The sequence below is a fragment of the Oncorhynchus mykiss genome, chromosome 5 (assembly GCF_013265735.2).
Source record: "Oncorhynchus mykiss isolate Arlee chromosome 5, USDA_OmykA_1.1, whole genome shotgun sequence".
NCBI lineage: Eukaryota > Metazoa > Chordata > Actinopteri > Salmoniformes > Salmonidae > Oncorhynchus > Oncorhynchus mykiss.
In genome coordinates, this window is record NC_048569.1 from 15,410,443 (window position 1) to 15,698,800 (window position 288,358).

At 43.9% G+C, this 288,358-nt stretch overlaps 2 protein-coding genes and 1 long non-coding RNA gene across 6 annotated transcripts in view; 1 reads left to right on the plus strand and 2 right to left on the minus strand.

Annotated features, from left to right (window-relative positions):
- The first annotated feature begins 54,112 nt into the window (after positions 1–54,112).
- LOC110523300 (netrin-G2) lies at positions 54,113–181,001 on the plus strand. 3 transcript variants are annotated; one of them, XM_036976911.1, is made up of 9 exons: positions 54,113–54,260; positions 54,621–54,830; positions 55,949–56,752; positions 97,014–97,657; positions 153,122–153,294; positions 154,342–154,377; positions 177,110–177,277; positions 178,183–178,317; positions 179,542–181,001. In XM_036976911.1, exons 3-9 carry the CDS (start codon positions 56,534–56,536, stop codon positions 179,760–179,762), a joined length of 1,596 nt encoding a protein of 531 aa, XP_036832806.1. In that variant the 5' UTR covers positions 54,113–54,260; positions 54,621–54,830; positions 55,949–56,533; the 3' UTR covers positions 179,763–181,001. The 3 variants fall into 3 exon arrangements, with proteins under 3 accessions (XP_036832806.1, XP_036832805.1, XP_036832804.1); XM_036976910.1 differs by lacking the exon at positions 54,113–54,260 and adding an exon at positions 54,267–54,516; XM_036976909.1 differs by lacking the exon at positions 54,113–54,260 and having other exon boundaries at positions 54,267–54,830.
- An 18,902-nt stretch (positions 181,002–199,903) lies between these two features.
- Positions 199,904–269,137, minus strand: setx (senataxin). The gene is made up of 25 exons (XM_021601888.2): positions 268,927–269,137; positions 267,215–267,412; positions 241,206–241,416; positions 240,959–241,065; positions 240,535–240,754; positions 235,533–235,640; positions 233,220–233,400; positions 233,036–233,123; positions 228,406–231,957; positions 228,064–228,172; positions 227,735–227,908; positions 222,402–222,625; positions 222,035–222,187; positions 221,659–221,806; positions 221,380–221,481; positions 221,172–221,284; positions 220,758–220,829; positions 218,928–219,077; positions 213,651–213,758; positions 211,950–212,134; positions 204,596–204,688; positions 203,759–203,914; positions 203,428–203,523; positions 203,170–203,257; positions 199,904–203,078 (listed from the first exon to the last, which is right to left on the minus strand). Exons 1-25 carry the CDS (start codon positions 268,927–268,929, stop codon positions 202,371–202,373), a joined length of 7,347 nt encoding a protein of 2,448 aa, XP_021457563.2. The 5' UTR covers positions 268,930–269,137; the 3' UTR covers positions 199,904–202,370.
- Positions 269,138–283,162: 14,025 nt separating this feature from the next.
- Positions 283,163–288,358, minus strand: part of LOC110523302 — a 14,003-nt gene continuing 8,807 nt past the window's right edge. The window contains exons 2-6 of one of the 2 annotated variants that reach the window (XR_002473427.2): positions 288,285–288,316; positions 287,042–287,168; positions 286,867–286,956; positions 286,696–286,769; positions 283,163–284,450 (exon numbers count right to left, since the gene is read on the minus strand). This is a non-coding gene — a long non-coding RNA (uncharacterized LOC110523302). The remainder of the gene's footprint in view (positions 284,451–286,695; positions 286,770–286,866; positions 286,957–287,041; positions 287,169–288,284; positions 288,317–288,358) is intronic. The other variant, XR_002473430.2, reaches the window with a different exon arrangement.

Below are 288,358 nucleotides of genomic sequence, written 5' to 3' on the forward strand. Positions count from 1 at the left end.
CAGAGTATAGAACAAGCTATATAGTCACAGAGTATACAACAAGCTATATAGACACATAGTATACAACAAGCTATATAGACAGAGTATACAACAAGCTATATAGACACAGAGTATAGAACAAGCTATAGACATCACAGAGTATACAACATGCTATATAGTCACAGAGTATACAACAAGCTATATAGATAGACACAGAGTATAGAACAAGCTATATAGTCACAGAGTATACAACAAGCTATATAGACACAGAGTATAGCACAAGCTATATACATCACGGCGTATACAACAAGCTATATACATCACAGAGTATACAACAAGCTATATAGACACAGAGTATAGAACAAGCTATATAGACACAGAGTATACAACAAGCTATATAGACAGAGTATACAACAAGCTAAATAGACACAGAGTATACAACAAGCTAAATAGACACAGAGTATAGAACAAGCTATATAGATAGACACAGAGTATAGAACAAGCTATATACATCACAGAGTATACAACAAGCTATATAGATAGACACAGAGTATAGAACAAGCTATATACATCACAGAGTATACAACAAGCTATATAGACACATAGTATACAACAAGCTATATAGACAGAGTATACAACAAGCTATATGGACACAGAGTATACAACAAGCTATATAGACACAGAGTATACAACAAGCTAAATAGACACAGAGTATACAACAAGCTAAATAGACACAGAGTATAGAACAAGCTATATAGATAGACACAGAGTATAGAACAAGCTATATACATCACAGAGTATACAACAAGCTATATAGATAGACACAGAGTATAGAACAAGCTATAGACATCACAGAGTATAGAACAAGCTATAGACATCAAGACAGAAGGAAAGACAAGGTAGGAGAAAGAGAAGGAGAATACGATGGAGTCTCTTCTGTACAGGGAGAGAGACAGAGCCAGAGGAAAAGAAAGAGGAAAAGAATTGAAGTGTTGGCTGGCCTGAGTTCTCCTCTCCATATAGTTCTGTGGGGTTGAGGAGAACAAATACATTGATCGTGTTTACATTAACAGAGAAGTCCTGAGCTCCAGGGGGTGAGGAGTGGCCCAGCTTGGCCTTGCCTAGCCCTAGTGCTGCAGTCCAGGGATCTCCACTGCACTGAGCTGGACTAATCCTGGTCCAGACCTCCACCCACTCCTTATCTCCATTCTTCTCTCCATTCCCACACTAAGTACCAGAGAGGACTAAGAGGAGATAGACGAGAGAAAGGGAGGGAGAGAGAGGGGGTATAGGGGGAGAGAGGGGTGAGAGCTACTCCTCTCACCGACAGAACGGGTGGCAACCTCTCCCTGGCCCCATCACCTTTACCCAGCATGCTGTGGGAAAATAGTATTCCGACACACACGTACACGGGCACACAAACACACACACACACACACACACACAAACATAAATCCGCTGGCACACACACACACACAACTAGCAGAGAGACAAATAAAGGTGTGATTCCTTATACTCTTCATCCATTGGTGGGGTCAGTGAAAATAATTGCGTGGGAATCCCAGTTATATTTCTCTTGCTAATAAGGAAGATCAGAATCAAAGAGGGGAAATATACATATTTTAAACCATGTGTAAGGCTTTGGTCCAAGTTGGGTTATCCGGTTAGTGAAAACTCATTAGCTGGGCATTGTTAGTGAACACTCGTTGGCAGGGCATCGTTAGTGAATGCTCATTAGCTGGGCATCGTTAGTGAACGCTCGTTAGCTGGGCATCGTTAGGGACCCATTATCTCTATGAGGAATCAGACCATGCTATTAGAGATGATCAGTCGAGATTTTTTTTTTTTTTTTTTTTAACCTTAATTTAATTAGAGATACAGGGTCAAGTGTAATGGTTTATGTACGGGGAACATATGGCAACAAGATCAGTGTCAATAGGAACAATTACGCCCTACAGATGTAGGATCTTAATTTCACAAGTTCTCACAGGAGGAAAATAATCCTGCTGCAAAATGAAATGTGATTTTTTGTGTGGATTATAATTAATGGACCTTTTGATCCATTTTGTTGTTTGGCCAAATCAAGTCTAACATTTTAAAGTGGAATTTTAAAACTTTAGAAGCCTTTTTAAACCTTTAATACATTACATGTTTGCATTTCCTGCAACGACGGGATGATCAAATTAAGAGCTCACATCTGTATTAGATGGTTGGGAAGTGAATGGGAAGGGAGGTGAGTACAAACAGATGTGATACACAGGCTAGGATCTGGTTATATAAAATACAATCACCTCGAACAATAATAACCTTGTTAAAATAATCATACACCTAGCTGAATAAGAAACACTACAGAAGGTCATACAAGATACTTGTTGTTGAAAACTATGTATAGATGGATGGACAGAACGGGAGGAGGGTGACGGAGGAGAGGAGGATCAGCGGATCGGAAAGAAACGGGCATGGGGCGGGCGAGGCCGAGGTTGAACAGACATAACAATCAATGGGAAGAAAAGCTTCTATTGATCCTGAAGAAGTTTTATCCTTCCAATGTCTGTTGTCAAGAGTGTCCATCTGTCTTTATGTGTGTGCGTATGTGTGTGTGTGCGTCTGTATTTCTGAAGGGGAGACAGTGGCCTGTGAATAACACTAACTAATTCCTTACTATTGAACCTCTCCCTTGATGAAGGACTCTGACGGAAAATATTAAGGCCATAAGAAAGTCACAGCTGGTATGAGGAACTGTTGGTGAATGAGACAGAGAATCTTAATTGGGCTCCACAACATTTTAGTCGATTAGTCTACTTATTAGTCAAACATATTAGACAAACAAATAAACATATTAGTCAAACATATTAGTCAAACATATTAGACAAGCATATTAGACAAACATATTAGTCAAACATATCAGTCAAACATATTAGACAAACATATTAGACAAACATATTAGACAAACAAATAAACATATTAGTCAAACATATTAGTCAAACATATTAGACAAGCATATTAGACAAACATATTAGTCAAACATATCAGTCAAACATATTAGTCAAACATATTAGACAAACATATTAGACAAACATATTAGTCAAACATACTAGTCAAACATATTAGACAAACATATTAGACAAACATATTAGACAAACATATTAGTCAAACATATTAGTCAAACATATTAGACAAACATATTAGACAAACATATTAGACAAACATATTAGACAAACATATTAGACAAACATATTAGTCAAACATATTAGACAAACATATTAGTCAAACATATCAGTCAAACATATTAGTCAAACATATTAGTCAAACATATTAGACAAACATATTAGACAAACATATTAGACAAACATATTAGACAAACATATTAGTCAAACATATCAGTCAAACATATTAGTCAAACATATTAGTCAAACATATTAGACAAACATATTAGTCAAACATATTAGACAAACATATTAGTCAAACATATTAGACAAACATATTAGTCAAACATATTAGACAAACATATTAGACAAACATATCAGTCAAACATATTAGACAAACATATTAGTCAAACATATCAGTCAAACATATTAGACAAACATATTAGACAAACATATTAGACAAACAAATAAACATATTAGTCAAACATATTAGTCAAACATATTAGACAAACATATTAGTCAAACATATTAGTCAAACATATTAGACAAACATATTAGACAAACATATTAGTCAAACATATTAGTCAAACATATTAGACAAACATATTAGACAAACATATTAGTCAAACATATCAGTCAAACATATTAGACAAACATATTAGTCAAACATATCAGTCAAACATATTAGACAAACGTATTAGACAAACATATTAGACAAACAAATAAACATATTAGACAAACGTATTAGACAAACATATTAGACAAACATATTAGTCAAACATATCAGTCAAACATATTAGTCAAACATGTTAGTCAAACATATTAGTCAAACATGTTAGTCAAACATATTAGTCAAACATATTAGACAAACATATTAGTCAAACATATCAGTCAAACATATTAGTCAAACATATTAGACAAACATATTAGACAAACATATTAGTCAAACATATCAGTCAAACATATTAGTCAAACATATTAGACAAACATATTAGACAAACATATTAGACAAACATATTAGTCAAACATATCAGTCAAACATATTAGTCAAACATATTAGACAAACATATTAGACAAACATATTAGTCAAACATATTCTATAGTTTTATCCTTCCAATGTCTGTTGTCAAGAGTGTCCATCTGTCTTTATGTGTGTGCGTATGTGTGTGTGTGCGTCTGTATTTCTGAAGGGGAGACAGTGGCCTGTGAATAACACTAACTAATTCCTTACTATTGAACCTCTCCCTTGATGAAGGACTCTGACGGAAAATATTAAGGCCATAAGAAAGTCACAGCTGGTATGAGGAACTGTTGGTGAATGAGACAGAGAATCTTAATTGGGCTCCACAACATTTTAGTCGATTAGTCTACTTATTAGTCAAACATATTAGACAAACATATTAACATATTAGTCTACATATTAGACAAACATATTAGACAAACATATTAGTTGAACATATTAACATATTAGTCAAACATATTAGTCAAACATATTAGACAAACATATTAGACAAACATATTAGACAAACAAATAAACATATTAGTCAAACATATTAGTCAAACATATTAGACAAGCATATTAGACAAACATATTAGTCAAACATATTAGTCAAACATATTAGACAAACATATTAGACAAACATATTAGTCAAACATATCAGTCAAACATATTAGTCAAACATATTAGTCAAACATATTAGACAAACATATTAGACAAACATATTAGACAAACATATTAGACAAACATATTAGTCAAACATATCAGTCAAACATATTAGTCAAACATATTAGACAAACATATTAGTCAAACATATTAGTCAAACATATTAGACAAACATATTAGTCAAACATATCAGTCAAACATATTAGTCAAACATATTAGTCAAACATATTAGAAAAACATATTAGACAAACATATTAGACAAACATATTAGACAAACATATTAGTCAAACATATCAGTCAAACATATTAGTCAAACATATTAGTCAAACATATTAGACAAACATATTAGTCAAACATATTAGACAAACATATTAGACAAACATATTAGTCAAACATATCAGTCAAACATATTAGACAAACATATTAGACAAACATATTAGACAAACAAATAAACATATTAGTCAAACATATTAGTCAAACATATTAGACAAACATATTAGTCAAACATATCAGTCAAACATATTAGTCAAACATATTAGACAAACATATTAGTCAAACATATTAGTCAAATATATCAGTCAAACATATTAGTCAAACATATTAGACAAACATATTAGTCAAACATATCAGTCAAACATATTAGACAAACATATTAGTCAAACATATCAGTCAAACATATTAGACAAACATATTAGACAAACATATTAGACAAACAAATAAACATATTAGTCAAACATATTAGTCAAACATATTAGACAAACATATTAGTCAAACATATTAGTCAAACATATTAGACAAACATATTAGACAAACATATTAGTCAAACATATTAGTCAAACATATTAGACAAACATATTAGACAAACATATTAGTCAAACATATCAGTCAAACATATTAGACAAACATATTAGTCAAACATATCAGTCAAACATATTAGACAAACGTATTAGACAAACATATTAGACAAACAAATAAACATATTAGTCAAACATATTAGTCAAACATATTAGACAAACATATTAGTCAAACATATCAGTCAAACATATTAGTCAAACATATTAGACAAACATATTAGACAAACATATTAGTCAAACATATCAGTCAAACATATTAGTCAAACATATTAGACAAACATATTAGACAAACATATTAGTCTACATATTAGTCAAACATATCAGTCAAACATATTAGTCAAACATATTAGACAAACATATTAGTCTACATATTAGTCAAACATATCAGTCAAACAAATTAGACAAACATATTAGTCTACATATTAGTCAAACATATTAGTCTACATATTAGTCTACATATTAGTCAAACATATTAGTCAAACATATTAGTCTACATATTAGTCAAACATATCAGTCAAACAAATTAGACAAACATATTAGTCTACATATTAGTCAAACATATTAGTCTACATATTAGTCTACATATCAGTCAAACATATCAGTCAAACATATTAGTCTACATATTAGTCAAACATATTAGTCAAACATATTAGTCTACATATTAGTCAAACATATTAGTCAAACATATTAGTCTACATATTAGTCAAACATATTAGTCGAACAAATAAACATATTAGTCAAACATATTAGTTTAGCATATTAACATGTTAGTCAAACATATTAGTTTAGCATATTAACATGTTAGTCAAACATATTAGTTTAGCATATTAACATGTTAGTCAAACATATTAGTTTAGCATATTAACATGTTAGTCAAACATATTAGTTTAGCATATTAACATGTTAGTCAAACATATTAGTTTAGCATATTAACATGTTAGTCAAACATATTAGTTTAGCATATTAACATGTTAGTCAAACATATTAGTCGAAAAAATTAACATATTAGTCAAACATATTAGTCTACATATTAGTCAAACATGTTAGTCAAACATATTAGTTTAACATATTAACATGTTAGTCAAACATATTAGTTTAGCATATTAACATGTTAGTCAAACATATTAGTCGAAAAAATTAACATATTAGTCAAACATATTAGTCTACATATTAGTCAAACATGTTAGTCAAACATATTAGTTTAGCATATTAACATGTTAGTCAAACATATTAGTTTAGCATATTAACATGTTAGTCAAACATATTAGTCGAAAAAATTAACATATTAGTCAAACATATTAGTCTACATATTAGTCAAACATGTTAGTCAAACATATTAGTTTAGCATATTAACATTTTAAACAAACATATCAGTAAAACATGTTAAACAAACATATCAGTCAAAGATATTAGTTTAGCATATTAGTCAAACATGTTGGTCAAACATATTAGTCTAACATAGTAGTCTACATATTAGTCAAACATGTTAGTCAAACGTATTAGTTTAGCATATTAACATGTTAGTCAAACATATTAGTCAAACATGTTAGTCAAACATATTAGTCAAACATGTTAGTCAAACATATTAGTCAAACATGTTAGTCAAACATATTAGTCTACATATTAGTCAAACATGTTAGTCAAACATATCAGTCAAACATATCAGTCAAACATGTTAGTCAAACATATTAGTCAAACATATTAGTCAAACATATTAGTCAAACATGTTAGTCAAACATATTAGTCAAACATATTAGTCTACATATTAGTCAAACATATTAGTCAAACATATTAGTCAAACATATCAGTCAAACATATTAGTCAAACATATTAGTCTACATATTAGTCAAACATATCAGTTAAACATATTAGTCAAACATATTAGTCTACATATTAGTCAAACATATCAGTCAAACATATTAGTCTACATATTAGTCAAACATATTAGTCAAACATATCAGTCAAACATATTAGTCAAACATATTAGTCAAACATATTAGTCTACATATTAGTCAAACATATTAGTCAAACATATTAGTCAAACATATTAGTCAAACATATCAGTCAAACATATCAGTCAAGCATATAAGTCAAACATATCAGTCAAACTTATCAGTCAAACATGTTAGTCAAACATGTTACTCAAACATATTAGTGAAACATGTTAGTCAAACATGTTAGTCAAACATATTAGTCAAACATGTTAGTCAAACATATTAGTCAAACATATTAGTCAAACATATTAGTCAAACATATCAGTCAAACATATTAGTCAAACATATTAGTCAAACATATTAGTCAAACATATTAGTCAAACATATTAGTCAAACATGTTAGTCAAACATATTAGTCAAAGATATTAGTCAAACATATTAGTCAAACATATTAGTCAAACATATTAGTCAAACATATTAGTCAAAGATATTAGTCAAACATATTAGTCAGACATATTAGTCAAACATATCAGTCAAACATGTTAGTCAAACATGTTAGTCAAACATATTAGTCAAACATATTAGTCAAACATATTAGTCAAACATGTTAGTCAAACATTTCAGTCAAACACATCAGTCAAACATATTAGTCAAACATATCAGTCAAACATATCAGTCAAAAATATTAGTCAAACATGTTAGTCAAACATGTTAGTCAAACATGTTAGTCAAACATATTAGTCAAACATGTTAGTCAAACATATTAGTCAAACATATCAGTCAAACATATTAGTCAAACATATTAGTCAAACATATTAGTCAAACATATTAGTCAAATATATTAGTTTAGCATATTAACATATTAGTCAAACATATTAGTCAAACATGTTAGTCAAACATTTCAGTCAAACACATCAGTCAAACATATTAGTCAAACATATCAGTCAAACATATCAGTCAAAAATATTACTCAAACATGTTAGTCAAACATGTTAGTCAAACATGTTAGTCAAACATATTAGTCAAACATGTTAGTCAAACATATCAGTCAAACATATCAGTCAAACATGTTAGTCAAACATGTTAGTCAAACATGTTAGTCAAACATATTAGTCAAACATGTTAGTCAAACATATCAGTCAAACATATCAGTCAAACATATTAGTCAAACATATCAGTCAAACATATCAGTCAAACATGTTAGTCAAACATATCAGTCAAACATGTTAGTCAAACATGTTACTCAAACATATCAGTCAAACATATAAGTCAAACATATAAGTCAAACATATTAGTCAAACATATTAGTCAAACATATTAGTCAAACATATCAGTCAAACATATCAGTCAAACATATCAGTCAAACATGTTAGTCAAACATATTAGTCAAACATATCAGTCAAACATATTAGACAAACATATTAGACAAACATATTAGACAAACAAATAAACATATTAGTCAAACATATTAGTCAAACATATTAGACAAACATATTAGTCAAACATATCAGTCAAACATATTAGTCAAACATATTAGACAAACATATTAGTCAAACATATTAGTCAAATATATCAGTCAAACATATTAGTCAAACATATTAGACAAACATATTAGTCAATCATATCAGTCAAACATATTAGACAAACATATTAGTCAAACATATCAGTCAAACATATTAGACAAACATATTAGACAAAAATATTAGACAAACAAATAAACATATTAGTCAAACATATTAGTCAAACATATTAGACAAACATATCAGTCAAACATATTAGTCAAACATATTAGACAAACATATTAGACAAACATATTAGTCAAACATATCAGTCAAACATATTAGTCAAACATATTAGACAAACATATTAGACAAACATATTAGTCTACATATTAGTCAAACATATCAGTCAAACATATTAGTCAAACATATTAGACAAACATATTAGTCTACATATTAGTCAAACATATCAGTCAAACAAATTAGACAAACATATTAGTCTACATATTAGTCAAACATATTAGTCTACATATTAGTCTACATATTAGTCAAATATATTAGTCAAACATATTAGTCTACATATTAGTCAAACATATCAGTCAAACAAATTAGACAAACATATTAGTCTACATATTAGTCAAACATATTAGTCTGCATATTAGTCTACATATCAGTCAAACATATCAGTCAAACATATTAGTCTACATATTAGTCAAACATATTAGTCAAACATATTAGTCTACATATTTGTCAAACATATTAGTCAAACATATTAGTCTACATATTAGTCAAACATATTAGTCGAACAAATAAACATATTAGTCAAACATATTAGTTTAGCATATTAACATGTTAGTCAAACATATTAGTTTAGCATATTAACATGTTAGTCAAACATATTAGTTTATCATAATAACATGTTAGTCAAACATGTTACTCAAACATATCAGTCAAACATATAAGTCAAACATATAAGTCAAACATATTAGTCAAACATATTAGTCAAACATATTAGTCAAACATATTAGTCAAACATATTAGTCAAACATATTAGTCAAACATATTAGTCAAACATATCAGTCAAACATATCAGTCAAACATATCAGTCAAACATATCAGTCAAACATGTTAGTCAAACATATTAGTCAAACATGTTAGTCAAACATATTAGTCAAACATATTACTCAAACATATTCGTCAAACATGTTAGTCAAACATATTAGTCAAACATGTTAGTCAAACATGTTAGTCAAACATATTAGTCAAAGTTATTAGTCAAACATATTAGTCAAACGTGTTAGTCAAACATATTAGTCAAACATGTTAGTCAAACATATTAGTCAAACATATTAGTCAAACATATCAGTCAAACATATCAGTCAAACATATTAGTCAAAAATATTAGTCAAACATATTAGTCAAACATATTAGTCAAACATGTTAGTCAAACATATTAGTCAAAGATATTAGTCAAACATATTAGTCAAACATATTAGTCAAACATATTAGTCAAACATGTTAGTCAAACATATTAGTCAAAGATATTAGTCAAACATATTAGTCAGACATATTAGTCAAACATATCAGTCAAACATGTTAGTCAAACATGTTAGTCAAACATATTAGTCAAACATATTAGTCAAACATAGTAGTCAGACATATTAGTCAAACATATCAGTCAAACATGTTAGTCAAACATGTTAGTCAAACATATTAGTCAAACATATTAGTCAAACATATTAGTCAAACATGTTAGTCAAACATATTAGACAAACATATCAGTCAAACATATCAGTCAAACATGTTAGTCAAACATATTAGTCAAACATGTTAGTCAAACATATTAGTCAAACATATCAGTCAAACATATCAGTCAAACATGTTAGTCAAACATATCAGTCAAACATGTTAGTCAAACATGTTACTCAAACATATCAGTCAAACATATTAGTCAAACATGTTAGTCAAACATATCAGTCAAACATGTTAGTCAAACATATCAGTCAAAAATGTTAGTCAAACACATTAGTCAAACATGTTAGTCAAACATATTAGTCAAACATGTTAGTCAAACATATTAGTCAAACATATTAGTCAAACATATTAGTCAAACATATTAGTCAAACATGTTACTCAAATATATCAGTCAAACATATCAGTCAAACATGTTAGTCAAACATATCAGTCAAACATGTTAGTCAAACATATCAGTCAAAAATGTTAGTCAAACATGTTAGTCAAACATATTAGTCAAACATGTTAGTCAAACATATTAGTCAAACATATTAGTCAAACATGTTAGTCAAACATATTAGTCAAACATGTTAGTCAAACATATTAGTCAAACATGTTAGTCAAACATATTAGTCAAACATGTTAGTCAAACATATCAGTCAAACATCTCAGTCAAACTTATTAGTCAAACATATTAGTCAAACATATTAGTCAAACATGTTAGTCAAACATATTAGTCAAACATATTAGTCAAACATACTAGTCAAACATGTTTGTCAAACATATTAGTCAAACATGTTAGTCAAACATATTAGTCAAACATATTAGTCAAACATATTAGTCAAACATATTAGTCAAACGTGTTAGTCAAACATATTAGTCAAACATGTTAGTCAAACATATTAGTCAAACATATTAGTCAAACATATTAGTCAAACATATTAGTCAAACATATTAGTCAAACATGTTACTCAAACATATCAGTCAAACATATTAGTCAAACATGTTAGTCAAACATATCAGTCAAACATGTTAGTCAAACATATCAGTCAAAAATGTTAGTCAAACATATTAGTCAAACATGTTAGTCAAACATATTAGTCAAACATGTTAGTCAAACATATTAGTCAAACATATTAGTCAAACATGTTAGTCAAACATATTAGTCAAACATGTTAGTCAAGCATATTAGTCAAACATGTTAGTCAAACATATTAGTCAAACATGTTAGTCAAACATATCAGTCAAACATCTCAGTCAAACTTATTAGTCAAACATATTAGTCAAACATATTAGTCAAACATGTTAGTCAAACATATTAGTCAAACATATTAGTCAAACATACTAGTCAAACATGTTTGTCAAACATATTAGTCAAACATGTTAGTCAAACATATTAGTCAAACATATTAGTCAAACATACTAGTCAAACATGTTAGTCAAACATATTAGTTGACCAGTACCTAAAAATCCTATTAAAAATACTGATTCCATAAGATTGTCATGAGGAGTGCATTGAGAAGAACCTGTAGCCCTTTTGTGTACATTTTGCTAGTGTATAACCTTCTATTGTTTAAGGGAGAGGGAGTTTTACATGTAACCCTAAACTGAAGACACAGGCTTCACTGATCCAAGTGAACTATCCTGATATTCTCTCTTTAGCGCGTGCATGTACGCGCATGTGTGTGTGTCTGAGTAACCTTCAGTGGAGACAGACGTGATGTAGTCTAGAGAGCAGGGGAGTGTGTGTGAAAGGTACCTCCAGAGGACATGCATCGATCACCAGATCACACAAGGCCGCTGAGGAGATTCACTCAAGCACAGGCTGCCGAGCACAAAAGAGGCCACTCCATACAGACACACAGACACAGACACATAAACACACACACGCACACGCACATGCATACACACAGTAAATAACTCTCCTAACTCAATCTGTGTGAAGCACCTACTGGGCTAATTACCAGTAATTGGCTACTATTGGATTTCATAATCATCAACTCAATCCCTGTACAAATTAAAACCCCTAGGCTACATAAGATTACTGCCACTTATTTCACGTATACACTACAGGTCTCCATCTTTCCACTAACAAGCAAAGGAGTGAAATCTCAAAGGGAGATGATACTACCCTTCACCCTTTATGACAAAGAAACATAGAGGCACGTGTGTGTGCCTGGGTTTGTGTGCCTGTGTGTGTGTGTGTGTGTGTTTATGTGTCTGTGTGTGTGCCTGAGTTTGTGTGCCTGTGTGTGTGTGCCTTTGTGTGTGTGTGTGTGTGTGCCTGTGTGTGCGTGTACGTGTGTGTGTGTGTGCCTGTGTGTGCGTGTACGTGTGTGTGTGTGTGTGTGTGTGTGTGTGTGTGTGTGTGTGTGTGTGTGTGTGTGTGTGTGCGTGTGCCTGTGCCTGTGTGTGCGTGTACGTGTGCGTGTGTGTGTGTTTGTTTGTGTGTGTATCCAGTTGTCGTGTGAGGGACACAACCAGGGTGTCATCAGGTTGTGTGAACATACAAGCTTGTTCATTAATGCCATTATGTTAAAAATGACAGGTGATCTATAATTCTTGGCCACAAACTGAAGAAACGTTTACTGTCCAAACCTTTTGACCTGAATCACTGTACAGTAGTGCACTAGATGGTGAAATAAGAGGAACAGGAGGAATAGGAGGAACATGGGGAATAGGAGGAACAGGAGGAATAGGAGGAACATGAGGAATAGGAGGATTTAAAAAAAATATATATATATATATTTTACCTTTATTTAACTAGGCAAGTCAGTTAAGAACAAATTCTTATTTTCAATGACGGCCTAGGAACAGTGGGTTCAGGGGTAGAACAGGGGCAGCCTGTTCAGGGGTAGAACGACAGATTTGTACCTTGTCAGCTCGGGGTTTTGAACTTGCAACCTTCCGGTTACTAGTCCAACACTCCAACCACTAGGCTACCCTGCCGCCCCATGAATAGGAATAGGAATAGGAACGGGAATAGGAGGAATAGGAGGAACAGGAGGAACAGGAACGAACAGGAGGAATAGGAGGAACATGAGGAACAGGAGGAATAGGAGGAACATGAGGAACAGGAGGAATAGGAGGAACAGGAGGAACAGAAGGAATAGGAAGAACATGATGAATAGGGGGAATAGGGGGAACAGGAGGAATAGGAGGAACATGAGGAATAGGAGGAACAGGAGGAATAGGAGGAACATGGGGAATAGGAAGAACAGGAGGAACAGGAGGAATAGGAGGAACATGAGGAATAGGAGGAACATGAGGAATAGGAGGAACATGAGGAATAGGAGGAACAGGAGGAACATGAGGAACATGAGGAATAGGAGGAACAGGAGGAATATGAGGAACATGAGGAATAGGAGGAATAGGAGGAACAGGAGGAACAGGAACGGACAGGAGGAATAGGAGGAACATGAGGAACAGGAGGAATAGGAGGAACAGGAGGAACAGGAGGAACAGGAGGAATCTGAGGAATCGGAGGAACAGGAGAAACATGAGGAATTGGAGGAATAGGAGGAACAGGAGAAACATGAGGAATAGGAGGAACATGAGGAATAGGAGGAACATGAGGAATAGGAGGAAAAGGAGGAATAGGAGGAACATGAGGATTAGGAGGAACATGAGGAAAAGGAGAAACATGAGAAATATGAGGAACAGGAGGAATAGGAGGAACATGAGGAATAGGAGGAACAGGAGGAATAGGAGGAACATGGGGAATAGGAAGAACAGGAGGAACAGGAGGAATAGGAGGAACATGAGGAATAGGAGGAACATGAGGAATAGGAGGAACATGAGGAATAGGAGGAACAGGAGGAACATGAGGAACATGAGGAATAGGAGGAACAGGAGGAATATGAGGAACATGAGGAATAGGAGGAATAGGAGGAACAGGAGGAACAGGAACGAACAGGAGGAATAGGAGGAACATGAGGAACAGGAGGAATAGGAGGAACAGGAGGAACAGGAGGAATAGGAGGAACAGGAGGAATCTGAGGAATAGGAGGAACAGGAGAAACATGAGGAATTGGAGGAATAGGAGGAACAGGAGAAACATGAGGAATAGGAGGAACATGAGGAATAGGAGGAACATGAGGAATAGGAGGAAAAGGAGGAATAGGAGGAACATGAGGATTAGGAGGAACATGAGGAAAAGGAGAAACATGAGGAATATGAGGAACAGGAGGAATAGGAGGAACATGAGGAATAGGAGGAACAGGAGGAACATGAGGAATAGGAGGATCATAAGAAATAGGAGGAACAGGAGGAATAGGAGGAACATGAGGAATAGGAGGATCAGGAGGAACAGGAGGAATAGGAGGAACATGAGGAATAGGAGGAACATGAGGAACAGGAGGAATAGGAGGAATATGAGGATTAGGAGGAACATGAGGAAAAGGAGAAACATGAGGAATGGGAGGAACAGGAGGAATAGGAGGAACAGGAGGAATATGAGGAATAGGAGAAACAGGAGGAATATGAGGAACAGGAGGAATAGGAGGAACATGAGGAATAGGAGGAACAAGAGGAACATGAGGAATAGGAGGCACAGGAGGAATAGGAGGAACATGAGGAATAGGAGGATCATAAGGAATAGGAGGAACAGGAGGAATGGGAGGAACATGAGGAATAGGAGGAACAGGAGGAACAGGAGGAATAGGAGGAACATGAGGAAAATGAGGAACATGAGGAATAGGAGGAACAGGAGGATTAGGAGGAACAGGAGGAATAGGAGGAACAGGAGGAACGTGAGGAATAGGAGGAACAGGAGGAATATGAGGAACAGGAGGAATAGGAGGAACGGGAGGAACATGAGGAATAGGAGGCACAGGAGGAATAGGAGGAACATGAGGAATAGGAGGATCATAAGGAATAGGAGGAACAGGAGGAATAGGAGCAACATGAGGAATAGGAGGAACAGGAGGAACAGGAGGAATAGGAGGAACATGAGGAATAGGAGGAACATGAGGAACATGAGGAATAGGAGGAACAGGAGGAATAGGAGGAACAGGATGAACAGGAGGAATAGGAGGAACATGAGGAATAGGAGGAACAGGAGGAACATGAGGAATAGGAGGATCATAAGAAATAGGAGGAACGGGAGGAATAGGAGGAACATGAGGAATAGGAGGATCAGGAGGAACAGAAGGAATAGGAGGAACATGAGGAATAGGAGGAACATGAGGAATAGGAGGAACAGGAGGAATAGGAGGAACATGAGGATTAGGAGGAACATGAGGAAAAGGAGAAACATGAGGAATAGGAGGAACAGGAGGAATAGGAGGAACAGGAGGAATAGGAGGAACATGAGGAATAGGAGGAACAGGAGGAACGTGAGGAATAGGAGGAACAGGAGGAATATGAGGAACAGGAGGAATAGGAGGAAAATGATGAATAGGAGGAACGGGAGGAACATGAGGAATAGGAGGCACAGGAGGAATAGGAGGAAAATGAGGAATAGGAGGATCATAAGGAATAGGAGGAACAGGAGGAATAGGAGGAACATGAGGAATAGGAGGAACAGGAGGAACAGGAGGAATAGGAGGAACATGAGGAATAGGAGGAACATGAGGAACATGAGGAATAGGAGGAACAGGATGAACAGGAGGAATAGGAGGAACATGAGGAATAGGAGGAACATGAGGAACAGGAGGAACAGGAGGAATAGGAGGAACAGGAGGAATCGGAGAAATAGGAGGAACAGGAGAAACATGAGGAATCGGAGGAATAGGAGGAACAGGAGAAACATGAGGAATAGGAGGAATAGGAGGAACATGAGGAATAGGAGGAACAGGAGGAATAGGAGGAACAGGAGGAATAGGAGGAACATGAGGAATAGGAGGAACATGAGGAACAGAAGGAATAGGAAGAACATGAGGAATAGGGGGAATAGGGGGAACAGGAGGAATAGGAGGGACATGAGGAATAGGAGGAACATGAGGAATAGGCGGAACATGAGGAATAGGAGGAACGTGAGGAACAGGAACGAACAGGAGGAATAGGAGGCACATGAGGAATAGGAGGAACATAAGGAATAGGAGGAACAGGAGGAATAGGAGGAACAGGAGGAATAGGAGGAACATGAGGAAAATGAGGAACATGAGGAACATGAGGAATAGGAGGAACAGGAGGATTAGGAGGAACAGGAGGAATAGGAGGAACAGGAGGAATGTGAGGAATAGGAGGAACAGGAGGAATATGAGGAACAGGAGGAATAGGAGGAACGGGAGGAACATGAGGAATAGGAGGCACAGGAGGAATAGGAGGAACATGAGGAATAGGAGGATCATAAGGAATAGGAGGAACAGGAGGAATAGGAGCAACATGAGGAATAGGAGGAACAGGAGGAACAGGAGGAATAGGAGGAACATGAGGAATAGGAGGAACATGAGGAACATGAGGAATAGGAGGAACAGGAGGAATAGGAGGAACAGGATGAACAGGAGGAATAGGAGGAACATGAGGAATAGGAGGAACAGGAGGAACATGAGGAATAGGAGGATCAGGAGGAACAGAAGGAATAGGAGGAACATGAGGAATAGGAGGAACATGAGGAATAGGAGGAACAGGAGGAATAGGAGGAACATGAGGATTAGGAGGAACATGAGGAAAAGGAGAAACATGAGGAATAGGAGGAACAGGAGGAATAGGAGGAACAGGAGGAATAGGAGGAACATGAGGAATAGGAGGAACAGGAGGAACGTGAGGAATAGGAGGATCATAAGGAATAGGAGGAACAGGAGGAATAGGAGGAACATGAGGAATAGGAGGAACAGGAGGAACAGGAGGAATAGGAGGAACATGAGGAATAGGAGGAACATGAGGAACATGAGGAATAGGAGGAACAGGATGAACAGGAGGAATAGGAGGAACATGAGGAATAGGAGGAACGGGAGGAACATGAGGAATAGGAGGCACAGGAGGAATAGGAGGAACATGAGGAATAGGAGGATCATAAGGAATAGGAGGAACAGGAGGAATAGGAGCAACATGAGGAATAGGAGGAACAGGAGGAACAGGAGGAATAGGAGGAACATGAGGAATAGGAGGAACATGAGGAACATGAGGAATAGGAGGAACAGGAGGAATAGGAGGAACAGGATGAACAGGAGGAATAGGAGGAACATGAGGAATAGGAGGAACAGGAGGAACATGAGGAATAGGAGTATCATAAGAAATAGGAGGAACGGGAGGAATAGGAGGAACATGAGGAATAGGAGGATCAGGAGGAACAGAAGGAATAGGAGGAACATGAGGAATAGGAGGAACATGAGGAATAGGAGGAACAGGAGGAATAGGAGGAACATGAGGATTAGGAGGAACATGAGGAAAAGGAGAAACATGAGGAATAGGAGGAACAGGAGGAATAGGAGGAACAGGAGGAATAGGAGGAACATGAGGAATAGGAGGAACAGGAGGAACGTGAGGAATAGGAGGAACAGGAGGAATATGAGGAACAGGAGGAATAGGAGGAAAATTATGAATAGGAGGAACGGGAGGAACATGAGGAATAGGAGGCACAGGAGGAATAGGAGGAAAATGAGGAATAGGAGGATCATAAGGAATAGGAGGAACAGGAGGAATAGGAGGAACATGAGGAATAGGAGGAACAGGAGGAACAGGAGGAATAGGAGGAACATGAGGAATAGGAGGAACATGAGGAACATGAGGAATAGGAGGAACAGGATGAACAGGAGGAATAGGAGGAACATGAGGAATAGGAGGAACAGGAGGAACAGGAGGAACAGGAGGAATAGGAGGAACAGGAGGAATCGGAGAAATAGGAGGAACAGGAGAAACATGAGGAATCGGAGGAATAGGAGGAACAGGAGAAACATGAGGAATAGGAGGAATAGGAGGAACATGAGGAATAGGAGGAACAGGAGGAATAGGAGGAACAGGAGGAATAGGAGGAACATGAGGAATAGGAGGAACATGAGGAACAGAAGGAATAGGAAGAACATGAGGAATAGGGGGAATAGGGGGAACAGGAGGAATAGGAGGGACATGAGGAATAGGAGGAACATGAGGAATAGGCGGAACATGAGGAATAGGAGGAATAGGAGGAACGGGAGGAACAGGAACGAACAGGAGGAATAGGAGGCACATGAGGAATAGGAGGAACATAAGGAATAGGAGGAACAGGAGGAATAGGAGGAACAGGAGGAATAGGAGGAACATGAGGAAAATGAGGAACATGAGGAACATGAGGAATAGGAGGAACAGGAGGATTAGGAGGAACAGGAGGAATAGGAGGAACAGGAGGAACGTGAGGAATAGGAGGAACAGGAGGAATATGAGGAACAGGAGGAATAGGAGGAACGGGAGGAACATGAGGAATAGGAGGCACAGGAGGAATAGGAGGAACATGAGGAATAGGAGGATCATAAGGAATAGGAGGAACAGGAGGAATAGGAGCAACATGAGGAATAGGAGGAACAGGAGGAACAGGAGGAATAGGAGGAACATGAGGAATAGGAGGAACATGAGGAACATGAGGAATAGGAGGAACAGGAGGAATAGGAGGAACAGGATGAACAGGAGGAATAGGAGGAACATGAGGAATAGGAGGAACAGGAGGAACATGAGGAATAGGAGGATCATAAGAAATAGGAGGAACGGGAGGAATAGGAGGAACATGAGGAATAGGAGGATCAGGAGGAACAGAAGGAATAGGAGGAACATGAGGAATAGGAGGAACATGAGGAATAGGAGGAACAGGAGGAATAGGAGGAACATGAGGATTAGGAGGAACATGAGGAAAAGGAGAAACATGAGGAATAGGAGGAACAGGAGGAATAGGAGGAACAGGAGGAATAGGAGGAACATGAGGAATAGGAGGAACAGGAGGAACGTGAGGAATAGGAGGAACAGGAGGAATATGAGGAACAGGAGGAATAGGAGGAAAATGATGAATAGGAGGAACGGGAGGAACATGAGGAATAGGAGGCACAGGAGGAATAGGAGGAAAATGAGGAATAGGATGATCATAAGGAATAGGAGGAATAGGAGGAACATGAGGAATAGGAGGAACAGGAGGAACAGGAGGAATAGGAGGAACATGAGGAATAGGAGGAACATGAGGAACATGAGGAATAGGAGGAACAGGATGAACAGGAGGAATAGGAGGAACATGAGGAATAGGAGGAACATGAGGAACAGGAGGAACAGGAGGAATAGGAGGAACAGGAGGAATCGGAGAAATAGGAGGAACAGGAGAAACATGAGGAATCGGAGGAATAGGAGGAACAGGAGAAACATGAGGAATAGGAGGAATAGGAGGAACATGAGGAATAGGAGGAACAGGAGGAATAGGAGGAACAGGAGGAATAGGAGGAACATGAGGAATAGGAGGAACATGAGGAACAGAAGGAATAGGAAGAACATGAGGAATAGGGGGAATAGGGGGAACAGGAGGAATAGGAGGGACATGAGGAATAGGAGGAACATGAGGAATAGGCGGAACATGAGGAATAGGAGGAATAGGAGGAACGGGAGGAACAGGAACGAACAGGAGGAATAGGAGGCACATGAGGAATAGGAGGAACATAAGGAATAGGAGGAACAGGAGGAATAGGAGGAACAGGAGGAATAGGAGGGACATGAGGAATAGGAGGAACATGAGGAATAGGCGGAACATGAGGAATAGGAGGAATAGGAGGAACGGGAGGAACAGGAACGAACAGGAGGAATAGGAGGAACATGAGGAACAGGAGGAATAGGAGGAACAGGAGGAACAGGAGGAATAGGAGGAACAGGAGGAATCGGATGAATCGGAGGAACAGGAGAAACATGAGGAATTGGAGGAATAGGAGGAACAGGAGGAACGTGAGGAATAGGAGGAACAGGAGGAACATGAGGAATAGGAGGAACAGGAGGAATAGGAGGAACAGGAGGAATAGGAGGAACATGAGGAATAGGAGGAACATGAGGAACATGAGGAATAGGAGGATCATAAGAAATAGGAGGAACGGGAGGAATAGGAGGAACATGAGGAATAGGAGGATCAGGAGGAACAGAAGGAATAGGAGGAACATGAGGAATAGGAGGAACATGAGGAATAGGAGGAACAGGAGGAATAGGAGGAACATGAGGATTAGGAGGAACATGAGGAAAAGGAGAAACATGAGGAATAGGAGGAACAGGAGGAATAGGAGGAACAGGAGGAATAGGAGGAACATGAGGAATAGGAGGAACAGGAGGAACGTGAGGAATAGGAGGAACAGGAGGAATATGAGGAACAGGAGGAATAGGAGGAAAATGATGAATAGGAGGAACGGGAGGAACATGAGGAATAGGAGGCACAGGAGGAATAGGAGGAAAATGAGGAATAGGATGATCATAAGGAATAGGAGGAATAGGAGGAACATGAGGAATAGGAGGAACAGGAGGAACAGGAGGAATAGGAGGAACATGAGGAATAGGAGGAACATGAGGAACATGAGGAATAGGAGGAACAGGATGAACAGGAGGAATAGGAGGAACATGAGGAATAGGAGGAACATGAGGAACAGGAGGAACAGGAGGAATAGGAGGAACAGGAGGAATCGGAGAAATAGGAGGAACAGGAGAAACATGAGGAATCGGAGGAATAGGAGGAACAGGAGAAACATGAGGAATAGGAGGAATAGGAGGAACATGAGGAATAGGAGGAACAGGAGGAATAGGAGGAACAGGAGGAATAGGAGGAACATGAGGAATAGGAGGAACATGAGGAACAGAAGGAATAGGAAGAACATGAGGAATAGGGGGAATAGGGGGAACAGGAGGAATAGGAGGGACATGAGGAATAGGAGGAACATGAGGAATAGGCGGAACATGAGGAATAGGAGGAATAGGAGGAACGGGAGGAACAGGAACGAACAGGAGGAATAGGAGGCACATGAGGAATAGGAGGAACATAAGGAATAGGAGGAACAGGAGGAATAGGAGGAACAGGAGGAATAGGAGGGACATGAGGAATAGGAGGAACATGAGGAATAGGCGGAACATGAGGAATAGGAGGAATAGGAGGAACGGGAGGAACAGGAACGAACAGGAGGAATAGGAGGAACATGAGGAACAGGAGGAATAGGAGGAACAGGAGGAACAGGAGGAATAGGAGGAACAGGAGGAATCGGATGAATCGGAGGAACAGGAGAAACATGAGGAATTGGAGGAATAGGAGGAACAGGAGAAACATGAGGAATATGAGGAACATGAGGAATAGGAGGAACATGAGGAATAGGAGGAATAGGAGGAATGGGAGCAACATGAGGATTAGGAGGAACAGGAGGAATAGGAGGAACAGGAGGAACGTGAGGAATAGGAGGAACAGGAGGAACATGAGGAATAGGAGGAACAGGAGGAATAGGAGGAACAGGAGGAATAGGAGGAACATGAGGAATAGGAGGAACATGAGGAACAGAAGGAATAGGAAGAACATGAGGAATAGGGGGAATAGGGGGAACAGGAGGAACAGGAGGAATAGGAGGAACATGAGGAATAGGAGGAACATGAGGAATAGGAGGAACATGAGGAACAGAAGTAATAGGAAGAACATGAGGAATAGGGGGAATATGGGGGAACAGGAGGAATAGGAGGGACATGAGGAATAGGAGGAACATGAGGAATAGGCGGAACATGAGGAATAGGAGGAATAGGAGGAACGGAACAGGAACGAACAGGAGGAATAGGAGGAACATGAGGAACAGGAGGAATAGGAGGAACAGGAGGAATAGGAGGAACAGGAGGAATCGGATGAATCGGAGGAACAGGAGAAACATGAGGAATTGGAGGAATAGGAGGAACAGGAGAAACATGAGGAATATGAGGAACATGAGGAATAGGAGGAACATGAGGAATAGGAGGAATAGGAGGAATAGGAGGAACAGGAGGAATAGGAGGAACATGAGGCATAGGAGGAACAGGAGGAACATGAGGAATAGGAGGCACAGGTGGAATAGGAGGAACATGAGGAATTGGAGGATCATAAGGAATAGGAGGAACAGGAGGAATAGGAGGAACATGAGGAATAGGAGGAACAGGAGGAACAGGAGGAATAGGAGGAACATGAGGAATAGGAGGAACATGAGGGATTGGAGGAATAGGAGGAACAGGAGGAATAGGAGGAACAGGGTGAACAGGAGGAATAGGAGGAACAGGAGGAACAGGAGGAATAGGAGGAACAGGAGGAATCGGAGGAATAGGAGGAACAGGAGAAACATGAGGAACAGGAGGAACAGGAGGAATAGGAGGAAAAGGAGGAATCGGAGGAATAGGAGGAACAGGAGAAACATGAGGAATCGGAGGAATAGGAGGAACAGGAGAAACATGAGGAATAGGAGGAACATGAGGAATAGGAGGAACATGAGGAATAGGAGGAACAGGATGAATAGGAGGAACAGGATTAATAGGAGGAACATGAGGATTAGTAGGAACATGAGGAAAAGGAGAAACATGAGGAATAGGAGGAACAGGAAGAATAGGAGGAACAGGAGGAACATGAGGAATAGGAGGAACAGGAGGAATATGAGGAACAGGAGGAATAGGAGGAACATGAGGAATAGGAGGAACAGGAGGAACATGAGGAATAGGAGGAAAAGGAGGAACATGAGGAATAGGAGGCACATGAGGAATAGGAGGAACATAAGGAATAGGAGGAACAGGAGGAATAGGAGGAACAGGAGGAATAGGAGAAACAGGAGGAATAGGAGGAACAGGAGGAATAGGAGGAACATGAGGAATAGGAGGATCAGGAGGAACAGGAGGAATAGGAGGAACATAAGGAATAGGAGGAACATGAGGAATAGGAGGAACAGGAGGAATAGGAGGAACAGGATGAACAGGAGGAATAGGAGGAACATGAGGAATAGGAGGAACATGAGGAACAGGAGGGACAGGAGGAATAGGAGGAACAGGAGGAATAGGAGGAACAGGAGGAATCGGAGGAATAGGAGGAACAGGAGAAACATGAGGAATAGGAGGAACATGAGGAATAGGAGGAACCTGAGGAATAGGAGGAACAGGATGAATAGGAGGAACAGGAGGAATAGGAGGAACATGAGGATTAGGAGGAACATGAGGAAAAGGAGAAACATGAGGAATAGGAGGAACAGGAGGAACAGGAGGAACATGAGGAATAGTAGGAACAGGAGTAATATGAGGAACAGGAGGAATAGGAGGAACATGAGGAATAGGAGGAACAGGAGGAATAGGAGTAACATGAGGAATAGGAGGAACAGGAGGAAGAGGAGGAATAGGATGAACATTAGGAATAGGAGGAACATTCGGAACATGAGGAATAGGTGGAACAGGAGGAATAGGAGGAACAGGATGAACAGGAGGAATAGGAGGAACATGAGGAATGGGAGGAACATGAGGAACAGGAGGAACAGGAGGAATAGGAGGACAGGAGGAATAGGAGGAACAGGAGGAATCGGAGGAATAGGAGGAACAGGAGAAATAGGAGGAATTGGAGGAATAGGAGGAACAGGAGAAACATGAGGAATAGGAGGAACATGAGGAATAGGAGGAACATGAGGAATAGGAGGAACAGGATGAATAGGAGGAACATAAGGAATAGGAGGAACAGGAGGAATAGGAGGAACATGAGGAATAGGAGGAACAGGAGGAACGGGAGGAATATCAGGAACAGGAGGAATAGGAGGAACATGAGGAATAGGAGGAACAGGAGGAACATGAGGAATAGGAGGAACAGGAGGAACATGAGGAATATGAGGCACATGAGGAATAGGAGGAACATAAGGAATAGGAGGAACAGGAGGAATAGGAGGAACATGAGGAATAGGAGGAACAGGAGGAATAGGAGGAACAGGGGGAATAGGAGGAACATGAGGAATATGAGGAACGTGAGGAATATGAGGAACATGAGGAACATGAGGAATAGGAGGAACAGTAGGAACAGGAGGAATAGGAGGAATAGGAGGAATAGGAGGAATCGGAGGAATAGGAGGAACAGGAGAAACATGAGGAATCGGAGGAATAGGAGGAAGAGGAGAAACATGAGGAATAGGAGGAACATGAGGAATAGGAGGAACATGAGGAACATGAGGAATAGGAGGAAAAGGAGGAACATGAGGAATAGGAGGCACATGAGGAATAGGAGGAACATAAGGAATAGGAGGAACAGGAGGAATAGGAGGAACAGGAGGAATAGGAGGAACAGGAGGAATAGGAGGAACAGGAGGAATAGGAGGAACATGAGGAATAGGAGGATCAGGAGGAACAGGAGGAATAGGAGGAACATAAGGAATAGGAGGAACATGAGGAATAGGAGGAACAGGAGGAATAGGAGGAACAGGAAGAATAGGAGGAACAGGAGGAACATGAGGAATAGGAGGAACAGGAGGAATATGAGGAACAGGAGGAATAGGAGGAACATGAGGAATAGGAGGAACAGGAGGAACATGAGGAATAGGAGGAAAAGGAGGAACATGAGGAATAGGAGGCACATGAGGAATAGGAGGAACATAAGGAATAGGAGGAACAGGAGGAATAGGAGGAACAGGAGGAATAGGAGGAACAGGAGGAATAGGAGGAACAGGAGGAATAGGAGGAACATGAGGAATAGGAGGATCAGGAGGAACAGGAGGAATAGGAGGAACATAAGGAATAGGAGGAACATGAGGAATAGGAGGAACAGGAGGAATAAGAGGAACAGGATGAACAGGAGGAATAGGAGGAACATGAGGAATAGGAGGAACATGAGGAACAGGAGGGACAGGAGGAATAGGAGGAACAGGAGGAATAGGAGGAACAGGAGGAATCGGAGGAATAGGAGGAACAGGAGAAACATGAGGAATAGGAGGAACATGAGGAATAGGAGGAACCTGAGGAATAGGAGGAACAGGATGAATAGGAGGAACAGGAGGAATAGGAGGAACATGAGGATTAGGAGGAACATGAGGAAAAGGAGAAACATGAGGAATAGGAGGAACAGGAGGAATAGGAGGAACAGGAGGAACATGAGGAATAGTAGGAGCAGGAGTAATATGAGGAACAGGAGGAATAGGAGGAACATGAGGAATAGGAGGAACAGGAGGAATAGGAGTAACATGAGGAATAGGAGGAACAGGAGGAAGAGGAGGAATAGGATGAACATTAGGAATAGGAGGAACATTCGGAACATGAGGAATAGGTGGAACAGGAGGAATAGGAGGAACAGGATGAACAGGAGGAATAGGAGGAACATGAGGAATGGGAGGAACATGAGGAACAGGAGGAACAGGAGGAATAGGAGGACAGGAGGAATAGGAGGAACAGGAGGAATCGGAGGAATAGGAGGAACAGGAGAAATAGGAGGAATTGGAGGAATAGGAGGAACAGGAGAAACATGAGGAATAGGAGGAACATGAGGAATAGGAGGAACATGAGGAATAGGAGGAACAGGATGAATAGGAGGAACATAAGGAATAGGAGGAACAGGAGGAATAGGAGGAACATGAGGAATAGGAGGAACAGGAGGAACGGGAGGAATATCAGGAACAGGAGGAATAGGAGGAACATGAGGAATAGGAGGAACAGGAGGAACATGAGGAATAGGAGGAACAGGAGGAACATGAGGAATATGAGGCACATGAGGAATAGGAGGAACATAAGGAATAGGAGGAACAGGAGGAATAGGAGGAACATGAGGAATAGGAGGAACAGGAGGAATAGGAGGAACAGGGGGAATAGGAGGAACATGAGGAATATGAGGAACGTGAGGAATATGAGGAACATGAGGAACATGAGGAATAGGAGGAACAGTAGGAACAGGAGGAATAGGAGGAATAGGAGGAATAGGAGGAATCGGAGGAATAGGAGGAACAGGAGAAACATGAGGAATCGGAGGAATAGGAGGAAGAGGAGAAACATGAGGAATAGGAGGAACATGAGGAATAGGAGGAACATGAGGAACATGAGGAATAGGAGGAAAAGGAGGAACATGAGGAATAGGAGGCACATGAGGAATAGGAGGAACATAAGGAATAGGAGGAACAGGAGGAATAGGAGGAACAGGAGAAATAGGAGGAACAGGAGGAACAGGAGGAATAGGAGGAACAGGAGGAATATGAGGAACAGGAGGAATAGGAGGAACAGTAGGAACAGGAGGAATAGGAGGAATAGGAGGAATAGGAGGAATCGGAGGAATAGGAGGAACAGGAGAAACATAAGGAATCTGAGGAATAGGAGGAACAGGAGAAACATGAGGAATAGGAGGAACATGAGGAATAGGAGGTACATGAGGAATAGGAGGAACAGGATGAATAGGAGGAACAGGAGGAATAGGATGAACATGAGGATTAGGAGGAACATGAGGAAAAGGAGAAACATGAGGAATAGGAGGAACAGGAGAAATAGGAGGAACAGGAGGAACAGGAGGAATAGGAGGAACAGGAGGAATATGAGGAACATGAGGAATAGGAGGAACAGGAGGAACATGAGGAATAGGAGGAACAGGAGGAACATGAGGAATAGGAGGCACATGAGGAATAGGAGGAACATAAGGAATAGGAGGAACAGGAGGAATAAGAGGAACATGAGGAATAGGAGGAACAGGAGGAACAGGAGGAATATGAGGAACAGGAGGAATAGGAGGAACAGGATGTACAGGAGGAATAGGAGGAACATGAGGAATAGGTGGAACATGAGAAATAGGAGGAATATGATAAACAGGAGGAATAGGAGAAATAGGAGGAATAGGAGGAACATGAGGAATAGGAGGAACATGAGGAACACGAGGAATAGGAGGAACAGGAGGAACAGGAGGAATAGGAGGAATAGGAGGAACAGGAGGAATCGGAGGAATAGGAGGAACAGGAGAAACATGAGGAATCGGAAGAATAGGAGGAACAGGAGAAACATGAGGAATAGGAGGAACATGAGGAATAGGAGGAACATGAGGAATAGGAGGAACATGAGGAATAGGAGGAACAGGAGGAATAGGAGGAACAGGAGGAATAGGAGGAACATGAGAATTAGGAGGAACATGAGGAAAAGGAGAACATGAGGAATAGGAGGAACAGTAGGAATAGGAGGAACAGGAGGAACATGAGGAATAGGAGGAACAGGAGGAATATGAGGAACAGGATGAATAGGAGGAACATGAGGAATAGGAGGAACAGGAGGAATCGGAGGAATAGGAGGAACAGGAGGAACATGAGGAATAGGAGGCACATGAGGAATAGGAGGAACATAAGGAATAGGAGGAACAGGAGGAATAGGAGGAACATGAGGAATAGGAGGAACAGGAGGAATAGGAGGAACAGGAGGAATAGGAGGAACATGAGGAATAGGAGGAACATGAGGAATAGGAGGAACAGGAGGAATAGGAGGAACAGGATGTACAGGAGGAATAGGAGGAACATGAGGAATAGGAGGAACATGAGGAATATGAGGAACAGGAGGAACAGGAGGAACATGAGGAACAGGAGGAATAGGACGAACAGGAGGAATAGGAGGAACATGAGAAATAGGAGGAATATGATAAACAGGAGGAATAGGAGAAATAGGAGGAACATGAGGAATAGGAGGAACATGAGGAACATGAGGAATAGGAGGAACAGGAGGAACAGGAGGAATAGGAGGAACATGAGGAATAGGTGGAACATGAGAAATAGGAGGAATATGATAAACAGGAGGAATAGGAGAAATAGGAGGAATAGGAGGAACATGAGGAATAGGAGGAACATGAGGAACACGAGGAATAGGAGGAACAGGAGGAACAGGAGGAATAGGAGGAATAGGAGGAACAGGAGGAATCGGAGGAATAGGAGGAACAGGAGAAACATGAGGAATCGGAAGAATAGGAGGAACAGGAGAAACATGAGGAATAGGAGGAACATGAGGAACATGAGGAATAGGAGGAACAGGAGGAACATGAGGAATAGGAGGCACATGAGGAATAGGAGGAACATAAGGAATAGGAGGAACAGGAGGAATAGGAGGAACATGAGGAATAGGAGGAACAGGAGGAATAGGAGGAACAGGAGGAATAGGAGGAACATGAGGAATAGGAGGAACATGAGGAATAGGAGGAACAGGAGGAATAGGAGGAACAGGATGTACAGGAGGAATAGGAGGAACATGAGGAATAGGAGGAACATGAGGAATATGAGGAACAGGAGGAACAGGAGGAACATGAGGAACAGGAGGAATAGGACGAACAGGAGGAATAGGAGGAACATGAGAAATAGGAGGAATATGATAAACAGGAGGAATAGGAGAAATAGGAGGAACATGAGGAATAGGAGGAACATGAGGAACATGAGGAATAGGAGGAACAGGAGGAACAGGAGGAATAGGAGGAACAGGAGGAATAGGAGAAACAGGATGAACAGGAGGAATAGCAGGAACATTAGGAATTGGAGGAACAGGAGGAATATGGGGAACAGGAGGAATAGGAGAAATAGGAGGTATAGGGGAAACAGGAGGAATAGGAGAAATAGGAGGAATAGAAGGAATAGGAGAAATAGGAGAAACATGAGAAATAGGAGGAATATGACAAACAGGAGGGGTAGGAGAAACAAGAAGGAATAGGAGAAACATGAGAAATAGGAGGAATATGACAAACAGGGGGGGTAGGAGAAACAGGAAGGAATAGGAGAAACAGGAAGTTATAGGAAGAACAGGAGGAATAGGAGAAACAGGAAGGAATATGAGAAACAGGAAGGAATAGGAAGAACAGGAGGAATAGGAGAAACATGAGGAAAAGGAGAAACATGAGGAATAGGAGGAACAGTAGGAATAGGAGGAACAGGAGGAACATGAAGAATAGGAGGAACAGGAGGAATATGAGGAACAGGAGGAATAGGAGGAACATGAGGAATAGGAGGAACAGGAGGAATAGGAGGAACAGGATGTACAGGAGGAATAGGAGGAACAGGAGAAATAGGAGGAATTGGAGGAATAGGAGGAACAGGAGAAACATGAAGAATAGGAGGAACATGAGGAATAGGAGGAACATGAGGAATAGGAGGAACAGGATGAATAGGAGGAACATAAGGAATAGGAGGAACAGGAGGAATAGGAGGAACATGAGGAATAGGAGGAACAGGAGGAACGGGAGGAATATCAGGAACAGGAGGAATAGGAGGAACATGAGGAATAGGAGGAACAGGAGGAACATGAGGAATAGGAGGAACAGGAGGAACATGAGAAATAGGAGAAACATGAGAAATAGGAGGAATATGACAAACAGGAGGGGTAGGAGAAACAAGAAGGAATAGGAGAAACATGAGAAATAGGAGGAATATGACAAACAGGGGGGGTAGGAGAAACAGGAAGGAATAGGAGAAACAGGAAGTTATAGGAAGAACAGGAGGAATAGGAGAAACAGGAAGGAATATGAGAAACAGGAAGGAATAGGAAGAACAGGAGGAATAGGAGAAACATGAGGAAAAGGAGAAACATGAGGAATAGGAGGAACAGTAGGAATAGGAGGAACAGGAGGAACATGAAGAATAGGAGGAACAGGAGGAATATGAGGAACAGGAGGAATAGGAGGAACATGAGGAATAGGAGGAACAGGAGGAATAGGAGGAACAGGATGTACAGGAGGAATAGGAGGAACAGGAGAAATAGGAGGAATTGGAGGAATAGGAGGAACAGGAGAAACATGAGGAATAGGAGGAACATGAGGAATAGGAGGAACATGAGGAATAGGAGGAACAGGATGAATAGGAGGAACATAAGGAATAGGAGGAACAGGAGGAATAGGAGGAACATGAGGAATAGGAGGAACAGGAGGAACGGGAGGAATATCAGGAACAGGAGGAATAGGAGGAACATGAGGAATAGGAGGAACAGGAGGAACATGAGGAATAGGAGGAACAGGAGGAACATGAGGAATATGAGGCACATGAGGAATAGGAGGAACATAAGGAATAGGAGGAACAGGAGGAATAGGAGGAACATGAGGAATAGGAGGAACAGGAGGAATATGAGGAACAGGAGGAATAGGAGGAACATGAGGAATAGGAGGAACAGGAGGAATAGGAGGAACAGGATGTACAGGAGGAATAGGAGGAACAGGAGAAATAGGAGGAATTGGAGGAATAGGAGGAACAGGAGAAACATGAGGAATAGGAGGAACATGAGGAATAGGAGGAACATGAGGAATAGGAGGAACAGGATGAATAGGAGGAACATAAGGAATAGGAGGAACAGGAGGAATAGGAGGAACATGAGGAATAGGAGGAACAGGAGGAACGGGAGGAATATCAGGAACAGGAGGAATAGGAGGAACATGAGGAATAGGAGGAACAGGAGGAACATGAGGAATAGGAGGAACAGGAGGAACATGAGAAATAGGAGAAACATGAGAAATAGGAGGAATATGACAAACAGGAGGGGTAGGAGAAACAAGAAGGAATAGGAGAAACATGAGAAATAGGAGGAATATGACAAACAGGGGGGGTAGGAGAAACAGGAAGGAATAGGAGAAACAGGAAGTTATAGGAAGAACAGGAGGAATAGGAGAAACAGGAAGGAATATGAGAAACAGGAAGGAATAGGAAGAACAGGAGGAATAGGAGAAACATGAGGAAAAGGAGAAACATGAGGAATAGGAGGAACAGTAGGAATAGGAGGAACAGGAGGAACATGAAGAATAGGAGGAACAGGAGGAATATGAGGAACAGGAGGAATAGGAGGAACATGAGGAATAGGAGGAACAGGAGGAATAGGAGGAACAGGATGTACAGGAGGAATAGGAGGAACAGGAGAAATAGGAGGAATTGGAGGAATAGGAGGAACAGGAGAAACATGAGGAATAGGAGGAACATGAGGAATAGGAGGAACATGAGGAATAGGAGGAACAGGATGAATAGGAGGAACATAAGGAATAGGAGGAACAGGAGGAATAGGAGGAACATGAGGAATAGGAGGAACAGGAGGAACGGGAGGAATATCAGGAACAGGAGGAATAGGAGGAACATGAGGAATAGGAGGAACAGGAGGAACATGAGGAATAGGAGGAACAGGAGGAACATGAGGAATATGAGGCACATGAGGAATAGGAGGAACATAAGGAATAGGAGGAACAGGAGGAATAGGAGGAACATGAGGAATAGGAGGAACAGGAGGAATAGGAGGAACAGGGGGAATAGGAGGAACATGAGGAATATGAGGAACGTGAGGAATATGAGGAACATGAGGAACATGAGGAATAGGAGGAACAGTAGGAACAGGAGGAATAGGAGGAATCGGAGGAATAGGAGGAACAGGAGAAACATGAGGAATCGGAGGAATAGGAGGAAGAGGAGAAACATGAGGAATAGGAGGAACATGAGGAATAGGAGGAACAGGATGAATAGGAGGAACAGGAGGAATAGGATGAACATGAGGATTAGGAGGAACATGAGGAAAAGGAGAAACATGAGGAATAGGAGGAACAGGAGAAATAGGAGGAACAGGAGGAACAGGAGGAATAGGAGGAACAGGAGGAATATGAGGAACAGGAGGAATAGGAGGAACAGTAGGAACAGGAGGAATAGGAGGAATAGGAGGAATAGGAGGAATCGGAGGAATAGGAGGAACAGGAGAAACATGAGGAATCTGAGGAATAGGAGGAACAGGAGAAACATGAGGAATAGGAGGAACATGAGGAATAGGAGGTACATGAGGAATAGGAGGAACAGGATGAATAGGAGGAACAGGAGGAATAGGATGAACATGAGGATTAGGAGGAACATGAGGAAAAGGAGAAACATGAGGAATAGGAGGAACAGGAGAAATAGGAGGAACAGGAGGAACAGGAGGAATAGGAGGAACAGGAGGAATATGAGGAACAGGAGGAATAGGAGGAACATGAGGAATAGGAGGAACAGGAGGAACATGAGGAATAGGAGGAACAGGAGGAACATGAGGAATAGGAGGCACATGAGGAATAGGAGGAACATAAGGAATAGGAGGAACAGGAGGAATAAGAGGAACATGAGGAATAGGAGGAACAGGAGGAATAGGAGGAACAGGAGGAATAGGAGGAACAGGAGGAATAGGAGGAACAGGATGTACAGGAGGAATAGGAGGAACATGAGGAATAGGTGGAACATGAGAAATAGGAGGAATATGATAAACAGGAGGAATAGGAGAAATAGGAGGAATAGGAGGAACATGAGGAATAGGAGGAACATGAGGAACACGAGGAATAGGAGGAACAGGAGGAACAGGAGGAATAGGAGGAATAGGAGGAACAGGAGGAATCGGAGGAATAGGAGGAACAGGAGAAACATGAGGAATCGGAAGAATAGGAGGAACAGGAGAAACATGAGGAATAGGAGGAACATGAGGAATAGGAGGAACATGAGGAATAGGAGGAACATGAGGAATAGGAGGAACAGGAGGAATAGGAGGAACATGAGGATTAGGAGGAACATGAGGAAAAGGAGAACATGAGGAATAGGAGGAACAGTAGGAATAGGAGGAACAGGAGGAACATGAGGAATAGGAGGAACAGGAGGAATATGAGGAACAGGAGGAATATGAGGAACATGAGGAATAGGAGGAACAGGAGGAATAGGAGGAATAGGAGGAACAGGAGGAACATGAGGAATAGGAGGCACATGAGGAATAGGAGGAACATAAGGAATAGGAGGAACAGGAGGAATAGGAGGAACATGAGGAATAGGAGGAACAGGAGGAATAGAAGGAACAGGAGGAATAGGAGGAACATGAGGAATAGGAGGAACATGAGGAATAGGAGGAACAGGAGGAATAGGAGGAACAGGATGTACAGGAGGAATAGGAGGAACATGAGGAATAGGAGGAACATGAGGAATATGAGGAACAGGAGGAACAGGAGGAACATGAGGAACAGGAGGAATAGGACGAACAGGAGGAATAGGAGGAACATGAGAAATAGGAGGAATATGATAAACAGGAGGAATAGGAGAAATAGGAGGAACATGAGGAATAGGAGGAACATGAGGAACATGAGGAATAGGAGGAACAGGAGGAACAGGAGGAATAGGAGGAACATGAGGAATAGGTGGAACATGAGAAATATGATAAACAGGAGGAATAGGAGAAATAGGAGGAATAGGAGGAACATGAGGAATAGGAGGAACATGAGGAATAGGAGGAACATGAGGAATAGGAGGAACATGAGGAATAGGAGGAACAGGAGGAATAGGAGGAACAGGAGGAATAGGAGGAAAATGAGGAACATGAGGAACACGAGGAATAGGAGGAACAGGAGGAACAGGAGGAATAGGAGGAATAGGAGGAACAGGAGGAATCGGAGGAATAGGAGGAACAGGAGAAACATGAGGAATCGGAAGAATAGGAGGAACAGGAGAAACATGAGGAATAGGAGGAACATGAGGAATAGGAGGAACATGAGGAATAGGAGGAACATGAGGAATAGGAGGAACATGAGGAATAGGAGGAACAGGAGGAATAGGAGGAACATGAGGATTAGGAGGAACATGAGGAAAAGGAGAACATGAGGAATAGGAGGAACAGTAGGAATAGGAGGAACAGGAGGAACATGAGGAATAGGAGGAACAGGAGGAATATGAGGAACAGGAGGAATAGGAGGAACATGAGGAATAGGAGGAACAGGAGGAATCGGAGGAATAGGAGGAACAGGAGGAACATGAGGAATAGGAGGCACATGAGGAATAGGAGGAACGTAAGGAATAGGAGGAACAGGAGGAATAGGAGGAACATGAGGAATAGGAGGAACAGGAGGAATAGGAGGAACAGGAGGAATAGGAGGAACATGAGGAATAGGAGGAACATGAGGAATAGGAGGAACAGGAGGAATAGGAGGAACAGGATGTACAGGAGGAATAGGAGGAACATGAGGAATAGGAGGAACATGAGGAATATGAGGAACAGGAGGAACAGGAGGAACATGAGGAACAGGAGGAATAGGACGAACAGGAGGAATAGGAGGAACATGAGAAATAGGAGGAATATGATAAACAGGAGGAATAGGAGAAATAGGAGGAACATGAGGAATAGGAGGAACATGAGGAACATGAGGAATAGGAGGAACAGGAGGAACAGGAGGAATAGGAGGAACATGAGGAATAGGTGGAACATGAGAAATAGGAGGAATATGATAAACAGGAGGAATAGGAGAAATAGGAGGAATAGGAGGAACATGAGGAATAGGAGGAACATGAGGAACACGAGGAATAGGAGGAACAGGAGGAACAGGAGGAATAGGAGGAATAGGAGGAACAGGAGGAATCGGAGGAATAGGAGGAACAGGAGAAACATGAGGAATCGGAAGAATAGGAGGAACAGGAGAAACATGAGGAATGGGAGGAACATGAGGAATAGGAGGAACATGAGGAATAGGAGGAACATGAGGAATAGGAGGAACAGGAGGAATAGGAGGAACAGGAGGAATAGGAGGAACATGAGGATTAGGAGGAACATTAGGAAAAGGAGAACATGAGGAATAGGAGGAACAGTAGGAATAGGAGGAACAGGAGGAACATGAGGAATAGGAGGAACAGGAGGAATATGAGGAACAGGAGGAATAGGAGGAACATGAGGAATAGGAGGAACAGGAGGAATAGGAGGAATAGGAGGAACAGGAGGAACATGAGGAATAGGAGGCACATGAGGAATAGGAGGAACATAAGGAATAGGAGGAACAGGAGGAATAGGAGGAACATGAGGAATAGGAGGAACAGGAGGAATAGGAGGAACAGGAGGAATAGGAGGAACATGAGGAATAGGAGGAACATGAGGAATAGGAGGAACAGGAGGAATAGGAGGAACAGGATGTACAGGAGGAATAGGAGGAACATGAGGAATAGGAGGAACATGAGGAATATGAGGAACAGGAGGAACAGGAGGAACATGAGGAACAGGAGGAATAGGACGAACAGGAGGAATAGGAGGAACATGAGAAATAGGAGGAATATGATAAACAGGAGGAATAGGAGAAATAGGAGGAACATGAGGAATAGGAGGAACATGAGGAACAGGAGGAATAGGAGGAACAGGAGGAACAGGAGGAATAGGAGGAACATGAGGAATAGGTGGAACATGAGAAATAGGAGGAATATGATAAACAGGAGGAATAGGAGAAATAGGAGGAATAGGAGGAACATGAGGAATAGGAGGAACATGAGGAACACGAGGAATAGGAGGAACAGGAGGAACAGGAGGAATAGGAGGAATAGGAGGAACAGGAGGAATCGGAGGAATAGGAGGAACAGGAGAAACATGAGGAATCGGAAGAATAGGAGGAACAGGAGAAACATGAGGAATAGGAGGAACATGAGGAATAGGAGGAACATGAGGAATAGGAGGAACATGAGGAATAGGAGGAACAGGAGGAATAGGAGGAACAGGAGGAATAGGAGGAACATGAGGATTAGGAGGAACATGAGGAAAAGGAGAACATGAGGAATAGGAGGAACAGTAGGAATAGGAGGAACAGGAGGAACATGAGGAATAGGAGGAACAGGAGGAATATGAGGAACAGGAGGAATAGGAGGAACATGAGGAATAGGAGGAACAGGAGGAATAGGAGGAATAGGAGGAACAGGAGGAACATGAGGAATAGGAGGCACATGAGGAATAGGAGGAACATAAGGAATAGGAGGAACAGGAGGAATAGGAGGAACATGAGGAATAGGAGGAACAGGAGGAATAGGAGGAACAGGAGGAATAGGAGGAACATGAGGAATAGGAGGAACATGAGGAATAGGAGGAACAGGAGGAATAGGAGGAACAGGATGTACAGGAGGAATAGGAGGAACATGAGGAATAGGAGGAACATGAGGAATATGAGGAACAGGAGGAACAGGAGGAACATGAGGAACAGGAGGAATAGGACGAACAGGAGGAATAGGAGGAACATGAGAAATAGGAGGAATATGATAAACAGGAGGAATAGGAGAAATAGGAGGAACATGAGGAATAGGAGGAACATGAGGAACATGAGGAATAGGAGGAACAGGAGGAACAGGAGGAATAGGAGGAACATGAGGAATAGGTGGAACATGAGAAATAGGAGGAATATGATAAACAGGAGGAATAGGAGAAATAGGAGGAATAGGAGGAACATGAGGAATAGGAGGAACATGAGGAATAGGAGGAACATGAGGAATAGGAGGAACATGAGGAATAGGAGGAACAGGAGGAATAGGAGGAACAGGAGGAATAGGAGGAAAATGAGGAACATGAGGAACACGAGGAATAGGAGGAACAGGAGGAACAGGAGGAATAGGAGGAATAGGAGGAACAGGAGGAATCGGAGGAATAGGAGGAACAGGAGAAACATGAGGAATCGGAAGAATAGGAGGAACAGGAGAAACATGAGGAATAGGAGGAACATGAGGAATAGGAGGAACATGAGGAATAGGAGGAACATGAGGAATAGGAGGAACAGGAGGAATAGGAGGAACAGGAGGAATAGGAGGAACATGAGGATTAGGAGGAACATGAGGAAAAGGAGAACATGAGGAATAGGAGGAACAGTAGGAATAGGAGGAACAGGAGGAACATGAGGAATAGGAGGAACAGGAGGAATATGAGGAACAGGAGGAACATGAGGAATAGGAGGAACAGGAGGAATCGGAGGAATAGGAGGAACAGGAGGAACATGAGGAATAGGAGGCACATGAGGAATAGGAGGAACATAAGGAATAGGAGGAACAGGAGGAATAGGAGGAACATGAGGAATAGGAGGAACAGGAGGAATAGGAGGAACAGGAGGAATAGGAGGAACATGAGGAATAGGAGGAACATGAGGAATAGGAGGAACAGGAGGAATAGGAGGAACAGGATGTACAGGAGGAATAGGAGGAACATGAGGAATAGGAGGAACATGAGGAATATGAGGAACAGGAGGAACAGGAGGAACATGAGGAACAGGAGGAATAGGACGAACAGGAGGAATAGGAGGAACATGAGAAATAGGAGGAATATGATAAACAGGAGGAATAGGAGAAATAGGAGGAACATGAGGAATAGGAGGAACATGAGGAACATGAGGAATAGGAGGAACAGGAGGAACAGGAGGAATAGGAGGAACATGAGGAATAGGTGGAACATGAGAAATAGGAGGAATATGATAAACAGGAGGAATAGGAGAAATAGGAGGAATAGGAGGAACATGAGGAATAGGAGGAACATGAGGAACACGAGGAATAGGAGGAACAGGAGGAACAGGAGGAATAGGAGGAATAGGAGGAACAGGAGGAATCGGAGGAATAGGAGGAACAGGAGAAACATGAGGAATCGGAAGAATAGGAGGAACAGGAGAAACATGAGGAATAGGAGGAACATGAGGAATAGGAGGAACATGAGGAATAGGAGGAACATGAGGAATAGGAGGAACAGGAGGAACAGGAGGAACAGGAGGAATAGGAGGAACATGAGGATTAGGAGGAACATGAGGAAAAGGAGAAACATGAGGAATAGGAGGAACAGTAGGAATAGGAGGAATAGGAGGAACATGAGGAATAGGACGAACAGGAGGAACATGAGGAATAGGAGGAACAGGAGGAACATGAGGAATAGGAGGCACATGAGGAATAGGAGGAACATAAGGAATAGGAGGAACATGAGGAATAGGAGGAACAGGAGGAATAGGAGGAACAGGAGGAATAGGAGGAACATGAGGAATAGGAGGAACAGGAGGAACATGAGGAATAGGAGGAACAGGAGGAACATGAGGAATAGGAGGCACATGAGGAATAGGAGGAACATAAGGAATAGGAGGAACAGGAGGAATAAGAGGAACATGAGGAATAGGAGGAACAGGAGGAATAGGAGGAACAGGAGGAATAGGAGGAACAGGAGGAATAGGAGGAACAGGATGTACAGGAGGAATAGGAGGAACATGAGGAATAGGTGGAACATGAGAAATAGGAGGAATATGATAAACAGGAGGAATAGGAGAAATAGGAGGAATAGGAGGAACATGAGGAATAGGAGGAACATGAGGAACACGAGGAATAGGAGGAACAGGAGGAACAGGAGAAATAGGAGGAATAGGAGGAACAGGAGGAATCGGAGGAATAGGAGGAACAGGAGAAACATGAGGAATCGGAAGAATAGGAGGAACAGGAGAAACATGAGGAATAGGAGGAACATGAGGAATAGGAGGAACATGAGGAATAGGAGGAACATGAGGAATAGGAGGAACAGGAGGAATAGGAGGAACAGGAGGAATAGGAGGAACATGAGGATTAGGAGGAACATGAGGAAAAGGAGAACATGAGGAATAGGAGGAACAGTAGGAATAGGAGGAACAGGAGGAACATGAGGAATAGGAGGAACAGGAGGAATATGAGGAACAGGAGGAATAGGAGGAACATGAGGAATAGGAGGAACAGGAGGAATAGGAGGAATAGGAGGAACAGGAGGAACATGAGGAATAGGAGGCACATGAGGAATAGGAGGAACATAAGGAATAGGAGGAACAGGAGGAATAGGAGGAACATGAGGAATAGGAGGAACAGGAGGAATAGGAGGAACAGGAGGAATAGGAGGAACATGAGGAATAGGAGGAACATGAGGAATAGGAGGAACAGGAGGAATAGGAGGAACAGGATGTACAGGAGGAATAGGAGGAACATGAGGAATAGGAGGAACATGAGGAATATGAGGAACAGGAGGAACAGGAGGAACATGAGGAACAGGAGGAATAGGACGAACAGGAGGAATAGGAGGAACATGAGAAATAGGAGGAATATGATAAACAGGAGGAATAGGAGAAATAGGAGGAACATGAGGAATAGGAGGAACATGAGGAACATGAGGAATAGGAGGAACAGGAGGAACAGGAGGAATAGGAGGAACATGAGGAATAGGTGGAACATGAGAAATAGGAGGAATATGATAAACAGGAGGAATAGGAGAAATAGGAGGAATAGGAGGAACATGAGGAATAGGAGGAACATGAGGAATAGGAGGAACATGAGGAATAGGAGGAACATGAGGAATAGGAGGAACAGGAGGAATAGGAGGAACAGGAGGAATAGGAGGAACATGAGGAACATGAGGAACACGAGGAATAGGAGGAACAGGAGGAACAGGAGGAATAGGAGGAATAGGAGGAACATGAGGAATCGGAGGAATAGGAGGAACAGGAGAAACATGAGGAATCGGAAGAATAGGAGGAACAGGAGAAACATGAGGAATAAGAGGAACATGAGGAATAGGAGGAACATGAGGAATAGGAGGAACATGAGGAATAGGAGGAACAGGAGGAATAGGAGGAACAGGAGGAATAGGAGGAACATGAGGATTAGGAGGAACATGAGGAAAAGGAGAACATGAGGAATAGGAGGAACAGTAGGAATAGGAGGAACAGGAGGAACATGAGGAATAGGAGGAACAGGAGGAATATGAGGAACAGGAGGAATAGGAGGAACATGAGGAATAGGAGGAACAGGAGGAATCGGAGGAATAGGAGGAACAGGAGGAACATGAGGAATAGGAGGCACATGAGGAATAGGAGGAACATAAGGAATAGGAGGAACAGGAGGAATAGGAGGAACATGAGGAATAGGAGGAACAGGAGGAATAGGAGGAACAGGAGGAATAGGAGGAACATGAGGAATAGGAGGAACATGAGGAATAGGAGGAACAGGAGGAATAGGAGGAACAGGATGTACAGGAGGAATAGGAGGAACATGAGGAATAGGAGGAACATGAGGAATATGAGGAACAGGAGGAACAGGAGGAACATGAGGAACAGGAGGAATAGGACGAACAGGAGGAATAGGAGGAACATGAGAAATAGGAGGAATATGATAAACAGGAGGAATAGGAGAAATAGGAGGAACATGAGGAATAGGAGGAACATGAGGAACATGAGGAATAGGAGGAACAGGAGGAACAGGAGGAATAGGAGGAACATGAGGAATAGGTGGAACATGAGAAATAGGAGGAATATGATAAACAGGAGGAATAGGAGAAATAGGAGGAATAGGAGGAACATGAGGAATAGGAGGAACATGAGGAACACGAGGAATAGGAGGAACAGGAGGAACAGGAGGAATAGGAGGAATAGGAGGAACAGGAGGAATCGGAGGAATAGGAGGAACAGGAGAAACATGAGGAATCGGAAGAATAGGAGGAACAGGAGAAACATGAGGAATAGGAGGAACATGAGGAATAGGAGGAACATGAGGAATAGGAGGAACATGAGGAATAGGAGGAACAGGAGGAATAGGAGGAACAGGAGGAATAGGAGGAACATGAGGATTAGGAGGAACATGAGGAAAAGGAGAACATGAGGAATAGGAGGAACAGTAGGAATAGGAGGAACAGGAGGAACATGAGGAATAGGAGGAACAGGAGGAATATGAGGAACAGGAGGAATAGGAGGAACATGAGGAATAGGAGGAACAGGAGGAATAGGAGGAATAGGAGGAACAGGAGGAACATGAGGAATAGGAGGCACATGAGGAATAGGAGGAACATAAGGAATAGGAGGAACAGGAGGAATAGGAGGAACATGAGGAATAGGAGGAACAGGAGGAATAGGAGGAACAGGAGGAATAGGAGGAACATGAGGAATAGGAGGAACATGAGGAATAGGAGGAACAGGAGGAATAGGAGGAACAGGATGTACAGGAGGAATAGGAGGAACATGAGGAATAGGAGGAACATGAGGAATATGAGGAACAGGAGGAACAGGAGGAACATGAGGAACAGGAGGAATAGGACGAACAGGAGGAATAGGAGGAACATGAGAAATAGGAGGAATATGATAAACAGGAGGAATAGGAGAAATAGGAGGAACATGAGGAATAGGAGGAACATGAGGAACATGAGGAATAGGAGGAACAGGAGGAACAGGAGGAATAGGAGGAACATGAGGAATAGGTGGAACATGAGAAATAGGAGGAATATGATAAACAGGAGGAATAGGAGAAATAGGAGGAATAGGAGGAACATGAGGAATAGGAGGAACATGAGGAATAGGAGGAACATGAGGAATAGGAGGAACATGAGGAATAGGAGGAACAGGAGGAATAGGAGGAACAGGAGGAATAGGAGGAAAATGAGGAACATGAGGAACACGAGGAATAGGAGGAACAGGAGGAACAGGAGGAATAGGAGGAATAGGAGGAACAGGAGGAATCGGAGGAATAGGAGGAACAGGAGAAACATGAGGAATCGGAAGAATAGGAGGAACAGGAGAAACATGAGGAATAGGAGGAACATGAGGAATAGGAGGAACATGAGGAATAGGAGGAACATGAGGAATAGGAGGAACAGGAGGAATAGGAGGAACAGGAGGAATAGGAGGAACATGAGGATTAGGAGGAACATGAGGAAAAGGAGAACATGAGGAATAGGAGGAACAGTAGGAATAGGAGGAACAGGAGGAACATGAGGAATAGGAGGAACAGGAGGAATATGAGGAACAGGAGGAATAGGAGGAACATGAGGAATAGGAGGAACAGGAGGAATCGGAGGAATAGGAGGAACAGGAGGAACATGAGGAATAGGAGGCACATGAGGAATAGGAGGAACATAAGGAATAGGAGGAACAGGAGGAATAGGAGGAACATGAGGAATAGGAGGAACAGGAGGAATAGGAGGAACAGGAGGAATAGGAGGAACATGAGGAATAGGAGGAACATGAGGAATAGGAGGAACAGGAGGAATAGGAGGAACAGGATGTACAGGAGGAATAGGAGGAACATGAGGAATAGGAGGAACATGAGGAATATGAGGAACAGGAGGAACAGGAGGAACATGAGGAACAGGAGGAATAGGACGAACAGGAGGAATAGGAGGAACATGAGAAATAGGAGGAATATGATAAACAGGAGGAATAGGAGAAATAGGAGGAACATGAGGAATAGGAGGAACATGAGGAACATGAGGAATAGGAGGAACAGGAGGAACAGGAGGAATAGGAGGAACATGAGGAATAGGTGGAACATGAGAAATAGGAGGAATATGATAAACAGGAGGAATAGGAGAAATAGGAGGAATAGGAGGAACATGAGGAATAGGAGGAACATGAGGAACACGAGGAATAGGAGGAACAGGAGGAACAGGAGGAATAGGAGGAATAGGAGGAACAGGAGGAATCGGAGGAATAGGAGGAACAGGAGAAACATGAGGAATCGGAAGAATAGGAGGAACAGGAGAAACATGAGGAATAGGAGGAACATGAGGAATAGGAGGAACATGAGGAATAGGAGGAACATGAGGAATAGGAGGAACAGGAGGAATAGGAGGAACAGGAGGAATAGGAGGAACATGAGGATTAGGAGGAACATGAGGAAAAGGAGAAACATGAGGAATAGGAGGAACAGTAGGAATAGGAGGAATAGGAGGAACATGAGGAATAGGACGAACAGGAGGAACATGAGGAATAGGAGGAACAGGAGGAACATGAGGAATAGGAGGCACATGAGGAATAGGAGGAACATAAGGAATAGGAGGAACATGAGGAATAGGAGGAACAGGAGGAATAGGAGGAACAGGAGGAATAGGAGGAACATGAGGAATAGGAGGAACAGGAGGAACATGAGGAATAGGAGGAACAGGAGGAACATGAGGAATAGGAGGCACATGAGGAATAGGAGGAACATAAGGAATAGGAGGAAAAGGAGGAATAAGAGGAACATGAGGAATAGGAGGAACAGGAGGAATAGGAGGAACAGGAGGAATAGGAGGAACAGGAGGAATAGGAGGAACAGGATGTACAGGAGGAATAGGAGGAACATGAGGAATAGGTGGAACATGAGAAATAGGAGGAATATGATAAACAGGAGGAATAGGAGAAATAGGAGGAATAGGAGGAACATGAGGAATAGGAGGAACATGAGGAACACGAGGAATAGGAGGAACAGGAGGAACAGGAGAAATAGGAGGAATAGGAGGAACAGGAGGAATCGGAGGAATAGGAGGAACAGGAGAAACATGAGGAATCGGAAGAATAGGAGGAACAGGAGAAACATGAGGAATAGGAGGAACATGAGGAATAGGAGGAACATGAGGAATAGGAGGAACATGAGGAATAGGAGGAACAGGAGGAATAGGAGGAACAGGAGGAATAGGAGGAACATGAGGATTAGGAGGAACATGAGGAAAAGGAGAACATGAGGAATAGGAGGAACAGTAGGAATAGGAGGAACAGGAGGAACATGAGGAATAGGAGGAACAGGAGGAATATGAGGAACAGGAGGAATAGGAGGAACATGAGGAATAGGAGGAACAGGAGGAATAGGAGGAATAGGAGGAACAGGAGGAACATGAGGAATAGGAGGCACATGAGGAATAGGAGGAACATAAGGAATAGGAGGAACAGGAGGAATAGGAGGAACATGAGGAATAGGAGGAACAGGAGGAATAGGAGGAATAGGAGGAATAGGAGGAACATGAGGAATAGGAGGAACATGAGGAATAGGAGGAACAGGAGGAATAGGAGGAACAGGATGTACAGGAGGAATAGGAGGAACATGAGGAATAGGAGGAACATGAGGAATATGAGGAACAGGAGGAACAGGAGGAACATGAGGAACAGGAGGAATAGGACGAACAGGAGGAATAGGAGGAACATGAGAAATAGGAGGAATATGATAAACAGGAGGAATAGGAGAAATAGGAGGAACATGAGGAATAGGAGGAACATGAGGAACATGAGGAATAGGAGGAACAGGAGGAACAGGAGGAATAGGAGGAACATGAGGAATAGGTGGAACATGAGAAATAGGAGGAATATGATAAACAGGAGGAATAGGAGAAATAGGAGGAATAGGAGGAACATGAGGAATAGGAGGAACATGAGGAATAGGAGGAACATGAGGAATAGGAGGAACATGAGGAATAGGAGGAAAAGGAGGAATAGGAGGAACAGGAGGAATAGGAGGAACATGAGGAACATGAGGAACACGAGGAATAGGAGGAACAGGAGGAACAGGAGGAATAGGAGGAATAGGAGGAACAGGAGGAATCGGAGGAATAGGAGGAACAGGAGAAACATGAGGAATCGGAAGAATAGGAGGAACAGGAGAAACATGAGGAATAAGAGGAACATGAGGAATAGGAGGAACATGAGGAATAGGAGGAACATGAGGAATAGGAGGAACAGGAGGAATAGGAGGAACAGGAGGAATAGGAGGAACATGAGGATTAGGAGGAACATGAGGAAAAGGAGAACATGAGGAATAGGAGGAACAGTAGGAATAGGAGGAACAGGAGGAACATGAGGAATAGGAGGAACAGGAGGAATATGAGGAACAGGAGGAATAGGAGGAACATGAGGAATAGGAGGAACAGGAGGAATCGGAGGAATAGGAGGAACAGGAGGAACATGAGGAATAGGAGGCACATGAGGAATAGGAGGAACATAAGGAATAGGAGGAACAGGAGGAATAGGAGGAACATGAGGAATAGGAGGAACAGGAGGAATAGGAGGAACAGGAGGAATAGGAGGAACATGAGGAATAGGAGGAACATGAGGAATAGGAGGAACAGGAGGAATAGGAGGAACAGGATGTACAGGAGGAATAGGAGGAACATGAGGAATAGGAGGAACATGAGGAATATGAGGAACAGGAGGAACAGGAGGAACATGAGGAACAGGAGGAATAGGACGAACAGGAGGAATAGGAGGAACATGAGAAATAGGAGGAATATGATAAACAGGAGGAATAGGAGAAATAGGAGGAACATGAGGAATAGGAGGAACATGAGGAACATGAGGAATAGGAGGAACAGGAGGAACAGGAGGAATAGGAGGAACATGAGGAATAGGTGGAACATGAGAAATAGGAGGAATATGATAAACAGGAGGAATAGGAGAAATAGGAGGAATAGGAGGAACATGAGGAATAGGAGGAACATGAGGAACACGAGGAATAGGAGGAACAGGAGGAACAGGAGGAATAGGAGGAATAGGAGGAACAGGAGGAATCGGAGGAATAGGAGGAACAGGAGAAACATGAGGAATCGGAAGAATAGGAGGAACAGGAGAAACATGAGGAATAGGAGGAACATGAGGAATAGGAGGAACATGAGGAATAGGAGGAACAGGAGGAATAGGAGGAACAGGAGGAATAGGAGGAACATGAGGATTAGGAGGAACATGAGGAAAAGGAGAAACATGAGGAATAGGAGGAACAGTAGGAATAGGAGGAATAGGAGGAACATGAGGAATAGGACGAACAGGAGGAACATGAGGAATAGGAGGAACAGGAGGAACATGAGGAATAGGAGGCACATGAGGAATAGGAGGAACATAAGGAATAGGAGGAACATGAGGAATAGGAGGAACAGGAGGAATAGGAGGAACAGGAGGAATAGGAGGAACATGAGGAATAGGAGGAACATGAGGAATAGGAGGAACAGGAGGAATAGGAGGAACAGGATGTACAGGAGGAATAGGAGGAACATGAGGAATAGGAGGAACATGAGGAATATGAGGAACAGGAGGAACAGGAGGAACATGAGGAACAGGAGGAATAGGACGAACAGGAGGAATAGGAGGAACATGAGAAATAGGAGGAATATGATAAACAGGAGGAATAGGAGAAATAGGAGGAACATGAGGAATAGGAGGAACATGAGGAACATGAGGAATAGGAGGAACAGGAGGAACAGGAGGAATAGGAGGAACAGGAGGAATAGGAGAAACAGGATGAACAGGAGGAATAGCAGGAACATTAGGAATTGGAGGAACAGGAGGAATATGGGGAACAGGAGGAATAGGAGAAATAGGAGGTATAGGGGAAACAGGAGGAATAGGAGAAATAGGAGAAACATGAGAAATAGGAGGAATATGACAAACAGGAGGGGTAGGAGAAACAAGAAGGAATAGGAGAAACATGAGAAATAGGAGGAATATGACAAACAGGGGGGGTAGGAGAAACAGGAAGGAATAGGAGAAACAGGAAGTTATAGGAAGAACAGGAGGAATAGGAGAAACAGGAAGGAATATGAGAAGCAGGAAGGAATAGGAAGAACAGGAGGAATAGGAGAAACATGAGGAAAAGGAGAAACATGAGGAATAGGAGGAACAGTAGGAATAGGAGGAACAGGAGGAACATGAGGAATAGGAGGAACAGGAGGAATATGAGGAACAGGAGGAATAGGAGGAACATGAGGAATAGGAGGAACAGGAGGAATAGGAGGAACAGGAGGAATAGGAGGAACATGAGGAATAGGAGGAACATGAGGAACATGAGGAATAGGAGGAACAGGAGGAATAGGAGGAACAGGATGTACAGGAGGAATAGGAGGAACATGAGGAATAGGAGGAACAGGAGGAATAGGAGGAACAGGATGTACAGGAGGAATAGGAGGAACATGAGGAATAGGAGAAACAGGAAGGAATAGGAGGAACGGGAGGAATAGAAGAAACAGGAAGGAATAGGAGAAACAGGAAGGAATAGGAGGAACAGGATGAATATGAGAAACAGGAGGAATAGGCAACCCTATCTAGCTTAAAAAGACATCAAACCACTGGAAAGGACCCAACAAGAAGATATGAACATTGACATACATTCTAAAAGGCGGATTAATTGCACTTTTGAAGATGAAGAACGGCCACATAAATAAGTGAACAGACTACACAAACTTCTGCTTTACAACTAAAGAAACACCAATATTCCAGTAGCTGATTATCTTGTGATACTGCAGTTTTGCACATTAATACATCTGAGCACAGTTTCGGGGCATCCGGCAAATTACAGCAAATTTATGTTAATAGTACATAGACCATTTCTCCACGGTATGGACCATTTCTCCACGGTATGGACCATTTCTCCACGGTGTGGACCATTTCTCCATGGTGTGGACCATTTCTCCACGTTATGGACCATTTCTCCACGGTGTGGACCATTTCTCCACGGTATGGACCATTTCTCCACGGTATGGACCATTTCTCCACGGTATGGACCATTTCTCCACGGTGTGGACCATTTCTCCACGGTGTGGACCATCTCTCCACGGTATGGACCATTTCTCCACGGTATGGACCATTTATCCACGGTGTGGACCATTTCTCCACGGTATGGACCATTTCTCCATGGTATGGACCATTTCTCCACGGTATGGACCATTTCTCCACGGTGTGGACCATTTCTCCACGGTGTGGACCATTTCTCCACGGTGTGGACCATTTCTCCACGGTGTGGACCATTTCTCCAAGGTGTGGACCATTTCTCCACGGTGTGGACCATTTCTCCACGGTATGGACCATTTATCCACGGTGTGGACCATTTCTCCACGGTGTGGACCATCTCTCCACGGTATGGACCATTTCTCCACGGTGTGGACCATTTATCCACGGTGTGGACCATTTCTCCACGGTATGGACCATTTCTCCACGGTATGGACCATTTATCCACGGTGTGGACCATTTCTCCACGGTATGGACCATTTCTCCACGGTATGGACCATTTCTCCACGGTATGGACCATTTCTCCAAGGTCTGGAACATTTCTCCACGGTGTGGACCATTTATCCACGGTATGGACCATTTATCCACGGTGTGGACCATTTCTCCACGGTGTGGACCATCTCTCCACGGTATGGACCATTTCTCCACGGTGTGGACCATTTCTCCACGGTATGGACCATTTCTCCACGGTGTGGACCATTTCTCCACGGTGTGGACCATTTCTCCATGGTATGGCGGGCCTCTGTCCTCTTTCTCCATCCAGGATCCTCAAATGAATTCTGGCCATGACAACACAGTCCATGGGGGACCCTCTGTTTTTTTTTTTTATGTTTCACTTTCTCTGTACAATGAAAGCAAACATAGTGTGTATGTGTGTGTGTATGTGTGTGTGTGTCTTCTGTCCGTCTGGTCAAGGCAGTGTCCATGGGCCGTGCTGGACAGCCGCATTACATTACAGATCATGCACCACTTCGTTGGGGCCATACCACATTTCCAGATTGCTTCATGCACAAGCACGACTCCCACACAAGTTGACGTCAGTAAACTGAGAGGGGGGGATGAGAGAGAGAGAAATAAAGAGTGACAGAAGTAGAGAGACAGAGAGAGATGGGATATAAAAGTGAAAGAGAGAAGGAGAGAAAGAGGGACAGAGAGAGAGAGAGAGAGAGAGAGAGAGAGAGAGAGAGGGTGGGTGGGTGAGCATCGTCCTGAACTCAGTCCAAACTGCATGCCGTCACGATGAAGGGTATATCTTTTTATCAAGGTCTGCCAACGAGGCTACTCAGCCACCCCGACCTTCTGCGCAGACACATGGACACACAGAGGCTGCATCCCAAATAGCAGTCTATCACCTATTTAGTGCACTAAGTTTGACCAGACCCATGGGCTCTGGACAAAAGTAGTAGACTAAAGAGGGAATATATTGTCTCCGGTCAAAAGTAGTGCACTATATATGGAATAGAGTGCCATTTCGGACACAGCTAGAGACAACACAGTTGGTTCTGTGTAAGTTCCCAGAACATTTGTTAGGTCGTGGTAAATGTATGTTCACATAACACAAAAATGGTCCAGTCGTGCTGATCATTTTAGAATGTTTGTTTAAAACATTCACCAGATGTTGCAAGAATGTTCCTAGAGCACATTTGATCTGTTCTTTAAAGGTTCCCAGAACATTTAATTAGATCGTGGGATCAGTCTGGTGGAAATATTGTGGCAACATCACATAATATATTTTCCCAAAACAGAAAAACTGTCCAGTTCTGCGGATGACTCTACAATGATTCTACACTGTACCTACCAACCTAATTAAATGTTCTGGGAACTTTTAAAGAACTCAGTAAGGCTGTTCTGTCTACATCCTTGCAACATCAAAGGAAATATTGTGCACCCTGATACAAACATTATCTTAATGTCAGCACAACTGGACAGTTTAATTGTTTTGGGAACCTATCTATTGTCATATTCGCACAATGTTCCCAGAACCTAAAGAAACATTCTAGGAATAAATTAGAATCATTGCAGAATCATTCACACAGCTGGACAGTGTTTCTGTTTTGGGAACACATCTTTTATGATGACCCCATAATGTTCCCACCAGACTGTTCCCACAACCTAATAAAACATTCTAGGAACTTGTAAAGAACAGACTAAATGTATTCTAGGAACATTTTTACAACATCAGGTGATTGTTTTTTTCACCTGAAAATAAACATTGTAGAATCATACGCACAACTGGACAGTGATTGTGTTTTGGGAACACATCTTTTATGATGTCCCCATAATGTTCCCCCCAGACTGTTCCCACAACCTAATGAAACATTCCTGGAGACTTTAAAGGACAGACTAAATGTGTTCTGAGAATGCTCTTCTAATATAAGATAAATGTTTTTTGCACCCTAAAAGAAACATTAAAACCTAACGAAACGTTCTGGGAACCTTGAACTCGCAAAATGTGTTCTGGGAACGTTATTGCAACATCAGGCGTTTTATACAAACATTGTATAATCATCAGCACAACTGTGAAAGTTGTTGTGTAATGAGAATATTTGCCGCAACCTAACTAATGTTCTGGGAACTTTCACAGGACCAATTTTGGTTTGCTGGTACAATGTGTTTTTACATTACGTGGAAACCTAATGACAACTTTTGTGGAATGCTCTGTTTTGGTTGTTACAGATGTTGTGCACAACATTTTAGTGAATGTTAGGAGAACGTTCCAAGGATATTTCATTAAAAACATGTTTTTAAAGAAGATTTTGTTATGTTTTTGGGATGTTTTCATGCTAATGTTAGATAAAATCCTAACGAGAATTTAACATTGTACTGCAGTGGGCTATATCAGGGTCACACAAAGTGTTTATTGGTAGTCTTAAACAAATCTACTTTGAAACATAAGTTTACACCTCACACATGGTTCTGGGCTTAAAAAAGAGGAACCCGTGTACCATGTCAGATATAGAGTTGAAATGTATAAAATGTTGAGTTTGCGTCCCAATAATATACATCACAGAAGACTCAAACAGTTTTGTTATATTTCACATAAAAAACACTGGATTTTCGTCTTTAAAAAGACATATATACAGTTGAAGTCGGAAGTTTACATACACCTTAGCCAAATACATTTCAACTCCATTTTTCACAATTCCTGACATTTAATCCTAGTAAAAATTATGCTCATTACGCTCATATCTGCTGTCCTGCGCCTCACTCCTCCACACCCACGAGGGTAGGCAGATGCACGGGGACGAGGGTAGGCAGATGCACGGGGACGAGGGTAGGCAGATGCACGGGGACGAGGGTAGGCAGATGCACGGGGATGAGGGTAGGCAGATGCACGGGGATGAGGGTAGGCAGATGCACGGAGATGAGGGTAGGCATAATTGAATTCCAAAATATCAAACCCCTCATTCATCCCCATCATCACAGCTGACTTTTCTGTCAGGTTATATTCATGTACATTGAAGTAGATCTAGAAGAATGTAAAACTATTGGAATATACAATATTACCTATTTTACCTGGTTTTGCCTGTTTGTGATCACCATTGTACAGTTAAACCTTGTTGTAAATTGGGAGGGTGGTATTATTAAATAATTCTCACCTGATGTTATAAAAGATGCAGTTTAGGGATGCAATTGTTTCTGTATAGCTTTAGCCAAAGGCCTAGCCATCACAAGCCAGACCAAAGACCAGAAAATACATTGACATGCATTAGAGCAGAACGGGTAGAGTAATACTTTATTGATCCCAACTTAGGAAATGTTTTTGTCACTTGAAGCATCATTAAGGATTACAAGGACAAGACAAGTATCAATGATACAGATAATACAAAAGCAAATATCAAGACACAATCGAGGGCACCTGCAGAAAGATTTAACATACTTTAGCATACTTTAATTAGCAATATAAAAGCCCAATAAGTTGACTACAATCCAGAACGTTGAATACAAAAACCTACAAGTAAACCATGTCTAAAGTGAGATCATTCATATACGTTTTGATGCTGAAATGTTTTGATGCCATGTCTCGTTTCAAGTGATAGAACTGGATTACATTTCACCATCCTAACTAATATAAGTGACGTGTTCTGGCGTCAGGCCAGTAAACGGTCTAGCACTGTCTGGCGTCAGGGAAATTACCACTCAACTGGCCAACGCTAAATCATTTGTGGGGCTTTGAGAAAGACATCCAGATTCATACATAACAAATGATCAGCTTTTCTAACTTTGATGAATGTCAGATCTTATAATGCATATTTCATATGTGACTCCAAGCTAACAAGGGTCAATTTAGTAATCAGTTTTGTTTCCCACTGTAACATGTTTCTTTGAAGACCTCGGTAGATATATAAGCTAGGTAGATAAATAAGGTAGGTAGATATATAAGGTAGGTAGATATATAAGGTAGGTAGATATATAAGGTAGGTAGATATCATTTTTGGGGGGTGAAGGGGGCTTAGGTAGGCGCTGCAATGGTTAAGAGGAATCTGAAAGACTTGAGAAAGATAGAGGAGACGCTGCAAGGACAAACTATCGATCGACTCCATGCTGTACTGTCAGTGTTCCCACCCAGATAGAAGTTCAGAGTTCCCTTCCGAATCACATGTCTCTCTCGCTGTCTCTCTCTCTCTTCCCAAAATCACCTAAAAAAAAAATCACAGAAACCCCCATAACATTGTTATGACAACATACTGAAGCTTCAGTTTCTTCTTTTGTGATGCATTTGACAGCTTTCAAATGTTTGGAGTGCAACGCAGCTGTCACTAGCGGGGCTGCAGCATGTATTGTACACCCTGCCTTGTGAAAGTACAAGAGAAGCAGTCAGTCTATTTCAGCACCACGGACAGCGACTTTAGAACAGATAGCAAGCGCCAATTTTTATTTATTTATTTATTTAATTTCATCTTTATTTAACCAGGTAGGCTAGTTGAGAACAAGTTCTCATTTACAACTGCGACCTGGCCAAGATAAAGCAAAGCAGTTCGACACATACAACAACACAGAGTTACACATGGAATAAACAAACATACAGTCAATAATACAGTGGGGAAAAAAGTATATATACAGTGTGTGTAAATGAGGTAAGAGAAGGGAGGTAAGGCAATAAAATAGGCCATAGTGGTGAGGAATTTACGATATAGCAATTAAACACTGGAGTGATAGATGTACAGAAGATGAATGTGCAAGTAGAGATACTGGGCTGCAAAGGAGCAAAATAAATAAATACAGTATGGGGATGAGGGGGATGGGCTATTTACAGATGGGCTATGTACAGTTGCAGTGATCTGTGAGCTGCTCTGACAGCTGGTGCTTGAAGTAAGTGAGGGAGATAAGAGTCTCCAGCTTCAGCGATTTTTGCAGTTCGTTCCAGTCTTTGGCAGCAGAGAACTGGAAGGAAAGGCAGCCAAAGAAGGAATTGGCTTTAGGGGTGACCAGTGAAATATACCTGCTGGAGAGCGTGATGCGGGTGGGTGCTGCTATGGTGACCAGTGAGCTGAGATAAGGCGGGGCTTTACCTAGCAAAGACTTGTAGATGACCTGGAGCCAGTGGGTTTGGCGACGAGTATAAAGCGAGAGCCAACGAGAGCGTATAGGTCGCAGTGGTGGGTAGTATATGGGGCTTGAGGTCTAGAGTGTCTCCCCCTTTGAAGAGGGGGATGACTGCGGCAGCTTTCCAATCTTTGAGGATCTCAGACGATAAGAGAGGTTGAACAGGCTGGTAATAGGGGTTGCAACAATTTCGGCAGATCATTTTAGAAAGAGAGGGTCCAGATTGTCTAGCTCGGCTGATTTGTAGTGGTCCAGATATTGCAGCTCTTTAAGAACATCAGCTATCTGGATTTGGGTGAAGGAGAAGCTGGGGAGGCTTGGGCGAGTTGCTGTAGGGGGTGCAGGGCAGTTGACCAGGGTAGTGGTAGCCAGGTGGAAAGCAGTATCAAATTCCCTTCTGAAGTTGCCCTCAAAGCTGCTTCATATTTATGATTAATGATTGAGTCAAATCGTTTTTATAACGTATCAATATATAATCAATTGAAATTAAGTTTATGAAGCTATTTCAATATAGTCTGAAATAGCTTACAATTTTGTTATGCAAACAATCTAACTAGGCCTAGACTTCATGGGCGCTTCAATGTGTTGTAATTATTTCCATTATTCTCATAGGTCTAAAAAAAACACTAAACAGTAGTATTTGTTAAATTAAAGTAATAGATTCAGGTATCATTTATTAAATTACAAAACGTGTAAAGGCAGTGCTGCATTTTGCAATTGATCCAACATGCTATGGCTGATTGTAATAGCGGTACGCGCCTTCTCTTTTGCACAAACAGACAGCTTTAATAGCCACCAAAAATGGCTCTGTAAACCCGAACCGTGGTTTATGTCCTGTATCTAAACCGCCCTCTATCCACCACTTCCTCCAACGTGAGCAAACAACTCTGGCTTATCTGCTGCTAAACATTTCTGATACAACTCTCTGAACGCTCGGACACAGTGGATGACACTGTAGGCTATAGCTCCACTTCTCCGCTGTTCCTTTAAGCAGCGCTTGCTGATCAGCTGGTGGGACGGTTCAGTTTGGTGCCGCTTGGCCCGTGCTAGAGAGCGTAGAGACCGGGTAAGAAGTTGCGCAACCCGCCCTGGCTCAGGCTAGCAGATAAAAGCCCGGGTAGTGATTGAAAGAGATGGTAAAAAGGAATTAGCACAGGCATAGAGAGCGAGAGAGAGAGAGAGCGAGAGATAGAGATGAGCGAGAGAGAGATAGAGCGAGCGAGAGAGAGAGAGAGAGCGAGCAAGGGGGAGATTTTCCACAAAGCTTTTTTTCTTTCTGCGCTTGAACATCCCGGATAAAGCTGAGCTTGTAAAGTGGGAAAGTACGAGCACCAGACCTTCCTCAACGTCAATATTTTCTTACTTTTGATACTCTTTCAAGCCGGAATTCACGCTTTCGCTTTTTTTCTCCAACTCCCATTTCCAGATCTAGGACACGGTCATCCGTGGTGTAATAAAAAAGTAACAGGCACGAGAAAAAAGTAACAAGGAGACCGCATCAGATAACCAGAGTGGAGTACAGTAGCCAACACCACCGCGGGAGCCGGGTAGTGAATGGAGCCGTGCGGGGCTTATGGCAGAGGGGCGTTCGTATAATAATGGGACACGGAGTGGCTCTCCCAGATGAACCTTCGAAGTAAGTAGGCTAAATAAGTGTTTTATCTAATAAATCTGACCCGCTTCAGAATGTTTGACTGTTAAAATAAATTCTGAGGAGATTACGAGACCTATTCGAAGTGAGACTAAAACGCAACGCTCACTTCGAGACTATTAGACTAAATTGTCACTCACTACTCTAAATGTTGTTAGGCCTACTCTATAATAAATTCAAAAGTTGTCACTTTATATAAATGTTTAGAAATAATGTTATTTATGACCAAATGAAATGCAGCCTGATCGGTTGCTACTTTCGATTCGGGCTGCTGAAAGCGAGCAGAAGCAGCAGTCTGTCAGACACACCCTATAAGGTATTTCGAGCCAGAGAACCGCTTTGGCACTTCAAAACTATAAACTGAAAAAAGCTTCACCTAATTTTCGTGGAATACATATTTGTGGGATTCTGGCCACATCGTAGCCGGACAGTGAAGAGGGTCAGTGTCATTCCCATTAAAACGTATTTTGTGACCTCTGGTCTTCTAGCATTTTGATGCCAATTCAAACTCTCACGCATAGGCGGCACTAGCACGTGTATTTCCGCAGGGGCGCAACCAGGACAGCAGAGGTGTGCGTAATAATTTACTAAGCGCCATGTCAGCTATAAGCATGTTAAATGAATGCATGGTGACGCAGTTGAAGCTAGGACAATTCATGTTTCATGGAACGAATTAAATAAGTGGCGGGGTGACATTCACTTGCTAGTTCACCCCCCCTCCCATGCATATAACGCATACGAACTTATTTTTCAAAGAAAGGGGACGAGCTTTCCACTCTATAATGAACAATCCAATACGTCTCACCCCAAAAGCACACTCACACACCCGCAACTTTTGAAACTTGGCATCAAACCTTGTATGACTTAAAAGCTCGTGTGTAACTCTCGAAATATTCTCTCTGAAATATGTTACATGCACGACGATGTACAGCATTACATACAAACATCTGATAGGAATACTGGTCTCTCTCTCTCTCTCTCCCTCTCTCTCTCTCTCTCTACCTCTCTCTTTCAATAATATCTGTAGTATATAATATTCTCTCTCTTTCACTCTATCATTTCTATAATATCTAATATTTTCATAATTCCCCTCATTTTCCCAGGACTATCACTGAGGCAAGGTGCCGGACCGGGGCATCACGACCTGATGGATGTATCTAAGTACGTCGTCACCTCATCCTCCCTCGTAGCGGACAGCTCTTGTCTCTCCCAGCGGAAAAGGACCTCTGAAGTATGGATTTGTTCTGCTGATATCCCAACGACCCCTACCGCCACCACCACAGCACTGGCACCACTATGGTTGAAGTAGATGTGAAGTTTCATAGTGACATTCGCCTCCCCCTGGTCAATTTTTTGTCCGTCTTTTCCAAACCAGGCGTCAAAACAATAAAGTGTCATTTCCTAAAGAAGCCGTGATTATTTGTGTGTCCACTTCTATTGAACGGCTCTACAGTTATTTATCTTAGTGCATTTGTATTTGTTTTCCCTCATCACTGAACCGTCCCCTATCGCTCAGTTGAGCACGTAGACTCATCATGGTGATGCCAAAGTTACTTTCTGTCTCTGTATGATCCCTAGTCGCGTTCCATGCTTTTCGCCCAAGCTCTGACTACCGTGGCCTCTCTTGCCCTTCACCGCCAAACCCCACTCATCGTCAGACCCCGCTCGTGGCTTTCCCAGGACCTGCCATGCTCTGTCAGGCCGTGTTGCTCCTCCTGCACTGCTTCGCCTCTTTGACACTGGGCCAGTACGACCTGTGCAAGTCCCTGGTGAGCACGGACGATGGCGCGGTGTGGGAGCAGTATGCATGCCAGCCCAAGGCCCAGTCCATGAAGGACTACATGCGGGTCAAGGTGGACCCACCAGGCATCACCTGTGGGAACCCACCTGAGAGATTCTGCACTCTGGTAAGTTGAATAAGTGGCGTGGTGGGTTTATTGGATTGCACTGAAATTGATGTCTGAAGTTGCTGCTGTGAGCAGGGGCAATGATTTGTTTAGTTGGGGGGCCTAGGGGTGACCAAGCACAAGTTATGGGTGGACATGGGAAATCAGCAACGTGTATCAGAAATAGCTTTGAAAATTGTCTTAAACTAACACTGGTCAATCAGCCCCAACAGTTGACTAGGCTGCAGCTGCTCACATTAGTGGGAAAAAAGAGACAGCAGCAGACGATGCTGTGTCCTGAGACAGACTGATGATTCGAGGGGGAAAATGGCAGAAGCGGATGTTCCGTTTGAATCAGATGGCGTGTCAAGAGGAGATGAGCGAGAAGGATTGCATTCCAGTGGAGAATACAAAAGGAAATAAGAGAAGTAAAGTGGTAGTGGAATCGAGTAAATCCAAGCCTAGTTCTGATTATTTTTTGGTCAGTTGTAAGGGCTTTTGGATCGATGTTACCTGGGAGATCCGATTGAAGTCTCTATAAAAATGGTGGATGCGTTGCATGAGGTGGCGTTTATGAGAGTATTGTTGTTGTGAATCTATGGAACAGAAGGAGCTTGCTCTGCGCCTCAACAAGAAATCGGATTGGAATGTGTCGTGTGTGGCTCTTCGAAGCAAGGTGTCTATCAAGGGCGTTATCGCTGTTGTGGCACTAGAAGTGAATGCAAAGCATATGTGAAGAATTGAATCAAGTGATTGGTGCACACTGACTGACCTGCATGATGGGTGGAGTGAGGAAGCCCACTCCATCCATTCTATTGCTTTTTCTCACATGCATTCTCACATGCATTTAGGTTTTATGAGGTGAGAGCTTTCATGCCCAAACCCATGCAGTGTGATAAATGCAAAATATTTGGTAATGTGTATCGTATACCAGCTGAGCCAAATGCTGCAATTGTGGTGGTGAACATGCACCCACATTTCTGAAGTGTCCTGTTAGGGTGAAGGAGACGGAGGTGGTAAGAATAAGGGCTGTCCAGCATGTCTCCTATCTGGAGGCAGTGAGAAGATTGGAAGAAAGCAGTGGGGTTGAGGAAGTAATGGTAGTAGGAGTAGAGGAACCAGAGAATATTCCTTGGCAGAGGGATCCTGACATGTTGCATGTTAAGAAGGTGGACTTTGTAGCATTTATTACATTGGTTATCAACTGCACAGCGCAAACAGAAAGGAGATCTGAGGAAATAGGCATCATTGTGAGTGCAGCTGAGCGTTTTTTGGGACTCAGGGATTTTACAGCAGAGGCATTACAAGGAATCCTGTCGATGAATGCTCTGTCCTCACAGGCACCTGCACCTGTTTAGGGATGGGATTTGAACTGTGACTGAAGGAGTGGGATGGTTTTTATTATTATTATTATTATTCTGTGTGTTGCCGGGTCCCACCCTCCATTCCCGCAAATTGATTTTTGTTTTGGTGTTTCAATACCCCGTATAGTAAGTAGGTGGCAGAAATATAGTCTGCCTTAAAGAAGAAGAAGAACGGATACAAAATACTTTGAGTTTAAGATAACCTTTGTTATTAAACTTATACTTTAAGTTCCTTATTTACAAGCATTTGTGTTGGTCAATTATGTAATAGAGCCTAAGTTTGAAGCATTTACTCTGCCTCACTGAGCCACTGTACCCTGAGACCCTCTTAGCTCTGGTCTGTGGCAGTGGCCTCTCCCCAGGATCTGCCACAATTGCATTGAATAACTTCTTCAACTCTTAATTTGTATCTGCCCTAATTTATTCAAATTAATCCATTTGAAAATGAAAATATTCAAGTTAGAAACATCATGTTCAGTGCTAACGCCCCCTCCAAGGAATTGTTTCTCCCCTCCAAGGAATTTATAGAAAGCTGATTTAGGCCTACTGCATTTCTAAACAAAGCTCTAAAATGCTATTTAGAGAGCAGCAAAAACAATGCTATTTAGAGAGCAGCAAAACAACGCTATTTAGAGAGCGACAAAAACAACGCTATTTAGAGAGCGACAAAAACAATGCTATTTAGAGAGCGGCAAAACAACGCTATTTAGAGAGCAGCAAAAACAATGCTATTTAGAGAGCAGCAAAACAACGCTATTTAGAGAGCAGCAAAACAACGCTATTTAGAGAGCGACAAAAACAACGCTATTTAGAGAGCGGCAAAACAACGCTATTTAGAGAGCGACAAAAACAACGCTATTTAGAGAGCGGCAAAAACAACGCTATTTAGAGAGCGGCAAAAACAACTCTATTTAGAGAGCGGCAAAAACAACTCTATTTAAGAGAGCGGCAAAAACAACGCTATTTAGAGAGCGGTAAAAACAACTCTATTTAGAGAGCGGCAAAAACAACGCTATTTAGAGAGCGGCAAAAACAACTCTATTTAGAGAGCGGCAAAAACAACTCTATTTAAGAGAGCGGCAAAAACAACTATTTAGAGAGCGGCAAAATCAACTCTATTTAGAGAGCGGTAAAAACAACTCTATTTAGAGAGCGGCAAAAACAACGCTATTTAGAGAGCGGCAAAAACAACTCTATTTAGAGAGCGGCAAAAACAACTCTATTTAAGAGAGCGGCAAAAACAATGCTATTTAGAGAGCGGTAAAAACAACTCTATTTAGAGAGCGGCAAAAACAACGCTATTTAGAGAGCGGCAAAAACAACTCTATTTAGAGAGCGGCAAAAACAACTCTATTTAAGAGAGCGGCAAAAACAACTCTATTTAGAGAGCGGCAAAAACAACGCTATTTAGAGAGCGGCAAAAACAACTCTATTTAGAGAGCGGCAAAAACAACTCTATTTAGAGAGCGGCAAAAACAACTCTATTTAGAGAGCGACAAAAACAAGCCAAAATGACTGCATCCATGATCATCTTGGTACTGTAGCTTCATTCACCTCAGTCGATAAGGGACATGCACACAATTCTAGGACAAACACATGCCATACAGCAACTAGCTGCTACACACTAGCTCAGCACTGGGGTTACAAACCCTAGTTCAGTTTCCTGTCAAATCAAACAGTAGTTACCTGGCCATCTTACCTCTGCGCTGCTTTCATCAACCAAGGGTGGCCAATCTACAATTCAGTGAACAACTGAGCAAGGCATAATTTATCGCATTGTGTGTCATTTGCAATCAACACTAGTCTATCTCAGCATGACATTGGGAAAGCCTAGTTTGTTGGAGGCGTTAAATAACACAGTAGAAGGTGATAGCAGCATTTTCACTCAATAAAGGAAAGAGCTGGAGAAAAAACATACAATTTTATTTGGCTTAGGCAGGTTGGAACCTCCTGATGCAGCGTGAATTCAAGCGGGCTCGGGTGGGCTTTGGCCAAGTTTGGCGGGCACCAAAAGTCATGACACCAGTGAAATTACTTGGCAATGGGCTGGAGCTCACTGAGAATGGTCCGGGGGTGTTGTTTGCATTGTGTTGGCAGACTGTCATCCGGCTTGATTGGGTTTTTTCGAAGGACTTCAAATTTTGCCTGGTAAAGGGCATAAAGTATTGAGAGGGGAGAGGGGAGAGGGGGGAGTACCTCTCGTTTCAAGAACACTAACTGGGTGAGGGTGGAGAACTGCAGGAGAATAGTGGGCATTCCTATGCAATTCTCAACGTGTATTTCCCAGCTAGGTTGTTGAGTGGAATGAAACTCTAAAAATAGGACGATTTGAACGTTTGAGACTTAGGCCATCTTTAGCTGAGCTACAGCATACCGCTTCCTTTTAATTGTCACAACTTGACACGATCTGAGATGTGTTTACTTAATGTGTTAGGTTCAGTACCACCTGGCTGGACAGTCTCTGTTAGCTGCCCAGTCGATGAGTCAGTGAGGTAATCAGATGAGCGATGACTTTCAACCAAAGGCAGAGATACATGAATTTAATAGGGGACAATTGATTCACTCATTATTCACTGATGTCTCAGAAACACACACACACACACACACACACACACACACACACACACACACACACACATTAGAGGCCCTCCCACTATTGAGACTAACAACAGGACTCCGGGATAATTTAACAATGTAAAGCAGAGCAGATAGGTAGAGAGAAAATTAGAGATGGAGGTAGAGGAGAAAGATGAAGAGAGGGAGAGAGAGGGAGAAAAGAGCGAGAGAGAGGGAAAGAGAAGCCTGAGAAAGAGGGAGAAATAGAGTGAGAGAGACACTTGGGCGTTCTGCTGCTGGAAACTTCTACAATTATGTTTCTGAGCAATGAAATATTGATGCTCTCCTTAATGGGCTTCTACCTTACAAGGACCCCAGGATGCTAGCCACCATGGTACGTTCCATTTCATTCCCCATCCGTAGGCTCCTTCCCTTCTCCCGGAATGTTTCATAGGGGAGGAGTTATGGGGGGGATCTGGGATTTGAACGATCTAGCCTTAGTGGCCATGTACTATTATAATCTCCACCGGCACAGCCAGAAGAGGACTGGCCACCCCTCAGAGCCTTTCTAGAGAGTTTTTCCTAGCCACCGTGCTTCTATATCTGCATTGCCTGCTCTTTGAGGTTTCTGTATAAAAGCCCATTTACGCTTGAGGGTGTGATGCAATTGCGTCGCCTCCAGAAGCACGCAGAGGCTGCTCTCACCGTGCACCTCCCGAAAGTTTTAACAATGTGGAGGGCTCCATATACCTCCGCATTGACGTGATTGTTTGACGGTAGGTGGGGGCTGGAGGTCCTGTGTTAACACAAACTCACTTCCTTGACAACTTCCTTCACAACAGCTCTGCTCAACAGCGCTGCACTACTCCGCGAAGCGCAAGAAGTATGAATGCCCTGACTTCTGCAGAGGCATTGTCACCTTAAACGCTGCATGACCAATGCAGACATCAGAATGACCATGCAGCGTCTTTGAGCACTTTGTGACATATGCTAATGTAAAAAGGGCATTATAAATCAATTTGATTGAGTGAAATTTGATTGAAATCAGATTCTTCTTAGTCAGCAATTTTTAGTATCGACTGGGATCTTTATTTATTTACTTTTTAATTTATTTAACCTTTATTTAACAATGCAAGTCAGTTAAGAACAAATTATTATGTAAAGGCTACAGAAGCCTTTCTTCTGGGTTTACCATTCTGCATACTTCCTTCCTTCCCCGAAGTGTGCACTCGTTCACTCTCTCAAAATCCTTTATTTAGATAAGTAAAAAAAAAGCCATCTTGGTGTTCATTGGAATAAGTAACAAACTGAGAAAATCTGTGTGTCTACAGCATATGTTTGTGCGTGTGTTAGGGCAGTTCGGCATGTCTACGTATGCATTGGTGGACAGCGCTGTGGGGGTGAAATGGTTTGAGTTCCATAGATGGGTTGGTTGTTTAGCAACAAAACCAACTTGTGTGCAACTATGGGGCAAAACAGACAGGGTTGGCTTAGATTGTGTCTCCAATGTTTATTGAAAACTTATATAAAGTTGCACAATGAGCACTTGTTTTCTTTCAAATACATCGTTACAGTTGTTGGTTAGCTAACTAGCGAATTTTAGCCATGTTAGCATAGACGTGACATCAGTCAAAATACCTAAAAACAAGACATGGTATCAAGGACATGATAAAACTAGCTTAAATGAGCCACTTATGGTTCACCACGTCAGCTTCTTGTCAATGTTGCTAGCTATTTGGTCCTACCAGCTCTCACAGTCTCGAGTCAGAATTAGACTAATTAGATGTTTCTAAAACATCAAATTTAGAAGTTGTTCTAATAGTCAAATTTCAAAGTGTTTAAGCATTAACTTAAGTTCAGGAATTAACTCAGGAATCTTAAGGTTAGGCATTCAGTCCAAATGGTTAATGTAAAGGTTAAGGTTGGGATAGGCTTAAAATTAAAATAAATTATATTGCTGGATTCAAACTGGCAACCTTTGGAATACTCAAATACTGACTTGTATCACGGGTTACCTGGCTGATCATGCCATCCATGTGAGTGTGTGTGTGTGTGGTATGTCCTCTGACAAATCAATTGTATGTTTCGGTGTTCCTCAAGGTTTCATTTTAGGACAACTGTTGTTTTCACTACATATTTTACCTCTTGGTGATGTCATTCGGAAACACAATGCTAACTTTCATTGCTATGTGGATGACACAAAGCTGTACATCTCGATGAAACACAGTGAAGCACCAAAATTGCCTACCCTGGAGGCCTGTGTTTCAGACAAACATTTACTTTAATTTTAAACTTGAACAAAACAGAGATGCTAGTTATAGGTCCCAAGAAACAAAGACATATTCTGTTGGATCTGACAATTCATCTTGATGCTTGTATAGACGTCTCAAAAAACACTCAGCGTTACTCTGGATCCTCTGGACTATTGGTCATATACCACAAACCCAGAGATGCCTTGATGCTATTATTAACTGGTTACCAACGTAATTAGAGCAGGAAAAATACATGTTCTGTTATACCCATGGTATATGGTCTGATATACCACGGCTGTCAGCCAATCAGCATTCAGGGCTCGAACTACCCAGTTTATAATAGTCCCATGTACTATTAGTAAGGCTTGATTGAATCTCAATGTTAAATTCAAATCTCCCTACTATTATATCTAAGCCAATATGACACCAACGTCGATTAAAATTAATCAACTTGATTGTAGGTACACAACACATTCTCCGCCTCTCGTCATGATCCATCTGTCCGTTTTTGAGAACCACTATAACATATTTTAAACAGGGTTCTTAGCATTAAGGTAGTCAGACAATTTTTTGCCCAAACCTTGATCAAATTCTAGACACTGCAGCGTCCATAAGGGGACAATTAGACTTGGATCCATTTGAACTGAATACGTTTGTACAATAGGTGCAACAGTTCTAATAAACTGTTTAATTTATCGCTCCCATGTGCACATTTCGGTCAATAAAAAAATCAACAATGTGCTGCCTTTTGTAGCATTTATGACAATGCATATGTCTTTTCAGCCGAATCTCAGAGTTCTAAAACCAGGACCAACAACTTGGTTGCTGTGCAACAGAAGCAGCTTGCAGGCTAGCAGCTGTAGCTAGCTAGCTAACACCAGTAGATGAGAAGAAAGCTACAAGCAAAATAAGCTAGTTATATAGGTATATTTAGCTATGGATGGTTTTTCATATGGTTGAAGTCATCTGTGTAAACTAAATCAGAGCACCAACAAATAAGCTAGCGAACGTCCTTGTCTGCTATTATAGCCAGATAGCTAGCCAACTAGCCAGTAGCTACAAGCCAACAAGACTGTTCCATAGCTGTATAGATTGTGCACCATCCACAACTCAATGTTGACAATATAAGCAAAGTAAAGTTCATATTCAACACCAAACTTTGGGAAACTGCCACGTTGCTAACTTATAATACATCTATCTATTCCAGCATGTTACAGTCAAATCGGCTAGATAGCTCCGTGTGCAGCCAGATGTCATTTTCAGCACAAACCCTGCTAGCTACCCTACATTTCCTCAACCAAGACCAGCCTCTCACAACATTAACTGTAGCTGATAAAACAAATTGTCTTGATAAAAAACCTGGCCAATGCACTTGCAAGTAGCGTACCGGCTGTGCATTACAGTGAGTATACACATTAGCTAGCTAGCTAATTAGCTAGATCAACAGACGAGACAGAAGACATGTTCGAACAACCAGAAAAAAATCCAGCTCTTACATTATGATGCATTAATTCAGTACACCCTCCACTGTCAATGCAATTTTCTTCATGCCATTTTAATCCAAATTTGCACTGACTGACCAAGTGTCAAGTTACTTTTCAGTGTATTCCCAAAGATCTGAACTTAGTAAGCAAAATTGTTTAAAATACACATTTTCCAGACATTGAAGTTAGGTTCATTTTAGGTTCTGAATGAAAGGTGAAAATAAGTATTTTCAGGAAGTTTAAAATATGTATTTTCCATATGTAGAAAATTTATTTTTGCTGTAGCTCTGAACTAACTATTCAAGAGCTTGAGGATTAGTTGACAAGTTGAATCATGTGTGCTAGCTCTGGAATAGATCAATTACATGGAACAGCCTGGGGTCCCCATGGAGAGGTTTGAGAACCACTACTCTACTGTACGGTGCTGTCCAAACTTGTGAAACATAGATGTCTATGCTTGGTTCAGATTTGGTCCAGTACAGACTGGACCAAATCTGAACCAAACATTGTTTGCCGGACCAGAACAGAAATCAACGTCCGTGGATGAGATTCCCTAAAAACATTCCCCTTCGATACAGCTACAACTTTTTCTAACAGGTTAGGAGAACATACCAGCAGGTTAGGAACATTAAAGCAGCAGGTTAGAAAAACTAACCTGCTAAGAAAAGCAGAGGTGAAAGTAAGGCTGTACGCCTTACCGTTAAAACATGAGCCTATCACAATAATTAAAATGAAATGTCAAAACTGTAGGCTATTACACCACTTTTTATCATTACTGCATGTCAGAGGCATGAAAAAATAGCAAATGGACTTGAAAACGGGTGGTATAGCCTACGCTAGAAAATGTGATAGGGTTTAACAAAAAGATAGAATTTTGCCAAGGCAGAGATGAGTGGCCAACACCGAGACGTGCGCCGACAGCAGTGGACACACAAATTCTGGCCTAATGCCATTCGCCAAATGTCATTACACTTTGTGGTGTTTTGAGTAACAGTCTCTTTCCATTCACCACTGTTTGGAGGCTGGTAATATGTTGTGAGTGGATGAACGTAGGCAGGTAGCCTAGTAATGGAGCCATTTGACGTGATTGTCTGACAATCAGATGAAACATCATGACTGGTTGTGTTTATGCCACAATAAAAGGTAATGCTTTTTTTTTTTTTTAAATGACTAGGCCCACAGAGATCCCATTGAATGAATGAATGAATGAAATTATATGATTACCACATAAAACATTTTGTTGCGTGCACATATAGGAGGTCCCGTACCGGGACGAAATTAATTGTACTTCCCCCCCCCTGATGAAGTCACTTGTTTTTAGGGAGTCCCGTCTTGGACGTTGAAGTCAAGGCCAGTCTGGACTGCACCAAACAAAGAAAAAGACTCCCAAAAGATGTCGACGTAGGTCCCCTTAGTGGGAAGAAGCCATCAACAAGTAAAAAACTGGAGGGGAGTCTGTGGGGACTCGCCCTGAATTTTTGTTTTCTTTCCTAATGCTCAATCATATTCAGTACTTTAATAGTCACTTACAGGAACTGGCATGATCTTAATGTAAAGCAGCTGTTGACATTCACCCCCCACCCCTCTTTAAAGGGAGAATCCACATGTTTTGCATAAATGCAAATAGCCAAATCTATGAAGTAATAGCCGTGGCCCGTTTTCCCGATAGTGATGGAACTTCAGCTTATGAGTGTTTTAACAATGTATCGTTTCCATAACGGCCAAAGAACTCATGCGTTTCTCAAAACACCACGTAGGGAGAACTTTCAATAAGTGCGTTGTTAGAGCATGTGTCGATGCTGATAGGATCGAAAGAAAGGGCTGCTCTCGGATCAGCGTCCTCCATTCATATCTTACGTTAACATTAGATACTGACCATGGGTCAGCTCCTAGAAAGAAAATATCACTTATGGCTGCAAATATTGAGGAGGCTTATTCTAATGCTTAGGCTATGCACTAAATCAAATATTTGGCACATCATTGACCACATGTTGTTAGGCTTACACATCATGAAATTGAGGCAAAAATTATAGACGGTAGCCTACAATTAGCTAAATAGAACTCAGTTGATTGAACATGACATTTATTTAAATATGATTGAAATACACAGTGTACAAAACATTAGGAACACCGTGCTAATATTGAGTTGCACCCCTTTTTTCACTCAGAATAGCCTCAATACTTCTGGGCATGGACTCTAAAAGGTGTTGAAAGTGTTACATGGGGATAATGGCCCATGTTGACTCCAATGCTTCCCACAGTTGTGTCAAGTTGGCTGGTAGTGGATCTCTACTCTGAATATTTTGTTCAATCTCATCCCACAGATGCTCAATTTGATTCAGATCTGGTGACTGGGCAGGCCACTGCAATAAGCTGAATTCACTGTCATGTTTGTGGAACCATTCCTGGACAATCCTAGCCTTGTGGCATGGGGCATTATCCTGCTGCAAAAATACATTTGCAGATGGATACACTGCTGCCATGAAGGGATGCACCTGATTGACAATGATGTTCAGATATCCTGTGGCATTCAAACGTTGCTCCACTTTTATCAAGGGGCCCAATGTGTGTCATGAAAACACACCACCAGCCTGCAATATTGACACACGGCATGATGGATGCATGTACTCGTGGTTTTCTCCATACCTAGTCCTTCCATCAGCGTAAAACAGCAGGAACCGGGATTCATCAAACCAGGCAATGTTTTTACAATTCTCCAGTGTCCAGTGTTTTCGTTCTGTAGCCCACTGCACTCGCAGTTTTATTTTTGAGCTGAAAGAAGTGGAACCCTGTAATGTCGACAGCTGCCATACACCATTCATGTCAAGGTACAACAAGTTGTGCATTATTTTATGGGTCTTTGGGTACCAATGTTGTACTGGACTGTCAGTGGACTAACTCCAGAATTCTGCACAATTCGTGCCTCCTTTGTCCTCTTTCATCAACGACCCGTTGTTTTACCACTGGTATGCTGTTAGCTGTATGTCCTTTGGATGTTTGGTCACTTGTGATACACCTGGGAAACTGTTGAGCGTGAAAAACCCAACAGCATTGCAATTCTTGACACACTCAAACTGGTGCTCCTAGCACCTACTATCATACTCTGTTCAAAGGCACTTAAATATTTTGTCTGACCCATTTACCCTCTGAATGGCACACATACACAATCCATGTCTAATTTGTCTCAAAGCTTAAATATCCAACTTTAACATGTCTACACTGATTGAAGTGGATTTAACAGGTGACATCAACAAGGGATCATATTTTTCACCTGAATTCACCTGTCAGCCTATATCATGGAAAGAGCAGGTTTTCCTAATGTTTTGTACACTCAGGCCTATGTAGCCTACCGTATTTATATTTAATGCCGTCACCTAGGTTCTCATTTGAAGCATATTTTTACCCTTTGCTTGTTTATAACAATTGCAAAGAAATTGGCGTCTTTGTATTGTAGTCAACTTTGTTCTGAAGTTAACAGCGGTCACAGAGTGTCAGCGATTTGGGTGCAGAGTGAAAGCGGAGTCAGGCACAGGACACAGGTATGGAGTAATCCAACTGAGTTTACTCAAAGAATAAAGCAAAATTCCAAAAATGGAACATACAACAAAACTCTAACACGAACACTAACGACATAAACAATCACGGACAGAACAGAAATGTATGTCAGATGGTTAAATAGGGAATGTAATGAGGGAATGTAAAACAGGTGTGTATGTAATCAGACAAAACAAAACAGAAAAATGGATCGGTAGTGACTAGAAAGCCGGTGACGTCGACCTCCGAACACCACCCGAACAAGGAGAAGGGCCGACTTCGGCGGAAGTCATGACAGTACCCCCCCCCCCCTTTACCGCGCGCTGACACCGGCGACGACCAGGAGGATGGGACGCAGGGCGATCGGGGTGGAGACGGTGAAACTCCTGTTGTAATGAGGGATCTAGGATGTCCTCCACTGGTACCCAGAATCTCTCTTCCGGGCCGTACTCCTCCCACTCCACCAGGTACTAAAGGCCCCTTGCCCGACGCCTTGAGTCCATACGGTATACGCCGGGACCCCCTCGATGTCCAGAGGGGGCGGAGGAACCTCCCGCACCTCAGACTGCTGGAGTGGACCAGCCACCACCGGCCTGAGGAGAGACCCATGGAACAAGGGGTGAATGTGATAATCAGGGGGGAGTTGTAACCTATAACAAACCTTGTTCAGTCTCCTTAGGACTTTAAATGGCCCCACAAACCGCGGACCCAGCTTCCGGCAGGGCAGGTGAAGGGGCAGGTTTCGGGTCGAGAGCCAGACCCGATCCCCCGGTGCATACACCGGGGCCTCACTGCGGTAGCGGTCAGCACTTGCCTTTTGCCTCCTGACGGCCCGTTGTAGCCGCACACGGGCACCGTTCCATGTCTCCTCTGAGTGCCGAAACCATTCATCCACCGCAGGAGCCTCGATCTGGCTCTGATGCCATGGTGCCAGGACCGGCTGATGACCCTGATAACCCGGTTGGTAGAGGAGTGGCGGAGGGAGTTTTGGGCCATCTCCGCCCAGGGGATGTAAACCGCCCACTCCCTCGGCCGGCCCTGGCAATAGGACCGCAGAAACCTACTCACGTCCTGGTTGACTCTTTCCACCTGCCCGTTACTCTCGGGGTGAAAACCTGAGGTAAAGCTGACCGAGACCCCCAGGCATTCCATAAACGCCCTCCATACTCTAGACTTGAATTTGGGACCCCGATCAGAAACTATATCCTCAGGCACCCCGTAGTGCCGGAATACGTGGGTGAACAGGGCCTCCGCAGTCTGTAGAGCCGTAGGGAGACCGGGCAAAGAAAGAAGGCTTAGAAAACCGATCCACAATGACCAGAATCGTGGTGTTACCCCACGACGGGGGAAGATCCGTCACGAAATCCACCGATAGGTGTGACCATGGCCGTTGTGGAACGGGAAGGGGTTGTAATTTCCCTCTGGGCAGGTGTCTAGGTGCCTTGCACTGTGCGCAAACCGAACAGGAGGAAACATACACCCTCACGTCCTTAGCTAAACTGGGCCACCAGTACTTCCCAGCAAGTCAGCGCACCGTCCGACCGATGCCAGGATGACCAGAGGAGGGTGATGTATGAGCCCAACAGATCAAACGATCGCAGACATCAGACGGAACATACAGACGCCCAGCTGGACACTCAGGGGGAGTAGGCTCTGCACGTGACGCCCGCTCGATGTCCGCGTCCACCTCCCATACCACCGGTGCCACCAGGCGAGAAGCTGGAATTATGGGAGTGGGATCCGTGGACCGCTCCTCTGTATCATACAGCCGGGACAGTGCGTCTGCCTTCACGTTCTGGGAACCTGGTTTGTAGGAAAGGGTGAAAACAAAATGGGTGAAAAACATGGCCCACCTTGCTTGACGAGGGTTCAGTCTCATCGCTGCTCGAATGTACTCCAGATTGCGGTGGTCAGTCTAAATGAGAAAAGGGTGTCTAGCCCCCTCAAGCCAATGTCTCCACGCTTTCAGAGCCATGACAACAGCTAACAACTCCCAGTCCCCCACATCATAGTTTCACTCTGCCCGGCTGAGCTTCTTCCAAAAGAATGCACAGGGGCGGAGCTTTAGTGGCGTACCCGAGCGCTGAGACAGCACAGCCCCTATCCCTGCCTCGGACGCGTCCACCTCAACTATGAACGCTAAGGAGGGATCAGGATGAGCCAACACGGGAGCCGAGGTAAACAGAGCCTTCAGGTGACCAAAAGCCCTGTCCGCCCCTGCAGTCGCACCTGTCCCCCCTTCAGCAGTGAGGTAATGGGAGCCGCTACCTGACCAAAACCCCGGATAAATCTCAGGTAGTAGTTAGCAAACCCTAAAAACCGCTGCACCTCCTTTACCGTGGTTGGAGTCGGCCAATTACGCACGGCTGAAATGCGGTCATTCTCCATCTCTACCCCTGACGCTGAAAAGCGGTACCCTAGGAAGGAGATGGACTGTTGGAAGAACAGACATTTCTCAGCCTTGACGTACAGGTCATGTTCCAACAGTCTACCAAGCACCCTGCGTACCAGGGACACATGCTCGGCTCGTGTAGCGGAGTATATTAGAATGTCATCTATATACACCACTACACCCTGCCCGTGCAGGTCCCTGCAAATCTCATCTACAAAGGATTGGAAGACTGATGGAGCATTCATTAACCCGTATGGCATGACGAGGTACTCATAATGCCCAGAAGTGGTGCTAAATGCTGTCTTCCACTCATCTCCCACCCGGATACGCACCAGGTTGTTAGCGCTCCTGAGGCCCAATTTTGTGAAGAAGCTCGCCCCGTGTAATGACTCGGTCATACTGGCTATGAGCGGTAGCGGGTAACTGTATTTTACCGTGATCTTATTCAAACCTCGATAATCAATACACGGGCCCAAACCATCCTTTTTCTTCACAAAAAAGAAACTCGAGGTGACAGGTGAGATGAAAGGTTGAATGTATCCCTGTCCCAGAGATTCTGTGACATATGTCTCCATAGCCACCGTCTCCTCCTGTGACAGAGGATACACATGACTCCTGGGAAGTGCAGCATCTACCAAGAGATCTATCGCACAATCCCCTTGTCGATGGGGTGGTAATTGAGTCGCCTTCTTTTTACAGAAGGCGAGTGCCAAATCGGCATATTTATTGGGAATGTGCATGGTGGAAACCTGGTTTGGACTTTCCACCGTAGTGGCACCTAAGGAAACACCAACACACCTCCCTGAACACTGACAGGACCATTCCTTGAGAGCCCTCTGTTGCCACGAAATAATAGGATCATGAGAGGCCAACCAAGGAAGACCCAGTACAACAGGAAACGGAGGAGAGTCGATCAGGAAGAGACTAATTCTCTCCTCGTGATCCCCCTGCTTTCTCATAGCAGTAGGCGCTGTGACCTCCCCAATTAGCCCCGACCCCAAAGGACGACTATCTAAGGCATGTAGAGGGAAGGGAACATCAACAGGAACAATAGGAATCCCTAATCTATGTGCTAAGGAGCGGTCAATAAAGTTCCCAGCTGCACCTGAATCTACTAGCGCCTTATGCTGGGAATGTGGGGAGAACTCAGGAAATTCTATAGGTAACCATATGTGTGCAACAGGGGGCTCTGGGTGAGTTGTGTGCCTACTCACCTGGGAAGACCCACCAGTGCTCCGCCTGCTACCTCGACCTCCTGGAGAACCAACCCAGCACCGACCAGCAGTGTGCCCTCTGCGGCCACAACTGGTACAGGGAATGGTCCCCCCTCCGGTCCCCCTCATAGCAGCCCCTCCTAACTCCATAGGTGTGGGATCCAATGTGCTGGGTAATGGAACGGGCGGACCCTGATCCAGACGTCCACAGGAGGCCAACAGGTAATCCAGCCGGATAGACAAGTCCACCAGCTGGTCCAGGTTGAGAGTAGTGTCCCTGCAGGCTAGCTCCCTACGAACGTCCTCTCGTAAACTACACCTGTAGTGGTCGATTAGGGCCTGCTCATTCCATCCTGCACCAGCTGCCAGAGTTCTGAAGTCCAGTGCGAACTCTTAAGCGCTCCTCATCTCCTGTCTCAGATGAAACAGTCTCTCTCCCGCCGCTCTCCCTTCAGGTGGATGATCAAAAACTGCCCGCTTCCGGGCAGGAGAAGTCCTCGTAGTCATCCAGAGTCGAACCTTCCCTTCCCCAGATGGAAGCGGCGGGAGAAGTCCTGTACTCATCCAGAGTCGAACCTTCCCTTCCCCAGATGGAAGCGGCGGGAGAAGTCCTGTAGTCATCCAGAGTCGAACCTTCCCTTCCCCAGATGGAAGCGGAAGGAGAAGTCCTCGTAGTCACCCAGAGTCGAACCTTCCCTTCCCCAGATGGAAGCGGCGGGAGAAGTCCTGTAGTCATCCAGAGTCGAACCTTCCCTTCCCCAGATGGAAGCGGAATGAGAAGTCCTCGTAGTCATCCAGACTCGGACCTTCCCTTCCCCAGATGGAAGCGGCGGGAGAAGTCCTCGTAGTCATCTAGAGACCGTCCTTCCCTTCCCCAGATGGAAGCGGCGGGAGAAGTCCTCGTAGTCACCCAGAGTCGGACCTTCCCTTCCCCAGATGGAAGCGGAATGAGAAGTCCTCGTAGTCATCCAGACTCGGACCTTCCCTTCCCCAGATGGAAGCGGCGGGAGAAGTCCTCGTAGTCATCTAGAGACCGTCCTTCCCTTCCCCAGATGGAAGCGGAGGGAGAAGTCCTCGTAGTCACCCAGAGTCGGACCTTCCCTTCCCCAGATGGAAGCGGCAGGAGAAGTCCTCGTAGTCACCCAGAGTCGGACCTTCCCTTCCCCAGATGGAAGCGGCGGGAGAAGTCCTCATAGTCATCCAGAGTCGAATCTTCCCTCCCCCAGATGGAAGCGGAAGGAGAAGTCCTCGTAGTCATCCAGAGTCGGGCCTTCCCTTCCCCAGATGGAAGCGGAGGGAGAAGTCCTCGTAGTCATCCAGAGTCCGTCCTTCCCTTCCCCAGATGGAAGCGGGGGGAGAAGTCCTCGTAGTCATCCAGAGTCGAACCTTCCCTTCCCCAGATGGAAGCGGCGGGAGAAGTCCTGTACTCATCCAGAGTCGGGCCTTCCCTTCCCCAGATGGAAGCGGCGGGAGAAGTCCTGTAGTCATCCAGAGTCGAACCTTCCCTTCCCCAGATGGAAGCGGAAGGAGAAGTCCTCGTAGTCACCCAGAGTCGAACCTTCCCTTCCCCAGATGGAAGCGGCGGGAGAAGTCCTGTAGTCATCCAGAGTCGAACCTTCCCTTCCCCAGATGGAAGCGGCGGGAGAAGTCCTGTAGTCATCCAGAGTCGAACCTTCCCTTCCCCAGATGGAAGCGGAATGAGAAGTCCTCGTAGTCATCCAGACTCGGACCTTCCCTTCCCCAGATGGAAGCGGCGGGAGAAGTCCTCGTAGTCATCTAGAGACCGTCCTTCCCTTCCCCAGATGGAAGCGGCGGGAGAAGTCCTCGTAGTCACCCAGAGTCGGACCTTCCCTTCCCCAGATGGAAGCGGAATGAGAAGTCCTCGTAGTCATCCAGACTCGGACCTTCCCTTCCCCAGATGGAAGCGGCGGGAGAAGTCCTCATAGTCATCCAGAGTCGAATCTTCCCTCCCCCAGATGGAAGCGGAAGGAGAAGTCCTCGTAGTCATCCAGAGTCGGGCCTTCCCTTCCCCAGATGGAAGCGGAGGGAGAAGTCCTCGTAGTCATCCAGAGTCCGTCCTTCCCTTCCCCAGATGGAAGCGGGGGGAGAAGTCCTCGTAGTCATCCAGACTCGAACCTTCCCTTCCCCAGATGGAAGCGGCGGGAGAAGTCCTCGTAGTCATCTAGAGACCGCCCTTCCCTTCCCCAGATGGAAGTGGAGGGAGAAGTCCTCGTAGTCACCCAGAGTCGGACCTTCCCTTCCCCAGATGGAAGCGGCAGGAGAAGTCCTCGTAGTCATCCAGAGTCAGACCTTCCCTTCCCCAGATGGCGTTGGCCCACTCCAGGGCTTTTCCAGTCAGGCAGGAGATGAGAGCGCCCACTCTCTCACGTCCGGAAGGAACCGGCTGAACAGCTGCCAGGTAGAGCTCCAGCTGGAGTAGGAACCCCTGGCACCCGGCAACTGATCCGTCATACGCTCCTGGGAGCGAGAGCCGAATTCCACTGGGACTTGACAGCGGAGGGGTGGACATCGGTGTAGGTTGAAGCGCGGGTGGTGGTGTAGTAGCGTTGACAGGAAAGCATCCTCTCTCCCATCTGTCCATAGTTTGCAACACGCGATCCATGGCTGTCCCTAGCCGGTTTAACATGGCCGCGTGCTGCTGAACGCGCTCCTCTACTGGGAGAGAAGGGCTGGCTGTACCTGCTGACTCCATTTGAATTGGTCCTTGATTCTGTCAGCGATTTGGGTGCAGAGTGAAAGCGGAGTCAGGCGCAGGACACAGGTATGGAGTAATTACAACCGAGTTTACTCAAAGAATAAAGCAAAATTCCAAAAATGGAACATACAACAAAACTCTAACACGAACACAACCACTAACGACACAAACATTCACGGACAGAACATACATGTATGTCAGATGGTTAAATAGGGAATGTAATGAGGGAATGTAAAACAGGTGTGTATGTAATCAGACAAAACAAAACAGAAAAATGGATCGGTAGTGACTAGAAAGCCGGTGACGTCGACCACCACCCGAACAAGGAGAAGGGCCGACTTCGGCGGAAGTCGTGACACAGAGGGACAGATAAACATCTTGATTAAAGGTTGAGCGGAGATCTTCTGTGTCTAAAGTGACTCGTAATTTTACATGTAATTTTGTTTTGCGTGTAAAAATGTTGTATAATTTTGTATAATCACATTCCGGTGTAAAAGTTATGTTTTAAATGAGAAGTAGACATTGGTATGAAGCCAAAAAAGTAAGGAAATTCACATGAGCACCACAATGTCTACTCCACCCATGCTCTACCAAGGTTTTCCAGTACACAGCCTTGACCTATAACAGTAGCTATGTTGGACTCTTTTACCTCAAACAATGTAGGTTGCTTAGGGTTCAAATCTTCTTAAGCATCCTAATTCATACTCTTCAGATTAATAATGGACTTTACAGTGTCCTGCTGTTAAAATAATATATATACACTATATATATATATATATATATATATATATATATATATAAAAGTATGTTGACACCCCTTTAAATTAGTGGATTCAGCTATTTCAACCACACCCGTTGCTGACAGGTGTATAAAATCGAGAACACAGCCATGCAATCTCCATAGACAAACATTGCCAGTAGAATGGCCTTACTGTAGAGCTCAGTGACTTTCGACGTGGAACCATCAACTCAAGTCATCAAATCTCTACCCTGCAAGAGCTGCCCCGGTCAACTGTAAGTGCTGTTATTGTGAAGTGGAAATGTCTAGAAGCAACAACTGCTCAACCGCAAAGTGGTAGGCCACACAAGCTCACAAAATGGGACCAAAATCATCTGTCCTATTTTGCAACACTCACTACCGAGTTCCAAACTGGAAGCAATGTCAGCACTAGAACTGTTCGTCGGAAGCGTCATGAAATCGGTTTCCATTGCCAAGCAGCTGCATACAAGCCTAAGATAACCATGTGCAATGCCAAGCATCGGCTGGAGTGGTGTAAAGCTCACTGTCATTGGACTCTGGAGCAGTGGAAATGCGTTCTCTAGAGTGATGAATCATGCTTCACCATCTGTCAGTCTGACGGACAAATCTTGATTTGGCGGATAGCAGGATAACTCTACCTGCCTGAATGCATAGTGCCAACTGTTAAGTTTAGTGGAGGAGGAATAATGGTCTGGGGCTGTTTTTCATGGTTTGGGCTAGGCCCCTTAGTTCCAGTGAAGGGAAATCTTAATGCTACAGCATACAATGACATTCTAGATGATTCTTTGCTTCCAAATTGTTAGGTTAGATTACTTGTTAGATATTACTGCATGGTCGGAACTAGAAGCACAAGCATTTCGCTACACTCATATTAACATTTGCTAACCACGTATATGTGACAAATAAAATTTGATTTGATTTGAACTTTGTGGCAAACGTTTGGAGAAGGCCCTTTCCTGTTTCAGCATGACAATGCCCCTGTGCACAAAGTGACGTCCATACAGAAATGAATTGTCGAAATCGGTGTGGAAGAACTTGACTGGCCTGCACAGAGCCCTGACCTAAACTCCATCGAACACCTTTGGGATGAATTAGAACGCCGACTGCAAGCCATGCCTAATGTATGTATAGGTATATATGTATATACAGTGGGGCAAAAAAGTATTTAGTCAGCCACCAATTGTGCAAGTTCTCCCACTTAAAAAGATGAGAGAGGCCTGTAATTTTCATCATAGGTACACTTCAACTATGACAGACAAAATGAGGAAAAGAAATCCAGAAAATCACATTGTAGGAGTTTTAATGAATTTATTTGCAAATTATGGTGGAAAACACCGTCATTAAGTTTGCCGATGACACAACAGTGGTAGGCCTGATCACCGACAACGATGAGACAACCTATAGGGAGGAGGTCAGAGACCTGACAGTGTGGTGCAAGGACAACAACCTCTCCCTCATCGTGATCTAGACAAAGGAGATGATTGTGGACTACAGGAAAAGAAGGACCGAGCAAACCCCCATTCTCATCGACGGGGCTGCAGTGGAGCAAGTTGAGAGCTTCAAGTTCCATGGTGTCCACATCACCAACACATCACCAACAGACCTCTATTCCAGGCGGTGTCAGAGGAAGGCCCTAAAAATGGTCAAATACTCCAGCCACTCTAGTCATAGAGTGTTCTCTCTGCTATCGCACGGCAAGCGATACCGGAGCGCCAAGTCTAGGTCCAAGAGGCTTCCAAACAGCTTCTATCCCCAAGCCATAAGTCTCCTGAACAGCTAATCAAATGGCTACCCAGACTATTTGCATTGCCGCTGCCCCCCCAACCCCCCCCCCCCCCCCCCCCTACGCTGCTGCTACTCTCTGTTATTCTCCATGCATAGTCACTTTAATAACTCTACCTACATGTACATATTACCTCAATGACCTCGACACCGGTGCCCCCGCATATTGACTCAGTACCGGCATTCTTTTTATGTAGCCCCGCTATATTTATTTACTGCTGCTCTTGAATTATTTGTTATTCTTATCTCTTTATTTTTTTATTGTTGGTATTTTCTTAAAACTGCTTGTAAGTAAGCATTTCACTGTAAGGTCGGCGCATGTGACAAATGCAATTTGATTTGATTTGAATTAGGCTGTTTGAGAAGGTTTGAATCCTAAACAACCTGCATACACATTGTTTGAAGTACACTAGACCAACATAGCTACTGTAGTAGGTCAAAGCTGTGTGCTGGAAAACCTTGGTAGAGCATGGGTTTTGTAGACATTGTGGCGCTCATGTGAATTTCCATTATTTTTCAGCTTTGGACCAATGGCTTCTTCTCACTTAAAACATTGTTTTTGTTGTTGTTGTTGTAGTAGTAGTAGTAGTAGTAGTAGTAGTAGTAGTAGTAGTAGTAGTAGTAGTAGTAGTAGTAGTAGTGTAATAGTAGTAGTACAGTAGTTCCTATAAACATGGCCACCATCTTTTTCTATTGAGGATGATGCTCCTGTACTGTATCAAGCTGGATTGGTCTCACACACACACACACACACACACACGAAAAGCCTGTGTTAGCGTACAGTACGTCTTGCATGTGGCTTGGTTTGAACCAAAACCAACAGAGTGCCTCCATGTATGTGTATGGGCCTGTGTAGTGACAGATGAGGGACGGTGTGTGTGTGCATGTATGTGTATGGGCCTGTGTAGTGACAGATGAGGGACGGTGTGTGTGTGCATGTATGTGTATGGGCCTGTGTAGTGACAGATGAGGGACGGTGTGTGTGTGCATGTATGTGTATGGGCCTGTGTAGTGACAGATGAGGGACGGTGTGTGTGTGCATGTGTGAAAGAAGAAGAAAAAAACCTTCCTGTCCCACAACAGAGTTTGTTTGTTTTAGAAGGTAGAAATCAGCCAGCTCTAAAAATAGACATGAGAAAGAGAGAGAGGTGGGGAAAGAGAAAGAGAGGTGGGGAGAGAGTGAGTGCGTGAAACGGAGGGAGGGAGAGAGGTGGGGAGAGAGTTAGAGCGAGAGTGAGAAAGAGAGAGAGAGAGAGCAGCTGGAAGGAGAGGAAGATGGCAGCTGGTGGTGTTGTGGAGTAGAGAACAGTCAGTAGATCACTTCTTTCCCAGACTGGGCCCAAGGCCATGCCACCTCCCCCTGCCCAGGATAACCCTTCCCAGACTAGGCCCAAGGCCATGCCACCTCCCCCTGCCCAAGATAACCCTTCCCAGACAGGGCCCAAGGCCATGCCACCTCCCCCTGCCCAAGATAACCCTTCCCTGGCTGCCTCTTTCCTGGCTGCCCTCTTTGCATCATCCCAGGCTAATCCATCTCTGGCTGCCTCAGCCCTGGCTACCCTCGTTGCCCCTTCCCTGGCTACTTCTGCCCATGCTGCCTTTATCTGCCCCTTCTCAAGCTTTCCTGCCCTGCGCCAGCAGACAGATCCAAACAGGGACACCCAAACCCTGCAGGCCTTGGGACTGACGCCAACCCCTAGAGCGAGTTAGGTCTTCAATCCTGATTATCTTGTTCCTGTAAAACCAGCCAGTAGTAACACACCTGATTACCACCTGCAGTGAGCAACTAATCATCAAGACCTTGATTAGATAAATCAGATAGGTTAGTACTGGGCTGGAATAAAGCCTGCACCAAAAATCTTCTATAAGGAGTAATAATGGCAGCTAAAGATGGATCTGACTCTGGGAACATAGAACCACTAGCTTGCATAAACCACACAAACTTGTTAGAAATATAAGATTGGGGGAATTGGTCAGGGCAATAATGGTGTATTGATAGGAACATCATAGGGTTTCAACATAAGCAACACAATAATGATTCCATCATAAACAATACATGAATAGTCCTGAGCCAAAAGTCCAAAGAGCAAAATTCACCATGTAATTGAAAACCTTATGCTGCATTCACAACCAAGTGGTAAGTTGTTAATTACCAGTTGTAAAGTTGTGAATATGAGTTGGATGCATTCAAGTGCTTTTAGTTGGATGCATTCACGTGCTTTGCTAATGGAAAACAATCTGTCAACCATAAACTAAAAGTACAGCTATCATGCTTTTAAACTAATCATAGCGTTCAAAAAACATGTTGTTTTGTTTTATAAATAATGTTTTATAAGTCCTACCAGAACCTCTGGTTGAGTCTTTGAGTCTTTGAATGGAAGCCCAAGTCCAAATAAATATTTGTAAACCAATGAAAAAAACATAGAAAAAAGAGAATCCCTACACAACCCAAATATCAATAGTCAATACTCCAACAGAAAATGTAAAGGTCCAATGGAAGGCTCTAAAATATTCCATGTATATTTCCACAAAAAAACATGTTGAATGTTGAGTAAAAAGGCCTGAAATTAGTAGCAAACAATGCTCTCCAAACAATGGGCCCGCAGTCTAATTCAAGATGGCACTTGTGGGTTGGACACGTCTCCAACTTTTAGATTTGCTAACTTCTTAGTAATGACTCGGGACGTCGGGTTTGATACGAAAGCTTATTTTAGTAAGAATACTTGTTTACGTTACATTTAACAACAATTGTTTTGGTACAGAGCAATGCAGGTAAGATGCTGTTGGAAAGTCAGCCACAATCATCCGCACCTGCACATAATTGGCGCGTTATCACTCATTCCTCTCGCAAGGCATTCTGGGACTTGCAGTCAAAAAGCGTAATTCAACACAACCCAATACAATTACATATGGAAATAAATCTAAAGAAATATCTTTAGATATAGCTCAAAGAATAAACTTAAACATTAACTCTGTAACACATTAAAGTTACAACACCAACCACACCCATACCTGCAACGTTAAAGACCTTCTGCTTCATAGACAATTATCATCAGTGTATTAACATAGTCTTGGCATTATAAAAAAAATGGTTTCATCATTTCATTTCTTCCTTTTAATCACTGTTTTGTTGCTGAGCATTTTCAGGAGGCTTAAAAAGGCTTGTAAAGTTTGTAATTTCCAATTTAAAAGGTCAAATTTGATTTGATAGCATCCTAACGAATAATGTATAATCCCCTACAAAAATGTCCAATAATTATAATCCACATAATAATTTCCATAATAATTTTCACATTTACTGTGGTTGCAGGATTATTTTCATGCTGTAGCAAACTGTTCCAAATTAAGATCCTACATCTGTAGTCAGGTCAATGTTTCATTTCATTTTTGCTTTATGCCTTCATGGCAATGCATGTTACAAGTTTACACAGGCAGTGTGTGTGTGTGTGTGTGTGTGTGTGTGTGTGTGTGTGTGTGTGTGTGTGTGTGTGTGTGTGTGTGTGTGTGTGTGTGTGTGATAATATTGAGGAACACATGGCTTGTTGGTGGCCTAATATCAGTAGAGTCTTGGGCAGTTCAAGGTGGGACTAAGGAGGATCTGTTGCAAGGCTCAGACAGCTTGAGGTGAAGAACTCAAACCACCTCTAAGCCTCCCGATGATACCACTTCACCTGTCTGATCCTTGGATTGAGTACAATATTTGGAACATAGTCTATATGGTTAGTTAGTTAGTTAAGATTTCCTCTCTCATGGGATTACAGTAAACAAGAATGGCAGGATGTCCCCAATGTTACGGTGCGTGAATGAGGACCCAAAAGCGAATTAACTTAAACAGAGCTTCTTTAATTACCAAACATAGGTAGGCTCAGACGGACCGGCAGATTCCGACAGGACAAGACAAGGTTACAGCAAACATGACGACAGTCTGGTTCAGGCATGAAACACAACAAACAAGAATCCGACAAGGACAGGAACAAAAACAGAGAGAGATATAGGGGACTAATCAGAGGGAAAAAGGGAACAGGTGGGAAAAGGGGTGACGAGGTGGTTAGGAGGAGACAAGGCACAGCTGGGGGAAAGAGGGGGAGAAAAGGTAACCTAACAACGACCAGCAGAGGGAGACAGGGTGAAGGGAAAGGACAGAGACAAGACACAACATGACAGTACATGACAGTACCCCCCCACTCACCGAGCGCCTCCTGGCGCACTCGAGGAGGAAACCTGGTGGCAACGGAGGAAATCCTCGATCAGCGCACGGTCCAGCACGTCCCGAGAGGGAACCCAACTCCTCTCCTCAGGACCGTACCCCTCCCAATCTACGAGATACTGGTGACCACGGCCCCGAGGACGCATGTCCAAAATTCTACGGACCCTGTAGATGGGTGCGCCCTCGACAAGGATGGGGGGGGGGGGGGGGGGAAGACGAGCGGGGGCGCGAAGGACGGGCTTGATGCAGGAGACATGGAAGACCGGGTGGACGCGACGAAGGTATCGCGGAAGAAGAAGTCGAACTGCGACAGGATTAATGACCCGAGAAATACGGAACGGACCAATGAACCGCGGGGTCAACTTGCGAGAAGCCGTCTTAAGGGGAAGGTTCTGAGTGGAGAGCCAAACTCTCTGACCGCGACAATATCTAGGACTCTTAGTTCTACGCTTATTAGCAGCCCTCACAGTCTGCGTCCTATAACGGCAAAGTGCAGACCTGACCCTCTTCCAGGTGCGCTCGCAACGTTGGACAAAAGCCTGAGCGGAGGGGACGCTGGACTCGGCGAACTGAGATGAGAACAGCGGAGGCTGGTACCCGAGGCTACTCTGAAAAGGAGATAGCCCGGTCGCAGACGAAGGAAGCGAGTTGTGGGCGTATTCTGCCCAGGGGAGCTGTTCTGACCAAGACGCAGGGTTGCGAAAAGAAAGACTGCGTAAGATGCGACCAATAGTCTGATTGGCCCGTTCTGCTTGACCGTTAGACTGGGGGTGAAAGCCGGAAGAGAGACTGACGGAAGCCCCAATCAAACGGCAAAACTCCCTCCAAAATTGAGACGTGAATTGCGGACCTCTGTCCGAAACGACGTCTGACGGAAGGCCATGAATTCTGAAAACATTCTCGATGATGATTTGTGCCGTCTCTTTAGCAGAAGGAAGCTTAGCAAGGGGAATGAAATGAGCCGCCTTAGAGAACCTATCGACAACCGTAAGAATAACAGTCTTCCCCGCTGACGAAGGCAGTCCGGTGACAAAATCTAAGGCAATGTGAGACCACGGTCGAGAGGGAATAGGAAGCGGCCTGAGACGGCCGGCAGGAGGAGAGTTACCGGACTTAGTCTGCGCGCAGACCGAACAAGCAGCCACGAAACGACGCGTGTCATGCTCCCGGGTGGGCCACCAAAAACGCTGGCGAATGGAAGCAAGCGTACCCCGAACGCCAGGGTGGCCGGCTAACTTGGCAGAGTGAGCCCACTGAAGAACGGCCAGACGAGTAGGAACGGGAACGAAAAGAAGGTTCCTAGGACAAGCGCGCGGCGACGGAGTGTGAGTGAGCGCTTGTTTTACCTGCCTCTCAATTCCCCAGACAGTCAACCCGACAACACGCCCCTCAGGGAGAATCCCCTCGGGGTCAGTGGAGGCTACTGAAGAACTGAAGAGACGAGACAAAGCATCAGGCTTGGTGTTCTTAGAGCCCGGACGATAAGAAATCACGAACTCGAAACGAGCGAAAAACAGCGCCCAACGCGCCTGACGCGCATTAAGTCGTTTGGCAGAACGGATGTACTCAAGGTTCCTATGGTCAGTCCAAACGACAAAAGGAACGGTCGCCCCCTCCAACCACTGTCGCCATTCGCCTAGGGCTAACCGGATGGCGAGCAGTTCGCGGTTACCCACATCATAGTTACGTTCCGACGGCGACAGGCGATGAGAAAAATACGCGCATGGGTGGACCTTGTCGTCAGAGAGGGAGCGCTGAGAAAGAATGGCTCCCACGCCCACCTCTGACGCGTCAACCTCGACAACGAACTGTCTAGAGACGTCAGGTGTAACAAGGATAGGAGCGGATGTAAAACGATTCTTGAGGAGATCAAAAGCTCCCTGGGCGGAAACGGACCACTTAAAGCACGTCTTGACAGAAGTAAGGGCTGTGAGAGGAGCTGCCACCTGACCGAAATTACGGATGAAACGACGATAGAAGTTCGCGAAGCCGAGAAAGCGCTGCAGCTTGACGCGTGACTTAGGGACGGGCCAATCAATGACAGCTTGGACCTTAGCGGGATCCATCTTAATGCCTTCAGCGGAAATAACAGAACCGAGAAATGTGACGGAGGAGGCATGAAAAGTGCACTTCTCAGCCTTCACAAAAAGACAATTCTCTAAAAGGCGCTGGAGGACACGTCGAACGTGCTGAACATGAATCTGGAGTGACGGTGAAAAAATCAGGATATCGTCAAGGTAAACGAAAACAAAGATGTTCAGCATGTCTCTCAGGACATCATTGACTAATGCCTGAAAGACAGCTGGAGCGTTAGCGAGGCCGAAAGGAAGAACCCGGTATTCAAAGTGCCCTAACGGAGTGTTAAACGCCGTCTTCCACTCGTCCCCCTCCCTGATGCGCACGAGATGGTAAGCGTTACGAAGGTCCAACTTAGTGAAAAACCTGGCTCCCTGCAGGATCTCGAAGGCTGAAGACATAAGAGGAAGCGGATAACGATTCTTCACTGTTATGTCATTCAGCCCTCGATAATCTATGCAGGGGCGCAGAGACCCGTCCTTCTTCTTGACAAAAAAAAACCCCGCTCCGGCGGGAGAGGAGGAGGGGACTATGGTACCGGCGTCAAGAGCTACAAACAAATAATCTTCGAGAGCCTTACGTTCGGGAGCCGACAGAGAGTATAGTCTACCCCGGGGGGGGGTGGTTCCCGGAAGGAGATCAATACTACAATCATACGACCGGTGTGGAGGAAGAGAGGTGGCCCTGGACCGACTGAACACCGTGCGCAGATCGTGATATTCCTCCGGCACCCCTGTCAAATCACCAGGCTCCTCCTGTGAAGAAGAGACAGAGGAAACAGGAGGGATAGCAGACATTAAACATTTCACATGACAAGAGACGTTCCAGGAGAGGATAGAATTACTAGACCAATTAATGGAAGGATTATGACAAACTAGCCAGGGATGGCCCAAAACAACAGGTGTAAAAGGTGAACGAAAAATTAAAAAAGAAATGGTTTCACTATGATTACCAGAAACAGTGAGGGTTAAAGGTAGCGTCTCACGCTGAATCCTGGGGAGAGGACTACCATCCAGGGCGAACAAGGCCGTGGGCTCCCTTAACTGTCTGAGAGGAATGTCATGTTCCCGAGCCCAGGTCTCGTCCATAAAACAGCCCTCCGCCCCAGAGTCTATTAAGGCACTGCAGGAAGCTGACGAACCGGTCCAGCGTAGATGGACCGACAAGGTAGTGCAGGATCTTGAAGGAGAGACAGGAGTAGTAGCGCTCACCAGTAGCCCTCCGCTTACTGACGAGCTCTGGCCTTTTACTGGACATGAAGTGACAAAATGACCAGCGGAACCGCAATAGAGACAGAGGCGGTTGGTGATTCTCCGTTCCCTCTCCTTAGTCGAGATGCGGATACCTCCCAGCTGCATGGGCTCAGCACCCGAGCCGGCAGAGGAAGATGGTAGTGATGCGGAGAGGGGGGCGACGGAGAGCGCAAGCTCCTTTCCACGAGCTCGGTGACGAAGATCAACCCGTCGCTCAATGCGAATAGCGAGTTCAATCAAGGAATCCACGCTGGAAGGAACCTCCCGGGAGAGAATCTCATCCTTTACCTCTGCGCGGAGACCCTCCAGAAGACGAGCGAGCAAGGCCGGCTCGTTCCAGCCACTGGAGACAGCAAGAGTGCGAAACTCAATAGAGTAGTCTGTTATGGATCGATTGCCTTGACATAGGGAAGACAGGGCCCTGGAAGCCTCCTCCCCAAAAACAGATCGATCAAAAACCCGTATCATCTCCTCCTTAAAGTCCTGATACTGGTTAGTACACTCAGCCCTTGCCTCCCAGATTGCCGTGCCCCACTCACGAGCCCGTCCAATAAGGAGAGATATGACGTAGGCGACACGAGCAGTGCTCCTGGAGTAAGTGTTGGGCTGGAGAGAAAACACAATATCACACTGGGTGAGGAACGAGCGGCATTCAGTGGGCTCCCCAGAGTAACACGGCGGGTTATTGATTCTGGGCTCCGGAGATTCGAAAGCCCTGGAAGTGGCCGGTGGATCGAGGCGGAGATGGTGAACCTGTTCTGTGAGGTTGGAGACTTGGGTGGCCAGGGTCTCAACGGCATGTCGAGCAGCAGACACTTCCTGCTCGTGTCTGCCTAGCATCGCTCCCTGGATCCCGACGGCTGAGTGGAGAGGATCCGAAGTCGCTGGGTCCATTCTTGGTCGGATTCTTCTGTTACGGTGCGTGAATGAGGACCCAAAAGCGAATTAACTTAAACAGAGCTTCTTTAATTACCAAACATAGGTAGGCTCAGACGGACCGGCAGATTCCGACAGGACAAGACAAGGTTACAGCAAACATGACGACAGTCTGGTTCAGGCATGAAACACAACAAACAAGAATCCGACAAGGACAGGAACAAAAACAGAGAGAGATATAGGGGACTAATCAGAGGGAAAAAGGGAACAGGTGGGAAAAGGGGTGACGAGGTGGTTAGGAGGAGACAAGGCACAGCTGGGGGAAAGAGGGGGAGAAAAGGTAACCTAACAACGACCAGCAGAGGGAGACAGGGTGAAGGGAAAGGACAGAGACAAGACACAACATGACAGTACATGACACCCAAAGAGTTTAAGAATCCAATCAATTGTTGTTGTTTATTCTTTGTCACATACTTCGTAAACAACAGGTGTAGACTAACAGTGGTTCCCCCTGAGTGTTCTTTTAGCAGTAAGTGGACTGAGTACTGTGTCGTGCCTTTGGCATCATTAAACTGAAGACTTATTTTCATCAGAAATTCTCTGTAATTATTATTACATGATTAAACTAACTTAATCATGTAACTGTAATTAGCTAGGAAGTCGGGGCACCAAGGATATTCAGATTACAAAGTTATAATTTTCCTAATATCACTTTAAGATATTTTAATATCTGATCAATTAGTCTTCTAATTAATGAATTATTCTTTACCTCACGTTAGTCTCATTCCAAACGTCGTAAATTGTTGGTTATCTGCACGAACCCAGTCTTCATTATGAGTCATCCATACATCAATTGTCTTAAATCATTTATTTATTGACTAACTAGATAATCACAGAAATGCACAAACAAACAAGTAGATATGGTTACAAGGAAATTATAGGGGAATGTGCCCTAGTGGGCTAAACCGGCATCGCGGCTTGGTGGACAAAAGGGAAGTGGGGGTCGACTGAGATAAAAGACAAAGTTGATAATGATAACAATTGAAATGCTAATCCTTTGCACATGAACGCTCACTCATTTGGGAATAATTGCAATCAATATATATATTTACGCTCATTGTGTCGTCGTGATCTCTGTTGGAGACTTTGTCCGCCCTCTCTCTCTCTCTCTGCCGAGGTTAGAATAGATAGTTCAGAGTAACATTCAGCAGTGTTGTTATAGAATAGATGTTTTGGTGGTTTTCGGTCTTCACGTTCAATGGTACCGAATTCCTAGCTGCAGACTAGTAATTAGTATCAAAGATTTGTTATTTTTCTGTCAGTTCGATAGTCTCAGAGTTTAACCACGTGGTATGGTTAAGAGTTCAGCAATCAGCTGAAACCTTAGCGCTCTCGTGGTTATCGAGGTAAGCTGGTCTCTACTCAAATCTTAGCACTCTCGTAATTGAGAGAAGCATGGTCTCTAGATGAATTCCCAAGGTGGGGGTTATATTCGGAAGAGCGGAAAGGGGCTGTCCCATGATGCCAGATCGATGTCTGTGCTCATGGGGCGGGCCAATGATTTAGTTAAACTCCAAAGGGAATTGGAGTTTCCTTCATTAAACAGTTTAAAATCACATTACATAATTTCCCAAATAGTTTTATCTTTACTCATTCATTTTACACAACAATTAGATGCAAGCCTCACAACTGAGACTCTTGTATAAACAGGGTTATGGTAATGTGGCTGTATTGTCTCTCATGAGTTTCACAAAATTGTACAAAATTGACCAGTTCGTAGCTGGCTACTTCACCGACCGTTTATACATTCTCCAGAACATGAATATTGTTCAGTTCTCAAGTTCTGTGAGGTGGAAGAAGTTCCTTTATTCTCTCTGTGAAACCTTTTCTCCTATACTGTCTGGCCATGAGGAAGAGTGTCTCCTCCAGGAATGTACGATCTGAGATAACAGCAGCCTGGGTGTAGGCGAAAGAGAGAGGGGGAAGACACGCTATACCCAAAGAGGGCCACGTCATGACTACTGTATATGGAACACAGTCTAGTGTTAAGTGTTCCTATAGCCATGGTATACATAGGTTGTGTCCTGAGGGAGTTCACAGTTTGGGGAGAATCAGGACGTAGACATAGTAGTACAGCTGAAGATCAGGCCAGGATTTCCTGGCTGCCCTCCTGTCCTGTTATAATGTAAGTTCCCATCCCCTGACAGTTGCTCTTAGGCATCAGCTTAGACCTGTTCAGTGCAGACCTGTTCAGAGCAGACCTGTTCAGTGCAGACCTGTTCAGAGCAGACCTGTTCAGAGCAGACCTGTTCAGTGCAGACCTGTTCAGTGCAGACCTGTTCAGTGCAGACCTGTTTAGAGCAGACCTGTTCAGAGCAGACCTGTTCAGTGCAGACCTGTTCAGAGCAGACCTGTTCAGAGCAGACATGTTCAGTGCAGCCCTGTTCAGTGCAGACCTGTTCAGTGCAGACCTGTTCAGTGCAGACCTGTTCAGTGCAGACCTGTTCAGAGCAGACCTGTTCAGAGCAGACCTGTTCAGAGCAGGCCTGTTCAGTGCAGACCTGTTCAGTGCAGACCTGTTCAGAGCAGACCTGTTCAGTGCAGACCTGTTCAGAGCAGACCTGTTCAGAGCAGACCTGTTCAGAGCAGACCTGTTCAGTGCAGACCTGTTCAGTGCAGACCTGTTCAGTGCAGACCTGTTCAGAGCAGACCTGTTCAGAGCAGACCTGGCTGTTGGTAATCGGAACACAGACTGTCCTGTGATGTAGCGGCAGCCAGATGCCCCTGCCCTCATCACCACCAACTTCAAATCAAATTGTATTGGTCACATACACACAGTTAGCAGATGTTATTGCGAGTGTAGCAAAATGATTGTGCTTCTAGATCCGACAGTGCAGCAATATCTAACAAGTAATCTAACAATTCCATAACAACTACCTAATACACATACTGTAAATCTAAGTAAATGAATGGAATAAGAATATATAAATTAAAATATATGGATGAGCAAGATGCAATAAATTGTATAAAATGCAGTATATACATATGAGATGAGTAAGGCAAGATATGTAAACATTATTAAAGTGGCATTATTCAAGTGACTAGTGATCCATTTATTAAAGTGGCCAATGATTTAAAGTCTGTATGTAGGCAGCAGTCTCTCTGTGTTAGCGATGGCTGTTTAACAGTCTGATGGCCTTGAGATAGAAGCTGTTTTTCAGTCTCTCGGTCTCAGCTTTAATGCACCTGTACTGACCTCGCCTTCTGGATGGTTGCGGGGTGAATAGACAGTGGCTCGGGTGGTTGTTGTCCTTGATGATCTTTTTGGCCTTCCTGTGACTTCGGGTGCCTGGAGGGCAGGTAGTTTGCCCCCAGTGATGCGTTATGCAAACCGCGCCACCCTCTGGAGAGCTCTGTGGTTGTGGGTAGTGCAGTTGCCGTACCAGGCGGTGATACAGCCCGATGCTCTCAGTAGTACACCTGTAAAAGTTTGCGAGGGTTTTAGTTGACAAGACAAATTTCTTCAGCCTCCTGAGGTTGAAGAGGCTCTGTTGCACCTTCTTCACCACGCTCTGGGGGTGGACCATTTCAGTTTGTCCGTGATGTATACACCAAGGAACTTAAAACGTTCCAATTTCTCCACTGCTGTCCCATCGATGTGGATAGGGGGGTGCTCCCTCTGCTGTTACCTGAAGTCCTCGATCATCTCCTTTGTTTTGTTGACATTGAGTGAGAGGTTCCTTTCCTGACACCACACACTGATAGCCCTCACCTCCTCTCTGTAGGCTGTCTCGTCGTTGTTGGTCATCTTTTTATTTTTATTTTTTCTCCCCAATTTCGTGGTATCCAATTGTTTTGGTAGCTACTATCTTGTCTCATCGCTACAACTCCCGTATGAGCTCGGGAGAGACGAAGGTTGAAAGTCATGCGTCCTCCGATACACAACTCAACCAAGCCGAACTGCTTAATAACACAGCGCGCATCCAACCCGGAAGCCAGCCACACCAATGTGTCGGAGGAAACACCGTGCACCTGGGAACCTTGGTTAGCGTGCACTGCGCCCGGCCCGCCACAGGAGTCGCTGCTGCGCAATGAGACAAGGATATCCCTACCGCCCAAGCCCTCCCTAACCCGGACGACGCTAGGCCAATTGTGCGTTGCCCCACGGACCTCCCGGTCACGGCCGGTTGCGACAAAGCCTGGGCGCGAACCCAGGGTCTCTGGTGGCACAGCTAGCGCTGCAATACAGCGCCCTTAACCACTGCACCACCCGGGAGGCCCCGTTGTTGGTAATCAAGCCCACTACGTTGTGTTGTCTGCAAACTTGATGATTGTGTTGGAAGCGTGCATGGCCACGCAGTCATGTGTGCACAGTGAGTACGTGAGGGGGGCTGAGCACGCACCTTTGTCGGGCCCCAATGTTGAGGATCAGCGAAGTGGATATGTTGTTTCCTACCTTCACCACTTGGGGGCAGGACCCAATTGCACAGGGTGGGGTTCAGGGCCTCAAGCTTAATGATGAGCTTGGAGGGTACTATGGTGTTGAATGCTGAGCTATAGTCAATGAACAGATGTATGGGCAGATGTATGGGCAGTATGCAGTATGATGGTGATTTTATCGTTTGTGGATCCATTGTGGCGGAAAGCAAATTGAAGTGGGTCTAGGGTGACAGGTAAGGAACATATCCCAGTCATCCCAGTGATCAAAACAATCTTGAGCGTGGATTCCAATTGGTCAGACCAGCGTTGAAAAGTCCTTAGTATGGGTACTTCCTGTTTGAGTTTCTGCCTATAGGAAGGGAGGAGCAAAATGGAGTCGTGGTCAGATTTGCCAATAGGAGGGCAGGAGAGGGCCATGGATGCATCGTGGAAGTTAGAGTAACAGTGATCCAGTGTTTTTCCAGCTACAGTCGAAATAATGATAGAATTTAGGGAGCCTTGTTCTCAAATTTGCTTTGTTAAAATCCCCAGCTACAATAAATGCAGCCTCAGGATATATGGTTTCAAGTTTGCATAGAGTCCAGTGATGTTCCTTGAGGGCCGTCGTGGTATCAGCTTGAGGGGGAATATACACAGCTGTGACAATAACTGAAGAGAATTCTCTTGGGAGATAATACGGTCGGCATTTGACTGTGAGGAATTGTAGGTCAGGTGAACAAAAGGACTTGAGTTCCTGTATGTTGTTACAATTACACCATGAGTCGTTGATCATGAAACATACACCACCGCCCTTCTTCTTCCCGGAGAGATGTTTATTTTGGTCGGCGCAACACACAAAGAATCCAGGTGGCTGTACCGTCTCCGACTGCATATCCCGAGAGAGCCATGTTTCTGTGAAACAGAGTATGTTACAATCCCTGCTGTCTCTCTGGAAATCAACCCTTGCCCTGTGAGCTCACCAAGTAATTTGGTGTCACTCTAAAGTGGAAAGGTGGAATAAACGAGTCGGGAGTAGGTTTTCTTGATTGAACAGAGTTCTCTGTTGAGGGATTTCTGTCAATACAAACACTCCAACACAATCAATGAGAATCTCCCAAGGAAAAACACATCTTCTTCTTCAGATGAAACAGGAACACAAGACGATTATCTTTAAACTATAACAAAAATCACGGGTTTGTCACCATCTTAATGGTTCTTCGAGGATAGCTCCCCTCTCTTGGTGGCCATTCTCCAGAGATGGTTTATCTTCTCCTTCTCTTTGCCTTCCAAAATATACGTCCTCTCCTTTAGTGGAGCAACCACTCTTATTCTTTCTTTTTCCTCTCCTCTCTGCTGGTTCCCTCCTCTCTCTTGTAGGGGAAAGAGAATATTTCATTAGTACCGTCAGCTGTGCTTAATTGCCTCTGGTCACCTTGACTCACATGCCTGGTTGGGCTACTATCCGTGAGCCCAGCCTGCCCTCTGGTGGTCCTTCCACACCTGATTTCGTCGACCTTGTTATCTAGAGACTGGACATTAGCGAGTATCATACTCGTAAGCGGTGGGTGGTGTGCGCGCTTCCGAAGTCTGACCAGAAGACCGCTCCGTCTTCCTCTTCTCCAGCGACGTTGTTTTGGGTCAGCCTCTGGAATCAGTTCAAATGCCCTGGGTGGTTCGGACAAAGGATCCGCTTCAGGAAAATCGTATTCCTGGTCGTAGTGCTGGTAAGTTGATGTCGCTCTGATATCCAATAGTTCTTCCCGGCTGTATGTAATGACACTTAAGATTGTCTGTGCTAAAAATGTAAGAAATAGTACATACATTTTTTTAAATACTGCAAAGTCTGTCTGCGCCATCTTGACTGACAAAGAGGTTTAGCATAATGTTGCAGATACACATAGACACACACTCCCTCTCACACACGCGCCATACTCACACTGATAGAGACACTGATACCCACACGCTCACACGTGCATGCGCACATGCTCAAACAATTCATCACTCATCCTATCACACTACTACTCCCACTATCACTCACACACTCACCAGCATAATAACTGACACACACGTGGTTCAGTTGGTAGAGCATGGCACTTGCAACGCCAGGGTTGTGGGTTTGATTCCCATTGGGCCCAGGACAAATGAAAATGTGCGCACTCTTTACCTAAAGTCACTCTTGATAAGAGTGTCCGCTAAATGACTAAAATGTAACAGACATACACTTCTTATGTACAGGACAATCACATTCCCCAACAGGGCAAGGGAGACAGTCCCCTGGTGACCTTAACTCACAGCAAACAACAAAACAAACACACTGAGCCAGGAAGCAATATCCCTGGCTGTATCTCACTGTGGGCTGTTTTAATGGGACGGTTACTTCATTGGATGATTGTTCCAAAGAAACTACATTGTGTTCTTTGGCTGTCCTGGACTTTATTGCCCTTGCTGGCAAGGAGAATGAGAGCAAGAGAGATTACAAAGCATGCCTTCTGTTTATTTTGATGTAGGTCATTTGAATTTGATTGGGTCCTATTCCTTCTTAGACAAACAGACAAATTGTATTGATAATGTGAGTTGTTTGAATTGAATATTATGTTTGGTGCATAGTTGTTTAGTGTTCCGATGTCTCTGTAACTTACTGGAGTGATTCCTCTCATAAAGATGGATATGCCCATTTATATTTGCATCTGGTCCATACGTTCTCCAAATCACACAACAAAAAATATATTTCTCAGATTTTGAGTGTCAGTATCCAAATCTAGATCCCTCAGGTGTAGGGAAATGAGGGCTCAAGCAAGCTTTTGCTCCAATTGGGACGTGTCATATCGGCTCATAAAATACTGTTTACAGATGTAAGATCTTAATTTGATCACTCTTTTGTTGCTGATAATTGTTCCGCAGAGCATTAAATGTAAACTTGTAGTGTATTTGAGTTAAAAATGCTTCTAAAGTTTGGAATTCCAGACTTGATTTTCCCTAACAAAAAATGTATCAACCCCTACAAAAATTTCCGTTAATTATAATCCACATAATATTTCACATGTGCTGTAGCAAACTGGCTAAAATTAACTACATGTGTTCTTACTGAGTCTCGTACTTAGGTTAGATTGTTTCTAGACCATGGTTATTGTGTATTCTGAGCCAGATCTAGGTCTCTAAGCTTAAGGGAATGAGCAAGCTTCTGCTCCGATTGAGACGCGTCCCTCCAAAAAAGGGAACCTGCTTATCACTGCCGCATGTTTACGGCGACAGAGTTCCATCGCCGTGGTGCTCATCGTCGCGGCAACAGGATCCCAGCGAGGATAAATGCTGGATGGGATTAGCGGTGCGGGCCACCTGCCGTAGCAGTTGGCTGGGATTTATGTGTGTGTGTGTGTGTGTGTGTGTGTGTGTGTGTGTGTGTACATACTGCTGGCAGGAGGTAGCTATGTGGGGCAGGGTAGAAGAAAGAGAAGAGGAGGGGAGAGGGGTTAAGGAAAGAGAAGAGGAGGGGAGAGTTAAACAAATACCAACACTCACCCACTCACTCACGCAACCCTCCCATACACAACAAAATACTTCCCCCCTCCCTGATTATCTAAGAAACAGAGAGGTCAGCCAATAAGGTCAAGTGCAGCTTTTAGTGCATAATTTAGTTCATCACTGCTCAGTCCCACACCAGATCCAGATGTGCATGTAAACCACAAGTACACACACTGTATTTGCGTCATTCTCTACACAGACCCTCCGCCACTCTGTCCTGTATATTGCATTAATGCAGTTCCGCTATGTAACCTATGTGTCCTTGTGTATCTGGGACAGTGTGACAGTGTCAGTTGAGTGTAATCATTTTCAATAGGATTTGGAGGTCAGGGGTCATTTCCTTAGGGCAGGCCACAAATCCTCTCCAATGTAGGTTGCTGCATCGGAGGCAGGAGTGAGGGGTGGACAAAAATGTGTACCTTTTCTTGGCCTAGGGCCAGATTCCGGTTGGAAATCCTGGTTGGAGGATTCTGGATTTCCTGCTGATTTCCTGCTGATTCCTGGAATCTTCCAATGAGTTTTGGGAAAGTTTCTAGGGTTTTGCAACCCTAGTTGTGTATTATGGAGTAGCAAGCTGTTGTGTTTAACAGGCATCTCTCACTATTTTACTGTGTTGTGTCTGTGCCTCGTTGTGTTACGTCTAATAAGGGGGTGATATCAGCAGTAGTTAATGAGGTTAACTGAGAGGAAATAAGCGTGCCACGTCTCCCTAGTGAGAGTGGGAGGATCTCATCTAATGTTGTTGTTGGGAGAAAAGACCCAGTCCTTTCAGTATTAAGTCATAGCCACCCACACTGTTAGATCTTCTATAGCAGGGCTGTTCAATTCGGTAGCCTCAAGATATCTTGTGCTGCTGGTTTTTCATTCTTCCTCTCTTAACAAGGATTGATGGCCTGGAACACTAGGGCCGTGTTCAGCAGAAACAAACATTTTGAAATGGTGTGATAAATCGTCAGACAACAACAAACATACATTTCTGTTTCAAAAACTTGTTCTACTGTGTGCCCTACTGAACCCAACGCAGCTGGGTGAGGATAACACAGTACCACCGATGCGGCCCGCTATCATAGACTGTAGCTCTACTTCTCCATGGCCGACGTCAGTAAAACATTTAAACGTGTTAACCCTCGCAAGGCTGCCGGCCCAGACGGCATCCCCAGCCGCGTCCTCAGAGCATGTGCAGACCAGCTGGCTGGTGGGTTTACGGGCATATTCAATCTTTCCCTATCCCAGTCTGCTGTCCCCACATGCTTCAAGATGGCCACCATTGATCCTGTTCCCAAGAAGGCAAAGGTAAATGAACTTAATGACTATCGCCCTGCAGCACTCACCTCTGTCATCTAGAAGTGCTTTGAGAGACTAGTCAAGAATCATATCACCTCTACCTTACCTGCCACCCTAGACCCACTTCAATTTGCTTACTGCCTCAATAGATCCACAGACGATGCAATCACCATCACTCTTCACACTGCTCTATCTTCTCTGGACAAGAAGAATACCTATGTAAGAATGCTGTTTATTGACTATAACTCAGCATTCAACACCATAGTACCCTCTAAACTCATCATTAAGCTCGAGGCCCTGGGTTTGAACCCTGCCCTGTGCAACTTGGTCCTGGACATCGTGACGGGCCGCCCCCAGGTGGTGAAGGTAGGAAACATCACCTCCACTATCCTGATCCTCAACACTGGGGCCCAACAAGGGTGCGTGCTCATCCCCCTCCTGTACTCCCTGTTCACCCATGACTGCGTGGCCCAGCACTCCTCCAACTCAATCATCAAGTTTGCAGACGACACAACAGTAGTAGGCTTGATTACCAACGATGACGAGACAGCCTACAGGGAGGAGGTGAGGGCTCAGGGAGTATGGTGCCTGGAAAACAACCTCTCACTCAAAGTCAACAAAACAAAGGAGATGATCATGGACTTCAGGAAACAGCAGAGGGTGCACCCCCCTATCCACATCGATGGGACCGCAGTGGAGAAGGTGGAAAGCTTCATGTTTCTTGGCATACACATCACGGACAAACTGAAATTGACCACCCACACAGACAGTGTGGTGAAGAAGGCACAACAGAGCCTCTTCAACCTCAGGAGGCCAAAAAATGTTGACTTGTCACCTAAAACCCTCACAAACTATTGAAAGCATCCTGTCAGGCTGTATCACCGCCCGGTAAGGCAACTGCACCTCCCGCAACCGCAAGGCTCACCAGCGGGTGGTGCGGTCTGCCCAACGCATTACCGGGGGCAAACTACCCGCCCTCCAGGACAACTACAGCACCTGATGTCACAGGAAGGCCAAAAACATCATCAAGGACATTAACCACCCGAGCCACTGCCTGATCACCCTGCTATCATCCAGAATGTGAGGTCGGTACAGGTGCTTCAAAGCTGGGACCGAGAGACTGAAAAACAGCTTATTTCTCAAGGCCATCAGACTGTTAAACAGTCATCATTGGTACATTAGAGGCTGCTGCCAGTAGGCATAGACTAGAAATGGCCACTTTAAGGAATGTAACACTTGTCACTTTAATAAGGTTTAAATATCTGGTATAACTCATCTTATGTGTATATACTGTATTCTATACTATTCTACGGTACCTTAGTCACACAGTTATACTGTTTTCTAAACTATTCTACGGTATTTCATTTACTTATTACTTATCCCTTATTACTCATTTACTTGTTTACATATCTTGCATTACTCATCTTCATATTTATAGAGTCTTAATTCATTCCTACTTAGATTTGTGTTTATGGGGTATACGTTGTGTAATTTGTTAGATATTACTTGTTAGAGCTAGAAGCACACGCATTTCGCTACACCTTCAATAACATCTGCAAATCACGCATATGTGACCAATTAAATTAGATTTGTTTTGGAATCTCTGGGCCAGTCAGTGACATTATTCAATCAATTAACTACTATTTTTCAAAAAAATTATATTTCACCCTTATTTAACAGGTTGAGAACAAGTTCTCATTTACAACTGCAACCTGGCCAAGATAAAGCAAAGCAGTGCGACACAAACAACACTGAGTTACACATAGGATAAACAAAAGTACAGTCAATAACACAATAATAAAATCTATATACAGTGTGTACAAATGGATTAAGGAGGTAAGGAAATAAATAGGCCATAGTAGCGAAGTAATTACAATTTAGCAAATTAACACTGAAGTGAGAGATGTGCAGATGATGATGTGCAAGTAGAAATATTGGTGTGCAAAAGAGCAAAAAGTAAATAAAAACAATATGGGGATGAGGTAGATAGTTGAGTGGGCTATTTACAGATGGGCTATGTACAGCTATGTACTATGCAGGAAAGAACCAGTATGACTACATATCTTCAGGCTAGGATTTGAGTAGTGGTTCTTCTGAGAATAGCTTTTCACAAACTACGTCCACTATGTTTTGCTTATGCTTGTTGTTTTTTTCTATTATCGCAGTGTCACCATAAATCAGATGATTTATCAACTCGGCCTCCACAGAACTGTAACTTGCTTTTGTTATTGGCTGGTTGTGTGCTTTTGACTGACTGGTTAGTTTTCTGTGCAGGTGTTGTTCACTGACTTAATTAGAAGGATAAATTAATGCGCATATAAAGTTTCAAGATACCCAATGTTTCAGTCTAAGCTGTGATGATTTTGCCTGACTATAGATCGAAACAGCTATTGTAATAAAATCTGGGTTTTTTCCAATATCTTGGAAGCAGTGTGTTTTTTCAACAGTCACAGTATATTCCAACTTACCTGCAAGAGACTCTTGATATGTGAGTGCAACCCTTTACTAGCAACTCATTATCTTGTCCCTCTCCCTCTCTCCTCTTTCCCCTTCTCCCTCCCTCCACTCCCTTCTCTCCTCCCCCTCTCCAGGAGAACCCGTACCTGTGCAGTGATGAGTGTGATGCCTCCAACTCGGACCTGGCCCACCCTCCCCAGCTGATGCAGGACCGCGAGCGCACAGGCCGCATCACCTACTGGCAGACAGTTACATGGTCCCGTTACCCAGAACCCCTCTTGGCCAACATATCCCTGGCCTGGAACAAGAGCCTGGAGTTGACCGATGACATCGCCATCACCTTCGAGTACGGCCGTCCCACCATCATGGTGCTGGACAAGTCCATGGACCATGGTCGCACTTGGCAATCCTACCAGTTCTACGCCGATGATTGTCTAGATGCCTTCAACATGCCGCCGAAGCTTGTCCGTGACCTGTTGCCTGCAAATATTACCCGTGTCATCTGCACTGAGCAGTTCTCACGCTGGGTGGGGTCGAAGAACGATAAGAATGTGAAGTTCGAGGTTCGTGAACGTTTTGCGGTGTTTGCCGGACCGAGGTTGCTCAACATGGACAGCTTGTACACGCGCATGGAGAGTATGAAGGGCTTGAGGGACTTCTTTACCTTCACTAACCTCCGGCTGAGGCTGCTCCGGCCAGCCCTGGGGGGAACGTACGTGCAGAGAGACAACCTGCTCAAGTACTTCTACGCTATCTCCAACATTGAGGTGCCCGCCAGGTAAGAGAGGGTACAATTTTGTATTTATTTATTTTTTGTACATTTTGGGGGAGGTGGGGGGTGGATCAGCTTTAAAATTGCAGATAGATTGATTCAAGTTCCATCAATGTAATTTTCTGCATCACTTCATTAATATAACCCATTAATATCAAAGTGAAAACATGTTTTTAGAAATGTTTGCAAATAATCTAAAAATAAAAAATGGAAGAATCACATTTACATTGGTTTTCAGACCCTTTACAAGCACCTTTGGCAATGATTACAGCCTCTAGTCTTCTTGGGTATAACACTACAAGCTTGGAACACCTATATTTGGGGAGTTTCTCCCATTCTTCTCTGCATATCTTCTCAAGCTCTGTCAGGTTGGAGTGTTGCTGCACAGCTATTTTCAGGTCTCTCCAGAGATGTTCGATCGGGTTCAAGTCCGGGCTCTAGCTGGGCCACTCAAGGACATTCAGAGACTTGTCCCGAAACCACTCATGCATTGTCTTGACTGTGTGCTTTGGGTCGTTGTCCTGTTGGAAGGTCAACAGTCTGAAGTTCTGAGCGATCTGGAGCAGATTTTCATCAAGGATCTCTCTGTACTTTCTCTCTCTTTTACTTTTACTTTCCGTTCATCTTTCCCTCGATCCTTACTAGTCTCCCAGTCCCTGCCGCTGAAAGACATTCCCACAGCATGATGCTGCCACCACAATGCTTCCCCGTAGGGATGGTGCCAGGTTTCCTCCAGACGCTACGCTTGGTATTCCAACTTAAAAAAGCAATTTCATCCATTTTAGAATAAGGCTGTAATTTAACAAAATGTGGAAAAAGTCAAATGGTCAGAATACTTTCTAAATGCACTGTATATCTATTTTTTAAATATACAGTACCAGTCATATGTTTGGACACACCTACACATTCAAGGATTTTTATTTATTTTTACTATTTTCTACAATGTAGAATAATAGTGAAGACATCAAACTATGAAATAACACCGATGGAATCATGTAGTAACCAACAAAGTGTTAAAGAAATCTAAATACATTTTAGATTCTTCAAAGTAGCCACCCTTTGCCTTGATGACAGTGTTGCACACACTTGGCATTCTCTCAACCAGCTTCACCTGGAATGCTTTTCCAACAGTCTTAAAGGAGATCCCACATAATATGCTGAGCACTTGTTGGCTGCTTTTTCTTCACTCTGCAGTCCAACTCATCCCAAACCATCTCAATTGGGTCGAGGTCAGGTGATTGTGGCGGCCAGGTCATCTGATGCAGCACTCCATCACTTTCCTTCTTGGTCAAATAGCCCTTACACAGCCTGGAGTTGTGTTGGGTCATTGTCCTGTTGAAAAACAAATTATAGTCCCACAAGGCCAAACCAGATGGGATGGCGTATCGCTGCAGAATGCTGTGGTAGCCATACTGATAAAGTGTGCCTTGAATTCTAAATAAATCACAGACAGTGTCAGCAGCAAAGCAACCTCACACCATTACACCACCTCCATGCTTCACAGTGGGAACCACACATGCAGAGATCATCCGTTCACCAACTGCGTCTCACAAAGACACGGCGGTTGCAACCAAAAATTTCAAATTTGGGCTCATCAGACCAAAGGACAGATTAACACCGGTCTAATGTCCATTGCTTGTGTTTCTTCTCTTCTTCTATTGGTGCTCTTTAGTAGTGGTTTCTTTTCAGCAATTCGACCATGAAGGCCTGATTTACACAGTCTCCTCTGAACAGTTGATGTTGAGATGTGTCTGTTACTTGAACTCTGTCAAGCATTTATTTGAGCTGCAATCTGAGGTTGGTAACTCCAATGAACTTATCTTCTTCAGCAGAGGTAACTCTGGATCTTCCTTTCCTGTGGCGGTCCTCATGAGAGACAGTTTCATCATAGCGCTTGATGGTTTATGCGACTGCACTTGAAGAAACTTTCAAAGTTCTTGAAATTTTCTGCATTAACTGACCTTCATGTCTTAAAGTGATGATGGACTGTCGTTTCTCTTTGCTTATTTGAGCTGTTCTTGCCATAATATTGTTATTTACCAAATAAGACTATCTTCTGTATACCACCCATACCTTGTCATAACACAACTGATTGGCTCAAATGCATTAAGAAGGAAAGAAATTCCACAAATTAACTTTTAACACGGTTCACCTGTTAATTGAAATGCATTCCAGGTGACTAACTCGTGAAGTGTTTGAGAAAATGCCAAGAGTTTGCAGTGCTGTCATCAAGGCAAAGGGTGGCTACTTTGAATAATCCAAAATCTAAAATATATTTTGATTTGTTATCTTAATTTCCGCAATTAACAATTTATATGCGTAGTAATGTAGGCAGTTCATGCAAAGGATTGTTACCTACCTATAACCAGGATTGTTACCTACCTATAACCAGGATTGTTACCTACCTATAACCAGGATTGCCATTAAAAAAATTACATTTTTGGCAAGCAATTATTGTTTTAGCAAACAATTATTGTGATTCATTCTATATGGTCCCTAACATCCTTACCCCCTAGCAACAGATGTGGGATACACACACACACACACACACACTCCCCACCCTTCCCCCACAAACAACCACAAGCTCAGATGTTCAAGTTGTTCCATACCTGAGCCCAACTCAAGAAAGGACTTGATGTGCGAATGCATATATGTAACCGATGTGAAATGGCTAGCTAGTTAGCGGGGTGCGCGCTAATAGCGTTTCAATCGGTGACGTCACTCGCTCTGAGACCTTGAAGTAGTTGTTCCCCTTGGAGCGATGGGTAACGATGCTTCAAGGGTGTCTGTTGTCGATGTGTGCAGAGGGTCCCTGGTTCGAGCCCAGGTACGGGCGAGGAGAGGGACGGAAGCTATACTGTTACATATACATTTGTAGCTGTTTGAAAAGGCATGCAAAAATGATTATGAATGGGGAGATTTGATTAACCAATGTTAAGTCCTAGCTGATGGAGCTCAGATACATCCTCTTCCCCTGAAACACACACACGCTGGTCCCTTCGTTGTGACCATTTTACCATGGTTTACCAACCATCTCTGTGCAGTCAGACCACAATAATTTTCCCCCTCTCTGATTGTCCGAGTGTGACCCCCCTCCTCATGGGTTACTGTGTTTCCAGCACTGCTACTACCTTGGTGGGGGCTCCACACCGGCTAGGCACAAGGTCGTCAAGGTTCTCATTAGCAGCTTTGGGAATTTCCTTGTATATTATGCTCTCCCATCAGGGGGCTTTGGCTTTGTAGGACCAACCCTGCCAGGCAGGCTCAGAATCTTGAGGGGGCGGTGCTGCTTTAGTCGGTCTCTGACCTCATTTATCTTTCTGTCTTTGCTGCGTATAGGCTACCTACAGTAGTCCATAAAACAGATAAGGACTTCTCCTTAGTGTACGGGTTGCTAAGGTGGGTGTCGAGGGTATAGGGTTGGGGATCGTTCCATCATGATAGGACAATAAATAAATAAACATTATTTATAATTTATTTTAAAATGTACAGTTGAAGTCGGAATTTTACATACACTTAGGTTGGAGTTATTAAAACTCGTTTTTCACCTACTCTACAAATTTCTTGTTAACAAACTATAGTTTTGGCACATCGGTTAGGACATCTACTTTTTGCATGACACAAGTCATTTTTCCAACAATTGTTTACAGACATATTATTTCACTTAGAATTCACTGTATCACAATTCCAGTGGGTCAGAAGTTTACATACACTAAGTTGACTGTGCCTTTAAACAGCTTGGAAGATTCCAGAAAATGATGTCATGGCTTTAGAAGCTTCTGATAGGCTAATTGACATAATTTGAGTCAATTGGAGGTGTAACGGTGGATGTATTTCAAGGCCTACCTTCAAAATCAGTGCCTCTTTACTTGACATCATGGGTATGAAAGTATCTTTATCCACAGTAAAACAAGTCCTATATCGACATAACCTGAAAGGCCGCTCAGCAAGGAAGAAGCCACTGCACCAAAACCGACATAAAAAAGCCAGACTACAGTTTGCAACTGCACATGGGGACAAAGATTGTACTTTTTGGAGAAATGTCCTCTTGTCTGATAGAACTGTTTGGCCATAATGACCATCATTGTGTTTGGAGGAAAAAGGGGGAGGCCCACATACTGTGCCTTCTATGTCCTCCGTTTGCTGTGTTTTATATCTACCATTTTGATTCAGTACTTTTGTGTTCCAGTTCCTTATATTTGAAGATGTATTATTTAAATAATTATCCTTTCTTCTAATTCTGTCTTATCTATTTATAAATACTGTAAATAGAATGTCGAATACTAATTATTTTACAACATTTCCCATCTGGAATGGTGTAGTTATTTCTTTATCAATTGTTGTATTTGATTGTTTTCCAGTTTTTATTATTACAATCCCTACCATGGATAGTATTGGGTGTTCCATTATTTTTCTCCTCCATGGAAACATAGTAATATTTAGAATAGCCATTGAGTAGTCTTCGTGTCTCTGAACAATTGGTTATCAATATACAGTTTATCGACTACTAGCGCTACACGTTTCCCTTTGAATCTTTTCACCTTGAAGAGTGGGTACAGAACTTTGCGCCGTTCTACAATTTCCTTCGGGTTGTTGAGTTACTAATACATGCTAAACAGAGGGTAGTGTTCAGTGAGAAAACGTTTTGATATGGAGTGAAACTGGGAGGTACTACCTGAACTATATCCAATAAGAACACTGATTTTCGGCCCTTCTGAACATGACCTAGGTGTTTCACAAGGAAGAGTGTTGGCTGCTGGGTAAATTAGTTCTATTCACGGTTCACACGCTGAAAATAGTTCAAACACGTCTCTGATGTCTGTTTAGAATGCTGTTTAAATCGCTCTTACATTCAAACACTCTCACACACCCTAACATACATAACCACACTAATGCTGGGTCCTTTACACTGACCCTCTCTTTACTCTTTGTGAATCCTACTACACCCGCTGTCATTGGTCTACTACGGCGTGATGATGAACAACACTAACACACAGCCTCGGTGGTCTTAACGTAAACTGCGTCCACATCTAAAGTGGTGCTGCGGTGCCGGGCGGGAACCGGGAACCTCTTACACTGCACCTTTGTGACAGTGAGGGATGGCTTTCACCGTCGTACTGCCTGCTTAGCATCAACAAGGCATCTCTCCCACGTCTCAGAATTATTATTCCAATCAATATGGCAGGGTGACATTTGAATGGTATTTAACATCCACGTTGGGATGGAGGGAGGGAGGGAGGAAGGGAGGAGAAGGGGAATGGAGGGAAGGAGGAGGAAGGAGGGAGGGAGGGAGGGAGGAGAAGGGGAATGGAGGGAGGGAGAAGGAAGGAGAAGGGGGATGGAGTGAGGAGGGGGGTGGAGGAAGGGAGGAGGATAGGAGAGGAGAAGGGGGATGGAGGAGGAGAGGAGAAGGGGGTTGGAGGGAGGGAGGAGGGGAGGAGAGGAGAAGGGGGTTGGAGGGAGGTAGGAGGGGAGGAGAAGGGGGTGGAGGAAGGAGGAGGAGAAGAAGGGGGATGGAGGAGGGGAGGAGAGGAGAAGGGGGATGGAGGGAGGGAAGAGGAGAGGAGAAGGGGGTGGAGGGAGGGAGGGGGATGGGGGAAGGGAGGAGGGGAGGACAGGAGAGGAGAAGGGGATGGAGGGGGGAGGAGAGGAGAAGGGGATGGAGGTGGGGAGGAGAGGAGAGGAGAGGAGAGGAGAGGAGAGGAGAGGAGAAGGGGGTGGAGGGAGGGAGGTGTTTAGCGTGATGAGGAAATAAGTGAGAAACGTGCGAGTAAAGGATTGTGTTGAGGAGGTGTTGGTTGCCAGAAGAGAGGAGGAAAGGAGGGGTGTTTGATGAGGTCTTGAGTGGATGCTGACACAGCCCCCCAGTCCCCTCTCAGCCCCCCAGACAGCTCTGCCCCACATGCCTGTGGTCAGAGACAGGAGGGGGCCTGGAGGTATTGCCAACACTTTTCAGTCTTAGAACGGAGAGGCAGAGAGAGAGAAAGGGAAAGTAAGGGGAAAATATATATATTTATATATACACAGTACCAGTCAAACGGTTTGGACACACCAACTCATTCCAGGATTTTTCTTTATTTTGACTATTTTCTACATTGTAGAATAATAGTGAAGACAATCAAAACAATGAAATAACACCTATGGATTCATGTATTAACCAAAATAGTGTTGAAGAAATCAAAATATATTTTACATTTTAGGTTCTTCAAAGTAGCCACCCTTTGCCTTGATGACATCTTTGCACACGCTTGGCATTCTCTCAACCAGCTTCACGAGGTAGTCACCTGGAATGCATTGCAATTAACAGGTGTGCCCTGTTAAAAGTTAATTTGTGGAATTTCTTTATTTCTTAATGCATTTGAGCCAATCAGTTGTGTTGTGACAAGGTAGGGGGGGTATACAGAAGATAGCCCTATTTGGTAAAAGACCAAGTACATATTATGGCATGAACAGCTCAAATAAGCAAAGAGAAACGACAGTCCATCATTACTCTAAGACATGAAGGTCAGTTAATGCGGAAAATTAAGAACTTTGAAAGTTTATTCAAGTGCAGTTGCAAAAACCATCAAGCGCTATGATGAAACTGCCTCTCATGAGGACCGCCACAGGAAAGGAAGACCCAGGGTTACCTCTGCTGCAGAAAATAAGTTTATTAGAGTGCACCTCAGATTGCTGCCCAAATAAATGCTTCACAGAGTTCAAGTCACAGACACATCTCAACATCAAATCAAATCATCAAATCAACATACAACTGTTCAGAGGCTCTCTCTATACGTATATAGAAAGAGACAGAGACAGAGAAAAGAGGGAATTAAATATACCAAGGCACCTGCTAAGGCCTGGAGTTTTTCCTGCCCAGGTATAGCCTAGATGTAGATCCTAGAGTATCCTGGTTAGTACCCTGCCCAGGCATATCCTAGATGTAGATCCTAGAGTATCCTGGTTAGTACCCCGGTTAGTACCCTGCCCAGGTATAGCCTAGATGTAGATCCTAGAGTATCCTGGTTAGTACCCTGCCCAGGTATAGCCTAGATGTAGATACTAGAGTATCCTGGTTAGTACCCTGCCCAGGTATAGCCTAGATGTAGATCCTAGAGTATCCTGGTTAGTACCCTGCCCAGGTATAGCCTAAATGTAGATCCTAGAGTATCCTGGTTAGTACCCTGGTTAGTATCCTGGTTAGTACCCTGCCCAGGTATAGCCTAGATGTAGATCCTAGAGTATCCTGGTTAGTACCCTGGTTAGTATCCTGGTTAGTACCCTGCCCATGTATAGCCTAGATGTAGATACTAGAGTAACCTTGTTAGTACCCTGCCCAGGTATAGCCTAGATGTAGATCCTAGAGTATCCTGGTTAGTACCTTGGTTAGTACCCCGGTTAGTACCCTGCCCAGGTATAGCCTAGATGTAGATCCTAGAGTATCCTGGTTAGTATCCTGCCCAGGTATAGCCTGGATGTAGATCCTAGAGTATCCTGGTTAGTACCCTGCCCATGTATAGCCTAGATGTAGACCCTAGAGTATCCTGGTTAGTACCCTGCCCAGGTATAGCCTAAATGTAGATCCTAGAGTATTCTGGTTAGTACCCTGCCCAGGTATAGCCTAAATGTAGATCCTAGAGTATCCTGGTTAGTATCCTGCCCAGGTATAGCCTAAATGTAGATTCTAGAGTATCCTGGTTAGTACCCTGGTTAGTATCCTGGTTAGTACCCTGCCCAGGTATAGCCTAGATGTAGATCCTAGAGTATCCTGGTTAGTACCCTGGTTAGTATCCTGGTTAGTACCCTGCCCATGTATAGCCTAGATGTAGATACTAGAGTAACCTTGTTAGTACCCTGCCCAGGTATAGCCTAGATGTAGATCCTAGAGTATCCTGGTTAGTACCCTGCCCAGGTATAGCCTAGATGTAGATCCTAGAGTATCCTGGTTAGTATCCTGCCCAGGTATAGCCTAGATGTAGATCCTAGAGTATCCTGGTTAGTATCCTGCCCAGGTATAGCCTAGATGTAGATCCTAGAGTATCCTGGTTAGTACCCTGCCCAGGTATAGCCTAGATGTAGATCCTAGAGTATCCTGGTTAGTATCCTGCCCAGGTATAGCCTAGATGTAGATCCTAGAGTATCCTGGTTAGTACCCTGCCCATGTATAGCCTAGATGTAGACCCTAGAGTATCCTGGTTAGTACCCTGCCCAGGTATAGCCTAAATGTAGATTCTAGAGTATCCTGGTTAGTACCCTGGTTAGTACCCCGGTTAGTACCCTGCCCAGGTATAGCCTAAATGTAGATCCTAGAGTATCCTGGTTAGTATCCTGCCCAGGTATAGCCTAGATGTAGATCCTAGAGTATCCTGGTTAGTACCCTGCCCAGGTATAGCCTAAATGTAGATCCTAGAGTATCCTGGTTAGTACCCTGCCCAGGTATAGCCTAAATGTAGATTCTAGAGTATCCTGGTTAGTATCCTGCCCAGGTATAGCCTACATGTAGATTCTAGAGTATCCTGGTTAGTACCCTGGTTAGTATCCTGGTTAGTACCCTGCCCAGGTATAGCCTAGATGTAGATTCTAGAGTATCCTGGTTAGTACCCTGGTTAGTATCCTGGTTAGTACCCTGCCCATGTATAGCCTAGATGTAAATACTAGAGTATCCTGGTTAGTACCCTGCCCAGGTATAGCCTAGATGTAGATCCTAGAGTATCCTGGTTAGTACCCTGCCCAGGTATAGCCTAGATGTAGATCCTAGAGTATCCTGGTTAGTAACCCGGTTAGTATCCTGCCCAGGTTTAGCCTAGATGTAGATCCTAGAGTACCCTGGCTAGTATCCTGGTTAGTACCCTGGTTAATATCCTGGGTAGAATATTGGTTAGTATCCTGCACATGTCACACCCTGACCATAGTTTGCTTTGTATGTTTATATGTTTTGTTTGGTCAGGGTGTGATCTGAGTGGGCATTCTATGTTGTATGTCTAGTTTGTCTGTTTCTGTAATATGGTTCTATATCAGGGGCAGGTATTAGTCATTGTCTCTGATTGGGAACCATATTTAGGTGGGTTGTGGGTTGTGGGTGATTGTCTATGTTATGTTGCTTGTTAGCACAGTGTTTCATTAGCGTCACGGTTGTGGGTGATTGTCTATGTTATGTTGCTTGTGAGCACAGTGTTTCAGTAGCATCACGGTTGTGGGTGATTGTCTATGTTATGTTGCTTGTGAGCACAGTGTTTCAGTAGCATCACGGTTGTGGGTGATTGTCTATGTTATGTTGCTTGTGAGCACAGTGTTTCAGTAGCGTCACGGTTGTGGGTGATTGTCTATGTTATGTTGCTTGTGAGCACAGTGTTTCAGTAGCATCACGGTTGTGGGTGATTGTCTATGTTATGTTGCTTGTGAGCACAGTGTTTCAGTAGCATCACGGTTGTGGGTGATTGTCTATGTTATGTTGCTTGTGAGCACAGTGTTTCAGTAGCATCACGGTTGTGGGTGATTGTCTATGTTATGTTGCTTGTGAGCACAGTGTTTCAGTAGCATCACGGTTGTGGGTGATTGTCTATGTTATGTTGCTTGTGAGCACAGTGTTTCAGTAGCATCACGGTTGTGGGTGATTGTCTATGTTATGTTGCTTGTGAGCACAGTGTTTCAGTAGCATCACGGTTGTGGGTGATTGTCTATGTTATGTTGCTTGTGAGCACAGTGTTTCAGTAGCATCACGGTTGTGGGTGATTGTCTATGTTATGTTGCTTGTGAGCACAGTGTTTCAGTAGCATCACGGTTGTGGGTGATTGTCTATGTTATGTTGCTTGTGAGCACAGTGTTTCAGTAGCATCACGGTTGTGGGTGATTGTCTATGTTATGTTGCTTGTGAGCACAGTGTTTCAGTAGCATCACGGTTGTGGGTGATTGTCTATGTTATGTTGCTTGTGAGCACAGTGTTTCAGTAGCATCACGGTTGTGGGTGATTGTCTATGTTATGTTGCTTGTGAGCACAGTGTTTCAGTAGCGTCACGGTTGTGGGTGATTGTCTATGTTATGTTGCTTGTGAGCACAGTGTTTCAGTAGCATCACGGTTGTGGGTGATTGTCTATGTTATGTTGCTTGTGAGCACAGTGTTTCAGTAGCGTCACGGTTGTGGGTGATTGTCTATGTTATGTTGCTTGTGAGCACAGTGTTTCAGTAGCGTCACGGTTGTGGGTGATTGTCTATGTTATGTTGCTTGTGAGCACAGTGTTTCAGTAGCATCACGGTTGTGGGAGATTGTCTATGTTATGTTGCTTGTGAGCACAGTGTTTCAGTAGCATCACGGTTGTGGGTGATTGTCTATGTTATGTTGCTTGTGAGCACAGTGTTTCAGTAGCGTCACGGTTGTGGGTGATTGTCTATGTTATGTTGCTTGTGAGCACAGTGTTTCAGTAGCATCACGGTTGTGGGTGATTGTCTATGTTATGTTGCTTGTGAGCACAGTGTTTCAGTAGCGTCACGGTTGTGGGTGATTGTCTATGTTATGTTGCTTGTGAGCACAGTGTTTCAGTAGCGTCACGGTTGTGGGTGATTGTCTATGTTATGTTGCTTGTGAGCACAGTGTTTCAGTAGCATCACGGTTGTGGGTGATTGTCTATGTTATGTTGCTTGTGAGCACAGTGTTTCAGTAGCATCACGGTTGTGGGTGATTGTCTATGTTATGTTGCTTGTGAGCACAGTGTTTCAGTAGCGTCCCGGTTGTGGGTGATTGTCTATGTTATGTTGCTTGTGAGCACAGTGTTTCAGTAGCGTCACGGTTGTGGGTGATTGTCTATGTTATGTTGCTTGTGAGCACAGTGTTTCAGTAGCATCACGGTTGTGGGTGATTGTCTATGTTATGTTGCTTGTGAGCACAGTGTTTCAGTAGCATCACGGTTGTGGGTGATTGTCTATGTTATGTTGCTTGTGAGCACAGTGTTTCAGTAGCATCACGGTTGTGGGTGATTGTCTATGTTATGTTGCTTGTGAGCACAGTGTTTCAGTAGCATCACGGTTGTGGGTGATTGTCTATGTTATGTTGCTTGTGAGCACAGTGTTTCAGTAGCATCACGGTTGTGGGTGATTGTCTATGTTATGTTGCTTGTGAGCACAGTGTTTCAGTAGCGTCACGGTTGTGGGTGATTGTCTATGTTATGTTGCTTGTGAGCACAGTGTTTCAGTAGCATCACGGTTGTGGGTGATTGTCTATGTTATGTTGCTTGTGAGCACAGTGTTTCAGTAGCATCACGGTTGTGGGTGATTGTCTATGTTATGTTGCTTGTGAGCACAGTGTTTCAGTAGCGTCACGGTTGTGGGTGATTGTCTATGTTATGTTTCTTGTGAGCACAGTGTTTCAGTAGCGTCACGGTTGTGGGTGATTGTCTATGTTATGTTGCTTGTGAGCACAGTGTTTCAGTAGCGTCACGGTTGTGGGTGATTGTCTATGTTATGTTGCTTGTGAGCACAGTGTTTCAGTAGCATCACGGTTGTGGGTGATTGTCTATGTTATGTTGCTTGTGAGCACAGTGTTTCAGTAGCGTCACGGTTGTGGGTGATTGTCTATGTTATGTTACTTGTGAGCACAGTGTTTCAGTAGCGTCACGGTTGTGGGTGATTGTCTATGTTATGTTGCTTGTGAGCACAGTGTTTCAGTAGCGTCACGGTTGTGGGTGATTGTCTATGTTATGTTGCTTGTGAGCACAGTGTTTCAGTAGCATCACGGTTGTGGGTGATTGTCTATGTTATGTTGCTTGTGAGCACAGTGTTTCAGTAGCATCACGGTTGTGGGTGATTGTCTATGTTATGTTGCTTGTGAGCACAGTGTTTTAGTAGCATCACGGTTGTGGATGATTGTCTATGTTATGTTGCTTGTGAGCACAGTGTTTCAGTAGCATCACGGTTGTGGGTGATTGTCTATGTTATGTTGCTTGTGAGCACAGTGTTTCAGTAGCGTCACGGTTGTGGGTGATTGTCTATGTTATGTTGCTTGTGAGCACAGTGTTTCAGTAGCATCACGGTTGTGGGTGATTGTCTATGTTATGTTGCTTGTGAGCACAGTGTTTCAGTAGCGTCACGGTTGTGGGTGATTGTCTATGTTATGTTGCTTGTGAGCACAGTGTTTCAGTAGCATCACGGTTGTGGGTGATTGTCTATGTTATGTTGCTTGTGAGCACAGTGTTTCAGTAGCATCACGGTTGTGGGTGATTGTCTATGTTATGTTGCTTGTGAGCACAGTGTTTCAGTAGCGTCACGGTTGTGGGTGATTGTCTATGTTATGTTGCTTGTGAGCACAGTGTTTCAGTAGCATCACGGTTGTGGGTGATTGTCTATGTTATGTTGCTTGTGAGCACAGTGTTTCAGTAGCGTCACGGTTGTGGGTGATTGTCTATGTTATGTTGCTTGTGAGCACAGTGTTTCAGTAGCATCACGGTTGTGGGTGATTGTCTATGTTATGTTGCTTGTGAGCACAGTGTTTCAGTAGCGTCACGGTTGTGGGTGATTGTCTATGTTATGTTGCTTGTGAGCACAGTGTTTCAGTAGCGTCACGGTTGTGGGTGATTGTCTATGTTATGTTGCTTGTGAGCACAGTGTTTCAGTAGCGTCACGGTTGTGGGTGATTGTCTATGTTATGTTGCTTGTGAGCACAGTGTTTCAGTAGCATCACGGTTGTCACTTTGTTGTTTTGTTTTTGAAAGTGTTCAGTTTTTTCCATTAAAACGATGAACACTTACCACGCCGCATCTTGGTCCGATCCTTACTCCTCTTCAGACGAAGAGGAGGAAATCTGCCGTGACAGCCCATGTATAGCCTAGATGTAAGTTCTGACCGTAGCCATCTCCCAAACCAAGCAACTCTGACCAATATTTCACTTACCAACATCCCCCTAATTTCCCCTAATCAAATACAATACCTTTATCAGTAATTGTGTGAGTTTCCACTAGGGCCACATAGTCAGTACTTACAGTGCCTTGCGAAAGTATTCGGCCCCCTTGAACTTTGCAACCTTTTGCCACATTTCAGGCTTCAAACATACAGATATAAAACTGTATTTTTTTGTGAAGAATCAACAACAAGTGGGACACAATCATGAAGTGGAACGACATTTATTGGATATTTCAAACTTTTTTAACAAATCAAAAACTGAAAAATTGGGCGTGCAAAATTATTCAGCCCCCTTAAGTTAATACTTTGTAGCGCCACCTTTTGCTGCGATTACAGCTGTAAGTCGCTTGGGGTATGTCTCTATCAGTTTTGCACATCGAGAGACTGACATTTTTTCCCCATTCCTCCTTGCAAAACAGCTCGAGCTCAGTGAGGTTGGATGGAGAGCATTTGTGAACAGCAGTTTTCAGTTCTTTCCACAGATTCTCGATTGGATTCAGGTCTGGACTTTTGACTTGGCCATTCTAACACCTGGATATGTTTATTTTTGAACCATTCCATTGTAGATTTTGCTTTATGTTTTGGATCATTGTCTTGTTGGAAGACAAATCTCCGTCCCAGTCTCAGGTCTTTTGCAGACTCCATCAGGTTTTCTTCCAGAATGGTCCTGTATTTGGCTCCATCCATCTTCCCATCAATTTTAACCATCTTCCCTGTCCCTGCTGAAGAAAAGCAGGCCCAAACCACGATGCTGCCACCACCATGTTTGACAGTGGGGATGGTGTGTTCAGCTGTGTTGCTTTTACGCCAAACATAACATTTTGCACTGTTGCCAAAAAGTTCAATTTTGGTTTCATCTGACCAGAGCACCTTCTTCCACATGTTTGGTGTGTCTCCCAGGTGGCTTGTGGCAAACTTTAAACGACACTTTTTATGGATATCTTTAAGAAATGGCTTTCTTCTTGCCACTCTTCCATAAAGGCCAGATTTGTGCAATATACGACTGATTGTTGTCCTATGGACAGAGTCTCCCACCTCAGCTGTAGATCTCTGCAGTTCATCCAGAGTGATCATGGGCCTCTTGGCTGCATCTCTGATCAGTCTTCTCCTTGTATGAGCTGAAAGTTTAGAGGGATGGCCAGGTCTTGGTAGATTTGCAGTGGTCTGATACTCCTTCCATTTCAATATTATCGCTTGCACAGTGCTCCTTGGGATGTTTAAAGCTTGGGAAATCTTTTTGTATCCAAATCCGGCTTTAAACTTCTTCACAACAGTATCTCGGACCTGCCTGGTGTGTTCCTTGTTCTTCATGATGCTCTCTGCGCTTTTAACGGACCTCTGAGACTATCACAGTGCAGGTGCATTTATACGGAGACTTGATTACACACAGGTGGATTGTATTTATCATCATTAGTCATTTAGGTCAACATTGGATCATTCAGAGATCCTCACTGAACTTCTGGAGAGAGTTTGCTGCACTGAAAGTAAAGGGGCTGAATAATTTTGCACGCCCAATTTTTCAGTTTTTGATTTGTTAAAAAAGTTTGAAATATCCAATAAATGTCGTTCCACTTCATGATTGTGTCCCACTTGTTGTTGATTCTTCACAAAAAAAATACAGTTTTATATCTTTATGTTTGAAGCCTGAAATGTGGCAAAAGGTTGCAAAGTTCAAGGGGGCCGAATACTTTCGCAAGGCACTGTATGTTCAGTAGCTACTGTATAAGTCGCTTTGCATAAAAGCGTCTGCTAACTAAATAACTGTATTATATTATCATTGCCTTACCTACAGAACGTACCTCATCTCTCAGTCTCTCCCCTAACATCTACATCCATAGAGAAGCTACTGTATAATAATATCCAGCTACAACAATACAATACTGTCTGTGTTGCTGGATCCGGTATCAAGGGGAGCCAAATATAGCCCCCATAGAAATGACATAGGCCTGGTATCTTCCTCCATCACCGCCCGTAACGTAATCACTAATCAATGCTGTTATTCTGGGATGCCTTGGTGATGGGGGGAGCTCGGTGGGCCGGCGGGGAGGGGTCTCCCGGACACTACTGTATAATCGGAGGTATCTGATGCTTACCGCTGGATATCGATTTCTGGAGGCCTGGCGATTAGTCAATGCTCCCTCTGGACAATAAGGCTGAGCCATCTCATCTGGCACAGAACATATTGGGTTTTCCAAACTGCTCAGGAGAAGATTTGAATAATGAATAATGAATATTCACCCATTGCGCAGGCACCGCTGGGACCGCTCGAGATGAAATGGGTTTTATATTATTAAAAAGAAGACCAAATGGGGCTCTTCTTAGTCCAGGTCGCAGCGGTAATGAGAGAGGGCAATGATGGCGGTGATATCGACGGCCAGGAGAGGTAGAGAGGTAGAGTCACTTCCTTAAGGGCTTGTGTGTCCCCTGCACTCCTCAATCCCTACTCCTCAAGCCTCACTCTCCACTCTCCACTCCTCACTCCCCACTCCTCATTCCTACTCTCCACTCCCCACTCCTCATTCCCACTCTCCACTCCCCACTCCTCACTCCCACTCTCCACTCCTCAATCCTCACTCTCCACTCCTCACTTCTCAAACCTCACTCCCACTCTCCACTCCTCACTCCCACTCTCCACTCCTCACTCCTCACTCCCACTCTCCACTCCTCACTCCCACTCTCCACTCCTCACTCCCACTCTCCACTCCTCAAACCTCATTCCCACTCTCCACTCCTCACTCCTCATTCCCACTCTCCACTCCTCACTCCTCATTCCCACTCTCCACTCCTCACTCCTCATTCCCACTCTCCACTCCTCACTCCTCAAACCTCAAACCTCATTCCCACTCTCCACTCCTCACTCCTCATTCCCACTCTCCACTCCTCACTCCTCATTCCCACTCTCCACTCCTCACTCCTCAAACCTCATTCCCACTCTCCACTCCTCACTCCTCATTCCCACTCTCCACTCCTCACTCCTCATTCCCACTCTCCACTCCTCACTCCTCAAACCTCATTCCCACTCTCCACTCCTCAAACCTCATTCCCACTCTCCAGTCCTCACTCCTCATTCCCATTCTCCACAAAAAAAAAGCACTGTCGTTGCACCAATGTGTACCTAACCATAAACATCAATGCCTTTCTTAAATCAATACACAAGTATATATTTTTAAACCTGCATATTTAGTTAATATTGCCTGCTAACATGAATTTCTTTTAACTAGGGAAATTGTGTCACTTCTCTTGCATTCTATGCAAGCAGAGTCTGGGTATATGCAGCAGTTTGGGCCGCCTGGCTCGTTGCGAACTGTGTGAAGACCATTTCTTTCTAACAAAGACCGTCATTAATTTGCCAGAATTGTACATAATACATAATTATGACATAACATTGATGGTTGTGCAATGTAACAGCAATATTTAGACTTATGGATGCCACCCGTTAGATAAAATACGGAACGGTTCCGTATTTCACTGAAATAATAAATGTTTTGTTTTCGAAATTATAGTTTCCGGATTTTACCATATTAATGACCTAAGGCTTGTATTTCTGTGTGTTATTATATTATTATTATATGATTTGATAGAGCAATCTGACTGAGCGGTGGTAGGCAGCAGCAGGCTCGTAAGCATTCATTCAAACAGCACTTTCGTGCGCTTGCCAGCAGCTCTTCGCTGTGCTTCAAGCATTGCACTGTTTAGGACTTCAAGCATATCAACTCCCGAGATTAGGCTGGCAATACTAAAGTGCCTATTAGAACATCCAATAGTCAAAGGTATATGAAATACAAATGGTATAGAGAGAAATAGTCCTATAATAACTACAACCTAAAACTTCTTACCTGGGAATATTGAAGACTCATGTTAAAAGGAACCACCAGCTTTCATATGTTCTCATGTTCCGAGCAAGGAACTGAAACGTTAGCTTTTTTACATGGCACATATTGCACTTTTACTTTCTTCTCCAACACTATGTTTTTGCATTATTTAAACCAAATTGAACATGTTTCATTATTTATTTGAGACTAAATAGATTTTTCTGTGGTATTATATTAAGTTAAAATAAGTGTTCATTCAGTATTGTTCTAATTGTCATTATTACAAATATATATATATATATATATATAAAAATTGGCCGATTAATCGGTATCATCTTTTTTTGGTCCTCAAATAATCGGTATTGGCGTTGAAAAATCATAATCGGTCGACCTCCACTCTCTACTCTCTACTCTCTACTCTCTACTCTCTACTCCACTCCTCACCCAAGAATGTGTCAAATACATGTGGGTTTCTTTTTGATCAGACAATGCTTCATTGTCAGAAGGATGAGCTCCTTACTGCACTAAGGCTGTGGGAGATCATACAGGTTAGAAGACAGGACAGAGATGGAGGGATGAAGAGGAGGTGGACAAGTGAGTGAGAAGTTTGGAGAAGTGGGAGAGAGGTGATGGAGGGGCGGAGGAGTGAGAAGGTTGGAGAAGTGGGAGAGAGGTAATGTAGGGGCGGAGGAGTGAGAAGTTTGGAGAAGTGGGAGAGAGGTGATGGAGGGATCGGGGGGAGGAGTGAGAAGGTTGGAGAAGTGGGAGAGAGGTGAGGGAGGGATGGAGGGGTGGAGTGAGAAGGTTGGAGAAGTGGGAGAGAGGTGATGGAGGGATGGAAGAAGTAGCTGTCTGTCTATCTACATGTTTTTGTATTCTTCACTATTCATTTGTGACTTACTCACACAAATGTTTGAAGTAGCATAGTTCTCATAGCTGACTCTTAATATAGGCCTATATTATCCAACCAGTGAGGTTAAATTATTTTCATAAGGATATTTAGTCCTATTCAGCTACTGTAGATATACCATGCTTGGGCCTACTGTACTTTCTAGTCATATAAAAACGGTGCTATCCCTTCGTTGTTGAGGACCACACTAACAGAAGCACTCCATTCTCATTTACATCATCAGTGAAATCATTCAAATCTGTGAAATCCTATTCAGAGGTACCCCACTCACTGTATGACTGGAGCTCTAAGACCCTGCCCTCCCCCACCCTCTCCCTCTCTTTCTCCCTCTCGTGGATTGGACCTTTCTAATGGAATAGGAGGCAGGTCGTAGAGTAGGTCTGTATAATGGAATCAACGTCCCGGCTTAGAGCAATACAGGAAGAGAAGAGAGAGCCACCTAAGTGGATTACAGACCCAAGACTGAGAGCCATGTCGGGGCCAGAGACAGACGGGGATAAGGGCGAGACCCACATTTGTCTCCCTGGTAATCCGACATAGGGCAGAAAGCATAGGGCAGGGCGACAGGCTATAGGTGGAATCAGGACGTTACCACCACCAACTCCTGGGTCTGATTGAATTGGTTGGCTGAGATTTAGGGGTATAGAGGAGATGAAGTACTCAGAGAGCCCTCTCTGATCCTCCTTTACTCTATAGGCCATTACTGTTAGAGGAGAATGGATAGTGCTGTATGTTTTTAGTGTTTGATAATGGAACAGGTAAGTGTTTTGGAGACCAGAAAGGTCATGATGGAGAGTTCAGAGGTATCTGTGAATATGGTTTGATGAGGAGTGCAAGATCACAAAGTGTTTATTTTGAACCAATAGGATTAATGCCTCTGTAAAAAGTCACCAATTTCCTGTCGCAAAGACAGTTGCGCTGTGAGCTAATGCAAAGTGTAAGTAACGCACCACACGCAATGCAATCCTGGGACACAGTAGAATTTTGCGGTGCGTTAGTTCACAGCACAGCTGAGGTAAATATCACCCTAATACTTTCTTAGCTGAGTTTGAACAGCCCTTATTCCCAAGTTGAGGGATCCACTTTTTCCCCTCTTTACAAAAATCACCTAAAACTACCTCAAACCATATGTCCCTAGGATTAATGTAAATGCTAATGTCTGAGTCCTGGGAGTGGGAGTAGTGTTTTTCAGATGAAGCTGTTGTATGGTGCCTGTTTGGTGTATTTCTTCCTGTAATACCTGCCCCCTGCAGAGTAAGATGAACTCCGGGGTCCCTCAGTCTCCTTCTACTGAGTTGTTGAAGTTGGTAGGGCTGGGTGGGATATGTGGGAGGTACTGTGAGACAGGCAGTTCAGTGGGAGGTATCTGTGAGACAGGGAGTTCTGTGGGAGGTATCTGTGAGGAGGGGAGTTCAGTGGGAGGTATCTGTGAGACATGGAGTTCTGTGGGAGGTATCTGTGAGGAGGGGAGTTCAGTGGGAGGTATCTGTGAGACAGGGAGTTCTGTGGGAGGTATCTGTGAGGAGGGGAGTTCAGTGGGAGGTATCTGTGAGACAGGGAGTTCTGTGGGAGGTATCTGTGAGACATGGAGTTCTTTTTTTTTTTTCTTTTTTTTTTACCCCTTTTTCTCCCTAATTTCATGGTATCCAATTGTTGTAGTAGCTACTATCTTGTCTCATTGCTACAACTCCCGTACGGGCTCGGGAGAGACGAAGGTTGAATGTCATGTGTCCTCCAATACACAACCCAACCAGCCGTACTGCTTCTTAACACAGCGCGCCTCCAACCCGGAAGCCAGCCGCACCAGTGTGTCGGAGGCTACACCGTGCACCTGGCAACCTTGGCTAGCGCGCACTGCGCCCTGCCCGCCACAGGAGTCGCTGGTGCGCGATGAGACAAGGAGATCCCACCAATCCCTCCCTAACCCGGACGACGCTAGGCCAATTGTGCGTCGCCCCCCGGACCTCCCGGTCGCGGCCGGTTACGACAGAGCCTGGGCGCGAACCCTGCAGTACAGCGCCCTTAACCACTGCGCCACCCGGGTGTCCCCCTGAAACAGGGAGTTCTGTGGGAGGTATCTGAGACAGGGAGTTCAGTGGGAGGTATCTGTGAGACAGGGAGTTCTGTGGGAGGTATCTGAGACAGGGAGTTCTGTGGGAGATATCTGAGACAGGGAGTTCTGTGGGAGATATCTGTGAGACAGGGAGTTCTGTGGGAGGTATCTGAGACAGGGAGTTCTGTGGGAGATATCTGAGACAGGGAGTTCAGTGGGAGGTATCTGTGAGACAGGGAGTTCTGTGGGAGGTATCTGAGACAGGGAGTTCTGTGGGAGATATCTGTGAGACAGGGAGTTCTGTGGGAGGTATCTGAGACAGGGAGTTCTGTGGGAGATATCTGTGAGACAGGGAGTTCTGTGGGAGATATCTGAGACAGGGAGTTCTGTGGGAGATATCTGTGAGACAGGGAGTTCTGTGGGAGGTATCTGAGACAGGGAGTTCTGTGGGAGATATCTGTGAGACAGGGAGTTCTGTGGGAGGTATCTGAGACAGGGAGTTCTGTGGGAGATATCTGTGAGACAGGGAGTTCTGTGGGAGATATCTGTGAGACAGGGAGTTCTGTGGGAGGTATCTGAAACAGGGAGTTCTGTGGGAGATATCTGTGAGACAGGGAGTTCAGTGGGAGGTATCTGTGAGACAGGGAGTTCTGTGGGAGGTATCTGAGACAGGGAGTTCTGTGGGAGATATCTGTGAGACAGGGAGTTCTGTGGGAGGTATCTGAGACAGGGAGTTCAGTGGGAGGTATCTGTGAGACAGGGAGTTCTGTGGGAGGTATCTGAGACAGGGAGTTCTGTGGGAGATATCTGAGACATGGAGTTCTGTGGGAGGTATCTGAGACAGGGAGTTCTGTGGGAGGTATCTGAGACAGGGAGTTCTGTGGGAGATATCTGTGAGACAGGGAGTTCTGTGGGAGGTATCTGAGACAGGGAGTTCTGTGGGAGATATCTGTGAGACAGGGAGTTCAGTGGGAGGTATCTGTGAGACAGGGAGTTCTGTGGGAGGTATCTGAGACAGGGAGTTCTGTGGGAGATATCTGTGAGACAGGGAGTTCTGTGGGAGGTATCTGAGACAGGGAGTTCAGTGGGAGGTATCTGTGAGACAGGGAGTTCTGTGGGAGGTATCTGAGACAGGGAGTTCTGTGGGAGATATCTGAGACAGGGAGTTCTGTGGGAGGTATCTGAGACAGGGAGTTCTGTGGGAGGTATCTGAGACAGGGAGTTCTGTGGGAGATATCTGTGAGACAGGGAGTTCTGTGGGAGGTATCTGAGACAGGGAGTTCTGTGGGAGATATCTGTGAGACAGGGAGTTCTGTGGGAGGTATCTGAGACAGGGAGTTCTGTGGGAGGTATCTGAGACAGGGAGTTCTGTGGGAGGTATCTGAGACAGGGAGTTCTGTGGGAGATATCTGTGAGACAGGGAGTTCTGTGGGAGGTATCTGAGACAGGGAGTTCTGTGGGAGATATCTGTGAGACAGGGAGTTCTGTGGGAGATATCTGTGAGACAGGGAGTTCTGTGGGAGGTATCTGAGACAGGGAGTTCTGTGGGAGATATCTGTGAGACAGGGAGTTCTGTGGGAGGTATCTGAGACAGGGAGTTCTGTGGGAGATATCTGTGAGACAGGGAGTTCTGTGGGAGATATCTGTGAGACAGGGAGTTCTGTGGGAGGTATCTGAGACAGGGAGTTCTGTGGGAGATATCTGTGAGACAGGGAGTTCTGTGGGAGATATCTGTGAGACAGGGAGAGGCTAAAAACTTGTGAAAAAACAACAACTACAACAACAAAAATCCATTGAATATTAAATACATTTATTTAAAGCAAAAAACAAACAAAAAAGTAACGTATGTTGTACAAGTAGGTCTTTATGGCAGGTGATTTCTCCATGACAGCAAGCTAAGGCCTCTGAGAATGACAGATTGTTAGACCCAAGTAGTGAGTGATTTCAGGTCTCAAGGCTCCATCTACTTTACCTCCCGGGGAAAATGAAGGATTGCAGCTAGCTAGTCCTTTGTTGTTCTCACTCTGTATTTTCACAGTAATATATTTTGGGTCTTGATTATTGACGTTAGTGGGACATTGACTTTGGAAACTGGGTTTTGAGTTATGCCAAAGTTTTCTTTGGTGTCATTTACCTTGTGAAGGTGATGGGAGAGTAGGTATAAACCCATACCAGGAGAGAGAGAGAGATAGGGAGAGATGATGAACTCCCAGTAGGATGGACTGGGCCTAAGTGATTTTGTGATGAATGTGTGTGTGTGTATGAAGCTCTGTAAATGTTATCCAACATACAGCTGCCTACATCGTGAGAGAGAAGCATTCCACCTGTAAAAATGATTTTGCTGTTGTACGTGAACAGTTCTACCAAAAATATGTTGAGATATCAGGTAATAAATTGAAGTTAATACAATGATTTCTGGATAGCCAGCCTGGTGGTAGGTAGCCTAGTGGTTAGAGTGTTGGGCCAGTAACTGAAAGGTTGCAACATCAAATCCCCGAGCTGTCAAGGTAAAACAAATCTGTCATTCTGCCCCTGAACAGGCAGTTAACCCACTGTTCCTAGGCTGTCATTGTAAATAAGAATTTGTTCTTAACTGACTTGCCTAGTTAAATAAAAATATCTGGTCACATGTCATTCCACTTTTTATGTCTATTAATGTATATATATTTCCATACAATTACGAATGCAAACAAACTGGATCCTATGTGTGAGCTGGGTCCTATGTGTGAGCTGGGTCCTATGTGTGAGCTGGGTCCTATGTGTGAGCTGGGTCCTATGTGTGAGCTGGGTCCTATGTGTGAGCTGGGTCCTATGTGTGAGCTGGGTCCTATGTGTGAGTTGGGTCCTATGTGTGAGCTGGGTCCTATGTGTGAGCTGGGTCCTATGTGTGAGCTGGGTCCTATGTGTGAGCTGGGTCCTATGTGTGAGCTGGGTCCTATGTGTGAGCTGGGTCCTATGTGTGAGCTGGGTCCTATGTGTGAGCTGGGTCCTATGCGTGAGCTGGGTCCTATGTGTGAGCTGGGTCCTATGTGTGAGCTGGGTCCTATGTGTGAGGAGTGTCTAGGGAAGATACATGATACACATGCATTGATTTCCTCACATTAAAGTGTTAGTATCTTGCATAGATCTATGAGTAACGACACCTTCTTCACACAAGACGCGCCCTTAGAAGTTACCTCGCACAAGCTCCGCCCCCCCGAGGTTAACTTCCTGCATGACAGAAAACAGCACTCTCTCTCAAAAAACAGATTGCTCCTTAAGTCCTTCATGAGAGGGCTTTGCGGAAAAAAAATGGCATGCAGAAAGAAGAAGAGGAGAGGATGGGGAGAGAAGCGACAATGAGGAAAGTGTCATTGTTCTTATCATACGCCTTGATTTATGACACAACGGTTGTAACTGATTTGATCATCACGGTTTATTTCCCCTCCTAGTCAGGCGAAAGTAAAAAGTCAGCAATTTTTTAGTTTTACTTTTTTCTCCTCTTTTCTGTGAATCTCGCTTTCTTCCCCCGCCAGATACACATGAGCATACTGCCCCCGCCAGATACACACGAGCATACTGCCCCCGCCAGATACACACGAGTATACTGCCCCCGCCAGATACACACGAGCATACTGCCCCCGCCAGATACACACGAGCATACTGCCCCCGCCAGATACACACGAGCATACTGCCCCCGCCAGATACACACGAGCATACTGCCCCCGCCACATACACACGAGCATACTGCCCCCGCCAGATACACACGAGCATACTGCCCCCGCCACATACACACGAGCATACTGCCCCCGCCAGATACACACGAGCATAATGCCCCCGCCACATACACACAAGCATACTGCCCCCGCGACATACACACGAGCATACTGCCCCCGCCAGATACACACGAGCATACTGCCCCCGCCACATACACACGAGCATACTGCCCCCGCCACATACACACGAGCCCCCGCCACATACACACGAGCATACTGCCCCCGCCACATACGCACGACCATACTGCCCCCGCCAGATACACACGAGCATACTGCCCCCGCCAGATACACACGAGCATACTGCCCCCGCCAGATACACACGAGCATACTGCCCCCGCCACATACGCACAAGCATACTGCCCCCGCCACATAAACACGACCATACTGTCCCCGCCAGATACACACGACCATACTGTCCCCGCCAGATACACACGAGCATACTGCCCCCGCCAGATACACACGAGCATACTGCCCCCGCCAGATACGCACGACCATACTGCCCCCGCCAGATACACACGAGCATACTGCCCCCGCCAGATACACACGAGCATACTGCCCCCGCCAGATACACACGAGCATACTGCCCCCGCCACATACGCACGACCATACTGCCCCCGCCAGATACACACGAGCATACTGCCCCCGCCAGATACACACGAGCATACTGCCCCCGCCAGATACACACGAGCATACTGCCCCCGCCACATACGCACGACCATACTGCCCCCGCCAGATACACACGAGCATACTGCCCCCGCCAGATACACACGAGCATACTGCCCCCGCCAGATACACACGAGCATACTGCCCCCGCCAGATACACACGAGCATACTGCCCCCGCCACATTCGCACAAGCATACTGCCCCCGCCACATAAACACGACCATACTGTCCCCGCCAGATACACACGACCATACTGTCCCCGCCAGATACACACGAGCATACTGCCCCCGCCAGATACACACGAGCATACTGCCCCCGCCAGATACGCACGACCATACTGCCCCCGCCAGATACACACGAGCATACTGCCCCCGCCAGATACACACGAGCATACTGCCCCCGCCAGATACACACGAGCATACTGCCCCCGCCACATACGCACGACCATACTGCCCCCGCCAGATACACACGAGCATACTGCCCCCGCCAGATACACACGAGCATACTGCCCCCGCCAGATACACACAAGCATACTGCCCCCGCCACATACGCACGACCATACTGCCCCCGCCAGATACACACGAGCATACTGCCCCCGCCAGATACACACGAGCATACTGCCCCCGCCAGATACACACGAGCATACTGCCCCCGCCACATACGCACGACCATACTGCCCCCGCCAGATACACACGAGCATACTGCCCCCGCCAGATACACACGAGCATACTGCCCCCGCCACATACGCACAAGCATACTGCCCCCGCCACATAAACACGACCATACTGTCCCCGCCAGATACACACGACCATACTGTCCCCGCCAGATACACACGAGCATACTGCCCCCGCCAGATACACACGAGCATACTGCCCCCGCCAGATACGCACGACCATACTGCCCCCGCCAGATACACACGAGCATACTGCCCCCGCCAGATACACACGAGCATACTGCCCCCGCCAGATACACACGAGCATACTGCCCCCGCCACATACGCACGACCATACTGCCCCCGCCAGATACACACGAGCATACTGCCCCCGCCAGATACACACGAGCATACTGCCCCCGCCAGATACACACGAGCATACTGCCCCCGCCACATACGCACGACCATACTGCCCCCGCCAGATACACACGAGCATACTGCCCCCGCCAGATACACACGAGCATACTGCCCCCGCCAGATACACACGAGCATACTGTCCCCGCCACATACACACGAGCATACTGCCCCCGCCAGATACACACGAGCATAATGCCCCCGCCACATACACACGAGCATACTGCCCCCGCCACATACACACGAGCATACTGCCCCCGCCAGATACACACAAGCATACTGCCCCCGCCAGATACACACGAGCATACTGCCCCCGCCACATACACAGGAGCATACTGCCCCCGCCACATACACACGAGCATACTGCCCCCGCCACATACACACGAGCATACTGCCCCCGCCACTTACGCACGACCATACTGCCCCCGCCAGATACACACAAGCATACTGCCCCCGCCACATACACACGAGCATACTGCCCCCGCCAGATACACACGAGCATACTGCCCCCGCCACATACACACGAGCATACTGCCCCCGCCAGATACACACGAGCATACTGCCCCCGCCACATACACACGTGCATACTGCCCCCGCCACATACGCACGACCATACTGCCCCCGCCAGATACACACGAGCATACTGCCCCCGCCAGATACACACGAGCATACTGCCCCCGCCAGATACACACGAGCATACTGCCCCCGCCACATACGCACAAGCATACTGCCCCCGCCACATAAACACGACCATACTGCCCCCGCCAGATACACACGAGCATACTGCCCCCGCCAGATACACACGAGCATACTGCCCCCGCCAGATACACACGAGCATACTGTCCCCGCCACATACACACGAGCATACTGCCCCCGCCAGATACACACGAGCATAATGCCCCCGCCACATACACACGAGCATACTGCCCCCGCCACATACACACGAGCATACTGCCCCCGCCAGATACACACAAGCATACTGCCCCCGCCAGATACACACGAGCATACTGCCCCCGCCACATACACATGAGCATACTGCCCCCGCCACATACACACGAGCATACTGCCCCCGCCAGATACACACGAGCATACTGCCCCCGCCAGATACACACGAGCATACTGTCCCCGCCACATACACACGAGCATACTGCCCCCGCCAGATACACACGAGCATAATGCCCCCGCCACATACACACGAGCATACTGCCCCCGCCACATACACACGAGCATACTGCCCCCGCCAGATACACACAAGCATACTGCCCCCGCCAGATACACACGAGCATACTGCCCCCGCCACATACACATGAGCATACTGCCCCCGCCACATACACACGAGCATACTGCCCCCGCCACATACACACGAGCATACTGCCCCCGCCACTTACGCACGACCATACTGCCCCCGCCAGATACACACAAGCATACTGCCCCCGCCACATACACACGAGCATACTGCCCCCGCCAGATACACACGAGCATACTGCCCCCGCCACATACACACGACCATACTGCCCCCGCCAGATACACACGAGCATACTGCCCCCGCCACATACACACGAGCATACTGCCCCCGCCAGATACACACGAGCATACTGCCCCCGCCACATACACACGTGCATACTGCCCCCGCCACATACGCACGACCATACTGCCCCCGCCAGATACACACGAGCATACTGCCCCCGCCAGATACACACGAGCATACTGCCCCCGCCAGATACACACGAGCATACTGCCCCCGCCACATACGCACAAGCATACTGCCCCCGCCACATAAACACGACCATACTGTCCCTGCCAGATACACACGACCATACTGTCCCCGCCAGATACACACGAGCATACTGCCCCCGCCAGATACACACGAGCATACTGCCCCCGCCACATACGCACGACCATACTGCCCCCGCCAGATACACACGAGCATACTGCCCACGCCAGATACATACGAGCATACTGCCCCCGCCAGATACACACGAGCATACTGCCCCCGCGAAATACGCACGACCATACTGCCCCCGCCAGATACACACGAGCATACTGCCCCCGCCTGATACACACGAGCATACTGCCCCCGCATACACACGAGCATACTGCCCCCGCCACATACACATGACCATACTGCCCCCGCCAGATACACACGAGCATACTGCCCCCGCCACATACGCACGAGCATACTGCCCCCGCCACATACACACGAGCATACTGCCCCCGCCAGATACACACGAGCATACTGCCCCCGCCACATACACACGAGCATACTGCCCCCGCCACATACACACGAGCATACTGCCCCCGCCACATACACACGAGCATACTGCCCCCGCCACATACACACAAGCATACTGCCCCCGCCAGATACACACGAGTATACTGCCCCCGCCACATACGCACAAGCTTACTGCCCCCGCCACATACATACGAGCATACTGCCTCCGCCAGATACACACGAGCATACTGCCCCCGCAACATACGCACGAGCATACTGCCCCCGCCACATACACACGAGCATACTGCCCCCGCCACATACACACGAGCATACTGCCCCCGCCACATACACACAAGCATACTGCCCCCGCCAGATACACACACGAGTATACTGCCCCCGCCACATACGCACAAGCTTACTGCCCCCGCCACATACATACGAGCATACTGCCTCCGCCAGATACACACGAGCATACTGCCCCCGCAACATACGCACGAGCATACTGCCCCCGCCACATACACACGAGCATACTGCCCCCGCCACATACGCACGAGCATACTGCCCCCGCCACATACACACGAGCATACTGCCCCCGCCAGATACACACGACCATACTGCCCCCGCCACATACGCACGAGCATACTGCCCCCGCCACATACGCACGAGCATACTGCCCCCGCCAGATACACACGAGCATACTGCCCCCGCCACATACACACGAGCATACTGCCCCCGCCACATACACACGAGCATACTGCCCCCGCCACATACGCACGAGCATACTGCCCCCGCCACATACGCACGAGCATACTGCCCCCGCCACATGCGCACAAGCATACTGCCCGCGCCAGATACACACGAGCATACTGCCCGCGCCAGATACACACGAGCATACTGCCCGCGCCAAATACACACGAGCATACTGCCCCCGCCACATACACACGAGCATACTGCCCGCGCCACATACACACGAGCATACTGCCCCCGCCAGATACACACGAGCATACTGCCCCCGCCACATACACACGAGCTTACTGCCCCCGCCACATACACACGAGCATACTGCCCCCGCCACATACACACGAGCATACTGCCCCCGCCACATACACACGAGCATACTGCCCCCGCCAGATACACACGAGTATACTGCCCCCGCCACATACGCACGAGCTTACTGCCCCCACCACATACATACGAGCATACTGCCCCCGCCAGATACACACGAGCATACTGACCCCGCCACATACACACGAGCATACTGCCCCGCCACATACACACGAGCATACTCCCCCCGCCACATGCACATGAGCATACTGCTCCGCCACATACACACGAGCATACTGCCCCCGCCACATACGCACGAGCATACTGCCCCCGCCACATACACACGAGCATACTGCCCCCGCCACATACGCACGAGCATACTGCCCCCGCCACATACACACGAGCATACTGCCCCCGCCACATACGCACGAGCATACTGCCCCCGCCACATACACACGAGCATACTGCCCCCGCCAGATACACACGACCATACTGCCCCCGCCACATACGCACGAGCATACTGCCCCCGCCACATACGCACGAGCATACTGCCCCCGCCAGATACACACGAGCATACTGCCCCCGCCACATACACACGAGCATACTGCCCCCGCCAGATACACGCGAGCATACATACACACGAGCATACTGCCCCCGCCACATACGCACAAGCATACTGCCCCGGCCACATGCGCACGAGCATACTGCCCGCGCCAGATACACACGAGCATATTGCCCGCGCCAGATACACACGAGCATACTGCCCGCGCCAGATACACACGAGCATAATGCCCGCGCCAGATACACACGAGCATACTGCCCCCGCCACATACACACGAGCATACTGCCCGCGCCACATACACACGACCATACTGCCCCTGCCACATACACACGAGCATTCTGCCCCCGCCACATACACACGAGCATACTGCCCCCGCCAGTTACACACGAGCATACTGCCCGCGCCACATACACACGAGCATACTGCCCCCGCAACATACAAACGAGCATACTGCCCCCGCCAGATACCCCCCCCCCCAGTCTGTGACACACTTTCTCACCCTCCCCCTCTTTCCATAAATATGCTTTTAAATTCACACAATAAATAATTCTCTCTGTCCCTGGTGTTAACGGCTCAGCCCGGCCTCCCGCTCGCCTGCACTGCGCCTTACCCAGCATCTGTTGAGAAGAGGGGATTGTCTTGATACCACGAGGCGTGCCTTTAAAGCTGAGATGCACACTGGGAATTGGAAGTAGGGGGAAGGGGTGGAGGGTGTCCTTGGAAAGACTGTTTATTTTCTCTCTGAAAGCCACGCTCATTAGCATAATAGTATTACAGAGTTTGGTGTTTTTTTTATATTTTGTGTTTCTCACCTCTTTACTCTCATCAGCTTGTCTGTGATTGTAGATAGAGGAGGAATAAATGACCAGATAAATGAGAGAGCGAGTAAGAAAGGAGGCTAGAGAGTAAGGAAGAAAGAAAGAGAGAGATAGGAAATGACACACTGGTGACAGCAAACACTTGAACATTCATGTCCTTGGAAACAGACAACTGACACACAACAGACACGCATCAGACATACATCAGACACGCATCAGACATACAACAGACACGCATCAGACATACAACAGACACACATCAGACATACAACAGACACGCATCAGACATACAACAGACACACATCAGACATACAACAGACACGCATCAGACATACAACAGACACACATCAGACATACAACAGACACACATCAGACATACATCAGACACGCATCAGACATACATCAGACATACAACAGACACACATCAGACATACAACAGACACGCATCAGACATACAACAGACACGCATCAGACATACAACAGACACACATCAGACATACAACAGACACGCATCAGACATACAACAGACACACATCAGACATACAACAGACACGCATCAGACATACATCAGACACGCATCAGACATACATCAGACAAACATCAGACACGCATCAGACATACAACAGACACACATCAGACATACAACAGACACGCATCAGACATACATCAGACACGTATCAGACATACATCAGACATACATCAGACACGCATCAGACATACATCAGACATACAACAGACATACAACAGACACACATCAGACATACAACAGACACACATCAGACATACAACAGACACACATCAGACATACAACAGACATGCATCAGACATACAACAGACACGCATCAGACATACATCAGACATACAACAGACATACAACAGACACACATCAGACATACAACAGACACACATCAGACATACAACAGACATACAACAGACATACATCAGACATACAACAGACACGCATCAGACATACAACAGACACGCATCAGACATACATCAGACACGCATCAGACATACATCAGACATACAACAGACATACAACAGACACACATCAGACATACAACAGACACACATCAGACATACAACAGACACGCATCAGACATACAACAGACACACATCAGACATACAACAGACATACAACAGACACGCATCAGACATACAACAGACACACATCAGACACACATCGGACACACATCGGACATACAACAGGTACACAACAGACACACAACAGACATACAACAGACACACATCAGACACAGAAAAGAACACACATCAGACACACAACAGACACAACAGACACACAACAGACATACAACAGACATACAACAGACACAGAAAAGAACACACATCAGACACACAACGGACATACAACAGACACACATCAGATACACAACAGACACACAGCAAACATACAACCGACACACAGCAGACAAACAACAGACACACATCGGACATACAACAGACACACATCGGACACACGACAGACACACAACAGACACACATCAGACACACATCAGACACACATCAGACACACTTCGGGCACACATCGGGCACACAAAAGAACACACATCGGACTCACATCGGACACACATCGGAAATACAACAGGCACACATCAGACACACAACAGACATATCAGACACGCAACACACAACAGACACATAACAGACACACATCTGATAGACAACAGACACACAACCATCACACAGCAGACACACAACGTACACACAACATATATACAACAGGCTTGCAACAGACACACACCAGACACACAATAGACACGCAAACAGCCATACAACATGCACACAACAGACACATAACACACATTGGACAGACAACAGACACACACCAGACATGCAACCAACACACAGCGGACACACAACGGACACACAACATATATACAACAGGCTCACAACAGACACACATCAGACACACAACAGACATAGTTGTGGGTGAAATTACAAGACAAGATAATACTGTTATTGCATCAAATGGTTGTGTTATGCAACAGAATAGGGGGTTGTTATAACTATAATATTATATCTGTGTGAACTGAGAGTGGGCCTCTGGGGCTTAATGCTGACAGTAGATTTATGAGGCCTCTGGTCACATTCCATTCATGTGAGGGAGATGGCTCCAGTTTGACTGGAAGGTACCAGGGAGAGATGGCTCCGGTTTGACTGGAAGGTACCAGGGAGAGATGGCTCCGGTTTGACTGGAAGGTACCAGGGAGAGATGGCTCCGGTTTGACTGGAAGGTACCAGGGAGAGATGGCTCAGGTTTGACTGGAAGGTACCAGGGAGAGATGGCTCCGGTTTGACTGGAAGGTACCAGGGAGAGACGGCTCCGGTTTGGGTTTCTACACAATGAGAACAGTCTTTACAGCAGATACTGTCTGCTGTGAATTATTAGTATCTTTCATACAAATCCTAACTTTGTGACCCATTCCATACATCTGTTGTTTGTCATGAACATTCAGGAGGATGTATTTTGCTATAAAATGCTTTGGCTCAAATCCGCTCGTTGGGCTCTTAAATCATCCAGGGGTGGTTTGTCGACCAGCTTCATTATTGCAATAATTAATCGGTTATTAATACGTTTTGAATAAAGTAATATCCTGATTGGTGATTGACCTTGTCTCTCCTCATTATTGATTAGAATTTCCACGACAACATACATCAGACATACATCAGACACACAACAGACACACAATAGACACACAACAGCCACACAACAAACATACAGACATACACCGACACACAGACAGATAAAGACAGACACGCAGGTATGCAGTCATGACCTATGATTATAAAACAAATGTATGCTTTTGATTAGACTACTGCTACTTTCTCTCAGTGTATAAGGGACTAACTCAAAAGTTCAGAATCCTCACTCTTCTTAGGTATGTTAGGGTTAAGTTCAGGCATTAACTCCAAATTCTTACAGTTAAGGTAATGGTTAAAGTGATAATCCACCCCAAGTGATAATCCACCCCAAACCACTAATTCTAATGATTTACAGTGTTAAATAGTGTTAAATAATACTGATATGTGAAAACAATAATTTTTGAAAAAATGTTAGATTTTGTCGTTATAACAAGGTTGGTAGAAACTTAAAAATAGTTTTGGGAAATCTGTTGCAGCTCAGTCTACCGCAAAACCCACAATGCAATTGTGGTGGAAATTCTAACCAAGTGATACGGGACTTTGTTATTTCTTCAAACAATCAATCTTTATTATCGATTAAGAATTGCAATAATGGAGCTGGTCAATGGCAACCCAATGGTAATCGTTGAGAGCCCGACAAGCAGATTTGGGTTACAGCAAAGTACATCCCCCTGAATGTGCATGACAAACAACAGATGTGTAGAACTATACAAAGGTACATTGTGCTATCAAGCAACAGACAGCAAGATGTAGATTGCGCCAGGTTTCTGTCTATAGGTAATTTACTACTTGTTTATACAGGGTTACCTTCTCAGTTTCGCGCTCCTTAAAACACAGATACTAATGCAACAGGTCCAGTGTTCATCTGCATGTGAGAAAGAAACTAGAGGGATGGTTTGCCTGACCCTGGCAGACAGGCCAACATTTCACAGACACTAAACATTCAATGGAATGCTGGCTGTGGGTTCTATCACCAAGTCATCATAAATCAATTGCCAGCGCCAAGCCCCAGTACTGAGAAACCTTATTCAATGCATAAACAGTATTATACATAATCTTGTAATTTTCTACCATTGAATTATCTCTCTCTCTAGCCTGGCTGGCTAGCTAGCTAGGTAGCTAGCTAGAAAACAAAGCTACACATAATAATGCCAAAGTCAATATCAGCATGTGAAGTAACTAGCTAGCTGGAAAATTGCCTAAACAAACTGCACTATCAATTTAGGAGTCTGCCTCACCGAGTTCAACTTGTCTCTTGTCAACTTGCCACTGAGCTATAAACAGCGTCTCTGCCCAGAGAGAGAGCAGAGTAATGTTGCTTTCCCATAGAGATACTCCATTAGAATCAGCATGTGAAGTAACTAGCCCTTGTGTACATCGCCCATAAGTCACGAGGTGCATTCTGGGTGATTCTGGGACAAGGAGAGTTCTCCTTCAAGGATTGAATGGGAGTCAATTGGGAGCTAGCTCAAAAAATGTAAATGATCATGAATTTCATGAACAAGAAGTACATATACAAAAAAATATACCATTCTTTTCCAAGATGTGAGATGTGAACTAATATGTTCTCTGTAATATTGTATAGCTTTGGAATTGTGACATTACGTACTTTCGAGGGAAATAGGCATGTTTCGACTCATACCCTGACTTAGAGAAAGGATTGCGTGACGATTAGCTTAGAAGCCACAATGCCCTAGCAAAAGCAAAACCTACTTGAAGGTAACAGTTCTCACTGTTGTCCCTAGTGGCCGGTTTCCACGTCATCTACCAACATCCTCAGACATGGATGGACTTCGAATACTGACTTGCAGTGGGGATTTTAGCATGTAAATCTTGGTGGGACCAGCAAAGCCACTACACAAAACAACACAACACTAAACAATACATTAATTGCACTATAACGGTGACAAACAGTGCCCACAAACTGTTAGGGCCTAAAGCTGTCCCAACAGCAGAGCTTTCGTTTCAGCACCATAGGGAGAATCCTTACGACCGCAACACCTGTCTATCAGGAGGGCCTTGTCTGGCAGCGAAACAGTTCATTCAGCCTTATTTACTGTCTTTTTTTAAAAACATAGCTGAAATGGCTGACTTGCTTAAACAAATGTGATTTCTACTGACAATTGAGATGTACAAACTATGGCATAAGGGGACATAATGAGCAGATCATTTAGATTAAGACATTAATGAGCAAGCAAGTACAGACATAGTTAATATAACTATTTGTTTAGCACTTTTAAAATGTACAGCGATAGAATTCAGAACATGGGCGGTTCTTACAGTATTCTCCCTGTACACCAATTCAGAACCGTAGGATAAATCAAGGAGGCATATAAACAGACGATGAAAGCTCTTACAATATTCTATGATTACATTTCTCTAAAACAGGCTCTAGGCTACATGTGCACCACCAAGTCAGAACAGTAATCTAAGTTATGCGGGGGAAAGGTGCCAAATGATTAGGGGGAGGCACATGGGCTACTAACAGCTTACTACACAACATACACTTAGTATTACTTTCTTAGCTACAGTATACTAATATCCCTGGCATATTACATAATTTATGCAGCAGTATACAATACATTTTTTGACTCACCTTGTTGTGCTGTGCTCACTTGAACAGGAAGGTGGTGAGGCAGTCCTTCTCGTGGGCAAATTTTGTCATCAACTGGGAACTCTTAAAAAACAATGTCAGTGGTCTTCAGGTCAGCGCTCTAGAAAGAGGCCGAGTTCCCGACCTGGAAATCCGAGTTGGCCGTGATTTGAGGTCATTTTATCTGTGGCCCATGACCTTGAGTCTTCTTGGACGGGCACTTCTAATTCAAATCTATGGCAGTACCCAAGGGGCTTGAATTTTAGAGCTCTCCCTGTAGATTTTGCGGTGACGTAGTGTCCCCACGAGTGACAGAACACTGAGCCAATCAAGGTGACAGAACACTGAGCCAATCAAGGCGCAACTAGAGAACATTACTAACCCCTATGCCTTGTACTTTCCGTTGGCTGCTCCACAACCACAGAAAGCACTGAGCTTGGCTGAAACTCTTGCATTTTGGAGCTGCCTTACTCAAGAAAGCAGCAGCTTTATTAACTCAATTATTTTATTTTACATTGTTTGCAAACTGATATGTGACACATATTAATGCCAAAGTAAAATGCTAAACAGACAACAAACAGGTGGGGTGGACTCAAAACAGGTGGGGCTCTGCCCTGACTGACGGGTCACAACTGCTGACTTGTATAACGGGGGACCTGGCTGAATATATATGCTGCTAATAGTGGAATGATAATATTTCACAGTATTACTAGTGTTGTGATTGGCGGAGCGACATCTGTTGTCAAACTGGGAAAGCTGTTCTGACTTTGTGGCTGTGTTATCTAGTGGAAATCGCTGTGTCATTTCCTGGTTGCTAAAATTCGACACTGTTTGCTCAATTTCTTTTTATGTGAGAGAATAAGCACTGAGTGGTGTATGGTATCATTGTATCATCGAAATCGCTGTGAAATTATATTTTTAATAAGAAAAACCCACGCGCACACACACCCTCTCCCTACCTCTCCCTCCCTTTATTGGCATGAGAAACATGTTTACATTGCCAAAGCAGGTGAGATAGATAACAAACAAAAGTGAAATAAACAATCAGAAATGAACAGTAAACATTACAAAGGAATAGAGACATTTCAAATGTCATATTATGGCTATGTACAGTGTTGTAACGATGTGCAAATAGTTAAAGTACAAAATGGAAAACAAATCAACATAAATATGAGTTGTATTTATAATGCTGTCTGCTCTTCACTGGTTGCCCTTTTTTTGTAGCAACAGGTAACAAATCTTGCTGCTGTGGTGGCACACTGTTGTATTTAACCTAATAGATACTGGATGGGGGTTTATCAAAATTGGATTTGTTTTCAAATTCTTTGTGGGTCTGTGTAATCTGAGGGAAATATGTGTCTCTAATATGGACATACAGTTGGCAGGAGGTTAGGAAGAGTAGCTCAGTTTCCACCTCATGTTGTGGGCAGTGAGCACATAGCCTGTCTCTCTCGCACTCTCTCCCTGCCCCCCCCCCCCCCCTCCTCTCCCTCCCTGCTCTTCATCCCTCCCTCTCTCTCCCAGGCCTGAGGCTGGGGTAGCTCTGTTCTCCATTTATTCTATGACTAATGATGTTCTCTCCCTCTCAAGGTTTTAGCAGGATAATTACATTAACCCTTGTCCTTTGGCTGATCTCAGCTCCTCTTCTCGCACCGGGCAAACCCTGAATTATGAATTAATACACACACACTTATAAATACAGTATACAAACACAGACGTTTGCGGGCATACCCAACAGTTACACAGACACACACTCACACAATCCTTGCACTTTGTGTAGAACCCCCGAGCAGAAATGTTTCCCATAGCATGCAAACCACAAGAGAGTTTGAGGGGTCAGGTTGGTACATGCTAGGCATTAGGATGGTGCACCATAGCCCTCCTTCTTGTTATTACATAGAGTAAGAGTGCTGATTTAGGATCTGTCCATGTAATCTTATTCGTTATGATATAGAAGGCTAAACTGACCCTCGATCAGCACTCAGAGGGTGGCAGGTAGACTAGTGGTTAGAGTGTTGGGCCAATAACTGAAAGGTTGCTGGATCAAATCCCAGAGCTGACAAGGTAAAAATCTGTCATTCTGCCCCTGTGCAAGTCAGTTAGCCCACTGTTCCCCGGGCGCCGTGGATGTCAATTAAGGCAGCCCCCCGCACCTCTCTGATTGAGAGGGGTTGGGTTAAATGTGGAAGACACATTTCAGTTGAAGGCATTCAGTAGTACAACTGACTAGGTAACCCCCTTTCCTACACTGTAAACCACAAGGCATTTTTAACTCAAATACTTCTAGTAAGTTAAACTTAAAGTCAATGAAATGTAATTATTACCTAACATTTTTATGTGGTACTGACTCAAAACGAAATGGTCACATCAACTACATTTTTTAAATTATGATAGCAAATTAACTTTTTAACCAGCATGCTCTACTGCAGGTAGATTTCTAAAATTGTTTTTAATATCTGTGTTTTTTTACATGTACATGTCGTGATTGATTGATTAATATTATGCTACACAAAGATTAATAACGTACATTTTTCTAAACTAATCCAATCGTTTAGTTTGATTTTTTGCACCTGTAATCACACGGTGCGGCACGTAGCCTAGTGGTTAGAGTGTTGGACTAGTAACTGGAAGGTTGATCAAATCCCTGAGCTGACAAGGTCAAAATCTGACCTTCTGCCCCTGAACAAGGCAGTTAGCCCGCTGTCATTGAAAATAAGAATTTGTTCTTAACTGACTTGCCTAGTTAAATAAAATAAGAATTTGTTCTTAACTGACTTGCCCAGTTAAATAAAGGTTTAAAAAAAGACTGTTCCTAACTCTGGCAGCCATTATGAAAGCTGGTGAATAAAAATTCCAACTATTGGATATCCTAACTCTGACTGGATTCCAATAGGAATTACACATCACTTTGCAAGCCAGCATAATGTGACTTGCAGGTAGGATTGAAAAATGAATGTACATTTCCCAAATGTTCCAGAAATCCCAGTTGGAAGATGCCTGGAAATTCTCCAAAACAGGATTTTGGGGGAATTTGGTGAAAGTTACTGCAATTTTGCAACCCTACTTGCAGGCCTGATGTGGCTTGTTAACCATGAGTTTCAGACCATCATATTAGGGTAAAAATAGGCCTCAAAATAAGGCCTTATGAGATATGTAATGTATTGTCATAAAGAGTTTAATTATAATGATTATATTCACCTAGGAACTAATTTGGTGAAGGCCACAGGACAGAACACGAAGGAATTCAACAAGCATGTCTCTGTCACTAACAAATACAGTCATGGGTGGTAACTCTACAATTCACTCGAAAGGCAAGGCACACTGGGAAATTCTATTGGAGGCGTGGCTTAGTGGTGGCTGACTCACAGTGACTATCGGTTTAAGTATAAACTACAAAATCACTTTAAGTAACTGTATGCATATGTGTGGATGCTGTACATCGACTACAGTTTGGCCTTCAATACCATAGTGCCGTCTAAGCTCATCATAAAGCTCACAACCCTGGGACTGAACTCCTCCCTATGCAACTGGGTCCTGGACTTTCTGGTGCGAAGCCCCCAGGCGGTGAAGGTAAGCAACATTATTTCCTCCAGCCTGATCCTCAACACGGGGATCTCACAAGGGTGTCCTCAGTTCCCGTCTGTACTCCCTGTATACCCACAACTGCTTGGCCTAACACAGTTACAACTCCATCATCAAGTTCACTGACAACACGACAGTAGTAGGCCTGATTACCAACAGCAATGAGACAGCCTTCAGAGAGGAGGTAGGCACTCTGACGATGTGGTGCCTCTGCGTTCCTCTGCACAAGTTCCTCTGCGTACACATCTCTGATGAGTTGAAATGGTCAACCACTCTGACGTGGTGCCTCTGCGTTCCTCTGCACACGTTCCTCTGCGTACACATCTCTGATGAGTTGAAATGGTCAACCACTCTGACGTGGTGCGTCTGCGTTCCTCTGCACAAGTTCCTCTGCGTACACATCTCTGATGAGTTGAAATGGTCAAACCACTCTGACGTGGTGCCTCTGCGTTCCTCTGCACAAGTTCCTCTGCGTACACATCTCTGAGTTGAAATGGTCAACCCACACGGACACCGTGGTGAAGAAAGCACGGCAGCAACTCTTCAGAAATATAGCCTGTCCCCGAGGGCCCTCACAGTGTTCTACAGGAGTACCATCAAGAGCATACTGTCGGGTTGCATCACGGCCTAGTACGGCAACTGCTCCCGCCTCACAACGAGAATTTACCCTGCCCCCAACCCCCCAATGGACAGCTGTTACAGCTGTAAATATGTATTTCACTGTTGGTGCTCGGGGCATTACAATTTCACTGTATCCTGTGATTACATCTGCGACCCTGTGATTACATCTGCGACCCTGTGATTACATCTGCGACCCTGTGATTACATCTGCGACCCTGTGTGTGTGACTGTATGTGTTGGCGTGTAAATAGCCTCTTAACACATCAGCGATTTCATTTGGGGGCAGGGAGTGGACATTACACCTTGAAGGAAAGGATAGAATATCTGCAGTTTACCTGCTTCTTTCCAATCCTTTTACACACACACACACACACAGACAAACATACACACAGACAAACAGACACACAGACACACAGAAACACACACACCCACAGACATGCACAGACACACACACACAAATACATACACAGATACATACTCAGACACGCACAGACACACAGACACAAACATACACACAAACACACAGACACACACACACACACAGAACACAGAATCAAAGAGACACACAAAACACAGACACACAGACACATACACAGATACATACACACACAGTCACACACACAGACACAAACACAGACACACAGACAAACACAGACATACACACAGACACACATACACAGATACATACACAGCCACGCACGCACACATACACAGATACATACACAGCCACGCACGCACACAGACAAACAGACAGACAGAAACAAAGAGACACACAGAGACAAACACACACACAGACACACACACACATACACAGATACATATACACACAGTCACACACAAAGACACATACAACGATAAATACACAGCCACGCACGCACACAGACAAACAGACACACAGAAACAAAGAGACACACAGAGACAAACACACACACAGACACACACACACAGACACATACACAGGTACATATACACACAGTCACACACAAAGACACATACACATACACTCACAGACACACACACACACACACAGACAGACAGACAAACACACAAAGATAAAAAGACACACACACACACAGTAGGCCTTGCAGGCACGCAGATCTTCAGTAACCCTGTACCAGCACCCTGGGGGCCCATACACAGAGGAGGCATCCCGCCAAAACTCTCATCCCCCCCATCGCTGCTGTCCTTCAGCATTTTTTCATCCCTCTCTTCCTCGGCCAGGCTCTCACTTCTTACTCTCTTTCTTTTCAATTCTTCTTATCACTCTCTTTTCTTTTTGAAACCGTTCCATATCTGTGTAGACCCCCCTCTTCTCTATCCCTCCCTCTCTCCATCCCCCCATCCCTCCCCAAGCGCTCATCCCATCTGCAGTATTCATTAAAACACATTCAGCAGTGGTGGACTCTGGAGACACACACACACACACACACACAAACTATTCCTATTATCCAAAGCAGCACAGCCCTATATGGATCTATCCACTAACACTCAAGGGCGGATGATTGGTCCAGAAAGCGATGGGTTGGGCCAGAGCCAGAACACACGTGGGTAAAGTGGTGTTTTGTAAATTCCTTATTTGCTTTGATACTCTGATTTGGTTAGAGATGATCCAAACGCGGATGACTTTGTTTTGTACAACAGCCCTCATTTTGACGTCACCACAAATGACTTCAATGATGTCAGTCTCAGACTGAAGTATATAGGGAACAAAAGTAGTGCACTACATAGGTAATAGGGTCCCATTTAGGATGGACATGTTCTTCCACCATCTATTTTTCTACACTACTGCACCTCTGTGCGTGAGAAGAGTCCTCTGAGAAGAGAAGAGTTTAAAACAGGCCGTGGCAAAGTCTCATTATTTATATATTTCCAATAGGGCGGCTGCTGTTCAGCATACAGTAAGTACATACTGTAGAGTGGTCCTGTATTACTTCAGTCTGCACTCTGCATCGGTCTCTCTCGCTCCCCCTCTCTCTCTCTCTCTTCTCTCCCCTTCTCTTCCCCTCCCTCCCTCCCTCTTCCCCTCCCTCCCTCCCTCCCCTCCCTCCCCTCCCTCCCTCTCTCTTTTTCCACACAGCCCAGTCCAGCGCTAGGCACGCAAAAGCAATTTAATGCATCCTGTGTGAATTATTTACACAGGTATACATACACAAACACAGCAGTACAGATATATATACACACACACACACACACACACACACACACACACACACGCACACACACACAAACCTCTGCATGCACACAGACAGATCTAGTTTCTAGTTTTAAAGTCACATGCACAAGTACCGTGAAATGCCTTTCTTGCAAACTCAAAACACAACAATGCAATAATGAATAACAATGTATTACTAGAAAAAAACACATGATAAATAAGAATAGGAAATATAGGAAGTATTCACACAATATAGTACAGTAAGTAAGTAAGCAAACTATATAGAGGAAATATTTGGTATCAGTTCCAATACCATATTTACAATGGGCAGGGATACTGGGAAGGGATACTGGGCAGGGATACTGGGAAGGGATACTGGGAAGGGATACTGGGCAGGGATACTGGACAGGGATACTGGGAAGGGATACTGGGCAGGGATACTGGACAGGGATACTAGGCAGGGATACTGGGCAGGGATACTGGATAGGGATACTGGGAAGGGATATTGGGCAGGGATACTGGGCAGGGATACTGGGCAGGGATACTGGGCAGGGATACTGGACAGGGATACTGGGCAGGGATACTGGGCAGGGATACTGGACAGGGATACTAGGCAGGGATACTGGGCAGGGATACTGGGCAGGGATACTGGACAGGGATACTGGGCAGGGATACTGGACAGGGATACTGGATAGGGATACTGGGCAGGGATACTGGGCAGGGATACTGGGAGGGATACTGGGCAGGGATACTGGACAGGGATACTAGGCAGGGATACTGGGCAGGGATACTGGGCAGGGATACTGGACAGGGATACTGGACAGGGATACTGGATAGGGATACTGGGCAGGGATACTGGGAAGGGATATTGGGCAGGGATACTGGGAAGGGATACTGGGAAGGGATACTGGGCAGGGATACTGGACAGGGATACTGGGAAGGGATACTGGGCAGGGATACTGGGCAGGGATACTGGACAGGGATACTAGGCAGGGATACTGGGCAGGGATACTGGGCAGGGATACTGGACAGGGATACTGGGCAGGGATACTGGACAGGGATACTGGATAGGGATACTGGGCAGGGATACTGGGAAGGGATATTGGGCAGGGATACTGGGCAGGGATACTGGGCAGGGATACTGGGAGGGATACTGGACAGGGATACTGGGCAGGGATACTGGGAAGGGATACTGGGAAGGGATACTGGGCAGGGATACCCATTGCTTCTGTAGACACAGGGGATGTCAGTGTAAGCCACACAAACGCTCACACTCTCACTTTCATTCACACTCTCACACACACACACACACACAGACACACACACACACACACACACACAGAGAGAGAGAGAGAGAGATTACTAAGGCAATCAAGGTCATTTCAAAGACTTCAATACTTAAAGTGTCTTAGTGCTGGACATTTCTGTCCCATTTTCCTCTGGGTCATGTTTAAGGTCAGTGAACCCTCAACCCAAAACCTTTAGCAGTGTGTCTGTGTATGTGTGTCTAATTGTATGTGTGTGTTTGCGTGTGTGCCTAAGTGCTAGTATGCATGGGTGCGTGTGTATGCATGTGTATGTGTGCATGTGTATGGGAGAGGTGGAGTGTGTGTGTGTGTGTGTGTGTGGGAGCAGGGGAGTGTGTGTGGAAGCGGGGGAGTGCGTGTGTGGGAGCAGGGATGTATGTGTGTGTGTATGGGAGCAGGGGTGTATGTGTGTGTGTATGGGAGCGGGGGAGTGTGTGTGGGAGCAGGGGTGTATGTGTGTGTGTGTATGGGAGCAGGGGAGTGTGTGTGGGAGCAGGGGTGTATGTGTGTGTGTATGGGAGCAGGGGAATGTGTATGGGAGCGGGGGAGTGTGTGTGTGTATGGAAGCGGGGGAGTGTGTGTGGGAGCAGGGGTGTATGTGTGTGTGTATGGGAGCAGGGGAGTGTGTGTGTGTGTGTGTATGGGAGCGGGGGAGTGTGTGTATGGGTGTATGTGTGTGTATGGGAGCAGGGGAGTGTGTGTGTGTATGGGAGCGGGGGAGTGTGTGTGTGTATGGGAGCAGGGGAGTGTGTATGTGTATGGGAGCGTGGGAGTGTGTGTGTGTATGGGAGCGGGGGAGTGTGTGTGTGTGTATGGGTGTATGTGTGTGTATGGGAGCGGGGGAGTGTGTGTGTGTATGGGAGCAGGGGAGTGTGTGTGTGTATGGGAGCAGGGGAGTGTGTGTGTATGGGAGCAGGGGAGTGTGTGTGTATGGGAGCAGGGGAGTGTGTGTGTGTGTATGGGAGCAGGGGAGTGTGTGTGTGTGTGTATGGGAGCAGGGGAGTGTGTGTGTGTATGGGAGCAGGGCAGTGTGTGTATGGGAGCAGGGGAGTGTGTGTGTATGGGAGCAGGGGAGTGTGTGTGTATGGGAGAAGGGCAGTGTGTGTGTATGGGAGCAGGGGAGTGTGTGTGTATGGGAGCAGGGGAGTGTGTGTGTGTGCGTGTATGGGAGCAGGGGAGTGTGTGTGTGTGTGTGTATGGGAGCAGGGGAGTGTGTGTGTGTGTATGGGAGCAGGGGAGTGTGTGTGTGTGTGTGTATGGGAGCAGGGGAGTGTGTGTGTGTGTATGGGAGCAGGGGAGTGTGTGTGTGTGTGTATGGGAGCAGGGGAGTGTGTGTGTGTATGGGAGCAGGGGAGTGTGTGTGTGTGTATGGGAGCAGGGGAGTGTGTGTGTGTATGGGAGCAGGGGAGTGTGTGTGTGTATGGGAGCAGGGGAGTGTGTGTGTATGGGAGCAGGGCAGTGTGTGTGTATGGGAGCAGGGGAGTGTGTGTGTATGGGAGCAGGGGAGTGTGTGTGTATGGGAGCAGGGGAGTGTGTGTGTGTGTGTGTATGGGAGCAGGGGAGTGTGTGTGTGTGTGTGTGTATGGGAGCAGGGGAGTGTGTGTGTGTATGGGAGCAGGGGAGTGTGTGTGTGTATGGGAGCAGGGGAGTGTGTGTGTGTATGGGAGCAGGGGAGTGTGTGTGTGTATGGGAGCAGGGGAGTGTGTGTGTGTATGGGAGCAGGGGAGTGTGTGTGTGTGTATGGGAGCAGGGGAGTGTGTGTGTGTATGGGAGCAGGGCAGTGTGTGTGTGTATGGGAGCAGGGGAGTGTGTGTGTATGGGAGAAGGGGAGTGTGTGTGTGTATGGGAGCAGGGGAGTGTGTGTGTGTATGGGAGCAGGGGAGTGTGTGTGTGTGTGTATGGGAGCAGGGGAGTGTGTGTGTATCGGAGCAGGGGAGTGTGTGTGTGTATGGGAGCAGGGGAGTGTGTGTGAATGGGAGCAGGGGAGTGTGTGTGAATGGGAGCAGGGGAGTGTGTGTGTATGGGAGCAGGGGAGTGTGTGTGTATGGGAGCAGGGGAGTGTGTGTGTATGGGAGCAGGGGAGTGTGTGTGTATGGGAGCATGGGAGTGTGTGTGTGTATGGGAGAAGGGGAGTGTGTGTGTGTGTATGGGAGAAGGGGAGTGTGTGTGTGTATGGGAGCAGGGGAGTGTGTGTGTGTATGGGAGCAGGGGAGTGTGTGTGTGTATGGGAGCAGGGGAGTGTGTGTGTGTGTATGGGAGCAGGGGAGTGTGTGTGTATCGGAGCAGGGGAGTGTGTGTGTGTATGGGAGCAGGGGAGTGTGTGTGAATGGGAGCAGGGGAGTGTGTGTGAATGGGAGCAGGGAGTGTGTGTGTGTATGGGAGCAGGGGAGTGTGTGTGTATGGGAGCAGGGGAGTGTGTGTGTATGGGAGCAGGGGAGTGTGTGTGTATGGGAGCAGGGGAGTGTGTGTGTGTATGGGAGAAGGGGAGTGTGTGTGTGTGTATGGGAGAAGGGGAGTGTGTGTGTGTGTATGGGGGCAGGGGAGTGTGTGTGTGTATGGGAGCAGGGGAGTGTGTGTGTGTATGGGAGCAGGGGAGTGTGCTTATTTACCCTAAAAGCACATTCCCTTTAGCATGTCCCAAGCTCCCACAGACGTTACAACAGAGAGAGATTCCATCCGATGTTGTCTGGAATACAAGTCCAAAACAACAGTGAAAACAGACAGACAGACTAGATTGCATCTACATTACAAACTTCATGAGCTTTTATGGTCACAGTCATTTTACAACGATGAAAAATGTAATGAAAATGAAATGATTGAAACTTTAAACTACCCCTTGGTCTGAATGAGGGAAGAGCTGTGAATAGACCGACAATTATCTCGGTCATCAGATCATTGAAGGGGAGTTCCGTTATAGATCACCTGAGCCCATAAAAGAGAAAGACAGAGAGAGAGAGCGGGATAAGGGAGAGAGAGATAAGGGAGAGAAAGATAAGGGAGAGAGAGAGAGAGTGAGAGGAAAGGAGGGAGGTCGGAGATCGCTCTCTCTCACACACACACACACACACACACACACACACACACAAACCCCTCTGCTCCGAGAGACTGCACTGCACTCCAGGAAAATCGATCCTCCTTCAGAGTAAAGAAATTTATGAAGCAGGAACATAAACGCAGTCATGTCCAATTAGCTCCACTGAATTTACGATTGGAGGAGGAGGGAGGGGAGGAGACGGGGAAGAGGAGATGGGTGGTGATAAAGACATTAGGCGAGGCCAATAAGACCTGCTGATCAATGACCCGTCTCCACACTATGGAGCGTGAGTGTGCGTACGTGCGTGGGTATGTGTGTGTGTCTAAAGCGTTGTGGTCCCAGACAGCACACCAGTACCTGGTTTGCCTAGAGCATATGAACCAGAAGGAGGAGAATAGCCAGCTAGTGAGAGTTTGGAGTTATACGGTAGATCAGTGGGTTAACTGCCTTGTTCAGGGGCAGAACGACAGATTTTGTTTTAACCTTGTCAGCTCAGGGATTCAATCCAGCAACCTTTCAGTTACTGGCCCAACGCTCTAACCACTAGGACACCTGCCGCCTGATCAAAAGGGCACTACAAAGGGAATAGGATGCCACTTGGGCCATAGTCATTGAGAAAAGCACCATGGCAATAGAACTAACCTTGTCATTTCCTTCCAAACAGCGAAGACACAGAGACATTACCTTTACATGTTAGTCATTTAACAGACAACAGACTCTTATCCAGAGCAACTTACAGTTAGCACATTCATCTTAAGATAGCTAGGTAAGTTGCGAACATGTACACTACAGTACTTTCTCCGTGATGGATGAATGAACAGCGAGAGAGAGAAAAAGGACAGGAGGGAGATCTCCCCTGCTGTGTGTGAAGCTGCATTGATGCAGTCTGTCTGTCATCCCAGGTTAGAGAAGCATCCATGCGGACCGTCCTCCTGGTGTTCCCCCTGCGGTCAGGGAGCAAGGCTGATTGGCAGCTTTGGTCCCCCCCCCCCCCCCCCACACACACACAGAGTGGTAAAGCCTCCTCCATCCTCCTCTCCTCTGTCATCCCTTCATCTCGGAGGAAGGGTTTCTCTCCTACTTCCCTCGCCCCCGCAACCCAACACCTCTACATTGTATAGTCCATTGGATGGGAGGGAGGAGACAAGGAGGGAAGAGAGAGAGAGAGCGAGATGGTTGAGTCCCCAGGGAGAGAGAGAGAGAGAGAAGAGGAGAGGAGAGGAACACGTGTAAAAGAAGACTGAGAGATGAAGGCCTATTAACGGCTGCTTCCAGCTGTCTCCCTCCTCCTCTCCTAGCCTCCATCTCTCCCTCCTCCTCTCCTAGCCTCCATCTCTCCCTCCTCCTCACCTAGCCTCCATCTCTCCCTCCTCCATCTCTCCCTCCTCCTCTCCTAGCCTCCATCTCTCCCTCCTCCTCACCTAGCCTCCATCTCTCCCTCCTCCATCTCTCCCTCCTCCTCACCTAGCCTCCATCTCTCCCTCCTCCATCTCTCCCTCCTCCTCTCCTAGCCTCCATCTCTCCCTCCTCCATCTCTCCCTCCTCCTCTCCTAGCCTCCATCTCTCCCTCCTCCATCTCTCCCTCCTCCTCTCCTAACCTCCATCTCTCCCTCCTCCTCTCCTAGCCTCCATCCCTCCCTCCTCCATCTCTCCCTCCTCTCCTAACCTCCATCTCTCCCTTCTCCGTCTCTCCCTTCTCCTCCCCTCCATCTCTCCCTTCTCCTCCCTTCCATCTCTCCCTCTCCCTTCTCCTCTCCTCCATCTCTCCCTCTTCCTCTGGTAGCCTTCATCTCTCCTTTCTCATTTCCTCTCCTCCATCTCTCCCTCCTCTCCTGCCTCCATCTCTCCCTCTTCCTCTCCTAGCCTCCATCTCTCCCTCTTCTAGCCTCCATCTGTCCCTTCTCTCCTCCATCTGTCACTTCTCTCCTCTCCTCCATCTTTCCTTTCTCCTCTCCTAGCCTCCATCTCTCCCTCCTCCTCTCCTAGCCTCCATCTCTCCCTCCTCCATCTCTCCCTCCTCCTCTCCTAGCCTCCATCTCTCCCTCCTCCTCTCCTAGCCTCCATCTCTCCCTCCTCCTCACCTAGCCTCCATCTCTCCCTCCTCCTCTCCTAGCCTCCATCTCTCCCTCCTCCATCTCTCCCTCCCCCTCTCCTAACCTCCATCTCTCCCTCCTCCTCTCCTAGCCTCCATCTCTCCCTCCTCCATCTCTCCCTCCTCTCCTAACCTCCATCTCTCCCTTCTCCGTCTCTCCCTTCTCCTCCCCTCCGTCTCTCCCTTCTCCTCCCTTCCATCTCTCCCTTCTCCTCTATCTCTCCCTTCTCCTCTCCTCCATCTCTCCCTCTGCTAGCCTTCATCTCTCCTTTCTCATCTCCTCTCCTCCATCTCTCCCTCCTCTCCTGCCTCCATCTCTCCCTCTTCCTCTCCTAGCCTCCATCTCTCCCTCTTCTAGCCTCCATCTGTCCCTTCTCTCCTTCATCTGTCACTTCTCTTCTCTCCTCCATCTTTCCTTTCTCCTCTCCTAGCCTCCATCTCTCCCTCCTTCTCTCCTCCATCTCTCCATTCTCTTCTCCTAGCCTCCATCACTCCCTCCTCCTCTCCTCTCCTCCACATGATGCTCCCTTGATGTTTGTTTATCTTTTATTCGTATTTATTTCTCTAATTGCCCCATCTCTCTGCTGTCTCCAACTGGCTCTCCTGCCCGCATCTCACAACGAACACACACACACACTGTAATGCCACGAGAGAGAGAGAGAGAGAGAGAGATAGCTAGACAGGTGCACAAGTTAATTCAGAAAGACAGGCAGGCAGGCAGAATGACAGATAGACAGGCAGACGGACGGACGGACAATCACATTCAAACACAGTTCAGCTTTGGCTGTGTCTGTCTCCGTCCATCTGTCCACCTGTCTGTCTGTACAAGTGGAGCTACTACCTAGCGGACAGAGTGATGCGTTTTCATATATCTCTCTCTGTCAGGTCTCTGTCTCTGTCTCGCTCTCTGTCTCAGTCTCCCTCTCTCTCTCTGTACAGTTTCTCTCTCTCTCTGATGGATCCTGATGTCCTGTCCCCAGCTAAGAGCTCCCTCCCTCCCTCACTGCTACACTCACTTCAGTTTGATGACTGCAGTGGGGGAGATGCAGCAGTCAGACATTAACATATTGTGATTGTGGCCCATGTATTATTAGTGTGCAGAGGGACTGTGAGTAGAGAGAAGGAGAACTCCCACTCTTCAAAAGCCTGAGTGTTACAATCACTCATCTGGAAAAAGACAGTAGTTCCGGGGTGGAGATGGGAGAGGGGGAAGGTGTGTGTATGTCAGGAGTTGGGCAAAGCAGGTTAAGGGTGGGCTGCAGCATCTTGCTACACATTTTGGTTTTGGCTTTAACCAGCCCTGGGTCATGTTCATTAGGCTGCAAATGAAATAAAAAGCACTGAAAAAGGGTGGGATTATGTAGATTTATTAACGTTCAATAAATTCCCTAGTTCTCCCGAAATCCAGCTCAGAGGATTCCCGGAATCAGGAGGGAATAAATCCTCCAACCAGGATTTCTGGAAAACTAGGGAATTCATTGAAAGTTCCTGGAATTTTTCAACCCTACTGTACCTATACTTGTCTAATTGTAATTTTTGGGTTTCTGTGTGTGTGTGTGTGTGTGTGTGTGTGTGTGTGTGTGTGTGTGTGCGTGCGTGCATGCGTGGGAGCACTACATGAAGTGTGTGTTTGCGAGAGCAATAGAACGAGCACGAGAGAAGGGTGGCAGACCGTTTCCCTTGCTAAATACATGTATCAAGACATGGTTGTATGTTCTTCAGTTGACATGACTCTAATTGACGTAAGGGAAGCCTATAATCCTCTATAAACTCTGACATGTACACCATTATTACAGGAACCACACAGTACCTGGCAAACCACTCATTGTTTTGATCAAAATTCTAGATCTACTCTACTCTATTTTCCTAGTAATATTTATTCCTGAAGATAAAATAATCCACAGGTGCTGATAAGGTACAGTAATGGGGTAGCCTGTCAGTCAGTCAGGCCATTGCTCAAGATCTACTTCGAAGTCCGATGTCCGCACGGTACCCAGGACGACAGGAGATGCCTTCAAAACTGGCCACTAGGCACTATTGGCAACAAGTAAGCATTGGTTTTGCTAGGGTCTTGTGGATTGGGGTGGCTGATGGGCGTAAACGGCGAGCTCCGGCTCCGAGGGTCACATATTCAATCCCAGTGACAGGCAGCATTTTTTTTTACCATATCTCAAACATTAACCCTTAATTTACCCATTCGGAATTAATGCCTAAACTTAAACAGCTGCGAGGCGCCGGAAACAGCAGCGGAGCAACCCAGGTTGTCCAAAACAGCGGGGCAACCCAGGTTGTCCAAAACAGCAGGGCAACCCAGGTTGTCCAAAACAGCGGGGCAACCCAGGTTGTCCAAAACAGCAGGGCAACCCAGGTTGTCCAAAACAGCAGGGCAACACAGGTTGTCCAAAACAGCAGGGCAACCCAGGTTGTCCAAAACAGCAGGGCAACACAGGTTGTCCAAAACAGCGGGGCAACCCAGGTTGTCCAAAACAGCAGGGCAACACAGGTTGTCCAAAACAGCGGGGCAACCCAGGTTGTCCAAAACAGCAGGGCAACCCAGGTTGTCCAAAACAGCAGGGCAACCCAGGTTGTCCAAAACAGCAGGGCAACCCAGGTTGTCCAAAACAGCGGGGCAACCCAGGTTGTCCAAAACAGCGGGGCAACCCAGGTTGTCCAAAACAGCAGGGCAACACAGGTTGTCCAAAACAGCGGGGCAACCCAGGTTGTCCAAAACAGCAGGGCAACCCAGGTTGTCCAAAACAGCAGGGCAACCCAGGTTGTCCAAAACAGCAGGGCAACACAGGTTGTCCAAAACAGCGGGGCAACCCAGGTTGTCCAAAACAGCAGGGCAACCCAGGTTGTCCAAAACAGCAGGGCAACCCAGGTTGTCCAAAACAGCGGGGCAACCCAGGTTGTCCAAAACAGCAGGGTAACCCAGGTTGTCCAAAACAGCAGGGCAACCCAGGTTGTCCAAAACAGCGGGGCAACCCAGGTTGTCCAAAACAGCAGGGCAACACAGGTTGTCCAAAACAGCGGGGCAACCCAGGTTGTCCAAAACAGCAGGGCAACCCAGGTTGTCCAAAACAGCGGGGCAACCCAGGTTGTCCAAAACAGCAGGGCAACACAGGTTGTCCAAAACAGCGGGGCAACCCAGGTTGTCCAAAACAGCAGGGCAACACAGGTTGTCCAAAACAGCAGGGCAACCCAGGTTGTCCAAAACAGCGGGGCAACCCAGGTTGTCCAAAACAGCAGGGCAACACAGGTTGTCCAAAACAGCAGGGCAACCCAGGTTGTCCAAAACAGCGGGGCAACCCAGGTTGTCCAAAACTTAGAAATGTCATGTTTGGAGAAACGTGGACAAACGTTGGAATCTGAAGTTAAATTGGTCAAAGTGTGAGTTCTTGTTTTAGTCATCCCTGGATCCCTGGATCTGTCACATCCTCTCTCTGAGTAATGCACCAGGATGGCTCATAGGGGAACCCAGTAAACCTGCCCCATAGAAAGAGAGATGTCCAGTAAACCTGTCCCATAGAAAGAGAGATGTCCAGTAAACCCGTCCCATAGAAAGAGAGATGTCCAGTAAACCTGTCCCATAGAAAGAGAGATGTCCAGTAAACCTGTCCCATAGAAAGAGAGATGTCCAGTAAACCTGTCCCATAGAAAGAGAGATGTCCAGTAAACCTGTCCCATAGAAAGAGAGATGTCCAGTAAACCTGCCCCATAGAAAGAGAGATGTCCAGTAAACCTGCCCCATAGAAAGAGAGATGTCCAGTGTGCACACATACACTGAGTATACAAAATATTAAGAACACCTGCTCTTTTCATGACATTGACTGAACAGGTGCATCCAGGTCAAAGCTATGATCCCTTATTGATGTCTCTTGTTAAATCCACTTCAGTCAGTGTAGATGAAGGGGAGGAGACAGGTTAAGGTTAATAAATCCTCTTAAGGATCTCTACAGATTGATATCCCACTCTCGGTATGGTTGAGCTAATGTATGCTAATGTGATTAGCATGACATTGTAAGTAACAGGAAAAATTCCCAGGACATAGACATATCTGATATTGGCAGAAAGCTTAAATTCTTGTTAATCTAACTACACTGTCAAATTTACTGTAGCTATTACAGTGAACTAATACCATGCTATTGTTTGAGGAGAGTGCACAGTTATGAACTTAAAAAATTACGAATAAAACAATTAGGCACATTTGAGCAGTCTTAACACAAAATGTTGAACAGAAATACAATGGTTCATTGGATCAGTCTAAAACTTAGCACATACAATGCTGCCATCCGGTGGACAACATCTAAATTGCGCCTTTCCCTTGCATTTCAAAGATGGTGGGACAAAAAAAACGCATGTTTTTTTCTTTGTATTATCTTTTACCAGATATAATGTGTTATATTCTCCTACATTCGTTTCACATTTCTGCAAACTTCAAAGTGTTCCCTTTCAAATGGTATCAAGAAAAATGCATATCCTTGCTTCAGGTCCTGAGCTACAGGCAGTTAGATTTGGGTATGTAATTTTAGGTGAATTTTTTTATTTTTTTTAAAGGGGCGGATCCTTAAGATTAAAGAAGGATTTTTAAGCCTTGAGATAATTGAGACATGGACTGTATGTGTGCCATTCCGAGGGTGAATGGGCAAGACAATAAATATAAGTGCCTTTGAATGGGGTATGGTTGTAGGTGCAAGGCGCACCGGTTTGTGTCAAGAACTGCAACGCTGCTGGGTTTTTCACACTCATCAGTTTTCCGTGTGTATCAAGAATAGTCCAGCACCCAAAGGATATCCAGCCAACTTGACACAACTATGGGAAGCATTGGAGTCAACATGGGCCCCCCATCCCTGTGCAACGCTTTTGTCACCTTGTAGAGTCCATGGCCCAATGAATTTAGGCTGATCTGAGGGTAAAAAAAAGTCAGGGGTGCAACTCAATATTAGGAAGATGTTCCTAATGTTTGGTATCCTCAATGTATACGCATTTGTTTGCATGTGTGTGTGCGTGCGTGTACGTGCATGTGTCTAGGTGAATATAGGGCTGTGCTTCTCTCTGAATGGATTCAGTGATTCACTGTGATCTATAAAGTTTTAGTCCAGGGTCCGTATCCACATAGTGTCTCAGAATAGGAGTGCTGATCTAGGGTCAGATTTTCCTTTTAGATCATAATGAATAATATTATATGGACAGATCCTAGGTCCTATCACTCATACTCTGAGATGTTTTGTGGATTGGGGTGTTAGTGTACACTCCTCCACTATGTTCTAGAGTTAGGTGCTATAATGGAACGAAAGGTAATAATGTAGGTAATGCAGTTAAAGGAGAGGACTGGTGACGCAGGGAGGGAGGTGTACATCTGAAACTAGAGAGACGAGATAGAGAGAGTACGGCCCAGTACCAAGCTTCCTTCCATCCAGGACCTCTATACCAGGCGGTGTCAGAGGAAGGCCCTAAAAATTGATTCCAGCCACGCTAGTCATGGACTATTCTCTCTGCTACCACACGGCAAGCGGTACAGGAGCACCAAGTCTAGGTCCAAGAGGCTTCTACCCCCAAACCATCAGACTCCTGAACATCTAATAAAATGGCTACCAAGATTATTAGCATTGCCCCCCCCCCCTCTCTTTTACGTCGCTGCTACTCTCTGTTATCATCTATGCATAGTCACTTTAATAACTTTACCTACATGTACATATTACCTCAATTACCTTGACTAACCGGTGCCCCCGCACATTGACTCTGTACCGGTACCCCCTATATATAGCCTCGCTATTGTTATTTTACCTCTGCTCTTTATCTACTTGGAACTTTTATTTCTTATTCTCATTTCTATTTTTTAAACTGCATTGTTGGTTAGGGGCTTGTAAGAAAGCATTTCACTGTACCTGTTGTAGTCGGCGCATGTGACAAATACAATTTGATTTGATTTGAGAGAGAGAGAGGGGAGATTGTGAGAGAGAAAGAAAGGGTCCAGACGGAGAGAGAGAGAGACAGAGAAGTGATGAAGGAAGCTTGAAGTAGTAATTTTGCCAGTGTACAGGGCCCATTCATTGAATATTTGATGTAGACGGATAGCTGTCCACTCCAGCAGAACAAACCAGATTGGAATCCAGCCGCTCATCTGGAAAAGACTGTAATTTAAAGTCAGAGCCACCGTGACATCCTCAAGATCCTCATTTCCTGTCTCATGATTCTTATGGCTGGACCAACCCACCTGGGCTCTGCCCCTTGTCACAGACAACACGCATGCACGCAAACACACACACATAAATATGTGCCCACACAACACGCGTGCACGCACGTACGCAAACATGCACACTCAAACACACAAACCTATCAGCCCGGCTTTCCTGGCAATTATCGACCAAACTGAGCAGATTTATTCTTGAACAAGCAGTAGTTTTGAGTGTGCATCAGTGAGAGTTCAGAGCTGTCTGTCAATGATGTTATGGTACTAGATCCACATTGTATTCTTCCTTATTGTCTCTTGAATGCAAGTGTGTATAAATCAAACATTACACTTTGCCAAGTGTTCACTATAATCAAGTTCACACACTTACTATTGCTGCTCCTCTCTCCCCTCCACCCAGGTGTCTAACAAGCTGGCCACACCTCTCGCGTTACATGCGTGAGCGTTGCTAAATAAATGTACACATACATGCTATTTAATCATTGCATCCGAACTGCTCGTGTGCATCTGTGTAGCCAGGCGCTAAAATAGAACCTGGTTCTATTTGTGACGTTTGATGCGCTGCAAGTCCCGCCTCTCCCATCTCCCCATTGGTTTTTAGGAGCATATACCCACGTGGGTGATTGAAAGATGAACTGAAGTCCACACTCCAGTTCAGTTGGTAGTGGTAACGCACCTTAAAGTTGGTTGCCAACCGACATATAGAGTCTGAAGAAGAAGAAGCCTGAAGGAGGAGAGATTACTAGAAACAAACTTTGTTTACCCTTTTATCTGTGGATTAATTGTTGGAGTAGAGGACCTTGTCCATTTCAGGTAAAACAACCCAATGTTTATATATCCCAGGACAAATTAGCAATCAACAGCAAGCAAGGTAGCTAATTACCATGAATGTTAAATACTTTTCAACCTGTCCCCAAATTAATATAGTTGGTTCATTTTGATATTTCAACCTGTGTGTCCTGATCGCGTCTGGTGTGGATGGGACAAAATCAGCACGCTCGCAACCGGTCTAGTCAGCATGTAAGAGACTTCCTACTGCTCCTCTCTTCCCTCCACTCAGGTGTCTAAATGTAACCTGCAAACGTTTCTGTGATATATAACACAAAACCTGTCATTCTTCTGGTTTAGGTCAACTGTGTTATTGTTTCATTTAAGATATTGTTAGGGAGTTAGTAGGTAGTCCTGACTGGGGCTTGAACCCATCACCTTTACTGTTACGTCAAGGGATGTGAATCTGTTGACGAGGTGCCTAGGTGTTGGATCAAGGTCGCTGCAACATACAATATAGTACACACTCACTCCTGTGCCTTTGCTACCCTTTCACACACCCAGACACAACCCCACACACCCACTCACAGACACTCACTTGTCATCCCCTCTTGGTGTAAACATCTCGCACATCCATAAACAGTCACACACACACCTCTCCTTTCACACACTCACATTCTTCCTCCTGTCTCCTGTACCCAGGTGTAAGTGTAACCTACATGCATCGCTGTGCCTGCTGCAGGAGGGAGACCTCCAGTGTCAGTGTGAACACAACACCACGGGACAGGACTGTCAGCGCTGCAAGAAGGGCTTCAAAGCCAAGTCCTGGAAGGCTGGCTCATACCTGCCCACACCCAACGGATCCCCCAACACCTGTATGTGCCCCAGTTCTATTCTATGTTCCCTTTGAACAGGTCCCTCTTATACAGCTCACTCATACAGAAAGTTCATTCTAGAATATTCTATTCTGTCTACTTACTGTAGGTAAGGTACTATAGGTACGCTGAATAGAAAGAAAACTGCTGGTAACAATAAATGTTAGCGACTTACTGCAGTTTTGTCAAGTACAGTCACCCAAAATGGTTTGTCTTATGCACTGTTGTTGATCTGTAACAGTGTAACAACTATGTATCTAATATGTAATTACTAAAACTGTGGGTTGGTAATCATTTGATTTTAAGGGATGAAGTATTCTGAAACACAAATTGTATATATAATATGTCACATATATGCCATTTAGCAGACACTTTTTACTGGAATTGTTACACTATGTTGGATCCTTTACGCATAAAAGGTTAGGTTCTTGTGTTATTTTTGATAATAAATATTTATTTGAAACATGTATGAAGGATGCATGTGGAATCCCCAGACGTCTCTGTCCAATGTCCTGAATGAAAGAGAGATGAGTTACGTAAAAAAAATAGAGAAGGACAGGGGGAAGAAAAGAGAGTGAGGGGAAGAGATAGAGAGAGAAATCGAGATGCAGAGTTCTTTCCCCTTTACCTAAGAGCAGAGAACAAAGCTGTGTAGTGTGTGGGGGGGGAGGGGGGGCTAGCGATCATAAAATAATCATCTAGGCCAGCTACTCCCGTCCTGCCACGAACTGCATATAGATCAGTGTTTCCGCTGTCCTGGTCCCACGGAATGTGCCCGTCCAGCACCAACACAATGGATTTAACTGATTAATGGACAAATTATCAACGGTAGTTAATTGGTTGAATCAGGTGTGTTTGGTACTGGGTTGTAGCAAAAGCCTGCACCCACTCAGGTCAGGCCAGATTTGAAGAACGCTGATTTACTTGCTCTTTCTACAGAGTATGATAAATGAGGGAGGGATGACTTTGTCAAATGAATGCATAAATAAACAGATACTTATCCTCTTTCTTTTGTCCCCCCCCCCTCTCTCTCCCCCTCCTTTTCAGGTGCAGTCGCTGGTGCCCCCATGGGCGGTGGTTCTAGTAAGTTAAAACAAGCCAAGCAGAGGATGCTGCATCCACTTTCTCTCTCACACCCACTCTCTCTTTTATGTATCCCTTTATCCCTCCATCTAACGCATCGTTCCATCTCTATGTTCTTCATCCAGCTCCCTCTGTTCTTCTTTGTTGGTTGCAGCGCTGGTCTTGTCTTCTATATTATTGATAGGCCTCCCTGTACTGTTGGCACCGTTATGTCCTTTTCATCCCAGCTACGCTAGCTTTCACTGGAGGAATCTTTCCACAGTTCTTTCTTACTTATGTTGGACTGAAGTCACACTGGTGGAGAAGCATGGAAGAGAAAGAGATAATGAAAGAGAAGAGGGGGGGTGGGGAACGAGTGTGTGGGTGGTAAAGCAGAGGCAGGGGAAAAGGATGAGAGAGAGGAGAGAGAGAGAGACAGACAGACAGACAGACAGACAGACAGACAGAGCAAGAGAGAGAGAGTGAGAGAGAGAGCAGGGGAGTGTGTGTGTGTGTGTGTGAGAGAGAGGGGGAGTGTGTGTGTGTGAGAGAGAGAGGGAGGGAGTGTGAATGTTTAAGTGTGCTGTAATGCGGTGTGATTCCGGGAGAGGAACTCCTAGAGGAATGAATAAAAGGGAATTTGATTAGGGATTCTCTCTGTGGAGACACTCTCTGCTCCGAGCGTTTAGATGGAAACCATGGGCAAAGTGGCAACATCAGAACTGACAGACAGCACTGGTCTCTCACTGGTCTCTCATTAGTTAGTCTACAGGCTGACTGGGCCGCCGTTACTTTTTGTGACAAGGAACTCATTTTTCACAAAATATTGCATGTTACAACCGGCACCCTATAGGACTGGATGGGGGACAGTAGTTAAAACAGACTTGTAAAACTCGCAGATCTATATTCGATTTGTTTTAAAACTATTTATTGATTTAAATATATGACATATGCTTTTAGACTAGTCTTAGTGCTTCCAATATTGTTTCGGTTTAAACAGGGAGGGGGATGTTTTGGGTGGAGAGGGGGATGTTTTGATTGGAGAGGGGGATGTTTTGGGCGGGAGGGGGATGTTTTGGTTGGAGAGGGGGATGTTTTGGGCGGGAGGGGGATGTTTTGGGTGGAGAGGGGGATGTTTTGGGTGGAGAGGGGGATGTTTTGGGCAGGAGGGGTTGTTTTGGTTGGAGAGGGGGATGTTTTGGTTGGAGAGGGGGATGTTTTGGTTGGAGAGGGGGATGTTTGTTAGTCAACTTGGAATCTTCTTTCTCACAGAACTTTCAGAACATTTGCCTTTGACCACCTTCAACCACCACTACTACCTCCATAACTGAAAGTCAAAGTGAACCTGAAACTACAGCCATAACCCCCACTACCACACCAGAACCACATCCGTTCACAACCGCTACTCAGGAAGCCTCTGCTAGTATTCAGGGAGGAGGGCACCTAGAGAAGGTAGAGGTAGTGATAGGTCCAAAATTATAGATAGTAGTTATAGGTTATAGGTGTGTGTGTTTATTTCAGACGTACATTATCTCTTGTGCATTATCATTGTCAAGCCATCATCTTGGTTGACATTAATGCAATATGTGGCTACTGGCTAGTCCCTCTAGTTCATTCATAGGAGAGAGTGGGCGTTGAGCTGCTACAGTATGGACTGTCTGACTGGATTCTTTTTGACTGACTGGGTTTGAGGAGCCCATATCCGACAGGACCAAACACACACTGTCAAGGCCATGAATATAAAGTGGTCCTCAGAACCGGGTCTTGTTCCGACCGACGACGGTCCCAGGCTAAATTTAAACCTGGCATCTAGGGAGCTGGTGCGCCGCTCGTGTTCCTCCAGAAAAGCACTTAGGACGTGGGAAGCAGGGAGGGAGAGGCCCAAGAAAGAGGGAATGCCAGGAACGTCGTCTGTGATGTCGTCAGAATTTTCTTTGAGGAAATCCAGTAAGTGGTGTTGTTGAACAGCGCAGCACTTTTTGGACTTTTTAGGCCGACGTCAGGAGCTCCGATAAAGTCACTGATAAGCTGTGAGGAGGAGCAGCTGACTGAAGCACAGTCTAAATTCCTTTAGGGACTTTTTAGGCCGACGTCAGGAGCTCCGATAAAGTCACTGATAAGCTGTGATTGAGGAGCAGCTGACTGAAGCACAGTCTAAATTCCTTTAGGGACTTTTTAGGCCGACGTCAGGAGCTCCGATAAAGTCACTGATAAGCTGTGATTGAGGAGCAGCTGACTGAAGCACAGTCTAAATTCCTTTAGGGACTTTTTAGGCCGACGTCAGGAGCTCCAATAAAGTCACTGATAAGCTGTGATTGAGGAGCAGCTGACTGAAGCACAGTCTAAATTCCTTTAGGGACTTTTCAAAGACCACAGTGTGAGGATCAAGGTTAGGTAGTGACACAAACTTGAATTGTCACATTTGACCAATTATTGCATACTATTTCCTACAAAGACAATTAAAGACATTTTGTCATCAGACATATTGCTCATTTTATATACCGCAGTAAGTGGGTCTATTGTATTTTATTTTCAGTGTGTTATTTTCAACTAGGCAACCACTGAGACAGCTATACTGTTGTTAGAGAAGACCACAGTCTAACAAACTACCAGGTTTGGGGTTCATTCCATTTCAATTCGAGTCTTTTCAGAAAGTAAACAAAATCCCAATTCCAATTCAACATTTTGAATTGAGCAGCTAACCGATCGCTGCAGCTGTACATGGTCCATCGGTAAATAGCCCACCCAATTTACCTACCTCATCCCCATACTGTTTTTATTTATTTACTTTTCTGCTCTTTTGCACATTTATCACTCCAGTGTTAATCTGCTAATTTGTAATTATTCGCCCACCTCCTCATGCCTTTTGTACACAATGTCTATAGACTCCTCTTTTCTTTTTTCCTACTGTGTTATTGACTTGTTTATTGTTTACTCCATGTGTAACTGTGTTGCTGTCTGTTCACACTGCTATGCTTTATCTTGGCCAGGTCACAGTTGTAAATGTGAACTTGTTCTCAACTAGCCTACCTGGTTAAATAAAGGTGAAATAAGTCTTTAAAAACATTTTTTTCCTAATTGAAAAGCACTGAAGAGAATTGGAGTTGGAATTGAAATGTCAGTACACTTCCTGAATTGACCAGAATTGAATGGAGCTGACCCCAAACCTTCCAAACTACACTCTTAGAAGACGAAAAGATTTCCAAAAGGGTTCTTTGGCTGTCCCCATAGGAGCACCTTTTTGGTTCCAGGTAGAAGGTTATACCTGAAACTTAAAGGATTATCCTATGGGGACAGCAGAATAACCCTTTTAGATACTAAGAGTGTACAGCATACCACACCATATCAGTAGCTTTCTCTAAGCTTGATACTCTGATACACTTGACAATGGGCTTCAGATCTGCTATACTTAGAGCTACCACTAAGATGTATCTTGCTTTATCTTTTATCTGGTGGTTAGAATAGTTTATCTGGCTTGGGCCTGACCCTGATGTTTGGAGCGTCTCATTACCTGTGTGTGTGTGTGTGTGTGTGTGTGTGTGTGTGTGTGTGTGTGTGTGTGTGTGTGCGTGTGTGTCTGTGTGGATGGCATATGGCTTGGCACAGTGAAACTCATAAATCATCCTCATCCTCCCCTCTTCCTCCCTAGGAACAGAGGTCTGAGGTCTTACTCTGATGGTGGAACACACACACACACACACACACACACCCCACCTTCCCACCTCCCATCACCTTCCTACAGGTACAATACAAGCTGTGTCTGACCAGGAGTCTACCCCTCTAGACCTAAGAATAGAACACCCTATAATTCCCAGTCCAGTCATAACAAATGACTGTACCAAGCCCTGCAAACCCTCCACTCTCCAGTCCCCATTGACGATGTCTCAAGACTCAGCACTATGACCTGTCTGTGTTTAGATTGGGGGGGGGGGGGGGGGGGGGGTACGTGCGTGCGAGCGTGTGTGCAAGTGAGTGAGCATGAGTATGGTTTTCTCATTGAGTTTGTGTTGGTTTGTGCATGTATGCGTGTGTCTGTACACGGGTAACCATCCTTCTTCCCTACATACAGAACGCACATTCCATCCACACAAGTCTGTCTGCAGAGTGTATGTTGGGGAAGCGTGTTATGCTGTATAATAGGGGAAAGAGAAGCTCCTCTCTGCTTCCCTTCACACAGCAGAGTCTATCCGATTAAACAGCCCAGTAACATGTGTATGGGGCCAGCCACTACACTACAGAAACATCTCCCTTAGTCTCCTGGGCCTCCCACCCAGAGGCAGTCAGCCAGTCAGTCAGTTCCTCCCCCAGCCAGTCAGCCAGTCAGTCAGTCCCTCCTCCAGCCAATCAGTCAGTCTCACTTCCAGACAGGCAGCCAGTCAGTTAGTCCCTCTCCCAGCCAGTCAACCAGTCCCTCCCCTTACCAGTCAGCTGGTAAGCCAGTCAGTCAGTCCCTCCCCCAGTCAGTCAGCCAGCCAGTCAGTCAGTCAGTCCCTCTCCCAGTCAGTCAGTCAGTCCCTCCCCTTGCCAGTCAGCTGGTAAGCCAGTCAGTCAGTCCCTCCCCCAGTCAGTCAGCCAGCCAGTCAGTCAGTCCCTCTCCCAGTCAGTCAGTCAGTCCCTCCCCTTGCCAGTCAGCTGGTAAGCCAGTCAGTCAGTCCCTCCCCCAGTCAGCCAGCCAGTCAGTCAGTCTCACTCCCAGCCAGCCAGGCAGCCAGTCAGTCAGTCCCTCCCCCAGCCGGTCAGCCAGTTAGCTGGTCAGTCCCTTCTATTGAGCAGGCTCAGATGGATAGGGGACAAGCCGTCTAGTGACTAGACGGGCTGATCTACTTTGGCCAGATGGGTGTGGGGGAGGGAAAATGAGGGCTGACCAGAGAGACCAAGTCCTAACCCTTGGCCCCTCCCCGTCCTAAAGCTGCCTTTGCAGGTCAGGTTGTGGCAGGTCAAGAGGATTCCCTCTATGCTAAGTAGAAAACACAGACTCTGACTCTTTAAACCTTACACTCACACCACAGGTGGCTGGTGTTACCTTAATTGGGGAGGATGGGCTCATAGTAATGCCTGGAAAGGAATTCATGGAATGGTGTCAAACACAAACACAAGGTTTCCATGGGTTTGATAATATTCCAGTCACCCCATTATGAGCTATCCTCTCCGCACCAGACTCCTGTGTCACACACGCACAAACACTTCTTGACCTTTTTTTTTTTACTCACACGTCTACATGCCATACACACTCACGCATACACATGTGTGAGTGCACACACACAGCCCCTATCATGTACAAACAGACTCCATCATGTACAAACAGACTCCATCATGTACAAACAGACTCCATCATGTACAACCAGACTCCCTCTTGTACAACCAGACTCCCTCTTGTACAACCAGACTCCCTCTTGTACAACCAGACTCCCTCTTGTACAAACAGACTCCCCCTTGTACAAACAGACTCCATCTTGTACAAACAGACTCCATCATGTACAAACAGACTCCATCTTGTACAAACAGACTCCATCATGTACAAACAGACTCCATCATGTACAAACAGACTCCATGTACAAACAGACTCCATGTACAAACAGACTCCATGTACAAACAGACTCCATGTACAAACAGACTCCATGTACAAACAGACTCCATGTACAAACAGACTCCATCTTGTACAAACAGACTCCATCATGTACAAACAGACTCCATCATGTACAAACAGACTCCATCTTGTACAAACAGACTCCATCTTGTACAAACAGACTCCATCATGTACAAACAGACTCCATGTACAACCAGACTCCATCTTGTACAAACAGACTCCATCATGTACAAACAGACTCCATCATGTACAAACAGACTCCATCATGTACAAACAGACTCCATCATGTACAAACAGACTCCATCATGTACAACCAGACTCCATCATGTACAAACAGACTCCATCTTGTACAAACAGACTCCATCATGTACAACCAGACTCCATCTTGTACAACCAGACTCCATCATGTACAAACAGACTCCATCATGTACAAACAGACTCCATCATGTACAAACAGACTCCATCATGTACAAACAGACTCCATCATGTACAAACAGACTCCATCATGTACAACCAGACTCCATCATGTACAAACAGACTCCATGTACAAACAGACTCCATCATGTACAAACAGACTCCATGTACAAACAGACTCCATCATGTACAAACAGACTCCATGTACAACCAGACTCCATGTACAACCAGACTCCCTCTTGTACAACCAGACTCCATCTTGTACAAACAGACTCCATCATGTACAAACAGACTCCATCATGTACAAACAGACTCCATCATGTACAAACAGACTCCATCATGTACAAACAGACTCCATCATGTACAAACAGACTCCATGTACAAACAGACTCCATCTTGTACAAACAGACTCCATCATGTACAACCAGACTCCATCATGTACAAACAGACTCCATCATGTACAAACAGACTCCATCATGTACAAACAGACTCCATCATGTACAAACAGACTCCATGTACAAACAGACTCCATCATGTACAAACAGACTCCATGTACAAACAGACTCCATCTTGTACAAACAGACTCCATCATGTACAAACAGACTCCATCATGTACAAACAGACTCCATGTACAAACAGACTCCATCATGTACAAACAGACTCCATGTACAAACAGACTCCATCTTGTACAAACAGACTCCATCATGTACAAACAGACTCCATCATGTACAAACAGACTCCATCATGTACAAACAGACTCCATCTTGTACAAACAGACTCCATCATGTACAAACAGACTCCATCATGTACAAACAGACTCCATCATGTACAAACAGACTCCATCTTGTACAAACAGACTCCATCATGTACAAACAGACTCCATCTTGTACAAACAGACTCCATCATGTACAAACAGACTCCATCATGTTCAAACAGACTCCATCTTGTACAAACAGACTCCATCTTGTACAAACAGACTCCATCTTGTACAAACAGACTCCATCTTGTACAAACAGACTCCATCATGTACAAACAGACTCCATCATGTACAAACAGACTCCATCATGTACAAACAGACTCCATCATGTACAAACAGACTCCATCATGTACAAACAGACTCCACGTACAAACAGACTCCATCTTGTACAAACAGACTCCATCATGTACAAACAGACTCCATCATGTACAAACAGACTCCATCTTGTACAAACAGACTCCATAATGTACAAACAGACTCCATCATGTACAAACAGACTCCATCATGTACAAACAGACTCCATCATGTACAAACAGACTCCATCATGTACAACCAGACTCCATCATGTACAAACAGACTCCATCATGTACAAACAGACTCCATGTACAAACAGACTCCATCTTGTACAAACAGACCCTTCAACAGATTTAGAGAATGGCCAGTAGAATTCAACATAAACATGAGCATGTATTAAAACCCAGCCAATCACATGGTTATAAAGTAGTCCGTAGGAGGTCAAAAGTTCAAGTAACCATCCTGTCACTCATCTGGGTGTCATTAGGTGTTCTGGGAACAGTCTCTCAATCCCTCCCTGAATCACAATATCATCATTAGCGTTGTGCAAATGGCTGTCTAGAGCCACGGTAACAAATGACAGGGACACCCAGACTGACAGGTGGCATTACGTGTTATTGTGATAATTTATCTTGCCTACATTAACCCAAACAAGTGACAAATTGTCTCATTATTCACAAATGTGTTTATGTGACAGGAAAGACACAAAATACAGAGGACGTGGTGGGTAAGAGTGTGTGTTTTTGTATGTGTGCATATATGTACGTGTGCTCGCGCATAAGTGTGTCATGTGACTACATAATAATAAATTCATCTGTGCTGTCACGAACCGGCTCGTAGCCCGTAACAAAAAGGGAGGCAACACAGAGATCAAGGAATAACAAAAATATATTTATTAACCAAAGTAAACTATATACAATTAACAATGATGTGTGTAGTAAGCAGTGTGAGTGGTTGTGTGCATAGATGGTGGTAATGAGGGGTGTTGAGGTGCCAAAATAAACATGCAACAAAATGTCACAAACAAAAATACAGGTTTGTCTGCATGGAGAGAGTCTCCTCAATGAATGAGGGAAAGATGTATTTATCCCTGGGACACACCCGAGCATCCCTCCCGGCTCCACCTACCGCCATACTATTAAGGAAAACAGGAGCCAATAGAAAGAATTTGGCAGACAGAGGGGGAGGGTCGTCACAGTGCAGACAGACAGGACAGTCAGTTCATCAGTGCAGACAGACAGGCACGTCAGTTCATTTGTGCAGACAGACAGGCACATCAGTTCATTTGTGCAGACAGACAGGCACATCAGTTCATTTGTGCAGACAGACAGGCACATCAGTTCATTTGTGCAGACAGACAGGCACATCAGTTCATTTGTGCAGACAGACAGGCACATCAGTTCATTTGTGCAGACAGACAGGCACGTGTCATCACCAGATTATTTAATTATCCAGATCACTGTTTTTATTCTCTCTGTCACAGTCAGGGTCAATTCCATTTAAATTCCAGTCAATTCAGGAAGTACACTGACATTCCAATTCATTTTAATGAATTAATACATCCCTCATTACCTTGAACATGCTCTCTCTCCTCAAGAGCCCCTCCTTCCGACCAAGGACCCAACAGACTCCCCCCATTACAGACCCCGAACACCCCCCCCATCACCTACACCTATAGAGCAGGAGGAACTTACAACATCCATCATTACCACAGAGGCAACACCCCCTACAACATCCCCTCAGCCTATCACAGAGGAATCCACACCCCATCCACCAATCGCGGAGGAGCTCACGTCACCTGCCCTGACTGAGAGCCCTCCCCCCACTACAACCCCTTCCCCAACGGACCTGCCTGAGCCAATGGATGTAGAGAGAGAAGAAGGTAAGCCAGACCCATAGAGTAGCAGTTTAGAATAGAGTAGATCTATAGCATTGAATCTAGATCTAGAAATCTTCCTGATTTATTTGAAAGATTCCTGTGGTGTGGCTTCATAGAAAGATAATCTATTCCCTGGCACAAAAAGGGCTATTTAAAAAATAAAGAGGAAGTATGTTATATTGCACAATGATCACATCTGAAGTCAGAGCTGCTCATTCAATTTAGATAATGACACTGAAACCCAGTTAATGTGGGCTAGCGTGAGAGAGAGGGTGAGAGAGAGAGCTCGAGGAAGGCGAAAGAGAGGGTGGAGAGAGGGGCTAGAGAGGGGGAGAGAGCTAGCTAGAGTGAGAGAGCTAGAGTGAGAGAGCTAGAGTGAGAGAGCTAGACTGAGAGAGCGCATTGGCAGTCGTAATAAAGGCCTTGGTTCACAGTCGTAATAAAGGCCTTGGTTCACAGTCGTAATAAAGGCCCTGGTTCACATTCGTAATAAAGGCCCTGGTTCACAGTCGTAATAAAGGCCTTGGTTCACAGTCGTAATAAAGGCCCTGGTTCACATTCGTAATAAAGGCCCTGGTTCACATTCGTAACAAAGGCCCTGGTTCACAGTCGTAATAAAGGCCCTGGTTCACAGTCGTAATAAAGGCCCTGGTTCACAGTCGTAATAAAGGCCCTGGTTCACAGTCGTAATAAAGGCCCTGGTTCACATTCGTAATAAAGGCCCTGGTTCACAGTCGTAATAAAGGCCCTGGTTCACAGTCGTAATAAAGGCCCTGGTTCACAGTTGTAATAAAGGCCCTGGTTCACAGTCGTAATAAAGGCCCTGGTTCACGGTTCAGAGACACTGGGTCCCTGGGGAGTCACTGGGAGAGAGAGAGAGAAGTCCGAAACAAACCACATAGAGAATGGTTTAAAGCTCATAGAGAGGGCTTGGACTTGATCAGACTTGCTTTCAACAGACAAAGTCATGGGTCTACAGTCACAATTTGCTTAATATTCGACAATTAATCATTTCACTTTCTCCTTCACGTTAAACACTAGGTGGACTGTGCATAGACTTTGGGAACCTCCAACTCTACGGCATCCATATTAGGAAGTCATCAAATGTCACAACTTCCTGATATGCTGTATTACACTTGTATGATTTATGTCAAGGTGTTTTGGTGGCTGGAATGGCAGGCTGACAGGCACTGTGAACATGATTCTGTAGGGAGGCAGCCTGCTGTTTTAGTGTTGGGAGTCAGGAAGCTCTAGAGGGTGAAGTGTCAAACTGCTGCCAGTGACCAGAGCAGATGATTTGAAAGCTCCATCACTGTCCTGCTCTGCTAAGCCGTCCCCTGAACACACACACACACGTGCGCACATGCACAAACACGCACAAACACACTCCCACGTGCACAGTCGTAATACCCACACACACTCTTGCAGATCTAACCCCAGTTCCCTGTGCATGTCTGTGTGTGTGTTTGTGTCAGACAGTACGAGTTGGGCTGACGAGCTGATAGAGATTAATACCAGTAGGACGGTGAAACGCTCTTTCCCCCAAGGCAGCGTGGGTAACTGAGATTAAATGCATTTATGCTTTCTGTTGTGTAAGATCACCAGGTGTAACAGCAGTGTCCCTGAGAGCACCCCCACTTCATACAAAGAATGTGTTGGTGTGCGGCCCATACAGAGGATGTGTTGGTGTGCACCCTATACAGAGGATGTGTTGGTGTGCGGCCCATACAGAGGATGTGTTGGTGTGCACCCCATACAGAGGATGTGTTGGTGTGCACCCTATACAGAGGATGTGTTGGTGTGCACCCTATACAGAGGATGTGTTGGTGTGCGGCCCATACAGAGGATGTGTTGGTGTGCACCCCATACAGAGGATGTGTTGGTGTGCAGCCCATACAGAGGATGTGTTGGTGTGTGCCCCATACAGAGAATGTGTTGGTGTGTGCCCCATACAGAGAATGTGTTGGTGTGTGCACCCCATACAGAGGATGTGTTGGTGTGTGTACCCCATACAGAGGATGTGTTGGTGTGTGCACCCCATACAGAGGATGTGTTGGTGTGTGTACCCCATACAGAGGATGTGTTGGTGTGTGCCCCATACAGAGGATGTGTTGGTGTGTGCCCCCCATACAGAGGATGTGTTGGTGTGTGCACCCCATACAGAGGATGTGTTGGTGTGTGCACCCCATACAGAGGATGTGTTGGTGTGTGTACCCCATACAGAGGATGTGTTGGTGTGTGTACCCCATACAGAGGATGTGTTGGTGTGTGCACCCCATACAGAGGATGTGTTGGTGTGTGCACCCCATACAGAGGATGTGTTGGTGTGTGCACCCCATACAGAGGATGTGTTGGTGTGTGCCCCCCATACAGAGGATGTGTTGGTGTGTGCCCCCCATACAGAGGATGTGTTGGTGTGTGCCCCCCATACAGAGGATGTGTTGGTGTGTGCCCCCCATACAGAGGATGTGTTGGTGTGTGCCCCCCATACAGAGGATGTGTTGGTGTGTGCCCCCCATACAGAGGATGTGTTGGTGTGTGCCCCCCATACAGAGGATGTGTTGGTGTGTGCCCCCCATACAGAGGATGTGTTGGTGTGTGCCCCCCATACAGAGGATGTGTTGGTGTGTGCCCCCCATACAGAGGATGTGTTGGTGTGTGCCCCCCATACAGAGGATGTGTTGGTGTGTGCCCCCCATACAGAGGATGTGTTGGTGTGTGCCCCCCATACAGAGGATGTGTTGGTGTGTGCCCCCCATACAGAGGATGTGTTGGTGTGTGCCCCCCATACAGAGGATGTGTTGGTGTGTGTACCCCATACAGAGGATGTGTTGGTGTGTGTACCCCATACAGAGGATGTGTTGGTGTGTGTACCCCATACAGAGGATGTGTTGGTGTGTGTACCCCATACAGAGGATGTGTTGGTGTGTGTACCCCATACAGAGGATGTGTTGGTGTGTGTACCCCATACAGAGGATGTGTTGGTGTGTGTACCCCATACAGAGGATGTGTTGGTGTGTGTACCCCATACAGAGGATGTGTTGGTGTGTGTACCCCATACAGAGGATGTGTTGGTGTGTGTACCCCATACAGAGGATGTGTTGGTGTGTGTACCTCATACAGAGGATGTGTTGGTGTGTACCCCATACAGAGGATATGTTGGTGTGTGCCCCATACAGAGGATGTGTTGGTGTGTACCCCATACAGAGGATGTGTTGGTGTGTGCGTGCATTGTGTGTACAGGCAAATGCAGCTTCCCTGTGTATGTGAGCGCATGTGTGAGGGGGTGTCAGCTATCTACTTATTCTGAAAATGGGTCAGGGGGGCGAGAGTCAGACATTAATGGTGGTGGGAGGGTAACGTTGATGAAACATGATGGCTGGGGGGGGGTTGGGAACTGCTGCCAGCGTTCCCTCCCTATGGGGCTCAGCAGCACAATCTGTACTGGGATCAGTCGGCGTGGAGGGGGCACTGGCTTGGGGGAATCCGCAGGGACTGTGTTAGCTACACACTAGCTCACAGGGTAAGCTCCTTCGAGAGGAATAGAGGGCTCTTGTATGTCTCTGCCAAATAAAAAAACATTGTATAGATCTCTACTATCTCTATGGTAGGCTGTCACACCACGCCCCTGTTGATAGAGAATACTTCTGGATCACTTGGATCCATGCAAAGAAACGGAACGATTATGCAGAATAGATTTTATGGAACCCATACACCCAGTAGGGGGAGTGCTGCAGAATCAATACCTTGTCATTGATTGGTCAATAGCCTGGCCATCTTAAATGTAGCCCGGTCATCTTAAATGTAGCCAGGTCATCTTAAATGTAGCCCGGTCATCTTAAATGTAGCCCGGTCATCTTAAATGTAGCCTGGTCATCTTAAATGTAGCCCGGTCATCTTAAATGTAGCCTGGTCATCTTAAATGTAGCCTGGTCATCTTAAATGTAGCCTGGTCATCTTAAATGTAGCCTGGTCATCTTAAATGTAGCCTGGTCATCTTAAATGTAGCCCGGTCATCTTAAATGTAGCCCGGTCATCTTAAATGTAGCCCGGTCATCTTAAATGTAGCCCGGTCATCTTAAATGTAGCCTGGTCATCTTAAATGTAGCCCGGTCATCTTAAATGTAGCCCGGTCATCTTAAATGTAGCCCGGTCATCTTAAATGTATAATTTAAAGGAGAAAGTTTCCCATGTACAACTCTTTCCCCAACTTCCCTTGGCTGATTAGTAATTCCTTGTTTGGAGGTACTTGTTAGAGAGCTCTTTGAAACTTTCTGGCTGTTTGCAATAATGATCCATTTCCTCCTTTTGGAGGTTGCAATGCTTTTTGTTCAGCTGCTAATAGTGAAGAGGCAGGAGATGCAGGAGAGACTGAGATGCCCTTTGAAGAAGAGGGGGAGGAAGGAGAGGTGAAGGAGAAAGAGACTGAAAAAGGTATAACTTGTGTATTGTAGCCTCAGTAGTATGTGTAGTAGTTCTAGTATGTGGGTACTGTAGTTCTGTGGTACTTTGCATTGTGTAGAGAGACATGCATATCGGACTGTAAAAGACTACATCGCTCAATGTTCACAGTCACCTCCAAACCCGCTGAAGCAGAGGACAATGCGAAGAGCAAAACTACATCTAAGACAGAACGAGAAAGAGGGCGTGGAGGAGAAAGAGGGCGTGGAGGAGAAAGAGGGAGTGGAGGAGAAAGAGGGAGTGGAGGAGAAAGAGGGCGTGGAGGAGAAAGAGGGCGTGGAGGAGAAAGAGGGCGTGGAGGAGAAAGAGGGAGTGGAGGAGAAAGAGGGAGTGGAGGAGAAAGAGGGAGTGGAGGAGTGGAGGAGAAGAGGGAGTGGAGGAGAAAGAGGGGGTGGAGGAGAAAGAGGGGGTGGAGGAGAAAGAGGGAGTGGGGGAGAAAGAGGGAGTGGGGGAGAAAGAGGGAGTGGAGGAGAAAGAGGGAGTGGAGGAGAAAGAGGGGGTGGAGGAGAAAGAGGGGGTGGAGGAGAAAGAGGGGGTGGAGGAGAAAGAGGGGGTGGAGGAGAAAGAGGGAGTGGAGGAGAAAGAGGGCGTGGAGGAGAAAGAGGGCGTGGAGGAGAAAGAGGGAGTGGAGGAGAAAGAGGGAGTGGAGGAGAAAGAGGGAGTGGAGGAGTGGAGGAGAAGAGGGAGTGGAGGAGAAAGAGGGGGTGGAGGAGAAGAGGGAGTGGAGGAGAAAGAGGGAGTGGGGGAGAAAGAGGGAGTGGAGGAGAAAGAGGGGGTGGAGGAGAAAGAGGGAGTGGAGGAGAAAGAGAGAGTGGAGGAGAAAGAGGGAGTGGAGGAGAAAGAGGGAGTGGAGGAGAAAGAGGGGGTGGAGGAGAAGAGGGAGTGGAGGAGAAAGAGGGAGTGGAGGAGAAAGAGGTAGTGGAGGAGTGGAGGAGAAGAGGGAGTGGAGGAGAAGAGGGAGTGGAGGAGAAAGAGGGAGTGGAGGAGAAAGAGGGAGTGGAGGAGAAAGAGGGGGTGGAGGAGAAAGAGGGGGTGGAGGAGAAAGAGGGAGTGGAGGAGAAAGAGGGAGTGGAGGAGAAAGAGGGAGTGGAGGAGAAGAGGGAGTGGAGGAGAAAGAGGGAGTGGAGGAGAAAGAGGGAGTGGAGGAGAAAGAGGGGGTGGAGGAGAAGAGGGAGTGGAGGAGAAAGAGGGAGTGGAGGAGAAAGAGGGAGTGGAGGAGTGGAGGAGAAGAGGGAGTGGAGGAGAAGAGGGAGTGGAGGAGAAAGAGGGAGTGGAGGAGAAAGAGGGGGTGGAGGAGAAAGAGGGGGTGGAGGAGAAAGAGGGGGTGGAGGAGAAAGAGGGAGTGGAGGAGAAAGAGGGAGTGGAGGAGAAAGAGGGAGTGGAGGAGAAGAGGGAGTGGAGGAGAAAGAGGGAGTGGAGGAGAAAGAGGGAGTGGAGGAGAAGAGGGAGTGGAGGAGAAGAGGGAGTGGAGGAGAAAGAGGGAGTGGAGGAGAAAGAGGGAGTGGAGGAGAAAGAGGGAGTGGAGGAGAAAGAGGGAGTGGAGGAGAAAGAGGGAGTGGAGGAGAAAGAGGGAGTGGAGGAGAAAGAGGGAGTGGAGGAGAAAGAGGGTGTGGAGGAGAAAGAGGGTGTGGAGGAGAAAGAGGGTGTGGAGGAGAAAGAGGGATTGGAGGAGAAAGAGGGAGTGGAGGAGAAAGAGGGAGTGGAGGAGAAAGAGGGAGTGGAGGAGAAAGAGGGAGTGGAGGAGAAAGAGGGAGTGGAGGAGAAGAGGGAGTGGAGGAGAAAGAGGGAGTGGAGGAGAAAGAGGGAGTGGAGGAGAAAGAGGGAGTGGAGGAGAAAGAGGGTGTGGAGGAGAAAGAGGGTGTGGAGGAGAAAGAGGGATTGGAGGAGAAAGAGGGAGTGGAGGAGAAAGAGGGAGTGGAGGAGAAAGAGGGAGTGGAGGAGAAGAGGGAGTGGAGGAGAAGAGGGAGTGGAGGAGAAAGAAGGAGTGGAGGAGAAAGAAAGAGTGGAGGAGAAAGAGGTAGTGGAGGAGTGGAGGAGAAGAGGGAGTGGAGGAGAAAGAGGGAGTGGAGGAGAAAGAGGGGGTGGAGGAGAAAGAGAGAGTGGAGGAGAAAGAGGGAGTGGAGGAGAAAGAGGGAGTGGAGGAGAAGAGGGAGTGGAGGAGAAAGAGGGAGTGGAGGAGAAAGAGGGAGTGGAGGATAAGAGGGAGTGGAGGAGAAAGAGGGAGTGGAGGAGAAAGAGAAAAAGTACAGGCCTAATCGTTGTGCATTGAATTTAGAGTGTAATGGAACATTCACGTGTAGAAGTCTACTTGTTGCCATGATGTTGTGAACAGACAGAGTAATACACATTACTCACCAACTTTCAGGTACAGAAAAGAAAATCGATGATAGATGAGGTCTGTCAAGAGCCTGCTATTGTCATGATTCATATTAGCATGCCATTAGTTAATTGAGCCGTGACTATGATGAAGTAGCCATATGATGTGCAGTCCCCTTGGTCCCACTCTGATGGTAAAAAAAAATGTTTCACTGGTACTCGCACACAGCCTCCTCAAAACCTGAAGCAGAGAACTCTGGGAAAAGCGAGAAGCCCTCTAGGAAAGTGGAGCGGATGGAGGAAAAGAACGAGAAGACAACAGAGAAGGAGAGATATAAAGGTTATAGCTTTCTAGCTGTGTAAAGTCATTTGAGAAAGTGGGAAAAACAATATTCTCTTTCTAGCGTGACCTGTAGATTCTAGCTCATATGGGGGGGGCAAGGCGAAGTGAACAAATTGTGATGTGTCTGTTTTTTGGACCCTTTCTGACATTCACAGTTCCCCCCCAACCTGAGGAAGAGGGCCCTGGAGAGAGTGAGGGATTGAGAGAAAGGGAAGCAGTGGTGGAGAAAGAGAAGGAGATTGAGGCAGAAGGTATCTGTCATTGTGTAGGATTTCAATGGACTTCATTAGTTAGTAGTTTTATAACTCATTGTGTTGCTATGAACTAGACTGGACTAGTACAATAGTAGGTACAATAGTATAATGGATGGATGAATAGATGAATGAATGAAAAGAGGATGAACGAAGGAACAAACAAAAACACTAATGAACAAACAAACAAATGATGTGACCTGTCAGTGCTCACAGTCTCTCCTACTCCTGAAGTAGAGGAGACAGGAAAACCTTCTGAGAAAGAAGGAGAGCAAGAGGGGAAAGAGGAGGACACAGAAAGCAACCCTGAAGGTATCTTCCCTAGATGAGTTGTACATGTATGGAGCTAGTGTGTAGTGCTAGTGAATGTATGAGTTGGTATAGACCAGTGCATAGGTGTGTATAGTTCAAAAGCAAATACAAGTTGGCGTACAGTAGATTCTCCTTCAGACATGACCAGTCAATGTGTAGAGCTGTTGATCAGTCGAAGCCTGTCGAAGTTGGAGCTACTGGGAACAGTCAGACAGCACTAATCAACCTGTAGAGCAATAGATTTCAGATCTCTCACTCTTCCTCTGTGGTGATCCAGAGGAAGTTCCCATACCCCCTGAATGGGAAATCTGGGGTCAGGAGACCTTAGAGCCCCCTGGGAGAGAGGAGAAGAAGAAGAAAAAGTGGGAGGAGGAAGAGAGTGAAGAGGAGGGAGAGTTTGCAAAAAAGAAAGGTAGAACTCAAGTACTGTACATTGGCTAGTGTGTAGTGTACATACCATGTAGGCTAGGATCCGGTAGACTCCACCTCTCCCAAGCCATATCCTTAATACTGTATAACTAGGTGATGACCAACCCATAAAGATGAAACTAGCTGGTTTAGAACTGCCCTCAAGCAAGATGTCTGACAAACTGTTTCATTGCAGGACATTGGGGCTCTGCTCCATAACATCACCCTTTCTAGATGTATATCTGTATGGACCTACCTCTCCATACAATGCATTTGGAAAGGATTCAGACCCCTTCACTTTTTCCACATTTTGTTACGTTACAGCCTTATTCTATAATGGATTCAATTGTTTTTTTCCCTCATCAATCTAACACAATACCCCCTAATTACAAAGAAAAAACAGATTTTTAACTCAGTACTTTTTTGAAGCACCTTGGGCTGTGATTACAGCCTCAGGTCTTCTTGGGTATGATGCTACAAGCTTGGCACACCTGTATTTGGGGAGTTTCTCCCGTTCTTCTCTGCAGATCCTCTCAAGGAGTGTCGCTGCACAGCTGTTTTCAGGTCTCTCCAGAGATGTTCGATCGAGTTCAAGTCCGGGATCTGGCAGGGCCACTCAAGGACATTCAGAGACTTGTCCCGAAGCCACTCCTGCGTTGTCTTGGCTGTGTGCTTAGGGTCGTTGTCCTGTTGGAAGGTGAACCTTCATGTGCCTTTTACTGAGGAGTTCCTTCTGGAATGTTCTCCCATCTCCACAGAGAAACTCTGGAGCTTTGTCAGAGTGACCATTGGGTTCTTGGTCACCTCCCTGACCAAGGCCCTTCTCCCCCGATTGCTCTGTTTGGCCGGGCGGCCAGCTCTAGGAAGGGTCTTGGTTGTTCCAAACTTCTTCCATTTAGGAATGATGGAGGCCACTGTTCATGGGGACCTTCAATGCTGCAGACATTTTTTGTCACCTTTTCCCAGATCTATGCCTCGACACAATCCTGTCTCGGAGCTCTACGATCAATTCCTTCGACCTCATGGCTTGGTTGTTTCTCTGACATGCACTGTCAACTGTGGGACCTTATATAGACGGGTGTGATCGTTTCCAAATCATGTCCAATAAATAGAATTTACCACAGGTGGACCCCAATCAAGATGTAGAAACATCTCGATGATGAACAGAAACAGGATGCACTGGAGCTCAATTTCGAGTCTCATAGCAAAGGGACTGAATACTTAAATATTTATGTAAATAAGGTACATCTGTTTTTTTTATTTTTAACAAATTAGCAAAAACCTTTTTTCGTTTTGTCATTATGGGGTATTGTGTGTAGATTGACTCAGGTTGGATCCAGGAAACCCATCTAAAACAAAGATTCGTTCATCTCCTAAAGGGATTCTCAAGCTCTTGATCTCAGGAGGAGAGCCTGAGGCCAGACAGTTGTATGGGATCATATACGATGATTTCAAAGGTAAGACACTGAACAAGAATAGCTAGCAGGGGAGTGACTGAGGATGTTTACAGGACACTGGAGCACCATGGAATCCTCTTTTGTAGGCTTACCATCAGTGGTGCTAGTGGAGTAGCTAGCATTGAGTTGAGTTAGTGAAGAGTTAGTAGAGTGTTATTGAGTCAGTAGAGTTAGTAGAGTGGTTTTGAGTTAGTTGAGTAGCATTGAGTCACTAGACTCAGTTGAATAGCATTGAGTCAGTAGAGCTAGTTGAATAGCATTGAGTCAGTAGAGCTAGTTGAATAGCATTGAGTCAGTAGAGTTAGTTGAATAGCATTGAGTCAGTAGAGTTAGTTCGAGTGGCATGGAGTCAGTAGTAGAGTAGTATCGAAGAAAACAGTTTTTGGTCTCTGTCTGAATGACCAGATTGGTGTCAAAAACTGTGGAAAGATTCCATCTCTCTGCATGTTTCAGTTCTTCCTTCTCTGACTGTGTCATTTCTTATCATCATGTTGGTATTGTTTGGCTCACAAGGTAAGCATCAAGATGTCCTAGTTACTGTCACTATCTTGTCATTGCTATCATTGCTATCCCTGTCCAACACCTCTCTTGTGTCAGATATCATTTCGTCCCCCAGATTTAACAACTGTCCAGGAATATAGGCCTACGAAACCTTCAAAATAACAGTATCTCCCCTTGTTACTATTTTCTTTTACAGCCTTCCATAAATAAAGTCCCATCTTGACTTTGCATATATTTGTGGAACTATGTCCCGGTGCTCTCTCTCTCTGCCATCTGTGGAACTATGTCCCGGTGCTCTCTCTCTCTGCCGTCTGTGGAACTATGTCCCAGTGCTCTCTCTCTCTGCCGTCTGTGGAACTATGTCCCAGTGCTCTCTCTCTCTGCCATCTGTGGAACTATGTCCCGGTGCTCTCTCTCTCTACCGTCTGTGGAACTATGTCCCGGTGCTCTCTCTCTCTGCCGTCTGTGGAACTATGTCCCGGTGCTCTCTCTCTCTGCCGTCTGTGGAACTATGTCCCGGTGCTCTCTCTCTCTGCCGTCTGTGGAACTATGTCCCGGTGCTCTCTCTCTCTGCCGTCTGTGGAACTATGTCCCGGTGCTCTCTCTCTGCCGTCTGTGGAGTAATTGGGCAGTTATATATAATTACCGTGTAACGTTTCTCCCCTAACCTTTGTTTTATAGCTGAGAGAAGCATTTTATGTGTGTGTGTGTGCCTGTGTGTGTGTGTGTGTGTGCCTGTGTGTGTGTGTGTGTGTATTTTATGTGACTCTTCTCACCGGCGGTTCTCCCCTCTCAAAACAGCCCATAAATATTTCAGCGGCGTCATCAACCAAACAATAATAAAATAATAATTTGACGGCTGATTAAACAGCTAAACTTAGACTTTTTAATGTGCATTTAAATGTGTATTTGCATAAACATGCTTAGTAAACTCCTCTTTAGAGGACAGCGATGCCTCGTAGCGCACACACACACACACGTTGCAGCCGACTTCTGAAGCTTAATAAAAGCTTAATTATGTACAAACCTCACCAAAGAATATCACAGGAAGGATTCACTCACTCACACACACACACTTTGGTTGGGGACGCGCTACATTGAGATTTGGTCTGTAAATACATTAATAAAACCAGGTGATTATGACATGGGTTTTTAGCTTCCTGGTTTACCATATTAAATTCAACTTAGTTGAAGGAAGTCACCCTGTGGACTGCACAGATTGAGGAATATAGAACAGACAGTATCATATGTACAAGCAGGTATAGCTTCTGTTCCAAATGGCACCCTATACCCTACAGTCCTATGAGCCCTGGTCAAAAGTAGTCCACTACATAGGGAATAGGGTGCCATTTGGGATGCAGTATAGACACTATATAAGCATCAGATCGATAGAGAATAGATGAAGACCTACTGTATAATGGGAGGTAGAAGTTGTGTCAGGAATGAGGATCTTCTTACACCAGGCCTCTAATCTTCCCTGCATTAAAACACAAACAAATCCCTGACCACAACACACACACGGCCAGCATACACACACACACACACACACGTGTGCATGTTTGCACAAAACAGGCACAAATATACACAGGCATAACACAAACAGGCAAACACACAGGACAACCTCCCCACGAAATACACACACACACACACACACACACACACACACACACACACACACACACACACACCAGTATAGACTGGTGGGGGGGGGGAGTTATCTGAAGTTATCTGAAGTCTGTCTTTAACAAGTTGTGAGTCAGACACTAAGATAATGAATCGATGAGGATGCCTTTTGACTCGCAGATGGACAAACGCAGGGCACGATATTTGCAGCGTTCCCAAATCATTCATACACCTAAAGCTACTGTAACTGTTTCTTACAATAAGGGCCACGACGACTGGATGTGATTTCAAACAATTCTGGTGGTCCAGAGACCGTTTCTCAATGGGATCATTCTCTAGCGTTCTTTGGTCCTAACCATCCTCTAACATCTCCAACCTACTGTATGCCATGTCTCCACCATACCACAACCATCTCTATGGCTCATTATGTAATAATACTGTCCATTCATTTAGTGAAGTCAGCATACAAACCAATACGCTACAACACATGCAATACAGAAAACCCTAGAAACTTCATTCCCCCAGTCTCTGTGGCCTGCTGTCTGGCCATGTACTGAACCTACATCTGTCCTATGTCCCACTGTTCATCACCACAACTCTCCTCTCTGTTCCCAGACTGCGAGTGCTACGACCACTAACTATCCTCTCTGTTCCCAGACTGTGAGTGCTACGGCCACTAACTATCCTCTCTGTTCCCAGACTGTGAGTGCTACGGCCACTAACTCTCCTCTCTGTTCCCAGACTGTGAGTGCTACGACCACTAACTATCCTCTCTGTTCCCAGACTGTGAGTGCTACGGCCACTAACTATCCTCTCTGTTCCCAGACTGTGAGTGCTACGACCACTAACTCTCCTCTCTGTTCCCAGACTGTGAGTGCTACGACCACTCTAACTATCCTCTCTGTTCCCAGACTGTGAGTGCTACGTCCACTAACTCTCCTCTCTGTTCCCAGACTGTGAGTGCTACGACCACTCTAACTATCCTCTCTGTTCCCAGACTGTGAGTGCTACGACCACTAACTCTCCTCTCTGTTCCCAGACTGTGAGTGCTACGACCACTAACTATCCTCTCTGTTCCCAGACTGAGTGCTACGACCACTAACTATCCTCTCTGTTCCCAGACTGTGAGTGCTACGGCCACTAACTGTCCTCTCTGTTCCCAGACTGTGAGTGCTACGACCACTAACTCTCCTCTCTGTTCCCAGACTGTGAGTGCTACGACCACTCTAACTATCCTCTCTGTTCCCAGACTGTGAGTGCTACGACCACTCTAACTATCCTCTCTGTTCCCAGACTGGACTGTGAGTGCTACGGCCACTAACTCTCCTCTCTGTTCCCAGACTGGACTGTGAGTGCTACGACCACTCTAACTCTCCTCTCTGTTCCCAGACTGGACTGTGAGTGCTACGGCCACTAACTCTCCTCTCTGTTCCCAGACTGTGAGTGCTACGGCCACTCTAACTATCCTCTCTGTTCCCAGACTGTGAGTGCTACGACCACTAACTCTCCTCTCTGTTCCCAGACTGTGAGTGCTACGACCACTAACTATCCTCTCTGTTCCCAGACTGTGAGTGCTACGGCCACTAACTACCCTCTCTGTTCCCAGACTGGACTGTGAGTGCTACGGCCACTAACTCTCCTCTCTGTTCCCAGACTGTGAGTGCTACGACCACTCTAACTATCCTCTCTGTTCCCAGACTGGACTGTGAGTGCTACGGCCACTAACTCTCCTCTCTGTTCCCAGACTGGACTGTGAGTGCTACGACCACTCTAACTACCCTCTCTGTTCCCAGACTGGACTGTGAGTGCTACGGCCACTAACTCTCCTCTCTGTTCCCAGACTGTGAGTGCTACGACCACTCTAACTACCCTCTCTGTTCCCAGACTGGACTGTGAGTGCTATGGCCACTAACTCTCCTCTCTGTTCCCAGACTGTGAGTGCTACGACCACTCTAACTACCCTCTCTGTTCCCAGACTGGACTGTGAGTGCTACGGCCACTAACTCTCCTCTCTGTTCCCAGACTGTGAGTGCTACGGCCACTCTAACTATCCTCTCTGTTCCCAGACTGTGAGTGCTACGACCACTAACTCTCCTCTCTGTTCCCAGACTGTGAGTGCTACGACCACTAACTCTCCTCTCTGTTCCCAGACTGTGAGTGCTACGGCCACTCTAACCGCTGCAGCTACATAGACTACCTGAACATCGTGACGTGCGTCAGCTGCAAGCACAATACCAGAGGACAGAACTGCCAACACTGCAGACTGGGATACTTCAGAAACGCGTCCGCCGAACTAGACGACGAGGGTGTCTGCATCGGTCAGTCACAATGTGTGTGTGTGTGTGTGTATTTATTGCAGAATAATCATTAGGCATTGTGTGTTACACAAACAGTACGAAATGTTGATCCACCAAGACGTCATTGATCAGAAATACAGTTTAGAGATCAGCATCTCCAAACAAACTGCCAAAAAAAACTGCTAAACAGATAGACAGTAAAAACACTGACTCACTGTGATCAGACTATTATTCCTCCTGGATTCTCTGTGGAGCTGAATGTAGATCAGACTATTAATCCTCCTGGATTCTCTGTGGAGCTGAATGTAGATCAGACTATTATTACTCCTGGATGCTCTGTGGAGCTGAATGTAGATCAGACTATTAATCCTCCTGGATTCTCTGTGGAGCTGAATGTAGATCAGACTATTATTACTCCTGGATGCTCTGTGGAGCTGACTAGTGTTGATGTAGTCCATCTGCAGGTGAGAGGTGGGGGGCTGGAGGAGGGTAGCAGGAGGGTGGGAAGAAGGTAGGAGGAGAGCTGGAGGAGGGTAGAAGGGGGGCACAAGGAAAGTCGGGAGGATAACTGTCACAGTGGGGGCAGGTCCAGGCCTTGGAGTCAGCACAAATGAGGGCCCCCTTAGCTCACCTGCCAGGCTACTGGCACACAGAGACTGGCATTGAATCAATACAGGAGAGAGAGTTTTACACATGCACACATACACCAAATTAACTTAAAAATAAATATATTTTCTAACATGCCTTCCTCGCTCCCTCCCTCCATCTCTTTCGCCATTCCTCTCTCCCTATCCCCCTCTATCCCCCTCTATCTCTATCCCCCTCTCCCTCTATCCCCCTCCCCCTCTCCCTCTATCCCCCTCTTCCTCCATCCCCCTCTACCCCTCTATCCCCCTCTCCCCCCCTCTATCCCCCTCGATCCCCAGAGTGTAACTGTAACCAGATGGGTTCTGTCCATGACCGGTGTAATGGAACAGGCTTCTGCCAGTGTAAAGACGGCGCTACGGGGCCCAAGTGTGATGACTGTTTCCCTGGGTACTACTGGAAACAAGGCTGTTACTGTGAGTATACAGGGGGAGGGGGAGATATGCACTTGGCTGTGTGTGTGGGGGGGGGGGGGGGGGGGGGGGAAGATAGTGTGTGTATGTATGTGGGGGGGGGGGGGGGGGGGGGGGTGTAACACCTTAACCCTCCTTCCCCCTATCATATCCCATAGAGTCAGGGCCAGTCTCAAACACATACAGCCCCAGCCTCCTTTTCTCTCTGAGGCTGGCTTTGGAATCCCTCCTTACTGCAGTTTGTTAGTTAGCCAATTGGGTCAATCAGTAGAGCACAGTGGATCCCATATTAGATTAAGGTGAGAGAGTAAAAAGGTTTTCGGTAACATAAACATGCATGATACACAGAGAGCTCCAGAACATAAAAGCTTTGAGCATACTTTTGTCATCATGCCCTACAAATCTTCACAGGTCTTTACATCACACCCCCGCACATGCACACACATGATGCATGCACACACGCTGTGACACACACACACACACACACACACACACACACTCTCTCTTGTAAACACACACTGTGTGTTTTAGGCCAAATATCTTGTACAGTATAAAAACTACCTGCATGTTATTTCCCACCCCTTTTTCATTCAGCCTATGATTTACAGACAACTAAGAAATGTATAAGAGACTTCTGAACAAAAATAGAGACATTACTCTGATTCAGAGAAAGTGCCTGCTCCAAAAGAACAGGGAAAAAGATGTCAGAAAAGGTAGGTGTTATTCGTTGCTGAGCTCGAGGCTAGGATAATTCATATTTTCTTATTTCTTCCCCCCCTCTCTCTATCGATATACTTTCATTGCTCCCTTCATCTCTCTTCCCCATCTTGTTATTTCTGTGGCAATACTCCTCTTCTCATCTTCCCCCGATCTCTCTCTCCTATTTTACTCCTCTCTTTATTCTCTTTGCTCTTTACTCCCCCATCCTCCTTTTATCTTACATGGAACCTTGTTGTTTTGCCACTATATCTCCCTCTCTTTCCTGTATCCCTTCAATCACCTTCCTCAACCTCTCTCGCTTTCATCCTCTTCTCTCTCTCTACCTCATCTACACCTTCTCTCCCTCCATCCTCACCGTCTCAATCCCTTCAATCACCTTCAACCTCCTCTCTCGCTTTCATCCTCTTCTCTCCCTCATCTACACCTACTCTACCTCCATCCTCACCGTCTCGATCACTTCATTCACCTCTTTCTGCTTCTCCCTCCCCTTCTCTCTCTCTCTCACAGCCAACGTGTGTGACGAAGAACTGCTCCTATGTCAGAACGGCGGGACGTGCTCCCAGAACCAGAAGTGTATCTGTCCCCCAGAGTTTAAGGGCATGCTGTGCCAACAGTCACGCTGCGAGGGGGACAAGGCCTGCAACACAGCCTGTACCCCCCACCTCCTCGCCCCCCTACTGCTCTGTGTCCTGCTACCCCACCTTCTGGCCACTTTAACTGCACACTGAGTCACCTGCTGCCCCCTCAAACACAGGGGGAACTGTTGTGTGTGTGGATCCTTAGAGGAGGTTAGGTTGGGAAAGGTCTGCAAATACACACCCACCCACACACACACACCTCACTGACTCGGGGAACGTGTGAGAGTAAAACAAGAGAATGACTTCAGAGAGAACAGAGGAAGGTGGAGGAAAATCATACAACCAAACCCCCCGTCTCTCTCCCTTTAATCTTGAGCTGGAGGAATCTCGATTTCATACCAAAAAGCATAATTATTATTAAACGAGCAAACGACTGTTCGTTTAACACTTTAAATCACTACTGTTCACTATGAAGAAAAGGGAGGAATTGCTGATGTAACACAAGTACATTTCCTTTGTCTTAATTCATTGAATTAATGTGCCCCTCTTCTCGAGACCCTGCACTTACTGCTCCAGACAGACAGACGGGGAGTGTGTTTGGCTAGACTTGGGGAGGGCTGGGCTGGGAGCAGATTTGCTGCTGAGGTCTATGTAGAATATACTGTAAACCAGGTTTCACATCTTCGACTCAAAATTACAGACTTGTTTTCACCTTTGACATTTTTTTTATTTCATCTTCTTCAGTTGTTATTGTATGTTATGTGCCCACCGACAGACGCTGAGATTATACATCATTATTACAATATCCAGAGGGTTATCAATATTAAGATTTTAGTCACTATAATGGTTGTTATAGGAATGAGTCGCCACAGTTTAGCAAGATTTTATCTTCACACAGTATTCAGGAGTAAAACAGAATTTAAACTTATCAGTCTGAAAGAAGAGAAAAAAAGAAAAGTATCAATATAATATGACATTATTTGAATAGTTTTGTAGAGATTATTTTTGTTTGAAGTTATAATAATAAATGAACTATTCCAGATGAGCATTTTATTACACTGTAAACTTCACAGTAAATGTGTGCTATTTGTTTTTACTTGTACATTCTTTCAAGAGAACAAATGTGTCACGACCAAAACGGTCAGTTGGAACTACTCCAGTGGAAGTGTCTAGGTTGCAGAAAAGTACAAAAAGATGACCTCATTTATTGGTAGGGGAGTGGGGTAAGTTGAGCCACCCCTTACTTCTAGGAAACCGTACACAAAATGAATCATGTGACCAAATATCTAGAAAGAGGGCATCATTTCATAGAGTCTGTGAAGGAAACATCCACATGGAAAAAATGGTAAGTAAGTTAAGTAAAATAAAAAATAGATTGTCTCAAAGTCAGATGAATGTGTTTCATGATGCTTGTGTCTAAACAAAAGTAGATCGTTTTACGATTGTTTTGTACATCAGTTGGGTTCTCTTCAAGCTACAAAATGAGGTGCTAAACTTAGCATGAAAGTGCATCCTTGTAGCTGTGTGGGCTAATACAGTCAGAATGTTTGCCTTGGGGTAAGTTGAGCCAATGGCCACCAATGACTACATTTGGTCAGTGTTTGGGATGCACCGATATGACATTTTTGGCCGATACCGATATTTTCCTTGCCAAAGAACTTGACACCGATAACCAATTTAAAACATTTGAGTCATTTTAAGCATTGTAGTAGTTAAATAGTTGAAACACACACACCAAAAAGTTATTTTGTTGGCATTTACATATGTTCCCATTACCAGTAAAACATAAACAAAACCTATTTCACTTACTTGCTGTGCTGTTTCATTGTTCAGTCGTTTCATTCACAACCAAGATTATCATATTTTTCGTGGCATCATTACATCATGTTATGTAGGTATAGGCACGTCAGCTTTGACATCGGCGCTAAATTAATACCATCCGATTCCGAGCTCACCGATATATTGTGCATCCCTAATGAGTTTTATGCATAGTAGTTTTGCAATGTGTCATGCATATTAACTTTTTGTTACAGTGCATCAGGCCCTCTGTATGCAAAAGTAAAACAAGCAGGGGTTTAGCCACCCTTGAGGTTCTTGAGAGAGCAGCCAATGTAGTGACATAAGAGAATAAGTCCCCTTGAGCAGCAGCAGCAAGGGATGACAAAATAGACGGAATGACACTGAAGAGGCACAATGACAAAAAATAAAACTAACATGTGAAGGAGAGGATAGAGTAGCAGAGGCACACGAGGTCTTATCTGATGACATGGAGTCTGAGCTTGATGAACATGTCAATCATTTCAGACTGATTTCATGGGCTTAGTAGCCTCAAAATGCAGAGACCTTGCACACTGAAACAACATACTTGTCCCAGACAACTGGTCAAGAAATGGAACGGTAAGTGATTTTGAACAGAGATCTATATCCGAATGTAGCCCTACATTTAAGATATATGATATAGCACACCTGCATTCCATGAATTAAACTTTGACCTACCAGCACCATGCCCCGATGTCACAGGACATCACACACTTACCCCCGAGGCGGATCCATGCTAAACTTACCCCATACCCGAATTCTGATTATTTCCAGGGATACACAACATCCTGAAATACACTACATGACCAAAAGTATGTGGATACCTAGTCGTTGAACATCTCATTCTAAAACCATGGGCATTAATATGGAGTTGGTCCCCCCTTTGCTGCTATAACATCCTCCACTCTTCCTGGGAAGGCTTTCCACGAGATGTTGGAACATTACTGCAGGTGAGAAATTCATGACTGTTTGATTTACAAGTATCTAGAATGACCTCCCAGACATATTCAGACAGAAAACATAGGGCTAATGAATAAGACATGTGTAAGCAGAATAAAGGCTGAGCTCAGGTGAATGGACAGAGCTGGATAAACAAAGAGTTAACCATTGGACATGTAAAAACAGAACGGAAGCAGAATCCATAAGAGAGTGCACAGACTGGGTCAATAACCACTAGAAATGTAAAAACAGAACGGAAGCAGAATCTATAAGAGTGTACAGACTGGGTCAATAACCACTAGAAATGTAAAAACAGAACGGAAGCAGAATCCATAAGAGAGAGTACAGACTGGGTCAATAACCACTAGAAATGTAAAAACAGAACGGAAGCAGAATCCATAAGAGAGAGTACAGACTGGGTCAATAACCACTAGAAATGTAAAAACAGAACGGAAGCAGAATCCATAAGAGAGTGTACAGACTGGGTCAATAACCACTAGAAATGTAAAAACAGAACGGAAGCAGAATCTATAAGAGTGTACAGACTGGGTCAATAACCACTAGAAATGTAAAAACAGAACGGAAGCAGAATCCATAAGAGAGAGTACAGACTGGGTCAATAACCACTAGAAATGTAAAAACAGAACGGAAGCAGAATCCATAAGAGAGTGTACAGACTGGGTCAATAACCACTAGAAATGTAAAAACAGAACGGAAGCAGAATCTATAAGAGTGTACAGACTGGGTCAATAACCACTAGAAATGTAAAAACAGAACGGAAGCAGAATCCATAAGAGAGTGTACAGACTGGGTCAATAACCACTAGAAATGTAAAAACAGAACGGAAGCAGAATCCATAAGAGAGTGTACAGACTGGGTCAATAACCACTAGAAATGTAAAAACAGAACGGAAGCAGAATCTATAAGAGTGTACAGACTGGGTCAATAACCACTAGAAATGTAAAAACAGAACGGAAGCAGAATCTATAAGAGTGTACAGACTGGGTCAATAACCACTAGAAATGTAAAAACAGAACGGAAGCAGAATCCATAAGAGAGTGTACAGACTGGGTCAATAACCACTAGAAATGTAAAAACAGAACGGAAGCAGAATCTATAAGAGTGTACAGACTGGGTCAATAACCACTAGAAATGTAAAAACAGAACGGAAGCAGAATCTATAAGAGTGTACAGACTGGGTCAATAACCACTAGAAATGTAAAAACAGAACGGAAGCAGAATCTATAAGAGTGTACAGACTGAGTCAATAACCACTAGAAATGTAAAAAACAGAACGGAAGCAGAATCCATAAGAGAGTGTACAGACTGGGTCAATAACCACTAGAAATGTAAAAACAGAACAGAAGCAGAATCTATAAGAGTGTACAGACTGGGTCAATAACCACTAGAAATGTAAAAACAGAACGGAAGCAGAATCTATAAGAGTGTACAGACTGAGTCAATAACCACTAGAAATGTAAAAAACAGAACGGAAGCAGAATCCATAAGAGAGTGTACAGACTGGGTCAATAACCACTAGAAATGTAAAAACAGAACGGAAGCAGAATCCATAAGAGTGTACAGACTGGGTCAATAACCACTAGAAATGTAAAAACAGAACGGAAGCAGAATCTATAAGAGTGTACAGACTGGGTCAATAACCACTAGAAATGTAAAAACAGAACAGAAGCAGAATCTATAAGAGAGTGTACAGACTGGGTCAATAACCACTAGAAATGTAAAAACAGAACGGAAGCAGAATCCATAAGAGAGTGTACAGACTGGGTCAATAACCACTAGAAATGTAAAAACAGAACGGAAGCAGAATCTATAAGAGTGTACAGACTGGGTCAATAACCACTAGAAATGTAAAAACAGAACGGAAGCAGAATCTATAAGAGTGTACAGACTGGGTCAATAACCACTAGAAATGTAAAAAACAGAACGGAAGCAGAATCCATAAGAGAGTGTACAGACTGGGTCAATAACCACTAGAAATGTAAAAACAGAACGGAAGCAGAATCTATAAGAGTGTACAGACTGGGTCAATAACCACTAGAAATGTAAAAACAGAACGGAAGCAGAATCTATAAGAGTGTACAGACTGGGTCAATAACCACTAGAAATGTAAAAACAGAACGGAAGCAGAATCCATAAGAGAGTGTACAGACTGGGTCAATAACCACTAGAAATGTAAAAAACAGAACGGAAGCAGAATCCATAAGAGAGTGTACAGACTGGGTCAATAACCACTAGAAATGTAAAAACAGAACAGAAGCAGAATCTATAAGAGTGTACAGACTGGGTCAATAACCACTAGAAATGTAAAAACAGAACGGAAGCAGAATCCATAAGAGTGTACAGACTGGGTCAATAACCACTAGAAATGTAAAAACAGAACGGAAGCAGAATCCATAAGAGAGTGTACAGACTGGGTCAATAACCACTAGAAATGTAAAAACAGAACGGAAGCAGAATCCATAAGAGAGTGTACAGACTGGGTCAATAACCACTAGAAATGTAAAAACAGAACGGAAGCAGAATCTATAAGAGTGTACAGACTGGGTCAATAACCACTAGAAATGTAAAAACAGAACGGAAGCAGAATCTATAAGAGTGTACAGACTGGGTCAATAACCACTAGAAATGTAAAAACAGAACGGAAGCAGAATCCATAAGAGAGTGTACAGACTGGGTCAATAACCACTAGAAATGTAAAAACAGAACGGAAGCAGAATCCATAAGAGAGTGTACAGACTGGGTCAATAACCACTAGAAATGTAAAAACAGAACGGAAGCAGAATCCATAAGAGTGTACAGACTGGGTCAATAACCACTAGAAATGTAAAAACAGAACGGAAGCAGAATCCATAAGAGAGTGTACAGACTGGGTCAATAACCACTAGAAATGTAAAAACAGAACGGAAGCAGAATCCATAAGAGAGTGTACAGACTGGGTCAATAACCACTAGAAATGTAAAAACAGAACGGAAGCAGAATCTATAAGAGTGTACAGACTGGGTCAATAACCACTAGAAATGTAAAAACAGAACGGAAGCAGAATCTATAAGAGTGTACAGACTGGGTCAATAACCACTAGAAATGTAAAAACAGAACGGAAGCAGAATCCATAAGAGAGTGTACAGACTGGGTCAATAACCACTAGAAATGTAAAAACAGAACGGAAGCAGAATCTATAAGAGTGTACAGACTGGGTCAATAACCACTAGAAATGTAAAAACAGAACGGAAGCAGAATCTATAAGAGTGTACAGACTGGGTCAATAACCACTAGAAATGTAAAAACAGAACGGAAGCAGAATCTATAAGAGTGTACAGACTGAGTCAATAACCACTAGAAATGTAAAAAACAGAACGGAAGCAGAATCCATAAGAGAGTGTACAGACTGGGTCAATAACCACTAGAAATGTAAAAACAGAACAGAAGCAGAATCTATAAGAGTGTACAGACTGGGTCAATAACCACTAGAAATGTAAAAACAGAACGGAAGCAGAATCTATAAGAGTGTACAGACTGAGTCAATAACCACTAGAAATGTAAAAAACAGAACGGAAGCAGAATCCATAAGAGAGTGTACAGACTGGGTCAATAACCACTAGAAATGTAAAAACAGAACGGAAGCAGAATCCATAAGAGTGTACAGACTGGGTCAATAACCACTAGAAATGTAAAAACAGAACGGAAGCAGAATCTATAAGAGTGTACAGACTGGGTCAATAACCACTAGAAATGTAAAAACAGAACAGAAGCAGAATCTATAAGAGAGTGTACAGACTGGGTCAATAACCACTAGAAATGTAAAAACAGAACGGAAGCAGAATCCATAAGAGAGTGTACAGACTGGGTCAATAACCACTAGAAATGTAAAAACAGAACGGAAGCAGAATCCATAAGAGAGTGTACAGACTGGGTCAATAACCACTAGAAATGTAAAAACAGAACGGAAGCAGAATCTATAAGAGTGTACAGACTGGGTCAATAACCACTAGAAATGTAAAAACAGAACGGAAGCAGAATCTATAAGAGTGTACAGACTGGGTCAATAACCACTAGAAATGTAAAAAACAGAACGGAAGCAGAATCCATAAGAGAGTGTACAGACTGGGTCAATAACCACTAGAAATGTAAAAACAGAACGGAAGCAGAATCTATAAGAGTGTACAGACTGGGTCAATAACCACTAGAAATGTAAAAACAGAACGGAAGCAGAATCTATAAGAGTGTACAGACTGGGTCAATAACCACTAGAAATGTAAAAACAGAACGGAAGCAGAATCCATAAGAGAGTGTACAGACTGGGTCAATAACCACTAGAAATGTAAAAAACAGAACGGAAGCAGAATCCATAAGAGAGTGTACAGACTGGGTCAATAACCACTAGAAATGTAAAAACAGAACAGAAGCAGAATCTATAAGAGTGTACAGACTGGGTCAATAACCACTAGAAATGTAAAAACAGAACGGAAGCAGAATCCATAAGAGTGTACAGACTGGGTCAATAACCACTAGAAATGTAAAAACAGAACGGAAGCAGAATCCATAAGAGAGTGTACAGACTGGGTCAATAACCACTAGAAATGTAAAAACAGAACGGAAGCAGAATCCATAAGAGAGTGTACAGACTGGGTCAATAACCACTAGAAATTTAAAAACAGAACGGAAGCAGAATCTATAAGAGTGTACAGACTGGGTCAATAACCACTAGAAATGTAAAAACAGAACGGAAGCAGAATCTATAAGAGTGTACAGACTGGGTCAATAACCACTAGAAATGTAAAAACAGAACGGAAGCAGAATCCATAAGAGAGTGTACAGACTGGGTCAATAACCACTAGAAATGTAAAAACAGAACGGAAGCAGAATCTATAAGAGTGTACAGACTGGGTCAATAACCACTAGAAATGTAAAAACAGAACGGAAGCAGAATCTATAAGAGTGTACAGACTGGGTCAATAACCACTAGAAATGTAAAAACAGAACGGAAGCAGAATCTATAAGAGTGTACAGACTGAGTCAATAACCACTAGAAATGTAAAAAACAGAACGGAAGCAGAATCCATAAGAGAGTGTACAGACTGGGTCAATAACCACTAGAAATGTAAAAACAGAACAGAAGCAGAATCTATAAGAGTGTACAGACTGGGTCAATAACCACTAGAAATGTAAAAACAGAACGGAAGCAGAATCTATAAGAGTGTACAGACTGAGTCAATAACCACTAGAAATGTAAAAAACAGAACGGAAGCAGAATCCATAAGAGAGTGTACAGACTGGGTCAATAACCACTAGAAATGTAAAAACAGAACGGAAGCAGAATCCATAAGAGAGTGTACAGACTGGGTCAATAACCACTAGAAATGTAAAAACAGAACGGAAGCAGAATCTATAAGAGTGTACAGACTGGGTCAATAACCACTAGAAATGTAAAAACAGAACAGAAGCAGAATCTATAAGAGAGTGTACAGACTGGGTCAATAACCACTAGAAATGTAAAAACAGAACGGAAGCAGAATCCATAAGAGAGTGTACAGACTGGGTCAATAACCACTAGAAATGTAAAAACAGAACGGAAGCAGAATCCATAAGAGAGTGTACAGACTGGGTCAATAACCACTAGAAATGTAAAAACAGAACGGAAGCAGAATCTATAAGAGTGTACAGACTGGGTCAATAACCACTAGAAATGTAAAAACAGAACGGAAGCAGAATCCATAAGAGAGTGTACAGACTGGGTCAATAACCACTAGAAATGTAAAAAACAGAACGGAAGCAGAATCTATAAGAGTGTACAGACTGGGTCAATAACCACTAGAAATGTAAAAACAGAACGGAAGCAGAATCTATAAGAGTGTACAGACTGGGTCAATAACCACTAGAAATGTAAAAAACAGAACGGAAGCAGAATCCATAAGAGAGTACAGACTGGGTCAATAACCACTAGAAATGTAAAAACAGAACGGAAGCAGAATCCATAAGAGAGTGTACAGACTGGGTCAATAACCACTAGAAATGTAAAAACAGAACGGAAGCAGAATCCATAAGAGAGTGTACAGACTGGGTCAATAACCACTAGAAATGTAAAAACAGAACGGAAGCAGAATCCATAAGAGAGTGTACAGACTGGGTCAATAACCACTAGAAATGTAAAAACAGAACGGAAGCAGAATCCATAAGAGTGTACAGACTGGGTCAATAACCACTAGAAATGTAAAAACAGAACGGAAGCAGAATCTATAAGAGTGTACAGACTGGGTCAATAACCACTAGAAATGTAAAAACAGAACAGAAGCAGAATCTATAAGAGTGTACAGACTGGGTCAATAACCACTAGAAATGTAAAAAACAGAACGGAAGCAGAATCCATAAGAGAGTGTACAGACTGGGTCAATAACCACTAGAAATGTAAAAAACAGAACGGAAGCAGAATCCATAAGAGAGTGTACAGACTGGGTCAATAACCACTAGAAATGTAAAAACAGAACGGAAGCAGAATCTATAAGAGTGTACAGACTGGGTCAATAACCACTAGAAATGTAAAAAACAGAACGGAAGCAGAATCCATAAGAGAGTGTACAGACTGGGTCAATAACCACTAGAAATGTAAAAACAGAACGGAAGCAGAATCTATAAGAGTGTACAGACTGGGTCAATAACCACTAGAAATGTAAAAACAGAACGGAAGCAGAATCTATAAGAGTGTACAGACTGGGTCAATAACCACTAGAAATGTAAAAACAGAACGGAAGCAGAATCCATAAGAGAGTGTACAGACTGGGTCAATAACCACTAGAAATGTAAAAAACAGAACGGAAGCAGAATCCATAAGAGAGTGTACAGACTGGGTCAATAACCACTAGAAATGTAAAAACAGAACAGAAGCAGAATCTATAAGAGTGTACAGACTGGGTCAATAACCACTAGAAATGTAAAAACAGAACGGAAGCAGAATCCATAAGAGAGTGTACAGACTGAGTCAATAACCACTAGAAATGTAAAAAACAGAACGGAAGCAGAATCCATAAGAGAGTGTACAGACTGGGTCAATAACCACTAGAAATGTAAAAACAGAACAGAAGCAGAATCTATAAGAGTGTACAGACTGGGTCAATAACCACTAGAAATGTAAAAACAGAACGGAAGCAGAATCTATAAGAGTGTACAGACTGGGTCAATAACCACTAGAAATGTAAAAACAGAACGGAAGCAGAATCCATAAGAGTGTGTACAGACTGGGTCAATAACCACTAGAAATGTAAAAACAGAACGGAAGCAGAATCCATAAGAGAGTGTACAGACTGGGTCAATAACCACTAGAAATGTAAAAACAGAACGGAAGCAGAATCCATAAGAGAGTGTACAGACTGGGTCAATAACCACTAGAAATGTAAAAACAGAACGGAAGCAGAATCTATAAGAGAGTGTACAGACTGGGTCAATAACCACTAGAAATGTAAAAACAGAACAGAAGCAGAATCCATAAGAGAGTGTACAGACTGGGTCAATAACCACTAGAAATGTAAAAACAGAACGGAAGCAGAATCCATAAGAGTGTACAGACTGGGTCAATAACCACTAGAAATGTAAAAACAGAACGGAAGCAGAATCCATAAGAGAGAGTACAGACTGGGTCAATAACCACTAGAAATGTAAAAACAGAACGGAAGCAGAATCCATAAGAGTGTACAGACTGGGTCATTAACCACTAGAAATGTAAAAACAGAACAGAAGCAGAATCTATAAGAGAGTGTACAGACTGAGTCAATAACCACTAGAAATGTAAAAACAGAACGGAAGCAGAATCTATAAGAGTGTACAGACTGGGTCAATAACCACTAGAAATGTAAAAAACAGAACAGAAGCAGAATCCATAAGAGAGTGTACAGACTGGGTCAATAACCACTAGAAATGTAAAAACAGAACGGAAGCAGAATCTATAAGAGTGTACAGACTGGGTCAATAACCACTAGAAATGTAAAAAACAGAACGGAAGCAGAATCCATAAGAGAGTGTACAGACTGGGTCAATAACCACTAGAAATGTAAAAACAGAACGGAAGCAGAATCCATAAGAGAGTGTACAGACTGGGTCAATAACCACTAGAAATGTAAAAACAGAACGGAAGCAGAATCTATAAGAGTGTACAGACTGGGTCAATAACCACTAGAAATGTAAAAAACAGAACAGAAGCAGAATCTATAAGAGAGTGTACAGACTGGGTCAATAACCACTAGAAATGTAAAAACAGAACGGAAGCAGAATCTATAAGAGTGTACAGACTGGGTCAATAACAACTAGAAATGTAAAAAACAGAACGGAAGCAGAATCCATAAGAGAGTGTACAGACTGGGTCAATAACCACTAGAAATGTAAAAACAGAACGGAAGCAGAATCTATAAGAGTGTACAGACTGGGTCAATAACCACTAGAAATGTAAAAAACAGAACGGAAGCAGAATCTATAAGAGTGTACAGACTGGGTCAATAACCACTAGAAATGTAAAAACAGAACAGAAGCAGAATCTATAAGAGTGTACAGACTGGGTCAATAACCACTAGAAATGTAAAAACAGAACAGAAGCAGAATCCATAAGAGAGTGTACAGACTGGGTCAATAACCACTAGAAATGTAAAAACAGAACAGAAGCAGAATCTATAAGAGTGTACAGACTGGGTCAATAACCACTAGAAATGTAAAAACAGAACGGAAGCAGAATCCATAAGAGAGTGTACAGACTGGGTCAATAACCACTAGAAATGTAAAAACAGAACGGAAGCAGAATCCATAAGAGAGAGTACAGACTGGGTCAATAACCACTAGAAATGTAAAAAACAGAACAGAAGCAGAATCTATAAGAGAGTGTACAGACTGGGTCAATAACCACTAGAAATGTAAAAACAGAACGGAAGCAGAATCTATAAGAGAGTGTACAGACTGGGTCAATAACCACTAGAAATGTAAAAACAGAACGGAAGCAGAATCTGTAAGAGTGTACAGACTGGGTCAATAACCACTAGAAATGTAAAAACAGAACGGAAGCAGAATCTATAAGAGAGTGTACAGACTGGGTCAATAACCACTAGAAATGTAAAAACAGAACGGAAGCAGAATCTATAAGAGTGTACAGACTGGGTCAATAACCACTAGAAATGTAAAAAACAGAACGGAAGCAGAATCCATAAGAGAGTGTACAGACTGGGTCAATAACCACTAGAAATGTAAAAACAGAACGGAAGCAGAATCTATAAGAGTGTACAGACTGGGTCAATAACCACTAGAAATGTAAAAACAGAACGGAAGCAGAATCTATAAGAGTGTACAGACTGGGTCCATAACCACTAGAAATGTAAAAACAGAACGGAAGCAGAATCCATAAGAGAGTGTACAGACTGGGTCAATAACAACTAGAAATGTAAAAAACAGAACAGAAGCAGAATCTATAAGAGAGTGTACAGACTGGGTCAATAACCACTAGAAATGTAAAAACAGAACGGAAGCAGAATCTATAAGAGAGTGTACAGACTGGGTCAATAACCACTAGAAATGTAAAAACAGAACGGAAGCAGAATCCATAAGAGAGTGTACAGACTGAGTCAATAACCACTAGAAATGTAAAAAACAGAACAGAAGCAGAATCCATAAGAGAGTGTACAGACTGGGTCAATAACCACTAGAAATGTAAAAACAGAACAGAAGCAGAATCTATAAGAGTGTACAGACTGGGTCAATAACCACTAGAAATGTAAAAACAGAACAGAAGCAGAATCCATAAGAGAGTGTACAGACTGGGTCAATAACCACTAGAAATGTAAAAACAGAACAGAAGCAGAATCTATAAGAGTGTACAGACTGGGTCAATAACCACTAGAAATGTAAAAACAGAACGGAAGCAGAATCCATAAGAGAGTGTACAGACTGGGTCAATAACCACTAGAAATGTAAAAACAGAACGGAAGCAGAATCCATAAGAGAGAGTACAGACTGGGTCAATAACCACTAGAAATGTAAAAACAGAACGGAAGCAGAATCCATAAGAGAGTGTACAGACTGGGTCAATAACCACTAGAAATGTAAAAACAGAACAGAAGCAGAATCCATAAGAGTGTACAGACTGGGTCAATAACCACTAGAAATGTAAAAACAGAACGGAAGCAGAATCTATAAGAGAGTGTACAGACTGGGTCAATAACCACTAGAAATGTAAAAACAGAACGGAAGCAGAATCCATAAGAGAGTGTACAGACTGGGTCAATAACCACTAGAAATGTAAAAACAGAACGGAAGCAGAATCTATAAGAGTGTACAGACTGGGTCAATAACCACTAGAAATGTAAAAAACAGAACAGAAGCAGAATCTATAAGAGAGTGTACAGACTGGGTCAATAACCACTAGAAATGTAAAAACAGAACGGAAGCAGAATCTATAAGAGTGTACAGACTGAGTCAATAACCACTAGAAATGTAAAAACAGAACGGAAGCAGAATCTATAAGAGTGTACAGACTGGGTCAATAACCACTAGAAATGTAAAAACAGAACAGAAGCAGAATCTATAAGAGTGTACAGACTGGGTCAATAACCACTAGAAATGTAAAAAACAGAACAGAAGCAGAATCTATAAGAGTGTACAGACTGGGTCAATAACCACTAGAAATGTAAAAAACAGAACGGAAGCAGAATCCATAAGAGAGTGTACAGACTGGGTCAATAACCACTAGAAATGTAAAAACAGAACGGAAGCAGAATCTATAAGAGTGTACAGACTGGGTCAATAACCACTAGAAATGTAAAAACAGAACGGAAGCAGAATCTATAAGAGTGTACAGACTGGGTCCATAACCACTAGAAATGTAAAAACAGAACGGAAGCAGAATCCATAAGAGAGTGTACAGACTGGGTCAATAACAACTAGAAATGTAAAAAACAGAACAGAAGCAGAATCTATAAGAGAGTGTACAGACTGGGTCAATAACCACTAGAAATGTAAAAACAGAACGGAAGCAGAATCTATAAGAGAGTGTACAGACTGGGTCAATAACCACTAGAAATGTAAAAACAGAACGGAAGCAGAATCTATAAGAGTGTACAGACTGGGTCAATAACCACTAGAAATGTAAAAACAGAACGGAAGCAGAATCCATAAGAGAGTGTACAGACTGGGTCAATAACCACTAGAAATGTAAAAACAGAACGGAAGCAGAATCCATAAGAGAGAGTACAGACTGGGTCAATAACCACTAGAAATGTAAAAACAGAACGGAAGCAGAATCCATAAGAGAGTGTACAGACTGGGTCAATAACCACTAGAAATGTAAAAACAGAACAGAAGCAGAATCCATAAGAGAGTGTACAGACTGGGTCAATAACCACTAGAAATGTAAAAACAGAACGGAAGCAGAATCCATAAGAGTGTACAGACTGGGTCAATAACCACTAGAAATGTAAAAACAGAACGGAAGCAGAATCTATAAGAGAGTGTACAGACTGGGTCAATAACCACTAGAAATGTAAAAACAGAACGGAAGCAGAATCCATAAGAGAGTGTACAGACTGGGTCAATAACCACTAGAAATGTAAAAACAGAACGGAAGCAGAATCTATAAGAGTGTACAGACTGGGTCAATAACCACTAGAAATGTAAAAAACAGAACAGAAGCAGAATCTATAAGAGAGTGTACAGACTGGGTCAATAACCACTAGAAATGTAAAAACAGAACGGAAGCAGAATCTATAAGAGTGTACAGACTGAGTCAATAACCACTAGAAATGTAAAAACAGAACGGAAGCAGAATCTATAAGAGTGTACAGACTGGGTCAATAACCACTAGAAATGTAAAAACAGAACAGAAGCAGAATCTATAAGAGTGTACAGACTGGGTCAATAACCACTAGAAATGTAAAAAACAGAACAGAAGCAGAATCTATAAGAGTGTACAGACTGGGTCAATAACCACTAGAAATGTAAAAACAGAACGGAAGCAGAATCTATAAGAGTGTACAGACTGGGTCAATAACCACTAGAAATGTAAAAACAGAACGGAAGCAGAATCTATAAGAGTGTACAGACTGGGTCAATAACCACTAGAAATGTAAAAACAGAACGGAAGCAGAATCTATAAGAGAGTGTACAGACTGGGTCAATAACCACTAGAAATGTAAAAACAGAACGGAAGCAGAATCTATAAGAGTGTACAGACTGGGTCAATAACCACTAGAAATGTAAAAACAGAACGGAAGCAGAATCTATAAGAGTGTACAGACTGGGTCAATAACCACTAGAAATGTAAAAACAGAACAGAAGCAGAATCTATAAGAGTGTACAGACTGGGTCAATAACCACTAGAAATGTAAAAACAGAACAGAAGCAGAATCTATAAGAGTGTACAGACTGGGTCAATAACCACTAGAAATGTAAAAACAGAACGGAAGCAGAATCTATAAGAGTGTACAGACTGGGTCAATAACCACTAGAAATGTAAAAACAGAACAGAAGCAGAATCTATAAGAGTGTACAGACTGGGTCAATAACCACTAGAAATGTAAAAACAGAACGGAAGCAGAATCTATAAGAGTGTACAGACTGGGTCAATAACCACTAGAAATGTAAAAACAGAACGGAAGCAGAATCTATAAGAGTGTACAGACTGGGTCAATAACCACTAGAAATGTAAAAACAGAACAGAAGCAGAATCTATAAGAGTGTACAGACTGGGTCAATAACAGCTAGATATGTAAAAACAGAACGGAAGCAGAATCTATAAGAGTGTACAGACTGGGTCAATAACCACTAGAAATGTAAAAACAGAACAGAAGCAGAATCTATAAGAGTGTACAGACTGGGTCAATAACCACTAGAAATGTAAAAACAGAACGGAAGCAGAATCTATAAGAGTGTACAGACTGGGTCAATAACCACTAGAAATGTAAAAACAGAACAGAAGCAGAATCTATAAGAGTGTACAGACTGGGTCAATAACCACTAGAAATGTAAAAACAGAACGGAAGCAGAATCCATAAGAGAGTGTACAGACTGGGTCAATAACCACTAGAAATGTAAAAACAGAACGGAAGCAGAATCTATAAGAGTGTACAGACTGGGTCAATAACCACTAGAAATGTAAAAACAGAACGGAAGCAGAATCTATAAGAGTGTACAGACTGGGTCAATAACCACTAGAAATGTAAAAACAGAACAGAAGCAGAATCTATAACAGTGTACAGACTGGGTCAATAACCACTAGAAATGTAAAAACAGAACGGAAGCAGAATCTATAAGAGTGTACAGACTGGGTCAATAACCACTAGAAATGTAAAAACAGAACATAAGCAGAATCTATAAGAGAGTGTACAGACTGGGTCAATAACCACTAGAAATGTAAAAACAGAACGGAAGCAGAATCTATAAGAGTGTACAGACTGGGTCAATAACCACTAGAAATGTAAAAACAGAACAGAAGCAGAATCCATAAGAGAGTGTACAGACTGGGTCAATAACCACTAGAAATGTAAAAACAGAACGGAAGCAGAATCTATAAGAGTGTACAGACTGGGTCAATAACCACTAGAAATGTAAAAACAGAACGGAAGCAGAATCCATAAGAGAGAGTACAGACTGGGTCAATAACCACTAGAAATGTAAAAACAGAACGGAAGCAGAATCTATAAGAGTGTACAGACTGGGTCAATAACCACTAGAAATGTAAAAACAGAACGGAAGCAGAATCTATAAGAGTGTACAGACTGGGTCAATAACCACTAGAAATGTAAAAACAGAACGGAAGCAGAATCTATAAGAGTGTACAGACTGGGTCAATAACCACTAGAAATGTAAAAACAGAACGGAAGCAGAATCCATAAGAGAGTGTACAGACTGGGTCAATAACCACTAGAAATGTAAAAACAGAACAGAAGCAGAATCCATAAGAGAGTGTACAGACTGGGTCAATAACCACTAGAAATGTAAAAACAGAACATAAGCAGAATCTATAAGAGTGTACAGACTGGGTCAATAACCACTAGAAATGTAAAAACAGAACAGAAGCAGAATCTATAAGAGTGTACAGACTGGGTCAATAACCACTAGAAATGTAAAAACAGAACGGAAGCAGAATCTATAAGAGTGTACAGACTGGGTCAATAACCACTAGAAATGTAAAAACAGAACGGAAGCAGAATCCATAAGAGAGTGTATAGACTGGGTCAATAACCACTAGAAATGTAAAAACAGAACGGAAGCAGAATCTATAAGAGTGTACAGACTGGGTCAATAACCACTAGAAATGTAAAAAACAGAACGGAAGCAGAATCTATAAGAGTGTACAGACTGGGTCAATAACCACTAGAAATGTAAAAACAGAACAGAAGCAGAATCTATAAGAGAGTGTACAGACTGGGTCAATAACCACTAGAAATGTAAAAAACAGAACGGAAGCAGAATCTATAAGAGAGTGTACAGACTGGGTCAATAACCACTAGAAATGTAAAAACAGAACGGAAGCAGAATCTATAAGAGTGTACAGACTGGGTCAATAACCACTAGAAATGTAAAAACAGAACATAAGCAGAATCTATAAGAGAGTGTACAGACTGGGTCAATAACCACTAGAAATGTAAAAACAGAACGGAAGCAGAATCCATAAGAGAGTGTACAGACTGGGTCAATAACCACTAGAAATGTAAAAACAGAACATAAGCAGAATCTATAAGAGTGTACAGACTGGGTCAATAACCACTAGAAATGTAAAAACAGAACATAAGCAGAATCCATAAGAGAGAGTACAGACTGGGTCAATAACCACTAGAAATGTAAAAACAGAACGGAAGCAGAATCCATAAGAGAGTGTACAGACTGGGTCAATAACCACTAGAAATGTAAAAACAGAACAGAAGCAGAATCTATAAGAGTGTACAGACTGGGTCAATAACCACTAGAAATGTAAAAACAGAACGGAAGCAGAATCTATAAGAGTGTACAGACTGGGTCAATAACCACTAGAAATGTAAAAACAGAACGGAAGCAGAATCTATAAGAGAGTGTACAGACTGGGTCAATAACCACTAGAAATGTAAAAACAGAACGGAAGCAGAATCTATAAGAGTGTACAGACTGGGTCAATAACCACTAGAAATGTAAAAACAGAACGGAAGCAGAATCTATAAGAGAGTGTACAGACTGGGTCAATAACCACTAGAAATGTAAAAACAGAACGGAAGCAGAATCCATAAGAGAGAGTACAGACTGGGTCAATAACCACTAGAAATGTAAAAACAGAACGGAAGCAGAATCCATAAGAGAGTGTACAGACTGGGTCAATAACCACTAGAAATGTAAAAACAGAACGGAAGCAGAATCTATAAGAGTGTACAGACTGGGTCAATAACCACTAGAAATGTAAAAACAGAACGGAAGCAGAATCCATAAGAGTGTACAGACTGGGTCAATAACCACTAGAAATGTAAAAACAGAACGGAAGCAGAATCCATAAGAGAGTGTACAGACTGGGTCAATAACCACTAGAAATGTAAAAACAGAACGGAAGCAGAATCTATAAGAGTGTACAGACTGGGTCAATAACCACTAGAAATGTAAAAACAGAACAGAAGCAGAATCTATAAGAGTGTACAGACTGGGTCAATAACCACTAGAAATGTAAAAAACAGAACATAAGCAGAAAATGTAAAAGAATCCATGGTTGTACTAATCAAGTATTATTAGAAAAGCACTTCTACTGGGAAAGTATATATGCAATAAATGTATTCTTTTTTGGATTAACACTATGGCGCCGCCACCAATATAATCTAAACTGAAGCAGATGTGGGCGTTATCAAGCAAGAATTTAGACAAAATATTGGTGGCTCAAAGCCAAGGGGAGTTAATTATCTACATAGAGAGGAGCGTCTGTGTTATTTGAAGGTGGAAACCTACAAAGCCTGAGGTCTGTAAACAAGAAAAGTCAGTTGTTCCATGGAATTCCTTGGCTCTGTTACTTTGTAATAAAGTCTGTTTAAATTTACAACTTCCGGTATGAGAAATATTTGATTCAATATTTCCACAAACTTCCATTCAGCCACAAGAGCATTAGTGAGATCAGGCACTGATGTTGGGCAATTAGACCTGGCTCGCAGTCGACATTCCAATTCATCTTAACGGTATATGATGGGGTTGAAGTCAGGGCTGTGTGCAGGCCAGTCAAGTTCTTACACACCGATAAACAAACCATTTCTGTATGGACCTCGCTTTGTGCACAGAAATAGGAAAGGCTCTTCCCCAAACTGTTTCAATAAAGTCAGAAGCACAGAATTTGTAGAATGTTATTGTGTGCTGTAGCATTACAATTTCCTTTCACTGGAACTAAGGGGCCTAACCCAAACCATGACAAAAAGCACCAGACCATTATTCCTCTTACAAACTTTACAGTTGGCACTATGCAGTCGGGCAGGTAGCGTTCTCCGGCATCTGCCAAACCCAGATATGTCCATTGCACTGCCAGATGGTGAAGCACGTTCATCACTCCAGAGAACGCGTTTCCACTGCTCCAGAGTCCAATGGCGGTGAGCTTTTTACACCACTCCAGCCGACGCTTGGCATTGCGCATGGCTTGTTTGCAGCTGCTCGGCCATGGAAACCCATTTCATGAAGCTCCCAACGAACAGTTCTTGTGCTGACATTCCTTCCAGAGGCAGTTTGGAACTCATTAATGGCTGTTGCAATCGAGGACAGAAGCTGTTTTACATGCTTCAGCACTAGGCGGTCCCATTCTGTGCGCTTGTGTGGCTTCCACTTCGAGGCTGAGCCGTTGTTGCTCCTAGACTACACATTTACAATTTACAATCACAGCACTTCCAGTTTCCCGGGGTAGCTCCAGCAGGGCAGAAATTTGACGAAATGACTTGTTGGAAAGATGGCATCCTGTGACGGTGCCATGTTGAAAGTCACTGAGCTTTTCATTAAGGCCATTCTACTGCCAGTGTTTGTCTATGGCAATTGCATGGATGTGTGCTGGAATTTATACACCTGCAAGCAACAGGTGTGACTGAAAAATCAGAATCCACTAAAGGGTGTCCACATACTTCTGAATATATAGTGTATATGTAGATATCGTTGTTAGAAGACTTCATTTCCCTTGACGTAGTGATGCTGAATGTAAAAAAATGGCTCAACATACTCCACTCTCACCTATGTAATTTCCTTCAGGTCAGACATGTTTTATGCAAACAGAAAAGGAGCGGACATGATTGACACCAACACATCCAGCTCAGTTCCATTGGGAATTAGGAAGAACTGAAATTAAACCAAAAATGGCACCATAACGTCCTAACAATAAACATTTAAATACCCATAAGGTTCTGAGAACAAAATGACAGTAATAGGCCAAAACATAACGGTCTCCACATAGAAATAGACTTACTAGAATAGGAAAAGACCCCTGAAACACTATTTATATGTTTCTCCCACTAAGAGATCGTCATTGGCGTGGAAAGCCAGGGTTTAAAGGATCATCCTAATGACACCCTAGGTACTGTGTGGCATCCTTTATTTGGAGTAGAATTTTATTAAAAAATAAACACTTCATTGAGAAAGTAGTTCCCCGTGTTAGTGGAGTCAGTGACATTGGATGTAAACAAGAACTACAGGTGAAATGCACTCACGCCGTAACAGGATGAACACATTTAGACAAAAGCACCACGAACACCTGGGAGGAATGCAAACAACAAAAAAAATAAGTGGGTGGGTGAGTGGGTGTCAGCATGCAATAAGACAAAAGACATTCAGGCGGTGGTAAAATAAAATCCTGTTCTAGTCTGTCTGTAAGGCATCTCTATTCTGGGCTCCGCTTCAGAAGAAGTCTGTATTGTTAACATGAAGGGCAGTGGGATGAACTGACACGTGTGGGGGAGATCCTCTGGGAGATGGGGCACAGATCAGAGACCAGCGTGGGAGTTGTCCTGGCTGAACCGCACTGATCTAGGACCAGATTCCCCTACCACACAGTCCTACACTCAAGCATTAGGAGAATGGAAACTATGGCCTTAGAGGAAAGTTGTACCTATGCCGATCAGAACTGGTGAAAGGATTGTGGTATGATGAGTTGTGTGTGTGAGACACACAAACAAGGCCCAACTAATAATGCTAGTGTACCATCTACCCGTGTAAAGTGAAAGATGTCTATAACAAAATGCACATTTTTATTTGCCCACTATTTTAGCAGTGGTTCAGAAAAACAAAGCATACAATGTTGACCATGGTCAATTTACTTTCCCTAACACTTTAAGACGGAATCAGCTGATTGGTTTGGTGAACAATAATATACAAGGCCATATTCAGTACGAAAACGTTCTCGAAAGATGCAGATAGAGATTCCACAAGTAGAGCCGACGCGACTCCTTATTCTGCATGTCAGAGATGCATGTTTGTTCTACATAGTATGTTTCTTTCTGAACGTTCCAAAACAATGAGTCCGGTTGAACATGCCCCAGGTGAACAAGCACCAATTGCAAATAAATAAAATAATTTTGCAGATTAAAATTCAATGTAAACAATTGTTCAATTTCAAATAAGATGATTCATTTATCAACTTAAAAAATATCTACATACTTGATTTGGTTTAAACTGGCACTGTGGTTCTTTTGGGGCACAGGTCTTAGAAAAACGATTTCTCCCAGAAACTATATTGCATTGAAATGGAGAAATTATTGTAACCATTACCTTCTAAACACTGTACAGTATCGTGACAGGTGACACGCAGAAGGAATAAAGCCATGTATACTTCACTGCAGTTGCTGAGAGTCACAGGAAGTCTTTGGTTCCAACATTTGAGGAGGTAGCTGGCCTGAAGTCCAACAGCGGTGAATAATACATAACCTTGTCTCTGTCGACAAGAAAGGGAACCTAAAATGAGTTTTGTTGGTAGAGGTGTGTGTGAGTGTGTGTGTGTGTGTGTGTGAAAATGAGCTTGTGTAAATGCACAGTGTGATACAACAAATAAAAGTGCATCCAATACCGTACAGACAAACCAGCAGAAGAAAGTGACCAGAGATGTCAAAGCTTCTCCGGGGCATAAAATGACATTTAACTGTACATGTCTCCCTATTTAGAAATACAAAATCTGTCCCACATTCTCCAGCTACAGCATTCACTTAGACTACGTATGGGTCCATGTTACAAATTCTATAAAGATACTTACATGTAACAACCAGGCCCATTCCAATCACAAAATGTAACCTTAATTGCCTCAGTTAATCAGCATCCTGGTGCTAAATAAGGACGACACTTTAAAAGCAAAATAAAAACTAAAATAATTGCCTATAGTCAAATAACTATGGTGGACGAGATATACTTTTGCACTTAATATATGCTATAAGCGGAAATAGTGTGTACTTAAAATTGTAATGCAACAGCCATTCTGTTAAGTGGGCTATACTACTAATAAATAACCAGGTATCAAACGTTGAGTACCAGCGACATTAGTCTTTGCGCTTTTATGAAGTCCAGAACATTTCTATACAAATGCAGAGCACGTAAGAAAATGAGATTAGGAAATTATAAAATTGTGAACCAAACAAAGAAAATGAATAAAAGTCACAGGCACAGTGCATTACCCTGGTTACATCTCTCAGTAATAAACTGGAAACACACAAGTACCAGTGTTATAGTACAAGTGCCCTTTCAAAAGGCCCCGCCCCCACTGTCCAAACAAAGGGCAGTTTTTTACAGAGAGGCCAGTGGCCAACCCACATACTCCAGCCATAACAGTCATTAAACAGCTTATTACAAAAACAATTACATTTATTACAGAAATACAATTAACTGACTTGTAAATGATACAACAGCATCATATTACTGCTTGAGATGGTGAACAGTGAGGTTTTTGACTGACTGGTTGTCGAACAAACTACTCTGCGTAATCTCTTGCCCTTCCACTCTCGTTCCCATTCCCTGAATTTATCAGAAAGCACACCAATAAAAAAACAAACCAAAACAGAGTCAGTGGTCAGTCCTCTCTCTCCCCCTCTTGGAGTGGGTGGGAGGGATCCATCGGGGGTCTGGGTCTCGTTTCCGGGGGTGAGTGTGTGTGTGGTGGTTGAAGGCTGTAGCACTGTAGCGATTATAGTCCCTCTGACTGGGGTCCCTCGGTGGTCTGTTGACTCCATCTCCTGGGTATGGCGCGGTGATTGGTGAACGGTGTTGCTCTCTGTCCCTCTCCCTGACAGCCCATCTCTGGTTTTGGTACCCAGTTGGGTGACGCTGTTCTGGGCTGTTGCATCCTCGTGGATCCCTCTCAGCTCGTGGGTCTCTTCTGATCTCGGCTTGTGGGAGCCTGATTCTTTCAGCTCGCGGATTCCAGTCTGGTCTATGCTGGGGTGTCTGGACTACCAGACGAGGGTCTCTGGGCCTATCAGCGTCCTGGGGAGGGGATGCCGACCAGGGCTGCTGGGGGGAGTCCCTGCCCTGGGCGAACAGGGCTGGCTCAGAAGAGCGGCGTAGCTGGAAGGGAGCAGGCCTGGGGGGATCGGCGGTGGGACAGGGGGCAGCAGAGGGAGGGCCTGGTTCTCTGAGGGGGTAAGACGAGCTCCTGGTCAGCTCCTTTTTGAAGATCTTCCTGGCGTCCGTCTTGAAGGTCATCTCATTCGTTGATATAATGACGTCTCGTGTCGCGGCATCCTTGATGAGCGCACCCCAGTCTTGGTTTTCCTAGGACAGACACACAATCAACACGAGGCTGGAAAAGGAAATGCAACCAGACACAGGCCTCCATACAGATACAGGAGGTGGAGCCAATTACCTGGAGTGTCCGTAGATGGCCCAGAATGAACAGGCTAAACTTGGCCCGGGTGATGGTCACATTCAACCTCTGGCGATTCCCCAGGAATCTGGGGGGGGTCCACCATAGATCAGAAACTATACCCATACCCCAGGTAAGTACAGTACTCGTAGTATGAATACTACTTTACGTAAAGCGTTACATAAATCCAATTTGTTATATCATTACCAAGTATACGGCCTGGTCACATGACCTTACCAGGAAAGCTTGTACACTCACCCAATGCCGCCCTGCTCGTGGCTCGCCCTGACGCAGGAGACAATGACACAGTCCATCTCTCGGCCCTGGAAGCCTTCCACAGTGTCAACGTCCACCCTGGAATACAATTTTTATTTTGGTCTTTCTAGAGTCCCTTCACACTGCTAGCGGGGAACAACTACAGCAGAAATGAAGCCATTTCTTTTGTCTCTAATGATTCTGCAAGCTAAGACTACTGAAATGGCTTCCTTTTCTGGCAAATGGTTTATTTTTACACCAGCAGTGCGAACGGACCCTGGCAATCTACTAACCCCAATGAGAATGCACATTTATGGTGCAGCACCTGACTCACGTGAGGTTCTTGTTGACCACCTTGGCCATCTCGCGGTTGATGCGGTCCTTCTGGGCATTGTACGGCGTGATGACCCCCACCTTGACCTGCTGCTTCTCAGCCATCAGCCTCAGCAGGAACACTACCAGCTGCACCTCTTTCAGGTTGCTGAAAGACCTGGTGACCAGCCAGACGGCAATCAAACAGTCATTCAACATGTATTCAGTCACAAGCACTTTTCCACAATGTCATTAAAGGGATTGTTCAGCAAGAGGTTGGGAATTGGACCAAAAATGGTTGTTAACAATTGTTGGCCGTGGCTAGTTTAACAAAATCAAAGTGTGGATCGCAGTCACTCCCTGTCCCTAGACCAGGGGTATTCAACTCTTACCCTACGAGGTCCGGAGCCTGCTGGTTTTCTGTTCTACCTGAGAATGAATTGCAACCACCTGGTACACCAGGTCTAAATAGGTCTCTGATTACAGGGGAATAATGAAAACAAGCAGTGGAACTGTCTTCAAGGTCCAGAGTTGAGTTTGAAGGTCCTAGATCAAATGTGTCAAACTTATTCCATGGAGGGCCGAGTGTCTGGGTTTTCACTCCTCCTTTGTACTTGATTAATTAAGGTCACCAATTATTTAAGGAACTCCACACACCTGGTCGTCTAGGTCTTAATTGAAAGGAAAAACCAAACACTGCCCTCCATGGAATGATTTTTACGTGCCCTAGAATGTTGGAGATAAGAAACCAAATGTCTAAATCATGCAAAGTCACTGAACTATCCCTTTAACATGAAGCCTACAGTAGAATGAATTAAATGGGAGAAGTCATAGGAACATGATCCAGAGCATTTCTTACGCTCCCTCCTTGACCTCCTGACCGTCGGTCACGTCAAACACACGGTAGGGCAGGAGAGGCCAGCCAATGTTCCCCCTCCTCTCTGCAGTCTCACTGAAGACAGGAACACACACAAATGATAGCCTAGTGGTTAAAGCATTGGGCCAGTAACCGAAAGGTTACAGACAAAGTACAACTCTGTCCTTCTGTCACTGAACAAGGCAGTTAACCTACTGTTCACCGGTAGGCCATCATTGTAAATAAGAATTTGTTCTTAACTGACTTGCCTAGTTAAATCAAGGATAAATAAATAAAAAAATTGACATGCAATGTTAAACGCTTAAAAAGGAAAATTCCCGCAATTCACACCCTCATTTCTTGTTGTGCAGTATCAGGGCACGCAAAGGACATTAAAAGATCAAAGACCCAAATGCATCCTTTTAGAAACTGACATGCTCTCAGTATAGTGACGTACAGCACCAGTCAAACGTTGACACCTACTCATTCCAGGGTTTACATTTGAAAAAACGATTTTCTACAATATAGAATAATAGTGAAGACTATGAAATAACACATATGGAATGCAGTGACAAAAAAAAAGTGTTAAACAAAATATGAAGCCACCCTTTGCCTTGACAGCTTTGCACACTTGGAATTCTCTCAACCAGCTTCATGAGGTAATCACCTAGAATTTAAATTAACAGGTGTGCCTTGTGAATTTGTAGAATTTCTTTCTTTATTGCGTTTGAGCCAATCAATTGTGCTGTGACAAGGTAGAGATGGTATACAGCACTCTGAAAGGTTTCTTCTAGTGCAGTCGCAAAAACCATCAAGTGCTATGATGAAACCAGCTCTCATGAGGACCGCTACAGGAAAGAATCTAAGTAAAATACATTTGGATTTGTTTAACGCTTTTTTTGGTTACTATATGATTCCATGTGTTATTTCATAGATTTGATGTCTTAACTATTAAAACCTCTTGAGGATAGGGAGACGCTAGCGTCTCAACTGGCCAATTGCCAGGGGAAATGCAGAGCGCCAGATTCAAATAAAATGATATAAAACTTTCATTAAATCACACATGTAAGATACTCAATTAAAGCTACACTCGTTGTGAATCCAGCCAACATGTCAGATTTTAAAAATGCTTTTCGGCGAAAGCTTAAGAAGCTATTATCTGATAGCATGCACCCATCTGCACCAGTAGTAAACAAAAGGGCTAGCGTAGCAGGCGCTACACAAAACGCTGAAATAAAATATAAAATATGCATGACCTTTGACGAGCTTCTTTTGTTGGCACTCCAATATGTCCCATAAACATCACAATTGGTCCTTTTGTACGATTAATTCCGTCCATATATATCGAAAATGGCCATTTATAAAGTCCGTTTGATCCATAAAAAAAAACAGCTTAGAAAAACGCAACGTCACTACAAACTACTTTTGTAATACAACGGTAGGTATTTTTAAATTTTTAATAATCGATCAAATTGTAGACGGGGCAATCTGTATTCAATACATGAACGAAAAGAAAAACTCTGCTTATCACGTCTTGTGCAACTCACAAAAGGGTCCCCCGTTCCGAGTTGGCCTACTTCCTGCTAAGACAAAGAAATAACCTCAGCCATATTCCAAACACTGGCGACATCGTGTGGAAGATGTAGGAACTGAAAGTATATTTCTATTAAATGTTCAATGGCAAAGACAATATAGGGAAGAGAGATGAAAAAAAAATGAAAAAAATAATTCTGAACAGTTAGTCCTCTGGGTTTTGCCTGCTACATAAGTTCTGTTATACTCACAGACATGATTCAAACAGTTTTAGAAACTTCAGTGTTTTCTATCCAAATCTATGCATAATATGCATATCTTATATTCTTGGCATGAGTAGCAGGAAGTTGAAATTGGGCACGCTATTCATCCAAATATGGGAATTCTGCCCCCTAGCTTTAAGAGGTTTAAGCTACAACGTAGAACAAAATACAAATAAAGGAAAGCCCTTGAAATTAGGTGTCTGAACTTTTGACTTGTACTGTTGGTCATTCTGAACTTTCTCCGCAACATAATCAATGTTCCCTCTAAGCCGCGCCCAGTCGTACAATATCCCCGACATTGCCGCGCAGCTCATTAGCGCATTAGAAATATCAGCCCACGGAAAGCAGCACGAGATTGAACTTCGACGAAACTCTAGAGTTCTCCCTGTTAACACGATCAACATTTCCCTTTAATGTGGCAATTGTGATCAAATCAACACAATATCAAATCAAATATTATTTGTCACCTCACAGTGAAATGCTTACTTACAAGCCCTTCAACAACACAGCAATACCCCCCCCCCCAAAAAAAAAATAAGTTAAGAGCAGCAGTAAAATAACAATAGCGAGGCTATATACAGGGGGGTTCCGGTTAGTCGAGGTAATATGTACACTACTGTTCATAAGTTGAGGTCGCTTAGAAATGTTCTTGTTTTTCAAAGGAAAGCACATTTGCTTCCATTAAAATATAAAATTGATCAGAAATACAGTGTAGACATTGTTAATGTTGTAAATGACTATAGTATCTGAAAACGGCTGGTTTTTATTGGAAAATGTACATAAGCGTACAGAGGCCCATTATCAGCAACCATCACTCCTGTTTTCCAATGGCACATTGTGTTAGCTAATCCAAGTTGATCATTTTAAAAAGGCTAATTGATCTTTAGAAAACACTTTTGTAATTATGTGAGCACAGCTGAAAACTGCTGTGCTGATATTAAAGAAGCAATAAAACTGGCCTTCTTTAGACTTGTTGAATATCTGGAGCATCGATTGCAGGCTCAAAATGGCCAGAAACAAATTAACTTTCTTCTGAAACTCATCAGTCTTGTTCTGAGAAATGAAGGCTATGCCATGTGAAAAATTGCCAATAAACTGAAGATCTCGTACAACGCTGTGTACTACTCCCTTCACAGAACAGCGCAAACTGGATCGAACCAGAATAGAAAGAGTGGGAGGCCCCGTGCACAACTGAGCAAGAGGACAAGTACATTAGAGTCTCTAGTTTGAGAAACAGACACCTCAATTGGCAGCTTTATTAATAGTACCCGCAAAACACCAGTCTCAACGTCAACAGTGAAGAGGCGACTCCGGGATGCTGGCCTAATTTTATGTTGTTTTAAATTGACAAAATGTGCTTTCTTTCAAAAACAAGGACATTTCTAAGTGACCCCCAACTTAACAGTAGTGTACATGTAGTTAGAGTTATTAGACTATGACTATGCATAGATAAGAGAGTAGCAGCAGCTTAAAAGGGCAATGCAAATAGTCATTTGATTAGATGTTCAGGAGTCTTATGGCTTGGGGGTAGAAGCTGTTAAGAAGCCTCGGACTTGGCACTCCGGCACTGCTTGCCATGCGGAAGCAGAGAAAACAGTATGACTGGGGTGGCTGGAGTCTGACAATTTTTAGGGCCTTCCTCTGACACTGCCTGGTATAGAAGTCCTGGACAGCAGGAAGCTTGGCCTCGGTGATGTATTGCGCCATTCGCGCCACCCTATTTAGTGCTTTGCGGTCGGAGGCCGAGCAGCTGCCATACCAGGTGGCGATGCACCTGTTGAACCTTTTGGAGGATCAGAGGACCCATACCAAATCTTTTCAGTCTCCTGATGGGGAATAGGTTGTGTCATATCCTGTTCACGACTGTCTTGGTGTGTTTGGACCATGTTAGTTTGTGACGTGGACGCCAAGGAACTTGAAGCCCTCAACCTGATCCACTACAGTCCTATCAATGAGAATGGGGGAATGTTCATGTAGTCCACAATCATCTCCTCTGTCTTGGTCACATTGAGGGAGAAGTTGTTGTCCTTGCACCACACGGTCAGGTCTCTGACTACCTCCCTATAGGCTATTTCACCACTGTTGTGTCATCGGCCAACTTGATGATTGTGTGCGAGTCATGCCCTGGCCGTGCAGTCATGAGTGAACCGGGAGTACAGGAGGGGGCTGAGCACACATCCCTGGGGGGCCCCCGTGTTGAGGATCAGCGTGGCGGATGTGATTGTTACCTACCCTTACCACATGGGGGCAGCCCGTCAGGAAGCCTAGGATCCAATGGCAGAGTAAGGTGTTTAGTCCAGGGTCTTTAGCTTGTTGATGAGCTTTGAAGGCACTATGGTGTTGAACGCTGAGCTGTTGTCAATGAACAGCATTCTCACGTAGGTGTTCCTTTTGCCCAGGTGGGAAAGGGCAGAGAGGAGTGCAATAGAGATTGCATCATATGTGGATCTGTTGGGGCGGTATGCAAATTGGAGTGGGTCTAGGGTTTCTGGGATAATGGTGTTGTGAGCCATGACCAGTCTTTCAAAGCACTTCATGGCTACAGATGTGAGTGCTACAGGTCGGTGGTCATTTAGGCAGGTTACCTTAGTGTTCTTGGGCACAGGGACTATGGTGGTCTGCTTGATACATGTTGGTATTACAGACTCAGACAGGGAGAGTTTGAAAATATCAGTGAAAACACTTGCCAGTTGGTCAGAGCATGCTAGGAGTACACGTCCTGGTAATCTGTCTGGCCCAGCGGCCTTGTGAATGTTGACCTGTTTAAAGGTTTCACTCATGTAGGCTGCGGAGAGCCTGATCACACAGTCGTGCGGAACAGCTCATGCTCACATGCATGTTTCAGTGTTTCTTGCCTCGAAGTGAGCATAGAAGTTAGTTAGCTCGTCTGGTAGGCTCGGGTCACTGGGCAGCTCACAGCTGTGCTGCCCTTTGTAATCTAATAGTTTGCAAGCCCTGCCACATCCGACGAGCGTTGGAGACGGTGTAGTACGATTCGTTCTTAGTCCTGTATTGACGCTTTGCCTGTTTGATGGTTCGGAGGAGGGAATAGAGGGATTATTTTTATAAGCTTCCAGGTTAGAGTCCTGCTCCTTGAAAGCGGCAGCTCCACTATTTAGCTCAGTGTGGATGTTGCCTGTAATCCATGGCTTCTGGTTGGGGTATATACATAATATTAGCCACTTTCAAAGCAACATACTGAAACAAAAAATAACTATGCAGGAGATTTTGTTGTAGGCCGAATTCAGTGTAGGATTCTATTGCAATTCTAACTCAGCCGGTACTCACAGACCTGAGCGGCATAACCAAATCAGAGCTGCCATAGGCCACTATGCAAAAAGACCATTGTCATATATGGATCTGTGCCATTTATGTTGAACTGGACGGTGTTTACAGCATGAGCAGTCATGAGGAGATGCACTCGTTTTGAGATCAAAGCCAGAGCTGCATGTAGCCATGTGTGCACATTTTGTTCATATCCTTTGCTAGTTAGTGAGTTACTATCCCAGTTATAGATCATTTGTAGGCAGCAATAGGGGAGTGATTGCTTCCTCCAAAAGCTATTTGAAAAGCAAGTCAAGTAAAGAACATTGTCTTGAAGGGGCAGTGTTGTATTTTGAGACAGGCTTGAATAAGCCAAGTAGCCAATAGGCAGAGGGTAGCATAATTTGTCTGATTCTCTGTAATAAGGCTATTGGAATAATAATGCATAAAGTGGTTTCTTGCATCAAACAACATTTTCAGTCACCTTGTCTGAAGGACAAGTGGATAAACAGGTTAACGTCAACTGAAAAGTGGTGATACATATGTATTCACCAATTTTGCTATGAAGCCCCTGAATAAGATCTGCCACAACCAATAACCTTAAGTCACATAATTAGTTAAATAAAGTCCACCTGTGTGCAATCTACGTGTCACATGATCTGTCACATGATCTCAGTATATAAACACACACGTTCTGAAAGGCCCCAGAGTCTGCAACACCAAGCAAGCAGCACTATGAAGACCAAGGAACTCTCCAAACAGGTCAGGGACAAAGTTGTGGACAAGTACAGATCAGGGTTAGGTTCTTAATTTTTTTTTGCAAACTGAACATCCTACTGAGCACCATTAAAATGGAAAGAATATGGCGCCACAAACCTGCCAAGCGAGGGCCGCCCACCAAAACTCACAGACCAGGGAAGGAGGGCATTAATCAGAGGCAACAAAGAGACCAAAGATAACCTTGAAGGAGCTGCAAAGCGCCACAGTGGAGACTGGAGGATCTGTCCATAGGACCACTTTAAGCCGTACACTCCACAGAGCTGGGATTTACGGAAGAGTGTCAAAAAAAACATTTGGTGTTCGCCAAAAGGCATGTGGGGAAACTCCCCAAACATATGGAAGAATGTACTCTGGTCAGATGAGACTAAAATTGAGCTTTTTGGCTATCAAGGAAAACGCTATGTCTGGTGCAAACCCAACACCTCTCATTACCCAAGAACAGCATCCCCACAGTGAAGCACGGTGGTGGCAGCATCTAGCTGTGGGGATGTTATCCATCAGTAGGGACTGGGAAACTGGTCAGAATTGAAGGAATGATGGATGGCGCTAAATACAGGGAAATTCCTGAGGGAAACCTGTTTCAGTCTTCCAGAGATTTGAGACTGGGACGGACGTTCACCTTCCAGCAGGACAATGACCATAAGCATACTGCTAAAGCAACACTTGAGTGGTGTAAGGGGACACATTTAAATGTCTTGGAATGGCCTAGTCAAAGCCCAGAACTCAATTCAATTGAGAATCTGTGGTATGACTTAAAGATTGCTGTACACCAGTGGAACCCATCCAACTTGAAGGAGCTGGAGCAGTTTTGCCTTGAAGAATGGACAAAAATCCCAGTGGCTAGATGTGCCAAGCTTACAGAGACATACCCCAAGATACTTGCAGCTGTAATTGCTGCAAAAGGTGGCTCTACAAAGTGTTGACTTTGGGGGGGGTTGATTAGTTATGCACGCTCAAGTTCTGTTTTTTTTGTCTTATTTCCACCAAGGTGGTAGGCATGTTGAGTAAATCAAATGATACAAAAACAAATCTAATTTAATTCCAGGTAGTAAGGCAACAAAATAGAAAAAATGCCAAGGGGGGTGAATACTTTCACAAGCCACTATATGTGTACAACATTAAAGACCTACATCACTATACCGTGTGTCAGTTTCAAAAATGTATTTTGCACGCCCTGATACTGCACAATGACTAAGTGAATTGCGGCTGGGGTAGGTTTCTCAAAAACGAGACAAAACTAGAAATAAAATAAAGAAAGTGTCTGGAAACCTCCATAGCATTAACATAAAAAAAAAGAGATTTACTTCAGAAATAGGAACAGTCGCCATTAATAATGCAGCACTGTGCACACCACTACACTCAAACAAATTGTGTTCAATGATAGGTGCATTAAGTTTTAATTAAATATTTGCTCACAATCTCTCCAGCTTTAGGAACATGAAAACCATAACTAGACAATTCATTCCTACTGAATCAAGTCCGTGTGTCTTAAAGGCGTGGGCAGGGAGGGAACCTACCTGTCAGTTTTAAGGGCCTTGCAATAGATGTGCTTGGAGGGGAACTCGCAGATTTCGGGGTGCATGCGGTACTGGCAGCTAAGGAAGACCACAGGGCTGGGCTTCTTGTTCTCCTTACAGTAGCGATCCAGGTTCTTCACCAGCCGAGCCATCAGGGACTGGCCGTACTTCAACTCCTTCGCTTTCTGACAGAAGAAAAATCACACATTTAAATGCAACACTTAATCTACCTAACACTAAGCCTTTTAATGTACAGTACCAGTCAAAAGTTGACACACCTACTCATTGGAGGATTTCTTTATTTTTACTCTTTTCTACATTGTAGAATAATAGTGAAGACATCAAAACTATGAAATAACACATATGGAATCATGCAGTAACCAAAAGTTTTCAATCAAAATATATTTGGGATTCTTCAAATTAGCCACCCTTTGCCATGACGACAGCTTAGCACTCTTGGTCTTCTCTCAACCAGATTCAAGAGGTATGCATTTCAATTAACAGGTGTGCCTTGTTAAAAGTTAATTTGTGGAATTTCTTTCCTTCTTAATGCGTTTGAGCCAATCAGTGTTGTGACAAGGTAGGGGTGGTATACAGAAGATATCCCCATTTGGTAAAAGACCCAGTCCATATGATGGTAAGAACAGCTCGAATTAGCAAAGAGAAATGACATTCCATCATCACTTTAAGACATGAGGGTCAGTCAACACGGACAATTTCCAAAACGTTGCAAGTTTAAGCGCACTTGCAAAAACCATCAAGCACTGATGAAGAAACTGGCTCTCATGAGGACCGCCACAGGAAAGGAAGACCCAGAGTTACTTCTGCTGCAGAGGATGAGTTCATTAAAGTCACCAGCCTCAGAAATTGAAGACTAAATAAATGCTTCAGAGTTCAAGTAACAACCAACTGTTCAGAGGAGACTTCGTAAGTCCTTCATGGTCAAATTGCTGCAAAGAAAATCACTATGTGACCAAGAAGGAGAGCGATGGAGTTTTGCATCAGATGACCTGGCATCAATCCAATTCAGATGGTTTGGGTTGAGTTGGACCGCAGAATGAAGGTAAAGCAGCCAACAGGTGCTCATCATGTGGGAACTCCTTCAAGACTGTTAGAAAAGCGTTCCAGGTGACAACCTCATGAAGCTGGCTGAGTGAAAGCAAAGCTGTCAAGGAAAAGGGTGGTTACATTGAAGTACTGCAAATATAAAATATATTTGGATTTGTTTAACACTTTTTTGGTTACTACATGATTCCATGTGTTGTCATAGTTTTGATGTCTTCACTATTTTTCTACAATGTAGAAACGGGTAAAAAAATAAAGAAAAACCCTTGAATGAGTAGGTGTCCAAACTTTTGACTGGTAATGGATATCTATAATGGGGAGAAACAAGCAGCCAGGGGAACACAATGAAAATACACAGTTTCTGTTTCATTGATAGTCAGAATCATTGACCTGAGAAGAGTTGAAAGACTCACATGAGTAAGAAAAGGGGCGGCAGGTAGCCTAGTGGTCAGAGCGTTGGGCCAGTAACGACTGACAAGGTAAAAATCTGTCCTTCTGCCCCAGAACAAGGCAGTTAACCTACTGTTCCTCAGTAGGCCGTCATTGTAAATAAGAATTTGTTCTTAACTGACTTGCCAAGTAAAATAAAAATCTCTTGCAGGTGTATTTTCAGGTAGTGACAGTGAGCTGCAGTACCTGGGAGATAACCGTAGGGGGCAGTTGATGGGGGTCTCCCACCAGGATGAGGGCGTTGCAATGGTAGAGCAAAGGGATGAGAGTCTCCGTCTCGGTGGCCTGCCCTGCCTGCACCACACAACGAAATGTGTTGGACGGGGGGGAAATGCTCTTGGTTTCTCACATTCATACTGAGGCAGTGTGAAGGTGTTTTCATATAGTGCATTCAAAAAAATATTCAGACCACTTGACTTTTTCCCACATTGCTACATTACAGCCTTACTCTAAAATTGTTTGGAAGTGTTTTTCCCCGCCTCAATCTGCACACATCAATGACAAAACAGGTAGATTTTTTGCAAATGTTTTAAATTATAAACTGAAATATCCCATTTACATAAGTATTCAGACCCTTTAACCTCTTGAACCTCTGGGGGCAGTATTTCATTTTTGGATGAAGAACGTTCCCGTTTTAAACAAGATATTTTGTCACGAAAAGATGCTCGACTATGCATATAATTGACAGCTTTGGAAAGAAAACACTGACGTTTCCAAAACTGCAAAGATATTGTCTGTGAGTGCCACAGAACTAATGCTACAGGCGAAACCAAGATGAAATTTTATACAGGAAGTGAGCCAGATTTCGAATGCGCTGTGTTCCAATGTCTCCTTATATGGCTGTGAATGCGCAAGGAATGAGCCTACACTTTCTGTCATTTCCCCAAGGTGTTTGCAGCATTGTGACGTATTTGTAGGCATATCATTGGAAAATTGCCATAAGAGACTACATTTACCAGGTGTCCGCTCGGTGTCCTCCGTCGAAACTATTGCGTAATCGCCAGGTGCGTGCATTTTTCCATTTTGAACAGAGGAGAAACAAAACTGCCACGAGTGATTTATCATCGAAGCCGATACCGATTAATCGGCCATTTTTTAAAATGATTTGTAATAAAATCAAATCAAATTTTATTTGTCACATACACATGGTTAGCAGATGTTAATGCGAGTGTAGCGAAATGCTTGTGCTTCTAGTTCCGACAATGCAGTAATAACAAGTAATCTAACTAACAATTCCAAAACTACTGTCTTGTACACAGTGTAAGGGGATAAAGAATATGTACATAAGGATATATGAATGAGTGATGGTACAGAGCAGCATAGGCAAGATACAGTAGATGGTATCGAGTACAGTATATACATATGAGATGAGTATGTAAACAAAGTGGCATAGTTAAAGTGGCTAGTGATACATGTATTACATAAGGATACAGTCGATGATATAGAGTACAGTATATACGTATGCATATGAGATGAATAATGTAGGGTAAGTAACATTATATAAGGTAGCATTGTTTAAAGTGGCTAGTGATATATTTACATAATTTCCCATCAATTCCCATTATTAAAGTGGCTGGAGTTGAGTCAGTGTCAGTGTGTTGGCAGCAGCCACTCAGTGTTAGTGGTGGCTGTTTAACAGTCTGATGGCCTTGAGATAGAAGCTGTTTTTCAGTCTCTCGGTCCCAGCTTTGATGCACCTGTACTGACCTCGCCTTCTGGATGATAGCGGGGTGAACAGGCAGTGGCTCGGGTGGTTGATGTCCTTGATGATCTTTATGGCCTTCCTGTGACATCGGGTGGTGTAGGTGTCCTGGAGGGCAGGTAGTTTGCCCCCGGTGATGCGTTGTGCAGACCTCACTACCCTCTGGAGAGCCTTACGGTTGAGGGCAGAGCAGTTGCCGTACCAGGCGGTGATACAGCCCGCCAGGATGCTCTCGATTGTGCATCTGTAGAAGTTTGTGAGTGCTTTTGGTGACAAGCCGAATTTCTTCAGCCTCCTGAGGTTGAAGAGGCGCTGCTGCGCCTTCTTCACAATGCTGTCTGTGTGAGTGGACCAATTCAGTTTGTCTGTGATGTGTATGCCGAGGAACTTAAAACTTTCTACCCTCTCCACTACTGTTCCATCGATGTGGATAGGGGGGGTGTTCCCACTGCTGTTTCCTGAAGTCCACAATCATCTCCTTAGTTTTGTTGACGTTGAGTGTGAGGTTATTTTCCTGACACCACACTCCGAGGGCCCTCACCTCCTCCCTGTAGGCCGTCTCGTCGTTGTTGGTAATCAAGCCTACCACTGTTGTGTCGTCCGCAAACTTGATGATTGAGTTGGAGGCGTGCGTGGCCACGCAGTCGTGGGTGAACAGGGAGTACAGGAGAGGGCTCAGAACGCACCCTTGTGGGGCCCCAGTGTTGAGGATCAGCGGGGAGGAGATGTTGTTGCCTACCCTCACCACCTGGGGGCGGCCCATCAGGAAGTCCAGTACCCAGTTGCACAGGGCGGGGTCGAGACCCAGGGTCTCGAGCTTGATGACGAGCTTGGAGGGTACTATGGTGTTGAATGCCGAGCTGTAGTCAATGAACAGCATTCTCACATAGGTATTCCTCTTGTCCAGATGGGTTAGGGCAGTGTGCAGTGTGGTTGAGATTGCATCGTCTGTGGACCTATTTGGGCGGTAAGCAAATTGGAGTGGGTCTAGGGTGTCAGGTAGGGTGGAGGTGATATGGTCCTTGTTAAAATCCCCAGCTACAATGAATGCAGCCTCCGGATAAATGGTTTCCAGTTTGCAAAGAGTCAAATAAAGTTCATTCAGAGCCATCGATGTGTCTGCTTGGGGGGGGATATATACGGCTGTGATTATAATCGAAGAGAATTCTCTTGGTAGATAATGCGGTCTACATTTGATTGTGAGGAATTCTAAATCAGGTGAACAGAAGGATTTGAGTTCCTGTATGTTTCTTTCATCACACCATGTCACGTTAGCCATAAGGCATACGCCCCCGCCCCTCTTCTTACCAGAAAGATGTTTGTTTCTGTCTGCGCGATGCGTGGAGAAACCCGTTGGCTGCACCGCCTCGGATAGCGTCTCTCCAGTGAGCCACGTTTCGGTGAAGCAAAGAACGTTACAGTCTCTGATGTCCCTCTGGAATGCCACCCTTGCTCGGATTTCATCAACCTTGTTGTCAAGAGACTGGACATTGGCAAGAAGAATGCTAGGGAGTGGTGCACGGTGTGCCGGTCTCCGGAGTCTGACCAGAAGACCGCCTCGTTTCCCTCTTTTTCGGAGTCGTTTTTTTGGGTCGCTGCATGGGATCCGCTCCGTTGTCCTGTTTATAAGGCAGAACACAGGATCCGCGTCGCGAAAAACATATTCTTGGTCGTACTGATGGTGAGTTGACGCTGATCTTATATTCAGTAGTTCTTCTCGACTGTATGTAATGAAACCTAAGATGACCTGGGGTACTAATGTAAGAAATAACACGTAAAAAAACAAAAAACCGCATAGTTTCCTAGGAACGCGAAGCGAGGCGGCCATCTCTGTCGGCGCCGGAAGGGAATAATGACAATTACAACAATACTGAACGAACACTTATTTTAACTTAATATAATACATCAATAAAATCAATTTAGCCTCAAATAAATAATGAAACATGTTCAATTTGGTTAAATAATGCAAAAACAAACTGTTGGAGAAGAAAGTAAGAATGCAATATGTAAATTTGTAAGACAGCTAACGTTTAAGTTCCTTGCTCAGAACATGAGAAGATATGAAATCTGGGGGTTCCTTTAAACATGAGTCTTCAATATTCCCAGGTAAGAAGTTTTAGGTTGTAGTTATTATAGGACCATTTCTCTCTTTACCATTTGTATTTCATATACCTTTGACTATTGGATGTTCTTATAGGCACTTTAGTATTGCCAGTGTAACAGTATAGCTTCCGTCCATCTACTCGCTCCTACCTGGGCTCGAACCAGGAACACGTCGTTTGAAGCACAGCGAGGAGCTGCTGGCAAAACGCACGAAAGTGCTGTTTGAATGAATGCTTACGAGCCTGCTGGTGCCTACCACCGATCAGTCAGAATGCTCTATCAAATCATAGACTTAATTATATTACACAGAAATACGAGCCTTAGGTCATTAATATGGTCGAATCCGGAAACTATCATTTCGAAAACAAAACGTTTATTCTTTCAGTGAAACACAGAACCGTTACATATTTTATCTAACGGGTGGCATCCATAAGTCTAAATATTGCTGTTACATTGCACAACCTTCAATGTTATGTCATAATTACGTAAAATTCTGGCAAATTAGTTCGCAACGAGCCAGGCGGCCCAAACATCCTGTTGCATATACCCCGACTGTGTGCAATGAACGCAAGAGAAGTGACACAATTTCACCTGGTTAATATTGCCTGCTAAACTGGATTTATTTTAGCTAAATATGCAGGTTTAAAAATATATACTTCTGTGTATTGATTTTAAGAAAGGCATTGATGTTTATGGTTAGGTACACGTTGGAGCAACGACAGTCCTTTTTCACGAATGTGCACCGCATCGATTATATGCAATGCAGGACAAGCTAGATAAACTAATAATATCATCAACCATGTGTAGTTAACTAGTGATTATGATTGATTGATTTTTATAAGTTTAATGCTAGTTAGCAGCTTACCTTGGCTTCTAACCGCATTCGCGTAACAGGCGGTCTCCTCGTGAGGCAGGTGGTTAGAGCGCTGGACTAGTTAACCGTAAGGTTGCAAGATTGAATCCCCGAGCTGACAAGGTAAAAATCTGTCGTTCTGCCCCTGAAGTTAACCCACTGTTCCTAGGCCGTCATTGAAAATAAGAATTTGTTCTTAACTGACTTGCCTAGTTAAATAATGGTGTTAAAAGTATTTTTTTTTAAATCGGCGTCCAAAAATACCAATTTCCGATTGTTATGAAAACTTGAAACCGGCCCTAATTAAATCGGCCATTCCGATTAATCGGTCGACCTTTAATATAGATAGTTGTTTGTCTTTCCAAATCATGTCCAATCAATTGAATTTACCACAAGTGGACTCCAAGTTGTAGAAACATCAAGGATGATCAATGGAAACAGGATGCACCTAAGCTCAATTTCAAGTCTCATAATAAAAGGTCTGAATAATTACGTAAAACTGCCCCTTTAAGAGCTAGCAAATGATTTTGTACCTCGTGTTATTCAAACCCCATAATCAGATAAATAGCCTATGAAGTTATTTTGTAGCCTCCACACATATTTTGGCATGTCTTTGTGTGAGTCCTTGACAATCACTAATCAATGTCCAAAAACGGCACAATTTATTTCTGCTTCTCATTTGTGGCACCAATGTGAGTTATGGGTGCTGCAGCAGCCTAGTGTGCTTGCACACCGTGAGTCTCCAGGACCACTTTGGTAGAAGGAACAACTATTGAAATGCGGCCAAAGAGCTCCAAAATCTGACCTCGTCCACAATGACGCAGCTAAAGGGCTTGTGTCCCAGGCGCCGGAACGCCGACTCCAGGACGGTGCTGCCGCTGGTGCTCAAGGTGCAGCAGACCACATGGGCATCTTGCAGTACCTGGGCCTGGGTTTCCTGCTTCCTAATGCGAGACTGATAGTGGGAGGAAGAAGAGAGAAAAATGTAGAGAACGAGTTCGACAGAAAGAGGGAAGAGAAAGCATGAGGGTAATGAGAGAAAGAAGCATTTCTAATTAGAAGTCTTTCCCATTAAAGCCGTTTTTCTCCTTTCTTTAATCCATCCTGAATAATAACTCCTCTAATGAGCCCTCATACACATGACAACGTTGCTAAGGTCATCCATGTACACTACCGGTCATATTTAGAACACCTACTCATTCAAGGGTTTTTCTTCATTTTTACTATTTTCTACATTGTAGAATAATAGAAGACATCAAAACTATGAAATAACACAAGGAACCATGTAGGAAGCAAAAAAAATGGATTTTTTTTTTTTTTAGATGAATCTTCAAAGTAGCCACCCTTCGCCTTGACAACTTTACACACTTGGCATTCTCTCAACCAGTTTCACCTGGAATGCTTTTCCAAAAGTCTTGAAGGAGTTCCCACATATGCTGAGCACTTGGCTGCTTTTCCTTAACTCTGCGGACCGACTCAGCCCAAACAATGTCACTCTCGTTGAGGTCGGGGGATTGTGGAGGCCAGGTCAGCTCTCCTTGGTCAAATAGCCCTTAGACAGCCTGGAGGTGTGTTGGGTTATTGTCCTGTTGAAAAACAAAACGATAGACCCACATTGCGCAAACCAGATGGGATGGCATATTGCTTCAGAATGCTGTGGTAGCCATGCTGGTTAAGTGTGCCATTAATTCTAAATAACCTCCCCCATGCTTTACGGTGGGAAATAGACATGCGGAGACCATCCATTCACCCACACCGCATTTCACAGACACAGCGGTTGGAACCAATAATCTCCAATTTGGACTCTAGAACAAAGGACAAATTCCCACCGGTCTAATGTCCACGGCACATGTTTCTTGGCCTAGGCAAGTCTTTTATTGGTGTCCTTCAATCGTGGTTTCCTTGCAGCAATTCGACCATGAAGGCCTGATTCACGCAGTCTCCTCTGAACAGTTGATGTTGAGATGTGTCTGTTACTTGAACTCTGTAGCATTCATTTAACCTGCAATTTCTAAGGCTGGTAACTTTAATGAATTTATCCTCTGCAGCAGAGGATATCTGGGTCTTCCATTCCTGTGGTGGTCCTCATGAGAGACAGTTTCATCATAGTGCTTGACAGTTTCTGCAACTTCACTTCAAGAAACTTTAAAAGTTCTTGAAATGTTCCACATTGATTGACCTTCATGTCTTAAAGGACTATCATTCAACTTTGTTTATTTCAGATGTTCCTTCCATAAATTGAACTTTCTTTTGTATACCCCCCTACCTTGTCACAACACAACTGATTGCCTCAAACACATTAAAGAAAGAAATTGCACAAATTAACAAGGCACACCTGTTAACTGAAATGCATTTCAGGTGACTGACTACCTCCTGAATCTGGTTGAGAAAGCCAAGAGTGTGCAAAGCTGTCATCAAGGCAAAGGGTGGCTATTTGAAGAAACTCAAATATATTTTGATTTAACACTTTTTTGGTTACTACATGATTCCATATGTGTTATTTCATAGTGTTGATATCTTCACTATTATTCTACAATGTAGAGAATCATAAACAAAGAAAAACCATTGAATGAGTAGGTGTTCTAAATCTTTTGACATGTAGTGTATATAATGGTTATGTGATTGAGGGCCTTACTTTTTTGAGTTGGAGGCTGAGTGTCTCTCTCTCTTGGAGCATTCTGGACTTCTGTGCTGCCAGCTCATGGTACTACACACCAGCCAATGGAAGACGCAGGAAGAGAAATCATGAAAAGCAGAAAAATTTAAAAACATGCCATTCCATCATATTTTTAAAGGTATTTTAAGGAGTGGGGCAATCCCACTCCTTTTGCAATTTCTAATTGAAGAGATAGTAAAGTGTTGGAAAGATAGGGGAGATTGAAAGAGGGTGAGTCAAAGGGCAGTGGGCTGGAATCGAACCCATGTCGACTGTAAACACATCTGAACAGAGGCCCATAATTAAAGTAAGAGCCCACAGAGTAGAACAGGAGATTTGGGTAACTGTAGGTGTGGCCAGCCTTCTGGTAGCCTCTGCTGGGCATGCATGTACCATTTCCTCTTTCTTTTGCAGTTTTGGCAATATCTTGGAGATCTTGTCTATGTTCTCGTCCAGCTGCGCTCTGCGCCGGTGGATGTCTGAGTCCTGTGACATCTGGGCCCTTTCTGCAGGTGAAAAGGGACAAAACACATGTTTTTTATTGAGGTGATTTGAGGAAGGCGTGTGCATACTTGTGCCCGCGCACGCTCTCCAGACTCACGTGTTTTGTTTTTCACCTGACTGTCCAGGCTAAAAGGTTTTAAATTCTTGGAGATTGTCCTTTCGTTCCCCAGCCTCACCAGATTGATGTCCCCACAGTTACCTTTAAGAAAGCCATCCAGGACAATGTCAACTTCACCATATCAGTTCTGTGAAACAATCATTTGTGGTTGAATTGCCTTTTAACTTTTACCCATTAAAATGTTTCCATATAGGCATATTTCATTCATCTATTTCAGTATCCCAATTCATGAGGATTTCCATAGTTGAGGTAGCGTACCCTGGATGTTCCTGCACTTCTCCTTGAAGACCGGGATAATCTTCTTCATCAGGTTGTCGATGGCGGCGTTGGACGGGGCACACAGGAGGACCCTCATGCGGCGGGGTTCAGAATGCCTGTTTACTGGAGGAGTCATGCTTCGTACTCCCTGGATATGGTTATGAGAATGAGGGGAACACAGGGAATTATATGAAAGTTAGAATTTCACAATGCCCTTAAGCCAAGGTTATTCAATAGGAAATAAAAAATAAACACTAAAGAACACGAGAGCAAAAGAAAAGTTCATTTTGGTTTTTGAAAATGTCTCGTGTTTAATGACCTTAGCCCAGGGTTGAACAACAAAACACAGTGTCCAGAAACAAGGCAAACAGCATACCTCAGAGAACAGCTTTTGCAGCATACCCACGATGGTTTTGCTCTTTCCCGTTCCTGGGGGTCCGTGTATCAGGCAGATTTTTGGGGCGAGTTGCTGGTTCCTGATGACGGACAAACCGGTTTTCACCGCCCTCACCTGGTCTAGGTTGTAATCCTGGGCCAAACACATCATACAGACATACTGTTTACATCTATACAAGGCCATTTTTACACATGTAAGGGCCACCTCAAATTAAACAAAAACAATTGGTCATGTCAGACTTAAAAGTAAAGTCACAAATCTTCAGTACTTGGTTATCCAATAGTTCCACAAAGGAATAACTTTCCTTTTAAAACCCTAAACACTCCATACTCAAACGGTTTCTTACAGGCAGGTTGAGGCTGGGGATGACCTCCGGGCCAGGTTGGAAGTAGGAGACATGTGGGGCCAGGAGGGGCTTGTGCATAGAGCTGCCATTGAGCAGACAGATTGCCCTGAACTCCCTCAAGGTGCTGACCAGGGAGCCCACCACATCACAGCGCACTGTCTGCTTGTTCACCAACCTCACATTCCCCAGGGTCTTTATCATCAGGTTCAGAGTTGGGCACTGGCCTGAAGGGCAGCAGAGAAATACATCATATCCAGCATTGGATAAAGTACATTTAAAATTAAATTAACACTAACAGTAAAACACAGTATTGTATTAAAAGTAATGCAATATAGTAAAATAATACATTGCATACTTAAGCAATAAGACCCGAGGGGGTGTGGTATATGGCCAATAGAGCACGGCTAAGTGATGTTCTTAGGCGCAATGTGGAGTGCCTGGACACTGCCCTTAGCCGTGGTATATTGTTGATATATCACAAACCCCCGAGGTGCCTTATAGCAATTATAAACTGGTTACAAATGTAATTAGAGCAGTAAAACGAAATGGTTTTGTAATACCTGTGGTATACGGACTGATATACCACGGCTGTCAGCCAAAAATCAGCATTCAGGGTTTGAACCAACCAGTTTATATGCATATATGATGAGGATGAATGGACAAAGGTAACTAGTGAGTAACTAGTGAGTGATTTTGGCAATTAAGCCCTTTTTCTACTTGTACAGTCAGATGAAGTCATGGATACCATTTTTATGTCTCTGCGTGCAGTTGAAGGAATTCAGCGCAATGACTGGAAGTCTCAGAGTTACCGCTAGTTAGCAGTGGCTTGCTAAACTACCTTCAAAACCTGGTCCAGAGGGGTATACTACAAAGTTGGATAAAAGGAGTCAGCCAGCTGAGGTTTACTAAATTTTAAATTCTCTTAAAAAAGTACCCTTTTCTCTCTCCAATTTCTTGGTTTCCAATTGGTAGTTACAATCTCGTCTTATCGCTGCAACCCCCGTACGGACTCGGGAGAGGCGAAGGTCGAGAGGCGTGCGTCCTCCAGAAAACGACCAAACCAAGCCAGTGCCCGCTAAACCCTGAAGCCAGCCACACCAATGTGTCGGAGGAAACACCGTACACCTGGCGACCGTGTCAGCGTGCATGCGCCTGGCCCGCCACAGGAGTCGCTAGAGCACAATGGGACAAAGACAACCCTGCCGGCAAAAACCCTCCCTAACACGGACGACGCTGGGCCAATGGTGCGCCGCCCCATGGTTCCCTTGGTCGCGGAAGGCTGCGACAGATCCTGGACTCGAACCAGCCTGGTCTCTAGTGGCACAGCTAGCACTGCCTTAGACCACTGCACCTCTCGGGAGGCCTTTTACTAAATATTCTGATATCTTTATATAAAATAAAGTTACGCTACTGCTACTCATCATATATGCATAGTCACTTCACCATATCTACATGTAAATACTACCTCAATCAGCCTGACTAACCAGTGTCTGTATGTAGCCTCGCTACTTTTATAGCCTCACTACTGTATGTAGCCTGTCTTTTTACTGTTTTATTTCTTTACTTACCCAATACCTTTTTTGCACTGTTGGTTAGAGCCTGTAGGTAAGCATTTCACTGTAAGGTACACCTGTTGTATTCGGCGCACATGACACATTGATTTTATATGGGCATGGTCTAATTGATTTAACGTACATAAAGACATCCAAGTTTAGCTTTTTTAAGGAACCATCAAATCAATAGTTATTTGCGGTTGCTTATGAAAGCTAGCTGGCTAACAATGATTCTCCTTTGTAGTATACCCCTCTGGGTAAAATGACTGGCCCCTCTAAATGAAGCCACAGAAGATCAAGGCATTATTAGTCATCAACTGGATCCCCATTATAGTGAATGGATAAATGGCTCTCATATACACACACAAATTGTGTCAGTCAAAAGTTGACACACCTACCTCAAGGGTTTTTATATTTTTACTACTTTCTACATTGTAGAATAATAGTGAAGACATGAAAACTATGAAAGAACATATCGAATCATATGTAACCTTTACATTATCTCAACTAGCTTCATGAGGTAGTCACCTAGAATGCATTTCAATTAAAACAGGTGTGCCTTGTTAATTTGTGAAATGTCTTTCCTTTTTAATTTGTTTGAGCCAATCAGTTGTTTTAGCCCTATTTGGTAAAAGAACAAGTATTTTACCAAATAGTCTCAAATAAGCAAAGAGAAACAGTCCATCTTTATTTTAAGTCAGTCAATGCGGAAAATATCTTCAAGTGCAGTTGCAAAAACTAACAAGCACTATGAAGAAACTGGCTGTCATGAGGACCGTCACAGGAAAGGAAGACACAGCGTTACCTCTGCTGCAGAGGATAAGTTCATTAGAGTTACCAGCCTCAGAAATTGCAGCCCAAATAAATGCTAGAGTTCAAGTAACAGACATCAACATCAACTGTTCTGAGGAAACTGTGAAATCAGGCCTTCATTGGTCGAATTGCTGCAAAGAAACCACTACGGAAGGAAACACGAGCAATGGGCAACACAAGCAATGGGCATTAGACCAAAGCAAAGGGTGGCTACTTTGAAGAATATCAAACACTTTTTTGGTTACTACATGATTCCATGTGTGTTATTTCATAGCTTTGGTGTCTTCACTATTATTCTACAATGTAGAAAATTGTAAAATAAAGAAAAACCCTTGAATGAGTAGGTTTGTTCTAACATTTGACTGGTACTGTATACACACACGGAAATTATTCAGACCATTGACTTTTTCCATATATTCAAAAAAGGATTAAAATGTTTATTCCTCATCATTCTACACACAAAAGCCCATAATGATAAAGAAGAAACCGGTTTAGAAATGTTTAAATTTATTACAAATAAAAAAAAACTGAAATTAATTTATATAAGTATTCAGAACCTTTACTCAATTATTTGTTGAAGCACCTTCGGAAATGATAACAGCCTTAAGTCTTCTTGGGTAAAGGTAAAGTGAAATCGATTTTAATAAATGCTATAAGCTTGGCACACCCTCAAGCTCTGTCATGTTGGATGGGGAGCGTCGCTGCATAGCTACAGTTGAAGTCGGAAGTTTACGTACACCTTAGCTAAATACATTTTAAACTCAGTTTTTCACCATTTCTGACATTTAATCCTAGTAAAAATGCCCTGTTTTAGGTCAGTTAGGATCCCCACTTAATTTTAAGAATGTGAACTGTCAGAAAAATAGTAGAGAGAACTGTTTATTTCAGCTTTTATTTCTTTCATCACATTCCCAGTGGGTCAGAAGTTTACATAAACTCAATTAGTATTTGCTAGCATTGCCTTTAAAATTGTTTAACTTCAAATGGCCCAAATGTTTTGGGTAGCCTTTCACAAGCTTCCCACAATAAGTTGGGTGAATTTTGGCCCATTCCTCCTGACAGAGCTAGAATAACTGAGTGAGGTTTGTAGGCCTCCTTGCTCGCACACGCTTTTTCAGTTCTACCCACAAATTTTCCAAATACCTTGACTTTGTTGTCCTTAAGTCATATTGCCACAACTTTGGAAGTATGCTTGGGGTCATTCTCCATTTAGAAGACACATTTGCGACCAAGCTTTAACTGATGTCTTGAGATGTTCCTTCAATATATCCACAATTTTGCTTCCTCATGATTCCATCCATTTTGTGAAGTGCAGCAGTCCCTCCTGCAGCAAATCACCCCCATAACATGATGCTGCCACACCCGTGCTTCACGGTTGGGATGGTGTTCTTCGGCTTACAAGCCTCCCCCTTTTTCCTCCAAACATAACGATGGTCATTATGGCCAAACAGTTCCATTTTTGTTTCATCAGACCAAAGGATATGTTTCCAAAAAGTGCAATCATTGTCCCCATGAGCAGTTGCAAACTGTAGTCTGGCATTTTTATGGCGGTTTGGAGCAGTGGCTAGTTCCTTGCTGAGCAGCCTTTCAAGATATGTCAATATAGGACTCATTTTACTGTGGATATAGATACTTTTGTACCGGTTTCCTGCTGCATCTTCACAAGGTCCTTTGCTGTTGTTGTGGGATTCATGTGTACTTTTCGCACTAAAGTACGTTCATCTCTAGGAGACAGAATACGTCTCCTGGGTGGTATGATGGCTGCGTGGTCCCATGGTGTTTATACTTGTGTACTATTGTTTGTACAGATGAACGTGGTACCTTCAGGCGTTTGGATATTGCTCCCAAGGAAGAACCAGACTTGGTCTACAATGGTTTTCTATTCAACTTGTCTTTTCATAGCAATTACAACCCCCTTCCCTCTTAACTTCTTAAGGTATCGGGGGAAGCATTTTCACTTTTGGATAAATAGCGTGCCCAATTTCAACTTCCTGATACTCATGCCAGGAATATAAGATCTACTAAAAATATGCATATTTGGATAGAAAACATTCTGAAGTTTCTAAAACTGTTTGAATCATGTCTGAGTATAACATAACTTATGTAGCAGGCAAAACCTGAGGACTAAACGTTCAGAATGTTTTATTTTTTTGGTCTCTGTCTGTTCTGAGTTCTCATTGGCAAATGATATTTCGTAGGAACCTGTTTTCATTTCCTACCGCTTCCACTGGATGTCACCAGTCTTTGGAATTTGGTTGAGGTTATTCATTTGTGCAATGAAGAAGTAGGCCATCTAGGAACTGGGTAATACTGTTGAGTGCGCAAGACGTGAAAAGTAGCGTTGGTTTGTTGTCTTCCTGTATTGAACACAGATAGACCCGTCTACAATTTGATCGATTATTAACATTTAAAAATACCTAAAGTTGTATTACAAAAGTAGTTTGAAATATTTTGGTAAAGTTTATAGGCAACTTTTGAAATATTTTGCAGTGACGTTGTGTTTTTTGGAAGCTGTTTTTTTCTGGATCAAACGCAGACATTTGGATATATATGGACGGAATTAATTGAACAAAAGGACCAATTGTGATGTTTATGGGACATATTGGAGTGCCAAAAAAAGAAGCTCGTCAAAGGTAATGCATGTTTTATATTTTATTTCTGCGTTTTGTGTAGCGCCTGCAGGGTTGAAATATGCTACCCTCTTTGTTTACTATTGTGCTATCATCAGATAATAGCTTCTTATGCTTTTGCCGAAAAGCCTTTTAAAAATCTGATATGTTGGCTGGATTCACAACGAGTGTAGCTTTAATTGAGTATCTTACATGTGTGATTTAATGAAAGTTTGATTTTTATCTAATTTATTTTATTTGCCGCACTGCATTTTCCCTGTTTTTTGCCCAAGTGGGACGCTATACCATAAGAAGTTAATGTATCACTTCCTGGCCTCTTACACACAAATGTACTCACCCACGCCTCCGTTGCAGACATTGTATCTCTGCACATATCCAAATTGTTCTTGGGGATCCAAGAGGCCCTGCTCATGCCAAGAGTAAGCATCTCTATTCTGGGGCAGCCACAGAATGACCAGGTCCTCCTCCCGTGGGAACATCTGACGGGAGTCATCACTGGCAGTAATGCTCGCTGACAAAAATAGGTTTGTTACGTGGCTCCGCTTTGGGACAACATCACAATTAACAATTGTTTACAGTATGTAGAGTCTAGTGCAAGCTTCAAGCATTGCTGTTTTTAAATGGTTAGCATACTCTATATAAAAAAAATTGGTTACTTAAGCTTACCTGTAAAACTGACATTCCAAACACTGTGGCTGTACTCATGTGCGACAACTTTTAAATTCTGAGTTACCACCTTTCCTGATTCCTTGTTCTTTAGCCATTCACCTGCAAGCTTTGATGAGAAGAGAATTTGACCTTAATAGAAGAGATCAACTCCAAGAGACCGCCATTAAAAACTATTTTGCGACTCATTACTCACAACTCTAAAATTTGCCAAAATGTGAATTCTTTGTAATGCTAGACTGGCCATTCTTTTCAGTTGCCTTCAGCCTAAATGCACCATAGCAGGACAAAAGTCACACCTAAACGAGTTACAATCTATTTTGTAATAAATTGACTACTGACCTCCTCAAAAGTGTTGGTGAGAAGCAGGGGGTAAAAGGTCTTGTAGTATTCATCATAAGAGCTGAAGCTGGATCCTACTTCCTTCAGTGGTAACTCACATAGCTCAGAGGGTATACCAAACTGCTTGTAGTTACTGAACATATCAAAGGTCCATTTCAGGATGTGTTGAACTAGGAAGTTGTTGTCAAATCTGAAACCAACCTCTGGGTTGGGTATCTGACTTCGGAACGGGGCGTCATGCCTGGAGGTGGAGGGCTGGGGGGTGTAACATGTGTTGCTGTACTGGACAGGGCGGAGGGGCAGGCAAGGTGGACGGGGGAGGTTTTGTTCAGGTCTGGGTGGTGGTTGTTTTGGTGGAATGGGTTTAGGTGGTGGTTGTGGTGCGATGGGTTTGTATAAGAGTCGATTCAGTGGAAGAGACTGACCAACCTCTGGATGAGGAGGAAGTTGTCGTACACAGGGACTTTGTGCATGCACGACTGGCAGGCCTGGCACAACTGGCCGGGCAGGCACAACTGGCCGGGCAGGCACAACTGGCCGGGCAGGCCTACCTCTTCCAGCAGGTGCAGAAGAAGCCGAAAATGGAGCATTGGCAGTCCTCTCCATCTCTTGCACCAAGGAGGCACTCCTGGAGCTTGAGGTTGCGTAGATCTTGGTGGTGGACGGCTTGGCCTTTTTAACTGACATAGGAGACATTCCTGGTTTCAGGAACAAGCGCTCATCATCCTGAGTCAAGTTAGAGCGTGAGGGTGGCGGAGTAGCCGGTTTCTTAAAAGTCTGTGTGGCAAGTGGAGCCTGTTGCCCTTCGTCTGCCTGTTTAAACCATGTCAAGTCTGAAGACCCTCCTTTATCCTCAAAGGGCCTCTGGCTGTCTGCGTCAATGTCCATATCTACAGGGTCCCGCTGTGTGTAGAAGAAATCCTCTTCCTCAAACTGCGTGCACATCTCCATTTCAGTTGGCTCCATTTGGGTGAGGTGCATCCAGTCTGCATCATCATCATCATCTTCACCATCATTGCTTTTGGGGACTTGACCAGAAGGTCCAGGTGTGACATCATTCCTTTGAAAGTATGGAGAGATCTGCCTGTCCATGTTAGACAACACACTACTCACTGTATTAGAGGATGCTGGTTTGTCCTCATTGGCTCTTTGAGAGCTGCGATTGAACGTCAGCTGTTCCTCATGACGGGCAGGATCTTGCTGGGAACACTGCAGGTCCTCATCTTCATCGTCCTCCTCTGTAGCAAAACTGGGAGTTTGAATTTCATCTATCTTTTTCGGATTTCTCTTCATTGGCTCTGCCTTTTCAGAGATTCCGGCTCCCAATGCCTGCTTGCTCTGCCTGAAGAACTGGAACAGCTTGTTACTCCCTTTGACCACTCTCTTCTGAGGGAAGGTCACCTTCGACCTCTTGGTCTGTCGGGTCGGCTTCTTGGCCTGTGGGACATTGACTGTAGCGCCGTGGTGCCTCAGATCACCAACAGAATCACGTGATCCCTGGGAAAGATCAAAGGCCTTTCGCACCTTCTTCTTAAGGCCAAGCTTCTCAGCTGTGGACACAGGCTCTGTGGCTTTTCTGACTTTTTTAGGAGGGACAATGGCTGGAGTTGACGTTTTGTGTGAGATAGCTGATGTGGTTAAGGAAGAGTGTGTCTCAGTTTCCAGTCTGTTTGAACGTACCGTTGAACTGCTTTTTCTCAATGGCGGTGTGACTGCATGGGGAGCATCCTTCACGGGCTCTTTGATTCGTTTTTCTACCACGTTAGGTTTCTTGCTCAGGCATTTGGAGGCCAATGGTTTTGCATCAACAAGAAGATTTCTTTTTTTTACAACAATGGCTCGTTTGAGCCCTTGAGGTGGGGTCTTAGGCTTCTCAAGCTCCTTCTCAACCTGCTGACAGGCTCTTTCGATATCCTCGTCATAGATCGGTTGTGTATCACATTCCCAGCTTGATAAAGGCTCTCTTGAAGTTGGACTGACAGGGCTATCGTCTTTGGGCTTTTCGGGTGGCATGTTACTTTCCGAATCTCTGTTGGACCATGCAGACACCATATCTTCCTGTGTTTCAAATTCAAACACCTGAGATTCACTCATGTCTCCATCGTAATCACGCCAGGGACTAGGATTCTGGTCAGAGGCATCTGGTTCATTTTTTATTTGGGAGGTCTCAGACAAACACTCAGGCCTTCTTGCTCTACCAACATCTAATGTAGCCTCATCATCAGATATAATAATTACATCTGAAGTTGACTTTGGTGGGGATAGTGGTCGGTCAAATTGTCTCGAGTTTCCTTTACTCCGATATCGTGAGGATTTGGAGCCTTCTTTCCCTTTAAGATTACTTTTTAAAACAGAGAGAGGCACATTGTCGATGGATTCTTGGAGGCATGGAGGGTGTCTGCTAATGCCTTGGAGGTTGGATGCCTCCTCTTTACCGAATTCACTGAGCCCTACAGAGGGCCTCGCTCTCTCAGACTTGGACTTCTTGGTCATAAGCTGGCCGAGTCTGGATTTGATCACCTGTATTTTCTCTGGATCTGCCCTCAAGGAAGTTAAGTTGTCTTGGGTTGGTCTAGAATCATTAGTTGGCTCTACAAACTCCTCTTCAGGCGTTAGGGGCTCCTTTTTCACCAACGCTATGTTTATGTCCCACCCCCTCTGAACTCCAGAAAAATCCCCACCACCAGATGTACTGCCTTCGACATCATCCCACAACCCTTCCCGTTTTATAGGAGGGTTAAATTCAGCTAAGCTGCTAGGTCCCGAGGGGTCATTGCTTGACTGAAGTGGTGGTGTGGTTGGTGCCACAGGCCCTGCCTCAATGTCCAGCGGTTCAGGTGGAGAAGTACTTATGGTTGGCCTGTTCATCATCATCTTGACATAGTCCTTCAAACAGATCTGAAGCTCCTGAATCTCTGGCCTAATCAGCTTCCACTCCCTCTGTTGCCCATCTCTGAGGTGCTTGTTCAGAAGGTTCAGGAAGTGGTGGCACTTGCTGTTGGGGTTCAACCTGGTCCCTTCCTTCAGCAGGGACCGGATGATATGCATGCATGCCTGTGGAACAGCCCTGCTAGTAGAGACCTTTCGGGGCACACTGACCCTCAAGGAGGATGTGGAAGACACAGAGTGAGAAACTGGACCTTCCGAGGTATGGACGAAAGCGTCACCAGGCAGGGTGGCACATTTCACTAACACGCCCACCCACTTGGGAGCGCAGTAATAGAGCATATTCATGCGGCCACTCCCCAGGTGCAATTCGATGATATGGACCAGAATAAGAGTGAAGAACTCTGTGACCTTGTCACATATGCGAACCTGGGGCTTCGGGAGGTCTGTGCTGATCTCCCCACATAGGTAGTGGACAACCTCAGTAATGTATAGGACGCTGTGTTCGTCAAGGTCCATAACAGATTTTACAAAGGGGATGAACCAGAGAAATGTGCTGTCGTGCACACGCAATGCCTGTCCAACGTCTGAATGCAGGAGGTTGACCAGAGAACTCATATCCTCATAGACCACATTGCTATCCACACCACGTGAGCGTCTGCTTCCCTACAAAATAAAATAGTAATACATATCATGGTATTACATAAGATTAGAGAAATGCATAGGAAGTTAACATACCTTCAACTCAATGTATTTTGTAATATGACATGTAATAAAACCATGTGTCACACCTGGAATGGCTCCATCAAACTAAAGGTCACTGCACAGAGATGTACCCCACATGTTTAACTCACTGCCTCCTACTCTGTCCCAGATGCTAATATATGCATATTATTACTATTGGATAGAAAACACTCTGAAGTTTGCCTGAACTGTCTGAATTATGTCTGTTAGTATAACAGAACTCAAAGGGCAGGCAAAGCAGGTATGCTTTTTTCGTAACTTAAAAAAAATAATCTGACACAGCAGTTGCATTAAGAACCAGTGTATCTTTAATTATATGTAAATCATGTATCTTTCGTTGAAGTTTATGATGAGTATTTCTGTTATGATGTAGCTCTCTGTAATTACTCCGGATATTTTGGAGGCATTTCTGAACATGGCGCCAATGTAAACCGAGATTTGTGGATATAAATATGCATATTATCGAACAAAACATTAATGTATTGTGTAACATGATGACATATGAGTGTCATCTGATGAAGATTATCAAAGGTTAGTGATTCATTTTATCTCTAATTCTGCTTTGTGACTATTTTTGGCTGGGGAAAATGGCTGTGTTTATTGGGATTTGGTGGTGATCTAACAAATATATGTTGTGTTTTCACTGTAATTTAAAAAAATATATATATATTTTTTTTTAAATCGGACACGATGGGTAGATTAACAAGATGTGTCTCTTTCATTTGCTGTATTGGACTTGTTAAGACAGCTCGCAATAAATAACCTCAAAACTGTCCCTGACTAGTAGCACATGAAACAAGCTTTGAATCCTTCTGTAAGAAAGATGAGGGAGAAGAGCTTGAGAAGAGCTTGTTAAAGCGGTTTGTTGTTCCGCATCGTGCGTTTTACTCTAAAGGTCATGTTCTGGGAAAGCTTCAAGTGCACAACACTAACCACAGATGTACAAAGAGGAATTAGGTACAACTAACAATATACAAATTCAACAGATGGTTGTTATTACCTTGCTCACTTTGGTGTTACTGTCATATACCATCTGACTGCAGGTCACCATGTCATCATCATATGTAGTTTCTGTTTTAACCCGTGATCTACGGAGCAAAAGAAGAATAGTATCAACCATATTCTTAACTTGGAAGAAATAACAATATGAAAGAATTCAAGGCAAGATCAAGAGTGACACGTACATCATGGTTTGTTGTCTGATGCTTTCGAGCTCTCCAGAGTAGCTAGGGCTTTGTGTGATGGCCTGGAAGGCTTGGGATGGCTCAATCTGACCCCAAAACCTGGAGCCCAAACAATCCAAGATCACCATAAAACATTGCAAGACTGGCCAGAAGGGATCCATCTCGTTGGATGGTTCTTCATCTGGGGAAATAAACGTTAACATATTACTAGCTAAGTCATTTAGGAAGGTTCATTTTTATCTGTGTTGGACTATGGTTAAGCACGGGTACATACTTGAGTACAAGGCAGTGCTGGGCTACTCCCTACATATCTTTGCTCCCAACTAACATCACAATCCCACAGCCTATGCTCAGTCAGGGCTCTTTCCCAGTTCCTAGGGCTGAAATGTGCGAGAACAAAAAACATATATATCCTATAACATTCTCTGGTGTTGGAACAAACTACTAAAGACTAAAAAACTGGAGAAGACATCGCTGTCAGTTTTTAAAACCCCGATACATTTTCTTCAAATTGACCATTGCAATTATTTTGAATGTATTACACACTGCTCAAAAAAATAAAGGGAACACTAAAATAACACATCCTAGATCTGAGTGAATGAAATATTCTTATTAAATACTTTCTTTACATAGTTGAATGTCCTGACAACAAAATCAAAGATTATCAATGGAAATCAAATGTATCAACCCATGGAGGTCTGGATTTGGAGTCACACTCAAAATTAAAGTGGAAAACCACACTACAGGCTGATCCAACTTTGATGTAATATCCTTAAAACAAGTCCAAATGAGGCTCAGTAGTGTGTGTGGCCTCCACGTGCCTGCATGACCTCCTTACAACGCCTGGGCATGCTCCTGATGAGGTGGCGGATGGTCTCCTGAGGGATCTCCTCCCAGACCTGGACTAAAGCATCCACCAACTCCTGGACAGTCTGTGGTGCGGGACATGATCTCCCAGATGTGCTCAATTGGATTCAGGTCTGAGGAACGGGCGGGCCAGTCCATAGCACCAAAGCCTTCATCTTGAAGGAAATGCTGACACTCCAGCCACATGAGGTCTAGAATTGTCTTGCATTAGGAGGAACCCAGGGCCAACCGCACCAGCATATGGTCTCACAAAGGGTCTGAGGATCTCATCTTGGTACCTAATGGCAGTCAGGCTACCTCTGGCGAGCACATGGAGGGCTGTGCGGCCCCCCAAAGAAATGCCACCCCACACCATGACTGACCCACCGCCAAACCGGTCATGCTGAAGGATGTTGCAGGCAGCAGAACGTTCTCCACGGCGTCTCCAGACTGTCACGTCTGTCACATGTGCTCAGTGTGAACCTGCTTTCATCTGTGAAGAGCACAGGGCGCCAGAGGCGAATTTGCCAATCTTGGTGTTCTTTGGCAAATGTCAAACGTCCTGCACGGTGTTGGGCTGTAAGCACAACCCCCACCTGTGGACGTCGGGCCCTCATACCACCCTCATGGAGTCTGTTTCTGACCGTTTGAGCAGACACATGCACATTTGTGGCCTGCTGGAGGTCATTTTGCAGGGCTCTGGCAGTGCTCTTCCTGCTCCTCCTTGCACAAAGGCGGAGGTAGCGGTCCAGCTGCTGGGTTGTTGCCCTCCTACGACCTCCTCCACGTCTCCTGATGTACTGGCCTGTCTCCTGGTAGCGCCTCCATGCTCTGGACACTACGCTGACAGACACAGCAAACCTTCTTGCCACAGCTCGCATTGATGTGCCATCCTGGATGAGCTGCACTACCTGAGCCACTTTTGTGGGTTGTAGACTCCGTCTCATGCTACCACTAGAGTGAAAGCACCGCCAGCATTCAAAAGTGACCAAAACATCAGCCGAAGCATAGGAACTGAGAAGTGGTCTGTGGTTATCACCTGCAGAACCACTCCTTTATTGGGTGTCTTGCTAATTGCCTATAATTTCCATTTGTTGTCTATCCCATTTGCACAACAGCATGTGAAATTTATTGTCAATCAGTGTTGCTTCCTAAGTGGACAGTTTGATTTCACAGAAGTGTGATTGACTTGGCGTTACATTGTGTTGTTTAAGTGTTCCCTTTATTTTTTTGAGCAGTGTATTTACATGCAGACTTCTTCCTACTGACCGCTTGCCAGGTCCCTATTGCAAAATAGGGTTCTAACCATTAAGGTCTTTTCCTGGTTAAATTAAAGGTTACATTTACTACTCGCAAAGATGAAACTGAAGACAGCAAATTAGCTCTACTGACCAGCATTATGTTAATTTGGCACAATGGAAATAGAAAAACATTTTACGATAAGATATAAAGTAGCTATTCCTTTACCCTTCAAGGCATTAAGGATACAGAGCAGTATGTTGGCCTGTTTGTCTGGCCCCAGGAACAGGGAGTCCATAGCCTGGGCATCCAGCTGTGTCAGAAGCATACAGATACCTGGGGGTGGGGAGAGGGCATAAACTGATGCTTAATATTGACGCCATTGCTCATTAACAAGTTCTCTATTCACATTCTGTACTGTTTACCCTGTTGCTCAATCAAATCTATACTGAACAAAACACATGTAAAGTGTTGGTCCCACATTTCATGAGCTGAAATTAAATCTCACCTAAAATTTTCCTTACGCACAGAAAGCTTATTTCTCAAATGTTGTACACAAACTTGTTGACATCCCTGTTAGTGAGCATTTCTCCTTTCCCAAGATAATCCATCCACCTGACAGGTGTGGCATATTAAAAGCATGATCATTACACAGTTGCACTTTGTGCTAGGAACAATAAAAGGACACTACAACGTAGCCGTCACAACCCAATGACACAGATACCTCAAGTTGAGGGAGCATGCAATTGTCATGCTGACTGCAGGAATGTCCATCCGAGCTGTTGCCAGAGAACGTAATTTTTATTTCACTACCTAACACTAAAATTGAAACGTCCTTTCACTGTCAACTGCGATAATTTTCAGCAAACTTAACGTGGAAATATTTGTATGAACATAAGATTAAAAAGACAAACTGAACAAGAAATGTAATAATGTGTCCCTGAACAAAAGTAACAGTGAGTACCTGGTGCGGCCACCAGCTGCATTAAGTACTGCCGTACATCTCCGCCTCATGGACCGCAACCAGATGTGCCAGTTCTTGCTGTGAGAGGTTACCCCACTCTCCCACCAAGGCACCTGCAAGTTCCCTGACAATCCTGGGGGGGTGGGGTGCTAGCAATCCGATCCAACAGGTCCCAGACGTGCTGAATGGGATTGAAATGCAGGGTCTTCGCTGGCCATGGCAGAACACTGACATTCCTGTCTTGCAGGAAATCACACACAAAACGAGCAGTATGGCTGGCGGCATTGTCATGCTGGAGGGTCATGTCAGGAGGAGCCTGCAGGAAAGGGTACCACATGAGGGAGGAGGATATCTTCCCTGTAACGCACAGCATTGAGATTACCTGCAATGACAAGCTCAGTCCGGTGATGCTGCAACACAGCGCCCCACACCATGACAGACCCTCCACTTCAAAATTGATCCCGCTCCAGAGTAAAGACCTCAGTGTAACGCTCATTCCTTTGACGATAAACGTGAATCCAACCATCACCCCTGGTGAGACAAAACCGTGACTCGTCGGTTAAGAGCACTTTTTGCCAGTCCTGTCTTGCCCAGCGACGGTGGGTTTGTTCCCATAGGAAACGTTGTTGCCGGTGATGTCTGTTGAGGACCTGCCTTATAACAGGCCTACAAGCCCTCAGTCCACCTCTCTCAGCCTATTGAGGACAGTCTGAGCACTGATGGAGGGATTGTGCGTTCCTGGTCTAACTCGGGCAGTTGTTGCCATCCTGCACCTGTAACGGAGGTGTGATGTTCAGATGTACCGATCTGTTGTTACACATGATCTGCCACTGCGAGGACGATCAGCTGTCCGTCCTGCCTCCCTGTAGCGCTGTCTTAGACATCTCACTGTACGGATATTGCAATTTATTGCCCTGGCCACATCTGCATTCCTCATCCCTCCTTGCAGCATGCCCAATGCACGTTCACGCAGATGAGCAGACACCCTGGGCATCTTTTTGTGTGTGTTTTGAGTCAGTAGAAAGGCCTCTTTAGTGTCCTAAGTTTACATAACTGTGACCTTAATTGCCTACTGTCTGTAAGCTGTTCATGTCTTAACTTTTTATGGCTGCAATCCGGAAAAGTGTCATCAACAACCGCTGAATAGCATATTATTTTCATGAAATCACAAGTGCAATATAGATAAACACAGATTAGCCTTTTGTTAATCCACCTGTCGTCTCATATTTAGAAATGATGCTTTACAGCGAAAGCAATCTAAGCGTTTGTGTAAGTTTAGCGATCGCACGATAAAACATTAAGTACACTTAGCTCGGTCACAAAAATCAGAAAAGTCATCAAATGAATCGTTTACCTTTGATGATCTTCGGATGTTTTCACTCACGAGACTCCCAGTTACACAACAAATGTTCCTTTTGTTCCATAAAAATGATTTTTATATCCAAAATACCTCCATTTGTTTGTCGCGTTGTTCAGAAATCCACAGGAAAGAGCGGTCACGAGAACGCAGACAAAAATTCCAAATAGTTTCCATAATGTCCACAGAAACATGTCGAACGTTTTTTATAATCAATCCGCAGGTTGTTTTTAAAATATATAATCGATAATATATCAACCGCAAATGTCTTTCACAATAGGAAAGGGAAAAACAATAGCTGTCCAAATTCTGTTGCGTGAGCAAAACTCATGTGACCACTTGACGCGATGTTATCGTTCTGGCTCATTTTTCAAAATAAAAGCCTGAAACTATGTCTGAAGACTTGACACCTTGACACCTGGTTTGATTTTCCTCAGGGTTTCGCCTGCAATATCAGTTATGTTATACACAGACAATATTTTGACAATTTTGGAAACTTTAGTGTTTTCTATCCAATATTACTACTACTACTAATAATAATAATATGCATATATTAGCAACAGACTGAGGAGCTGGCCGTTTACAATGGGCAACTTTTCATCCAAGCTACTCAATACTGCCCCTGCAGCCATAAAAAGTTAACGACCGTTCCACAGGTACATGTTCATTAATTGTTTATGGTTCAATGAACAAGCATGGGAAACGGTGTTTAAACCCTTTACAATGAAGATCTGTGAAGTTATTTTGATTTCTACAAATTATCTTTGAAAGACAAGGTCCTGAAAAGTTGTTTATTTTTTTGATGAGGTTGTAAGCCACCTCTTTCGTTTTAGAGACTTTGGCAGTAGGTCCAACCAATCTCACAGCCGCAGACCAAACGTAACCGCGCCAGCCCAGGACGTCCACATCTGACTTCTTCACCTGCAGGATCGTCTGAGACCAGCCGCCCGGACAGACGATGAAACTGTGGGTTTGCACAACCAAAGAATTTCTGCACAAACTGTCAGAAACCGTCCCAGGGAAATTCTACCGGGCAGGTGGCAGACAGCGTCAAAGGCATCATGTGAGTGAGCGGTATGCTGATGTCAACATTGTAAGCAGAGTGCCTCATGGTTGCAGTGGGGTTATGGTATGGGCAGGCATAAGCTACAGACAACAAACACAAATGCATTTTATCTATGGCAATTTGACTGCACAGAGATAGCGTGATGCGATCCTGAGGCCCATTGTCGTGCCATTCATCCGCCGCCATCAACTCATGTTTCAGCACGATAATGCACAGCCCCATGTCGCAAGGATCTGTAGACAATTCCTAACAGCTGAAAATGTCCCAATTCTTCCATCGCCTGCATACTCACCAGACATGTCACCTATCGAGCATGTTTGGGATGTTCTGGATCAACGTGTATGACGTGCTCCAGTTGCCTCCAATATCCATCAACTTCGCACAGCCATTGAAGAGGAGTGGACTACATTCCACTGCGCATAATCAACAGCCTAATCCACACTATTTGAAGGAGTTGTTTCGCACTGCTTGAGGCAAATGGTGGTCCCAACAGATACTGAATGATTCTGATACAAAGACCAACAGATGGATATCTGTATTCCCAGTCATGTGAAATTCATAGATTAACCTTGTGACTAGGGGGCAGTATTTTCATTTTTGGAAAAATAACGTTCCCGTAGTAAACGGGATATTTTTCCAGGACAAGATGCTAGAATATGCATATAATTGACAGCTTAGGATAGAAAACTCTAAAGTTTCCAAAACTGTAAAAATATTGTCTGTGAGTATAACAGAACTGATATTGCAGGTGAAAGCCTGAGAAAAATCCAATCCGGAAGTGACTCATCTTTTGAAAGCTCTGCGTTCCAATTGAGCAGTGAATGGGCTATCAACCAGATTACTTTTTCTCCGTATTCCCCAAGGTGTCTACAGCATTGTGACGTAGTTTTACGCATTTATGTTGAAGAATACGCGTAAGCGGCTACATTGCGCAAGTGGTCCCCTGATGGCTCTCAGAGTGAGTCTCACGTAAAATACAGAGGTAGCCATTATTCCAATCAGTCCTACTGAAAAACCAATTGTCCCTGTGGATATATTATCGATTAGATATTTGAAAAACACCTTGAGGAATGATTATAAACAACGTTTGCCATGTTTCGGTCCATATTATGGAGTTCATTTTGAATATTTTTCTGCGTTTGTGACTGCAATTTCCGGGCGATTTCTCAGCCAAACGTGAAAAACAAACGGAGCTATTTCGCCTACAAAAATAATATTTTGGGAAAAAAAGGAACATTGGCTATCTAACTGGGAGTCTCGTGAGTGAAAACATCCGAAGCTCAAAGGTAAACAATTTAATTTGATTGCTTTTCTGATTTCCGTGACCAAGTTACCTGCTGCTAGCTGGACAAAATGCTATTCTAGGCTATCGATAAACTTACACAAATGCTTGTCTAGCTTTGTCTGTAAAGCATTTTTTGAAAATCTGAGATGACAGAGTGATTAACAAAAGGCTAAGCTGTGTCTCAATATATTTCACTTGTGATTTTCACGAATAGGAATATTTTCTAGGAATATTTATGTCCGTTGCGTTATGCTAATTAGTGTCAGTCGATGATTACGCTTCCGAACCCGGGATGGGGAGTTAGAGATTAAGGCCTAATTTATTTATTTCAATTGATTGAGTCCTTATATGAACTGTAATAGTAAAATCTTTTGCGTTAATATATTTTGTTCGGTGTATAAAACACTGCTGTGGATCATATAACGGGTTTAGTAGTTGTTTGCACTTTAGAAATGGTTAACTTAACGTCAAGCATTTATCAATTGTTTCACAAAAAACATACTCTTGGAGAAAGGTCTGGAAGACCCCAAAATGTGAACACAGGGCAAAGAAACATACCCAACCAGTAGTTTTTTGCATTTTTGGAATCGTAAAGATGCGGTTGCAGCAATGTCATCTTAGTCGTCGGATCATAGGACGTATCCATGTCTGGGAAGTTCTGGGGGATTCTCAGCTCGACAATGTAGAACATGCAGGTGAAGATGTCCTGAAGGTCATAAAAGTCGTCTCGGTCCACCTTACCTAACGACCTTGCAGCACCAATTGCCCACCGCCTAACCTGAAAGAAAAAAATAACAGCAGAAGTTATGACCGTAGAGACTTCGAGAAGCTTTAGTGACCATGTCAGACAGACAAGAGCCTTAAGCTCTTTAGCAAATATAAAGACGTGTTAGATAAACCAAATGTATATATTTGTTGTTTTATTACCATCGAACCATAAAAGTCCACATTTGTTTTTTGTAACAATTCAGCAAGTTATTACCGTCTCGTTGGGGTGGACGAGGAGGAGGTAGATCCCTGGATCTTTAGAACACACCCGGAAGGAGTTATATTCCTCCATCTTACAAATTGCCTCAACACACATTTCACCTGGAAAAGAGAACATCTGATGAATTTATTCCCACCAAGAACACAGTCCAGGACTTAATCAGGCATGTTTCATTCCTACATTTGGTTTGGGGGCATTTAAAGGGAATTCTTTACCTAAATTGAAATGAAAGAGTACTCACTCAATTCAGGGGATGCCAGCAGGTAGGGGTATTTGAGGACCTCTGACAGAGGAACCCCAAGACGGTCCTCGTACACTGCGGGGCTGATGTTTGACACTCCGATTTCCCGGCCGTCCTCTTCTACATAGCTGAGGTCCTTTGCCGGCTGTGCGTCTTTTGCTGCATGTGAAAACAAGTCCAGGAGCCTGGACGTCTCCAACTCCCATAGCCTCTGTGTGGGAGAGAGTTTTTTTGGGGGGGGATAAGTGAGTGAGAGGGGGAGAAAGAGCAAGAGATGAAAGGGGTTGTGTTGAGGAAAGGAGTAGATAAAAACGTAGGGAAAGTATGTGGACACTGACTAGAGTATTTCAAGTAAGTGCCTTTTGTGATCACACCTGCCTCTCCATATTGTGGTCTTATTTTAATACTCATCTTTGTGGATTAATCTACCACAAACCATAGAGGTTCCTGTTATGAAAAATGACTCAATTATGTATACATTTAACATATAACTATAACTAACAGAATTCTACCCTGTCACTGTACGATTGTATGAAATTCATTAGAATCATAAATCTAGTCAGAATTAGAACTATGACTTTTTATTCCTTTTTAGTACGTAAGCAGGGTGCAAGAGTGAAACAAATGATAAGAGGAGCTATTGACAGACAAGCTGTACTACTGTGTTACTTATAGGACATTCTCTCCCCACCCAGGGAGGGGAGAGACCTTGGGCTTGTAGTAGATTGTATAACAGGTGGCAGACAATGTATGAGTAGGAGAAGACTTGTGAACTATATTGTCATTGTCTCAGAGGGACATTTATGACAAAATGTGAGGTATATAGACCAATGTACAGGAAATGGCCTCTGTCAGTCTACAATATCCTACAAATCCTGATATAGCAGACAGTAGTTTAATTGAATTGGTTAATTAACATGAGAACTTAATTCTCTTAACAGTTCCTCCTTTAAAAGTTGTGCGGGCTGCTGCAGAATTCTATGGCACATGATTTAATTGTCAGACATTTTTACCACCAGAGGGAATCTTTGAGAAGCATTTGATAGTCTTTACAATTGGCATTACTAGAGAATTTAAAACCTTTTTGTAAGAACATAGCATTTGGGATTGATTACCACATTTTGCTTAATTTGATGAACATTCTGTTGTTTCTATTCCAAGAAAAACGAAACCCTCTGGGTTTCTGTTAGGATGGAACCCGAAAGTATGGCACTGTACAATGTGACGATCGGGAGTAGGCTACAGTACTAAGAGCATAAGCTTTATGCAGGTGCCGGGGCTATATGACTGTGCCATCAACTTGATTATATATGAAAATAAAATATATTTGAGATGACTTCATTTTTCAAATAAAGTGAGCAATTGTAATTTGAATAAAGGGCAAAATATTTATGTTTTTAGAGGGAGATAAATGTCCAAATGGGACTCCCACTCAAACCTGATGGGTCATTTCGCGGGATGTATTGACTGAAAGAAGCCGATTTGAAGACAACAAGTAATGACATCATTGTGCACCAATGATTTGCCCTCTGTTTCGTTGATTGACTGTATTTTAACCCAATGACAACTGATAGTCTTGAAATCTAGCTGGGTAGATAGCCAATGAGCTGAGGTAAACAGCAATAGGTCTGGTTTATGTGTTGCAAGACCAACCAATGTAGTAAGCTCCGGCATAAAGAGAGTAATTCGCTATTGAAGTTTCATACCGGAAGGAGCAACACATTACGCACACCGTTGTTTCGCATATTCAGCTATTTATATCTCAATCATTATGGCGGCTACGTCAGGGAAAGCTAAATCTAAATATACAGATGTACACACAAATTTAGAATAAATTGATTGGGAAAGTGAGAGATTGTTGTAGGACGATTCATTTTGCGATTCCCAAGTGGAGGAATATTTTTTGAACGGGAGAGTACATCGTTTTGGACTGGTAAGTTCTTCTCATGCTAATGCCCTTGTTTGAAATTAATAATATAAAATGTGGTTTTTTTTATTTTTTAGAAGCAATATATAAACATGTAATGTCATGAAATGTGAGATGTGCGTGTCTGCCGCCCCACCCCAACCCACATGAAATAGCCTATTTGAGGCTGTTGAGGGGAGGGCATGCCCACAATAATGGCCAAAGTGAAATGGAGAAAGTAGATACAGCTGGTCCGTTGTAATATAATAAAGACAGTAGATCCAGCTGATCTGTCATAATACACTGCTCAAAAAATAAAGGGAACACTAAAATAACACATCCTAGATCTGAATGAATGAAATGTTCTTATTAAATACTTTCTTCACATAGTTGAATGTGCTGACAAAAATCACACAAAAATTATCAATGGAAATCTAATGAATCAACCCACGGAGGTCTGGATTTGAAGTCACACTCAAAATTAAACTGAAAAACCACACTATAGGCTGATCCAACTTTGATGTAATGTCCTTAAAACAAGAGGTCACACATGAGGTCTAGCATTGTCTTCCATTAGGAGGAACCCAGGGCCAACCGCATCAGCATATGGTCTCACAAGGGGTCTGAGGATCTCATCTCGGTACCTAATGGCAGTCAGGCTACCTCTGGCGAGCACATGGAGGGTTGTGCGGCCCCCCCAAAGAAATGCCACCCCACTGACTGACCCACCGCCAAACCGGTCATGCTGGAGGATGTTGCAGGCAGCAGAACGTTCTCCACGGCGTCTCCAGACTGTCACGTCTGTCACATGTGCTCAGTGTGAACCTGCTTTCATCTGTGAAGAGCACAGGGCGCCAGTGGCGAATATGCCAATCTTGGTGTTCTCTGGCAAATGCCACAAGTCCTGCACGGTGTTGGGCTGTAAGCACACAACCCCACCTGTGGACGTCGGGCCCTCATACCACCCTCATGGAGTCTGTTTCTGACCGTTTGAGCAGACATGCACATTTGTGGCCTGCTGGAGGTCATTTTGCAGGGCTCTGGCAGTGCTCCTCCTGCTCCTCCTTGCACAAAGGCGGAGGTAGCGGTCCTGCTGCTGGGTTGTTGCCCTCCTACGGCCTCCATGTCTCCTGATGTACTGGCCTGTCTCCTGGTAGCGCCTCCATGCTCTGGACACTACGCTGACAAACACAGCAAACCTTCTTGCCACAGCTCGCATTGATGTGCCATCCTGGATGAGCTGCACTACCTGAGCCACTTGTGTGGGTTGTAGACTCCGTCTCATGCTACCACTAGAGTGAAAGCACCGCCAACATTCAAGTGACCAAAACATCAGCCAGGGGAAGCATAGGAACTGAGAAGTGGTCATCACCTTGCTAATTGCCTATAATTTCCACCTGTTGTCTATTCCATTTGCACAACAGCATGTGAAATGTATTGTCAGTGTTGCTTCCTAAGTGGACAGTTTGATTTCACAGAAGTGTGATTGACTTGGAGTTACATTGTTGTTTAAGTGTTCCCTTTATTTTTTTGAGCAGTGTATATTCAACCTAATATATGTATTTATATATTTATATACACACACACACACACACACACACACACACACACATATCAAAAACTGAAAAATTGGGCGTGCAAAATTATTCAGCCCCCTTAAGTTAATACTTTGTAGCGCCACCTTTTGCTGCGATTACAGCTGTAAGTCGCTTGGGGTATGTCTATCAGTTTTGCACATCGAGAGACTGACATTTTTCCCATTCCTCCTTGCAAAACAGCTCGAGCTCAGTGAGGTTGGATGGAGAGCATTTGTGAACAGCAGTTTTCAGTTCTTTCCACAGATTCTCGATTGGATTCAGGTCTGGACTTTGACTTGGCCATTCTAACACCTGGATATGTTTATTTTTGAACCATTCCATTGTAGATTTTGCTTTATGTTTTGGATCATTGTCTTGTTGGAAGACAAATCTCCATCCCAGTCTCAGGTCTTTTGCAGACTCCATCAGGTTTTCTTCCAGAATGGTCCTGTATTTGGCTCCATCCATCTTCCCATCAATTTTAACCATCTTCCCTGTCCCTGCTGAAGAAAAGCAGGCCCAAACCATGATGCTGCCAACACCATGTTTGACAGTGTGTTCAGGGTGATGAGCTGTGTTGCTTTTACGCCAAACATAACGTTTTGCATTGTTGCCAAAAAGTTCAATTTTGGTTTCATCTGACCAGAGCACCTTCTTCCACATGTTTGGTGTGTCTCCCAGGTGGCTTGTGGCAAACTTTAACCGACACTTTTTATGGATATCTTTAACCAGTTAGAGCTCTAGGGGCGCTATTTCATTTTTGGATAAAAAACGTTCCCGTTTTAAGCGCGATATTTTGTCACGAAAAGATGCTCGACTATGCATATTCTTGACAGTTTTGGAAAGAAAACACTCTGAAGTTTCAGAATCTGCAAAGATTTTGTCTGTAAGTGCCCCAGAACTCATTCTACAGGCGAAACCAAGATGATGCATCACCCAGGAATTAGCAGAATTTCTGAAGCTCTGTTTTCCATTCTCTCCTTATATGGCTGTGATTGCGCAACAAATGAGCCTACACTTTCTGTCGTTCGCCCAAGGTCTTAGCAGCATTGTGACGTATTTGTAGGCATATCATTGGAAGATTGACCATAAGAGACTAAATTTTCCAAGTGTCCGCCTGGTGTCCTGCGTCGAATTCGGTGCGCAATTGCCAGCTGCTTCAACTTTACCATTTGATTCAGGGGAGAAAGCATGTGTCCAAGAACGATGTATCAATAAAGAGATATGTGAAAAACACCTTGATGATTGATTCTAAACAACGTTTGCCATGTTTTCAGTCGATATTATGGAGTTAATTTGGAAAAAAGTTTGCGTTTTGAGGACTGAATTGATGGATTTTTTTGGTAGCCAAATGTGATGTATAAGACGGAGCTATTTCTAATACACAAGGAATCTTTTTTGAAAAACTGAGCATCTGCTATCTAACTGAGAGTATCCTCATTGAAAACATCAGAAGTTCTTCAAAGGTAAATGATTTTATTTGAAGGCTTTTATGTTTTTGTTAATGTTGCGTGCTGGATGCTAACGCTAATGCTAACGCTAAATGCTAACGCGAAATGCTAACTCTAGCTAGCTACTTTTACACAAATTATTGTTTTCCTATGGTTGAGAAGCATATTTTGAAAATCTGAGATGACAGTGTTGTTTACAAAAGGCTAAGCTTGAGAGATGGCATATTTATTTCATTTCATTTGCGATTTTCATAAATAGTTAACGTTGTGTTATGCTAATGAGCTTGCTGATAGATTTACACAATCCTGGATACAGGGGTTTTTTCATAGCTAAACGTGACGCAGAAAACGGAGCGATTTGTCCTAAACAAATAATCTTTCAGGAAAAACTGAACATTTGCTATCTGAGAGTCTCCTCATTGAAAACATCTGAAGTTCTTCAAAGGTAAATTATTTTTTTGAATGCTTTTCTGTTTTTTTGTGTAAATGTTGCCAGCTGAATGCTAATGCTAAATGCTACGTTAGCCATCAATACTGTTACACAAATGCTTGTTTTGCAATGGTTGAGAAGCATATTTTGAAAATCTGAGATGACAGTGTTGTTAACAAAAGGCTAAGCTTGAGAGCTAGCATATTTATTTCATTTCATTTGCGATTTTCATGAATAGTTAACGTTGCGTTATGGTAATGAGCTTGAGTCTGTATTCACGAACCCGGATCCGGGATGGGGAGATCAGAAAGGTTAAGAAATGGCTTTCTTCTTGCCACTCTTCCATAAAGGCCAGATTTGTGCAATATACGAGACTGATTGTTGTCCTATGGACAGAGTCTCCCACCTCAGCTGTAGATCTCTGCAGTTCATCCAGAGTGAACATGGGCCTCTTGGCTGCATCTCTGATCAGTCTTCTCCTTGTATGAGCTGAAAGTTTAGAGGGACGGCCAGGTCTTGGTAGATTTGCAGTGGTCTGATACTCCTTCCATTTCAATATTATCGCTTGCACAGTGCTCCTTGGGATGTTTAAAGCTTGGGAAATCTTTTTGCATCCAAATCCGGCTTTAAACTTCACAACAGTATCTCGGACCTGCCTGGTGTGTTCCTTGTTCTTCATGATGCTCTCTGCGCTTTTAACGGACCTCTGAGACTATCACAGTGCAGGTGCATTTATACGGAGACTTGATTACACACAGGTGGATTGTATTTATCATCATTAGTCATTTAGGTCAACATTGGATCATTCAGAGATCCTCACTGAACTTCTGGAGAGAGTTTGCTGCACTGAAAGTAAAGGGGCTGAATAATTTTGCACGCCCAATTTTTCAGTTTTTGATTTGTTAAAAAAGTTTGAAATATCCAATAACTGTCGTTCCACTTCATGATTGTGTCCCACTTGTTGTTGATTCTTCACAAAAAAATACAGTTTTATATCTTTATGTTTGAAGCCTGAAATGTGGCAAAAGGTCGCAAAGTTCAAGGGGGCCGAATACTTTCGCAAGGCACTGTATATAAGCTCAGGGAACACATGTTTATTATTTATATGTGAAACTATTCTAACTGAACATTTTCTTTCACAGTGACACTGACTCCGAATGGCAGCCCCCAGGGCCAAGGTGTCCATACCCCACTGAAGCTGGTTCATCCAGCTCCTGCCACAAGTGGTGTTCATCTGCCCAAATTTATTTCTGCAGGCATGGATGTGCCTCAGTGCCAAAAGGGCACAGCATGGAGGCGTCGCTGTGTTCTTTGCTAAATGAAGTCCTCCATCAACTGCGCCACATGCTTTACAGCAAAAAGAGACCGCTATGGCACCTGGCATCAGCAGCACAATATTGTGTAGAGCTTTGGCAAAGTGGGTGGGGTTACAACCTGCCGGTTTGGCCCTGTCCGGGGGTCTCATTGGATGGGGCCACAGGGTCTCCTGACCCTCCTGTCTCAGCCTCCAGTATTTATGCTGCAGTAGTTTGTGTCAGGGTGCTAGGGTCAGTTTGTTATATCTGGAGTACTTCTTCTGTCTTATCCGGAGTCCTGTGAATTTAATTATGCTCTCTAATTTTATTTTTCTCTCCGAGGAGGACCTGAGCCCTAGGACCATACGTCAGGACTACCTGGCATGATGACTCCTTGCTGTCCCCAGTCCACCTGGCCTTGCTGCTGTTCCAGTTTCAACTGTTCTGCCTGCGGCTATGGAACCCTAAACTGTTCATATCTACTCTTGGTGCTGTCCTGTTGCATCCTCTACAACTACTGTGATGATTATCATCATCATCATTATTATTATGACCCTACTGGTCATCTATGAATGTTTGAAAATCTTGGCCATGTTCTGTTCTCTGTGGAGATTATGACTGGCCATCCCTCAGCCTGGTTCCTCTAGGTTTCTTCCTGGGTTTTAGCCTTTCTAGGGAGTTTTTCCAAGCCACCGTGCTTCTACACCTGCATTGCTTGCTGTTTGGGGTTCTAGGCTGGGTTTCTGTACAGCACTTTGAGATATTAGCTGATGTACAAAGGGCTATATAAATACATTTAATTTGATAGAGGACTGAGGGTCTTCCAAATATTTAAAGTGTGTATAGTTACCCATGTTATTTTGTAAATTGGGGTGTGTTAGAATACCATTTTGGTATTTTGTATATTGTTATTTGTTTCAAAACGTATACCTTCACCAATTTGGCCACTTGGGTACATTTGGGCTACTTGTGTGGGACACTTCTGGGTGACTTCATGATAAATGTCATGTAACACACTCATTTTGGAAGTTATCATTCTGAAACTTTGCACAAGTACTGTTGCCCTCTTATAATTTTTCACTGAAATTGTCCCCATCATCCTATCTGAATGTTTGTTTTATCTTGTTCATTTTAAAGATGATACAAAAAAGAAAAAACGTATGGTTTTTCATTGTATTATCTAAACCATATCTATTGTGTTATATTCTCCAACATTCAATTCACATTTACACAAACTTCAGTGTTCTTTCAAATGGTACCAATAATATGCATATCCTTGGTTCTGTGCCTGAGCTACAGGCTGTTAGATTTGGGTATGTCATCAGGCGGAAATTGAAACAAGTAGGGGGGTAGCTCTAAGAGGCCTTTTGCGACTAGCAATCCCGTATCCGGGAGCGTAATCATAGCCTCAAATGCATTAGCATAACGCAGCAGACATAAATACCACTAGAAACTTTTCCTATTCATGAAAATCGCAAATGAAATAAAATATATTCAAACACAAGCTTAGCCTTTTGTTAACACTGTCATCTCAGATTTTCAAAATATGCGTTACAGCCAACGCTAGACAAGCATTTGTGTAAGTTTATCATGGCATAATGCCATGCTAGGCTCTGCTGGCAGCAGGCAACATTTTCACGAAAATAAGAAAAGCAACCAAATTAAATCATTCACTTTTGAAGAACTTCAGATGCTTTCACTCAGGAGACTTCCAGTTAGATAGCAAATGTTCCTTTTTTCCAAAAATATATTTTTGTAGGCGAAAAAGCTCCCGTTTCTTCATCATCCTTGGCTGAGAAATCGACCGGAAAATGCTACTACTACAACGCCAAACTTTTTTCAAAATTAGCTACATAATATTGACAGAAACACGGCAAACGTTGTTTAGGATCCATCCTCAAGGTGTTAACATATATTCGATAATATATCCGTCGAGGGAATTGGTTTCTCATAAGAAGCGATTGGAACCTCAGTATTTTATGCAAGATTTTCTGCGGGACACACGTGACCACTTGCTATATATGGTCCCTTACAGCCATTCTTCAATGGAAATGCCTAAAAAGACGTCACAATGCTGTAGACACCTTGGAGAATACGTGGAAAACGTAAGCTCATTCGTAGCTCATTCACAGCCATATAAGGAGTCATTGGCATGAGGCGGTTTTAAAAAATGCGGCACTTCCTGGTTGGATTTTTATCTGGGTTTCGCCTGTAACATCAGTTCTGTGGCACTCACAGACAATATCTTTGCAGTTTTGGAAACGTCAGTGTTTTCTTTCCAAAGCTGTCAATTATATGCATAGTCGAGCATCTGTGACAAAATATCTTGTTTAAAACGGGAACGTTTTTCATCCAAAAATTTTAATAGCGCCACCTAGTCGCAAGAAGTTAAACCATAGATTATTTTCCCATAGTGCAGTCCTACGTGGCAGTGTGGGAATTCTCAATTGAGCAGTGGTGTAAAAATACGTTGAAGTACTGCTGAAGTATTTTTTTTTGGTATCTGAACTTAATTATTTTATTTGACAACTTTTACTTCACTACATTCCTACAGAAAATGCTGTACTTCTTACGCCATTTTCACTGACACGTAAAAGTACTCGTTACATATTGAATGCTTTGCGGGACAGAAATGGTCCAGTTCACGCACTTATCAAGAGAACATCCCTGGTCATCTACTGCCTCTGATCTGGAGGACTCACTAAGCACAAATGCTTTGTTTGTAAACTATGTCTGAGTGTTGGGTGCCCCTGGCGATCTGTAAATATAAAGAAAATGGTGCCGTCTGGTTTTCTTAAAACCTGTTGTGTAGGGTGCAGTATTTTGATGTTTGGATTAAAAACGTACCCAAATGAAACTGAAATTGTAAGATTCGGATAGAAAACACTAAAAAGTTTCCAAAACTGTCAAAATATTGTCTGAGTATAACACAACTGATATTGCAGGCGAAAACCTGAGGAAAATCCAACCTGGACGTGCTGTTTTTCCTGAAAGCTCGCTGTTCCATTGCCTGCCTTCGCTCTATTTAAAGGGATATCAACCAGATTCCTTTTCCTATGGCTTCCACATGTTGTGAACAGTCTTTAGACATAGTTTCACGCTTCTATTTTAAAAAAGGAGCGAGAAAGATCACATAGCGTCATTGGATGGCTGGGTGCCAGCAGCGTTTTCCATGTGCAACAGGCTGGAGCAGACATTTTCTCTCTCCTATTGAAGAAGCTACAGTCCGGTTGAAATATTATTGATTATTTATTATAAAAACAACCTGAGGATTGATTATAAAAAAACGTTTGACGTGTTTCTATGAACTTTACGGATACTATTTGGAATTTGTCTGCCCGGTCGTGACCGCTCGAGCCTGTGGATTTCTGAACAAAAATGCACCAACCAAATGGAGGTTATTGGGATATAAAAATCTTTATGGAACGTTTGTGTAACTGGGAGTCTCGTGAGTGCAAACATCCGAAGATCAAAAGGTAAGCAATTCATTTTATTGCTTTTCTGACTTTCGTGACCAATCTACTTGGCTGTTAGCTGTTTAATGTTTTGCCTGCTGAGAGAGATGTCCTTACATAAACGCTTGGTATGCTTTCGCCGAAAAGCCTTTTTGAAATCTGACATGCCAGGTGGATTAACAACAAGCTACGCTGTGTTTTGTTATTTTGCACTTGTGATTTCATGAAAATGTAATATTTTTTGTTAATTCGAATTCGGCGCTATGCAATTTAGCGGATGTTGACAAATGATCCCGCTAATGGGATGGGTGCGTCAAGAAGTTAACCAAATGTTGCAATTGCGATTTAACTTGTGAATTAGAGCAAAACTGTTGGAAATAGAATGACTATTCTAATTCTATTGTTAGAATATAATAGTGGGCACTTTGTAACCCATTCAAGTTACAACACTGTATTCAGAGTTAATGTTTACAGTTAATTCATTGAGCTGTATCTAAAGATATTTTCTTTATAGTTATTTATATATGTAACTGTATTAGAATTTGTGTGTTGGAGATTGCGAGAACTACATACAAAATATGTATTGGATTACGCTTTTGACTGCAAGTTCCAGAATGCCTTGCGACCGGAAGTAGAGAGAGAACTCGGCAGTTATGAACAAGTGATTATCCTGACTCTCGCAGGCAACTTTGTTTTGTCGAATCTAAAGTTGTTAAGTGATGTGAACAAGTAGTATTACTAAAAGAAGCTTGCATTTCAAACCCGACGTCCCAAGTCATTACTTTGTAGTTCTATATTTTGGTGCCGAAGCCCGGGAAAAGTATGAGCTGCAACGAAGATCGTAGGGATGAAGCGGCTGAAATGGCTGAGGAGGAGCATCGGCATGAAGCAGAAAGAATGAGACGAAAGCGGGGTACCATTCGAGGTGCCACAACACGGATTTTGGATCAGTTTGACGTGGAAATAACCCAGTCAAATTCAGATACCGATCACTTGGATACATTGTTGGAATTGCTGTCAGCTAAGGAGGACAGCTTGTTTGAACTTGACCGTGGAATTGAACAGTTAATGCCATTGGGCAGATTGGAGGCGGGGATTGCATGCACGGAGGATTACAAAGAGCGTGGTATGCTGAAGAGCCGTGCACAACGAGTGATAAAGAAAAACACAGGACCGCAATCCACTACCAGCACGGGTGAGTGACGCTAACTCAAACAGATCACAGAGACAATCAGTAAGGATACCAAAGTTGATTGAGAAATTCTATGGAGATGCCAGTATGTGGTAGTTTTGGAGCCAGTATGAGACTGCTATTCACAACAATGATTCACTGTGTAATAAAGAAGTTTACCTATCTGAAAACATCTCACTTGACCAGCTGCAAAGGCAGTAGCAGGACTGATGCTAACAGACAGTAACTGTGATGCAATCGCTCTGCTCAAGAGCAGATTTGGAAGGAAAGATCTTGTGATTAGTGCTCATATGTCAAAGCTGCTGAATCTCACTCATATGAAGAAATCCTCTGACCTAAACGCATTGAGGCAGGTATATGATGAATGTGAAATTCAGATTAGAAGCTTGGAACCACTGGGTGTAGTGTCAGAAACCTATGGAAGCACACTATGCCCAATCTTACTGCAGATGATTCCAGAGGACATATCTCGACTATATTCGTCAGAGGGGAGTAGATGAATGGAAAGTGTCTGAGATTGTCAGTTTCCTACAGAAGGAGGTTCAGAGCAGGGAGAGAGCACTACAAATAACAAGATCATGCAACCAACAGTAAGAGAGCAAACCATGGAACAAGTCATGCTCCTCCAATTAAATGAAAACAAAAAAGACCCAACATGCCATCTGCTGCGGCACTGCACACATCCAGCCAGAAGGAACAAAACTGTCTATTCTGTGCCAGTGCAGACCACAAATCAGAAAACTGCCCTGACCACAATATTGTTATACGCAAAGAGAAAAAGAAAATGTGAAGATGGTTTGTATGTTTAAGACAGAAACACATTGCAAAATTCTGTAAAGTCAAAGATGTGTCATGTGCAACATGTGGAAGCAGACATCACATTGCTGTGTGTGCCGGTAAGGGTGAGGTGCAACCCCCTACTGTTTCTGCAGATGCTGTCGTTTCCTCAGTTATTCCCATTCAGTGAAGATGAAACCAGATGGACAGAACACTGTTGCTACAAACAGCAAAGGCATGGGTAGAAGGCCCGTCGGGCAGGAAGATCGCTCGTTGCTTACTAGATGGAGGCAGTCAGAGAAGCTTTGTACATGAAAAACCTTGTGAAGGGCTTGAAGCTACCAGTAAATCAGACAAGAGGCACTCACTCTTCACACGTTTGGCTCCTCTGCTCCAGCAACGTCCAAACGCAACACAGTGAAAGTCATCTTGGAGAATGTCGGGGACAAACAGCAGAGACTAGCCATAAAGACAATTGAAACTCTACAAGTGTGCAGAGCTGTGATGAAGGTTTCTGGTGAACAGATTCAACATGAGCTCAATAGAAAGGGACTGCAGCTTGTAGACGTTCCAGGAGATGACAATGATCCTGAACTCTGTCCTGATAGGAGCAGACTACTACTGGCAGAGTGGAGCGACTGACGGAGACGCTAGTTGCTTTAGAGAGCACCGTTGGATGGTCGGTGCAGGGACCAGTGTCCATGTCAAGTGTCGCCGAGGCAACATGCATGTTCATCCCACTTGATGAAGACACACTAGTCTCCAAACAACTGCATGCATTCTGGGAGCTTGAGTCTCTGGGTATTATTATAAGGGAGAAAACACAGAACCCAGAGGAAAACGAGGCTCTACAGAAGTTCGAGGAAATAACCACCTTCAAAGATGGACGATAGCACGTGGAGTTGCCATGGAAATGAGAAATGCCAGAACTCCAAGTATACAAGAAACGGTTTGAAGGTCTGAAGAAAAGACTGAGGGATGTGACGTTGTACAGCAGATACAATTAAGTAGTAGAGGACTATTTACAACAGGATATGGCAGAGGACGTGCCCAAGGACAAGGCATAAAGCGTAGACAAAGTAAAATACTACTTACCTCACCATGCAGTACTCCAAGAAGATAAGGTGACGACAAAACTGAAAGTGGTGTTTGATGCCTCGTCCCATGAAGATGGCTGTCCATCCCTCAATGACTGTCTACTCTCAGGACCAAACCTGAATCCGGATCTGCTCAGCTTTCTGATAAGGTTCAGACTACATGAAATCACATTCATGGCAGACATCAAGAAAGCTTTCCTGTAGATATCCCTAGCAGAGAAAGACAGACGCCGTGAGATTCCTATGGCTCACAGGCCCACCAAGGGGAGAAAATGAAGAGGAGCTGCGTGTGCTGAGGATGAAAAGAGTGGTATTTGGAGCTTCCCAAGTCCATTCTTGCTGGCAGTTAAAATCAGGAAGCACCTGAAACAATATGAAACAGAACAACCAGAAGTTGTAGAGATAGTGACTTTCTCTATGTAGATGATTTCATCGCAAGTTCACACAACGTTGAAGAGGCTTACATTGTGACAACTGCAAAGTGAATGCTGTCGATTGCAGGCATGGACATCTGCAAGTGGATGACCAACTCTCCTGAACTGAAAACAAAATGGGGGAGTACGACAAATTTCCACCCATTGACACTAGAAACACAAGGAGTAGTGCTGAAGGTTTTAGGTTTAGTATGGAGATTAACAGATGACTTTCACCTCAGGCCGCTACTGAGCATTTTCTAACGCAAAAGGAAAACACAAAGAGAAGTGTTCTGCAGTCGTCTGCAAGCATCTTCAACCCTCTTGGTTCCCTGACCCCTTCACCATTAGGATCAAGTGCATGTTCCAGGAAATGTGGAAGAGGGGACTCAGCTGGGACAAAGAATTACCACCTGATCTGACAGGAGAATGGCAACAGTCGTGTTCAATACTACCCCAGTTACACCAGCTCACCATACCAAGGTGGTACAGAACAGACATGCGGCCACAGAACAGCCACACCCTGAAACTACACGTGTTCTGTGATGCAAGTGAAAAGGCCTACGGTGCAGTGGCTAACATGCAAGGTTAGTCACAAGACAGGGAAACAACGACATGTCTAGTTGCATCCAAAATGAGCTCATGGGAGCAAGACTAGCAAACAACCTGATGACCACACTGGAAAAAGAAGAAAAACAGATTCAAATGTGGACAGACTCGATGATCGTGCTGCATTGGATTTGCAGCTCAGCACAGAAATGGAAACAGTTTGTCGAACAAAGTGAGAGATCCAGTCCTTGACCAATCCAGAGTCATGGTCACATATTGAAGTGAAAATGAATCCAGCCCTACAAGAGGACAAACTGTTCGAAACTTGCCACAGAGCCAGCTTTGGTGGAATGGACCCAGAATTCTGACATCACCCAATCAGTCCAAGGAGCCTGATGATAACAAGGTTCCAGAAGAGGTAAATGCAGAACTTAAGTCCAGTCGCCAGGTTACTGTACAACAGCACAGACATCACTGACCCTGTGTTGGAGCTTCAAAAGGTACAAACTGAAAAGAGTGTTCAGAGTCACCGCCTTGATAAAGAGATTCATGGCCAATGCTCGTACAAACAAAGATGCAAGGTGAACTGATTGCTGATGAACTGTTCGATGCAAAAAAGTACTGGATTAAGGTAACAAGAGTTTCGGACAGGAGATCAAACTACTGAAGGCAGGAAAAGGTCTAAACAATGACTGTCAAAATAAGATAACTGAAACCATTCTTGGACGAACACAAACTACTCAACTTCGTTGAGGAGACCTATTCAGTTGATATACTGCCGAGAGATTTAGATGATCACAGTTGTTCATCGGGAGGAGGATGTTGTAACTTGAATGGGTTACAGAGTTAATGTTTACAGTTAATTCATTGAGCTGTATCTTAAGATATTTTCTTTACAGTTATGTACATATGTAATTGTATTAGAATGTGTGTTGGAGATTGAGAGAACTACATTCATATTTTGTTGTATTGGTGAGTATTGGATTACGCTTTTGACTGCAAGTTTCAGAATGCCTTGCGTCAGGAAGTAGAGAGAGAACGCGGCAGTTATGTACAAGTGATTATCCTGACACTCGCTAGCAACTTTGTTTTGCAGAACCTAAAGTTGTTAAATGTAACGTGAACAAGTAGTATTACTAAAATAAGCTTTCATTTCAACCCCGATGTTCCAAATCATTACTTTGAAGATAGTTATTCTATATACAGTGTTTGATATGACAACAAATTAAAATGCCAGGCAGTTATTGAGACAGGGTACAAACTAAAGTGTTGATAAGTGTTTCCTAGGGGACCCTATAAGCTTTGGCTACATTGCATGTTCTCTCTTAGCTACTTCATGTAGCTAACATATTCTTGCTTTGCATATTCCTCTTTGATTTAGAAGATACTGTTGCACAAACATGCTGATTTAGGTCTACAACGTCACTGTTATTATCAGGCTGTATTAGCTCGCTACGTTTGCTCTTACTCAGTACATTTATTAGCTAGCTAGCTATTAGCAGATAGCAATTAGTGTCTCAAGTTTCCTGGCAACTTGTTAAGAAAAGACAAACTAGCTGTTTGCTGTTGTAAGAAACAAACTGATAGTGTCATTATAGAACGCTAGTGGATTTATATTACGAAACAAAGTGAAAACAGCATTGTTATCATCAACATTGTTGCATTGACCATGCAGACTGAACGCAAGTGTCTCGTGGTTGAGGAACATCAAATGGCCTCCTTGAGTGACCGGGGGCATGGCTAGGTCAGTGTGGAAAGTGGCATGGAGAGATAGAGCAATGACTCAAGTAGCAAATTAAACTATAAAAATTGACATTACACATGGCATATCATCTTTAACAAACCAAACATTCAAATACCGTTATGTTTATTTTTGAGGGGGGGGGTTACCTTTATCTAACTAGGCAAGTCAGTTAAGAACAAATTCTTGGCTCTGCCTGTCAGAAGTGGAGTTCCAGAGCTCACAGGTGTGCCTGGCATGGATTGTGACTCCATTTTGTTCCTTGCCCTCTTCAATGCGTCATTCTCCACCTGACTCTCCGCCAATTACGCGTGACTCTCCACCAATGCAGAGTGACTCTCCGCCAACGCATTAGCTTTCGCCTGTATTTCTGCCCTCAGATAATGCTTCTCTTTCTACTGGTCTGCCTTCAAGGACTTGATCTCAGTCTTCAAAGTTTGAATCTGATCCATGTGCACCTTCATCAGATGAGCTAAATGGTACCGCCCTGAGCCCCCATCGATTACAGCAGCCCATGATAGAAATGGTAGATCAATCCAGTTCGGATTTAAGTAGATATTTTGACTGACGCCTTTAGTGACAGGTCTAATGCTCTAATATTTAATCATTTCTGCCCTCTGAGTTTATATCTAAGGGGCATTTTTCACACCATTATTAGTTTCATTGCAAGTTCACACTAAAACAAACCGGCACTAAGAACAGCGTGAACGTTCACCTAGTCAGCGCCATTATTACCGCAATGCCCCTTAAAATGTTGCTCTGTGCTACCCAGTGGGAAGGGGGTCCACCCCGCCACCCTCCTCCTCCCTTCCCCATGGGCTAGGTCAGTCTTCTGTGCGCTGCTCTGCCGCCCGTTCTGTGCCTTGAACCTTGTGCGCCTACCGCCATCTCAGTGGATAAAGCTGGAGAACTGCAAGGCAATCCCATTGTGCACCACTCAGGAGCCATGACCAATATATATTGTCCTACTAGAAACATTGTTTGCAGAATTCACAGCCTGCTAAACTGGTGAAAAAGGTTGGTAATATATCTGAGAATATTTAAGGGGCTTTTATATAATTCTAAATGAATTAATAGCTTTGTTATAAAAATTACAATATTTGAGAGATTATTTTGTTTTCAAATAACGTAAAGTGAGTGGGGAAAAACCCATTCTTGAACATGGGGTGAGACATTGTTACTAATTTGTAAATAAAGCCAGTTTGTTATATAGAATTATTTATTTCTGGTTTTAGAGGGAGAGAACCAGCATCTGTAGCAACACAGTTTGCACTGCGATGTAGTGTCTTAGACCACTGCGCCCCTCGGGGGCTGTACAACGTGACCAGTCAGGAGTACGCTACAGTACTACTGTAGGAGCAAAATAATCCTAACATTTCAACACCCTAATTGTAATCCAAGTTTCTCTTAGAATAAAAACCTTAGAGTAACAGTTTTATTAAGTAATACTGACAAGTTGTAACAAAAATGATAAGATGGCGCCAGTGCAGAAGGCAGACGGTTTTCGTGTCCCCATCCGATAGTGTTTTTTGTTCGTAACTTATCTTATGACCGAAAATATTTTATAGACATCAGGACTGCGATTACTCAGACTAGCAGAGTCCTTTTTCTTCTTTCATGACTTTGACGAGCCAGAGGATATACGGCTCCCTCGGGAACAGGCCCTGACCCCAGTGATCTGCTTGAAGAGGAGGCGGAGAAAGAGGCCAGCGAAAAAACCCTCACTCCCCTCAATTCTGCTCACAAACATGCAATCTTTGGACAAAATGGACGAGTTATTGGGAAGATTAAACTACCAACGGGAAATGAAAAACGAACATCTTATGCGTCACAGAGTCGTGGCTGAACAACGACAATATCAACATACAGCTGGCTGGTTATACGCTGTACCAGCAGGATGGAACAGCGGCGTCTGGTAAGACAAGGGGCAGCGCTCTGTGTATTTTTGTAAATAACAGCTGGTGCACGATATCTAAGGAAGTCTCGAGCTATTGCTTGCCTGAGGAAGAGTTTCTCATAAGCTGCAGATCACACTACCTACCTAGAGAGTTCATATTTTTCTTACCACCGCAGACCAATGCAGGCACTAAAACTGCACTCAGTGAGATGTTTACCGCAATTAGCAAACAGGAAAACGCTCATCCAGAGGCGGCGCTTCTAGTAGCCAAGGACTTTAACCCCTGAACTACCCATCCCGGATCCGGTATAATTGTCATCAGCAACGCTGATTAGCATAGCACCACAGTCAAATAATATTACTAGAAAATATTCATATTCATGAAATCACAAGTGCAATATTGCAAAACACAGTTTAGCCTTTTATTAATCCACCTGTCTCAGATTTAAATGATGCTTTACTGCAAACGCAATACAAGTGTTTGTGTAAGTCTATCGGTCGCTCGACAAAACAATAAGTACACTTAGCATCAGGTAACTTGGTCACGAAAATCAGAAAAGCAATCAAATTAATCGTTTACCTTTGATGATCTTCAGATGTTTTCACTCATGAGACTCCCAGTTAGACAACAAATGTTCCTTTTGTTCCATAAATATATTTTTTATATCCAAATATCTCCGTTAGTTTGGTGCGTTATGCCCAGGAATCCACCGGAAAGAGTGGTCACGACAACGCAGACAAACATTTCAAATTATATCCATAATGTCCACAGAAAAATGTCAAACAGTTTTTATAATCAATCCTCAGGGTGTTTTCAAATATCTATTCGATAATATATCAACCGGGACAGTTGGTTTTTCACTAGGACCGGGAGTAACAATGGCCACCTTTCTCTTTTGCGCACAACACTCTGAGAGCCCCCACCTATCCACTTACGCAATGTGGTCGTTCACGCTCATTCTTCAAAATAAAAGCCTGAAACTATGTCTAAAGGCTTTTGACACCTTAGGGAAGCCATAGAAAAAAGGAATCTGGTTGATATCCCTTTAAATGGGCAATAGGGATGATTAAGAACAGAGGTTTCAAAAACAGGGGCACTTCCTGATTGGATTTTCCTCGGGTTTTAGCCTGCAATATCAGTTCTGTTTAACTCAGACAAAATTTTGACAGTTTTGGAAACTTTAGAGTGTTTACTATCCTAATGTGTCAATTATATGCATATTCTAGCATCTGGTCCTGAGAAATAGGCAGTTTACTTTGGGAACGTTATTTTTCCAAACATAAAAACAGTGCCCCCTAGCTTCAAGAGGTTAATGCAGGGAAACTTAAATATTTTTTACCTAATTTCTATCAACAATTTAAAATTTGCAACCAGGGGGAAAAGAACTCCGGACCACCTTTACTCCACACACAGATGCATACAAAGCTCTCCCTTGCCTTCCATTTGGCAAATCTGACCATAATTCCATCCTCCTGATTCCTGCTTAGAAGCAAAAATTAAAGCAGGAAGCAACAGTGACTAGATTAAATAAAAAGTGGTGAGATGAATCAGATGCTAAACGACAGGACTGTTTTGCTATCACAGACTGGAATATTTTCCTGGGATGCCCCCAATGGCATTGAGGAGTACACTACATATGTCATTGGCTTCATCAATAAGTGCATCGATGACATCGTCCTCACAGTGACAGTACGTACAGAAGTCTAAAGTTTACATACACCTTAGCCAAATATATTTTAAACTCAGTTTCCTGACATTTAATCCAAGTCAAAATTCCATGTCGTAGGTCAGTTAGGATCACCACTTTATTTTAAGATTGTGAAAATTTCAGAATAGAGAATTATTTATTCCAGCTTTTATTTCTTTCATCACATTCCCATCGGGTCAAAAGTTTACATACACTCAATTAGTATTTGGTAGCATTGCCTTTAAGTTGTTTAAGTTGGGTCAAACATTTTGGGTAGCCTTCCCACAATAAATTGGGTGAATTTTGGCCCATTCCTCCTGACAGAGCTGGAATAACTGAGTCAGGTTTGTAGGCCTCCTTGTTGCACAAGCTTTTTCAGTTCTGCCCACAAATTTTCTATAGGTTTGAGGTCAGTGCTTTGTGATGGCCACTCCAATACCTCAACTTTGTTGTCCTTAAGCCATTTTGTCACAACTTTGAAAGTATGCTTGGGGTCATTGTCCATTTGGAAGACCCATTTGCGACCAAGCTTTAACTTGGCTGCCTGACTGATGTCTTGAGATGTTGCTTCAATGTATCCACATAATTTTGCCTCCTCATGATGCCATCCATTTTGTGAAGTGCAACAGTCCCTCCAGCAGCAAAGCACATCCACAGCATGATGCTGCCACCCCTGTGCTTCACGGTTGGGATGGTGTTCTCCAGTTTCAACTGTTCTGCCTTATTATTATTCGACCATGCTGGTTATTTATGAACATTTGAACATCTTGGCCATGTTCTGTTATAATCTCCACCCGGCACAGCCAGAAGAGGACTGGCCACCCCACATAGCCTGGTTCCTCTCTAGGTTTCTTCCTAGGTTTTGGCCTTTCTAGGGAGTTTTTCCTAGCCACCGTGCTTCTACACCTGCATTGCATGCTGTTTGGGGTTTTAGGCTGGGTTTCTGTACAGCACTTTGAGATATCAGCTGATGTACGAAGGGCTATATAAATAAATTTGATTTTGATTTGATTTGTTCTTCGGCTTGCAAGCCTCCCCCCTTTTCCTCCAAACATAAATGGTCATTATGGCCAAACAGTTCTATTCTTCTTTCATCAGACCAGAGGACATTTCTCCAAAAAGTCCAATCTTTGTCCCCATGTGCAGTTGCAAACCGTAGTCTGGCATTTTTATGGCGGTTTTGGAGCAGTGGCTTCTTCCTTGCTGAGCGGCATTTCAGGTTATGTCGATAAAGGACTCGTTTTACTGTGGATATAGATACTTTTGAACCCGTTTCCACCAGCATATTCACAAGGTCCTTTGATGTTGTTCTGGGATTGATTTGCACTTTCCACACCAAAGTACGTTCATCTCTAGGAAACAGAACGCGTTTCCTTCCTGAGCGGTATGACTGCTGTATGGTCCCATGGTGTTTATACTTGCGTCCTATTGTTTGTACAGATGAACGTGGTACCTTCAGGCATTTGGAAATTGCTCCCAAGGATGAACCAGACTTGTGGAGGTTTACAATTGTTATTCTGAGGTCTTAGCTGATTTCTTTTGATTTTCCAATGATGTCAAGCAAAGAGGCACTGAGTTTGTAGGTAGGCCTTGAAATACATCCATAGGTACACCTCCATTTTCTGGAATTATCCAAGTTGTTTAAAGGCACAGTCAACTTAGTGGAGGTAAAATTCTGAATTCTCTGGAATTGTCATACAGTGAATTTTAAGTGAAATAATAGGTCTGTAAACAATTGTTGGAAAAATTACTTGTGTCATGCAAAGTAGATGTCCTAACCGACTTGCAAAAACGATCGTTTGTTAACAAGAAATTTGTGGAGTGGTTGAAAAACAAGTTCTAATGACTCCAACCTAAGTGTATGTAAACTTCCGACTTCAACTGTACATACTAGAGGTTGACCAATTAATCAGAATTTTTGGAAGCCGATTATTTAGATTTTTTTATTCCACCTTTATTTAACCAGGTTGAGAACAAGTTCTCATTTGCAACTGCGACCTGGCCAAGATAAAGCATAGCAGTGTGAACAGACAACAGAGTTACACATGGAGTAAACAATTAACAAGTCAATAACACAGTAGAAAAAAAAAGAAAGTCTATATACATTGTGTGCAAAAGGCATGAGGTAGGAGAATAATTACAATTTAGCAGATTAACACTGGAGTGATAAATGATCAGATGGTCATGTACAGGTGTGCAAAAGAGCAGAAAAGTAAATAAATATAAAACATTATGGGGATGAGGTAGGTAAAATTGGGTGGGCTATTTACCGTTAGACTATGTACAGCAGCAGCGATCGGTTAGCTGCTCAGATAGCAGATGTTTGAAGTTGGTGAGGGAGAGAAAAGTATCCAACTTCAGCGATTTTTGCAATTCGTTCCAGTCACAGGCAGCAGAGAACTGGAACGAAAGGCGGCCAAATGAGGTGTTGGCTTTAGGGATGATCAGTGAGATACACCTGCAAGAGCGCGAACTAAGGGTGGGTGTTGCCATCGTGACCAGTGAACTGAGGTAAGGCGGAGCTTTACCTAGCATGGACTTGTAGATGACCTGGAGCCAGTAGGTCTGGCGACGAATATGTAGCGAGGGCGAGCCGGTGCTTTAGTAACAAAACGGATGGCACTGTGATAAACTGCATCCAGTTTGCTGAGTAGAGTATTGGAAGCTATTTTGTAGATGACATCGCCTAGGTCGAGGATCGGTAGGATAGTCAGTTTTACTAGGGTAAATTTGGCAGCGTGAGTGAAGGAGGCTTTGTTGCGGAATAGAAAGCCGACTCAGGCAAGGCAGTCATCAGAAAAATCGAGGCTACTGAGTCTGCCGATATGAATATGGTGATTGACAGAGTCGAAAGCCTTGGCAAGGTCGATGAAGACGGCTGCACAGTACTGTCTTTTATCGATGGCGGTTATGATATCGTTTAGTACCTTGAGCGTGGCTGAGGTGCACCCGTAACCGGCTCGGAAACCAGATTGCACAGCGGAGAAGGTACGGTGGGATTCGAGATGGTCAGTGACCTGTTTGTTGACTTAGCTTTCGAAGACCTTAGATAGGCAGGGCAGGATGGATATACGTCTGTAACAGTTTGGTCGTTTACAATGCATTCCACGAGCACTGCGTGGCAGGCTGACCACCTGTTACGTGAGTACAGTAAGGTGCCACGGTAAGTTGCTAGCTAGCATTAAACTTATCTTATAAAAAACAATCAATCTTCACATAACCTAGTAAAATCAACCATGTGTAGTTAACTAGCTTGTCCTGCGTTGCATATATTCAATGCTGTGCCTGTTAATTTATCATCGAATCACAGCCTACTTCGCCAAACGGGGGATGAGTTAACAAAAGCAAACATTGCACGAATGTACCTAACCATAAACATCAATGCCTTTCTTAAAATCAATACACAGAAGTATATGTTTTAAAACCTGCATATTTAGTAAAAAGAAATTAATGTTAGCAGGCAATATTAACTAGGGAAATTGTGTCACTTCTCTTGCGTTCATTGCAAGCAGAGTCGGGGTATGTGCAACAGTTTGGGCCGCCTGGCTCGTTTCAAACTAATTTGCCCAAATTGTACATAATTATGACATGACATTGAAGGTTGTGCAATGTAACAGCAATATTTAGATTTAGGGATGCCACCCATTCAATAAAATACGTAACGGTTCTGTATTTCACTGAAAGAATAAAAGTTGTTTTCTCAAAATAATAGGTCATTAATGTGGTCAAATTCGGAAACTACGGCTTGTATTTCTGTGTGTTTATTATATTATAATTAAGTCTATGATTTGATAGAGCAGTCTGACTGAGCGGTGGTAGGCAGCAGCAGGCTCGTAAGCATTCACTCAAACAGCACTTTCCTACGTGTGCCAGCAGCTCTTCGCAGTGCTTGAAGCGCAGCGCTGTTAATGACTTCAAGCCTATGAACTCCCGAGATAAGGCTGGCAATACTATAGTGCCTATAAGAACATCCAATAGTCAAAGGTATATGAAATACAATGGTAAAGAGAAATTGTCCTATAAATTCCTATAATAACTACAACCTAAAACTTCTTAGCTGGGAATATTTTAGACTCGTGTTTTAAAAGGAACCACCAGCTTTCATATGTTCTCATGTTCTGAGCAAGGAACTTAAACGTTAGCTTTTTTACATGGCAGATATTGCTCTTACTTTCTCCTCCAACACTGTTTTCACATTATTTAAACCAAATTGAACATGTTTTATTACATATTCGAGAACAAATTGATTTTATTGATGTATTATACTAAATTCAAATAAGTGTTCATTCAATGTTGTTGTAATTGTCATTAATACATATACATATATACATATATATATAAATCTGCCGATTAATCGGTATCAGTTTTTTTTTTTGCTCCTCCAATAATCCGTATTGAAAAATCCAAATTGGTCGACCTCTAGTACATACCCCAACCAGAAGCCATGGATTACAGGCAGCATCCGCACTGAGCTAAAGGCTAGAGCTGCCGCTTTCAAGGAGCGGGACTCTAACCCGGAAGCTTATAAGAAATCCTGCTGTGCCCTCCGAAGAACCATCAAACAGCCAAAGCATCAATACAGGACTAAGATCGAGTCGTACGACACCGGCTCTGAGGCTCGTCGGATGTGGCAGGGCCTGCAAACCATTAGACAGAAGGGAAGCACAGCCGAGAGCTGCCCAGTGACACGAGCCTACCGAAGGAGCTAAACTACTTCTATGCTCACTTGAGGCAAATAACACTGAAACATGCATGAGAGCACCAACTGTACCGGGAGACTGTGTGATCACGCTCTCCGCAGCCGATATGAGCAAGACCTTTAGACAGGTCATTCACAAGGCCGCAGGACCAGACGGATTACTAGGACGTGTACTGACCAACTAGTAAGTGTCTTCACTGACATTCTTCAACCTCACCCTGTCCGAGTCTGCAATACCAACATGTTTTAAGCAGACCACCATTGTCCATGTGCCCAAGAACACTAAATGACTACCGACCCGTAGCACTCACGTCTGTAGCCATGAAGTGCTTTGAAAGGCTGGTCATGGCTCACAACACCATTATCCCAGAAACCCTAGACCCACTCCAATTTGCATACTGCCCCAACAAATCCACAGATGATGAAGTCTATTGCACTCCACACTGCCCTTTCCCACCTGGACAAAAGGAAAACCAATGTGAGAATGCTATTCATTGACTACAGCTTAGCGTTCAACACCATAGTGTCCTCAAAGCACATCAAAAAGCTAAGGACCGTGGGACTAAACACCTCCCTCTGCAACTGGATCCTGGACTTCCTGACGGGCCGCCCCCAGGTGGTAAGGGTAGGTAACAACACATCCGTCACGCTGATCCTCAACACAGGGGCCCCTCAGGACTGAGCATGCCCCCATTCTCATTGACAGGGCTGCAGTGGATCAGGTTGAGAGCTTCAAGTTCCTTGGTGTCCACATCACCAACAAACTAACATGGTCCAAGCACACCATGACAGTTGTGAAGCGGACACGACAAATCCTATTCCCCCTCAGGAGACTGAAAAGATCTGACATGGTTCCTCAGATCCTCAAAAGGTTATCCAGCTGCACCATCGAGAGCATCCTGACTGGTTGCATCACTGCCTGGTATGGTAACTGCTCAGCCTCCGACCGCACGGCACTACAAGGGTAGTGTGAACTACCCGGTACATCAACCATGGCCAAGCTTCCTGTCCTCCAGGACCTCTTTTTCAGGCGGTGTCAGAGGAAGGTCCTAAAAATGGTCAAAGACTACAGCCACCCTAGTCATAGACTTCTCTCTGCTACCACACGGCAAGCGGTACCAGAGCACCAAGTCTAGGTCCAAGAGGCTTCTAAACAGCTTCTACCCTCAAGCCATAAGACTCCTGAACATCTTGTCAAATGGCAACCCAGACTATTTGCATTGCCACCCCCTCCCTTCACCACTGCCAATCTCTGTTGCCATCTATGCATAGTCACTTTAATAACTCTACCTACATGTACATACTACCTCAACTAACCGACACCCCCCTGTATGCATGTGTGCAAATAATATTTTTTTTACTGCTGCTCTAATTACTTCTCATTTTTATCCATATTTTTTTAAACCACACTGTTGGTTAGGGGATCGTACGTAAGCATTTCACTATAAGGTCTACACCTGCCATATTTGGCACATGTGACTAACATTTTATTTTAAAAAAATGTGTATTTATCTGGGTGAGCTGCAGGACAGAGGATTAGCAATTATTACAGTATTGTTCTAAATTCAATCACCTCCATCCTCATTCAGAAATTGAAATTCAATTTTGAAGACACGCACGATTATCAGTTTCTATTTGGTTTATGTCGCCAATTCACTGTCAGTTCGACAAAGTAGCACCTTGGGACCCAAAATCATAATCCGTGCTCTAACTCCCCCTTGCGCTGGTCTGGAGCAATGAAGTAGTGATGCAGAGTACCGTACTAAACCACAAATTACTTTGAAGTCACGCAGTATAACACAAAACTTTCAGTTGAGCAACCACTGTTTGGTTCATCCTTACCCGGTGCAGTCCAGGTAACTCCTCCTTCGCCCGATGGTACGCTACCACACACTCCAGGCACTTATCGAGGTCATCGTTGAGTGCCGCCTTCTCGTTGACTGCCTCCTCATCCTCTGCTAACCAAGACACAGCACAGTACCTCTGGAGCAGTTTTGCAACATCGTCACCCAATGACGTGCACCAACGGCACATGCTCATCTACAAGGGACAAGATGAGAGTGTTGCTAGACCTTGTGATCATTTGACATCCAACATGCAAGAATGTACTCCTTTGAGGACAATGAACTCGTTGGTTCTGCTGACACACATCCACTTTATCAATGAGCAGCATTGGCCGCCTAAATCAAATCTGTAGAAATGTATTTGGTGCTACAAACTGGTAAATGTTTGTGACACTGGGATTTGGCTGAGCAGTCACAATAGTTAAGTGGATAGTACAGCAAGGTCACAAGTTCCCATTCAAGAAACAAGTACCCCAGGAAGCCTTATCCAACATAAACAATCCCATTGAGTTGGGTGTGAAACCCTGGCCGGGAGGTGAGAAAACTGGCAGAAGACAGGCACTTCAAGGTCTGCCCCTGGGCCGAAAGCTTACTTTGTCTCAAACACCATGGTTTGAAACCACAGTTTGAGATTATTTTTTATTTAACTAGGCAAGCCAGTTAAGAACAAATTCTTATTTTACAATGACGGCCTAGGAACAGTGGTTTAACTGCCTTGATCCGGGGCAGATCGAAATATGTTTACCTTGTTAGCTCAGGGATTCAATCTTGCAACCTTTCGGTTACTTGGCCCAAAACCCTAAACACTTGGAGGTGTCAAGTACAAATATTCACTTTAACAGCAGTTACGGTCCCAAAAACTACCGTCAAATAATAAAAGGCCTACTTCCTGTATTTTAGCTAGCTAGAACAGGGCCTAATTACTGTAAATTTAGTTAGCTGGCTAAAGTACAGTAAACAGGGCTTGATATAGCTAGCTAAATTACAGTAAGTATGCCTTTTTATTTAAGGTCGTTTTTGGTACCGTAACGTAACTGCTGTTAAAGTGAATATGCCAACTTGAAATCTTATACAACTAGTAGAAAAAGCTTGAGAAAAATTTGACGTTGACACATGCGAAAGTTGTAACCAAGTTACCGTTACTACGAGCATTTAGTAATAACATTACTAGGCCGTCTACTGTACTACCAACACCGTTTACAGTGACATTGGCAATTTTATCTAGTTGGCCTAGCAGTGTCAGGCCCCATTTCACCAACAAAAGAGCTCCAATATCGCTAATATTCCATATGTTGGTGTGCGTGACTGTCTAAATGTTGTTTTAAATCTGTAAATCATCAAGTGATTCGTCAAGTGGCTGGTTAGGTAGTTAGCAACTAGCAGCGCAAATTGTAGCTAGTTACCTGGCTAACGCACCGTTAGCTTCAGCTAGATGCACAACAGGAACATTTGAAATGTAACTAACTTAACTAGCTAGATATGACGCCAACTTTAATAGTTAGCTAGCTACTTGTTTTCCTTATCAGCAAATGTCACGACATTCAATTTGTTGGCGATTTTAGAGACGTTTGTAGTCTAGCTTCCAGTTGTGTCGACAAAGTTGTCTGGTGAAAGCAAGGATGTAAACCTGGTGGCATGAGTCGAACCCTGCCGCGGTCTGGAAAGTCGTTAGCTGGCTACAAAGTCGCGTCTTGTTTAACCAGAACTCACCATGTTGAACAAGTGCTTAATCCAAACGGTGCACTAATTTATTTAATCTTGGTAGATATATAGATTCCCAATATAACGAACATTCAATGACATTTCTCGCTAACGTGCTGTTTACACTGCAAACACACGCGGTCATTCTAGAACAAAATCTCCTCGGAGTATAACCAGTGATGTTCTCACTCCCCTTGTCCCCTGCTGATTTACTTACTGCTTCTTCTTTGGGATTTGGTTGGCGGATCGCATCCAACATTTAGGTGCAAACACCGCCACCTACTGTACTGGTGTGCGAGGCCTTTCACGACATACCTACATTATAATCTTAGACACAAAATTAGGAAAAGGATAAGGAAAATTACCCAACCACATATTAGCCCCATCTAAAAAAAAAAAACACCACCCATCCACTATTTAACCCCACCTAGACCTACTCCAGACCAGGTCTGAGAGGATATCATTACCACTCAACACCTACTGCAGCTGTTCTGCAGTAAATTTTCACAATCCCAAGTACTTCTCTTCTCTCTATTTTCTGTGAATTAAGATACATTTCTGCAGTACAACTAACATCTCCCTTCTACACACTGCTGTAATATGCCCAATATGCCCAAGTATCCATTATCTCTACAAATCTCATTCCCACTGGGCCAAAATCATCCTGATCTTCCTTGGGACTAGGCCCAAACTCGGCAATCACACTCAACAAGTTCCATCTCTGAACTACTGGAGCACATACAGTGCCTTGCGAAAGAAAAACTGTATTTTTTTGTGAAGAATCAACAACAAGTGGGACACAATCATGAAGTGGAACGACATTTATTGGATATTTAAAACTTTTTTAACAAATCAAAAACTGAAAAATTGGGCGTGCAAAATTATTCAGCCCCCTTAAGTTAATACTTTGTAGCGCCACCTTTTGCTGCGATTACAGCTGTAAGTCGCTTGGGGTATGTCTTTATCAGTTTTGCACATCGAGAGACTGACATTTTTTCCCATTCCTCCTTGCAAAACAGCTCGAGCTCAGTGAGGTTGGATGGAGAGCATTTGTGAACAGCAGTTTTCAGTTCTTTCCACAGATTCTCGATTGGATTCAGGTCTGGACTTTGACTTGGCCATTCTAACACCTGGATATGTTTATTTTTGAACCATTCCATTGTAGATTTTGCTTTATGTTTTGGATCATTGTCTTGTTGGAAGACAAATCTCCGTCCCAGTCTCAGGTCTTTTGCAGACTCCATCAGGTTTTCTTCCAGAATGGTCCTGTATTTGGCTCCATCCATCTTCCCATCACTTTTAACCATCTTCCCTGTCCCTGCTGAAGAAAAGCAGGCCCAAACCATGATGCTGCCACCACCATGTTTGACAGTGGGGATGGTGTGTTCAGCTGTGTTGCTTTTACGCCAAACATAACGTTTTGCATTGTTGCCAAAAAGTTCAATTTTGGTTTCATCTGACCAGAGCACCTTCTTCCACATGTTTGGTGTGTCTCCCAGGTGGCTTGTGGCAAACTTTAAACAACACTTTTTATGGATATCTTTAAGAAATGGCTTTCTTCTTGCCACTCTTCCATAAAGGCCAGATTTGTGCAATATACAACTGATTGTTGTCCTATGGACAGAGTCTCCCACCTCAGCTGTAGATCTCTGCAGTTCATCCAGAGTGATCATGGGCCTCTTGGCTGCATCTCTGATCAGTCTTCTCCTTGTATGAGCTGAAGGTTTAGAGGGACGGCCAGGTCTTGGTAGATTTGCAGTGGTCTGATACTCCTTCCATTTCAATATTATCGCTTGCACAGTGCTCCTTGGGATGTTTAAAGCTTGGGAAATCTTTTTGTATCCAAATCCGGCTTTAAACTTCTTCACAACAGTATCTCGGACCTGCCTGGTGTGTTCCTTGTTCTTCATGATGCTCTCTGCGCTTTTAACGGACCTCTGAGACTATCACAGTGCAGGTGCATTTATACAGAGACTTGATTACACACAGGTGGATTGTATTTATCAGGTCAGCATTGGATCATTCAGAGATCCTCACTGAACTTCTGGAGAGAGTTTGCTGCACTGAAAGTAAAGGGGCTGAATAATTTTGCACGCCCAATTTTTCAGTTTTTGATTTGTTCAAAAAGTTTGAAATATCCAATAAATGTCGTTCCACTTCATGATTGTGTCTCACTTGTTGTTGATTCTTCACAAAAAAATACAGTTTTATATCTTTATGTTTGAAGCCTGAAATGTGGCAAAAGGTTGCAAAGTTCAAGGGGGCCGAATACTTTCGCAAGGCACTGTATCCCTGTTTTTGCACTTGACGCTGACTTTCCTCACCACACTACTTCCCTCTACACTCAACTTCTTCTCGGCAGTCATCACTGCACCTGCAACTACATTTAAATGTATCCTCACTCTCATCCTGTCCCAATTCCTCCCAAGCTCTTCCAAAAATTCTGTGCAATCCTCCATTCCATATTCACTCAAAAAATATTCTGTCTCTCCTTTTTTTCTTGTTCATCATCTTCTCCTTCACCAGATATTTCAGAAGGCCTGTGTAATCCCCCACTCATTTAGTCAGAATATACTCCACTTTCTTCCTTATTTCCTTTTTCGCCATCTTCCCCACAGTGGCCTTCGTCCAACACCCCACCACCTCTCCGCCATCTTCCTTCTGCAAGGGAGGCTCTTTCCACATTCCTTACTTACTGAGAAGTGGACCTATTTTAGAGAGAAGTGTGCCTGATGTAGCCTTTTAGAATCCAAGAGTGAAATACTCACTCTCTCGTCTAACATGTGGGTTCAGCATTCTTGAACAAGTTAGAATGTTGAACAAATGTTGAACAATGCAGATTTTGTCCCTATGTCTGGGTTAATCTGATACAAAATATCTACAGGGAAGCGTTATCAACCTAACCTTCAGTACAGTGGTTTGTATATCAGTTTGTATTTCCGGTTTTTATTTTCAATACTGATGCAATCCACATGTGACAAACACTTGCACAATATGGCTCCAAACACTTCCAGCTGATTGCCAGTGGGTGTGTTTCAGTTGACTATGTTTGGTTACATTCGGTTATTATTTACGTATTGCAAGAGATGGAAAATAAGCGATGCTACAGAACCTACTGGTGCTGTAAAAAGTTGGGCGAACAAGGGTATCCACTGGAAAATCTTGTTTACTCATCTCCACCTGCTACCGCCAAAAGGACCAACAGCATGTACAACTGGTAGAGTAGGTTAACATTTTATTATATTCAACATTCTGACTTGTAAAGACTTCTGCTTCAGTCAGACTGTAATTCTAACAGTCTGTTTTTAGGTAAGGCCTGACATAGTACTCCAACTCAGAGACTAGTTATTTATTACACAAATAAACACATGGGGAAACTAACTCAGTTGAATGAATATCATGAATGATGATATGTAGTAATAATAATACATAATAATAATTTTTAATGTCAGTACTATCTAAATATTTAGATAGAGATAGAGCTTACATATAGGATACGTTTCTTAATTTGTAGCATTGTGTGCCGATTTCCATATATTCTTATTGCAGAGATCAGCACAGCAGGGCTGCTGGCAAACGTACGGCTAGCTGACATTTGCCTAAGCACTTTTGACACAAAAGCGTTGAAAAGCAGAAAAAAGTACTGTTGTTTAGACTGATTTGCCACATGATTTATCTAATCATGCACAATTAATCTGTGCTTCAATATGATCAACAGATAACAACCACAGCTGCAGATAGCCCAGAGAAGCCTATACGCTCGGATCCCCTATGGCCAGGGGAAACAAAGTGGTAGCGTTAAAATATTTATAGCCTACACTAGGTATTTAAAGCCTAAAATAGGCCCATTTTTTGTGTTAAGGAAAAATGTGAATGTGATCAAATTTGGTATATATTCAAACTTCAGGTTGCTAGTCTACCTAGACCTTTTCAATCCAAAACAAGGAAACAGTAAACATGTTGTCCCCCACGAATGATGTACATATCGGATGTCTATCGCAAGACGCATCATTCACCCGAGTTTCGTAAAAGTCAGTCCAGTGGTGTTTGAGATATCGTGTGGGTTAGCTAGACTCATATCCCTGAGCATGTGTGACAAATTTCATACAGACCAAGAGATAAACATGATTGTTCTCGCATATGTTGAGTCTTGACAGTGTTAGCAACATGTGTACCAAATTGTGTTACAATATGAGTGTCTTTGACTGACATACAGTACATTCGGAAAGTATTCAGAACCCTTCCCTTTTTTCACATTTTGTTACCATTGCAGCCTTATTCTAAATTACATTATTTCTTTTCATCAATCTACACACAACACACCATAATGACAAAAGCAAAAACACGTTTTTAGAAATTTGGCAAATGTATTTAAAATAAAAAAAAACAGAAATAACTTATTTACATAACTATTCAGACACTTTGCTATGATACTCGAAACTGAGCTCAGGTGCATCCTGTTTCCATTGATCATCCTTGAGATGTTTCTACAACTTGATTGGAGTCCACCTGTGGTAAATTCAATTGATTAGACATGATTTGGAAAGGCACACACCTGTCTATATAAAGGTCCCACAGTTGGCAGTGCATGTCAGAGCAAAAACCAAGCCATGAGGTAGAAGGAATTGTCCGTAGAGCTCCGAGACAGGATTGTGACAAGGCACAGATCTGGGGAAGGGTGCCAAAAAATGTCTGCAGCATTGAAGGTCCCCAAGAACACAGTGGCCTCCATAATTCTTACCTGGAAGAAGTTTGGAACCACCAAGACACTTCCTAGAGCTGAGCAATCGGGGGAGAAGGGCCTTGGTCGGTCAGGGAGGTGACCAAGAACCCGATGATCACTCTGACAGAGCTCCAGAGTTCCTCTGTGGAGAACCTTCCAGAAGGACAACCATCTCTGCAGCACTCCACCAATCAGGCCGTTATGGTAGTGGCCAGACGGAAGCCACTCTTCAGTAAAAGGCACATGACAGCCCGCTTGGAGTTTGCCAAAAGACATCTAAAGGATTCTCAGACCATGAGAATCGAGATTTTCTGGTCTGATGAAACCAAGATTGAACTCTTTGGCCTGAATGCCAATCTTAACATCTGGAGGAAATCTGCAACCATCCCTACAGTGAAGCATGGTGGTGGCAGCATCATGCTATGGGGATATTTTTCAGTGGCAGGTACTGGGACACTAGTCAGGATCGAGGGAAAGATGAACAGAGCCAAGTACGGAGAGCTTCTTGATGAGAGGTTCACCTTCCAACAGGACAACGACCCCAATTATACAGCTAAGACAAGGCAGGAGTGGCATCGGGACAAGTCTCTGAAAGTCCTTGAGTGGCCCAGCCAGAGCCTGATCGAACATCTCTGGAGAGACCTGAAAATAGCTGTGCAGCGATGCTCCCCATCCAACTTGACAGAGCTTGAGAGGATCTGCAGAGAAGAATGGGAGAAACTCCCCAAATACAGGTGTGCCAAGCTTGTAGCGTCATACCCAAATCAAATCAAATTTTATTGGTCACATACACGTGATTAGCAGATGTTATTGCGGGTGTAGCGAAATGCTTGTGCTTCTAGCTCTGACAGTGCAGTAATATCTAACAAATTACACAACATTTACCCAATACACACAAACCTAAGTAGGAATGAATTAAGAGTTTATACATATGGACGAGCAATGTCAGAGTGGAACCGACTAAGCTACCGTAGAATAGTATAGAATACAGTATATACAGTCATGGCCAAAAGTTTTGAGAATGACACAAATATTAATTTTCACAAAGTCTGCTGCCTCAGTGTCTTTAGATATTTTTGTCAGATGTTACTATAGAATACTGAAGTATAATTACAAGCATTTCATAAGTGTCAAAGGCTTTTATTGACAATTACATGAAGTTGAGGCAAAGAGTCAATATTTGCAGTGTTGACCCTTCTTTTTCAAGACCTCTAAAATCTGCCCTGGCATGCTATCAATTAACTTCTGGGCCACATCCTGACGGATGGCAACCCATTCTTGCAAAATCAATGCTTGGAGTTTGTCAGAATTTGTGGGTTTTTGTTTGTCCACCCACCTCTTGAGGATTGACCACAAGTTCTCAATGGGATTAGGGTCTGGGGAGTCTCCTGGCCATGGACCCAAAATATCTATGTTTTGTTCCCCAAGCCACTTATCACTTTTTCCTTATGGCAAGGTGTTCCATCATGCTGAGAAAGGCATTGTTCGTCACCAAACTGTTCCTGGATGGTTGGGAGAAGTTGCTCTCGGAGGATGTGTTGGTACCATTCTTTATTCATGGCTGTGTTCTTAGGCAAAATTGTGAGTGAGCCCACTCCCTTGGCTGAGAAGCAACCCCACACATGAATGGTCTCAGGATGCTTTACTATTGGCATGACACAGGAAAATGACTTTACCCCAGTCGTCAGCAGTCCAATCACTGTACCTTTTGCAGAAAATCAGTCTGTGCCTGATGTTTTTCCTGGAGAGAAGTGGCTTGATTGCTGCCCTTTGTCAAGAATAACCAGGCCATCCTCCAAATGTCTTCACCTCACTGTGCGTGCAGATGCACTCACACCTGCCTGCTGCCATTCCTGAGCAAGCTCTGTACTGGTGATGCCCCGATCCCACAGCTGAATCAACTTTAGGAGACGGTCCTGGCGCTTGCTGGACTTTCTTGGGCACCCTGAAGCCTTCTTCACAACAATTGAACCGCTCTCCTTGAAGTTCTTGATGATCCGATAAATGGTTGATTTAGGTGCAATCTTACTGACAGCAATATCCTTGCCTGTGAAGCCCTTTTTGTGCAATGCAATGATACCGGCACGTGTTTCCTTGCAGGTAACCATGGTAGACAGAGCAAGAAAAATGATTCCAAACACCACCCTCATTTTGAAGCTTCCAGTCTGTTATTCGAACTCAATCAGCGTGACAGAGTGATCTCCAACCTTGTCCTCGTCAACACTCACACGTTAACGAGAGAATCACTGACATGTCAGCTGGTCCTTTTGTGGCAGGGCTGAATTGCAGTGGACATGTTTTTTAGGGATTCAGTTCATTTGCATGGCTAAGAAGAATTAATTAGCAATTAATTGCAATTCATTTGATCACTCTTCATAACATTCTGGAGTATACATGCAAATTGCCATCAAACAAACTGAGGCAGCAGACTTTGTGAAAATGTATATTTGTGTCATTCGCAAAACTTTTGGCCACAACTGTACATTGGAGATGAGTAATGCCAGATATGTAAACATTATTAAAGTGACTGGTGTTCTATTCCTTGAACTGCCCAGTGATTTCTAGTCTATGCATACTGGCAGCAGCCTCTAATGTACTAGTGATGGCTGTTTAACAGTCTGATGGCCTTGAGATAGAAGCTGTTTTTCACTCTCTCGGTCCCATCTTTGATGCACCTGTACTGACCTCGCCTTCTGGATGATAGCGGGGGGAACAGGCAGTGGCTCAGGTGGTTGATGTCGGTGATGATCTTTTTGGCCTCCTTGAAACATAGGGTGCTGCAGTTGCCGTACCAGGCGGTGATACAGCCCGACAGGATGCTTTCAATTGTGCATCTTTAAAAGTTTGTGAGGGTTTTAGGTGACAAGCCAAAATTCTTTAGCCTCCTGAGGTTGAAGAGGCTCTGTTGTGCCTTCTTCACATCACTGTCTTTGTGGGTAGTCCATTTCAGTTTGTCAGTGATGTGTATGCCAAGGAACTTGAAGCTTTCCACCTTCTCCACTGCGGTCCAGCCGATGTACCTGTATATAAGGGTGTGCACCCTCTGCTGTTTCCTGAAGTCCACGAAAAGACAAGTTCCACCTGTCTTTTCACCACTGCACAACCCCCATATGCCACACCATCGGCGTCCCCACAGTTACATCACTTTAATCACCAAGGTAAAGTTTGTTTTATATTCACACATTCGGACAGTCAACAGACAGCCAACGGACAGTCAACAGACAGTCGCCAAAAGCCATTTAAAATTGTAAAAATCAAAACTAATTAATTGATTGTAACAGAAACATAAAATTAATTATGGTTTATTCTATAAATGTCTTGCATAATTTTCCAACCTTTGTTTTGAATACATTATTTTTTTTTTTGATTTCATATAAATACATAAAATCTATAAAATGCCATTTAAAGCGGTAAAAATCAATAACTAATTCACCGTTTGTCACAGAAACATCAAACTAGGTATGGTTTATTTGATAAATGTCTAGCATTCTGTCAAATCAAAACTGGAATTTCTACTCAAAGCAAAGTTTACAAAAGGAAAACATAAACTCAAATTGTACCTTTTGTAATGACCACCCAGAAACGGTGTTGCTTCTTTTTTGGCATTGTATTCATGTAAGGAAACTGTGGCAAGACATTAGTAAATTTATAATTGAACACATTTCTGAAGATTTTAGAGATGTACTGCTTGGATTCTTTACCTATGATTAGAAATAAGCTGAAACAATTTTATGTAATTAATTTCATTATTCTTTTGGCCAAATTTCATATTCATATTTCCTTTGTTTTGTCGTTATTTAGTATGGTCAGGGCGTGAGTTGGGGTGGGCAGTCTATGTTTGTTTTTCTATAATTTTGGGATTTCTATGTTTCGGCCTAGTATGGTTCTCAATCAGAGGCAGGTGTCATTAGTTGTCTCTGATTGAGAATCATACTTAGGTAGCCTGGGTTTCACTGTTTGTTTGTGGGTGATTGTCTATGTTAGTTGCTTGTGTCAGCACAGTTCTCATTATAGCTTCACGGGCGTTATTTCGTTTATTGTTTTGTATAGTTTGTATTCAGTGTTCAGTGCTTTCTTTTATTAAAAAATCATAATGAACACATACCACGCTGCATTTTGGTCCGCTTCATACGACGATCCTGACAGAATCACCCACCAACCAAGGACCAAGCGGTGTGGTAACAGGCAACGGCAGCAGGAGCAGCGCACGAAGGAGGAATGGACATGGGAGGACGTTTTGGACGGCAAGGGTTGCTACACATGGGAGGAGATCCTGGCGGGAAAGGATCGCCTCCCTTGGGAACAGGTGGAGGCAGCTAGGAGAGCAGAGGCAGCCGGCGAGAGGAACCGGCGATACCAGGGAACACGGCTGGCAAGGAAGCCCGAGAGGCAGCCCCAAACATTTCTTGAGGGGTCGGCACACGGGGAGTGTGGCCAAGGCAGGTAGGAGTCCTGCGCCAGCTTCCCGTGCCCACCGGAGTGAGAGGGCGTTGTACTGGTCAGGCACCGTGTTATGCTCTGGAGCGCACGATGTCCCCAGTGCGGGTTCATAGCCCGGTGCGGTACATCCCAGCTCCTCGTATCGGCCGGGCTAGGTTGAGCATCGAGCCAGGTGCCATGAAGCCGGCATACATGGCACCAGCCTTACGCATGGTGTCCCCGGTTTGCCTGCACATCCCAGTGCGGACTATTCCACCTTGCCGCACTGGGCGGGCTACGGCGAGCATTCAACCAGGTAAGGTTGGGCAGGTTCAGTGCTCAAGACCTCCAGTACGCCTTCTCGGGCCGGTCTATCCAGTGCCACCTCCACGCACCAGCCCTCCGGTGGCAGCCCCCCGCACCAGGCTTCCTGTGTGTGTCCAGAACCCAGTACTCCCTGTTTCTCCTCCTCGCACTCGCCCTGAGGTGCGTGTCCTCGGCCCAGTACCACCAGTGCCGGCACCACGCACCATGCCTACAGTGCGCCTCATCTCTCCAGCGCCGCCAGAGCCTTCCATCTCTCCAGCGCCGCCAGAGCCTTCCATCTCTCCGGCGCCGCCAGAGCCTTCCTCCTCTCCGGCGCCGCCAGAGCCTTCCTCCTCTCCGGCGCCGCCAGAGCCTTCCTCCTCTCCGGCGCCGCCGGAGCCTTCCTCCTCTCCGGCACCGCCGGAGCCTGCCTCCTCTCCGGCACCGCCGGAGCCTTCCTCCTCTCCGGCACCGCCGGAGCCTTCCTCCTCTCCGGCACCGCCGGAGCCTTCCTCCTCTCCGGCGCCGCCGGAGTCTCCCGCCTGTCCGGCGCCGCCAGAGCTTCCGCCCCTCAGTCCAGAGGCGCCGGAGCCCCTCAGTCCAGAGCTGCCCCTCAGTCCAGTGGGGCCATTTAGTCTGTTTGTTTTTCTATGATTTTGGGATTTCTATGTTTCGGCCTAGTATGGTTCTCAATCAGAGGCAGGTGTCATTAGTTGTCTCTGATTGAGAATCATACTTAGGTAGCCTGGGTTTCACTGTTTGTTTGTGGGTGATTGTCTGTTAGTTGCTTGTGTCAGCACAGTTCTCTTTATAGCTTCACGGTCGTTATTTCGTTTATTGTTTTGTATAGTTTCTATTCGGTGTTCAGTGATTTTTTTTAAATAAAAAAAATCATCATGAACACATACCACGCTGCATTTTGGTCCGCTTCATACGACGATCCTGACAATTATAAGTGTATGTCTGTCCCTTAAGGTCCTTGTGTAATGTGATCTTGGACCCCCTAGCTCCAATTGTCCTTTGTATATTATTTATCTATCATTGTGTTCCCACATGTACTTCCTGTATTGATTTGTTAATAAAAAATACATTTTAAAAAGACTAATATAAAATTAAAAGGTGTGTCTTAAGAGTTTTTCTGACCGATTGTCGACAGAACGGACTGGCGTGAATTGTATTGGAAGGCCCAGCTACGTTGTTTTATGCACGTTATTGCGGACATGAGCAGAACTTCGGAAGGGGAAAATGGAGTCCCTAGAGAAAGCAAGTGAAAGATTGGTGTCAGGGATGGAGCGGCAGTATTATGATAATGAGACGTGTCCTTGGAAAACGGAGGAGGAATGGAGGGAAAAAGAGAATGGGGACGAAGAGGGTGAGTTTGAGTCGGATAAAAATGGTTGGAAAAATTGAGATTTGTCAGAATGGTAGAAAGTGTATGCAGCGGGAGCTGAAGACAGGAGGAGAAATGGAAGTGAATGAGGGCGAAGTATCGGAGGTGGTAAGTGCGGTAAAGTTATCGGAGACCGAGGTATGTACCGAGGATCAGGATGAAGAAGAGTCTGACAGTAGGAGCGAAGTTTATGGAAAAAAGTGGACTCTTGCCTTTTGGCTGATCCATTTGTGTTTGTTTGCATTTATTTGTGGCAGAGGAAGTATGCGCTCGAAGTAAAACGAATGAGGGCAAAAAGTGAATTGTTTCGTTCTCAAGAAAAGGGCACCAATGAAAGGAGTGATAACTGGGGTAGCAGTAGATATAAACGTTGACCAGCTGAGGGCAAAGATTCCCGGTGTATATGATGCTCGTTGTTTGATGCGACGGCGACAGGGTGGCAAGAGTGGGGAAACAGAAGTCATTGTCTGTTCTTTTGAGTTTTGAAGTTGAGTCTCTGCCTGATAAAGTGAAGTTAGGATATGTGTTATCCTGTACGAGCGCATGTGCCGAATACATTAAGATGTTACAGGTGTCAAGCTTATGGGCATGTGGCAGAAGTGTGCAGGAGGGAGGGTTCAATGTGTGAGAAATGTGCAGAAGGGCATGAGACAAAGGAATGTGTAGTATTTGGGAAAGTAGTGGAATGTGTTAATTGTAGGGGTGCCCTTGGAGCTGGGGATCAGAAATGTCCTGTGCGAGAGAGGCAGGTTTCCAGGGTTAGAGTAGAGCAGAAGTTGTCATGCTGAGGCAGTGAAGAAAGTAGAGGAAGATGGGTTAAGGGGGAGGTGTGGTGAGAGTAGTAGAGATATACCAGTACAGAGGGATAGGCCAAAAAGTGAAATAAGTTTCAGTAAGATTGGATTTTTAGCTTTTATATCAATGGTTATTAATTGTACTGCAGGGATGGATTGGAAATCTCATAAAGTTGGGGTTGTGGTGACAGCTGCAGAGAGGTATTTGGGTGTACGAGACTTGACAGCAGAAGAGTTACAGGATGTGTTAAGTGGTGATGTTCCATCCTTTCAGGGTGATGGCATGAGGTAGGAATACATGCATTTAATTAGTGGAGTAGGGGGGTGTTTATTTTATATAATTTTGAAATGAGTGAGTATACTGTTAGATGGTAGGGTATTTATTTATACATTTTTATTTTTAAGTAAAGTATAAGGGAGTTGTACTCCAGTCTAGTAGGTGGTGGTAATGCAACAAATTGGATGCTAACCGCCGTTAAAAGACACACTTCTTCTTCTATGAGGTTTAAGTGTTTGGACCGAAGCCTCAGTCTTCTGGATACCTCCAATTGTCCACATGGTTGGCTGCCACCGGAAACTTTGGGGAGATTTCCCATTATTTGTATTTTTTTCCCATGAACCCAGAAAACTGAGGCAGTGGGAGAATCTATTCAAGTAAGAACATATATGATCAAAAATGTATTATTAGCTAACTTAGCTTGCTACAGAAATGTAATGTGCAGACGAACTCAAATGAGCTGCTAAGGTAACGTTCACTGCCTTTACATCAGTGGAGGTTGCTGAGGCGAGGACGACTCATAATGATGGCTGGAACGAATCAAATAGAATATCCAGTAACCGAAAGGTTGCTTGATCGAATCCCCGAGCTGACAAGGTAAAAATCTGTCGTTCTGTCCCTGAACAAGGCAGTTAACCCTAGGCCGTCATTGTAAATAAGAATTTGTTCTTAACTGACTTGCCTAGTGATAGGAATTTTTTGGATTGATAGGAATAATGACTAAACAATATCTGCATTTTAAATAGAACTATAACTAATTCAACTCTACTCTGTTTTATTATATCTGATTAACAATATTAATTCATAAGGAAGGGATTGTGGAGCATGAAACAGGGGGTAATAAAATAAATACCATTCCAGCCAGGTTAGAGGGGACTGGAATTGTGGGTTTTTAAGTAAGCAGAAAAGGTTGTTAACCTATGGTTGAACAGACTCAACTTAGCTCTGGGATGCTTAGATAAGGCAGAGTGTGTTTTCTCAGGTTTTCCATTAGCTGGAACGGTCTGCTGAATGGTGATGGATGAAAACTTCAGAAGTTTATCTTGATTTAACTGTGTGTCTGGACTAAGAGAGCACAGGGGTTGGAATGAACTTTTCAACTTGTTGGGTCCTGGTTGATAGGAGGACAAACGTTTTATAACCTATGACGTCATATTTTGTATATAAACTGTTGTTCGTGGTTACATGGGAGCGCGCTCCGAGAGTAAATACTATTATCTAATTTTGTCTATTTTATCCAAATAGGAATCTTACACATTTTTATAAAATAGACAGTGATTTAATTAATGTATAATTAATAGGAATTATGAAATTCCAGTGACACTTAGTTAAAAAAAGGTTAAATAATTTTTTAAAAGTGAACCCATTATGCAGCTGATAATGGCATGCAACGCCAATGCAGCCATATGCCTACAGCAGTGGATCCCAACTCCAGTCCTTGAGTACCCCCAACAGCACCCCTGATTCAACTCATTGAGGGCCTGATAATTAGTTGACAAGAGGAATCAGGTCTGTTTGTCTGGGGCTAGAATAAAACTCTACCCCTTGACATTGTGCATCTGAATTAGATAATAGCTTAACCCACACAATGTTTGTATTGTTCAGCTATATGTTATCAATTTAAAAACTATACCAGTAGGCAATGTATGAGGCTGATCATTATACTAGATTTTCTACATGCCTTGTGCTGACAAGATTGTTTAGTTCATGTCCAACCCTTGCAATCGAGGTGGTGAAATGTCTGGAAGCAGATGGGATCCTTAGCTTAAAACATACAACTACTACCAAGTTCAATGCCAGATACTTTTCTCCCAGAGTGTCTGAGTGGCACTTGGAGGCACCACCGTGATATTGAAGATAGTTTTTTAAAGACTACCACAACTACATTGTCTACACTAAATGTGTTTAAATTGTAAAGGAATGACACGTTTCAAGTTAATGTCACATGCACAGTAAAATGCCTTTAATGCAAACTCAAAAACCAACAATGCAATAATCAAATGTATTTCTAGAAAAAAGCACACAAGTAATATGAAATACACAATAAAGTAAACAAACATACTATATACAGGAAATATTTAAAAAGTTTGTTCCAATACCATATTTACATGTGCAGGGATCCTGGAGTGATGGAGGTAGATATGTTTAGGGGTAAGGTGACAGGGATACTGGGGTGATGGAGGTAGATATGTATAGGGGTAAGGTGACAGGGATACTGGGGTGATCGAGGTAGATATGTTTAGGGGTAAGGTGACAGGGATACTGGGGTGATCGAGGTAGATATGTTTAGGGGTAAGGTGACAGGGATACTGGGGTGATCGAGGTAGATATGTTTAGGGGTAAGGTGACAGGGATACTGGAGTGATGGAGGTAGATATGTTTAGGGGTAAGGTGATTAGGCAACAGGATATAAGATAAACAGAGTAACAGCAGCATATTATGTGTGAGTGAGAAAATGGAGTGTTTGTTTTGGAGTGACAGTGACAGGGCCCTGTGAGTGTGCATAGACGGTGTAAAACACTGAAATAAAAGGTCAATAAAGATGCAAGGTAAACTTGGTCCGTGTAGCAATTTTGTTAGCTAATTATCAGTCGTATTGCTTGGGGATAGAAGCTGTTCAAGCTCTTGCTGTGCTGCAGCAAAGAAAATCTATGGCATGGGTGGTTGGGGTCTTTCACCTGATATGGAGGTCCAGGATGGCAGGGAGCTCGGCCTCAGTGATGTACTGGGCTGCCCGCACAACCCTCTGTAGCGCCATGTGATCGAGGGCGATGCTATAGCTATACCAAGCAGTGATGCAGCCAGTCTATAAGCTCTCAAAGGTACAGTTGTAGAACCTTTTCAGGATTTGAGAGCCCATGCCAAACTTTTTCTGCTACTCTGTTTATTATACAAACATAGTCACTTTACCTACATGTACAAATTACCTCGACTAACGTCATTTTATTGTTGCACCTTCATTTTTTAATTAATTATTTTCTTCAGTTTATTTCAGTAAATACTTTAACACTTATTTTTCTTAACTGCATTGTTGGTTAAGGGCTTGTAAGTAAGCATTTCACTGTAAGGTCTATCTATACCTGTTGTATTTGGCGCATGTGAATTATATATCTTTTTGATTTAGTGACGCCAAATTAATATCACCTGTCTGCCCGGTGAATGAAGAATCCATCGAGTTGGATAGCCATGGGGTGCATCTTGTTTGAGAACCACATTTCTGAAAAGCAAGGAACATGGCAATAGTTGGGCCATAAGAAATACTTTTTATTCAATGTGGCTAGGCAAAGCAAAGATGACAAAATACTTGTCTTTACCCTTGGACAACAATATGGCTTAAAGTACAGTATGTTTACAATATCAACAAGTCTTTTAAACGTTCCAAATACATTATATTCATACAGTTTAAGGGGGCACTTTTGTCATGACAAGGTGCTCTACTCAATCATTCAAATTGTCCAAAGCACAGCATATGACAACCATGTCATATAACTGAGGGGAGTCTTCTTTCATGTCTGGAAAAAGATGAACAAGTAGTAGAATCGGATGCTGCTGCAGCATGACTCCTCTTCACAGGGGGAATCCAGTCAACATGGGTGTCTTGATATAGGTCAGCTGGGGAACCTACTGTACATAAACAAATGAGAAGCACACCTGACGTTAGAATATCAAATCTTCAGGTCACCTATACCACCGGGGCTCTTAAGTGTCTGGTTGTGTTTAATTCATTCAGGTGTTTTAGTGTTATATAAAGATGACATCTATTGTTGGGCTAGAGCAACCGTTACCATTGGTTGGTCCAGCATATTCCATTGAGGCCTTTGTCCTATGCGGTAATGTCCATACATTTTCCCTCGTGTTATGAATAAAGTTATAAAATGATCATTGAGTTATCATATGAATGTTTTTTTTAACCATACATTTCCTTCAGACTATATGGACATCATATTGTACAATTTGTGTCTACCCTTTTCATGGTCATGGCAAGAAGGGAACCTTTTGTAAAAATGAACGTAATATTTTACATTTCATAGCAGATACTGAGAATATACGCAGCGGGTTAGAAGAATTAGGATAAGGTCGTGAAACAAGTTAAGGTTAGCTAAAAGGCGAAATAAAACTTTTTACGTCAATTTGCGAAAAACTGGATCCCTTTTAGCCAAGACCGCTTTTCAGCCTAGATTATTACACAGAGGTAAAGACCGTTTCAAGTTGGATATTCAACGGATATTCGCGCTTTCAAACCTCAAAAGCTTTCAAACCACTTGAGCCACAGACTCCAAATAACTGTCATGATGTTGGAAAAATTGTGCACAACATTGCACAGGTCTTATTTTCACAATTAGGACATTAATTTCCTTTCCAAAGCTAATAAACATGTGGAAATGTGAGCAGCATTTTGTATTCCAAGTTGAATTAGTTAGGGAGCATAAACAAAGTACAATGTTTTTTTACATTCACATTTCAATAGCTACCTACTGACCTGGTGACTTCAAACAAGGTTCAGAATGTCCACTGACTTACCCTTCTTTATTGCACAGCCTTTAGTTTGTGCATTTTCATCTCACATTTTACATTAATTTTTCAAAAATTTGAATTTCAATAGCTCCTTGGTCATGTGACCTAGTGACTTCAAACAATGTTCAGAATGTCCACTGACTACCCTTCTATATTGCAGCCTTTAGTTTGTGCATTCTCATCTCACATGGTTTTACATAAATTCTTCAAAATGTAGAATTTTAAGAGCTCTTTGGTCATGTGACCTAGTGACTTCAAACAAGGTTCAGAATGTCCACTCCGTGGGCCTACACATTGCACACCCTTTGGCCATTTATCTCACATGGTTTTACATGCATTTTTCAAAATGTAAAATTTCAATAGCTACTTGGTCATGTGACCTAACGTCCAATGACTGCCCTTCTATATTGCACTCTCTTGTTTGTGTACTGTAAAATCACGCAGTGTAACGTACATTTTTCATAGTTTCAAATTTGCAATAGCTCCTTGGTCATGTCAATTACACCCCTAAGAAGCATGCAGTGGATGTACACCCATGTTGCTAATTTCTAGTCATGTATCTTCTATATTGTTGTACATTAATATTAGTTTGACAATTAGGGGGTTCAGTCCAGTGTTGTGTTTACCCTTTTCTTTAATATGTATCTACAATAACTGGTAGTTCTAAGTACCTATTTCCCCTGTTTTTTTATTTGTCCACAGTATTTAACAGCGGTACACAATAGGAGAGACAGATAATATCTCCTTTCGTCGTTAATATTAACCATAAAGGAAAAGGGCATAGTACGAGAGTCATGCTATTACTTGTCCAAAGCAGGGATGGAGAGTGAGCTGGTGAGGTAGGCTGCAGTGGGTTTGCTGGTCAATACATATACTGAACATGTAACCACACTAATGGTGGCCAGTAAATCAATGAATAAAAATGTAATATTGACAAATTAAACATAAATTGTAGGCCTTTCATCTTTTCCAACATGTCAGACACTTAATTGAAGTTAAGTATGAAACATTTCATAGTGTTAACTTTCTCTTTATCCCTGGTTGATGTACATTTCAGAGCCTCTTCAGTGTGGATGGGGTATAGCATACATTTTTAACAACAAAGACAGCACTTCCAGTTTGTGTTCTTTACTCTGTTGAACTCGTTTGTCTTCATTCCTAGGCACAGCACATGGAACCACCGTTGGCATGCAAAACATTCAATCAAAACAAAACATAACACGTTATAAATAATATCAAACATCAATGCAGTATGACGAATGACGAATTAGTCATCCATTGTGTTATATCATAAATGGTCTTACATGCCATCACTCTTGTCAAGATTAGAAACATGTTAAATAAAGTTACTAACCCAGTCAGTCTTTGGGCCACATCCAGGTTCTTTATCAGTGGCACACATGAAGCAGTTGTTGGCTTTGTTGAACTCTGAAATCATAGGCATGAACTGAACATATGGCTGTCCCACACAACTACATAAACATAAAGAATTTACATTTACTTTGAATTAAACGTCCTTACATACCAGACATTTTTTGTCTATCCTCAGCCATTTCTTTCCGCAGTTGCCATGTGTTTTTGAAGGTTCCATATCAATTTGGAAGGGGATGGCCATCTACACCAAAAAAATAAATGACGTTTTTTGACCTAATTGTCACATAACAGCTAACATTTCATTATTGAAAATATAACTATCAAACCTGCATTACAAAGACCCCACAGCTGAAGGTGTCCTGCTGCATGTTGTGAGTTATTTCCCCTCCTTTCCACTTTATGTCCACCCAGTCTTCTTTTCCATGGCAGGATCTTCTCATTTTGAAGTATTCTCTTTTTATGTAAAAATAATGGAATTATGATTAGTTATAGGCAAATGGATACACAAGCCAACTTTGTATGCTGTTTTCCTTATAACTATAATCTAGTAGTAATTTATTAGTATAGGTAATTTCCTTTATTCCCCATTCTACACAGCCTAAATTATAGGCACTGAACCATTTACAGGACAATAATAAAAGTAGCATATAGGATCCAACTCTATAACAGAGTGAATAAATGTAGAGCGTTTGTAGACTTTAAGAAAAAAATATGAAGTGACAGTTTCATCAGTACGTGCTTAAAGAAAGTCATATCACAAAGATCACAGATGACAGTGCCCACCAAATCTATGACAATAGAGAATGAATTATAAACACCAAAGTGTGTTTGTCAAAATAATATTTGAAAATATCAGTTGTTGAACATAATACTTCTATTTGCAATAGCAATTTATGATATATGCAGTGGAGGAATATTCCATGTACCAACACTACATGTAGGATGGACATAAGACATTCCCACATACAGTATTTAAAAAATATAGTATTTCACCTTTATTCAACGAGGTAAGCCAGTTGAGAACAAGTTCTCATTTACAACTGCGACCTTGCCAAGATAAAGCAAAGCAGTGTGTCACGAATCTCGCTTCCCGAGTCTGTGTTTGCCTGTGTTTCTGTCCTGGAGTGTGTTTCCGGTGTCCTGGAACGCACCCTGTCTGGTTGCCGGGCGAATTAGCTTGTTGGGAGATCGATGTTCACCCGCACCTGTATCCCATCAGTAATCTGCACACCTGTCCTGATCATCACCTCTCCCCTTCAAAAGCTCTGACCTGACATCCATTCCCTGCCGGATCGTTAGCCATGAACAGTATGTTGTGCCAGAGTATCAGCCTCAAGTTGGATAGAATTTGTTTTGTTGTTTGTTACGTATTGCTTGCCTTGAACTTACCTCTGTTTGTTCTGTCTTCAGTTACTCACCCAGATCATTTACCCCATTCCCGCCTGATCGTCAGAGGATTCCGCTTCCCCATTGGATCCACCTATTTACTCCCATCAACTCACCACCGCTACCCGCTACACCACCTGGATATATCTACCCATTCACATTCACTTGTAAATAAATACTCACCTTCTTCCTACTCTCCTTGTCCTGGTCTGCTTCTGGGTTCGATTTTGAAGAATCGTGACACAGTGTGACACAAA

What these genes read in the sequence shown, in the direction of transcription:
- LOC110523300 (XM_036976911.1), top strand. Translation starts at nt 56,534, where the DNA reads ATGCTCTGTCAGGCCGTGTTGCTCCTCCTGCACTGCTTCGCCTCTTTG. An exon ending in CCCCATGGGCGGTGGTTCTA is followed by an intron (nt 154,378 to 177,109) that starts GTAAGTTAAAAC and finishes CTCTGTTCCCAG; the next exon opens with ACTGTGAGTGCTACGGCCAC. An exon ending in CGACGAGGGTGTCTGCATCG is followed by an intron (nt 177,278 to 178,182) that starts GTCAGTCACAAT and finishes CTCGATCCCCAG; the next exon opens with AGTGTAACTGTAACCAGATG.
- setx (XM_021601888.2), bottom strand. An exon ending in GAAGTGCAGGAACATCCAGG is followed by an intron (nt 221,482 to 221,658) that starts GTACGCTACCTC and finishes GCTTTCTTAAAG; the next exon opens with GTAACTGTGGGGACATCAAT. An exon ending in CCCCTACGGTTATCTCCCAG is followed by an intron (nt 212,135 to 213,650) that starts GTACTGCAGCTC and finishes TTCTTCTGTCAG; the next exon opens with AAAGCGAAGGAGTTGAAGTA.